This window comes from Carettochelys insculpta, chromosome 3, assembly GCF_033958435.1.
Source record: "Carettochelys insculpta isolate YL-2023 chromosome 3, ASM3395843v1, whole genome shotgun sequence".
Taxonomy (NCBI): Eukaryota; Metazoa; Chordata; order Testudines; family Carettochelyidae; genus Carettochelys; species Carettochelys insculpta.
Window position 1 is genome coordinate 97,859,045 of NC_134139.1, and position 259,291 is coordinate 98,118,335.

Below are 259,291 nucleotides of genomic sequence, written 5' to 3' on the forward strand. Positions count from 1 at the left end.
GCCACACTCTGTCCCTTCCAGCTCTTGAGTCTCCTGCTTCTGCACCAGCTGAAGTATTTTGGCCACGAGATGTGCTAAGGACTTCTCCATGGGTGCCTTTATCCACAGTCAGCAAGCATTACTGAGAGAGTGTGTGAGTGAGAGTGATTTTTATGTTTACTCTTTTTTTTTCTTTTTTTCTTTTTTGCTGTAGAAGTTGTTTAATGGGTTTGTGCTTTGTCAGAATTTCCTATGGTCTTCTCAAAGTACAACATTTTTATTATTATTTTTTTTAACAGCTAAAGAATTTGAGCCCTCAAATAGATCATTTGTAGTGCAGGATACAGTTTCTGTCCCATCACAGACACCATTCCATTCTGCTTTTTCATGTTCCGCCACCCAAATAGCTTGGTGCCCTGCCCCACCGTGGCAATTTCCAGTTGACAGCAGCCAAAGTCCTCTTTGTTCACACCTGGATGTAATCTTCATTCTACAGCGTGGATGAGGTTTGTTTATAATCCCTTAGGATGACCGAAGCATAGGTCACATTTGGGGGGGTGCAGAGAACTGACTCTGACACTGGGGAGCTGGGCACAGAACTCCCAGAAGCTACCGAATCACGGAAAGGAGATGGGGGTGTCAGGGCTGGGGAGTCTTCCAAAGTCAGTTTGCTAGTTGCCCGCTCCTCTTCCTCCTCCTCCTCCTCCTCCTCCTCCTCTGTGTTCTCTGGTCTCTCGTACACGTAGCTCTGGATGAGCTTAAACGTCTCGCTTTCCCCCTCGTCGGCCGGTGGCGATACCGGCTCTTCACTGAAAGCAGCCAGCTGGAGAGGAAGCACCTGCTGTTGTTGCAGTGGAGGCTGGTAGAGGGTCCTCCCTCCGTTCCCTGCACTGGGCATGGGGATGACGGCGTTGAAGTCCGGAATGCCAGTGGCAAACTTGTTGACTACTCCTTGCAGCTGCTCCATAATAGATCTCTGCTGCAGCACCAGGTTCTTGGGGGGCTGCTCGGGTAGGAACAGGTGGGTCTCTTCTGCCATTGCCTGAAGCGGGGGTGTTGCTGTCACCCGCCTGTGTACCACCATTGGAGGGCTGCTGGGCTGGATGAAGTGCACTGGGTCACTCTCTTCTTCCTCCACCACATTGTAGAGGGTCTTACTGCTGATGTCTGAAAAAGTCAGGCTCTTGCTTTGGCCATGGTAACTTTTAGTGAGGGGCTTAATTACCGCTGTCTGATTGCATCCTGTCTCCCTCCTCGTCACATGCATCGAGAGTCTGTGCCACATGTGTTGTCCCTTGGGAACATGTCTTCCACCTGGTTCAGACCATGACACAGACTTTCCATTAGAACTATGAATAAAATAAAGATGGGTTTATTTGCATTTACAATATGCACACGTACAGCATAACAAACAAGGCTACAGAAATACTTGGCTGCTTTGCCTCATTAATCAGTTCCCCTGCTAGTCAGATAATCTCAGAAAGAGGCACATAGAAATACTACCAAGAGAAACAATAATTTCTTTTAAATGCAGCAATTACCACAATCTGCAGCAGAATCCAATTATTCCCTGCTGGCTACTGACCCTGCAGCCAAAACAGAAAACTTGATACTGTGGGTATTGGGAAGGTTACCCAAGTTTTTAGGGATAGCAGCTATTTTGATTTAGATCTAAGTTTGCCTGCTGTATTTTGCAGGGGAAAATAAGAGGCAGAACTCTAATTAATGCTGACTGCTGTTTACATGAAAGAGTTCCAAAGCATTGCAAGAAAAACAAACCATGGTTTTAGCCTTTGGCATTTAAGATACTGGTAACAGAAATATCTATTTTGAAATAGGTGCTAGTCCTTGTAGAATGAGGTTTACAGAATTTGACATAAGCTGTCTGCTATTTTGAAATAATTTTGAAATAGTGGTTTTGCTGTGTAGGTGCTTGCAACATTATTTCAGAATAGCCGTGGTCACTGTGTAGATGCACCCTACAGGAATAAGCAAGGATCCAGTCTCCAAACCCTGTGCTGTCACTTGAGGTCTAAGGCAAACCACATGGAAGTCTATATGGCCTCCTGAACACAAGAGTCTGCTACACTGCTTCCTGTCAGCACAGCTCCACCAGACTCAAGCTGACAAGTTTTTGCCTTCTAGCCACTGCTTCAGAAAATGGTCCTCAGTGGTTTGTTTCTTTCCTTCACAGATTCCTCCCCAATATTGTTTTTCACATAACCAGATATAACTGCTTGAAGTTTGTGAAAACGATAGTGGCAAAATGCAATTCTGAGGAAACTGTAGGAAAGTGGTACAGAATACAACTCTATACATTTGGGGTAGGAGAAGGAGAAATGAACACGGAGACATCCCCATCGCATTTTCTATTTCAGTGCAAATATTTCTGGAGAAAAAAAGAACCTGAGGTGGGTCTGTGTTGCAAAGTTCAGATCTAGAACCAAGGCTGAGTTTTGGAGGCAAGGGTTTGGTTTGGCTCACAGGGACTAATAAAACTGATCTTACCTCCAAAGTACAGGTATGATTGGATGCAGAGTTTTGGCTAGGGAAAAAAAAGTGCTGAAAAATATAAGCTCTATAGTGATCAGCAATAAGAGGAGGAGGATTTAAAAATATTCTGCAAACTGTCAATTATGATCAATATGATCTGTGCTAGATTTGGTTTTTAAAATGATATAAACATAAGCAAATCAAATAACTTAAAATATTAGAGGCAGAAGATATTTATACCACTCAAGGAAGAGATTTTGGAATCATTGTGGATAGTTCTCTGAAAACATCTGCCAAGTGCTCAGCAGGAGTAAAAAAAAAAAAAAGCTAAAAACATTCATCATTAGGAAAGGGGGGGATAAGAAGACAGAAAATACCATAATTCCTCTATAGAAATTTGTGGTACCAATATTTTGAATACTGTGTGCAGTTCTGGATACCCCATTTAAAAAAAGATATATTAGATTTGGAAAAAATACAGAATAGAAAAACAAAAATTATGAGAGGTATGGAACAGCTTCCATGTGACCAGAGATTATAACAACAATGACTGTTTGGCCATGTCTACACTAGCCCCAAACTTCGAAATGGCCATGCAAAAGGCCATTTCAAAGTGTACTAATGAAACTCTGAAATACATATTCAGCGCTTCATTAGCATGCGGGCGGCTGCGGCACTTCGAAATTGATGCGACTTGCCGCTGTGCGGCTCGTCCCGACAGGGCTCCTTTTCGAAAGGACCCCACCTACTTCGAAGTCCCCTTATTCCTATGAGCAGATAGGAATAAGGGGACTTCAAAGTAGGTGGGGTCCTTTCGAAAAGGAGCCCCGTCGGGATGAGCCGCGCGGCAGCGAGGCGCGTCAATTTCAAAGTGCCGCAGCTGCCCGCATGCTAATGAAGCACTGAATATGCATTTCAGTGCTTCATTGGTAAACTTTGAAATGGCCATTTGCATGGACATTTTGAAGTTTGGGGCTAGTGTAGACACGGCCTTTATCTTGGATAGTAACAGAGAGGTGGCCATGTTAGTCTGTATTCTAACAAAACTTAGCAGCAGTCATGTAGCACTTGAAGTGGGTCTGTCCCATGAAAGCTCATCACCTAATAGGTCATTTTGTTAGTCTTTAAAATGTTACATGACTGCTGGTTTGTTTTGCTCCCTTGGAAAAGAGAAAACTAAGCGGGGATAAGATAAAGGTCTGTAAAATCATGAATGGTGCAAAGAAAATGAAGTACTTCTAAAACACGTCAGTATTTAGTCATCTGCCCTCAAGTAATGTAAGTGACTAGGACTCTCATTTGATTGTTTCACTTCAGCTCCTGCCCGTACTTTATCAGTTTCTATCCTATGTCTGTCCAGATGTCTTGATATTATCTGGTTAGATATTTTCTCCTCTTTGGAGCACAGGTGCTGGAAGTAGGGGTAATGGGGTACTTCAGGTGGGTTTCATCTTATACAGGGTTGACAGTGGGGTTCAATAACTCTCAGCGCCCCCACTATACACATTGTTCCAGCAAAACTGCTTTGGAGGCTGTATTTTGCAGGAGCAGTGACAGAATGCAGATGTAGATCAAAATTATCTGAAAGGTCTAACTGAAATGTTCATCCACAACTGACAGCTGAAAACAGGCTTTGTCTTTGACATTCTGCCTACAATGAAGGGTCAAAAGTGAGGAAGTGTCAAACTGGACAAGACAGAAATCAGTACAATTATTTTTTTTAAAATTTTGTTTTTGTTCCTGATTTTCTGTCTATTATTGATAAAATAATGTATCGCAACCACTATGGTTTTAGACTTCATACCAACTGTCCAGAAGAGGTGATTTAAACTTCAGCCTCTACAAAAAGGAACTGTATTGATGAACAGTGGTGTCTGGAGCCTAGCCAGCATAGTAAGCTCTGTAAAGAATATGCTGAGGAAGGGTCCTCTCCCATATGGTGTATCACTCTAAGGGCCACAGTCTTACTGCTGCATAGTAATAACCTAATGACCATGTATGAGAATGGAGTTCAAGAAATTTAAGGTGACACTCCCTTGTGGTTAGCACAAGGATTAATAAATAGCACTGTTCTCTCACCCCAGGTGTTCAGAAAATGGGCAGTGGGACTTTTCTTCCTGCCATCCCCATCTTTTGCCAGGAAAAGGGAGAAAGCAGGGGATTCTGCGGTTCCCCCCCAAAACAGACCAGGAGAAAGAACACGATATTGTATTTTTCTAATTTGAGTAAGAATAAGAGTAGGTACAAATGGCTGAGCACAAATCAATTAACTTGGATAGCAAAACATCCCACGCTTCTGGGGTACGTTGGGGCCGTCTCACAAAGTATAAGCCCTACTTCTCTTCAGCTGACAATAATGAGATCAACTCCCTGAAAGTTTTTTTTTTTTCATACACTGCCCTTTTTTCCCCATGCAGGGGCATGACACTGAGTTTTGCCTCAAAGATGACCTGTTATTTCTCAGGCATAGCTGCTGTTTGTGATAGGTTTGGGGACAATAAAATTAATCAAACCTATTTATTATTTAGCTTTTGTTAAATGCAGGTTTTCTAACAACCCATCAAAGACTTATCATCAGCTTGAGCTCAATGTTTTACAAGATTTTAATGACAGTACTTTCAATCAGCCAGCAGGAGCTCCAGGTTAAAGGCGATGTCTGCCCAATACAAAGTATCTTCTGCATACCATTTTTTTCTAAATCCCTGCAGCTAAGACTGTCTCTACGCTGAATGTTCAGGCAATTTCATGCATGCCCTGTTGACACTAAGATGGGCTTATTTGTGCTTTACTGCCTGGAACATGTTTTCAGTCAGCTGCGATTTCTTCTTCTTTTCCACAACAGATAATGTCTTGGGCAATTTGTGTATTCTAGAAATACAACCCAGGATTTTTCTTTTTCTGTGTTCTCCGTATGCTCCTCTGTTAACTAATTTGGACTCCATAAGCTGCACAGGCTGACAATATCTCTCCATAGAGATTCCAGTATGATGGGTTTAATATATAAACCCTAAATCCCAACTGTTCTGCATATTTCCTGTGTGATGTCAAGGCAAGTCACCTACATTTCTTCTTGCTTTGATTATCAAATGCATAATAATATCCCTAATTTATAAAGATGAATTCATGAATGTTTTTGAAAAACTCAGAGGTTACAGATCATAAAGACTGATATATGATCTGCTACCTGGATGACAGCTTCTTTGTCTCTCTGATATTGTTATAGATGTAATAATCTGTAAGGGAACCTAAGCTTCAGCTCCTTATGTTTACAAGAAGAGGATATGAACATTTTCTGAATCCTGAGCTTTGGAATTAACTCTTCTTCTCCCTGTAATATGGCAAAGCCCTGATTTGTTTGTCTGTCCATAGGAGAAGGGGCACAGCTAATCATGTCGGGATGGGGGATATACTAGATTTGGCCTTAGACTGGTATTGTCAGATGGGTTTGATTTATTACTAGTATACAGGCAACTTCATAACTATGTTGAATGACTCATTAATCTTGCAAAGAAAGGCTTAACAAGAATCAATGGCTGTAATTGGTAGCCAAACAAACTCCAACGATAAATAAGGCAAACATTTTTAACCGTCAGGATGATTCACCATTTGAACTAGGGAAATAGTGAATTCTTAATCTTTTGTTTTCAGCTCAAAACTGGGTGCCTTGCTGGAAGTTATATTTTAGCCTGGGCTCATGATAGGGGCAGCTAAGTGAAATTTAATACTCTCTGATATACAAGTCAGACTAGATGATCTAATGGTCCCATATGGTTTCAAACTCAATGAATTTATAAATTATGATTAATTTTTATGCAGTTTGAGCTATGCGCCACCCCAGCATCTAGGGTCTCCCTCTCTGCACTCACTGTCAGCACCACACTGTTTTTGATGAGTGTGGGGGCAAGTCACCCTCCCCACCCACCAGAGTGCAACTGCCCAAGAGCAGCATAAGCTTCCTAGCTCACAGTGCTCTTGGGTCATGCCACTCTGGGGGCTGCCCCCATATTCACCAGAAGCAGCACGGTGCTTCCAAAGGCAGAGGCAGGCAGGGGTAGAGCAGGGGGAGGGGTAGAGCAGGTGTGGGGAGAGAAGGGTCATGGGTGGAGCAGAGGCCAGAGGGAGAGAGACAAGTCCAGGAAAGGTTGGGGCATGGGCAGAGGAGGGTTGCCTGAGGCAGGGCTGTGGGCGGGGAGGAGGCAGGACAGGGGCACATGGATGGTACCTGCCCTAAAATTCCTAACTGGTTGTCTCTCCAAGTCTCCTCCCCAGGCAGTTGTCTTTCCCATCCTAGGAAGGCTGGCAGAACATTCTCTTCTTTCCCTCACATCACCACAATGAATCATTTATACTGTCCCTTTCATCAGATTCGTCCCTACAACAGGGATGCGCAAAAGGTCCCCTTCGGGGGGGGCATGTAGTGTTGTGAGGGGGATGCAGCACAATTGGCTCCTGGGTCTCAGTCTCACGTCGAGCCGTGTTACTGGTTTTATGGGTGTGTATTCACAGTTCTATCCCCATTGATAATGGTGTCGCTTATTTTCTTACTCCTGCCAAAAGGGGTTTATTTTTTTTCACATGAACATAACCAAAATTTCTGTCAGTTTGGATGACATTAGACAGGTTGAGGGCCCTGCTAATTGTGGGGATGAAAAGTGGGGCCCAGTGTAAAGTTTGCTCTCCCACCCTACAGTAAATTATCTGTGCTAGCAGAGGGGAAAAGGAATAAAGGGAAAAAAAATGAGTCTCTTCTCCAAGCCTCTTATTCCCATCTGGCAACATTGATCCCAGCCTGCTGAGTCTCTTAACCTTATTGGCCACATGTGGTAGCTTTTCACAGCAAGTCTGATACTTAAGGCATTCCCACTGTAAGCTCATCTCTTTCTCTCAACTTAATAAAGGAATTTTCCCAAGAGTGAGGAAGATACACACAGTCAAAATCTCATTACAACACACGCTCCTGTCTTTGTCTCCTTAGCATACTTGATTACCACCAAGAGGAGGCAATCACAGCCTATTTTGATTTCAGTCCATTTACAATGTAATGTCTAGCTCAGTGATAAGAGACTGTCACAAGAGTTCTCACTCTCTGACTCCAGTCCTCTCTGCCTGGCTCTATAATTAGAGCAGAGTTTAACTCCCACTGGTGTTTCTGGAAGCTTAGTGAATTAAAATAACCTTTCCACTTCTTTTTTTGTTGCACAAAACAAATTGCTCTGCGTGCACCTGGGAGTCTAATGGTGCGTGTAAATTAGAGGGCTATTTTAAATATACCTTTGGCACTATTTGATTAAAAAGTAGGTGTGTAAAAATGTTCAGACTCATTCTCTGGCTGGCTGGGTATTGCCTAAGGCAGAGGCAGTCAAAAAGGACCCATGGGCTGGATCCGGTTGACCACCATCGTGCAGCCAAGTGGGAGCCGTGAGCAGGCTTCCTGCTTACCATGTCCCCACACACTGCTCAAAGGTGCCAGCTGCAGGAGCCGTGTGTTCTCTATGTGCTTTGCACCCCTGCGGAGGGGTCTCTGTGCACTGCCTGTGTGCCCAGCACAGTCCCACAGCTCCCTTTGTCTGGAAAATGAGCACTGGGAGCTGTGTGGGCTGTGCTTGCAGTGCAGGCAACATACATGGGGTTCTCAGAGAGTGCATGGCCCTGGGAGCTGCCTCTTTGAGTGGTAGTAGGCAGGAGGCCTGCCTGGGGCTCCAGCTGTGCCGCTGGCTGGGAGCTGCTGCATGTAAGCGCCTCCTGGCACAGCCTGCACTGGGCACCGCTCTACCTCCCTCCAGCCGATCACAACCCAAATCCTCTGTACCCATGGCCCTGCACCCATACTCCATCCCAGACCCTGCACCCCAATCCTCTGCCCCAGGCAACAACCTCCTCTTGCCCTAGGTCACTACCCAGTCCCATGCAACTCCTCATGCAACCCTGCTTACAGATCCAAACCCTGTCCAAACCCTGTACCTCCCACACTCCTCCTCCAGGTCAGAATCCTTTCCTGCATTCTTGCCCCTTCCCAGAACTTGTACCCCTCCTGCACCCCAATCTCCTGACTCAGGTCGCAACCCCCTCTTCGCCCAAACACCCTCTGAGATCCCATGCATCCCCATCCCCTATCCGAAGCTCCCTTCTGCACATAACCTCCATCACCTACCCTGCACCTCCTCCATTAGTATCATGGAAGAGTGCGGGCCTTGATCACTTATCAAATTCTTGGAGTGCCCCATCCCATCAAAATTTTTGCCCATCCTGGTCTAGGGACAGGCTTGGTCTAATGGTCTGAGTATGGGAACGCAAGCCAAGAAGCACTGTATCCTAAACCCTGCTCTGACTTTAACTCATTTGGGCAAGTCTTCCTACCTTTCTCTGGTACTTACCCTCCCTGTCAAGCAACATTATACTGCTTAGCTCTGATCTAGACACACATTTTTTACTGGGGATCACTGTGTTGGTTAGGGATATTGTAAGTGGTGCGGTAGCCCACTCTGGAAGGGAGGGGCAAAGGCATTCTTAGAGAGGCTGTACAGAACCTGACCAATGAGAAGTGGGCTTATTAAGAAGCCAGTCAGGAAAAGGTTTGCTGATATAAAGGGCTGCTCAGCAGAGCAGAGCAGAATCTCTTGCTGACATGCAAGGGAGAAGGGCTAGCTTTGTAAGAAAGCACTTTAGAGCAGTGCTGGGCAGCATAGCAAGACTGCCAGACTGAAGGCTGGTTAGAAGGGCCAAGAAGGTGCTAGAGCGACAGGGAAGGTGGCCCAGGGAAATAGGCAGCCAGGTGCACTCCACTTGGCAATGAAAAGATTGGCCAGTAATCAGACAGCAGTTTGCACATGAAAGCCATGTCTACACGTGCACGCTACTTCGAAGTAGCGGCACTAACTTCGAAATAGCACCTGTCTCGGCTACACGTGTTGGGTGCTATTTCAATGTTAACATCGACGTTAGGCGGCGAGACGTCGAAGCCGCTAACCCCATGAGGGGATGGGAATAGCGCCCTACTTCGAAGTTGAACGTCGAAGTAGGGCACGTGTAGACGATCCGCGTCCCGCAACATCGAAATAGCGGGGTCCGCCATGGTGGCCATCAGCTGAGGGGTTGAGAGACGCTCTCTCTCCAGCCCCTGCGGGACTCTATGATCACCGTGTGCAGCAGCCCTTAGCCCAGGGCTTCTGGCTGCTGCTGCTGCTGCTGCAGCTGGGGATCCATGCTGCATGCACAGGGTCTGCAACCAGTTGTCGGCTCTGTGGATCTTGTGTTGTTTAGTGCAACTGTGTCTGGGAGGGTCCCTTTAAGGGAGCGGCTTGCTGTTGAGTCCCCCCCGTGATCGTGTCTGCAGCTGTGCCTGGCACCCTTATTTCGATGTGTGCTACTTTGGCGTGTAGACGTTCCCTCACAGCGCCCATTTCGATGTGGTGCTGCGCAACGTCGATGTTGAACGTCGATGTTGCCAGCCCTGGAGGACATGTAGACGTTATTCATTGAAATAGACTATTTTGATGTCACTACATCGAAATAAGCTACTTCGATGTAGGCTTCATGTGTAGACATAGCTTAAGTTAGCAGTTAGATGAGAGCCTACAACTGGCCGCTGAGGCAGCAGGTTAGACAAATACTCAAGAAAATAAGACCAGGGTCCTGTGAACCAAAGGGAATGTAAATCAGTACTATCATTGTGCAAATATTTCTTGTGAATCTCAGTGAGAAGTCCTGTGGCACCTTATAGACTGACAGACATATTGGAGCATAAGCTTGCACTCTGATGCTTTCTCTGATAGTCGTGAATCTCATTATTTTCTTATTTTGACCATATTTCTGATTAACACAATTAAGTTTTGAATTGTAGGTCAGAGAAAGAACAGGTCCTATCAAGAGGAGTATCGAGCAATGAGCAATAGCTAGAGTAAATTTATAAAAAAAATAACTCTTGCTAGACAAAGATACTGTTGTTGACATGACTGCAAGTTAGTAGATGAAGAGAATGAAGTAGTTATGGGCCAGATCATGAAGTGACATGAATCAACATAGGTATAGTCACATAAAGGAAATGGTCAGTTTGCATTAGATGCAAATGGTTCCACAAGTTTAAATTTTTTAAAACCTGAATTTAAAAATTAATTCAAATTGGCTTGGATTAGCAACATCACACAGACTGAAAACTGACTAAAAGGCCATTAACTTGAGCAATGGATTAAGTTGTGGGATGCTGCAGAGAAGTATAATTTGGATTGATTCAGTTCATATTTAGTAATCTCCATTTAAAATTTAGAAAAAAGGCTGGACAACACATTAATTAAATCCACTGATATTAAAACAGGAAAAGCTGAGAGCCCACCAGTTCAGACTGGGAAATGATGTGTAGGAACTTTGCTTAGAAATATGGATGGAAAATAACTCAGGGAGGTTCATTTGAGAAAAACACAAAATAACAAAAATGAGGAAACATAATTTGTAACGTTAGTGGGAGATGGAGGTCTCCCACTGTGGTTTAAGAGCAGTGATGCTGAAACAGAGCTGGGACTGATTCTGAAGACCAAATCTGCCATGAATTTGCAAGGTGACCGGGGCAGACTACCTTATCAGCCCCTGGGGCCCACGTCTGAGGGCCACAGACAACTGCGGGGGGGAGGCACTGTACCAACAGAACTTTGGCCCCACCCACTGTTCTTGCTCTTCCTCCCTCCCTCTGGGGCTGTGCGTCCAGGTTAGCCCAGGCAGGGCCTCAGCGGCAAGAGGATAGAGGAGCTCCCAGAACTGTCCCCCTGAGCACTCTCGTTCTGTCTCCTTGCCTCCCATGTGGAGCTGCCTGCTGGCTGCTCACGAACCCCTCTCCTTCCCTCCTGTGCATAGTTGTGCCTGTCCACCCCCTTTTACACAGGGGAACCCCGAAACGCACTGAAATTAAGTGACTTGCCTACAACCAGGCATAAAATAAACCAAGATTCCCTGATAGTTAGAGAACTCAAGAGTGCTGACTGCCAGTCTCCAGAACCTACTGACAGAAAACACTGTTTTAATAGAAAACCTCCTGTCTCACCTATCACAGTAGTGGGCACGTAGGCAGAGTGCTCCAGCCTAATCCTGAATTATGCGTACAGAGGGCACCACACTCACTCACCTACACCCACAGTCTCCAAAATTACTCACACAAATATCAGCAGGGTTATTAATTCAAAACCAGACAATTTACTGACTGGATCACACCTTCGAGATAACCACATTTCTAATGCATTGAACTGTTTCTTTTCATTCATATTGATGTCTATGCTGCCTTTGTCATGTTACTGAATGATTCTGACAGGGAACAGGCCCGTCTCTGGGAAGGGTGACTTTTTCTGTAAATACGGACACCCCCTGCCCTGAATAGCAGACCCTGCCCTTCTCCTCCCACCCTCAGCTCTCCAGCTGGCCCTGGCCCCTCGCTACCCCTCCAGCCAGCCTGGCCCTGCCCCTCTTCCCCAGCATCGCTGCTGCCGGTGGCAACTCTGTGCGCATGGGGACTCCAGCTGCCCTTCCCCCTCCTTTCTTCTACTTGCCTTGCATGCCAGGGTCCTGGCTGCTGCACACCCAGGGCTCACTCCTAGCTGCCCCCTGCCCCACGCATGCATTGGGACTCTTCTGATGGCACGCGGGGTTGGGGGGCTGTATTCCCTCTGAGAATTTCCATGCTTGGATGGGTTGAATTTTCTTTTGGGTGGGTTAAAATTTTCTATGTGTAACACCAATACTGAGGTAGTGAGTGAATGCGCACCACCAGTACAAACAAAAACCTTAGCTATAGCTTAGACCATAGGTGTGGAAGAAATATATTAAAATAAGGGATAATAACAAGGAGTAATGCTTATGATGTTATTTAATATGAAATCAAATAAAAAGAAAATGAATGCTACTTTTGGAGGACCTGTATTACCATCCTTTCTAACCTCTCAAGTTCGTGAACACACCAAAATGTGTGTTATCCACACATAGCCCAGCGCTAAGATGCTGAACAAATCTACGTGTCAATTAGAAATACTTCAAAAATTATGGCCTGGAGTGTGGGAGGCTCAGGGCTGTGGGCTGGGGATGTGGGAGACAGGGCTGGGGTATATGAGTTGCTCAGGTTATAGGAATGGAGTGTGCAGGGGTTATGGCAGGGTGCTGGGGACATGGAGGTGCAGGAATCAGCATTGAGGTACATGAGGGTTCAGAGCAGGGGGGTGCAATGTGTGGGGGTGCAGAAGTTAGGGCAAGGTGCTGTGAACGTTAGGGGTTCAGGAGGAAGGGTTGTGGCATGTGAGGGCCCAGAGCAAGGCATCAGGGTTCATGGGGGGCTCAGGGCAGGATGCTGGGGCGGGTGTGGGGTACAGGAGAAAGGGCAGGAGGCTGGGAGTGTGGTCTGAGGTACAGTATGTCGGGGTGGGGGAGGAGCTGACCTAGGGACCGGGTTACCTTACCTGGTTGCTCATTTTAAATCAGGGTGGACTTTTGAAGAATTATTTTACAAACTGTCTGAACAGCCGAATATTTAAGGCTAAAGCTGAGTACTGAGATTGTGAACCTAAATATCTTTGTAAGGGTTTTTTAGAAATGTGATTTTAGAAGCTTCATCTGCAAATTAATGAAATATTTAAAGCAGATTTTAAACTAAGTCCCTGTGGGCATCATACACAACTGTGGTTTTGTGAGTAAATTCGGGGCTGGCACATGCCGGTTAAATGCTTTAACAACCACTTGACGTCTCTTTCCCAGGGTCTGTATTAAGCTAATAGGTCTGAGGAGCTGGAAGGGTTTCCACTTTTATGTTAACAGAGCCTCTTTTGGGGGACAGATCACGGATCTGCAAGCTGCTGTCCTGACAGCCTTCTGGAATGGTCACAATAAGCACAGGCAGGAGGAGACATTGAGCACTAAGACCCCGGGGAGGCATTACCTCCCTTTACCTCTTAAATCCTGCTGACCTTGCCTGGGGTGGAGGTGGGGGAGGGTGATGCATCTGCACTCTTTGCACCCCCCCCAGCCCTCCCTCCCCCTCAAATGGACTTGTATAATGAGAGAAGTCTCCGGCCCTGAGCAGCTTACAATCTCATATCTTTCCAATAAACATACAGCATATATGTAGTGCTTTAAAACGCTATCTACTTTATAACAGCTAAATAATCAATCCTTACTCACTGCTGGGACATAAGTCAGTAAAAATCATTTTATGATGTGGAAACTCAGGCAATGCAAAATTATGCGATAAGCAAAGATCACCTGGCGAGAAAGAGAACTCAATTTCTCTGGCTCCACAGCCTCTGCTCAGACACCCTGACTACATCCAACCATTTAAAAAGGAAAATGTACATATTGTACCTAAGTTAAAGGACATAAGTGAAGTATTTTAAAACACTGCATGTTTTCCGTTATTAAACCTATTGCAGGAGCAGCGAACAGGGGGCAGCAGCTAACAGGGAAGGGAGTTTGCCTCTGGGCAAAGCGTCATAGAGGAGCTTGGGTATCGTGTTCCACCTGTGCCCTGCAAGGCAGCACTTCCAGGAAAAGGAGTCTCTGAAAAGAAGAGCCTGAAGAGCGATGGGGGAAGGTGGACCTGGGGGCACTGAGAGCAGCTGGGGGGAGAGGGGCCAGTGCAGTGAGGAGGGCGGACATGGGAGCAGATGGGGGTAGTGGGTTGGGGAGGGTCCTATGATGATGGTAGCTGGGGGGGGCGGGGCGAAAGGTAGGGAGGAGGGTCCCGGGGATATGAGGTCATTGCTCCACAGGGAGCTGTGGTGACAGGGAGTTATGAAGTAGTGGGATCCTTAGCCACATCCTCCACACCCCACTGCCTTGTGGGTTATCCTGGGAAGGAGAAAGGCTAAGGGAGTGAACCCTGACAGAAAATCTGGAGTGGAGTCCGAAGGTGGTTCGGTGTCAACTTCTGGCACTGTCCCGGCAACTCCTGCAGCTGAGCTGGTACCAGACGTGGAGGTTATCCTCTCCTTTGGACTATATCAGTAAAGCCGAGAGGGGGACACTGGTGTCTGGGCAGCCCAGAGTCTCCATAATAAATGCCCAGGCTCGCGCCCAGAGAGGTACTCTGGCATCGCTGAACAGCGTTGCGTCAACACGGGAGGCAACAGATACCGGTTATAAGCTCTTGCTCGATTGGCGTAGAGAATGAGCGCCAGGGGTTGCCTTCGACGGTGGGAGAGATCCTCGCATCTCACTGGACAGTCAACGCCCGCCTCAAGTTGGGCAGCCCCCAGCCAATAGGGTACTGTCCCGCCACAGTTCACCTGCCTCGCTGGGTGCGTGAGGCTTAAGGTTCCTGAACCTGACAAGTGACTGAAATTTGGGCACCAGGCAAACCAATAAGAAAATCAACAAGAAATGAGAAACATCAACAATTCAAGCTTGCTTGCTGGAATGTGCAGACCATGCTGACCGGCTTGCTGAAGATCTTCAGGCCATCAGTGACACCCGCAAGACCGCTGTCATCAACGAGGAACTGAAGAGGCTCAGAGTTGATATCGCTGCACTGCAAGAGACGCGACTCGCCGATTCGGGATCTCTAAAGGAAAAGGACTACACCTTTTTCTGGCAGGGTAAAGCCCAAGAAGAACCCAGAGAGCATGGTGTTGGCTTTGCTGTCAGAAACACCCTTCTACAAATGGTGGATTTAGTCATGGGCGGATCAGAAAGACTTCTTCAGATCACGCTTCAAACTTGCGCCGGTCCTGTCCACCTGATCAGCGCTTATGCTCCAACCCTGTACACCACACCAGAAGTAAAAGACAAGTTCTATGACATGCTTAGTGCTGCTGTAGCACAAATACCTGCTCGTGAACAACTGTACATCTTGGGTGACTTCAATGCAAGAGTTGGAGCTGATTGGGCCTCATGGCCTTCCTGCTTAGGACACTTCAGTGTGGGAAAAATGAATGACAATGGACAGCGTCTCCTTGAACTGTGCACGTACCACAATCTGTGCATCACAAACACATTTTTCTGAATGAAGCCACAGCACAGAGTGTCGTGGAGACACCCACGCTCGAAGCACTGGCATCAACTAGATGTGGTCATCACTAGGCGTAATAACCTCAAAAACGTCCTTCTGACACGCAGATATCATAGTGCTGACTGTGATACAGATCACTCGCCAGTTTTCTCCAAGCTCAAGCAGAGACCCAAGAAGCTGTACCGCTCTAAACCTGCTGGAAGGCCCCGCATTGACGCCAGAAAGACGGCAAACTTGGAGAAAGCTGAAAAGTTCAGAGAGACCCTCCAGGAAAATCTGCGCAGTGGCCCTGGGGGGCGCCGATGTGACATCCAAATGGCAACATCTGAGGGATACTGTTTACAACACTGCCTTGTCGGTGTTTGGAAGAAGAGCTAGAAACACGAACGACTGGTTCGAAGCTAACTCTGATGAGATGATTCCAGTCATTGAAAAGAAGCGCGCTGCACTCCTGGAGTACAAACGCTCACCAAGCCAGAGTACCCAGCAAGCACTTAGAGAGGCCAGAAGAACAGTACAGCAGACAGCCAGGCGCTGTGCCAACAACCACTGGCTCCAGCTATGCAGCAGCATCCAGACCTGTGCTGACTTTGGTAATCTCAGAGGAATGTACGAGGGTATGAAGAAGGCATGAGGACCCACCCAGAACAAGATGGCACCTCTGAAATCCAAATCTGGTGAAGTCATCACTGACAAAGCCAAACAGATGGAGCGCTGGGTTGAGCACTACTCCGAGCTGTACTCGTGCGAGAATGTTGTGGTTGAGGCAGCCCTCGATGCCGTTGAGCTCCTACCAGTAATGGACGAACTGGATCAAGAACCGACTATGGATGAACTGAAGAGAGCCATCGACAGCATTGCAGCAGGAAAGGCCCCTGGCCAGGATGGTATACCACCAGAGGTAATCAAATGTGCCGCAGACACTCTCCTGGAACCCCTACATGAGCTACTGTGCCTGTGCTGGAAACAGGGTGAGGTTCCACAGGATATGCACAACGCTAACATTGTAACGTTGTATAAGAACAAAGGAGACAGAAGCGACTGCAACAACTACCGTGGAATCTCCCTCCTAAGCGTCACTGGTAAACTGTTCGCTCGCGTCATCCTTGGCAGACTTCAGAAGATTGTTGAGAGGGTGCACCCCGAATCGCAGTGCGGATTCCGCGCAGAGAGGTCTACCATCGACATGGTCTTCTCTCTAAGGCAGCTGCAGGAGAAGTGCAGGGAGCAGAGAAAGCCACTCTACATAGCCTTCATCGACTTGACCAAGGCTTTTGACTTGGTCAGCAGGGATGGTCTGTTCAAACTGCTCCACAAGATAGGCTGTCCTCCACGGTTACTCAGGATGATCCAGTTGTTCCACGAAGACATGAGAGGAACCATCCAATATGACAGCTCATTATCGGATGCTTTCAGAATCAGGAGCGGCGTCAAACAAGGATGCGTGCTTGCTCCGACATTGTTTGGGATCTTCTTCGCACTTCCCCTGAAGCATGCCTTTGGATCTTCAACAGAGGACATCTTGCTGCACACAATATCTGATGGGAAACTGTTTAACGTTGCAAGGCTGAAAGCTAAGTCTAAGGTGTGAGAAATCCTCATAAGAGACATGCTGTTCGCAGACGATGCTGCTGTAGTGTCTCACACAGAAGATCAGCTTCAAAAACTACTGGATCAGTTCTCCAAAGCGTGCAAGGACTTTGGGCTTACCATCAGCCTAAAGAAGATGAATGTACTCGGTCAGGATGTTGCTGAATCCCCATCAATCAGCATTGACAACTATACGTTAGAGGTCATCCACGAGATCGTTTACCTTGGGTCCACCATCACTGACACCCTGTTGTTGGACACTGAGCTAAATAGGAGGATCGGAAAAGCAGCCACAACTCTGTCCAGACTCAGCAAGAGAGTGTGGAATAACAACAAGCTGTACACTCACACCAAAATGCAAGTCTACAGAGCCTGCATTCTCAGCACCCTCCTTTATGGCAGCGAGACTTGGACCCTGTATGCCCGCCAGGAAAAGAGGCTGAACGTCTTCCACTTGTGCTGCCTCAGGCGCATCCTTGGAATATCATGGAAGGACAGAGTGACCAACACCGCCGTCCTCGAGCAAGCTGGAATCCCAACCATGCACACCCTCCTCAGGCAGCGTCGACTCCACTGGCTTGGCCACGTCCACAGGATGAATGATGGAAGGATTCCAAAAGACATCCTGTATGGTGAGCTAGCCTCTGGCAAAAGACCTCCCGGATGCCCCCAGCTGCATTACAAAGATGTCTGCAAGAGAGACCTGAGAGAGGTAGACATCGAGCTGGACAGTTGGGAAGAACTAGCAGACAACCGCAGCAGATGGAGGCAGGGGTTACACAAGGGCCTTCAGAAGGGTGAGTTGAAGATCAGACAGCTAGCAGAGGAGAAGTGAGCACACAGAAAGCACAATAAGGACTTGCCAGACACCCACTACATCCGCAAGAGATGCAGCAAGGACTGTCACTCTCATGTGGGTCTTCATAGTCACAATAGACGCTGTAAATGAAGTCCTCAATTGAAACTTTAAAGGGCGCGATCCATAGTCTATGCAGACTGAAGGATGCCTTCCTACCTATTGCAGTGAGGCAGGCAGCTCTAACTCACTGAAAACAATTAAAACAAAAAAGCAGCCAAGTAGCACTTTAAAGACTAACAAAATAATGTATTAGGTGAGCTTTTGTGGGACAGATCCACTTCTTCAGACCATAGTCATACCAGAATGGCTATGGTCTGAAGAAGTGGGTCTGTCCCATGAAAGCTCACTTAAAAAATTATTTTGTTGGTCTTTAAAGTGCTACTGGACTGCTTTTTTGTTTCGATAGTATATAGACTAGCACGCCTCCCTCTCTGTTACTGCAAACAATTAAGACAGTAAACTAAAGGGCAGCAACTTTATACAGTTACAGAGGAGTAACCAAGTTAGTCTGTTTCAGCTAAAACAATGATGAGTCCTGTGGCACCTTCAAAACTAGCACATTTATTTGGGTATAACCCACTTTGTCAGATGACGTGCTTCTTGCAAGTTGCTGAATGCATTAATCTCATGTGTAATGACTGTATTCCATGCTATGAGGAAGTACATAAATCATACTGGATCACTTTGAAAATGTTTGCTCTGAACTTGCAAACCCAGGCTTGGGAAGCATTCCTCACTGCCCCATTCAAGAGGCCTATCAAGATTAAATGGGCCATGAAGGTACACTGGAGCACAAAGGTCTGGTGAAAGGGCCATATCCCACCTTGGAGATAAGACTTGCAAAGAACTGGTCTTGTCGACTGGAGGACTAAATGTAAAAGATGGAAAGATCTTTGTTGTTTGAATTCTCACAGAGCCTGAGACTCTGGAGAGAAGCAAGAGTTCCCCTGCGGTTAACCCGAAGTTTGCCCTGAAAGACATTCTAAATTGACAAATCACTACAGCTCGGCCATGATGAGAAGTTAGGTTGGAATGCACTTGTGTACATATATTTGCTTACTTTAGCATATAAGTAGCTTATTACTTTGTCCTAATTAATAAAGCTTTAGATCATCTATTACAGGACTGGGCTATGGGCAGCACGGCCGACAGCCAGCCAGGGCCTTAAGGGCAAGGTGTGTGTGTGTGTGTGTATGTGGGGGGGGCAGCTCCACACCCCAGGAAAGGGCAGAGTCTTGGGCAGAAGGGGCACGGCTGGGCAGTCAGCCCTTAGCACTCCCCAGAGTGTGGCGTTGCCCCTGCCCCCTGCCCTCAGAAGCCACGCTGAGAGCTGCAGGAGGTGGAAGGAGCCAGGCTGGCATTCAGCTCCTCTCCTGGTAACTGGGAGAGGGAGATGGAGGTGTGAAGGGAAGAATGGGGCAGGAGGTGGGGAAGGGAAGTGGGGGCAGAGGACAGGAGTGAGTGACGGGTTGGAAAGATAAGTGCATTATCATCGTACAGTATAATCATTTGGATATAATGGACTTTCAGCATTAACGGACATCCCTTCCCCCATTAGTCCATTAAATTGAGGGTTTATTACTGTATTTACACAAAGAAATACTCTTGCAGTGTACGATGCACTATACAATTTCTTTTTTCTGCTAACCAAATCAAAGGGCTGATTTGACTGAAACTAACATTCGTGCTGCTTGTTAGAGCAGGGATTTCTGAAAGGAGCACAGAAATGCCAGGATGCTTCATTCTATGACGCTTCACTGGCTGGAGAATGGAGACATACTGCAACCCCTATTATAAATAGCTTTGTGAATTGCCCCAAACTGTTACGCAAGTGTATATGGAGTGGACTTCCACCTAGTCTCTACACTGTCTTCCCTGGTGCAGCAAGCAGGGTTCTAAAGGAAAAGGCTAGGAGTGACCACAGACTTTGTGCACAACAGCTGGCATATTTTCAACAATAGTCGCATATTTACTAGGGTTACTGCAAAGGCTTATAGCTAGTAATTTGACCAGCCATCACACTATCATATTTTGATGGAGCAAAGTATCTTGGGTTCTAGCTATCTTTTAAAATATGATGAAAAATAAAAATCTCATGCCATTGCCTTAAAGAGAGTTTAAAAAAATCCCATAGCCATGATAGGACAGCTCCTGCAGATTTAATTCATACAAAGGTCCTCACGTCTTCCCTATTTTTGGGAATCCCACCAAACCAGTGTTTTACTTGGCCTTTGGCTCTACAGCAACAGTTCACTAACATGTGCTGTGAGCAATAGCAGTGCAGTGCAAAGATGTCTTGCCATGAGTCAGCCACTAAAGAAATTGAAGTTGTTAAAAGCACACAGAATAATTTCATCTCCATGCAAAATGTAAAAAGGGAGAAAAAATGATGGCTAAATGGAAAAAAAGGTAAAATTAGTATGGAAATATGTATTTGCAAACTTGTAAGAAAGGCATTTACAGACAAAAGTGAAGATCATGAAAAATTAAAGCTCTAAAAAATTTACTCAACAGCATCCTTTAAAGAATGTATGGACAATCAGATTAAGGCATTGTGCAAAACAGGGCACAGAAGCAAATTCCCCATCCTTAATGGCATGCACCACATTTGTCCACATTATTAGAAATGATCATGAGAAAGAGAAAGCAAGGGGTAAAACAGCTATTTGTCATGCAGCTTCTCTTACACATTCACTGCAGTGTGGGGTTTTTCAAAGCTGCACATGTGCCGACGGACACTGGCTGGTGGGCGAGAATTCTGGCTGCCTCTTCCTGAAGATTGAAAAGAAAAAGACACCCAGTGAGTGGTTATACACATGTACACACATGGTGGTTGTACCACTCAATAGGGTGCCTGTCCCTGATCTACTCCCCGTCTTCTTTGTGGCTTGCCATCATTCCTCCTTCTCTGCTTTATTTGCAGCTTACAAAAAGATTTTTCCTTTGCTACTGCGTGACTTGTTTTCAAGTGGTTTCTCATGGTGTTTATACTAATTCTCTCTATTGATACCATAAGTACTCAAATAGCAGATGGCACTGCTGCTGTGCATTTAGTCTTCAGTGGAAACTCTCCCCTGGCCTTCTCTGAGCTACGTGGGAATGATACAAAAGGAGCAACATGCTCTTCTTATTCCATCTCTACTTTTAAAGGTTCACTAAGGGCTTTTTAAAAAAGCTGTGTGCTTATTTCATGTTTTTTCCTCTGTGGCCCTTACTTCAATAGTTTGCTTTTCTTAGTGTTACCTTTCTCTGAGTCTCTGACTGCAGTAAATAGTCATTGGTATGCATTGGCATGTGGTACTTTGTTTCTCATGGATATAACAGTGCTTTTGAAGAGTAGGCAAAAAGTTTAGGCTTAGATGATTTAATGCCTGAAAACTGGTCGCTTTAGATGTTAAAACTGCAGATAATGGAAGGCAATTTCCTCTTTCATTTCTTCTCCCTGCTGTGCTATATAGTTAACAAAAGCAGATGCAAGCTCCCATGCTGTCTTTAACAGAACCAATAAAAGGAAAACAAATGTTTTCACAAAAACTTCATGTACTTTTGCAAGTGGTGTGGATGGACAAATTTCTGCAAAAAGTCTTAGCTGAGATGAAAATGAAATGCAAAAGAAAATTCCGCATTTTTTGTCCACAGCAAGAAAATCAAGGTGCACACTTGTCAAACCCTGGTTTAGGCACATAACAAAGGGCTGAAGAATGTTATGTTCAAATACTGCATATTCGGTTTTGCTTCTAACAATTAAGACAAACCAACTTTTCTCATCACACACTGATGTAGAGTATAACAGAGTGATGTATACAGTAATACATGAATATTGGTTTGGGGCTATAACAGCCTTGAGATGACATCCATGCTATTATAAATACATTGCAAGTAAAGGTTGCTATGTGGCTGTTTGTCAACGCTCAAACTATCCTCCTTAGAGTCTCTAGAATAATTACAATCCTTACCAGCAATGACAAGATTAGAAAATTTCAAACCAGTCACAATTAGGGGCTTAGCTACTGTGACCTCTTCATCTTATTAAGCTCACAAACACTATAGAGCTTCTGATTAAACAAAACAAACATTTCTCTATTTTTAAAATTTTTTGATTTATCAGCAGAGCCAGTTGCTACCGTTAGTGGGAAACTATGAGAATTATGCCTTATTCCTGACTGCCTTGTTAAAAATCAGAACCAGTGGTGTGTTCACTCACTGTAGCTGATTTTACAGGATATTTGACAATATGCAACCAATTATCTGAGCCACAAATCTAGCTCTAACTATATTCGCATGATAAGTATAGCTTCAGCATGCACGCCATATATACAGGAAAGGACACAATGGCACAAAGAACCTAGTCCTACATCATTAAAAACAATATAAAAACTTCCTTTGACTTTGGAGGGTGCCATGGCCTCAGGTAGTTTTTGAGGCTACCAAATCTACTGGACGTAATACAGAGCAGTGTGTCTTAAATTATGTTCTGCGGAGCACCCAGTTCTGTGAACAACTCACAGGTGTGCCACAAGTGTCTGACACTTTTTAAATATCATACACCGATGGTATACTTTTCTGTTGTTAATACATGAAATTAATTATCATTAATGCAATGATACTTCTTTATTGCTATGATTAAACTACTTCATTTTGTTTTTGCTGTATATGTTGCTGGGTTGTTTTTTTTATTTTTGGTCTGACAAAATTTTTTTGAAGAAAATTTTCATGGGTGTTTGCACAAAAAATATTATTTTTTGGTGTTCCATAGTCTCAAAAAGTTTAAGAAACACTGGTCTAGACGCCATGCTATCATTTTGTGACTTTTTTTGGAATCTTTTCTTTTCTCTGTATTTCCTCCTTTCCTGATATATCCTCATGGTACAGACTTCTAAACCCAGTCAAAAACCTCCCTAATACGTTCAGAAAGCATTTTTATCCTTTTGTCGAAAAGGCGGCAGGGTCATCTTAAAAGTTGTGTCCCCTGATCACAGTAAAAAAAAAGAGCTATTATAGCCTCCTAAATGCCCTGTTAATTTAGTTGAAAATGTGTGTTCCTTTCAATTCTGTCCTTCAACCGTTGAGCAATGTTGATGGCGCTGTTAAGGTTGCTGCCATTTTCCACCAAAGTGGTGGCAATAGTCAGTGGTAAGCCAAATGATCCCTATATGACATATACCTTCTTCAAAAAAATTGATACCCTGTCCATCTTTGGACTTTAATAGCATACTTTAAAGGCCACTATTAGGAGCTCTAGCCTCCCACCGCAGGATACAGATGACTCCTACTGAGCTAATGCCAGTTATTCTTATATCCCATAGACAGAGAACCAGGCCTACTGTTGCCACACCTACATGAGCAGCCTCTGTCGACAGAGGTCATAGTCAACAGAAAAACCTTGGCAGTACCTCTATTGACAGATTGCATCTATGCATGAAAGCAGCTTGAAAGAACAAGCTGCTCTGTCAACAGAGAGCAGGTAGACTGCCCAACTCTTTCAGGACAGAACGGCTGACAGGAAGCTCTGCAAACAGAGTTGCCCCAGGAACCTGAAGCCCTCTCTGTCAACAGAAGTGTCTACATGGGCACCCTGTTGCCGAAACACTGTCCACAGAGGCATTGTGCCTGACTGGGGAGAAGTATAACGCTGCTAGCTGAACAGCTGAGTTTTGATGGCAAACTCTGAACAGAGTGCTTTAGCCGTGTAGACACTTGGTGAGTTTTGTTGATAAAAGCCTGGTCTTGTTGACAGAGGCTGCCCATGTAGACGTAGCCAGTGTGTTCAAAACGAGGAGCTGGCATACTGTAATGAAGATATTTAAAATTGTATCTCCTGAAGATGGGTTCACATGTATAAAGGCTATTAGAGAGAAGCCTATAAGAGAGGATGTAAGGGTGGCTTAGCTGACATGAGCAGGCCCAAAGTAAGACAAGACATGCCTGAACAAGAAACAGCTGAGCAAGTCTGAACAAGTATTTGCTGAAACAACTAATTATTGTGGGTATATTTATAGCAAACAAAATAAGCATGCATTGGAATTGTGGTATTTCTCTGTAGCTAAGCCCCCTGTATCTCAGCCTGGCCAGCCCAGACAAAAGGCACAAGCCTAACCTCAGTGACAAGCTGGAGTCCGTGTGGATGTTTTGGGCCCCAGAGGGCTGGGTGAAGTGTTGTCTCAGAGGTGTTCTGACTACATTGAGCAGAAAAGGCCTTTGAGGGAATCCCAACAGAGTGGAAGGTTCCTGAGTGAAGGCCATCCATTAACTGCCTAAATTTAGGTTATTTGAAACAGAATATTTCTAGCCAACTGCTCAGAATTCAGGAAGAGCAACAGGCCTTTTGAAATATGCTGTGAAGAATGGGTCTGACGGAAGAGTTTCTTTTCTCACTATATTTTTCCTTAAGTGTAAATTAATCATTCGGTGGTGAGTCAAACAGTTATGTCAAGATTGAAGAAAAGTGTAAATTGCTATCTGTGATGTTTTATTTCTGTATAGCTGTGAACCTTGTTGCAGTCACTCACAACTCAGGAATTATTATCTTCATTAATCCATCGGACCTTGATCTGAATGTATCTGTTTTGTCCTGCATCCAAGACTACTAATATGCAGGACACTATTATTGTTTATCATAAATGTTGTGTCTAGAGGCAATTAAAAAAAACAAATAACAGAAGCAAAAGTTATTTCAGGGTAAAAAAAATTATTTTGAGATTTTTAGCAAGCCAAAATATAAAAAAAACCCATAAAATAATTTTGGGTCAAACAAGATTTTTAATTCAACACTGCTCTCCATGCTCAATTTTTTTTTCCATTTTTGAGAGTTTTTAACATTTTTTGTCTTTTAAAACTGAATGAAATTTTGAAACAAAAAGACATTTCAAACTTTAAAAAAATCAATTTTGAAAACACTGAAACAAAGCTGACTATTTTTGAAAATTCCTCGACCCTTCTTCCACCACCCTCCCAGGAATAATTTGGCAACTGAGACAAATTTGCAAAAGTTTTCTGGGCTGGCAAATCTGTGTGTGTCTATGAGTGTTTGTGAAGGATTTCCAATTAAAGCAAAAGATATATTGGAACTGGAAAAGGCCCCCCCCCCACCATATTAGGGCTTTGGAATAGCTGCCAAATGAGTAGGGATTAATAAGACTGAAATTTTTCATCTTGGAAAAGAGATGAATAAGGGGGGGGAATATCAGAGGTCTATAATATCATGACTCATGTAAAAAGTGAATAAGGAAGAACTAGATAAATTTATGGAGGAAAGATCCATCAATGACTATTAGCCAGGATGGGCAGGGATGGCGTCCCTAGCCTCTCACTGTCAGAAAATGCAAGTGGGCAACGGGGTGGATCCTTTGATGACTACCTGTTCTGTTCATTTCCCCTGGGGCACCTGGCATTGGCCATGTTCAGAAGACAGAACCTTTGGTCTGGTTCAATATGGCCCTTCTTACGCTATAGGATAGTGTTGAGAAGGGCAGGCAAAGATAGCAGTGAGAATATCAAGCTGTTATGTGGGTAAGCTTAGCGTAAAAATCTGGTTCTGAATCATCCAAAAGTTTTTTTGAAATACCTATCTCCAGTTTCATAATCGTAGTGGAAAGTACCCCCTTTGGGTCATAATATTGAGACAAATAATCACTTCATATTTCATGTTGAGATCTATTATTTCTTCCAGCGTAAAAGGGCAAAGTAGCAAAAAAGTGGCAGTATTTCCCACTGTTCATTTTCTTCCCTTGATCATCCGGAGATCAGATGGGTGCTTGTGAAGGTGCAGGATTGATAGACAGTATTTGCTACTGTCAGGCAGGTGCTTTGGTTTGCACTTTGACCCCCACCCCCATCCCTTCTCAGCCCACTTCCTGGGTGTTTCCCAAATAGAGAGTCTGGGAGGCATGTTGAATTCTATGGCAGTAGGTTCACAGGGTTTATGTTTACCACACAGGAAATACAGGCCTCACATGTGGTTGCCAGAGCAAGGTCGAAAGGTGTATGTACAAAAAGTTGGACTCCTTGGCTCTGCTCCTGTTGCAGCAGCATAAGGGCTGCAGGGCTGTATCTCAACAGCTTTGCCAGGGAGGCATTACATTTGAAGGAAGACCTCTGTCTTACGCTTCTCCTTTGCATCAGCCATGTGTGCCTATGTGCATAAAAACCTAAGGAACTGGACATTTAGCTTGTAACTCCTCCACACATTGCTTTATTCTTTTTAGAAACAAAAGCTTTAACAAAGGAACAGGGAGATCTGATTGTCTTATGGATGGCCCATTTAACCAGTTGAAGCTGTGATGAAGAAAACTAAAAAATGAGAAGAAAGGCAATGAAATAAAAAGAGTCTGCAATCTTATTCAGAATAGTTAAAAGTCCTAAAACCAGTCTGGGAAGCTCTTATACCAGTGAGCAGCTACCCATGCATACAGTCCCATAAATTTATGGAGATAACAGTATACACATCTCATAGAACTGGAAGAGATCTGCAGAGGTCATTGAGTCCAGTCCCCTGCCCTTATGCAGGACCAAGCACCATCCCTGACAGATTATTTTTTAGAATCTATTTGCCCTAGACAGCCTCCTCAAGAATTGAGCTGTCAACCCTTTTTTACCAGGAGAATCCTCAAACCACTGAGCTATCCCTCCCAACAAACATTAAGTGGAAGTGCTCAGGAGAAACTGCTTCCTAATGTAAGATTTTTGCCACCTAGAATTGCAATGATCAGTTCTCTGATATGAATGAGCTGCCATGGACTGTTCCAGGACAGAAAGTAAGGCAAACACATGATTTTTCAAAAAGAAAGTTTTCTCTGGAAAGTGAGAGGAAGGACAACCAAGGCAAGAAAAGTGAAAAATGCAAGAGTATGGCTAGGCATCATCCTCACCTAACCTTCAAATCCTCTGAAGGGTATTAGCAGAGAAGATTTAATTGTTTGCAAGTACTATGGCTTGTAGAAGGTTAAGGACATACATAGGGAGGTAGGAAGCCTCTTGTATGAGATGAAGGATGAACATTTAAGGGAAGTCTGACTCTCTGGGCATTTCTGAAACTGCAGTAAAACTGGAAAAAAACCTACTTTAATATAAAAGAATCTGAAGAATCTTATCCATGAAATTATAAAAATATAAAATAAAATGATTAGTCTTAAGGTGTTATAGGAATGCCTTTCTTGGAGGGCGGGGGGGAAGCTGCAGACCAGCATGGCTACCCCTCAAACTACAGGTTGAACCTTTCCAATCTGGAACACTCTTTGTACAACAACATCTGGTGACTGTGGGTGTGGCTAAGTTTCCCATGGTCCCATAAAGTTTGTTTGCAACCACCAGTCCTGGCTCTCAGCGTTCTGTGCTTTTACGTAGCTGTAATTTACCCCTATTTTTCTTCTAAAAGCCCAGTAGGCAGTGGAAGTGTTGGTAATTCTGCTAGGCAATACTGACCTCCCATGGTCCAGCAAATTCTCTAGTCTTGCACCGATCAGGTGCCAAGGGTGCCAGACAAGAGGGGTTCAACCTGTACTTTAATATATAACAAACCACTTAAACAGTGAAGAGTAGGAAGAGTTGGAATGTCTTAGAATGTCTACAGCACTGGAATTAAAAACTCAGATTTTGTAACTCAATGCCACAGAAAAAGAGAACAAAGTAAAAAAAGTCAGAAACAATATATAAAAATTAAAGATGCTTGAAATACATTTTCAGGTAAGTTGGAATTTCTAGCTTTAAAATGGACTTCCACTGACAAATTTCAAGACTATCTCTATGCACAATCTTTCAGAAGTTACAGTAATAACTCAGCAGCCTTTGTGTTTACCTTTGCAAAGCTGAATATCACAGGTCACTGGGCAGGTTGCAGAATTAGCTAAATTTAGCTACAATGTGAAATATTATTCAGGGAAATCTAATGTGGAGGAAGATGGCAGAATGCCTGTCGATATGGAAAGCTATCATTGAAAACACAGAAGAGACCAAGATTATATTAATGCTTAGTCACAGTACTGGGATATACAAGAAATGGCCAGGTATCTTGGTTGGGAACTATTATTACCAACAATGGGCTTTGTCTACACTACCACCCTCCTTCAAATGAAGGATGGTAATTAGGGTGTTGGGTGTTTACTAATGAAGTGCTGCTGTGCATATGCAGCACTTCATTAAGCAAATTCCACGCCCCCCCCCCCACCCGTGGCAACTTCCAAGTTTTAAACTTTGAAGTACCAGCTCTTGGCTAGCTGGGGCAACTTCGAAGTCCCTTTATGCAGGGGGGAATTTGCTTAATGAAGTGCTGCATATGCAGCGCAGCACTTCATTAGTAAGCTCCCAACACCCTAATTGACGTCCTTCCTTTGAAGGAGGGTGGTAGTGTAGACAAGCCTTGTTTGTCAGCAGAAATCTTACCTACCAGAAAGTCTACTGAGAAGAAATTTTGGAAGCTCAGAAAAAAAAATCTATTGGTAAAATTCTTCATTGTAAGAATGCAAACCTAATAAGAAAACACAGGAGGATGTGTTAGGATCCCAGTCTCATGCATGGATTATACTAATGAGTAGTGGAGTAATTTATCAGCAAACCAACTCAAGAAACCAACTAGTATTATTTGAAAAATAAAAAAGACAAGTACATCAAGAACTGCATGAAGAGATGAGACATCAAGGAGTTAAGTGAATAATCAATCTCACGAAACTGGGTTTTGTTGCCTGCAGATGTTCTATGTTTCTTTTCATGTTACTAGCATCTCTACATGCAGTGAGTACAAGAAGCTTCACAAGTCTGCTAGAACTCCACTAACTAATGTAGTTACAGCAGAACCATTTGCATGTGAATCAATGAACTTGCATCTAGAAAGAGACACAGGAAGATATAAACACGCTTGCGTCAGAGAGAATCACTTCACTTGGTATGCGATTCTCATTTATTTTGTTTTAACATTTAGTTTTCCCGGAATGATTCATGCTGACCAATGTGAATAGTATGAAAAAAAATACCATTACTACAAAATGCAACATCTTACACAACCTCAGACCACTCACACAGCAGTGAGTAAGCAGAAAGGGTGAGCAGAATTCTGCTTGCTACGATGGGAACCTTGCCAGAAGAGCAAAAATCAAACTGGAAGTACTCCCTTAACAAGGTAATCTATGCCTATACCTGTATGTGAAATGAAGCCATGTGTGTGCACTTTTCTATTTATTATGTGGTATGCCATCATATTTACGCACTGATTTGCCTATAAATTCTAAATTTCCACCTAGAGAATGTCAAGATTATACTGAGAAATGGAAATAGCAGATAAAAGAAGCTAATAAACTGGCATTAAAATGTTCTTGAAGAGCTATTTTGGGAAAGGATTACTTGCCAGGAATCTTTCAGAGAGGGAACAGGCAAGGGAATATGCTATTGGAAAGATAAAGTTCATGTATAACTTCAAAGAAAAGGAGATTGTTTTGTCTATGAAGTAAAAGCAAAAGACGGAAAAGGATGGGTTAGATTTCTGCATCACAATATTTTACTTTTCTGATTTCTTACTGTAGGACGTATAACAGTGCCCTCTAAACTACCTCAGAAAAAGCCACAGAGAACAAGGTAAACTATCACAATTAAAGATAATTATCTTTAATAATCAATGAATCGCAGCTAGCACAAGCAACTAATACAAAACTAACTAGTTTAAAAATAGTCACAATCCAAGTTTTAATCACACTGTTCAGCAATAATAGTTTTTCAGTTTAAACTTATACATATTTTGGATCTTTTCTATATTTTCAAATATATTGATTTCAATTATAATACAATGCAAAGTTATATTGCTCACTCTGTATTATTTTACTACAAAGATTTGTACTCTTCAAGAAAAAAGGAATAGTATTTTCAATTAATCTCATGCAAGTACTGTACTGCAGTCTTTTTACTGTGAAAGTGCAAATTGTAAATGAAGTTCTTTTCAAAAACAGAACAATGTAAATCTTTAGCATCTACATAAATTAGGTCAACATAGCCCCATATTCTAGACCAGTGCCTCTTGGCCAGGGATACATGGACCCTTGGGGGTACAACGAGGCCTTCCGGGGGTACATCAACTCATCTAGATATTTGCCTAGTTTTACAACAGATTACATAAAAAAACACTAGTAAAGTCAGTACAGTCTAAAAGGTCAGAAACGACTTGTTTCTACTGCTTTGTATGTCTCTTGCTGAAATATAAGTACAATAATTCTGTTCCAATTCATTTATTTGAAAGTCAGCAAATTTTCAGTAGTAGCCTTCCGTGATATTTTGCATGTTGTTGTAAGTAAGTTGTTTTTAAGTCAGGTGTAACTTGGTGGTATGCAAAACAAATCTGACTCCTGCAAAGGGTACAGTAATCTGGAAAGGTTGAATGAAGCTCGTTTCAAGGCCTTAGATTACCTTAGCACCATGGACACTTATATTTCTTTTTTAAAAGGTACTTTATAAAGAAAGTTTGAGACACACTGGTATAGACTAAGCCTCTTATGTGGTGGTATCAGGCCTGCTGATGAGGCGGAAAAGGGGTAACTGTACTGGGGCCCTGCAGTTCTGTGGGTCCCAGTGTTCCCTGCAAACTGAGCGCTTGGACAGCCACCCAGGAGAGATTCAGGTGTTGCCCAGGTGATTAGCAGAGTGCCCCCAGCCACCCACAGTGGGCATCAGGTGTTTCTATTGGTGGCGCACATTGCACATGCTTTGGTGCTTATAACAAAACTTATCCTGCCCATGGAAGGAAAACACTAAAGGGAACGCTGATGGGCTGCTTTGAAATGCCACCAGAGTGCTGCTCCTCATGGTTCTGAGGGCTTGAGTGGGGTGTGGGGGGACATGCTGCAATCAGGGGGGTGCTAAGGGATAATTGCCTGAAGCCCTGTCCCTTCCACCCAAGGCCCCACCCTTTCTGGGGCACGAAGGTGCCCCCTCCCAATTCACTTGGGGGCCCCTGGTGGTTGTCAGCCACACTGGATGGTGCCAGAGACTCAGAGCCCATTTAATTTTGTTTAATGCATTTTAGTGTGAAAGTAACTTAGGCTTAAGAATGTGGGAGGAATGCCAGGGCAATTTTACTGGTCTCTGTCCTTCTAAGGACTGGAGCTCTGCTGAAAAGATGAAAGGAGACACAGCTGGCAAGCAGGGTGTGGTCTAAAGATACTTTTGTGTTCTCTGGAGAGACCCAGCCCCAATGGGGCATGTGCAAACTATGTCTGGGTTCTTTAGATATTAAATGCAATAAAACTCCTTTGTTTAACGCAGTTCAAGGTCCAGAAGTGTAATGGTCATATCGATGGAGCTGAACCCATGAACAATGGTGAGAAGCATTTAGAAAGTGTTTCTACTATAGCCAGAGCCCATAAAGGCATTACCAACTTGTACTGAATAGCAAATGTTGCTTTAGCAGACCTGTGTGATTGTGTCAACAGGCATGTTTGTTATAGCTTCACTTCCTGAAAATTCAGCACAGGTCAATTTGCAAATGTGGGTCTCTTTACATGCATTTTCTATTTACCGTGGGACTCATTCTGGCTCTCTAATCCAGAATGGGTTTTGTATCTGTTTCTTTATCAAACAGAGCATCACAAGACTGAGACCGACCCTTATGTGCCAAGCATAAAATCTTTTCCAGAAATTCAGAGGTGGTTTAAGAACAGGTGGGGCCCTGGGACAACACAGTCACAAGGGGCTCCCCTGGTATATTAAAATATTAATGTACAGTTGCACACCCAAATAACAAACTCTTTTATATAAAACACTGTTAAATATGTAAATGACATGCCATTTCTCTTGTTCCATTAAAGTGAATTTTTTAAACAAAACGGAATCGTGGAGCCTTGGGACTTTTGCCCTTTTGTTAATCCACTACTGCAGAACTTTAGAGAAAAGCATAAGCTTGTTGAAGAAATATTATGGCCAGTAATAAATCTAGCCATGATTTCCCATCTTGTGTTTGTTCCAGCACAAACTTTCAAAAGGCTCATCACACCTATTCAGATGTAGTGAAACATTTAACTTCCAGCATTTTGTGACATGTGGTCTGCTTCTCAGAAAAAGAGAAAGTCCCACCGCAAGCTGGCTTTGAAACTCTGGCATGCCTCTGTGGATGAGCCTTTCTCTTTTCTAAGAGACATACCACAGCACCAAACATGTTTCAGTCCCCGTGCATTTTTATAAGATCTTGCCATCTGTGTGGTCTCATTCTTCGTGTTTTGACAGAGTTCAATAACATGAAGGCTAAGTTATGATAGTAACTTGCATTGAATTATACTGGGATAACTTAAAATAAGAACATTATTCAGACTACATCTGCCCCAGGTTAATAAATAATGCTCCACAGCATATGGCGAAATGTACTCCATTATTGTTTTATAGACCCATTATCTTCTAGAGACTGCCACAAATTCAGATGTTATCCTCAGTGTTAGGTTTATATTTATATCTCCAGGTTAGCTGAAAGATGTATGAAATCACACATAGGCTGAAAGATCCCTACTGATTACACATCTGAGGAGTGTCCTATGTGTGGCTTAGTCTAGCAAGTACTAGGACAAAATTTACCTTGTGCTCAGGAAATGTATCACAGTTATACTTCTTTTTGCCAGGAATGTGTGAATAACTGAAGCACAAGGATGAACTGTGCTACCTCCGGGGATGAGGAAGGAGATAGAAAGGCAGTCTCAGATGTAAAAAATCTTAAAGTAAGTTTTCATGAACTCCTGTATTTCAGCTCTTGATTCTGTTTAAAAAAAAACAATTACAGGGGAGCAGGAGCTGTTTTCATGGCATTTGTAACCCATCTAAAACTATGATTACACTAGTTCTTCTAAAAACAGAAATTCTGATTTTTATGAGATTTTATATACTGGGCCAAAGATGATTAGATTTAAAATGCAATAGTATGAGATTCTTAATACTAGATCAACCTAGTCTGCCAATCACGGCTATACTTGAGCACCTATTAAAGATAAAACAGTCATTTATGTAAGTCACTACTGAATGGGTACATTTTTTCGTACCAAATTAAAACACTTGATTGGGGTGTCATAACTATGCTTTTTTATTGTGGAATCAAAAGAAGATATATAATAAATACAAGCAAATACAGAAATACAAGGGAAAGGAATACGCTATCCGGTCAAGAAAGAATTAGACTTATAACCAGTGTTTTTTATCCTGAATACTTCTTTACATTTTCCACAGTGCTGTGTCTGTGTCTCCCAACCCAATAAATAAGCTGCATTTTAATTAATTATAAGACTTCCCTTCCAGGCAATTGTGTATCTATGCATCACTGTGTGTAACTATAGAGATTCCTGATGCACTGTTGTCTAGTGCCGCAGAGAAGCCAGGTAAAATTAAATTTGGTCATACAACATCACAAGCATAGCAATGAGAGCATAATGTAAAGAAAGAATGTTACCATATCTCCATGTGCAAGTGCCAGACTGCACCTATAAGATTATTGCTTATTTCACTTTATTTGCTGTCGAAATCAAGTGGGAGAGTGGAGTTTTGAATATTATTGAAGGAAGTTGAAAGTAGTATAAATGTTCAGATCTGGGAACTTTCAAATAAGGGAATAACTTACAAATAATAAGACCCTTTGGTCTCAAATGACAGCTCTATTATTAAAGGGACCGATCCAACTGACCCACAACGGCTGACCCAAAAATGATCTATGGAGTTCTTGTGTTACCAAGGCAATTTTTGTGCATGATGGGGTGGAGGGTGTGCAGAATTTTCCTCCTTCTAATTTCAGTAGGATACCTCACTTGGTATCAGCTCCAAAAGTAAAGGTCTTGCCCAAGAAAAATACTTCCTCATCTGCCTCACTTCTCAGATTCCCTCAGAAATAAACCTGTGGGACACTACTTAGCGACATAAGTCACACTCTGTTACAAGTAAGTTGCAAATAATTGCAGCTGTTGTGCTACTGCCTACTTTGCAAATGCATTACTAAGGTCAGCCCAAGGCATGGGCGGCAGGTATAACAGGTGAGAAGTGGCTTTGCCTTTTGTGGAGCTGCCGTGGCTGCTGGACTCCCCCCTCCATTTACAAGGTTGCAGTTGCCCCGTGCAGCTTCCAGGATGGCTGAGGTGATGGTATGCACTGGTCAGCTTTCTGGGTTCCTTACTAACCTCCCTGAAGGAAACAAACCAGCAGTCATGTAGCACTTAAAGACTAACAAAATAATTGATTAGGTGATGAGCTTTTCGGGGACAGACCCACTTCTTCAGATCTACAGCATTTCAAGGAAGATGAGTAGCAAATACTGACTCCTCTGCTGCCCTGGAAACCTGCAAGCGGCATTGCAAAAGTGTCTTACAGACCAGCAATGCTTTTCCTTAGTGCAGCCTAGGGCCTGGGGAAGGAAGGCTCAGCTGCAGCTGGATCAGGACTCCTCCAGGGAGGTTGGGAGGGATTTAAGGCTTTGGTTTGTGGCAGAAAATCCCAGGGCTCTGACTTGGGCAGGGGATCTTGGGGCTTTGGTTGTGGGAAAGGGAAGCAGGGTGGAAGGGGCAGAGTTGGGGCTAGCCTCCATCCATGAACAAAGGGAACTAATTATGCTACTTACTGATCTGTTGGCCTTTCTTGTGGAATATAAAGGTTAATAGGAGGCATAGTCCTCTGTGGCGGAGCTATTGAATGGAAGACAGAAGAGAGCTGGAGAGTGCCAGAGAGAAAGGCAAAAGATGGAAAACCAGGACAGTGCCTGCAGATAGAAAAGAGCTGCTCAGATAAAAAGGAGTTTAGTGTGCTGTGGACATGATCAAATAAAAACCTTCACAGTGTGTAAGAGGAATAGGAAAAAGGTAAGGATGAGAGAAAAGAGACACAGATGAAATCCTTGAGTAACTGAAGTCAGTGATGAAACTTTCCTGTTGAGACCTTTTTGTTGTGGTGTAGAAGCAAGACCATCCTACACTGGGCAGTTAAATAAGCTTAGATCTGAAGAAATTTCCATGTGCAGCAGGGCCACAATTGTTTGTAGATGTGTGGATAATGCTTTAAAATCATTTGCCTGAGTAGCCTGGTAGTTGTGTGCAACCTTCACCTGATAAAGCAAGTCGAAAAGCTCAAGAGAAGCAAATAGCTGTGAGTGTGTCACGGCTGAGTTGTACCTACTATTCAGACATGTTCCACATTCAAAGGATGAGAGTCAAGAGCCTACTGGGAAACGATACTGGGAGATCAGAAGCCTTGTTTACATTTGAAAGCCACAATCTTATGAGATACAGAGTCCTCACTGCTGTACTTGTACTGGTGGAGAAGCTGGCTTGGTCCTGTGAAGGGAAGGGTTTTCTCTGCAGAGTGTAAACAGACCCTACACTTAAGAGCGTCAAGCAACCCAAAGGTCTAGCCTGCGATCAGGCCTGTCTGTGGAGAGGTACTTCATGCCTTTTGTCCTGAGGAGGAGAGGGGCGTGCAGTGATGCTGGTCTGCATGCTTCTTATAGCCCAACTTTGCCTTTCCCAGATTCTGTTTTACGTCTACCTGGGCCTGACAAATCCTCTGCACCAATTCTAAGGTGGTTTGCTTGGGCAAGGTGCAAGTAATTGTTGGTAATACTGTGGGGGGATTACACATAACTGGAAAATATGGGACTCTGACTCATACATGCATAATTTGTGTTTTTGTTGGCAAACTCCACATGTTACTCTAGGAAGTAAGTCCATGTCCAAAGTCTGGCAAAGACTACAGGTCTTATGGCATGGGGTCTGGACAGAGGCATAAGCATCACAGAAGGCAATGAACAGAGGGGCTCAATTTAGCAGCTGGTAGTGGGTCACTGGATGGAAGGTTGACACTTAACTAGTTCCTAACAGCCCCGTGGACCAGTGTGTTGGGACACATGATCCCTACTGTGTTGCTTATTGCTGACAGCTTTCTCCTATTACAAGAAGAGGGGTAGAAATAAATGTGACTTGACTATGCACTTGTTGGCACTTCTCGTATATTAAAGGAATTCCAACAGGGGATGTTAGACACCTTTGTGGCTACAGGACATTGGGTCTGCTAGCAAAGGTGTCTATAGAACATGGCAGAATTCAGCCCCCAGTTCATGCAACCCTGTCATATATTTCCCATTAGAAAAGGAGGAGGAAAGCTTTTTAAGTAATTTTTTCCTTGACTGATTCTTTAAACGTGTGGTTCACTCCAGGACTTAACTCCACTGGTTTAGTATTGTGGACAGTGAAACTAGAATTTAATTACATGAACAAAGAAAGTATACATGATTTAATTCTAGTTTCCACTTTTCCTGTATGAACGTTGCAATTTTCCTTTGCCATACGCAGGATAAGGGAAGTCCTTCAGATATTAAGTGGTGGCTCAGAACTTTTCTTTTTATTTATGTTACACAAGCCCAGCCAGAGTTTTGAGCATCGGTCCATAGACAGTATATATTTGACTTTTAGTGGATTTTACTGAATGCTAAATGTGTAAGAAGAGCAATAAACCACCTAGTTATAATTATTACCCTTCTCTATTTCTCTCTCCAGATGCACTAGATAGAACTATAGCCAATTCTAACACTGCAAATGCAAATCCAAAGCTAAGACAATACTGGACACAAATATATTGCTCAGATGTAATGAACAATCCTACCATATGGTCAGAACAGAATGTCATTGGATTATTAAGATTCAGACTGTATTAGTGTGTGTCTCAATCTATTTTTCATTTTAATTGTAATGGCCCTTTTGGAAAAACGTACTTCTCTGTCTCATGGGAGTTTTAAAAATTCTTTTTAATCAATATACTAGTGAGGACTGAATCACCCAACCAGGAATTCTGAATTGCCATCTTTGAAATGCATAGCGCACATATGATAGAAAAGGGTAAAGGGTCATGTGTTCAAATAAAACCATTAATGGTGTAATTTCAGTCATTCCTAACAATGCAAGCACATGTGCCACTGCTCAGGGACAGATATCTGGCACTCAGTCCTCCAATTAGCCTTGTGAAAATGCAAGATGCTTTTCCTGGCAAATATTGTAGCCAGAATACACTGAATACAGAATTTTAGAATGACAAGAGACAATTCTGCAGATAATATGGTACCGGAAAACACAAAGCAAACCATCTATTTGAAACTCTGGTACTTAACAAACAAAAGATCTACAGATGACATAAAAGAATGTGAGGCAGCACAAAGTGGACATAACAGGGGCCAGCATGACCACAGCCCATTATGAGACCCAATATTATCTCATTGTTTCCTGGTACTCCCTTTCCAGTCTATCTGCATCCATCTTTTTCTCTTGTTTTATACCTTATAAGCTCTTTTGAGCAGGGATTCTTTCTGTTTTGCTCAGACATCTCCTAATACAAGAGGATCCCGCTGCATGATCAAACCTCTGAAGTGCTGCTGTAATGTAACTAATACTTAATTGAGGGTTCAGGCGCATAAATCTTGTAATTCCCTTTTTTCTAAAAAAAAAATCAGTTTGTTCTTTAACTCTTTTCGTGTTATAATTTTTAACTTGTGTCCTTTTTATTGCTACCCTGTGTCCAGGATCCTTCTCCTTCATCCACCTCAGAGAGCTCATGTCACACTGACACTGCTTCCTGCATTGAGCATTAATAGAGTGTGTATGAAGACTAAGCATAGTTTATGGCCCTAAATGATAAGGCTGCAAAAGTGACACTTGAGGATCTTACTTCTATTAGTAGTTGCTTTCAGACTAAGTGTTTTCCAGTGGCTATACCTGCTGAAATAGAGTTGCCTTACAGTGTTTGCTATTACCGCGGTATATGAAACTTACCCACGTGCACTGATTTTCCAAATTGCAAAGCAGACCAACCTACCATTTCATATATGATGCAAGTGTCTGTACTGAACTGGCACAACAATAAAAATCTATATGAGGCACTAATTTATATAGGAACCCTTTGAAGGTAATTCAGAGGCTGTGGACTAAATTACAGTGTAGGGCCACAGAAAACACTTGACAAAATATCATAGGCATCTCAGGTTGTAACAATGTTACAGAGCACTGGATTGGAGTTTAATATCCATTTTATTATAGTGGTTACTTTAATGGACCCTATTAAATTGGACCAGATTCACCAACACTGTCCATTATACTATCCACTTTCAATTGATTATAGCTGTAACCACTCAGACTGACATTTCCCACACCTGGATGCATCAGGCTGATTTTTTCAAAAAAATTTGATCAGAACAGGGATCAGCAGTTTTCAAGGATGATAATGCAAAAATAGGTACAGGTTGAACCTTCTCCTCCAGCACCCTCGATACCTAACTGGTGCCAAACAAGAGAATTTGCCGGACCATGAGAGGTCAATATTGTCTAGCACATTACCAACACTTCCACTGCTTGCTGGGCTCTTAGAAGATAAGTGGTTGTCCAACTAACTAAAATCATGTTGGATTACACTTGCTGTCGAATGAGAGAGTTCAGGATTAGAGAGCTTCAACCTGGAGTTCTAATGATCCAAGAAATCTCTCTGTGGACAACTCATGAATTCCAGCTGGATTTTACAGACTATTCTTATGTCTTCTTATGTCTATACTATGTGTTGCCACAGACTTCTTGTGTTAACAGATAGGAGAGTGTTACTTATAGATCTACCTGTGAATTGGCTGGTCACTGAAGATTATCAGCATGCGAACAGCTGTTACTTGGGGAAAACTGGATCCTACGTAAGGTTAGTTTTCTCAAACTTCTCTGCATGGGGTTCTTCAGAGGAAAGGAATTTCCCCAGACGTATAATAAAACCAAGGTATTTGTGATGGGATTTTAAAAGCAGAGGGATTCGCAGAGACAAAAAGATGCCTTGGAAGGAGATGAACTGGGGATCATACTTTTGGGGCAGATGAATTCTTTTTAGCCGCAGGATCACCTGAGGAAGAAAGAAGCTGGCTGCAACGGAAAGGCACTATATGGCTCAGAAGAGAAGACATTTGTTTGTGGGGACTGGGTAGAGGGAATCGTGGAAAGAAAAATAAAGCAGAGAAGTTCATATTGGTGTTTAGATCTGTATATTTCTTGTGCGATCTACAGTAAAGAGCAAATTAAGTGAGTGGTAGACAACACAGCTTTGATCTATTTAATGTACCTTCTCTGCACACCTGCATATGACACATCATTTGAAAGTTTATTATGTCTATTTTGAGCTACGGAATAACATGGAGTTATCAAATGGTGATGTTACCATAGAAACAGGGATAAACTTCAACAGCATCAACAGGTTAAAATGACCAGTTTGAAATGCCACATTTGTTTCTGTTGGTTTTGTGGCGCTTTGTGTTATTTAAAGACGTACAATTGTATTTCTTTGTTACCTCATAAGAATGGCCATACAGGGTCAGACCCATGGCCCATCTAGCACAATATTTTGTACACCACAATATTTTCTCTTCTAATAGTGGACAATACTAGGTGCTTCAAAGGGAATAACCAGAATAGGTCAATTTTGAGTGATCCCTCCCTTGTCATCTAGTCCCAGCTTTTGGCATTGGAGATTTAGGGACATCTGGAGAATGTAGTTGCATCCCTGACCATCTTGGGAAATGGTCATGGACTGAGCTATCCTGAGAGGCCTCACAACAAGCTGCAGAGCAAAACAAAATGTAATAATAAATGCTACAGGTATCATTGAAATCAAAGAGCACTCGTGACCTTGGTAGTGAAGATCATTATCATCTTGTTCATCTCAAGAATAGTGTTCATGGTCTTAGCAGGTACACAGCTTTGTACAGGGAAGATTGTTCTGACTACAGACACAGACACATGTAGTTACCAATGATATAGGGAAGGACCTATAAGGAGAGGGCTCCAGGGAGAGCTGTCCCATCCATAGGATTGTTCGGGGCAGCTGCCCTGAGCCCCGCACTTTTGGGGGCACAATTAAGCTTAGGGTGGCTTTGGGAGTTACCAGGGCACCTGGTGTCAGCAGCAGGGTTTGGGCCTGCCACTGCGCTCACAGAGGTGGTGGGAGCCGCGGAATGCAGAGTGATCCAGAGTGATCTCTGAGAGGTGCAGCTGGGAGCTGGGCTTGGGGGAATAGATGAGCTGGGGCTGAGTTGCTCTGCTTCCCCCCCCCAGCAGTGAGTGCAGGGGGGCCTGACCCCTGCTGCTGCTACCACCTCCCCTACCCAGTCCTCTTGGTTGCATCGCTCAGGGGAGGCTCCATGGGGGAAGTGGTGGAATGGAGGTAGGAGGGGCAGAGCAGGGGTGTGAAAAGGTAGGATGGGGGTGGAGCAGAGGTGGGGCTTGGAGGAAGGGGGTGGATGCAGGGTGGGACAGAAGAGTCGTGGGGGGTATGATCTGGGGTAGAGGGGGTTTGTCCCGGGCCCCATGCCCCCCAGGGCACAGCCCTGGCTCTGTAGGAAACATTTTCTGGATTCATGGCTACTGCGATTGTCCCTTCCTTGCCAGACTTAAATTTGGTCATCTTGGCCACGTCAACACAGGTTTTCATGCCAGCTCTTGACTTGGCTGAAGATGCTACATGTCCCATCAGACTCAAATGAACTTCTCACAAACCTCACCATCTGTCTTTCACCAGACATCTGATGTTACAGGCAGTCTTGTAGATATGCTGGTAACCACCTCTGGCTGTGATTCAGAGTCAGGCAATTTTGCCATATGGCTTATGACATGGTTGGTGAGAGATGTGACACGCTATTATCCTTCTTCAATGCAGAAACAGGGTTTATGGACTTGTTTGTGAATTTTGTTTTAACTACTTCTTGTTAGGCCACTTCCTTTTCTCACAGCGTTTACATATGTATGCTAGGAAGCTGTGTAGTGTCATCTCCAACGTTGATACAGATCTCTGCATAAGTGTAACTGATTTAAAAACCTATTTTCAAGAATATTTCAAAGGCTGCTAGTACATGCAGAGACAATTACAGCTTAAAACCCTTCATCAGGCAGACTAGATGCTACACTGTATGTACAAAACCTTATAATGCATTACATTAAGAATTCACACATATTTCTCTCGCTCACTGGGCAGTACAAATTATGGGTGCACAATCAATTTCTGTTAATGCACAACTTCAGTATGAGACTGATGTGATCAGCAAATATCAATTGACAACACAGGGGGCTATTATAATTGCCAGTGGGATACTTTGACCATTAAGAATATGCAACGTGAAAACATTGCATCTTAGTATACTGCAAAATGTTGACATTCACAATTTCTACCATATGCTACACAGCTTTGTCATTTCTGGGGGGAAGTATCTGCTGATACAAAATGCATAACATTTTTAATACATTGTCAATTTCACCAACAACCACCGTATGAAAGGTGTTGAAATGAACTAAAACAGCAAAAACTTCAGTCATAATCAGCAGTGTTGCTGGAACTGTGCAAAAAATGACTCTCATTTTGAGCACCTCGTTGTTTCACCTCCCCTGCAGACTTATGACATCGTTATACGTCATCTAAATGTACATAAAATAAGTTTTCAAACTATATATGATATGGGTGTGCATAGGGTGGGTATATTTAACTCTGAAAATATGGCCCTTTTTGGAGATTTTCCATGTGCCTAAGTGGTTTGGGAACCTTTGGCACAGTCTGCATACTATGTGTATTAACTATCAAGTGTTTCTAGAAAGGTGAACTGTACATCACAGTGCCTTAAAAGGCTGAACATCTGGAAAAGCGTGTCTGGGGAAGCCAGCATTGGTCAGGGGTCCTAAGCAGGTGGCTCACATGTACTGTGGTAAGAAGGTGCTTGATGGAGGATCTACATGCTGACAGTCTGTATAGAATATAATCAACATCAGAGAGAGTCCCAGGGCTTTGCTCAGATTCAGGAAAATTAAAAATCCACAGTGTTGGGACCCAAACAGAGTAGCAGTCTGTCCATCAGAGGGAGTAGTCTCCCTGCCCTGGGCCCCATTACATCCTGGCCCTGAGAAGTTTCTCCATTAGAAGACTGAATCTGTTTCTGCCGAAAGTTTACATTTTTGATTAATTGGCATTTTCTGAAGATGCTTCTTCATTTGAATGGAAATATTCCATCCAACAACTCTTGAACTTCAGCAAGAGTCAATAGGCTTAACTTAGCCAGTGAGTGACAGATGTCATCTTCTCCAGACCCCTTGCTGTAACTCCCCTGAAGCAGGCAGCTCTGCTGAAATTAGCAAAGGCAATAAATAGGCCTATTTTCATGGGGAAGCTGAAGATGATCATTATTATGCAGTTTGCCCTGGAGAGAACAATTTTTGTGACATCTGGTTGTCGGTGATGTTTTCCTCTACTTGGTGAGGAAACCTCGGTTTAATCCGGTTTATATCAGTTTTATTCACTGCTGTAAATTATAACTGGTTTTACACCCACAGAAGTGTGTCCAAAGGCAAATGTGATTCAATTTACGTAAATTGTTTTAAAGTAAATTTAAATTAAACTGATGTAAATTCTGTGTGTGGACAAACGCTAAGGGACCTGGAACTGACTGGGTTAGTAGCAGGAAGAGCCAATGAGAAAACAAACAAACAAACAAAAAATGGAATGCTGAAAACAAATGGGAAAGAGAGGTACAAGTAAACAAGATGAAAGACAGTGGAAAGGAACTGATATAAAGGTCACTTTAAAAGAGTGCTGCTTACTGTTTATAAGCAGTAAGAATGGCCTACCAAAAAGGCATTTATAGCATCAAGAAGTGGAGTACCATGACCAACAGAAAGCATCTGCACACCATAGCAAAGGAAGGAAAGCTGAAAATAATCCCAACACTGGGAAGACAAAGAAGAGCTGGAAGGAAGCCAGGGTGCAGTTGCTTTGCGTGTTCAATCTGCTCATTAAATAGGCTTCTAGTCTGCATTTATATTTCAAACATTTCACATTCAAGCTAGATTTCAGATTCACAGCCTCCTATAAATTCAGCATCCTCCCTCCTTGACTTCATCAGTGGCAGTCCTGATGTCTGCCTACATCTGCTCCCCACCAATCCTGCAGACTTTGCAAGTGGATGCTATTGGAACTTTGAGAGTCATCCAAAATCCCAAAGCTGCCATCTGTGATGCCTTATCATTACACTATCAAGTCCTCCTTGTATGCAAAACTACTGTGTCCTATTGAGTCTAATATTGAGTCTGTTCTGGTATGGCTATGGTCTGAAGAAGTGGGTCTGTCCCATGAAAGCTCACCTAATAAATGATGTTGCTAGTCTTTAAATGCTACTTGACTGCTTTTTGTTTTGATATTGTGTCCTGTATTTGGAGATAGACAGTCTGCAGAAGTTTCTCTTTCTGCAAGCAAGCCTGTAATGCTCCCACTTCTGTGCTAAAATAAACAAAGCAGACAATCAAGAGGTTGATTTCTGGCATGTAAAAAGATCCAGAAACCTGACTACACACAAAATACAGAAGGCATATTAACTGACTAATGAACATTCAGTTCAGAACACAGTTTAAATGTGCTATAAGGACTTTTTGTTCTATATAACTAAACACATGCTGAGTCGAGAAGAACTAAATGTCAAGACACTTATTAAAACATATGCAACAAACAAAACTGGTGGAATTTAGCTGAGTTTTCTATCATTTTTGTAAGGAACAATTGCAGTTCAAAAACAATTTTCTAATAAGGGGAAATGTTCTTGTATTATAAGCTTTGCTCTAATTTTACTTTATAAACTCTGAATATAATTCTGTTCAACCTGTAAATTCCATCTTCATCCTTGAAAGCTATAAAGCAACAACAGATTTAAAGAGTCTATTCTATTAAGCTAAAAGAAAAGTCAGCTAAGCACAGAAAAGAAAAAAAATTGTCAGGCTTGTTTATGGTGCAAAACAGATAATATCCCTCTTCCGGCAGCTTGAGCCAAAGATTAGATTTATCCCAGCTTTAACATAGAAGGAGCTAACAAATGAAATACACTGTTTCCTTGGAGAAATTTAAGGATCAGTGAAAGCTGGATTGCCAGATCTGCCTTTCTTCTAGGAACACAAATCTATGATTTACAATGGTCAGTATTTTGAAACATCTCTCGTCTGGCACGATGGGGACCTGACAGGTGCTGAGAAAGAGAATTTGCTGGATCACGGGACGTCAATATCATCTAGCACATTACCAACACTTCCACTACTTACTGGGCTCTTAGAAGACATTTGGGGTAAATTACAGCTAAATAACATCACAGAACACTGACAACCAGGACTGGTTGCTGTAAACAAACTTTATGAGACTATGTGAAACTTGGCCACACACATGATAAGTGGTCATCTGCCTATATGTAATCATGTCAGATTATGGATGTTGCTGAGCAAAGTTCATCCTGTACTATTTTGCAATCCAGAACACATTTCCGTCAAAGATGGTCTCTCAAAAATTGACTGCTATTCATCGTTCTTTCTTTGCAGCTGCTTACTTTGATATGTGTACTTGTTTTGATTCTTCCTTGACTTATTTGTTTATTCCCACTGTTTGTGCTTATCCTTTATTCCAGCCCCTGCCTTCTGATCAATTAAAGAGTAATGATGTAGTATGAAAGCAACACTGATCACAGCAACGGTGTTCTGTCCTCTTAGTTGTATCTTCCTTGCATAACAGGGGCTACGTCTACACGTGAAGCCTACATCGAAGTAGCCTATTTCGATGTGGCGACATCGAAATAGGCTATTTCGATGAATAACGTCTATACGTCCTCCAGGGCTGGCAACGTCGATGTTCAACATCGACGTTGCGCAGCACCACATCGAAATAGGCACAGCGAGGGAACGTCTACACGCCACAGTAGCACACATCGAAATAAGGATGCCAGGCACAGCTGCAGACAGGGTCACAGGGCGGACTCAACAGCCAGCCGCTCCCTTAAAGGGCCCCTCCCAGACACACTTGCACTAAACAGCACAAGATACGCAGAGCCGACAATGAGTTGCAGACCCTGTGCATGCAACATGAATCCCCCGCTGCAGCAGCAGCAGCCAGAAGCCCTGGGCTAAGGGCTGCTGCACACGGTGACCATAGAGCCCCGCACGGGCTGGAGAGACAGCGTCTCTCAACCCCCCAGCTGATGGCTGCCATGGAGGACCCCACAATTTCGACGTTGCAGGACGCGGATCGTCTACACGGTCCCTACTTCGACATTGAACGTCGAAGTAGGGCGCTATTCCGATCCCCTCATGAAGTTAGCGACTTCGATGTCTCACCGCCTAACGTCGAAGTTAACTTCGAAATAGCGCCCGACGCATGTAGCCGCGACAGGCGCTATTTCGAAGTTAGTGCCGCTACTTTGAAGTAGCGTGCACGTGTAGACACAGCTAGGGAGATATGAAAATGGTTCCTGGGCAAAGTGACGTGAAACCTATATGAAAGAACTTCAACAACCCTATTGACTGTTCAGCATAGACAAATGGATTGAACTTAATTTAATTCCGATGCTATCAAACAGCCCTGAAATGTGGACACTACCTTCTCTGGTTCCTTAAAAAAAATTGATCACTACTCTGGCAACAGGATCTAAGCTTGTTTCTAGTACTGTGATTCTTCTGTATAAAATTATGTACTATTAAAGAAACAGAAAAATAAAGGGTGCTAGTCAGTGGGGATGACAATGGGCCCCAGGGCAAGGTGGGAGGCCGCCCCCACCGCCCCAGCCATGCAAAGTGGCACTGCCATGGCAGTTCTAAGGGACCCAGAGCTCAAGCTGCTGCCAGTGCTCTGGGCCCCTTTGAAATGCCAGGCTCCTATGCAACTGCCTCCTTTGCTCTCCCTGCCCCATTGTCAGGCAGGATGCCAGCGTTCAGACAGTTGCTCACAAGGTCATTGCTTGAAATAACACTTGTCTCTCTCTCTCTCTCTCTCTCTCCTGTAGCTCAGTTATTTTCCATTATTAGTGAGAAGAATATATTCAAGCAGGTTACAGACACAGACCTGTCATCATGATCTCTCAATCCTTGTGACTCCTTGAGGCAAACCCTAGCACTGGGAACAAGGACTACTCAGACTAGCAGTGCCAATCATTAAAAAAAATATTGCTCTCAAGCCAACCAATTTAATAAAGAACACACAATACGGATGGGTGCAGTTTGATGACAGTCATGAACAGAATTCACAAAAGGCTGCTCTGCGGATGAATGAAAGACCCTGTACTTTCATATATGGACTCCAGTGGCCATTTGATGGGTGTGATCGATAATGAGTCACCCACAATTTCTGGTCCACTCTTCTCATACACTTGCACTTCATTTTGGGCAATAAGGCAGTGCACTTCAAAGGGGTATGTGAGACTCAAGCCACATGCACCAAAAGGTGACAAGCTGGAAGTGGCCACGCTGGTTACCTGTGCCAAAGTGGGATTACCTACAAAACTACCTTCAAAATGTCAGGGAGAACCTGAGATGGTGGATGACTATTTCAGAGGCACCCCACTCTTAACCTCGTTACCACAGACAAGATGAAATAGGCTTACATACCTTATTACAAACGCAACAATGTACTTTAGGTCAAAAGAGAACAGGAGAAAGAGACAGAGAGACGTGGATATACACCACAACCAGTTACTCACTTTGGATTTCCAGCACCTGGTTTCTTTCTTCGGAATATGCTGAGGAACGTGTTGGACCTACAAGGAGCCTTGCCATCCCCAACGTGCATACGCACCACATCTGAGGTGGTGAAGGCACTGCGGACATTCCTCTCGGGTTTAGCAATGATGATGTACATCTTGGGAGTGAACATGCACCCCAGGGCCACTGTCACACTGAGGCTCACTGCAAAGCAGGTGGTGATAATCTTGTAGTTGCTCCCGAAATAAATAGGCACAAAGGCCAGCCAGATGATACAGGTAGTGTACATGGTGAAGGCAATGTACTTGGCTTCATTAAAATTAGCGGGTACATTGCGAGTCTTGAAGGCATAATAAGTGCAGCTCATAATGAGGAGTCCATTGTAGCCCACTGGAGCCACCACACCCAGGTTGCTGGTGTTGCAGATCAGGAAGACTTCCTTGATGCTGGGATAGGAGAGAATAGGCATAGGGGGCTCCATGATGATTAGGGTGACCACCAGCGTCAGCTGCACGCTGATCAAAATGGAGGCGATGACCACCTGTGCCCAAGCACTCATGAACCGTGGTTTGCGGGTGCAAATCTTCTTCTTGCTCCCCGCCAGGATGCGTGCAATGCGGTTGGTTTTGGTCACAAGGGCAGAATAGCACATGGCGGAGGAGAGGCCCACCAGGAGGCGCTGGAGGTAGCAGGAAGTGGTGGTGGGCTTAGCTATAAGGGTGAAGGGGCAGATATAACCCAGAAAGATGCCAGCAAGTATAATGTAGCACAGCTCCCGGCTGGAGGATTTGACAACAGGGGTGTCCCTGTAGAGCACAAAGATAAGGGTGACAAACATGGTGACCAGAATCCCAAGGCAGGAGAAGACCACAGCCACAATAGACTCTATATTGCTCCACTGGAGATACTTTACAGTGATGGGTTGACAGCCTGCGGTATACAGAAAAGAAACAAAGAGTTAGAAGACCATCTGCTAGAAGGGTAAACTGCTTTTCTGGATCCCAAACAAGAGTACAAACATCAGTGCAGGCTGGTGTGTCATGGATTATTATACTTGTTTTACAGACTGAACTGACACACAGAAAGGTTAAGATTAAATACATTAAGCAGCTGCCAACAATTTGGGGTGCCTTTATTGCACTGGGCACCCAAAACCAGAAACTTCTGAATGCGTGAAGTTTTTACAATTTTTGTTTAAGTGACTTCCCAAGGAGGACTGACCAATTCAGAGGCAGAGTTGTGAAAGAAAACCCAATAAACCTTGCTGCTAAGCTCAGCAGCTTCTCCCTGACACTTATAACAGTGAAATGATGGTTATCAATTGCTGTGAGCAGGGACTGGAACACCTCATGGGGTACCCAAGGATTTCAAACTTTGCAAACTATTTTGTATGTTTGGAAAACCAATATAGGTTAAACTTTTGTATTTTTCAAGGGGTTATTTCACAGGATTATATAAAAAAATGAAGAAAAATACTTTCTTTCTTTTTTTTTTTAAATAAAAGTAAGCCTATATATATGGGTTAGAAACAAAACCAAAAGCTAGACTGGAACAACTGAATACCCCTTTATGATAGACTGGTAACTGTGGGTGCACATGTGTGTGTCTGTACATGCATATTTTCACTAAAATGTTTCTGCCTTATTGCTTCTTTACAGTACCTGTATTCTCTTTGCCAGATCTCTGCTCCACTTGTCCCTCTATTTTCATTCATTTTTTTCTCTTTATACTCCTTCACACAATCTTCTATAAGATAACATGAATTCAATGGCATTAAGGTCAAATCCACAAAGTATTGTGTATTTGAAAATGGGTATCACCTATTCCTAGCAAAATACAAGTAGCTGTAAGGAGTGGGGCTTGCTTTGGATAAGATTTTCACAAGCCAAAGTTGAAGGCAACTTTATGGCTACTGACCTTGCTGCCTTCTAGGTGGTACTACCATATAAATTATACACTAAAATCTAGAACTAAATACGAAGAATGTTAAGTCTGCAAAGTCAAACACTCAAAAGACAGGAAGTGCCAGAAATACAGCAGGCAACCTTTATTTTGGCAACCTAACCTCTCTACCCTGTTTCCTCCAGTCTCAGCTCCACTGCCCAATAGCCTTTGCCTGCCTATCCCCTCAGAACTGGACTCAGATCTGAGTCCAGCCCCCAGGTCCCCTGTCCATTCCAGGCTTTCTTGGTCCCAGTCCCTAATCATTCCTTCAAGCTTTACAAAGAATCATAGAAGATCAGAGTTGGAAGAGCTGTCAGGAGGTCACCTAGTCCACCCCTCTGACCAAAGCAGGACCAATCCCAACTAAATCATTCCAGGAACATCACTCCATGCAACCTGGCTCCTCACCCTAACCCTACTTGCACCCTGACCTTCTCATCTAAGTTGTGCTCTCACCCCATGACCCAGCCTCTTACACCTGTACTATCAAAGCTGAGCTGTTTCTCTTTCTCCTCTTTGCCTGGGAAGCTGCAAAGGAAACACTGAGAGTGCAGAAGAGATGCCAGGCTTGCTGCTCTCAGTTTGGGTGTCTAGCACCACACTGGCCCTTAGGTGTTATGAGGAGCAAGTGTCAGAAAAAGTCCTCAATGCCTGAATCCCTGGAATGGAGCATGTTGGGTACAGACAGAGACTTCTGAGAGGCCTCTCCTGAGCAGGCACACACTGAGACTTTCAGAGACTCATAACATGGCCAAACTTAGGTGAATGGGAAAAGGTATCGGGTGTGACTGCTACCAGATTTTTAAGTCCCTGCTCTGGAGTGTGGAAGGTCTCAGTGAAATACATGTAAGAATTTTTAACATGGCCATGCTGACATATTTTCCTTAAACTTGTTCTGAGAAACGGCTGAATCACGTTTATTAAAATTTTCAAACATACCAACCAAAACCAAAAATCATTCCATCTGAGGCAGTCATGTATCATGGACCATTTCAACCTGACCGGCAAAATGTATAAGGAAATGAAAAGAGGATCTTGTAAAAGGAAGCATTGGGAAGCCTTAACTTAGATGGCAATATCTGCACTGCCTAATACAACAGCAATGCTAATTTTTTGCAGCTGAAGGAGCTGCTTTAAAGAAAAGAACAACTGTAATCAGAGCTCTTGTGGTGAGGTGAGAAGCAGTTCTCGTGTTCAGGATGAAGTAGAGTTGAAAATAAATTTTTTAATTAGACCCGATAGCCTGTTGCCAATAGCCATCATAGCACTGAGAAACAGAATCGGCTACCATTTTGCTTGCAAAATAGATTAATAATTAGAAGTAACTGAGCATTCTGAATAATAATATTAAACAAAATTTCTTTCTTGATTGGTATGCCAGTATTGCAGGACTGTTATGGGTACTAGAAGAGCCTCCACAGGCATTGTAGACAATGCCTCAGCTCCGATTCAATAAGGCTACGTCTACACGTGCAGCCAACATCGAAATAGTCTATTTCGATGCATAACGTCTACACGTCCTCCAGGGCCAGCAACGTTGATGTTCAACTTCGACGTTGCTCAGCCCAACATCGAAATAGGCGCAGCGAGGGAACGTCTACACGTCAAAGTAGCACACATCGAAATAGGGATGCCAGGCACAGCTGCAGACAGGGTCACAGGGCGGACTCAACAGCAAGCCGCTCCCTTAAAGGGCCCCTCCCAGACACAGTTGCACTAAACAACACAAGATCCACAGAGCTGACAACTGGTTGCAGACCCTGTGCCTGCAGCATAGATCCCCAGCTGCCGCAGAAGCAGCCAGAAGCCCTGGGCTAAGGGCTGCTGCCCACGGTGACCATAGAGCCCCGCAGGGGCTGGAGAGAGAGCATCTCTCAACCCCCCAGCTGATGGCCACCATGGAGGACCCGGCAATTTCGACGTTGCGGGACGCGGATCGTCTACACAGTCCCTACTTCGACGTTGAACGTCGAAGTAGGGCGCTATTCCTATCTCCTCATGAGGTTAGCGACTTCGACGTCTCGCCGCCTAACGTTGAAGTTAACTTCGAAATAGCGCCCGACGCGTGTAGACGCGACGGATGCTATTTCGAAGTTGGTGCCGCTACTTCGAAGTAGCGTGCACATGTAGACGCAGCTTAAAGTATTTAAACACCCTTTTAGCTTTAAGTGTGTGTGTAAGATATAGACGTGTTTCAGTACATTGGTGCAATTTCTGTGTGAAGACAAGCCTGAAGGCCACAACTCTGTGGTTTGATTACATTCCACAACACCCATCCCCAGTCATGAGTTGCTGTAGTGATTTAACACATACCTGAACGAGAAAGACATGGGGATAGGGAAGCAGTGTAAAGCAAGGCAAAGGCTGACCAAAAAGCTGCACATTAAATTGAAAGTTTGCAAGCTTAAAAAAAATCCAGTAGAGAAATTACCAACAGAAGTTTATGGAGTTAATTTACTGTGCATGATAAAAACCATTTGGTTAGTTTAATAGATTTTAAAATTTTTTTAAATGTTATTCATATTATCAGACCAAAAATACACTCCAAAGGTGTTCCCTGTGATCATTAGTACTTGTCTTACACAACCAAAGTCATAAGATCTTTATAGCAGATCCTGTAATGGCCCTATAAAACCACTTGTCCTGTCTTGTTTTATTGCTTAATTAAAGCAAGAAAAAACTGGATGTTCTAGCTCTGACATTTGTTTCCTTTCCATAAATTCTGATAAAATAAACGACATCACTAGTTAAAAGAAGGTTTCTGGCAAGAGACCCCAAAATATTTATTTTAATTAATTTCAGAAAAATATGGTTTATATCTTTCATACTGAGAAATTCTCCCTGTCCTATGACTCCTCTTTTTCCTGAGCAAATTTGCAAGTGAGGAGATTTGCAGTGAACCATTTGACAGTTTTTTTTTAAAACAATACCAGACTTATTCAGACTTTGAAGTGGGATAATGGAAACCTTGAAAAATGTGCCCAAGCAAATAATATACTTAACATCTTGAGTATTTTAAAAGAAAACAGTGGATTCAAGAACATCCTTTTGTCATAGTAACAGAGAGGGAGCCGTGCTAGTCTATACACTATCAAAACAAAAAGCAGTCAAGTAGCACTTTAAAGACTAGAAAAATAGTTTATTAGGTGAGCTTTCGTGGAACAGACCCACTTCTTCAGACCATAGCCAGACCAGAACAGACTCAATGTTTAAGACACAGAGAACCAAAAACAGTAAGCAAGGAGGACAAATCAGAAAAATATAATCAAGGTGAGCAAATCAGAGAGTGAGGGGGTGGGGGGGAAGATCAAGAATTAGATTGAGCCAAGTATGCAGATGAGCTCCTATAGTGACTCAGAGTTCCCATCATGATTTAAACCATGTGTTAATGTGCCGAATTTGAATATAAATGTCAGCTCGTCCACTTCTCTTTCTAAAACGGAGCGATAATTTCTCTTCAGTAACACATATACCTTGAGGTCATTGACAGAATGCCCCATTCCATTAAAATGTTGACTAACTGGTTTGTGGATCCGGAGTGTTTTGATGTCTGTTTTGTGCCCGTTGACCCTTTGTCTAAGGGAGTTAGAAGTCTGTCCAATATACAAAGCATCTGGGCATTGTTGGCACATGATGGCATATATGATGTTAGTAGAGGAGCATGAGGAAGTGCCCGTGATTCTGTGAGTAACCTGGTTAGGTCCAGTGATGGTATTTCCAGAGAAGATATGTGGACAAAGCTGGCAGCGGGCTTTGTTGCAGGGAAAGGTTCCAGGACTGGTGTTCCTGGGGTATAGACTGTGGCTGTTAGTAAGGATCCTCATGAGGTTGGGAGGTTGTCTGTAGGAGAGAACAGGCATGTCACCCAGGGCCTTCTGGAGTGTAGCATCCTGATTAAGAATAGGTTGTAGGTCTTTAATAATTCGTTGCAGTGGTCTGAGTTGGGGGCTGTAGATGATGACCAGTGGTGTTCTGTTCTTGGCTTTTTTGGGCCGATCTTGGAGTAGCTGGTCCCTGGGTACGTGTCTGGCCCTGTCGATTTGTTTTTTTACTTCTCCTGGTGGGTAATTCAGGTTTATGAATATTTGGTAAAGTTCTTGTAGTTTTTGGTCTCTGTCAGTAGGATCAGAGCAAATGCGATTGTACCTAAGAGCTTGACTGTAAACAATGGATCTAGTCACATGTGCAGGATGGAAACTGGAAGGGTGTAGATAAGTATAGCGATCAGTAGGTTTTCGGTACAGTGTGGTGCTGATCAGGCCATCCTTGATTAGTACTGTAGTGTCCATGAAATGTATCTCTTGCATGTTGTAATCGAGGCATAAGTTGATGGTGGGGTGTAGATTGTTAAAGTCTCTGTGGAATTCCTCTAGAGCCTCTGTACCATGGGTCCAAATCATAAAGATGTCATCAATGTATCTTAAGTAGAGGAGTGGTAATAGGGGACGAGAGCTGAGGAATCATTGTTCCAGGTCAGCCATAAATATATTAGCATATTGTGGGGCCATGTGAGTGCCCATAGCAGTTCCACTAATCAGGAGGTATAAATTGTCCCCAGAATGGAAATGATTGTGTGTGAGAACAAAGTTACAGAGGTCAGACACCAGATTGGCTGTGGTGGCATCAGGGATGGTGTTCCTGATTGCTTGTAATCCATCTTTATGTGGAATATTAGTGTATAGAGCCTCTACATCCATTGCGGCAAGGATGGCATTATCAGGAACTTTTCCGATGTTTTGTAATTTCCTCAGGAAGTCGGTGTATCTCGGATATAGCTGGGAGCGTTGGTGGCGTAGGGTTTGAGGAGGGAGTCCACGTAACTGGATAGTCCGGTGGTAAGGGTGCCAATACCTGAAATGATAGGGCGTCCAGGGTTTCCAGGTTTGTGGATTTTGGGAAGTAAATAGAATAATCCAGGCTGCGGCTCAGATGGTGTGTCTGAGTTAATGAGGTCCCGAGTAGCAGCAGGGAGTTCCTTCAGTAGTTGTTGTAATTTCCTTTGGAATTCCAAAGTGGGATCAGCGGAGAGAGGTCTGAAAAATGTGGTGTTGGAGAGTTGTCTGGCTGCCTCCTGTTCATAGTCTGACTTATTCAGGATGACAACAGCACCCCCTTTGTCAGCTGGTTTGATTATGATGTCTTGGTTATTTTTGAGACTCTGGACAGCATAGTGTTCAGCATAGTTGAGATTGTGTCTCATTTGGCATTGTTTGTGTATAATGTCCGACTGAGCATGGTTGCGGAAGCACTGTAAGTAGAAGTCCAGACTTTCACTACGACCCTGAGTGGGAGTCCACATAGAGTTCTTCTTCTTTTGTTGTTGGTGGGGGGCGTTGAGAGAGTCAGACTGTTGTTCACAGGTGTGCTGGAAAAATTCCTTTAGACGGAGGCGGCGAAAGAAGGCTTCAAGGTCCCCACAGAATTGTATTAAGTTCGTGGGGGAAGAAGGGCAGAAGGAAAGACCCCAGGATAAGAGAGACTCCTCTGCTGGGCTGAGTTGGTAGTTTGAAAGGTTAACAATGTTGTTGGTCGAGCTACTGTTATTGTGGTTGAAGTATCCTGAGGAATGAAGTAATGAAGAAAATTTATTCTCTTTTCTTTTTTGCAGAAAGAGGAAGTGTGTTTTATAAATATCATGTCTGGCACTGGTAAAGTTTCGCACTGTGGGGTCTTGTGTGGATGCCTGTTCGTTGATGATAATTTCAAGTTCAGAGAGTTCATTTTTGATCATCTTTTGTTTATTGTAAAGGATTTTGATCAAGTGGTTCCTCAGTTTCTTAGAAAGCGTGTTGCATAGATGTTCACTGTAGTCAGTGTAGTATGTTGATTGTAATGGGTTTTTCACTGCCAGTCCCAAGGGTATAATGTCCATTTTCTTGCATTTGGAGAGAGAGATGATGTCTGTCTGGATCTGGGTGAGTTTTTTCATGTAGTTGATGGATCTCCATTCCAAACGGCTAAATGTAGTGCCTTGCATGTTGAATAGTAACAGAGAGTAAGCCGTGCTAGTCTATACACTATCAAAACAAAAAGCAGTAAAGTAGCACTTTAAAGACTAGCAAAATAGTTTATGTGGTGAGCTTTCATGGGACAGACCCACTTCTTCAGACCATAGCCAGACCAGAATTTATATTCAAATTCGGCACATTAACACATGGTTTAAATCATGATGGGAACTTTCTGAGTCACTATAGGGGCTCGTCTGCATACTTGGCTCAATCTAATTCTTGATCTTACCCCCCCCCCCACTCTCTGATTTGCTCACCTTGATTATCTTTTTCTGATTTGTCCTCCTTGCTTACTGTTTTTGGTTCTATGTGTCTTAAACATTGAGTCTGTTCTGGTCTGGCTATGGTCTGAAGAAGTGGGTCTGTCCCACGAAAGCTCAGCTAATAAACCATTTTGCTAGTCTTTAAAGTGCTACTTCACTGCTTTTTCTTTTGTCATAGGCATGGGAAGTAGAAGTGTGGGGGGTGCTGTAGCCCTCCCAGATTTTACACCCAGCTTCCTGTACCTGTGGGCTGGCCCTGCTGCTGGCTCCTCCATCCCCACATCCTGGCCTCCAGGCAGCTCCACCCGAGGGTCCTGCTGGCACTGCCACAGGTTGCATTGATTCCCCCCAGGAGTCTTGCTGGCCCTGCCATATGTCCTCCTGGCTCCCCTGGGGTTTCACCAGCTCTGCCTCATGTCCTGTCAGTATGTCTGGGGATATTCTCATAGAAGAGTGCAGAAATATATGGAAGTTTTGCAAAACAGACACAAATCCATGATATGATGCACCATGTTGCAAGATAGAATGAAGTGACAAGATATCAAGCAAATCAGCTGAGGCCCTGGATCCTGCAATATCACAGGTCAAAAGCACAGCAATGGCATTATAATTAATTGTCAAAGTTCATGTTAACTGAACATGTGTGACTGTGGAATGTGTAATTTGCCCCTGTAAATACTTGTGACCGTACATTAATACTCACATGACTCTTCTTCCTCATGCTGTACAGAATAGAGCTAGAGGGTACAGCATCATCCAAGGAGTGATCTGCATTTTACAGGTATTTGTGTTTAAAGTGTCCTTTAAATATTTCAGGGTTCTGTCTCCTTCTACGCAGCCACACACTTGTCTTGGTGCATGCTGGCAAGTGAGGATGTGCATGGAAGTGAGATTTTCCTACCTGTCAGTTCAGCATTAGGCCACCAGCCCAGGTCACAGGCTTTGCACGTGAACTCGTCCTGCACAAACTCATTTTCTTTGCAAGCAGTGCAGATCCAGCAGCAGCTCACTTCTCCTTTCCTTATAACCTACAAGACAAAAAATGCCCTCAGACAGGTTACTTTTTAAGAAGGCACATGAGTCTCCACAGCAATGCTGTAAAACAGTGTCAGATGAGCCGGGGCTATGGAAAGTTTGTAAGGCTGCATGAATATTAAAATTTGGAACCCCATTTTTACCCCTCTCTGCAACAAACTTTTTCTCAGTTTGACAGCAGGAAAAATTCCTGCCCCTCCTCCATGATTTTCCCTCTCCATTTTATATGCACAGCTGATAATTACAAAATGTTTGTTAGATTGAGTTTTGTACAACAAACAACAACAACAACAATAATATTAATATTAATAATAATAATAATAATGGTGCAATCTACAGTGAAACAGTCCATTCGACTGTAATGGGAACTGGATTGTACTGTATATGTCTGTGTGTGGACATTGATACGCACACAATGTATAACCTCAAAGCTTTTTTAGGATGGTATCTTAAAAGATAAATGAATGTGGACATTGGTCTCCCTCCTAGTGTTTTGTACATTTTCTGAAGCTGATGCTAAAATTCTAAACTAGATGCATTGGGCAGGTGGGAGAGAAGAAGGCAAGTATGCTTATTTACACATTTTGAATTTAATTAGAAATGAGAATCTGTTTTGTGCCCATATTATTGTGATACTGCTTAAATTTGTCTTTATGCCACCTGGACATGGCAGGTGGCAAATTATTTTGTAGCGGGATACAAGTGGTATTATTTGGTAAACAGATAGAGATTTAAATTGTGTTTCTATACCGCCTGTGGTGAGCTTAGATAAACAGCTTTTTTCTTTCAGGTGCTGTTGATGGGACAAAAATTGTACTCCTGCAGTGCACACCACTTTAAAAATCAGCCCCTCAAGACAAGTAGTTATAGTTAAGTGCTGGGCTGTGACCAAAATAATTATGTTGTTCTCATTGTTACATTTTACGTCAGTGGCACAAGCTGAAATTTGATTCTTCTTCTATAGAACTGGAAAAGTCTGAATAATCGTGGCTTTTTTAAGAAATATAGCCCCCCCTGAAGCACACTCACAAGGTGGTATTTTCATACATTGGGTTATAGTGTTTGATCTGAACACTGAGATACAGAAGTGCATGTACTAATACAATTCTACAGAAGAAATAGGACTTGATTTCTTGTTAATGTTGACCTATGAGTCTTTATACAGTACTGCCACCTTATACATTTATTATAACTGAAAAGCAAAAAAATTTCTAGCCAGACACATTCTTCAATCTGAACCAACTTTTCTCTGACAAGATGAAAAAAAGTGTAAGGCTTGGTGATCTCTCATTAATATGGTTCCCTCCTGGACACCTAATATAGAGAAAAGCTCCTGAGACATACCTTAATTTGACCCTTCAAACAAGGTTCACTGCATACTGATCGGACCATTCCACTTTTGTTCATCTGAATCCTATAATCATCAATATTCAATACCCCTTCATGCCAGGTCCCAATGAGTACATAGTCATAATGGTTGGGCTCTATATACTGCAGATTCATGATGTCATATCTGTGAAGGGAAAGCAGAGAGAGAACAAAGGAGACTCATGGACACAATTATTAAATCTTTTGCTTCTTCACCTGCATGGAAACCTACCAATTTGCAATTTCTGCTCCAAAAACGCTTCATAATTTCATTTCTGATATCTTTGACATGCTACCAACTCCTTCTTTGTTCAGTATTACTAATCCCAATATTTCAAAAATCATGAGCCTGACACCCCAAAATCACGAATGTGGCTTCAGAATCACGAGTGGTACAAAAGTAATACATTTTTGGGTTGTTGTTATTTGCCTTCTGGATGCAGAACCTTTAGGGTTCCATTTGGGTCGCATGTTCAGGCTTTTCTCTGCAACAGTGAGGGCGGCAAACTTAATTTAATAAAAATGAAAGCTGAGATTCTTATGTAATCCCACGAGCTAAAAGCAGGGGCTTTAAAAATTCCGACCAAACGCTGAGAGACTTGTGATAATCACCGAAGTTGACATTGCTAATTTCTGCTATTAACTGGTGGATATTCTTCAAAGATTTGATTGTACCTTTTATGCACAACCCACAATAAGGTGCAATGTCTTAGCTTGATCTATATGTCTAATTTTAATGCACAGCTCCAGCAGTACCTTAATGTGGCAGAGTGGTCATGGCACCAGCACTGGAAGAGAGCTCTCCCAGCACTCTAGCTAAAGCACTTCCAAGAGGGTAGTAGCTAACAGTGCAGGGGGCCTGTTTACACTGGCACTTTACAGCTCTGTAACTTGTTGAGCTCAGCATGGGGGTTCACACCCCTGAGAGAGAAAGATACAGTGCAGTAAAGTGACAGTGTAGACAAGACCCTAGCTGTGTTGTCCCAGAAGGAATTATATTTCAGAGAATACAGTCCCTCATTGGATGACTTCCTTCAGCACCTGGCACAAAGATCTGTATTTGCCGAATGTGATGTTACAAAGTGGCAGAGGTAAGTGAAGGGGAAATCTTTACACCCAACAATTTTGTTGTGTTAAGGAGAACATTAAGGCTAGTCACAGTCCAGCCCCACGTGACTGCACTATGGTGTTATGCATTTTGGAATCATGAGCCAATTGACATTTCCAAACAAAACAAATAAGAATGACAGAAATTAACCAAAAATACTGATTTAACAATTAACATAAGGGAGCCTTTTATGATTGTCAAGAAAATTTACCATCCCGGACAGAAAACTCTACTTTCCCACCCAAGGCAAGTAGAACAGAATTTCTCCTGATGTAAAGGAAGCATAAAAGCACTCCTTCTGTAAACACTCAGCTCCGTACCTTCGCTCTCCACCCTCACACCCTGGTGTGCTGGGATTGATGTGTGAAAGTCTTGTATTGCTAATTGTTTTGCTCCTGCTTTCTCTCCCTGCCTGTAGTTTGTGCAAAGTGATGATTAACCACAGTAATTTCCTTGGGGGCGAGGGGTGGGGGGATAAGAAAGAATGATGGATGGAAGGGAGGAGAGAACCACAAGGAGGAGGAATTGCATGTGAGGATGGAGAGACAGGCTGGCTCTTGAGAGATGGTGAAGCTGATCATTGTGGATGGCAGTTGGAGGAGTGTTTTGATCCAAGAGGGGCGTGAGAAGAGGCTGCAACTGGATTTGCACTGTAAAGTGAGACATAGGTTCTGCTTTCTAAAGCTGGCAGTCCCTGCCTGAATTCTCTGTGAAATTGTTTCAGTTCTCTCTGATTGACTCTTTAAATCTATGCTGAGGTGAGAACATTTTGTTTGAAGTGTTACTAATATCTATATATATCTCTATATATACATATACATACACACATATACATATACATATATATATATATATACACATATACATATATATATACATATACACATATATAGTGAGAGAGACAGCTGTGCTAGGCTGTATTCTATCAAAACCAAAAAGCAATCACGTAGCACTTTAAAGACTAACAAAATAATTTATTAAGTGATGAGCTTTTGTGGGACAGATCACGGCCTTACCAAAACAGGCTCAATATATAAAGCACAGAGGTCCAAAAATTGTCATCAAGGTTGGCAGATCAGAAGAGCAGGGGTATGGCAGGGTCAGCGGCATGGGAGGGGGAAGTTAAGGTTAGATAAAACATCAAAGGATGTAGAAAAGTGCTTATAATGGGCAGCCATTACCACTGATATTTTATCTAACTCTTAACTTTCTCACCCCCCCACCAGCCCGCTGTCCCTTTGCTCTTCTGATCTGCCAACCTAGATAACAATTTTTGGACCTCTGAGCTTTATATATTGTGTCTGTTTTGGTAAGGCTGTAGATCTGAAGAAGTGGGTCTGTCCCACAAAAGCTCATCGCCTAATAACTTATTTTGTTAGTCTTTAAAGTGGTACATGACTGCTTTTTTGTTTTGATAATATATGTATTATAGGCTGGGAGATGAAGGGTACAAGGGGTCTATGACCTTGGTAATGGTTAGAGCAAGGTGATCAATTCTAGGGAAAGGGTATATCACAACCAAACTCTTTTTCTTTTCCCCTCAAATAAGCAAAGTCTTCTTTGTTGATTTAAAAATGTCAGATATCTCTGCATTCCATGTGCATGAGCCTCTGTCTGCTTGCCTTTGATCATCTTTTTGCTTTACTTATCTTTGGGTGTGCATGACCTTGTCTAGAGGTTTTTAAGAGAAGTTGGATCCATGTGAGACCTAGTCCTCCAACTAAATTTGCTTGGGCAGACCCATCTGTCAGTGCTGAGCGCTCCATGGGAGTGTGACAATCTGTACCCCACAACAACACCAACACACTCCCATATATACCATGAGGATATAATTACAATAGGCTTTGTACAAAGTATGCCTTGTAAGGTATCATTCTAAAAGTCTTAATCTGTTGAACATTAATATCCTTTTGGACTGTGTGTGGGGTCATCGTATCTGAAGTTATCTAATTGTACCTGACTATGTATCAGCATTTCAAATATGTTTGCTGCTGAATAACACCCACAAGCAGTCTACAGCAGGTCTAGTAAGCACACTGGGGATAAAGCATTCAAGGTGATGGCCCAGTAAGAAACACAATAGGCCAGGGATTGGCAACCCCCGGCACGTGTGCCAACAGTGGCACGCGAGCCCATTTTAATTGGCGCATGGTGGGAGCTCAACCCCACCTCCCCTCCCTCCCATGCAGCACAGGGTCGGGGCTGGGGGACAGAGCTGGGGCTGGAGCCCTTGGTATGAAGGCCCTGTGGCAGCGCGCGGCTGGGGCTGGAGCCCCACCTAGGAGTCTCTGCCATGGTGTGGGGCTGGAGCCAGTGACCTCTGGAGCTCCCACCATGGCACAGGAATGGGGATGGGAATGGAGCCCCCCCCCCCCGGTAACTTCCCATGGCAGGGCCTGGGAACAGAACCGTACTGTGATGGGCCCTCCTTCACAGGCCCCCCGCCTTGCTGTGGAGCCCTTCAGAATCTGCTGCAGGTTGTTTTTTCTCCACCCGTCATGAGCTGGGGGTGGGTGTGTGGGTTCTGGCCAGTAGGGAGGGTGCAGGGGCAAGCTGGGGGCGGAGCTCTGGGTGGTGGGGAAGATGCAGGAACAGGCTGAAGGTGGGGTCTGGGCAGGAGGCGATGTAGTAGAAGAGTGGGCTGGTCTGAGCAGGAGGAGGCTGGCTGAAGGGAGGCACTTATCTCCTTGCAGTGTTGTCACTAGCTGCTCCTGCTGCTGGAGGCAGCCCCCTGCCCAAAGCTGGTAGCAGCTCTGTGCTCCTTGATGCTGGGCTCGGCACCCAGGGCCTCTGGTAGTTACACTCCCAGCCTGTTGGGCTGCCTGCCAGACTGGCTGAGATCATAGATTTTGCCAGACCAGAGAATCCAGGATAAGAGACGTTCCACTGGTATTAACATGCCAGACATTATGAGATATTTTAAAAACCCAGCCGGACAGAGACTTAAGGACCGAAATGGTAAAGCTTTGCATCTTAATTTATTTATTAATGAAGCTCTTGTAAGTAGGACTACTGGTGACTCTAAAAAGTATCACTGGCACTAGGACCATACATGGAGGTCAAAAGGTCAAATTTCAGCACTTGGCCTTGGAACAGTTGCTGACCCTGTAATAGGCTGTAGAAGAAGCTTATCCACACCTGACAGGTCTTCCTGTGAATGTTCTAACCAGTATATGGATAATGGGTTCTATAAGTCATCAAAGCATGCAAGAGCCTGTAACTAGATCATGTGATACTAGGCTCCATCTTGTGCCTGTACTTTTCCCCAAACTATGCTGGAGACTCTCTGCATGGAAGAAACTACAAAAGCGGAATGTGACATAGTGACTTGTCCCCATGCTGTCTACAACTCAACACCATGAAGCCTCTCACATGCAAAGACGGGACTGGGTATGATGTCCCAGGTGGGAAAGGAGGAACCCTAGGCCTGGACATGGAAGATAGGTAAACTGTTCATACCACCAGAGTGAGAGGCTTTTTGCTTGATTCAAATACTCTCTAGTTACTAGCATGCAGACTATGATTTTGTTTTGTTTTGTAGGTAATCTACTGTGATGGGTACACGTGTAACTTATAATCAACTAAAATCTGTCTCGCAATGGTTAATAAATGTGTGTTATATTTTACCTGAAAACTGTGGTTTGAGTGAAGCATTTGAAAAATCTTACTTTAGTTAATCAAAAACTGATGCTTGTCTACTTTCCTTTGTAGAAGTGGCAGACTGGGCGATAAACTTATATTGGTCAGGCTTCGACCAGGCAGGATGGTATAGTTTGGTGTGCAAGACTAGGGAGTTGTGAGGGAAAGGCTGGAGCTTCTCTATATTTGGTCCATGACTGTTTGGCAATAGCATTCATGTAACTCAGCTGGGAGTGTCTGTGCCTGTGAATTTGTGTGAATGCAGGACCCAGTGAGGCCCGTCTGGAGTCACAGTATCACAGCAAGAGGGGGAGGACAGGCTGGTGGGACAGAAAGCTGGCAGTATTCCTGCTTCAGGTTGCACCCTAAGAATACCTGTTGCAGGGGGGCAAAGATCATATATGGGGCACTACTTACTTCAGAACAGCTCTGTACAGCTGCAGAAGTCTGTGTGTGCAGTTGCAGGGTTGTTAACTGAAAAGAACAGTCTCTAGGAAAGAGATCTATTTTGAGGTAATCAGGAGACAATTCCTGAAAAAGGAATGAATCCTGCTTTGTGCATATACCATGCAGTACCTCAGGGTTCACTATAAGGTAGCTGTACTATACATAATCATAAATTAACATTAACAGTTATCTCCTGCTGGAGAGCAGAACCCATTTTTTTCCTGTTCTGCCTTCGAATTAGACAGATATATAATCATGTACTCTGTACTTGAAAGTGGATCTGGGGGAGCAGGACAGAGGATTATTAAAGGCTTGCATTGTGTTAACAGAACTTTGAGCCTACGTAGGTTGTTTACCTTAAAAAAAGCCCACGTTGCATGGAGAAACTAGCATTAATGTCACATCAATCAGGAGTCAGCAAATGATGAGCTAAGATTTAAAGTTTCCTCTTAACCTTCTCTCTCATGCTTTTGTTTTGTAAGAGTCTGCCTTCATATAATTATATTATCCAGTGGGCAATGAATATAGTATGCAAACTGAAATCTGTTACACAATCTTACATATGGAAAGTTATAGCAGTCCTTTAAGTTCTGAGACCGAGCTTTAAGTCAGAATGAGCTCTACCAGACAAGCTGAGTGAACAGATAATTTGACAGGAAGTTTTTTATTTATTATTATCTTTTTAAAATCTGCATGCACAAAAGTTCTGCTCTGAATATGTGGAGATAAGTTTTGGAACATCCATATTGGATCAGACCATTCTAGCCCAGTATGCTGTCTTCTGACAGTGGCCAATGCAGGTGCTCCAGAGGAAATAAACAGAACAGGTAAATCATCAAGCAGTCTATCCACTGTGGCTCATTCCCAGTTTCTGGCAGACAGAGGCTAGGGCCACCATCCCTGCCTATCCTGGCTAATAAGCACTGATGGACCTATCCTCCATGAATGTATTTAGTTCTTTTTTTGACCCCTCTTACAGCCTTGGCCTTCACAATATCCCCTGGCAAAGAGTTCCACAGGTCGACTGTGCAGCGTGTGAAGACATACTTCCTTCTGTTTATTTTGAACCTGCTGCCTGTTGTGATTGTTTCCCTCCACTTGCACGTGCACTATCAATGGCTGATGCAAACTGGTTTTCAAAAAAATGTCAGCCAGCTGCAACAAAACGGGGACATCATCAGTCAAAGAGGAATGGGTTTGAAAAAGCTGTGACACACCGGAAAAGGGGGGCAATTAAGGAAGCTGAAGCTCATCCTTAAATATGGCAGCACTGATTATATCCATTATAATATATGACATGCAATAAGCTATGCTAAAACAATATTAAAGCTGCAAAGTCAAACAATCAAGTATTAGGAAATGCTAAGACTAGAACATGTTACTTTCCTGGCTCCCAACCGTGTGCACCTCCCATGAGTCAAAGTGGAGATGGCATGAGAGTAAGGGAGGGGGCTGCTGCATTCCTTCACCTCCTCCCAGTCCAGCTTTTGATTACCATTTAGAAGGCTCATAGGACATTCTCACTGCAGATGAAATATTCAGAGATTTTACCAGCAAATCCCCCAAAATCTCTATTGTGCAAGTACAAACAGGGATTTTTCAGAAGCTTTTAACTTGACCAAATCTGGGTGCTTTTTCCATGGAGACAGCAAAAGCATTCTCTGACTATTACTATTCTCACTCACATCTCAAACATTTGCTGTCAAGCAGCGAAGCGCAGGAGCCCTTCAAGGAAAGTGGTGGTTGTGTGTGTGTGTGTGTGTAGAAGAAATAGGTGAACCTCTTTTTTTCCACACTCAATGGCAAAAGCAGCCCAAATCTATTCTGTCTGAGGCAGAAAATAGGTTTGAGAAAATCGCAGATTAGTGAATAAAGTTGAAGAAAGTTATGAGAAAGTGTTAGGTAACCTTACACTGGGCAGACAACAATGCCATCACCTTTGCCTGCAGTTACTATCAGCAAAAACTTACAAACATCAATAAATAAAGGATTTTGTAAATAAAATATAGTAAAAAGGTTAGCATTCAAAATAGGAACTTTCTTTCTTCCTTTCTTTCTCTCTGTTGAACCTTTTTCACTCTCGGTACCTGACTGGAGCTGGATGAGAGAATTTGTTGGACCATGGGAGGTCAATATCTTTTAGCATATTACCAACACTTCCAATGCTTACTGGGCTCTTTGACATTCAGGGGTAAACTACAGTTAAATAACAGCACCAAACATCCAGAGCCAGGCTTGGTAGCTCTAAACAAACCATGGGACCACAGGAAACTTGATCACACCCCTGATAAGTGGTCATATCGCTAACTAAAATCATGCTGGATTATGTATGTTGCTGGATGAAAGAGTTCTGGATTAGAGGGGTCAACCTGTACAAACAATTCTGCACACTAAAACACAAAAGCCTTTTACGTGAATGAACAGAAATGTACTGAGAGCTCACTTGATTTGGGAGGGCATAGCAGGAAGCAGGGGGATTTTACTGTTTAAGACATCACTTTGAGCTCATTTGATTATGCGCAAGGAAATTCAACTACTGCATGCTCACTAACATAATGGGAAATATTGTTTGTTTTCTCTTGTTGCATGAAGAGCTGAAATAGTAAACTTTAAAATTTAAGTCGAAAGCAGTCTCAGAATGGTTCCCATCTGTGTAAAAAAATTAAAATCTTATTTTTCCCCACAGTCTCCTCTTCTGTCCCTTTAAAGTAAAAGGTCACAGAAGAAGGCAGTTTGTTCTGTTCCTGTGCAATTTTCTTTATTTAATTTACAAAATGTTGAATGCAAAATGGAGCTTTATGTTTCATTAAGGTATGGAGACACTTTGGCATTGCTAAAATGTTACTTTACCTTCACCTACACCAGGCAAGGACTTCTGCACTGTACTATAGAAGCACTGGGACATATTTTCAAAATCACATAAGCACCACCGAAAGTGCATATTGGCATAGGCCAACATTTTTGCATGCATCCAGATGTCTGATACTTGTTACTTATTGATGTAAACTGCCTAGCCCATGAACAACATACACTAATACAAGTATGAACAATCTAGAAAATTAAGGATAAAACTTAAAAAAACATTCTTGTCCGTACTCATCAACCCAACTATTAAAATATGGGTGAGCAGCAAAAGAAAACCCACTCTCATACAATCCATCCAAATTCTAAATCTGTCCTACCAATAGTAACCTCTGTGTGCATGTGTGTGTGTGTGGGTGTGTGTGTGAAGACCAGATGGAAATATCTTTCATAAGCTCTCTCCCTTTTAAATTGGTGGCCATAAATTGTAGCCCCTATGCTGATCACTGCCGCAGCAGCATTGTGTGAGGAGAGAGATGGTCTCTCTGGTTGCCAGATTCCAAACACTGTAAGGACTAGCACATCTAAACAAACATCAAAAACTAACAAGCAGCCAGTGCAAACTACAGAGCAGGGGTGTAATATGTTCTCAGAGTGAATCATTACTGAATAGATTGACAGCTGCATTATGGATTAATGTAAGTTTCCTAATGGTCTTATGGTGTAGCTTATTTGTCCAGGTGTATTGACTGTACATACATAAGGCAATTGCTGGCACCTACCTGTCACACACTAGCCTCGTCTATACAGCTCTTTGGCTGAAGAAACCCAGGCACAACGTACAACATGGGCTGATAAATGAGGTGATGGGTTGGGGTGGGGAGTAAAACTGACTGGTATCTTTTGATCAAGCAAAGATAAATATGCCAAGTAGCACAAAGAACAAACGGTGGAAAACCAAATATCAATTTTAATAACCTAAAGGGTTAGTAAGAGAAGCAAGAGCTATTTCAAGATATTTTATGGCTCCATTGGGTCTTGCAGACATTCTCTGAAGCCTTCTGCCAACTTGTGCAGTCTCAGTTCTTCAGGGAGCTCTCTTTATACAGTGCCAGTTCTTTCACTCCTTTCATCAAATATGCACAGAGCTTTAGCTCCTCTCACTCACATCAGTTTAAAAAATATGTAAGGCTACTGACTTCAGTGAAGTAGCTGCTGATAGATGCCGGTGTGAGTCAGAGTGGACTCTCAGGCTCAAAATTAGTGAGCTAAAACACTTTAGTACAGTCATACAACTGAATCATCCTACACTTAGAAAAACTTTCCCCATTGGTAGCTCAAAACTCAGAAGTTCTGCAAGATAGGCAGCCCCCTCTCTTTCCAGAAATGCGAGAAAGAGTTACACATCTGCTTGTAACGCCAGTCTCATTACAAGCTGTAGCTATCAACAGATCATCCAGTATCTGGAATTATTGTCACCCACAGACAGGACTAAATTCACACATCTGAAGCAACACAACTCTTTGGTTTAAGTCACTGACATAAATGGGACCCTTACCTTCCAGGGGCATCTCCCTTTTCATCAAACCAAACTTCCTCTCCTGATACGCCAACGAAGGAAGACTTTATGAGGAATTCCAAGAGTTTACTGCCATCGATGGGCTTCATGGCATCACACAGCCCAACATGACCAGGGCAAAGGGCATGATGCATATTTTGTAGGCCATGAGCCATAGCATATATAGCATTGATGACAAATCCCATCTTGCTGTCCTGGACATAGTTTTCTTCCAAACTCTCATTGCCTACAACAACAAGAAAAATAAAAATACCATAAGATGGAAATTAAGTAAATGCAGGAATTCACAGAATGAGGAGGAGGGATATTTAAAAGATTTTCAAAACATTATGCTTCAAACAGCAATCAGCTAAATAAACTATAAAACTGTTTGGAAATTTTTGATTTTTTTTTTTTGTTTGGAGTACAGACTAACATGGTTACCTCTCTGTTATTGTTTGAAAAAGTGAATTTGCCAGGACTGTTGCAAGAAAGATATGCTTTCAACAAATCTCCTTATCTGACGTTTTAAAAAAAAACATTCTGAAGCCGTTGAAACTTTGAGAGGAAAAAATATTTATCAATCAGAAACAATGTTTTTTGAAATTTTAATTTATATTTTAAAAGTTTAAAAATAATTTTTTCAGATTATTGAAAATAAATGTTTCCGTTGATCTCATCCTTTTTTTTTGATCTTTTTCTGAACATTCTAGATATTTTGTCTTTTTGTCTAGTTTTGAGATGGGAAAGAAAATTCAACAAAACCTCAAGAAACCTCCAGTCTAAGAATCAAATCTAAATCAATATAATCTTAAAAAGGGACACTGAAAACAACTCCCATACTCACTGAGGAAAAATTGAAAACTATTTTTTATAATAAATCAACACATAAAAGTACTAGTACACATGTGGTGGATTGCCAGGGACAATCAATAGAAATTCCTGATACCCAAAGATTATTCTATGTGTCTAAAGTGCAAACGGTGCTGGATTAACAGACACTGAAATCTCTCTCCATAGCCCAGACACAACATAGCTGTGAAAGCTTTCACCACGTGACCTTCAGATCTCAACCACCGACTTCCAGGATGTTACCAAGGAGGGCCCTGAACCTGGTTGTGTTTTACACAATGCAAGCACCAACGCAGTACGAAGCAGACTACTCCCATTATTTACGTCAGGAACTATTGACAAGCTATAAGCCAAAATTGAACGCCTCCATATCTCTTTCCCACTCTCCTCAGTAATACTGAGCCACTAGAGGGATTTTTTATCTGCAGATATTCTGCCATCACACTCAATGTCTTACTTCAGCCATCCAATTTTTCTTTATCCATAGAAGGATTTGTCTCTATTAGGGAAAACAAAAAACAAAAAACAAACAAACAAAAATGTGAGATAGCACATGTTGATTGTTGTGTTAAAATCTCAATGTGAATGAGGCAGCTGTGATGTATCTTAGCATGTCAAGTAGAGTCCAGGGAGGGGAGTTATCTTGACCTGCTAACATGTTAAAAATACACCTTTTTTCTTAGTGCAGGTGTGGTCCAGTCTTCAAAGTGGACAATGAAGCTGATCCTTACATTTCCCCTAGGAACACATGCTGATAAGGCAGGAAGTTCCCCATCCCTCACCATTGCAGCTCAGACCTGTTATCTGTGACATATCAAAATGATACCATTTAAAAAACAGAGCAATCTAGGTTTCCTTGGGTGTGGACTTCCCTTATTGCAAGAACATCATTTATATTGGCAAGAGAGTCTAGTTTCAACAGCTATTCTGCAGTGGACTGATTCCCAAGTACAAGACTGAGCCATGAAATAATTGATTGATATGCCAAAGAAAAGAGTGTTGTGAAGGTCACAAATAACTAGAAGCAAGACACGTGTTTCTCCTGCTGCAGTGGATTTCACTATTATTATGAGCACCAACCGCCTGCAGCTACAGGTCAGAGATATATCTAAGATGCAACCTTTCTTCTAGTCTCCACACAGCAGCGGTGTCACACAATTTACATTCAAATGACACACAGCTACCACAGTGACATCTCCAAAAATAGTAAGACTACAAACTTTCCACATAAGTACATAGAAAATCTTCTTAGCTTACCAAATACCTTGTGAAATTTTAATACAGGTTGTACCTCCTAAAACCGGCGCTCTCTGGTCCAGCAACATCTCCTCTCCAGCAGGACCAGGGATGCTCCTGGACCAGAGAGCTGGGGCGTGGGGGCAAGTGGAGCTGGCCTCTGAGCAGACCTATGGGGGGGCAGTGAGGCTGGGGCTGGAGATATTGGTGCCAACAACCCTGTGGGGGGGCTGGGGCCAGAGGCTGCATCCTCCAGCAGCCCCACTGAGGCCTGGGGCTAGAGGCAGCAGCATCCTCCAACAGTTGTGTGGGCCCAGAGTGCTGGCATCCCCGGGCAGATGCATGAGGCCAGGGCCAGAGGCCAGCATCCTCTGGCTGCTGTGTGGGGCCAGTGAGCAAGCTGTGGTGGTGAGCCACAGCTACAGGGCCAGGGAGGGGTGGCCAGGGGCAGGGGGGCATTAACCTTCCACTGGTCAAGCAAAATATATCATTTAGGACCAATGAAGTCCCAAGGTTGCTGGACCAAGGAGGTGCAACCTCTACACATTTTGGGTCAGTGCAGATACCTTAGAACACATGCTGCATGGAAGATCCAAACCAGGAGTGTCCAATCATTTTACATCGGGGCCACATGGCAATTTTTCATGTGTTCCAGGGGCTGAACACAAAATAGTCCCAAATCACCCCCTCAACTTAACCCCCTTGCAGTGCCAAACCGCCACCCAGCCCCTAGGCTTAGACCTCTTGCAGCCCCAAACTTCTACCCCGCCCCCAACCTTAAGCCCCCACAGCCTGAAACCACCCTTAGCCTTAACCCATCCCCTGCAGCCGCAAACTGTCCACTGCATACCTCCAGGCTTAACCCCCCTTGCAGCTCCAAACCACTCTGCTGCTGGCCCTGTGCCCTAGCTGGGGCTCTGCCCCCGGAGCTGGTGGTGGTTCCGTGCCCCAGCCACCGGGGCTCTAAGGCAGCCAGCCCTGCCGCGACAGCTGACCCCGCAGAAGCTGGTGTTGCTGCGGCAGCCTGTTGGACATCCCTGATCTAAACAATTCACATACAACTCCACATCAGGTTTGATTATATTTCTCCCCAGCAGACAACAATATCCACTGCCTTTAAACGTGCCTTGTCTGTTGATAAGCATATTGGAACAGAAGCACCATTCAAATGCATTTACTTTGCCTTCCTTTTCTGTTAATTCAAGAGGCATATTGCCTTCATCCCCCTCTGCAAGGCAGCTTTCATGGAGCGAGGCTGGGCATTTGAGTTTCCTGTGACCCAGTTTAAAGTATGTAAGTAGCTCTCAGAGTGAAGATGCAGAGTGGAGAGCGAAATGGCCCACAGACTGTCAGAATGGAACTTGCAGCCTGCTTGGCCACAGAGTGGTTCCTGCGCTCGGGTGGCACCATCCTGTTTCTTCTCTTCTTCATCAGTTAAACAATAGCTCCCCACATTTCACATGGCCAAAGTGGGACACAGCACCACCTCATAATGCTGGTCAAATCTGCCCCTTCCGCACTTCCTTAGATAAACACAGTGGGATGGCTAGGCCGAACTTGATCTGTTTATGACCCTCTGCACCTGGTTGGAATGCTGTTTCATTTGGGGTGCCCAAGGCAAAATGCTGTTTAACCCAGAGAAATGGTCTGGGGAAGCCAAAGTGTAACACCTGACAGGCAGGCTCAAACCTGGGACCTTTGTGCAGGAGCTTCTGCAGGAGAAGCCAGGATGCTCTCAGATAAGGTTGTAGAGGAGACTCATTGTTTCTCTGTGAGAGTGGTCCAAGTGCTGCTACCTGAGACAGCAAGCTACACCCCGCACATGTGCAGGTTACATAAAAAGGACTGTCCCATGGCACTTGGGACTATTAGGAAGTCTGGTGAAATTCACTGAGAAGAAAACGAATTTAACAAACATTTGGCTATCCCTGCTCTGGAAGGCTGCCTCTTGCAGGAGCAATGTCAAAATCTACATGTTCCAAATTTTCTGGGACAGAGGGAGACGCTCCAAACAAAATATATATTTCCTGGACATGACAGTACAAATCACTGATGGCCAGATCAAAACCACTCTCTGCTGGAAACCCACTGACTGCTACACATACCTATATGCTTCTAGCTTACATCCTGCACACACCACACAATCCTTTGTTTATAGTCAAGCCCTGAGATACATCATGCATCTGCTCTGATCCAACTGACAGAGACTGAAAACTACAAGATGTCTACCAAATATTCATAAAACTTAATTATCCTCTAGGAAAAGCCAAAAAAAAAAAGAATACCCAAAAACCAACAACTTCAAGACAGGCCCAAAAAAAGCTAATAACAGAACACCACTTGTTATTGCCTATAGCCCACAACTCAAACCACTGCAATATATCATTAAAGACCTACAGCCTATCCTTAACCGTGATGCCACACTCCAGAAGGCCCTAAGTGAGAGGCCTGTTCTCTCCTATAGATAAGCTCCCAACCTTATGAGGATTCTCACTAGCAACCACAGGCTATAGCATAATAATTCTAATCCTGGAACTTTTCCTTGCAACAAGTCCCGTTGCCAAATTTGTCCACATATCTGTTCTGGAGACACTATCACTGGACCTAACCACATTAATTACAGAATTACAGAATCAGGGGCACATATTCCTGGTCCTCAGCTAACAGTATATATGCCATCATGAGCCAGCAATGCCCACTCACTATGTGTATTGGGCAAACTGCAAACGCTCTTCACCAAAGAATGAATGGACATAGAGCAGTCATCAAAAATCTCCAAATACACAAACCTGTCAGCCAGCACTTTAATGGAGTGGGCCATTCTGCTAAAGACCTGAGAGTTTGTGTTCTGCATGAAAAAGACTTAACAACCATCTACAGAGAGAATATTCAGAACTAAGGCTGTGTCTACACTGGCACAAATCTTCAAAACAGCCATGCTAATGGCCATTTCAAAGATTACTAATGAGGTGCTGAAATGAATTTTGCTAGTCTTTAAAGTGCTACTTGACTGCTTTTTGCTTTGATCGTGTATAGACTAGCACGGCTTCCTCTCTGTTACTAACTAATATCATATATGCCATCATGTGCCAACAATGCCCAGATGCTTTGTACATTGGACAGACCTCTAACTCCCTTAGACAAAGAATTAATGGGCACAAAACAGACATGAAAACACTCCAGATCCACAAACTGGTTAGTCAGCATTTTAATGGAGTGGGCCATTCTGTTAATGACTGAAGAGTTTGCATGTTACTGAAGAAAAATTTTCGCACCACTATTGAAAGAGAGACTGCCGAGCTGTCTTTTATATTCAAATTCGGCACATTAACACATGGTTTGAACTGGGATGGGAATTTTCTGAGTGACTATAGGGGCTTGTTTGCATACTTGGCTTAATCTAATTCTTGACCTTCCCTCCCACTTTCTACCCCTCTACTCTCTGATTTGTTCACCTTGATCATTTTTTTCTGATTTGTCCTCCTTGATTACTGTTTTTGGTTCTCTGTGCCTTAAATATTGAGTCTGTTCTGGTCTGGCTATGGTCTGAAGAAGTAGGTCTGTCCCACGAAAGCTCACCTAATAAATTATTTTGTTACTCTATAATAATATTTAATAAACAAAAACAACTCTCAGAAAAAAAGTGAATGTATTGTTGCTTGATGTGAGTGCTTCACTCCTTTCCCCTTTGCCTTCTGACGATGTATCATTGGCATACAGTAGTTAATTTGAACACTTGAAAGTGTCTGAAGCAACATTAAGAAGGAGGTGTTTATTTATTTTTAGAAGCGCTAGCTTTCACCTTTGCAAGCAAAACATTGTAACTTAGATTCTTGTAAATCATGTGAGCTCTGGATTAACTGAAAACACTTTAATTAGGTCATTATCTTTAGAATGACCTTGAAGGATTAAAAAAGTGGCCTAAAATTTCTTCTTGATGCTCTTTTTAGTAGTGTTCATCTTCCTTTAAGTTGCTTCAGTGCTGTTTTGAGTTCATGCTTTTTCTTATCACAGTCATGGGTTTGTTCATTGCTTTTGACAATCATTTTATTTTGCTTCAGTGTAAATAAATGTTCTATTTGTACACCTTTATGCAAAGAATATAATTTATATCGTAAGCAGAGGAAGAGAGGGGCCACTTAATTTAGGGCCTGATTTGATCTTTCTTTTGATTTTAATGTTTGCTCAATCAGGACCGTGGTATCTTCTACAAGATGCTCACACAGCACTTTACACACAGATGAATTTAATCCAACAACATATTTTTGAGGTAGGTACGGAAGTAGCTTAATCCTGAAGCAGACTGAATAGTGTGCAAATTCTTTGCTATAAACTAGAATTAATAAGAAACCATGCTTCTATTAAAATTATGACTAGAAGGGAATTATGGTCTAACGTTTAGAATAAATAGTCGCAAGGGTAGTTGCGTTAGTTTGTAGCTTCAAACAAACAAATAAACAAAAAACAAGCAGTCCTGTAGCACCTTAAAGACTAACAAATTTATTTATATTATGTGATGAACTTTTGTAGGGCTCATTAACTAATACAATTTTTAGTCTTTAAGGTGCTGCAGGAATGCTTCTTTTTATCTAGGGTGAAAACAGCAAAAGCCCAATTAGCTCTCCCTAAAAATGTAGGCATGAAGAATTCTTTGTGTGTAGTCCTTATCAAGGGGGCAGGGGGGAAAAGGTTAGGGAAGGCAAGAAGGGTTGTGGAAATCTTTTTGTTGGGTCTCTGCTTAGCAGCTACCCAAGAGAAATTAGTCAGCAAATAATTCTGAACAAGACATTCATTTAATGAAAATCACATTCTGTTCACAGACCACTTATGATCTGGAAAAGAATGTCTATCGTATAAAGAAAATGTATTGAATAAATTGTTTCAAATTATGTGCCCAGCTGTAGTCATTAGTTCAGATGTTCATTAGTGACCAAAAACCATTAACATCTGCTGGCTGTTCAGTGACACACATAAAGTGCCTTGATGGTCTTGGGCCAATTAGCAGAGATTACAAAGACTGCTATCACAATTAGCATCTTTGCTGACAGAATAAATCATCATGTTAGTCTTTAAAGTGCTACATTTCTGCTGCTTTGTTTAGTATCAGCAGAGCCACTCAGGCCTGAATGGGCATGGAAATGAAGCCTCCTCCACTGCTGTCTACACTGTAGATCTTCCTAGGTTGAAATACCTTCTGGTGGACAAGAATGGAGTTTAGCAGTCAGACTTAGGGCTGCCAAACAATTAAAAAATTAACTGTGATTAATCACATTGGTTAATTGTGCTGTTATACAATAATAGATTATCATTTATTTAAATATTTTGGATACTTTCTACACTTAAATATATGGATTTCATTATAACTCAGAATACAAAATGTGCAGAGGGTTTACTTTATAATTATTTTAGATTATAAATATTTTGCACCACGAAAATACAAAATAATATTTTTCAAGTTACCTCATACAAATACTGTAGTGAAACTCTTCATCATGAAAGTTGACTTTACAAATGTAGAATTATGTACAAAAAATAGCTGCATTCAGAAACAAAACAATGTGGTACTTGCAGCCTATAAATCAACTTAATCCTACATCTTGTTCAGGCAATTGCACAGACGAACAAGTTTGTTTACATTTGCAGGAGATAATGCTACCTGCTTCTTGTTGACAATATCACCTGGAAGTGAGAGCATTCACATGGCACTGTTGTCGCTGGCATTGCAAGACATTTACAAAATATGTATTAACAGCTGCTCTCAAGACACATATGTCCCTTAATGCTTCAACCACCAATCCGTAGGATATGTCCCTGCTGATGATGAGTTCTGCTCGATAACGAGCCAAAGCAATGTGGACCAACACATGCTCCTTTACATCTTCTTATGCCAGATGATGTGGCTCAGGTTCTGTACTTTCCACACTGGAATGTTGTTCTTTAAAGACTTCTAAAGGAATGCTTCACTCCTTGTCCCTTTCAGCTCTTAGAAGGTACTTCAGAGTCCTAGACATTGGGCCAGGTGCTTTAGCTATCTTTAGAAGTCCCACATCAGTACCTTCTTTGTGGTTTGTCAAATCTGCAGCGAAAGTGCTCTTAAAAGGAATAACATTCTGGGTCACCACCTGAGACTGCTATAACATGAAATATACAACAGAAAGTGGATAAAACAGAGCAGCACGGACACTTCATCAGCATGGACACATCCTGCTACACTGGTTTGTGCAAGTACTGTCCTGTTTGCTATTGACTATCTGATACAAAGAACAATGTGCTGGCTACATAATGTATCTGACAATTAAGGGAAGTAATGATCTACAAAGATCTTAAGATTTCACACCACAGGTTTTGCTAAAGGCCTAGGCATAACTAACAGTGTAAACCAAATGCTGGGAACCAGAGTGGGCCTGGCCACTAAATAACACAAACGGGAATAGCTAACACCAAAGTAAGAACATGCCTGACTGGACAGAATGGTACAAAGCCAACAAATCTCTTGAGCAATTGTATGAATGAATTCCCAAGAGACTATACAGAAACACACAAATCCGTCCTAAAGTAAGGATGTGATGACAGGCTAACGGATAAGGGTGTTTTGTTCCAAAGAGCAGTTTAAGGATAGAGGTGATAATTCACAACATCTGGAATCTAATATGTAACTTTTTTATATTGATGTGCAGATGGAGAAGTCATAGGAGGTGTAACATTGCCCTCCTGCATGTTAACGCACCTGTAGTTTTCATGGTATGCCAGTTCCATGCTGTATTGAAAATAAACCTGTCTAAGCAACTTTGCCATCAACCTGAGTCTGTGGGCTGTCTTTGCGATTAAGACTGAGGTCTGCTGAATCAATAAGTGGCATTCTCCAGCAGTGTAGCAGACATCTGAGCTCCAGAAACAGCAGTACTGATCACCCTTACCGCTGCAGCAGCAATGCTGCTCAACGCTACTGCACATTACAAAGGAGCTAATATAAATGATTGATTGGAAGGTGATAAAAATTTCTCTCACAGTGGCAACATCAGGAAAAAAATGACTGGTGGAAAGTCTTGCTAAAATATATTTTTTTTCTCTACACTTTCTTTTAGCCAAACCTGTAGAAAGTCCCACTGACCAAAATTTTCAAATCTGGTGCCTGAAGTTAGACCATTAACTCATTAGCTAGGCATCTAAATAAGAGTTGCCCAATTATGAAAAGTGTTGAGCATCCACATCTTCTTTGATTTAATGAGATTTCTGCATATTCTGCCCCTCTATAAAAATACAAAGCCTCTTTTAGCTAGGAGCTAGCAATCTTCCCCTTTCATCAGGGCTTTGACCTTGTTTCTGGGGGTAGGGAGGAGCCCACCCATTCCTTCCTCTGCTGTCTCTATTTCCATAACTTGGTACTGTTTAGATCTCTCTCTTTCTCTCTCTGTTCTACTTCTCCTTCTCCTCTTCCCATTCTAACCGAGGAGGCTTTTAAAGTTCCTCAGCAGGCCTGAAACGGAGTCAGGTGGCCCCAGACTGTCTGGACCAGGTCCCTGCCAGCTGCTCCTGATTGTCCTGAAGCCCTCCACCTCTAATTAGGAGGCCTTTCACTCTTTCGGGGCTGCATTTTCCCTACTCAGTAGCAGTCCTCTAGTCTGATCGTGTCACACTATCTCTATATATGTACAAATGCAAGTGTGCATTTCTTGTATTTATCATACTAAAACATCCAAGTACCTTAAGAATTCATATTGTAATGACAGTGGGAACCCTTTAAAATAAATAATATTTTACTGATAGTATATGTATAAATATAATCAATATTTTACCCGTACTATATGTACATATATAAAGTCAGAGAACAGGGGAGGGCAGAAGGGTTATTTGATTACTATCTAAAACTGCTGGCAGATAAAATAGCCTGCTCATTGGAATTGCAAATATATTATTCTTCTGACTGGCTGAAACTCCCGTAGCTGTCAAAGCTGTAAAAGCGTTAGTTAACTTAAAAAGGGTTATTTTATTTAGCTCTTCAGAAGCTCTTCTGCATGGCATATCACCAACCTGAACGACGCAGCGTAACACTCCCCATAGCTCATTAAGCAGGTCTGTCCTTCGGCAAGAACACAGGAAGCACAGCTTTCTTCTGGGTGACAAAGTTTTACAGTCTGTGCTGATTTTTGAAACACACTAAACATTTGAAATCTTGCAACGCTTATGAAACTCTGCATGAACTCAGGAAGGCCGCAGACTTCATGTGCAAGATGCCAGGAAATGAAATCTCTCCTACTTGCTTTCATTTCCATATTCTAAATTGTTCTCATTTTCCCAAGGTGGCATAGCCTCTCATAGTCATGCAATTATGTTTGATCTATTTCCCCCCTTAAAAGCTATGGTAGAATTAGAGTAAGCAATAGTGACACTTTTATCAGAACTGATGGCCCGTGCCTAAATCAGATTTCTGTATTTAAGTACCTCAGGGGCTGGTTAGCTGCAAACAAAGAAACAGAGATAGGACACCAAGTAGGGCTGCTGAGCATGGGGAAAGTCTGGCATAGGACAAGCAGAGTGATTTATGACAAACTGGGTGTCTAAACAAGATAAAGGACAGCTATGCAAAACTATGATAAGATCAGCTTGCCTGTAGGAATCCGAGATACGGGCAAGCAAAGAGAGGCACTTGAGAAGACATGATGGCATTGCAATAGGATGCTTAAGGACAGTGAGGAGGTGACATGGCTTGACTGCATCAAGAATGAAGGCATCAGGAGTGAAACTTCTGCAGTATGAAAGAGAAGAGGCTGAGATGGTATGCGCATGCATGAAGGGTAAATGAAGTGAACCAGGTTGGGGTGCATTTGAAACTAGAGTTCCTGGGCAGAGATCAGGAACATGTCCAAGAAAACAGTTGATTAGATGGTGTAAAGGAGGATAGAGTAGATGTGGGGTGAGCTCTGGACCAAAAAGCCTGGAAAAGACTGAGCCAGCAAACCAACCTCTGCTTGGTGGGAAAGAAGAAGTAGTGATACTTTTGATATTTTTTATTCTAAATATGAAAAAGTTTTAGGCTGTCTCAGATAAGTATATGGTGACTATGGGAAAATATTATAATTTAACCCTGATTATAATACCATGCATTTTTCAAACTAAGCTTCAGATGAAATAGGAAGCCTTTCAAATAGAGGACTTTAAAACCTCCTTAAGCAGAAGTTACAGGTTGAACTTCTCTAGTTGGGCACTCATCTGGCAATATCCATGGTCTGGCATGATGTTAGTTAGATGGATGTCCACTTACCATGGGTGTGGCCAAGTGTCCTGTGGTTCTATAAAGTTTGTTTACAGCCATCCGTCCTGGCTCTCAGTGTTCTGGGCTGTTATTTAGCTGTAATTTACCCCTAAATGTCTTCTAAAAGCCTAGTAAGCAGTGGAAGTGTTGATAATGCTGCTAGACAATATAGACATTCCACGGTCCAGCAAATTCTTTCCTTCAGCACTGGTCAGGTCTTGAGGGTGTGGGACTAGACAGGTTCAACCTCTACCTATTATTTATACATGCTGGAGAATGTAGGGTAGCAAAAGTTGCATAAATACCTAATAGCTCTCCTATTTCCTGGATTCAGTTGCTTGAATTTAGGGGAGGTTTTCTTTCTTAAGCTACCCTTTTTTTCCTCCTCCTCCCCCAGATGATAAATTTAGTGTTTAAAGCAGTAACTCCAACTCTTACAAGAATAACCTTCAGGGAGTACCATATTTGCTTCATCCCTATATATATGCAACAGATGCCTGATGCCTAAAAGTAGCTACCTTGATATCCATTTTAGACAAATTTATACAGCTGGACAGCAAAAGCCTTGGCAGGTTCTTTCAGGATGTCAACATTGTCCTTTAGTTGTGAAAGGCAGGAAAACCAGATTTAAGTGCAAACTGGGTTCTCTCTCACTGGGTCACAAAAACAGTGAAAAAATGTATTTAAATCTACTTTCTCAATCCCCCATATCATGTTATGTAAGCTTCAGTTCTAAGTCTGTAACACTGGTCATGGGCCTCTCAGGAAAGACAAGCTCTAATTTAATCTTGATTTCAAAATTTCCAGTGATGAAGCATGTTATAGATTTAAGAGCTGAGTGTCAAAGGTTCTGCAAAAGGCGCCTTGCATACACAATACAATGGTGCCACAAGGAAAGCTAAACAACCCAGGAAGAGAACTCGTGGCACAAGCAGCTGATTCACTAATTAATCAGATGCAGTGAGAGCCAGTGTTGCTACATGTACTTTAGGAGAGGAGACATGGTGCAGTACTATCAAGCCCAGAGCACTTAAAAAAATCATAACTCAGGGTCCCAAAATCATGAGACTGGACATCAGGACATCTCAATAAATAGATGAATAAATGGTCTCTTTTCCCTGTTAGTCCTCTTGAGGTGCTAAGGCTCATGCAGCCAAGCTTCTTCCCTGTAACTGCCAGGGTCTGAACCTTACTCTTTCTATGTGGATGTGGAGATTATCACATAACCACAACTCTGTGAGCTGAAGTTTCAGGAGGGGAAAGACACCAATTACCACAAGACAGAATTACACTGTGAGAGTTGGCAGCCGGTACCTGTGCAGGAGGGCACAATAAGCCTTTCCTTGATACGATAGTACCATGCACCACTTCAGTCTTCCAAGGTGAAATTCTGAGGGATGTATGGTTGTGATCCTGCCTCTCCCCACCTGCCCTGAACTGGCCAGCATGGCTGACTAGGGCTGTAAAGGGGGAGTTTAATTCACCAGCCAAGGACCGGCTCCTCCATGTCAGGGACAGCCGGGAGGCGTTATGCTTCTTCTGGCATTATCCTTCCCCAGGCTGCCCACAAGCAGGTGCAGCTCTGTCTCATGCCCAGCTCATTATAGGCCCATAGGTAAATTACAGAAATTGGTCTTATGCATTTTTAATTCCTTCCAGCCTGTTTTCATGGAAATCTTAGTGTTCTGCTATTTATTTCTAATTATACGTCTGTGTGTTGATATGGTTTACTGTGTGTACTACGTGTGTGCTTGACATGTCCCTCCCAAAGTGGTCAAATTTAAATTCCTGTGCTGGCCCTTGGTCTTACAGATCCACCAAAAGGCTGTAAAGGAGATTATTTATGATTTCAAAGGTGACTAGCATCAAAATGAAGCAATCATGATAAAATAACAGTGCAATACATTTACAAACCAACAGAAACATAAGTAAGGGTAGAAATATTGGACATACAGTGTGCATCTTGGCAAAAAAAGGTCCAAACAAAGACATACTGTTTTTTGCGAGATATGCAAACAAGCACCACAGATATAGTCTCAAGTGTGATAGATGTGACAAATGTGAGTCACAGAATACCAAACAGCTGTACAACATTCCAGAACAACTTTGGCAAGGGTAGGAGGTGATTTCTTAACTTTTAATGCTTATCGATTACCCCAGTTCTGGCTGATTATTCTAACCACTATACTTTGAGATTAGCTGTTTAGAAAGCAACAGAAAAGAGATTGTCATTATTTGGAAAAAATCAATTTCCCTGTACTGGCATCTGAGACATACTTATAAATAACAGTCCACTATACACTTACAGCATGTTCCAGCAGTTTGAAAGGAAATGCCAGTTTATACATACTTGCCAATATTTCCACAATTGCATCCACGAGCAATTAGTACCATTGTAAATGTAACTGTTGTAATGCAGAAACTGATATGTTTCCTGAAACACCTGGGCAAATTATTCTAGACCACATTATCCTGCATCTTATAAAGGATACCTGTATAGATAGTTAAAGACCTGCTTCAAAAGCCGGTGGATAATCAAGAAGATCTATATTTGAGCCTGCTGGCCTACTGAAATACAAAGAATGAAATATTGTGATTATCCATTGGAAAATGGATGGGATTGATTAAGGAGCTAATACCATAGGCTGTTACCTCAGATCAAATATCTAGTTGTAAATAGTGGCTCTATTCAAATCAAATGGCAGAAACAAAATCAAAAAGCAGCAAAAATGCACTACCAACTCTAATTTTGGAAAGTCCATCAAAATGGCAAAAGGCTATGGTTGAAAGCATGTTGCAGTAATTCAAGCAATTGGGAAAGCTATGACAAGCTAACAATCATTAAATGACACATCTATTCTAGAAACAGGTAGCACAGAAAACAAATCAATCAGATTCCAGAACCTTCCACAGACACACATAAAAACTACAACTAGAATGGGACAAACAATTGACTAAATTTTCTTATAAATTCTTTGCTGTTCAGTCTGCTGTATTTGTTATTTGACATTATTACCTATTTATTTTTAGTAAATAATTCTTGATTTGCAGATCATTAGTGGTCAGTTCGTATCTGAATTTGAAATTTGCATTTCATCCTCTGTTCATCAATATTATGTCATCTGATATTTCCCTGCCTGGATAACTTTTTAACCTAATCAGCAAGAACATGCCGTTTAAAGTTGGAATGTAATATTTGAAATACATATGATTGTGAAATTGTGGGGTGCAGTCAAGAGCAGTGAGGAGTAGTGTGACTACACAGGGGCATTCAGTCACAACGATAATTTAGTGTTCCAATTTAAAATCCACTTTTCACAAAGATTTGTCTAGTTGAGCTTTGTATTCATTTTTCACAAGTACAGGTGCTAGTGACGCACTTTTACTTAAGAACATAAGAGTGGTCATATTGGGTCAGATCAAAAGGTCCATCTAGCCCATTATCCTATCTTCTAAGAGAGGCCAATGCCAGATACTCCAGGGGAGTGAACAGAACAGGTTAAAGTGATTGCTTTCCTGATATCCATTTCCAACCTCTGACAAACAGAAGTTAGGGACAGAATTCCTCCCCATCCTGGCTAACAGCTAATGATGGACCTGACTGGCACAAATTTATCTAGTTCTTTTTTGAACCCTTTTAAATTCTTGGTCTTCACAACCTCCTTTGGCAAGGAGTTCCACAGGCCTATCATGCACTGTGTGAAGAAGAAAACTTCCTTTTGTTAGTTGTGAACTTGCTACCCATTAATTTCATCTGGTGACCCCTAATTCTTCTGTTATAGGAACAAGCAAATAACTTTTCCTTATTCACTTTGTCCACACCACTCACAACCGCTATCATATCCACTCTTAGCATCTCTTTTTCTAAGCCCTGAAAAGTTCCAGTGTCCTCAATCTTTCTTCATCTGGCACCTGTTCCAAATCCCTAATAATTTATTCTGCCCTCTTCTGAACTTTTACTACAAGAATCCCAAAAAAGAACACAAAGTGGTGGGGATAGTCAGCACAAGCCACGTCATATTATCACTAAACCATCACTTCAGCCTCAGTTACCCCAGTGACTGTCCAATTAACTCTCACTCCACGTGTTGCAGTTCAGATTTTCCTTTCTTAGGGTTGTTCACTAGGAAAAAGGGATTAAGTTATTCACCATAGGGGAGGATTACCCGCTTCCTTTTTCTCTTTCCAAAACATCCTAGTATCCTGGTTTCCCCAGTTCATTTGACCTCTCACCAGGACTTCATTACTACTCCTGGTGTCAGAACTTCTTATGGCAACAGATCTCCAAGTGGAGACCCTTTGGACAGCCATGCTTTTCCAGTACCTCTCGCCAGTCTCCTCTTGGTTTTACTCCAGCTGACCCTTTACATGACCTTGCTCTACTCCCTCTGGGCAGGGGTTCCATTGGCCCCACTCCAGATCCTGATCAATGTGTGGTGTGACTACACCAGGTCTCTCTCATCCCCTTCTTTGGCTCAGAAACAGATCCGACCTTCATATTTCTTGCTTTGCTCATAGAATCAGTTCAATGGTTCTGTGTACCGCTGTATCCCAAAATAGCACCCGCCATGTAGACATATTCTTGAAGTGGACGGAGTGCCTTGTTAAATGCTTAAAAATAAAATAAATGCCTGCTAATTCACCCTATCTGCTCAGCTTTAATCATGACTATACATTAGTAACAAGTTAAACTTATACATCAGGTACAGATAGAAGTATTATTACAAAACACAGTGATAATACACAAATCAGCCAGAAACAGACTGAACGAGCACTTATTACACAGCTGGCCATGCTTTTCACGCTACATTTGAGGCTTTCTTTGAAGGGGAGAGGACTCAGTTCTGTAACTATGCATTCAGAATGTAGGGCAACATTTTCAAATGTGCGTGCCTACATTAGGAGCCCAAATCCATATTTAGGTACCTAATTAGGTGGTTTGATTAATAAATTAACGGTTGCTGATCCCATTGAATTCAGTGGGAGTTCTGGGAGATTTAGCAGCTGAAAATCAGGACACTTTTATTTAGATCCCTAAATATGGATTTAGGAGCCTAATTTTAGGCATCCACTATAGAAAAATTTTGTCTCAGCATCAAAGTTAGTGAAGCTTATGTAGTAATCTTAAAATATGATGTTGTTGGGTTGAACACGTAAGTGAAAAATAGCCTGGTTGTGTTATATTTGAAACACTTAACGAAATGCAATACGTTGTATGTTTAGTGAAGATCATCACAGCAGTGGGAAACAGAATAGAATAAAATAATTTATTTCTTTAGCCCTCCTACCCTCTCTAGAGAGCTGTGTTTCAATCTTGATTATGGATTCTGAGTTCAATGAATGAAACAGACTAATCTCAATCTGTTGTTTTACAAAACAAAAGATTTGACTATTACTCTATCATTATTAGTGTGTGGTCAGGAGATCCTGAGGACTATAGAAGAAAGTGATGGAATAACTGGACAAAATCTAATTTAATAATTGGACAAAACAGAGAACAATCTGATATTGGCAAGGGGTGGGGCTAGATAGCCTAAAAGAACTTCCTCCACTTTTAATTTCTTTGATTCTGTAAAAGCATGAAGAACAGTTAGGAATGAAATACAATGTAATGCAGGCTGAGATTGGTTTAAATCAAGATATAAATCATAAGAACATGATAAAATACATAATAACCTTCACTACAGCTTACTTCCAGCTCCTATCACTGTTATTATTCTCTTCCTTTAACAGTCATTAAAAAAGAAATCCTCATCTGTACCCTCAATATTTAAAAGACTCAACTTTAAAAAATAATTTGTTAATGGCCCTCAGACAGGTAAGCAAGACGTATATTACCCACAAGCTGAAACACCTACATCTCTGCAGAATAACCTCAATGTACTCCTTCTGCTTGAATGGACGGCTGGAAATTAGCAAATCAAGCATTCAGCTCTCTGAAGTGTTATTAAGTGTGTGGAGTTCCTCAGATGTAACTAACATTTACTTCCCAAACTCTAGGGAGCATTAATATTGAAGTGTCTTACTTCCATCACGAAAGAAAATATATTAAAATGTTTGTTCCACCTTATTTTGCTGATGAAAATATTATAGTTGACAAAACCTTCAGTGTGGAAAAACTAGGCTGTGAAGAGTCACAGTGCTAGAACCTAGAGCTGCTATTCCCTGAGGATCCACTTCATCCCTACTCACACCCAACAGCTCAGGGAAATCACTGCTGTATGAGCTCCGAGCCTTGTAGGACCAAGCACCACAGGCTGCGTAGCCCACAGAATGCTAGACTGGCAGTGCTACGAGGTCCCTGATAGGTCCAGGAGCACTACTTCTACAATGGAGGGGCCCCCAGGATGCTGTCTGTGCAACTAGATGAATCCTCAGACTCTTCTCTGCTGGTTCAGTTCCTGACTTCTGACCCCAGCGTGGCCCCTGAATGTGTTGGAGCTATAAAAAGGGGGCTCATTATTTTAGTCCATCAATTAGTATTTTAAGAATTGTTTTTGTATTTATAATTTCCATCATGTGTTTTAGCACTTAAAATATCAATTGATGGACTAAAATAATGAGCCCTCTCTGTACAGCTCCAACACATTCAGTCTCCTTTGTTACAAAGCTGAATTAACAGGACTATTCTCCATGCTTTCACATTCAGCAGGCATATAACGGACCATTCCTCAATCTGAATTCGGTGAATGCTTTGAAATCCTATAGATTCAGTGACAAGGAAAAGATGTGTGCAGCAATAAATGTATTGGTTCTGGATTTGTACATACAGCTTTTGTGCAGGCTGTGCAACAGAGCAGTCAACTCTGCTAGGAAATAAAAGTGTGGTTTCAGGGAGTCATAAGAAAAGGAAGGACTCTTTCGAAGATGGGGTTTACTTTTGAAAGAGCAGTGTCTGCACTGGTTTTCTTCCTTCGAAAGAAGCTCTTTTGAAATAAGAATACGCAAATCATGTGTCAGATATGCAAATCTGCACCTCATTTGCATTTTCAATTTCCCTCATTTGCATACCTCTCTCGAAAGAGGAATGCAAGTGTAGGCACAGCCAGACTGTTTTTTTGTTCTGTGTTATCACAACAGGGGCCTTGACTGACGCCTAGGCACTATGATAATACAAATAATTTATAACAATTTACCCAGTCGTCACTTGGTTATTTAAGTTAAAGGCTTTTCTGATCATGCATTGCTTAGTTAAAAGGCTGTAAATAATGTAATGTGTCTCTAATACATTTTGCACTAGATGCATAGAAATAATCCAGCCAATAAGTGGCAAACTGTGCTGAAGCTTTGCGTTTTCAGAATGCAGCATAGCTCTGTAAGAGTTAATTTTATTTTTCTGTTTTTGTCAAAATTCCACTTTGACAGAAAATTTCTTGCCAGCTATACCACTCGTCCACCACTAGCCAAATATATTTGCATTTACTTATTCTTTTCTATTAAACAAGTAGCACAGATGCTTAGCTACCTACCAAGAGGAGGAGACTGCTGGGGTGGCACCAGTCAAGTGCCACACCCCATGTCCTTCCTGTCCCTGCTCTGCCCAGTGCCCTACCTGGTCCCTTCCCTTCACATGCCCTCCACCTCCCATTCTTGCTCTGTCCTCTTCCTGCCCCTGCTCTGCTCTCACCTGCTTGTTAGCATGGAAGAGCCATGTCACTTCTGGTAGGTGTGGGGGAAGTGCTTCCTCTACCCTGGAGCAGCATGGCCTAGTGGTAGCAGGGGAGGGGTGGAACATCTCCCATACTAATCGAAAGTGGCATGGCATTCACCCTGAGCGGGGGGAGGGCAACGTGGGGGTGCATGCAGCCCTCGGTGCGCCCACATATATCACCTATGATAGCTATGGAAATGTCTTAGAGATGAAAAGAAACAAGTCAGCAGGTCAAATGCAGGCCAATCTAAGGGTCTAAAAGTCATGACCATTCAATGAGGTACAAGCTGGATAAGGTAGTAACTTTTACTGACCAACTTCTGTTGGTGAGAGAGACAAGCTGCCCAAGGACACAAAGGGAAATGATAGGATAGCAAAATGGATTGTTCAGTGTAAGTATTTAGCACATATTGCAAGTAATCATTCAAGGCAGAAACAACAAGAAGTCCTGTGGCACCTTATAGACTAACGGTGAGTCTACACTAGCTGGCTTCTTTGAAGTAGCCAGCACAACATTGAAATAGCATGAGTCGCGTCTACATGCGCCATGTGCTATTTCGATGTTGAAATCGACGTTAGGCAGTGAGACGTTGAAATCTCTATTCCCATCCGAAGATGGGAATAGCGCCCTACTTCGACGTACAACGTCGAAGTAGGGCGTTTGTAGACGATCCACGTCCCGCTACTTCGAAATAGCGGGGTCCTCCATGGCACCCATCAGCTGAGGGGTTGGGAGACGCTCTGTCCAGCCCCTGTGGGGCTCTATGGTCACCGCATGCAGCAGCCCTTAGTCCAGGGCTTCTGGCTGCTGCTGTTGCTGCTGCTCCTGCAGTTGGGGGTCCATGCTGCGTGCACAGGGTCTACAACTGGTTGTTGGCTCTGTGGATCTCGTGCTGTGCAGGCTGAGTGTGTCTGGGAGGGGCCATTTAATGGAGTGGCTTGGAGCGTTGCTGGCCCCTTATTTCGACAGGGAGCACTTGTGTGTGTGGACGCTCCGCATTTCCTTCCGGGGTGGCTCCTTTCGATGTTCTCCGTCGCTACTTCAACGTTGAACGTCGATGGTACCAGCCCTGGAGGATATGTAGATGATACGCGTTGAAGTAGCCTATTTCGATGTTCTGACTTCGAAATAGGCTACTTTGACGTAGTGTGCTAGTGTAGACGTAGCCTAACAGATATTTTGGAGCAATAAGCTTCCGTGGGCAAAGACCCGCTTTGTCAGATGCATGGGAAGTGGGTCTTTGCCCATGAAAACTTACGCTCCAAAATATCTGTTAGTCTATAAGGTGCCACAGGACTTCTTGTTGTTTTTGAAGATAGCCTAACTTGTCTACCACTCTGATACTTGTCATTCAAAGCAGAGTGGTCAGTTAACACCTCTGCAGTCAGAGGAGAAAAAGAAGGGGGTTAGAGGGTTACAGACTGCTGTAATAAGCCATAAATCTAGTGTCCCTGTTCACTCCAGGATTTTTGCTGCCTATCAGGGTAATGAATTTAAACTGCCAGGTCTGTCTTTTGAAAATATTGTACAGATTTCTTTTGAGGATGAGGATGGATAGGCCAGATATAGAGTGATCATTTTGTGAAAAACGTTCACCCACAGGTCATGCGGATGTTTTTGTGTTTTACCATTTTCCTGTGAATTCATTCCAGAACATAGCTTTTGTCTGGTTTCACCCACATACCTACAATGAGATCAACTTTCTGGACACCACCATTCGCTTTAAAAGTGAAACCCTATCGACAACCATATTCAAGAAACTCAAGGAAAACCAAATTGACCTCAACCGATCCAATAACTATCTCGATCACATCAAGAAATTACATTAGGTATTACCTGTATTCATGTCAATGTAAAAGAAACAGACAGGTAAGTGCATTTGCAGTAAGAGAGAGTTACAAAGGCAGTGCATTGGGAGAAAACTTGTATAGCCAATGAACATGGCACATCTGTTAGTGAGGATTTGGGCTGAGGCCTCTGGGTTGAGTATTTTTCACAAGCGCTAAAATCATATTAAGACATCGGGGAGATGTAAGTTTCTCAAACCATATAGAGCCACATGAAAAAAAAGTATTTAATTCTTTACCAGTGCAGTTCTTTTGAAAGTTGGGATTCTCTAAAGGATGTCCTGGAAGACGACATTGGAATTTGTGCTGCCAAAATTCAGGAAACCAGGGATTCCGGGTGTTGGTGTCCAAACGTAACTTCAAAAAATAGTCATCAAATGACAAGACCTCTGGGGACTGCAGTTTGATAGTGATACCTCCATTTGCTTCAGGTTCATAACCTTCAATTACTTCATCTCGGTCTGCCCAGCCATCACTGAAAAGAGGGAAGGAAAAAATGTTGTAAAAATATAGGAAAAGAGACTGTCAAGGGGATAGCCAAAGCACATTCCAAGTGAATCTAAAAATGTAGTCATAGAAGTGAAAAGCTATTTAGAAAAATTAAGTTGACTGCTATGTTTAGCAAAGTCCGATTTGTCAGACTGAGCGCTGGTTAACTCATTTGGAATGAAAGGGAGATAGAGTATCTTCAGCCTGATTTCTCTGTTCCACTTGAAATAACCTAAATATGCTTCTGACATGGAATGCTTCACGCTATACTTTTTGTGTCTGAGAGAATACTGCCTTGCTCATTCTATTCTGAAAGGTCATGTCTACACTACATTCCCGTTTCTGAGGAGGAATGCCAATAAGGGAGATCTAAAATGCCAATGGAAAGCTGATTTACAAATCTCACACTTCATTTGCATATTCTCGCATGATTGTGTTTCTGGAAGAGACTTTTCTGAAAACAAAAACAGCAATGTAAATGGGATTCCTTTGGAAAAAAGTCCTGCTTTGGAAAGAACCCTTATACCTGAAAAAAATGAGGTATACAGGGTTCTTTTGAAAATGGGGATTTTTTCCGAAGGAACCACATTTACACTGCTGTTTTTGTTTTCAGAAAAGTCTCTTCCAGAAATGTGATCATGCGAGAATATGCAAATGAAGTGTGAGATTCGTAAATCAGTGCTTCATTTGTGTTTTTGGTCTCCGTCATTTTCACTCTTCCTCCAAAAGGGGACTGTAGTGTACAGCCATGTCTACACGTGCACGCTACTTTGAAGTAGCGGCACTAACTTCGAAATAGCGCCCGTCACGGCTACACGTGTTGGGCGCTATTTCGACGTTAACATCGACGTTAGGCGGCAAGATGTCGAAGCCGCTAACCCCATGAGGGGATGGGAATAGTGCCCTACTTCAAAGTTGAACGTCGAAGTAGGGCACGTGTATACGATCCGCATCCCACAACATTAATAGCGGGGTCCGCCATGGCGGCCATCAGCTGAGGGGTTGAGAGACGCTCTCTCTCCAGCCCCGGCGGGGCTCTATGGTCACCATGTGCAGCAGCCCTTAGCCCAGGGCTTCTGGCTGCTGCTGCTGCAGCTGGGGATCCATGCTGCATGCACAGGGTCTGCAACCAGTTGTTGGCTCTGTGGATCTTGTGTTGTTTAGTGCAACTGTGTCTGGGAGGGTCCCTTTAAGGGAGTGGCTTGCTGTTGAGTCCGCCCTGTGACCCTGTCTGCAGCTGTTCCTGGCACCCTTATTTTGATGTGTGCTACTTTGGCGTGTAGATGTTCCCTTGCAGCGCCTATTTCGATGTGGTGCTGCGCAACGTCGATGTTGAACGTTGACGTTGCCAGCCCTGGAGGACGTGTAGACATTATTCATTGAAATAGGCTACTTCGAAGTAGGCTTCACGTGTAGACGTAGCTTAGATGTGGCCTAAGGGTCTAAACTCAGTGGAATAGTAATGATTTTTCAAAACCCTGAGACTTTAGCACTACTTGGCTGTGATTTCAGCAATAGTAGCTCTGGAAGCTAGAAGAATAATTCAAATTAAACATGAATGGAGAAATGCATCAGGCTAAAAGAGAGAGGAGGGGAAGAATAGATAGGAATATTGAATCAGTTGAAAAGAAAACCACACACTGTTTTTACTCCTTCTGGAAATCCATGTAGACATGTTTTTCTTACAAACAAATGGCTTTTATTTATTTTTACTCACAATCCAAACTGACAGAGCTAAAAGTAAAGAGAACTATAAAACCCTGAGGGTAAAAAAAAATATTTCCCTGACCAGACTACTTGATGAAGAGTCAATTTAATGGTTTTGAATAATGTCACTTGGTTCAGCATCTGATTGTTAAGTTAGTTCACCAGCTCCAAGTTCACTGATTTAGTTGCAGCCTCCATTGACTCACCCTTGGAAAAGTAATGCTTAGTTTTAATTTAAGTTCAAGTGTAAATCAACTCACTTTAATTTTAATATTCATGGTCATGTCTTGAGAGAAATAGATTATTTTGGCATCTAAAGAACTAGCTGCATCCATCTGGAATGACAACAGCAGCATTCTGCCGCTGAAACAATTTAATCTGCTTCAGCAACAGCAGCAAGGAGATCAACAAAATCAATGTGACTGACCACTAAGAAAAGAACATCTGGCTTTTAGGTAGGGCCCTACCAAATTCATGGCCATGAAAAATACACCAATGACCTTGAAATCTGGTGCCCTCCCTTCCCCGCCACGAGAGCTGATCTTTCGTGTGCTTTTGTGTTGTGGGGCATACAGGATTAGTTAACCAGATATGTACCAAGAGCAACACATATTGTCTCAGATGGAGGGTTTTTTGAGTCAGTGGATTAGCATTCCCTGGACTCCACCCATAAAGGGTATTAAGTCGCCATCGGTGGTGACAAAGCAAGTAGGCACATGAATGAAGTGCATCTCTAGCTAGTGTGTGTCCCCTGGTGTTGGATGCACAATGTCCTCTTACTCCTCAGCACCTATATCCAAAGCCTGAGTAGATCTTGCACAGGTCTAACAAGGCAAGGGGAGATTTTTGTAGTCTACATAACTTAGATCCCAGTCTGGCCCTATAAAAACAGTGAGAGATTCAATGTTTCTTTCCTTTAAATAGTAAAAAAAAACAAACCAAAAGGTCACTCCTGCATCATAAGTAGTTATATCCTAATTGCACAATTACTTCCACAATGTGTCACAACATTTGTAGTTTGCAAGAGATTGTAGAGTCAAGTAGGATAAATACTGTGTCAAAAGGATCCATTAAATGAAGTCATTTTGAACTTTACAAAGATTAATACATAACTTTGGTTTCGAAAACATTACCACTTTCGCTCTGAAGGCAAAAGACAGTATTTCTGCCAGCACTGAAGACAAGATGTCAAATTCCCTGAGTTACATGTGATAGCAGAGCTAGCCTGCTTGAAAATGTTTTCTCTCTAATGTTTCTGAGGCCTCTTCTAACCCAGCCAAAGTATGTTACTCCTCAAATTGCCCAGGTGTTAAAATCTTCCTGAAAGCAGATGTCAGCTTCAGTTGCAGAAAGTATGTTATAATCAAGCAAAGCTGTTAGTAGCCATTCTTAGGAGCTCACGTCCGCTTTTAATAATGTCAGTGGGAGAAGGAATCCCTGGCTGCTCTTGTTAAGGGCTCGGTGCCAGGCTACTATCCAGCAGTATTACCCGGAGGCACTCACCCCAGATGAGGTCTCAGTGCCTCTGGGTACTACACAGGGAATTGTGACAAAGCTAACTTGTTCTGTTGCCACCTTGAATTGCCACAGCATGTGGTCTGCAAACAACATGAATAGGTGCTGAGTACTGGACATTGGAGTCTATAGAGCTAGTTCTCATCACCTGGAGGCCAGTCCCTCTTTAACACTGAATGCCAATACTCACCCCTCTCCAGGCTCAGCAAGGTGTGCAATGTGTGTGTGTGTGTGTGTTTCAGGAGGATTTTATACTGGGGAGGCAATGGTTCTGAGCCTCAAAAGGATGTTTCTAGTGGGAGGAAGAGGAGGTTCTGGAGTGAAACCAAAGAAAACTTTGAGCCTTTGGGCTTGGGCAAAGATTTGAAGCCTGGCTAGGTCAGGTGAGCACAGGGGGGACTTGAAGCACTCTGGATGAGAGGAAGTATGATTTCAGAGCCAAGGTGCAGGGCCTGAGATGTAGGGTGGTAAAGCAAGAGGAAGAATGGTGTTCTCAGCCTGGGGGTGGGGGCAGTGAGGGAACATTCTGAGCCTAGGGTGTCAGGGATAAAGAAATTTCTGTGCAAGAAGGGGTAGGGTTGGAGAAGGTTTAGGCAGCTCTGAGCCTGGAGGGATATGAGGTGCTTTGGAAGGGTTAAGTATGGGTGGAGGGTATGGATGGGAAACAGTAAGGGTTTATAGAAGGTTAGGAGAAAGTTGTGCGTGTGAAAGAGATGGAGAAGAATCAATGATTGGAGAAAAAATGACACAAAAGAACAGACAGATCAATACTGTTTTCTCCCCATTCCGCCCTGTATTTATGTTCTGTTTTTTTTTCCAAATAATTTTACAAAGGGGAGGGTGCTGGAAGAGGGGACTCTGTAAAAACCTTACCCATGATCCCCTTCCAACCCTGGGTTAGAGCCCTCACACTTCACTTTTAAAACGTGGTCATGCTGCAAGGGAGAGCTGGAGGCAGTCTGGGTGGAAATGACTATTGTATCATGGTCTCTGGACACCAGAGACTATGGTGAAGAAACAACTCTTCTAATACTTGGGGGCCACAGACCCCCACCAGATAATGGTCACCAGATAATCACATATGTGGAGCAGAGAAATGATGGCACCAAGTACAACACACGTCTTATTCTTCTTCACATTTTTAGGGTAGTGCCTAGGGACCAATGCAATTCAGTTGGTAGCTATAGTCTAAATAGACAAGACAAAGCAGTGGGGAAGGAGATAGAATATACAGTGTGATCCATGTGATAGTGGCAAACATTAACCTCTCTCTCTGGACATGCTTTATTAAGTACCCCCTGAGAGATATAGGGGCATGAGGGACTTGGAGTGTGCAAGACAAGCACAACTGAAACACTAGGAGGAATAGTAACAGAGAAAGCTGTGCTAGTCTATATACAATAGACATTGGCATGTGGTTTGAACCGGGATGGGAATTTTCTGGGTCATTGTAGCAGTTCTTTTGCATACTTGTCTTAATCTGGTTCTTGGCTCCCCCCCCCCCCTTCTGTCCCTCTGCTCTCTGATTTGCTCAACTTGACCATTTTATTCTGATTTGTCAACCTTGACGACTATTTTGGTTCTCTGTGCCTTGAGTGTTGGGTCTGTTCTGGTATGGCTGTTCTCTGGGGGGGCAGGGTCTGTCCCAGGAACACTTATCACCTTATAAATTATTTTGTTGGTCTTTAAAGTGCTACTTGACTGGGTTTTTGTTGTTTTACTAGGAGGAAAGTTTGTAGCCCAGAGTGGGCAGCCATACTCAAACAAGTTAAGTCCCCAGTCCTGCTGCTGAATCAGTGTAGCACATTTGGGTAGGTCTCCACTTGCAGTGGTGTGTAGTGTGGCAGACTGCAAGACCACCACACATGGCTACATGAGTGCAACCAAGGAGAAATGACTTAGGGAAGTAGAGGGCCCTCCAAACCTGACCCCTTTGGTCTATGCCCTTCACAGCCTTCTAACACCTCCCAGCAGTGCGTTCAGGTTTACTCTACTATTTTTAGCAGTGTGTTGTCCTGGTGGCCTCCCAGCTGCTTCCAGCTTCCCTGCCACAGGGAGGTGCCAGAGTGCTTCCCCACTGCAGGAAAACAGCCTCTAGCAGCAGGCATGGGGATGGCAGTGCAGAGACACTCCAGCAATTCCTCACCAGCAGAGATTTTCATGGCAGCAGGTGCTATATGCCACCACGAGTGTAGACAAGGTCTTGATGTAGGGTGATCAGATGTCCCAGTTTTTTTTATACAGTTCCAGTATATGGAGCTTTGTCTTATATAAGCACCTCTTACCCTTCCCCCAGCTCTGTGCCAAGTTTTCATTCTTGCTGTCTGGTCAGCCTGTAACTCCGTGCATTTGCAAACCTCTACCTGCTTGTGAATCTGAATGCAGAATCAAGGCCAAGGGATTGCCCATTGGTGTGCATACAAAGGGGTGCTGATCAGCCTACTAGCTCACTGGGTACTGGCTAAAGTTGGGTGTTTTATGGTGTTGGAGTTCAAAGAGAGAAAACACTAATAAATCAGTTCTGGCTAAGTAGCAGCAGAGCCGTCCCACTCATAGGACCAGGTGTGGCAGCCGCCCCAGGCCCCGTGTTTTGGGGGCCCTGTGGTGGATACCTGAGCCATCCTATGGGTAGGAGAGAGGAGGATTACTTGGGGCAGGGCACAAAAGGGGGAGGCAGACAGCAGAAGCAGCAGCAGCAGCATCAGGGGTTCCATCCCCTTGGCTTCCCCCATCCCCTGCCTCCCACAGACGTACCCAGATGGAGTGAGCACTAGCCTGCTCAGCTCTGCCCTGGCTTCCCGGCCTGCTGAGCCCCATTTCTCCATGGCATTGGGAAGTGGCCTCTGCTTGCCACTGCCCGTGGAGAAGCAGCGCTTCGCTAGCTGGGAGGGCAAGATGGAGTGGAGCAGATTGTCACTCACGCCACATGGTGAGTGCGGGGGGAGGGGAGCCCTGCTGCTGCTGCTGCTATCTGCTCCTACAACTTGTCCAAAGTGATCCCTGGCCAGCCTGGTAGGGGAGGGGGTAAGGGGCAGGATGGGGGGTGGAGTGTGGCACGGGGGGCGGGTCTCAGAGTCCTGTGTCTGAAGCACTGGGGGGCAGTTGCCCTGAGCCCTGCCCCCACCCCAGGGAGAGCCCTGGGCAGCAATGGGCCCCTTTCACGGGATTTTCAAAGCAGCCTAAGGGAGCTGAGTACCTAACTCCATTTGAAAATCCCAGTCTAAATTATTTTTATTGTAAAAAAAAAAAAGAGGATGACAAGGGCCTTGCGTAAGTTTGGTGCAGTAAAACGTTCCCAAACCTGAAGAAGAGCTCTGTGCGATTTGAAAGCTTGTCTCTCTCGCCAACAGAAGCTGGTTCAACAAAAGATATTACCTCACCCAGCTTGTCTCTCTGGTGTCCTGGGACAAACACAGCAACAACTACACTGCATACACACATGAAGGAGTGACACTGCTTATGGATGCCACAGGGTGGCAACCTATCCTCTGACTGTATTGCCTGTTACGGTTACTGTCCGATCAAGTGTTTTTGTACAGTGTTGTAGACTTCAGATGAGCCTGGTAACTGCTACTGTAGGAAGGCCTCTAAGGTGTGAATGCAGAAAAGCAGCTAGAAAGGGACATATGTGTGCGTGTGGAGCTAGGAGCAGTGTTTGTTCAAGGTGGGAAAAAAAGAGACAACCAACTGTTTTCATTACTGTTTCATGGAGTTTGTCACAAAGTGGTTGCAGGTTCTCTGCAAGATGCTCTTCATCTCTGTCCCAATTTAGTTGCAGAAACCCTCATGCTGCCAATGCAACTGGAAGAATGACAGCCAGAAGGGGCGGAGGGAAGTAAAAGAAAAAAGGAAAAGGAAAAAAAAATCAGATCAAATGGGAAATATGCCAAAGTTACTTCTCTCTAAGCACAGAGCACTTACTACCTATCGGCATTGCTTAGAGAAAGGGAAATCAAAGGATTTTTTTTCCTCTGTAGATTTATTACCTCAGTGGTTACACATTCAACACACTAGGGATTTCTGCAGTGTAGTTTATATAGCAACACCTAAATCTGTTGTGTTTTGAAACCCAGACTTTAATATTGCACGGGTACTCCTGTGATTCTAACATTAGGAGAAATTAAATGGGTTTCCAATTTCCTACTTTTTCCAAACAAGAACATACAGTCAGCTGCCTTTTTGTATGGATTGACAAGACAACCGGTAATCAAGCGTTCTATTTTCATCCCATTAAAGACTTTAATTCTTACGCTGTGCTGTGCATCATTCCCCAGAGCAGTTCAGTGCATTAGCATTCAACATCTTTTTTCCAAGGAAGAAAGCAAAGAAAGAGAAAATACACTGATGATATATCGTACTTTTAATAGAAAGGTATTAATAGCCCCATTTCATAGATAAGGAAAGTGAGATAGGTCCCAGTCCTACAGCCTTACATGCATGGACAGATCCTTGCATCCACACAAAGCTCACTGACTTCATGGAGCGGGGCTGTAGAAAGAAGTTGATTCCTGTGCTTTCATATTTGCAGAGATGGATGCTTGCCCATTGAAATCTGTGCCAAATACTTCTCAATCAGCTAAATAACTTTGTTTCTTGAGTTCTGATTGGGTTAATTACACTGATGTTAATTTGATTTTTTTTCTTTTACAATACTAAATAGAAGATCCTAAGTGTTGAAACTGATTAGGAGAGAATCCTTTTCACATGCTAAAGAAATGAATCATGCTTTATATTTTTAAATTCTAGCAAAAGTGCTTAGAATCTAGAAAAGTGCTTTTTAGTGGCAGAACTTGTTGCACTAAAAAAATCTGGATATAAAATACAAATTCCAACAAAGGTGCCTAGAATCTGATGTAGTGTTTTTCTAGTGTACATCATTATATATCTATATTGATATCTAGTGAGGGAGAGGATTTCCTCTCCCTTTCATACAACCAAAGCACTCCCATACAAACTATTTTCCTTTCATCCCCACAAGTATGTTTCTGAACACTCTTTTCATCACTACTTTGCCAATTATTATGTTTAACTTCCAATTGATTTAAACAGGGGGACACCACCACCCAATAAGTCCAAAACATGGTCAAAGCCATTTAAATTTCCACTTTCATTTATTTTTGTTTTTAAATGAAAGTAGTTGTACCTAGGGATATTTTGAAATTTTAATCAGAAAGTCAACTTGCATGTAAGTCTCATGATAGAAGGCTTCCAATTATTAATCAGATAATTAATCAGGCTTCAAAGTACTAGAGGTCCTAGTAGTGACTTGTGAATCTTAAACCATTCACCATCCAATTCAGATAAATACTGACCATGCTGAGTGCTTATACAAACTAATGGAACTTCTTGAGTCTATAACACTATCTAAATATCTCAAAATAAATGAATTTCTTATGGTCTTCTGGTACTTCCTGGGATACTCGGATATTGGCGCTTTGTAAAAATTTTTGATAAATTCCTGTCTCTGCAGTTGGAAAAGCTATCATAACAGCCTCTCTCGCCCTGTGGTACTTTGGCAGAACTTACTGCATTTTAGTTTAGGGCTAACCAAACAAGTGCAAATAGGTAGCCCTATTTCAAAGCAGTTGCACTGAAGCCAGTGTGGTTTGCTGCTCTTTAACATGATTCAAGGTGACACGAGAGTAAATTCCATGAGAGAAAACAAAACTGTCATTGAGAGGTCAGGGCAACCTCTCCTGGATCTTTTTTTTAAGTACTTGTGCTTTTTCTCAGCTTGGTGTATACTAGAGGCAAAACATGAGCTAATTTCTTGAGCCATAGATGAAAAGCAGCACTGACAATAGTATTCTACATTCCACCAGAAGCAGGCATGTGGATATTTTATATTCACACAGCACACACACCCATACAAAACACAATGCTAAGAGGATGCAGAGGTTGTAAAACATCCAGGAAAAACGCAGAGGTTGGACGTCCCCGGTCCAGCACCCTGGGAACCTGACTGGTCCTGAATAAGGAAGTTTGCCAGACCTGGGATGGTCATTCCAGCACCTCTGTGGCCAGTCTCCAGGCTCTCCCGGGGCGGGGGGTCATCAGCCTCTTGTCAGGGCTCCCCTTGCAGCCTCTCTCCTCACTGCCTGCCTGGCCATTAAGCTTTGCTGCAGGCCCTGGGCAGGCTCCCTGCCCCTGGCTGTGCTCCGGTTCTGCTCCTGACTGCCAGCTCCCCAGCTGTGGGACTGGCTCTGCTACCAGTCTCCAGGCTGCTGATTCCCCTGCCATGGAACTGGCTCCTCCCCCAGAAAAACTAGAAGGCAGAAGCAAAAGTGTCATCTGCCATCTGAAGGGCTGAGGGTCAATGGGACTGCTCCAAGAAGCGTTCCATTGCAGGTGTCAGGCAGGACCATTAGAAAGTAGACCACTGAGTATCCTTCCCAGAAAATGTTTAAATGTGGGTGGAAAATTGTAGACTCTGGTGTCCTAAAACACGTCTCCCAATGCCAAACATGATGAGAGAAGTTAAAGATTCAGTGTCCAACTTTGCAATCGTCACTTTATTTCAGACACTAACCATTATGCATCTGCTTCACCCAACCCTGTAATCTTGACAAGTCTCATCAACTAAGGGCATTCTGATGCCATCAATACGTGGAATGGAAGTCTTCAGCTAATGCAGACAGAGGAGTGTATAATTAAGTAAGTAACATTCTTCCCGCTGGCTCAGCATGAGGCATGTGCTGTTGGAGGTGCAGTCTTGAATGAAATGTAAAGTAGAAGTCCAAACAGATTAAAACACAAAACACTTGGGCTGTGTCTACACTTGCCCCCAACTTCAAAGGGGGCATGGTAGTCAGGGCCACAGGAGCTACTAATGAAGTGCTGAGGTGACTACGCAGTACTTCATTTGGCTAATTTTCCCCCGCGCCAACTTTGAGGTGTCAAAATTTTGAGGAGTAAAGGGACTTCGAAGTTGCCACAGGGGAGAATTAGCCTAATGAAGTGCTGAGTATTCACTGCAGCACTTCATTAGTAATCTCTATTGGCCCTGATTACCATGCCCCCTTTGAAGTTGGGGGCAAGTGTAGACAAGCTATTGCAGTAATTAAAAGGTCCTATGACACCCTGTGCCAGAGTTAAAGTTTACAGATTCCAGTCCAGGGAAGATTCTGCCACTTTAAAATTGCCCCATCTTATCAACTGTATATAAAATTTTTTACTTCCTGTCCTTAACTGTGAGCAGCACACAGCAATGCTGTGTAACCAGCTACTTATGTTTCGAGCCAGAGGAAGTAGCTCAGTGATTGGTTGAAGGACAAACGGTAGATCACTGTGCTTCATACAAAATAAATGGTACTGATCAGAATTTGCAGATTTTGGAAAGCTCATTTTAAAAAAACTGTAGTGATAATCTCATGGCCCAGGACGGATTGTCTGTTTTACAAATGTGTGTTTAAGAAGGTTTTATTTATCATATGCAGTGCATACATTTGCATGTTGTTTGCATAAATATATGTTAACTGTTTATCATATCAATATGTTCTTGGGGGGTCTTTATTATGAAGATTCTTCATACAATTTGTATTAACAGTATTTTGTATGTGTGGCTACTATATTCGTGGAGCAAGTATTTTCAAATGTGCACAATGGTGCATACCCTGGAAAATCAGCTACTAAACAGATATTCTCAGGGGCAATGGCTGATTTTCAAAGGGGCACATATGCTTCTTACGTGGCTGCCTGATGGGAGGGTTGGATCCTTATTCTGTATCTTAGAAATTCATATCATCGTGAAATTTTGTGAATGTGTCACTTCTTTTCTAAAGTAACAGAGAGATAGCCATGCTAGTTTATATACTATCAAACCAAAAAGTAGTCTAGTAGCACTGTAAATACTAAAAAACTAATTTATTAGGTGAGCTTTCGTGGGACAGACCCACTTCTTCAGACCATAGCCAGACCAGAACAGACTCAATATTTAAGGCCCAGAGAACCAAAAATAGTAATCAAGGCTGACAAATTATTTTGTGGTTCTCTATGCCTTAAATATTGAGTCTGTTCTGGTATGGCTGTGGTCTGAAGAAGTGGGTCTGTCCCACGAGAGCTCATCACCTAATAAATTATTTTTTTGTCTTTAAAGTGCTACTAGACTGCTTTTTTCTTTTCAAAATAAAATGTGTGAGTGGGGGGGTTAGGGAGAAGGTCTGTTTTCAAGCATGGACAAACATATATGGAATCCAAATCCTAGCACAGTCAGATCAGCCAGCAGGCATAGAAATTGTGTGTAAGGACTGATTTGTGTGCCCTGCTATAGCTATGTCTACACTAGCCTCCCCGGCTTTCGAAAGGGGGATGCTAATGAGACACTTTGGGATATGCTAATGAGGTGCTTCAATGAATATGTAGTGCCTCATTAGCATAATGATGGCCGTGGCACTTTGAAACTGCCACTTTTGATCATGTGCAGCTTGTCTATACATGGTCCTTTTCGAAAGGACCCCACAGACTTCGAAATCCCCTTATTCCTATTTGGTTATAGGAATAAAGAGATTTTGAAGTCTGCGGGGTCCTTTCAAAAAGGCTTCCATATAGACAAGCTGCTCACGATCGAAAGCAGCGATTTCAAAGTGCCGCCATTGCCATTATGCTAATGAAGCACTGCATATTCATTAGCCTATCTGAAAATGTCTCATTGGTGCTAGTGTAGACACAGCCTGTATGATTTTGGTGTTTTAAGGCACCCATGTGCTTAATTCTGTATCAGTTCCATTGAAACCTTTGTGGAACTTACTATTATTTATATGCTGGGGGTAACAGCTGAATGGCAGTTGTGGCCCTATTGTGCTAGGCAGTGTATATACAGAGACAGAGTGCGTATGCATGTCAGAGTCCAAGGTATTGATTTGGAGGTTGGTGAAGCACTGGAATGCATTGCCTAGAGAGGTGTTGAAATCTCCATCCCTAGAGGTTTTTACGTTTCAGCTTGACAAAGTCCTGGCTGGGATGATTTAGTTAGGATTGGCCCTGCTTTGACCACGCCCTCCTGAAGTTGCTTCCAGCCCTAGAATTCTGTGGTTTAGTACCACCTTAGGGAAAATAAACTAGGTGGCATCCAAAATTCTATAAAACTAAAGGACTAGACTGTGGCTTGATCCTCTCTGGCCATGAAAGGGAAGAGAGAGGAAGTCCCCTCTTTTATCCCCATAAGAATGACCCAGCTCTTGGGACCACGTGTGAAGGACTGAGAACAGAGCCTGTATGCCTCATGCTTCCCACTGTGAGTAAGTGATTAGAAAGTGGGCAGAAAGGCTCAGGGAGTAGGCAATGACAGAGCTCTTCTATCTCCTATGTGCAGAGCTAGCTGGATGCCTAGATGTTTTGCTCAGGGCTGATGCAGTTGGTTCTCTCACTCAGACATATACGCACACACTACCACCTCCAGCATAAAACGAAAGCCTGGAAGGAATTGTGCTTCTCCTTATTTTGGCTTCTAGTGGCCCAAAGAATTAAGGAAATAGTTTGAACTCATTTTTTCACCTCTGCAGTCCCCCAGCTCTGCATGGCTCAGTGCAGCTGAGGAGCTAGTCTCTGGAGTTTCCATAGAGGTTGATGACCACAGATGGGCCCAGAATTTTCTGTTAATGCTTATATTCCTAATGCGATTTTCAAAGAGTCACACTCTAGCTCAACCCTTTTGTACAATAAGATTTAACAAAGATGTCCTGGAACTGATACTGACAGTGAGTTTCAGAAATCCCCTTTTTGAAGACAAGGGAGTCTGATTTTCAAACGTGGATGTTGAAACAGGATATTCTAAGTTTTGCATTTAGTTGCGGAAATGGGTAATTTTTTATGTCATCTCTGTCTAGGTTCAAGTGTGTAAGGATTTTCTGACCCAGCTATTTATGCGACCTTTCTTTAAATACTTTCAATACATTCTTTCAGTGCAGTATGGGAAGGTGGAGAGCAGCCATCTGTGTGGAAGGAACAAGTTCTGAGCTACCTAGAAGAACTAGATGTGCACAAGTCCATGGGTTTTAATGCACCCCAGGGTACTAAGGGAATTGGCAGAGGTCATTGCTGAACCTTTGGCCCTTATCCTTGAAGACTCTTGGAGATCGGGGGAGATACTGGATGACTGGAAGAAGGCAAACGTAGTGCCCATCTTTAAAAAAGAAAAGAAGGACAATCCAGGGAACTATAGACCTGTCAGTCTTACCTCAATCCCTGGGAAAATAATGGAGGGAATCCTCAAGGAATCCGTTTGGAGCACTTGGAAGATGGGAAAGTGATCACAAGTAGCCGATGTGGATTCACCAGGGGTAAGTCCTGCCTGACTAATCTGATTAGCTTCTATGACAAGGTAACAAGCTCTGTGGACACGGGGAAGTCAGTGGATGTGATATACCTTGACTTCAGCAAGGCTTTTGATACGGTCTCCCACAACATTCTTGTCCATAAGTTAAGGCAATATGGATTGGATCCTTGGACTATAAGATGGATAGAAAGCTGGCTTGATGGTCGGGCCCAACGGGTAGTGGTCAATGGCTCAGTATCTGGATGGTGGTCTGTTTCAAGCGGAGTGCCGCAAGGCTCGGTTCTGGGGCCTGTGTTATTCAACATATTTACTAATGACCTGGATGAGGGACTGGATCGCACCCTCAGCAAGTTTGCGGATGACACAAAACTAGGGGGAGAGGTAGATTCGTTGGACGGTAGAGAGAGAATCCAGAGGGACCTGGATAAATTGGAGGACTGGGCCAAAAGAAATCTGATGCAGTTCAATAAGAAGAAGTGTAGAGTCCTGCGCCTGGGGCGGAAGAATCCCAAGCATTGTTACAGGCTGGGAACTGACTGGCTCAGCAGCAGTACGATGGAAAGGGACCTGGGGTTATGGTGGATGAAAGGCTGGATATGAGTAAACAGTGTGCCCTTGGAGCCAAGAAGACTAATGGCATACTAGGGTGCATTAGGAGGAGCATTTCGAGCAGATCTAGGGAAGTAATTATTCCCCTTTATTCAGCACTGGTGCGGCCACATCTGGAATATTGTGTCCAGTTTTGGGCCTGCCAGTATAAAAAGGATGTGGATTTGCTGGAGCAGGTTCAGCGAAGGGCAAGAAAAATGATTAAGGGTCTGGAGCACAAGACCTATGAGGATAGGCTGAGGGATTTGGGCTTGTTTAGTTTACAGAAGAGAAGACTTAGAGGTGATTTAATAGCAGCCTTCAACTTCCTGAAGGGGAGCTCTAAAAAGGAGGGTGAGAAACTGTTTTCAGTGGTGTCAAATGGCAGAACAAGGAGTAATGGTCTGAAGTTGAAGAGGGAGAGGTGTAAGTTAGATATTAGGAAAAACTGCTTCACCAGGTGGGGGGTGAAGCATTGGAATGTGTTGCCTAGAAAGGTGGTGGATTCTCCATCCCTTGAGGTTTTTAAGTCCGGGTTGGACAAGGTCCTGGCTGGGATGACTTAGTTAGGGTTGATCCTGCTTGAAGCAGGGGGCTGGACTAGATGACCTCCTGAGGCCCCTTCCAGCCCTGTGATTCTGTGATTCTGTGATACTGAGCCTCCACACCCTCTGCAGGAATTCCTTCACTAGCTACGCAAATGTATGTACTATATGCAAATGTAGTCATCTTTGGGGTGGAATACAGCAGTTATGAAACAACCCACTAGAAAAATGTACAATCATTTGGGGCAAGAAGTTAACATTCTGTTCAATTCTAATTACAGCATGCTATGGTGGGCTTCAGCATGTCAGTTTAAAGAAAACTAAACAAGAGGCAGTGTTATGTTGTGTTATGAAAAGTGGGGTAGAAAGGCAGCTCTCATGAAGTTGTAAACCAAAGCTGAAGAAACATTTTACGCTGCTTCTGCAAATACCTAGTAATTCCAAAACGAAAAGTAAATTTGACCATGCCCACGCCACTTGCTGATTTTCTGCCTGCAAACATTTTAATGAACACTCGCAAATAATGAATTTTTAGCACAAATATTCCCTAAAAGTTGATTTAAAAATGCATGTTCAATTGTAAAGTTCACCATTCATATAATTTTGGTTGGTCACAGAAGTCATCCAGTCCATAAGCAGAAGCAATACCAGGAAATATCTGTTACCCCACAAACACAGCATGCACTGCATTATATCTGCAAGGAACAGATTGTGAACAATTTGCAGACTGAGAATTATTTGTGGAAGAAGCTGGTGAATAATCTGAGTAATGAATTCATTTGAGAATTAGGCAATCTGTTCACAGACAGTTAGTGAACAGAGGTAAGAAGGAAAAATTCATTGAATAATTATTTGTTTTGAATAATTCACTCAGCCTTGCAACTCATGATGTCACATCTAATCCAAAGCAACTGTTGCTAGAAAACTTTTAAAGAAGTAATATTTGTTTATTCTTTTGTATTTATTGGTTTTTAAAAGCACCCTTCCCAAAGCTGTTGTCGTATGTTCAAATATTAGATTAGACAAAAGTAAGTGTAAAAAATTATAACTATGAGTTGCCCACCTGGACAAAGCCAGCTCACAAAATATAAACTGCACAGCAAAATGACTTCATCGTTCAGCCACCCTCTACCCATCATCCTGTAAAACAGGATGTGCCTTGAAGTGTTCCTGAAGGTCAATTTGTGGTGTGCCAGTCCAAGGTAATGTGTATCAGTGTTGAGGATCCCTCTCAGAAAACTCCCTGCCAGCAGCTCTTCCTCCTTGCGGGCCTGGGGGCTGTCACAGCACTTTCAGTTTCTTCATTGGTCACGGTCACCAAAGGGAAAAATGGTCTCTCAGAGCCAGCTGTCAAACCATTATTACTAAAATAACTCTGACCTGAAGATAATAGGAAGCCAGCGTAGATCATGGAGCGACATGTTCTGAGGGATGCAGTGAGCTGGTTTCTGACTCACTGTGGCTACGTCTACACGTGAAGCCTACATCGAAGTAGCTTATTTCGATGTAGCAACATTGAAATAAGCTATTTCGATGAATAACGTCTACACGTCCTCCAGGGCTGGCAACGTCGATGTTCAACTTCGACGTTGCGCGGCACCACATCGAAATAGGCGCTGCGAGGGAACGTCTACACGCCAAAGTAGCACACACCGAAATAAGGGTGCCAGGCACAGCTGCAGACAGGGTGACAGGGCAGACTCAAAAGCAAGCCGCTCCCTTAAAGGGCCCCTCCCAGACACAGTTGCACTAAACAACACAAGATCCTCAGAGCCGACAAATGGTTGCAGACCCTGTGCCTGCAGCATGGATCCCCAGCTGCAGCAGCAGCAGCCAGAAGCCCTGGGCTAAGGGCTGCTGCCCACGGTGACCATAGAGCCCCGCAGGGGCTCGAGAGAGAGCGTCTCTCAACCCCTCAGCTGATGGCCACCATGGCGGACCCCGCTATTTCGAAGTTGCGGGACGCGCAATGACTACACGGTCCCTACTTTGACGTTGAACGTTGAAGTAGGGCGCTATCCCCATCTCCTGATGAGGATAGCGACTTTGACGTCTCGCCGCCCAACGTCGAAGTTAACTTCAAAATAGCGCCCAACGCGTGTAGCCGTGGCGGGCGCTATTTTGAAGTTAGTGCCGCTACTTCGAAGTAGCGTGCACGTGTAGACATGGCTTGTGAGGCTTAGGTGGGAAGGTAGATGAGGGAGGCAGCAGTACACACGTTCGAGGCAGAAACACGGGTGTGTAGGGAACTTTTTCTGACAACTGAGGTGCCAAGTGAGTTTAGGCATCTACTGGGAGTCATGTGAACAGCAGTGGAGCCAAAACTGTGATGTAGATGCCTGCACCCAAGACACGGATACTTAAATCTGGGGTTTAACTACATAAGTACCTTCATGGCTCCCTTCAGAGCTAGCCATAATTTCTGCTTTTTATGCTTCGCCCAGTGAATATGTACTCTAAATGGATCAGCTTATTACTATTTACTCATATTGGGAAGGGTTAGTCTACCTGTAAGGAATTTAATACAAACTGTGACTTTCTTCCTGCCCAGATAAACTTGGAGATTATATTTTGCAGTCCCTTTGAAATTTTCTTTGGTGAGTCTAAAGGCAAGTATGAAAAAGAACAGATGTTCTAAGTTCTTATTCACCTCATACTGAGTAAGAATCTTTCCATTGCCATGCTTGGGGAGTTAGATTAGGACAAAAAGCAAGTTCACTTTGACCATAACCAACCTTCCCAAAATGAAGCTCCTACGGGCACAGAGGATGGACATTTGCCACCATGTGCCAGGATGTAGGTGTGCATCACATTCCCCGATACTGTCTCCCAACTCTAAAAGATAGGTCATCGGGGACTGAGCCATAGCCATGCCTGCTTAGCATCTCTTTTGAGATACTGTGCCTATGAGCTCAGGGGCTGGAATTCTATTCTAATCATTGTATTCTGGCTGGGTTCTTATGCTATACTCAGCACCAGGATATCTGAGTGTCTCCCAATGATGCACAAAGTGACAGGCATCTGTCAAATATGGCTCCTTCTTCATTCTTCTTCCTGGCAGGGGAGCCTGTGTCTGGAGGTACTTGAAGTAACAAAATCAAAGTAACGTGCCTGGCTTTTAGGATGATTTTTTTCCTCCTGTATATCATGCAAGAAAGAAGTCCACTTACGCCTTTCTCCCTCATGCCTAGCTGGTTGTTAGTGAGACAAAATCTGGCACATTAAAAGCTTATTCCATTTCTCCATTAAGTTGTCACATCTCTGGCAGATAATTACACTTCACACAAATCTTGAAGACTGGTCAGAAAAGTTCTCTCCCCTATCACCCAGCTGCCATAAAAACAACTGTTGAAATTCACAAACTGATTATATAATTTTTCTGCTCTTATGTGGCCAGAATTTCTGATAAGCATCATTTACATTAAAGCCGGTAATGTTTCCAAATTCTTCAATTTATATTGGTAATTCTAACAGGTTTGCCTATTTAGTCACAAGCTTTTTATACAACACAGTGGTTCTGTGCATACTATTTTGGTTATTAAGGTGATAATCATGCAGCCCTGTACAAACTCCCCTGGCAGGTGCATATTTCATTACAGCTATCCAGACTTTTATCAAGTTGAGATGAGATGCCTATGGGGTACACCTGAACACCACTCAGAAGCTGAGTGCATAATGCAGCTGCCTACCTACAGCCAGACTGTTAACCTTTTGCTCATATTAATGAGCAGTTACTCCATTTCTCACACTGCATATGACATTCACTGTATAGCCCTCAGGAAGCATTATTTGATCGAGGCAGTACATTGTGCACTCATTCAGTTCCTTTGGGAATATTGCACCATGATCTGCACAGGCTCCACTGTGGGTAAATGCTCAAATATAATTGGTCTGGGTTAGTTAAAGAGTGAGCAAACAGATTAATCTGGTAGTTAGGACACCTTCTTTTGTGGTGGGAGACGTGAGGTCCAGGCTCTCTCCTCTGATCATTCTTGCATTTATCCGTAGTGGAACAGCACCAACCAGAGAAACTGAGGGAACCTCACATCGGAGTATGCCACAGCTCAGTGGGTCGAGTACTGTCTTGAGAGCGGGGAGACCATAAGTGTGAGAAGTAGCAGTGCAGGGGGTGCTGCAGTTCTCCCAGGATGTGCACCCAGCTTCCATGCACCTGGGGGCCAGCCCTGCTGACAGCTCCTCCAGCCCCAGGTCCTGGCCTCTGGGCAGCCCTCCCAGGGTCCCACTGGCCTTATTGCAGTCTCCACCACGGACTCTGACAGTCGCGCTGCTGGTCCCATCAGCTAGCTTGGGGCCATTCTAGCTCTGCTGCAGGCTCTGCCAGCCCCCTGCAGTCCTGCCACCCACTGGACTTGCCACAGGCTCTGTTAGCGCCTCAGTCCTGCCAATGGCCTAAGGCTCCGCAGCTCCCCCCAGCTTTGGTGCCATCTTGGGGCAGAGCGAGTTGCCAACTCTCCCTGACTGGATGGTTCTGAGGTCCTTTGGAGAAGTGGAGTCTGGTCCAGGAGAGTTGGCAACCCAATCTCAACAGGTCTAAATGGGGGTTGTAGCTCAGCACCCTCACCCCAAAAATAGCTCTAGTGCCACTGTGGGAGAAACCCTTGGTCAAATCCTTTTTTCCCTCTGGCGGAAGGGGACTTAGCCTAGCTCTCCACATCCCACGAATGTGCTCCACTCAACTGGCTAAAAGTTATAAGACCAGCGCCACCCCCTCCTTCTTGGGTTGTTTGGGTGGAGTGAGATAGACGCTTCACTCATTTTTCAAAAGAAATGCCTCTAGATGCCTATGTAACCTATCTCCAGGAAAGGGGTTTCCATTCATGGGGAGCTAAGCAGAGATAAGTGCCTGCCTCAGCAAGGGGCAGTACCTATCATACGCCCTTGTTGTCAGCATCTACCATTGGCTAGATGGCTTCCTGTCTAGCACACAGATTTTTGTGGGTTTCATTCTTAGGTGCCTATCTTTCTCCATTCATTGCATGGGCGTCTAACTCAGCTTTGTAGATCAGTGTCATTCGGTTGATTTTTTAGGCACCTAAAATATAAGCATCTTGACACTTGGCATTGATGTTTGCAAGTGCCTTAGAGGATCCCACTCTGAGCAGTTACTTGCATGAGATGTGAAGTCAGAGAAAGAGAATGTTGATAAGAAAGTTAATGGTAAGTTTGCTTATACCATCGGTTCTTAATCAGAAGTCCACTGGTGATCTGTGGAGCATTTCTGGCAGCCTGCAAAAGACTGGCTGTTCACATGGTGCTATCTCCCCTTCTATTTCCAGGTATTAAATCACATTAATAGATAGCTAGAATTTATTTACCTAATATTAGCTTTTCACATAAAACAACTTCTGAACTTGTAGCAAGCATGGAGTATCAACAAGAAGTCCTGTGGCATCTTATAGACTAACAGTTAGTTAGCCAATAAGGTGCCACAGGACTTCCTCTTGTTTTTGCAGTTACAGACTAACACAGCTACCCCTCTGATACTTACCAAGCATGTAATATGTTTGCAGAGAGAATGGAAAGGATCCATGAAATGAATAGGGGATGGTCCAGGGAACACTCTTTTTAAGATAGTGTCCACATTATGAAAAAGGTTTAGAATCCCTTACTGACACCACCATTTGACCATTACGGAACAGATTAAACACAGCAGTCAGCTCTGCTTATTCCCCAGTCCTCCTACTGGGTTGCTTCCTGGAAGTCAGACACTACACTTCCCTTAATACTTATCTACAATGAAAGAAGTCCTAACAGGACCATAAGTGGTGGCAAAGGAGGAAATCCTTATCCCCCGCCCCTGCCACAACCACTATTCCCTTGCATTTGAAGCAGTCACAAGATTGTCCACAAAGAGCTAATGCCTTGTCTCTAATATGTGCTGCTGAAGGGGAAAATTATTCACAGGATGATGAGTCTGATTTTGAACCTCTTATTATTGTGTGGCAGCACTTATACATCTGTAGTCATATAGAAATCAGTGGGACTCATGTAAATAAACATTCTGTTAATACCCAGTACATCTCCTTTTCTGTGGCCTGCTTTAGTGTGCAGCAGAGGCAAATATGCACAGGCAGTACTTTACAACCGAAAGGCTACAAAGAGGCTCACACTGTTATCCCTACTGAAATATACTGAACTAGGAGGGTTTTTTTCCACACACCCCCCCCATGGTCCAGGCGCCTTCATGTCACTCGAACCTGTTTATATTGATGGAATAGAGAAGTAGTCCTTTGATATTCCATGTGTGTTTATGAGAGTTTAGAGAGAAAGAGTGTGAGTGTGTGTGTGTGTGTGTGAGAGAGAGAGAGAGAGAGAGAGAGAGAGAGAGGCTGTCTTGGGTAAGCGTTGAGAAACTAATGATCAATAAAAGTAGTATTTGCTACCTCTGATTTTATTGCTTTGGTAGGAAATACTCCATCTCAGGGCTGTAAATTTGCAGACCATCCTGAAGACTGCCCTGGGACCGTGCTTCGTAATAACCAAATAAGTCTGTCCTTATATTAACCGAGACATTCGTCTCTTAGTTTTGTAGCTGGCTAATCAATGGCCAGAAATAGGAAGGATTATTCTGCCAAAGTGTTGACAGGGAGAAGCCTGAGGGAATCTGTTTAATAAAACTGCATTCTAAAATGGTAGGGTCAAGATGTCCCCAGAGAAGCATCTTCTGAAGAAGAGTTGTGTAATACTTAAGGAAATAAAAGTAAGTGCATGAAGCAGAGTACAAACATATTCGTTTTTAAATCCTTTCTTTTTGTTTGAAATCCAAGAACCTAATTAACAGATCAATTTGCTTTTTGTTGTGGCAAAACAATGAATTCATTTTAAGTAAATGGAGCCATTTAAAAATTATGGAAATTGCTACTGCTGCTGCATCTTTTTCCACCAGAGCAGCTACCCCCACAGTCAACACAAGCTCTAGTAAACTTCTTTATTTCTTAGCTGCTCTGGAGAGGGTTTTCTATTTCTCATTTGTGGGATTTATGTTGAGTTGTTCCCAATGGACAGATATAAAGGTAGGGAAGGACAATTTACCCCCTCTGAACTGAAGATAGGAGAGCAAACCTCTGATATAAAGGTAACTTTCTAGACATCCTGTGCTCCTTTTTTAAAATAATCAATAGCTGCATATGGTTTTATCTTCCAGTATTAAAAATTATTGGAAAGGAATGGGAATTTGAATCCGTCCAGCAGCCGGTCCTCAGATAACATTTTTTTGTGAACTTTGTTGTGTTGTGTTTCTTTGTGTTGCTCTGTCCAGATGGTCAGAGAGCATGACTCCAGTACCACAAAATCATGCAACTAGCTTAAAATGGTATTTTTAAAACAATCCATTTTGGCCACTTTTTATTGGTCTCCTGGTTTTCAAGCATTTAGGGGGCACGTATTTCATGTTTGTAGGATTTTCTAGGCAACCACGGGGTCCAGAAATTTTTTAAAGTGAAAGCTGAGATTTCTCATGTAATCCCATGCCTCCAGGGGTTGGAGCTGTAAAAGGGTCACCAAATATGACCACACTCAGGATAAAATCACGCGTGTTAGCCACACTGTTTTTTCCCTCAAAGCAACAATGATTAGCATTTCAATGAAGAACAGAAAGGCATAATTAACAGACCAAGCACAGGCACATTTAATAACTGACTCAAAACTAGAGCTATGCGAAACTGAGACTTCTTGCTCCACGGTTTATTCACACTGATTTTCACAAAAACTTATGATCACAAATAGCAGAACATCCATTTATTTTCCCCTGATGTATCTGCATCAGCCTCTTTTACTTCCCTTAACCCAGTAGCTATCCTCTTCTGTGTTTGCCATTACTTTTTTTCTTTACCACCCAGGAGTATATATTGCATTTGCTTGTCATATTCTACATTCTTCACTCTACAATTGTTCAACACATATGTAAAAAGTATAATGAAAGTTTAGAAGACACCAACCAGGATGTCCAAGTCAATGGTGTATATAACAACTGAAGATGCTATGACAACCAATTTGCATTGTGTTGGCTAGAAAGGAGCTTATGGACATGCTTGTTGCTGTAAACAATGCCAACAAGAAACATGACATGGTGATTGTTAGGATGACAATAAGTATGACCATGAGTAAGCAGAGAAACAAATAACACAATACCAATGTCTTGATGGTCAAGTGGAGAAAAAGGTAATTTCTTCTCTGTAGGAAGTCTAATAACATCAGGTAGAAGATGCAATGAAGAAGTCAAGGGCAGGATACTAGTAACAAAAAATGCATTCATACAACTCCAAAAGATTTCTGTTGTTGAAAGTTAAAACTGTACTTCGGTAGCAGATTACTGAAGTGCTGCATATGCTAAAGAAACTCAGACTAGAAAGGACACATTTTTAAACAATGATGGTAATTAACTTGGAACAACTTACCAAGGCAATTTTAAAATCAAGATTAGAAGTTTTTCTAAAATATTAGCTGTGTCTACACGTGCATGCTACTTCGAAGTAGCGGCACTAACTTCGAAATACCGCCCGTCGCGGCTACACGCTTCGGGCGCTATTTCGAAGTTAACTTCGACGTTAGGCGGTGAGACGTCGAAGTCACTAACCTCATGAGGGGATCGGAATAGCGCCCTACTTCGACGTTCAACGTCGAAGGAGGGACCGTGTAGACGATCCGTGTCCCGCAATGTCGAAATTGCCGGGTCCTCCATGGCGGCCATCAGCTGGGGGGTTGAGAGACGCTCTCTCCAGCCCCTCAGCTCACTGGTGGCCACGTGGAGTGGCCCCTTAAAAGTCCCCTCCCCCTCCCTTCCTCTGCAGGAAGCTGAGGGAACGTGCAGGCTGCAGCCTGCACACGCAGCCAGCCTGCACCACCCTCAGCCCCACAAAGCTGCGATGGCTGGCCGGCAGCCCCCCCAGCGCCCCCAGGGGACCCACCCCAAGGGGAGCCAGGGCAGCCAGCCCAGCCAGAAGGGCAGCCAGGCTGGGAAGCGGCAGCGGGGCCCCTCCTGGACGGAGGCCGAGCTGCGGGACCTGCTGGGGCTCTGGAGCGAGGAGGAGGTGCTCCAGGTAATGGGGAGCAAGAGGCGGAACGCGGATGTGTTCGCTCGGCTGGCCGACGGCCTGGCTGCCCGGGATCACCCTGCCCGCACTCCTGACCACGTCAGGAGTAAGGTGAAGGAGCTGCGGCAGGGTTACTCCCGGGCCTGGGATGTGGCCAGCCGATCTGGGGCCGCCCCTGTCACTTGCCCCTTTTACAGGGAGCTCAGGGACATCCTGGGCTCCCGGCACACCTCCTCCCCTCCGGCCACCCTTGACACCTCGGCTGACGAGCCCCAGCAGGCCCTGCAGCCAGAGTCCGACCCGGAGGCAAGCCCCGCACCCTGGGGGCCCCCCCTGGAGGCCACCCCTGGGACATCGCGGCAGGAGGAAGAGGAGGAGGAGGAGGGGGGCTCCTCCTCCGCAGAATCCGGCCTGCAGATCCTCCTCCTGCCATCCCAGAGCAGCAGCAGGGCCTCCGCCCCCTGGGGATCTCCAGACCGTGGGAGCGGACCGACAGGTAGGTACCCCCCTCTGGTGGACACCCCTGGGCTTGAGGGGCGGGGGTAAGAGATATGTGTCCAGGGCCCCCCACATGCTCACATGGCCATGGCCCCAAGGACACCAGGGCCATGGCCCTCACAGCACTGCAGCCATCAGCCCCTGCCCCCCACCACCCCGCATGACAGTGCCATGCCCCATCCCTGGGCCAGGGGGGAGCGGAAACTCGAGGGGCCCCCGGGAGGAGGGGGTGGGACACCCCACAGCAGCAGCATGTGATGGAGTGGGGGGAGTGCCAAAGGGAGACTCAGGCTACATATGAGCAACAAGAGCCGAATAGCTCCCAGGGGCAAAGGAGGATCCTGGGGCTACAACTGGCAGGTGACACCTCTGCCCTGAACAAACAGGAGGGAGGAGCCGAGCTGGCTTGGACTTGGGGGGCGAGGGCGGGGCCCACAGGTAGAGGCTAGGGGAAGGGAGAGCTGGAAGGCAGCCAGCCTGAGGAGGGGGAAAGCTGCATCCCCGACGGGCACCCCTTGGGGTCTTCTCCCCACGACGGGTTGGAAGGACTGTCTCTTCCGACAGCTGGTGCTGTCACTCCTGGCAGAAACTGGGCATCTGTGGCCTAAGAAACCTCTCCTGCTCTCAGACCCTGCAGGGTGAAGTGACAGTCGCTCCCACCAGGGGATGGGGTGCAGGGCAGGGGGACCCCTGAACCCCATCCATCACAGCAGCATCTCCCGGGGACGGGGATGGGGAACCTGCAGCACAGGGCTGGGGGGACAAAGGCCACGGCTCGGGGCCCACACTAACGCCTGTCTCCATTCTTCTTCCCCTGCTCCTCTCCTGTGTCCTGCACCTGGACCATCAGAAGGACCGGAAGAGAGCGCCGGCGAGGTGTCAGTCGTGCCGGAGAGCCCTCCGGGACCATCGCTCCAGGGCAGCCCCTCGGCCGAGGACCGACCGGCCCCACTGCGGGCTAGACGGCGGACCCCGCGCCACCAACCGCCGACAGCGACGGACCCCCAGCTGCTGGCCATCCACCGTTGGCAGCTGGAGGTCGTGGAGCAGCACCTCCAGCTGCAGGATCGGGCGCTGGCCTGGCGCCAGGAGGCATGGGGGGCCTACATGGACACATTTAACCGCCTAGTGGACTACCTGGCCCCCCATGCCGCGCCGGCTGCAACCTCGCCCGCCCTGCCTGCTCCTGCAGCCCCACCACCAGCTGCTCCGCCCGTCGCCGTCCCGTCTGCTGTCGCCCCGCCACCCACCGGCGAGGGCCGGAGCGCCGAGGGACCCCTGGAGCCACCTGACACTCGCCGGCCACCGTACCTTCCGGTCCAGCCCACTCCCACCCAGCCACGGACCAGGCTGCGAGCGCAGCGGGGCTCCTGGCCGCCAACGCCCGGTGCCGGGCTATAGGGGCGAGGGGCCCGGGACGTGGCCCCCCACCTTGTATATAGTTGGACCCTGTTTTTTTCGGCCCCCAGTTTGCCCCGTCCCCCCCATGTAAATAGTTCTCCCCTTTATCCTCCCTGGTTTTCTTTTTATTATTGCGGACAGTTGTTTCTTTGTATTATTTTATTTTTGTACATATTGCTTTTGTTCAACGTTTGTACCTAGTTTTTGGTTTGTGGTTCACATATTTATTTACAGTCAGTAAAAAAAAAGCTTGGGAAAAAAAAAGTTTACGTTCAGCCACAAGTGTGTGCTGTCATTTGTCCAGGACAAGTGGTGGGGGGGGGGGTAGGGTGCTCCATGGTGTAGGCGTTGGGGCAGGAGTGTGGGGGAGGAAGGGGCGGGCAGTAGGGGGCCTGGGCAGAGTTCACCCCGCGGCCTGTTCATCGAAGTGGGCCCACAGGGCCTCCCGGACCCGGGTCCCCTCGGGGTCCACCTGCCGACTGGGGGCAGCAGGTGGCTGGACGTGTGCCTTGGAGGCCTCCGCAGCCCAGCCCTGGAAAAAGGTCTCCCCCTTGCTCTCGACCAAATTGTGCAGGGCGCAGCAGGCACCCACAATCTGGGGGATGTTGTTTGGGCCCGCATCCAGGCGGGTCAGGAGACATCTCCAGCGTCCCTTCAGGCGGCCAAATGAGCGCTCCACCACCTGGCGCGTGTGGTTCAGGCGCTCGTTGAAGCACTCCTGGCTAGCGGAGAGATGGCCCGTGTAGGGGTGCATGAGCCACGGCCGGAGGGGGTAGGCCGCATCTGCGATGACGCAGAAGGGCATGGTGGTGTCCCCCAGAGGGATCTCCCGCTGGGGGATGTAGGTCCCCGCCTCCAGCCGGCGGCACAGGCCCGAGTTCCGGAAAACCTGGGCGTCGTGGGTGCTGCCAGGCCAGCCCATGTAAATGTCCTGGAAACGTCCCCGGCTGTCCACCAAGGCCTGGAGGACGACAGAATGGTAGCCCTTTCGATTGAGGTATCATCCTCCACTGTGATGCGGGGCGCAGATGGGGATGTGAGTCCCATCCAGAGCCCCGAAGCAGTTGGGGAAGCCCAGGGTGGCAAAGGCCGCAATGGTGGCATCTGGGTCCCCCAGCCTCACGAGCCTGTGCAGGAGCATGGCGTTGATGGCACGCACAACCTGCAGAGAAAGCACATGGGACAGCACCAATGAGGGGTGAGCAGGGTGTGCATGGCCCTGCCCTGGCCCCCCTGCCCTGCCCTGCCCTGCTCTGGCCCCCATGCCCTGGCCCCCATGACCTGCCCTGCCCTGCCCTGCCCTCCCCCCGTGGGTTCGCTTACCTCCGAGAAGACAGCCCCGACGGTGGCCTTGCCGACACCAAACTGCTGGCCCACGGATCGGTAGCTGTCTGGAGTGGCCAGCTTCCAGACAGCAATGCCGACCCGTTTCTGCACTGTGAGGGCACGCCTCATGGCGGTGTCCTGGTGCCTGAGTGCGGAGGTGAGCCACTGGCACAGCTCCAGGAATGTCTGCCGGGTCATCCTGAAGCTCCTGAGCCAGTGGTCATCGTCCCACTCCCCAAGCACCAGCCGCTCCCACCAGTCGGTGCTGGTGGGGTAGCTCCACAGCCGCCGGCGTGTGAGGCGGGGGGGGCGTGCTGCAGGGGTAGGGGTTGAGCCCTGCTGCCCTGGGGGCATCTCCTCCTCTGGGGCAAGGAGGTGCTCAGCTGCCTCCCGCATGGCACGGATCAGGGCAAGCCCTGCTCCTGCCGGGAGGGCTGGGTGGACCTCTAGCTGCTGCTGCTGCTGGGGGGTCCATGACTGCGGCACCCGGGGTCTATGTGCCTATGGCTCCTCAGACCGCGTGCTGTGCAGGCTGAGGGTGTCTGGGAGGGGCCCTTTAAGGGAGCGGCTAGCTGTTGCCCCGGAAGCGCTAGTCCGCCCTGTGACCCTGTCTGCAGCTGTGCCTGGCATCCCTATTTCGATGTGTGCTACTTGGGCATGTAGACGTTCCCTCGCTGCACTTATTTCGATGTTGGGCTGCGCAACATCGAAGTTGAACATCGACGTTGCCGGCCCTGGAGGACGTGTAGACGCTATTCATCGAAATAGCCTATTTCAATGTCGCCACATCGAAATAGGCTACTTCAATGTAGGCTTCACGTGTAGACGTAGCCATAGGCTGCAGTTCAAACCCTTCTATATGGAAGTGAGAGCGGCTACTTAAAAAGGACACAATGGTGACTCCATTTTGGTGTTCCAGAAGACTACTAAAATTATCTGCGTAATTTAAAGTATGAATGAACAGGTGATGAGACAGCTGGATTTTAAACAGTACATTTACTTGAGATCCTACCAAAACAAAACCCAACATATTTGGGTGGACAGGTTGCTCACTGACTGCAGAGTAATGCAATCCCAGCACTCATACTCTCAAGAAAACCAGGAAGAGGAGGAATCAGAGCCAGCCACATCAGAAACGTTGCTTGGTGGATTGTGTTCAAGGGAAAATGGAAGTCTTACAACTCAATCTCAAATGTGAAAGATACAAGATGACAGTCAACAACAGCCGTATTGGAGATGTTACTTGAAGAAAGGACAGCAAAAGCACTGAAAGAGCCCAGGTCTAGTACCAAAATGGTGACAATGTTTAAAAATAAGTGTCTGATGCAACCATTAACTTTTTACAGACTGTGGTTTAAAATCAATATTCACAGAATAATTTTTAAATTTTTGTTTCTACACATACTACACATATTTGTTTTTCCCCTAAATATATATCTTTAAAGGCCTTATTTATTAACTGCACTGTTGCTGCATTATATTATAAATATACTTAACAGTGGTATTCTTGGAAAAGTGAATCTCTAAGAGTGAATCTCCAAAAGCTTAGAGATTCTACTTAGATGCTTATGCAAGCTATTGAAATCATGGAAGTCCAAACTAGCCCAGAAACCCTCCTTGTGTACATAAACCTTAGTTCCTCTCTTTTTACACTTGGAGGATTTCCCGTTTGCAAGGCGCTAGTTGGCGTGCTCCCTTTCCCACTTTCAAAAAGCAGGATCAGCAATGTCTAGGCCATTAGACATTAACTAATTGTTCTTAAAATGTGAACCTGTTCTAAAGTGTGCTACCTGCAGTTAAAACCCCAAGTGAGAGATTCCTCCAAGCTATGATCCTTGTAGAATGGATGAGAGGAAGTGTTACATACACAGGGATTATACACAGCAATTCTGTATGCAGGTGCAATTTGTGGAAATAACTGTAGGAAAGCAACAGACTTCATCTGAATTGGAACAAAGTTCAATCCTACCCCACAGAGGGATGATGGGTTTGGATTGGAGAACAGGGACAGGTGATAAATTCAGATTAAATTTTTGTTGTCTTGGAATGGGTTCCCCTATCCCTAAGAAATGATTTCTCTGGCACCGGCATGGCTAACTTCACTAAATTCTAATATCTGCTCCAGATTTGTTTTTTTTTTTTTAATTTAGAAATCTTTCTCCCTGTCTAATACAATCAATATCTTTTTAAAGTCAGTGTCTCAAAGCAGTAGTGTAACCACATATGCTTTTAAATATATGTATATATTTTCCTGCTACAGATAGTACATGTAACATATGTTTTTTTTCTCTAAATATGCACCTTTAAAAGCCTGGTTTATTAACTGCACTGTTGCTATATTAGCCAGAAGGGATGAGTGTTTGGTTTCATTTTTATCTTCTGAAAAAGCTTCCCTATCAAAAACTGCCTCGCAATCTTTAATTTCAAATAATTCCTGGTAGCAGGGGAGAAAAGCTTTAAAGGTGAACTGTAAAATCTCTAAAACAAAGACAATAAAAGTAATGCCAAATTTACTGTTAGTTAATATTACACCACTCCTTATTTGTTGGAAATCTGCCTCAAAATTTTTAAATGATTGGGACTGACAATAACTTTATTATTGTGCCTGAAAAATCAGGAGCTGAGGCAGTAACACCCAGATACAGACAGCGTTGTGTTGTTCCTGAGGGTTTGTCTGCCTGATGCAGCAACGTGTCCTATAGGAATGCAATACCTAAAGCCCACTAACTTGCTGGGCATTACTGGATCCATGAAGACACTGCTGGTGCACGTTAAAGATTCCCAGTGCACCTTAATTTAGCAAGCCCTACATTAAAACACACTAGGGAGCCCCATGGACAGATTACCACATAACACATTTATGCGCTTTAGAACTTGCACCCCCGCAGTGCATATTACTTCATCGTGTAGATGGGCTCTAAATAGGGCTAGCTTGTACTTGTAGCTTGGCGCCTCTTCCTTATGCTGCCTGTGATCATTGTATGGCAAAGTGAGATATAACCCAATGGCAGCAGGTGGTACTGCAACCTCTGGTGCCACAGCTCTACTACACAGTGGCAACCATTTTTTGTAGTGTCTGTGAAACTGATCAAACTCAAGAGCCGTTGTGAAGCTGAATTCTCACTCAAAGTGCTGGAAGATGAAAGACTCCCATGATTGCCACACTCACTTTAATTTCCTAAAGAAAACAGGATAAGCCTGATTGTATCTCATTGGTACTAGGGCAATTAAAGAGCATTTCAACTGATGCTAATTGGCTCATACACCTGCACATCCACTAATGTGATGTATGCCATTGGCTACATCTACACTAGCCCCAAACTTCAAAATGGCCATCAGCTCATGGGAATAAGGGGACTTCGAAGTAGGCGGGGTCCTTTCGAAAAGGAGCCGCATCGGGACGAGCCGCGTGGCGGCCAGGTGCGTCAATTTCGAAGTGCCATGGCCGCCCGCATGCTAATGAAGTGCTGAATATGCATTTCCGTGCTTCATTAGTAAACTTCGAAATGGCCATTTGCGTGGCCATTTCGAAGTTTGGGGCTAGTGTAGACATGGCCATTATGTGGCAGCAATGCCCCCCTGCCATGTACATGGGGCAAACAGGACAGTCCCTGTGCCAGAGGATGAATGGACACAAATCAGATGTAAGGAACTGGAATACACATAAACCTAAGCCTGTAGGGGACCCATTTAACTTCCGAGCACATTCAATAATGGGCCTTAAAGTGTCCATTCTGTTACAAAAGGATTTTACCACAAGATTACGAGGGAATTCATTTGCAAGTTTGACATTTAACCTCGAGCTTAACAGAGATCTCAATTATCTTACGCATTCCAAGGGCAATTTCCCCACCTTTGATACACTCAGAACTGGCACAATCCCCCTTAACTTAATTTGCTCCTCACACCGATCCTCTTAATGGCAGGTGACTTCCACCTCCCTCCCCCCACCTTTTTCCTCTTCTTTTTCTTCCTCCCAACCCCCAAGCCCCACTATATATATCTCCTGGGCTACATCTACACTAGCCCCAAACTTCGAAATGGCCATTTTGAAGTTTACTAATGAAGCGCTGAAATGCATATTCAGCACTTCATTAGCATGTGGGGGGCCGCGGCACTTCGAAATTGACACGCCTTGCCGCCGCACGTCTCGTTCCCATGGGGCTTCTTTTTGAAAGGACCCCGCCTACTTCGAAGTCCACTTATTCCCATCAGCTCATGGGAATAAGGGGACTTCGAAGTAGGCAGGGTCCTTTCAAAAAGGAGCCCCGTCTGGACAAGCCGCGCGGCTGTGAGCCGTGTCAATTTCGAAGCGCCGCGGCCGCCCGCATGCTAATGAAGTGCTGAATATGTATTTCAGCGCTTCATTAGTAAACTTCGAAATGGCCATTTAAATGGCCATTTCGAAGTTTGGGGCTAGTGTAGACACGGCCCTGGATTCTTATTTTTGCTCCAAATCTGAAGAAGCAGGTCTTACCCACGAAAGCTCATTACCTAATAAATAAAATGGTTAGTCTTTAAAGTGCTTCAGGATTGCTTGGTTGTTTTGTGAAGCTACAGACTAACATGGTGACCGCACCCCTCCCTCCCACCTCGAGACTAGGAATCACACCAAAATAGAACACGAAAATAGAACATAATTTGGCCAGTGCTTAAATGAAAAGTGCATTTCAGTTATAGCATTGCAAATTGTCACTGAGATCACAGCTAAAACATGATTGAGTGATGTCAGTTTAGTCCAGGGGTGAGGAATAAGTGGCCCACATGCTGAACATGGTTCACCAGGGTTAGCCCCTGATGAGCTGTCTATGCATTATTTACCTGTGCTCCACAGGTACAACTGCTTGCAGCTCCCATTGGCTACAGATCTCCATTCCTGGCCAATGGGAACTATGGGAAGCAGTGTCCCAGTCACAGCACTTCCCACAGCTCTGAGTGGCTGGGAACAGTGATCCACAGCCAATAGGAGCTGTAAGTGGCTGTATCTGCAGAGGCACAGGTAAAAATAAGGCATCCTACAACTCACCAGGACTAACCTGGGTGAACTACATCCATCCCATGGACCGCTTATTGCCCACTCTTATTGCAGTCCCTAATGTAGGAATTTTGCTATGACAAAACCATCCCATAGTGTAAGAGTTCTTCAGTCTCTGCTCAGGACAGGCCCAAGATTAGGAACAAGAAGGTAATGTCTGCAAGTCAGCATTCGGGTGTGAAAAGCTGTGTGTGTGTGTGTGTGTGTTGGGGGGTACCTACAACAGCTCTTAACTCTCTAATACCTAGGTCTGGTCAGAGATATTAGTTCCCTTATTTTCACAAGACAAGAAATGTTCTTTTAGATAGAAAAGGATCAAGATTCTGTCCAAACACTGTGATATGCTAACATGAATACACTATGTAAAATATGGATGGTGCAGAGGAGCACAATTATGACACAACCCTAACAATGACTCTTTGGAGGATTTCAAAATCCCATTGTATTAGATATCATACAATTTTACAACAACATTTCAGTCCCTGACCTAGGGATCAAGGCCAAAGGCCTTTACTGGGCCTGCTGAGCATGGGTGAAAGTTGAACATGGTATCTTGAGAAAACATAAAAAATCATTTTCCCATTCATAAAGTCCAAATCAATCCTTTAAATGCATAAAAGGTAAAATCAGATGTAAGCAGAAAGACCTCAGGACATAGCGTCAGATGGCACAGTGTGTAATCTCAAAGAGCTGACATGAGAAACCAGGCCAACTTTACCTTGTGACATCATGAAGCATTGAAGCCAGACCTACAAATAGAAAAACCTTTCATGGGAACATGGTATAAAAGAGGGACAATGCCAGCCAAAGTAGATGTCAAGTAACCAAGCAATCTCCAGCAAATATCAGAGTGATATAAATATCATCTCATGAAGGGAATATAGTTTGAAAATAGTAGAGTAACCTTAGAGGAATAAGTGCCCCACTTTTCTGAAAGTGACCTGTAGTAAAAATTGCTCAAGTCTTAGTATATCAATCTGAGGATTAGAAAGCCATACTATACTGCAATATCTATAGTTCAATAGCTCCTGCATTAAGAATCTGATAATAGTCTGAATAAAGAAAGATACAGAGCAGTGGTTTGCAATCTTTTTTATCTGCAGACCCCTAAAAATTGTAAATGGTGTTGTGAACATCACTGGAAATCTTAGACATAGTCTGTGGACCTCCAGGGATCTGCAGACCAAAGGATGAAAATCACTTAGTTAAGGAAGGGAAAATGTAACTAACTAAGGAAATGAATAAAACGCCAACATTGTGAGTATATATTGAAGCAATTTAGATAGATAAAAGACCATGAACTAAGAGACAGACAAGCTCATTTGACCAGCATCTTTGTCCATGGAGTTCAATTAGGAAATCCAGCCAATTAGGGAATCCAGGAATGGCTGTGGCCATTATATAGTTATATAGTTAGGTCAGGAATGAAAACCAGGAATGTTATATAATAAGGTCAGGAATGAAAAACAAAATACTGACCGCAGCATGTATTGAAATCAAATGTAATCTAGATTCATCATAACTTCAGTGTCCTAGATCCCAGCTATATACCCTTCACAGGGTGGGTCTATACCACAATGAAGGCTGCAGCAATGAGTCTCAGAGTCCAGGTTGATTGATGCAGATTCATAGGAGTCTACAGGTCTAGACATTCAGGCCTGGCTAGGGAATGGGTCTCAGTTCCCAGGCTGAAACCCACATCCAAATGTCAACAGTGTTCTTTTTAGTTCCATAGCACAAGGTTGACCCAGGCTCTGAGACTTGCAGTCGCAGGATTTTTTATTGCAGCATAGATGTACACAGTGCCTAATTCACTTTGATTTTCCACACTCTGGTGAGCTTAAGCCCTCCCCACCAGGCTGCCCTCAGCTGTGCATAACATATCAAACTGTCGCACTACCCATGTCTTGTTACTGGAACACCTCACTACAGTGAATCCTGTATCCAAAAGCGCCTGCCTAAGCTACTCCTGTTTCCATAGCAATCTCCTTGTTATTTTAGAAGTGTCTATTCTTCCTCATTATTCTCAAAGAGTTTACCTTGAGGCTGGTGGGAGGTTGCGAAGATATAACAAATCCCAATTAGGGTGTCAAGTAAGCAGTCTTGCATTTTTAACCTGGAAAAGACTCCAAATTATAACTATCCCATGATTAGCTCTAGAATCAAAGACCCTGAGTCACTGTTACAATGTGTCTTCTCTGCAGGCAGGCTGAGGAAGGAACAGACAGCGTACCCTTGAGAGAAAATTAACAGGTGTAAGGATCCAGTTTGGTCTGTCCTGTCCTAAGAAGTTACATTTAAGGTTATGAAGTACCATATATGTATTTAATACAGTCATGGAAATGAGAAATCAAATAGGAAGCATCCGAAAAAGAAGAGCTTCTTAACATTAAAATTACCATAGTGTGGAATAATGACTGCGTATACATTAGCAGACATATAGGCTTGGCTAAGTGAAGTTAAAAGAGACAGAGCACCCACACACAAAGACAATTTTTCAAAATGTTAGAGCACCATATGACTATTCATTCATTCATCTTTAAAAGGAACTAAATTCCAGCTGAGCAAATGCATGAAAGCTTTCTAAAGACATCCTGTTACTGCTTCTACAACTTCTTCCTTTGACTTGCTTCAGGCTACATTGCATGGACTAGATCCTCAGCCCTCACACAGCTCCTTTGTATCACTCTGGCAGTGCAAGCAGGCTGTAGAGCTCTAATAAGTAAACTTTTGAGGGACTGGGGGAGCCAACAAGTGCCATAGAACCTTTCCAACTGGGCATATATCAGGGCAGTGCTGAGGCAGCTTAAATTTATGCCACAGGAGGAACCAGCTCCTGGCAGCTCCAAGGTTTAATGTAACAGAGCAGATAGCCTCTGCAGGTCACTGGGCAATGTGGGAGATGAAGGGGCCAGGGGAAGAGGGGATAGGGTGAGTGCCTGGATTTGCACTCTCAGAAGAGGCAGGGCCTCAGGCAGAAGAGACAGGGCTGGGGGCAGTCAGCCCCCTGCACTGCCCAGAGCCTGGTGCACCTCTCCCCTCTCAGAGCCTCAGAGCAGGCAGTGCAGCACTTTGGTGGGAATTTAAAGGTTCTGGGGCTAAGGGTGCCACCACTGCAACAGTAGCAGCATCAGCGGCTAGGAGCACCAGGACCCTTTGAATTGCCAGGTCCTGGGGCAATTCTTGCCATTAACCCCCCCGCTCCCCCCACACACTAGTGGGCCTTGTTTAATAACAAAGGTGGGATATACAACATGCTGCAGAAGGTTATAAAATGGAAGCTACAACTATTTGGGCATATTTGCAGAATGAACCACGAATGAAAAATGATTTGGCATAATGGATGATTTGAATACGAGAGGCAGACCCCACAGAGAGTGGACAGATGATGTAGTATATTGATGCGGAGCTAGTCTACAGAAACTAAGCCACTCTGCACTGGACAGGGAAAGATGGAAGGAAATAGTGAGAGAGGTATCAGACACCAACGGGTGCTGAGCCCACAGTTATTGATGATGATCATGATTATGATGACATACAACAGCCCCCCACTTCCTCTCACCCTGCCTCAGTTACTCCATTTTACAAAGGAGCATAACAGTACTGACCTCCTTTGTGAAGTGCATTGAGATCTGCTGATGAAAAATGTCATACACAAGCCAGCTCCCATGACATAATGATAATTGAAGGAAGTAAAAATAGCAATGTCTTCATCCAGCATTTGAAGGTTCGGTTTATCCAAACAATAATTTTTCAAAGTTCAATGAAATGATCTGAACCTTGTGATTTGGCACAGCTGGGTTGAAATCGTATGAGAAGGCACTGCTTTAGTGTCCAGAGCTCTCTCTGTAGGTTTGGGTGCAAAAGTAGCAAAAATGGACTCACTTTGGGTATTTTGAGCCCTCTGTGTTCAAACTACAAGAAAAACTGTAGACTGCGGTGAAAAAGAAGACTTGGAAAAAAAATCAGTTCAACGTTCAGGTTAGCTATTTTTACCTGAATTATTTTATGGGCCCTAGTTAAAAACCAGCAGCAAACATCCTTTTTAAACTTCATCTCTCTATCTTCATTTAAACTCTACTGTCTAGTCCAGTGTGGCCCAATTTTATTTGGCCATGGAACACTTTCAGACTCAAAAGAATTTTGAAGAACCCCGAACAAGCGATCGCCCCAACTGACTGCATGCACAGCGCTGAGTAATGACATCATCATCCCCACTCTGGCGTGACACAGGGACACTTACCTTGGACAACACAAATGAAAATAGTTATTAATAAAATTCATAAACACTTAAATATTATTTTTAATCATAAAATGTTATTGTGATGGAATTTTCGCACAGAACGCTTATTTTCACTTTGCGCAACTCAGGGGCTATGCGGTACACTGTTTTGGAAACACTGCTCTAGGCCTTGCTGGCGAACTACTCGACCAATTGTGTAAAACTCACGTTCGGGGCGCACTGAAGAGTCATTCGGACTATGTGGTGATAATAAGACATCTATTGGATATTTGCCAGATAAAGGCCTCATACATCACTAAATGCCTTTCAATTCAATATGATACCTTATAGGAAGCCAAGTTAGCAGTGGCACGGCTGGCAGGGCAGTGCTGCAGGGGAAGGTGTGAGTGAGCTATAACCATCCCAAAATTTGCCACCCCCAACGTATATCTCCCCTGTAGCTGCTGACACTCTGTGCCCTCCCCCTCCGCCGCCACCTCCCAAGGCAGAATGGAGAAAACAACAAGATCTAAGTATATATTGACCTGGGGATGTAGCTAGTCCCTTCTGGTGCCTGGAAGAATCTGTGTGGGTTTTAATAGGTTTTAATAACCTCTCACCTGAGTAAGGAGGGTTGCTGGTTTGGGCATTAGGAGCAGCTGGAGAATGTGTGGGTTTGCTTGTGCAATTTCTGGCTGGCCAGTGGGGCTGGCACAGGTGCTTTTATGGCAGGTTTGGTTTGCCTTATCGAGAAGGAAATTCCACCCTGGGCTGTAAGTGGCCCAGGTTTTAAGCAATTTGACCAGGATTGGTTCTCTCAGCTGTGCCCACGACTGCCCTGTAATATTACAGTAACTTTCATGAACAATACAATAGGTATTATTTTGGAATGCCACTAGGTGGTGAGACATACACACACACAAACCCCTTTCTTCATATGCAGCTTTCATAACAATGGCCAATGAGGGCAAAGAGCGTGTCGAATGACCTGATGTACACAGGGCATGGCTCGACACACAGGCTAAAATTCTGTCCAGTAATTCGCACCACTCGGAGGGGCAACAGACTTGCTGAGTCCCTGGGCAAGATGTGAGGGGATAGGTCTGTGGTCCCAGAAGGGGTGGGACTGGGGCTAGCTAGCCCTCAGTGCCACTTGAAGCATGTCATGCCCTCCCTCCTGACTCCCGGCAGCCCTCAGAGCTGCCCAGAATGTTTCAGCAGCAATTTTAAGGGCCCAGGGCTCTGGCTTCCCCTTTTGAATTGCTGGGCCCTGGGACCAATTGCCCCCTTTGCACCCTCTTTCCCCCATCAGCAGGTCTGGCTGCACTTGACTGTGTGGAGTAGTAATAAGGAGTCTCTTCTTTGGGTTCAGTTCTCTTTTCAACAGCTCACTTTTTTGACAGACAAAGTGGGTGAGATAATAACTTTGATGGACCAACTTTCTGTTGGTGAGTGAGACAAACCCTGTTCTGATGATAGACCACTTACCATTAGAGCATCTAACTGCGTCACAAACAATTGATTTATTTTCACGAAAACCCTGTGAAATGAAGGGGAATTATTCCCATTTTGCAGTTGGAGAACTGAAGCACCTGAAGGCTGGGGAAATCTCATGTATTATACACAATCATCGTTTTACTGATGCTCAGAGATTGTTCAGTATGGCCAGTATTGAACAAACTACTTTTTCTGTAAGTACATCAGTTTGACTCTTGTCAAAACTATAGTTATATTTGGTTTGCAAATATATCTTTTCAGTTTTAGGACAGTACAAAGTCTACAATATTATAGGTATCCTAAATGAGGGCAGAGAGAAAGGAGAGTACTATCTATATGCAGTAGCTCTAGCTATGCTTCAAATCATAGAAATAAAGCCATTCATCTTCTATATTTAGAATTAGATGAAGGTTGATTGCTCCGTATTCACTGACTGAGTAAATGTATAAGCCTCAGAAACAAGCCATCACTTTCTTCTCTTTTCACAATGCAGTATGCCCTTACAGCTCTGTATGTGCTCCTAGGGTGGAAAGTTTAGCAGTGGCTACAAGCAAGGACAGAAAAGAACAATCATTAAAGCTGAATTAAAATGAAGTAGGAAAGCAATGCTTTAAAAAGTAAAGCACTGACTTCAGGAGCAAGGGAAAATAATTTCATCATGCTCTGGATTAAATATATAAATTATTAAAGAGAATCCGTGTCCTTCTTGGGAAATCTACATGATGTCTAATATTGCCAGCAAGAATCATGCATTGGCACCAAGGAAACAATGTATCAATGAAAATCTTCCTTATATTAGCAAAAAGAAAGAGATTCAACTGCATTTGTCCTGGTCTTTTACTTTTTACTTCATTATTTTTAAACAGTGACCTTATTGCTTGGAAAGAAAGATTTAATTTTAATTGTTAATACAAAAGAAGGAAAAGTAATGTTTAAAAGACAGATTTTTTATTTTATTTTGACGTACAGACTTTTTAAAAAATCAGCTGTGAAGGCATATTGTGTTCTGATTGTGGTAATTCTGCACCCCACCTAACTGAACCAAAAGAAGAAAAAAATATACAAAACTGTGACATTAGGAAGAAGTATGCTAAATTTTGCCACTTTTTCAAACCCCTAATCTGAATGCTGTCTCTTTAGGGCCTGACTCAAAGCCCACTGAAGTTAATGGAAAGACTGCTGTTGAGTTTAATGAACTCCAAATCAGACCCTTAGATTTTAAACTATTTGGCTTAAGCAGTTTGTTTTCACATTTGTCTGTTAAACAATTGTTGGTGCAATACCAGCAAATTTCTACTTGCCCATTTGTCCATGCTAAGTAATATTTTTGATCTACCACTAAAATATCAGCGTTTTCATTGATATCATTCATGGTAAATGTTACACCTTGGCTGATAAATCTGTGAAACAACTCTACAGGTTTTTCCTGTGTGATTAATAAATAATCATAATGCCAAGAAAAATTTCTACATTACCGATAATAGATTGTTGCAGATTGTTTACATGTCTACCTATGTATATACTCCAATTTCATAGGGATGCATTTTCAAAGTAGTATGGGGAAAAATGAAAAATTGAGCTCTGTATCTCCTACTACAGGTGCCAGAAGATTGACAGCTAACACACTGTGCATTGCTTTGAAAATGCAGGAATGAGAGTCAGTTGAATAGGTACTTCTGGAATGCAGCAAAGTGTCCAGATTTAGAGATGTGAGACAAAACTATAAGAGGTGCAAAGTCACAGGTCATCCCATTCAATAGACATTCCACAAAAATGGTATTTTAGAAATATCTTTCATATGTTAACTCATCCTTCAGTGAATTGTTCACTCCACTCAGCAATCATTTGATTAAAATATATAATGCTCTCAGCAGTGGTCTTTTAGAATCCAAACCAATACATCAAACAAGGTATGTGTACAGAATTCTCCACCTAATGAAAATGACTTTTGCATAGCATCAGTGCAAAGTAATGTATAACTGCTTGCTTGCTATTGCTTAGTATATTGCTTACTTTTCTTGAGAAACGAGTAAACTGGCGATGAAGTTATGGAAGCTGTTTGTGATCTCCAAGGAAGACTTACACTTGTGAACTTTTGTTACATTAATACCAGGCAGTTATTTTCTGTGCATGTGAGACAGAAAGACGTCAGCAGAATTTGCTTCTGCTTGAGTTCTGGAAGATTGTAAGGACGCTGCTCCCACTCAGCAGATTCATATCTCATAGAGGTGCCAAGCGCATAAGGTGTCCCTTGTAATAATTTATCTTGTTTTGGAGTCTACAAAACACAGGTCTGGCTAGATTTGAAAGTATTGTATGCAAACAAGAAAAATATGGCTCTTTATAATGCTGAAACATTTTAAGGGCAAGAAATTACACCCTGTGTGCCTCGTGTAGAAGTCATTCTGTCTAAAAGGAAGTTTAGCTCATAAATCATAGGGATGCTAGAATGTATAAATTATTAGACTGAAATACTGTAGCCATTTAGTAGACTTTTCTTATAGGAAAAAACAGTTTTGTCCCTTAGACATATTCTGATTTATACAAATTAGGTCATCAATTTTAAATGACCAGCAATAATCTACATTTCAGAAAGCTGAAACACGGTAACGTCTACTTACATGTGAATCTCACAGTCTGTGGTTACACTCGTGAGTTTAGCTGACAAAACCTGAGTTTTGTTGTCAAAACTGGTGGAACACACACACACACACAAAATGCATTTTGTCAACAGTTTGCACTTTCACCGGCAGTGTTCTGCCTCTCAGCCAAGAGGCATAACGCTGCTGTCGACAGGTTCTGTCAACAAAAGAGCCACGTGGGCACTCTGGGGGCCTTCTCTCGACAGACAGAGCATCCACAACAATGGGCAGCCCTCTCTGCTGTGCTTCCGGGTGCCTGTTTTGTTGAGAGAGCTGCCGGGCAGTCTGGCTGCTCTGTCGACATAGCGGAGTGCTCTTCTGATTGGCTTTTGTATGTGGTCGCATTCTGTTGACAGAAGTTTGCCATAGAATCATAGAATACTAGGACTGGAAGGGACCTTGAGAGGCCATCGAGTCCAGCCCCCTGCCCCAATGGCAGGACTAAGTACTGTCTAAACCTTCCCTGATAGACATCTAATCTCTTCCAAGAGTGACTTTTGTTGACAGAGGGCTGTAGCGTAACTGTAGCCAAAGAGTGTAACATTTTGGAACCTGATCCAAAGTCCAGTGTGGTCAGTTGGAATCTTTCCATTGATTTTGATGGACTTAATATTGAACCCATAGTGCAGTTTGAATAACTATTGACAAATTAGGGTCTAAACACTGAGGATCCCCTTTTGCCCCCTCATTTTTCCTAGTTTAATTGTGTAATATATTATAGACCACTGCTGGAAAGTTATTTGGGCTCACAGGAAATAGAAAAAGGGGAAAGAAATCTAAAATAGTTAAGTGAACCTTAGAGAAAGTGGCTTAAATTAATAATTTGCCAACAAATAGACTCAAAATATGAGCACGGCTATTCATAACTAACAAGTTTCTCTTGTAAAAAGGGGAAATGTAGCACTTTAAAGACTGACAAAATGATTTATTTGGTGATGAGCTTTCATGGGACAGACCCACTTCATCAGATCAATAGCCTTTCCAGTACAGACTGACATCTATAAGTACAGAGGTTCAAAAATATATTGCAATAAAAACTGACAAATCAAATACATAGGACTGAAGGAGTGGGGGTGAGGGATGGGGCATCTTTTGTTAGTCTTTAAAGTGTTATATTTTTGCTGTTTTGTTTTGTTTTGTTAGAATACAGACTAACACAGCTGCCTCTCTGTTACTGTTATAAAAAGGGGATTACACAGATTAAACAAAGGCTAGGTTAAAAAGAAATCTAAAAGGAAGAAACCTTTCTTAAATTGCTATCAGCCACAACAATGCAGTAACAATGGGAAGTCCTGTGGCACCTTATAGATTAACAGATTTTTGGAGCATAAGCTTTCATGGGCTAAGACCCACTTCATCAGATGTCTAGTCTTTGCCCATGAAACCTTATAGTCCAAAAATGTTAGTTTATAAGGTGCTAAAGGAAATTTCACTATTTTTGTGAGTACAGACTAACATGGCTACCCCCCAGTACGTGAAATAATTCAGTATTATGCTACTGATGCATGCCTTGCACCAACAAATATTAGTTCTCCAGAAGAAAATTGTGTTTCCATATTTATTAGGAATTTACCACTGGATAATTTACACTAGATATAGGGAAGTTTTAATACATTTCCAAAAAACTAATTTAAGAATGCTTCTGCATAATCACAGGAAAACTTTGAAGACGAGGAACGTGAGCATCAGTTATTTTCCTGATAAAGGGCCCAGTCCTACAAAGGGACTAAATAAGTCTTGGCATGGGCAGAGTTGTATGCCTGTGCAGAGACTTACTGAAAGCAACAGTATTCTGTGCTAATCTCTTCAGCAGAGAATTATTAGGCTACAAACTGAGGTCCCAACTCAGTACAGCATTTAAGAATGTTCTTAAAACCAGACTTATCCACCAGAGCACTGAAGCAAGCATTTAGCTTTTGGCATGTACTTAAAGTTGCATCAGTAAAATCCAAAAGGATTCAAACAGGGATGAGCTGCTCAATCAGGGCATGAAAAATGTGCTGGAGGTGTGTGACCTTTTTTCTGAGCTCTGCTTTTATAAAACATGCCTCTCTAGTGTCTGTAGAAACAGGGAATATTTACCAATGCACTGAGTCACACCAGTAAGGAAATGTTATGTATTGTAATGGACATAATTGTGAGGTCATGTTTAGACTGAAATATAGTTATTTAAATAAATACTTAATCAAAATCTAATGCCTATTGAATGGCTCCATAACATTTTTTTTTTAAAATGCCAATGGAAAGAGCGTTGTGTAAATTTTACCAACATTCTTTCCTGTGTTCAGAGGGTGGCATCACAATAACCTGCTAGTGCACAGAATAGAAATGTGTGAATGAGGCAGATCTGCTTTCCTTTTCCAGTGTGAAAGAAATGCAAGCTGTAACTAACATATTAAAATGTATCAATACAGAGAAGAGTTACTGGATTTTAAAAAGCTTTCAATAATTTAAGGTGCTATTCATTTTAAAAATACAGGCTCTGAGTCACCGAGGGTGTGTCTACACTTGAATTCCTCTTTTAAAAGAGGTATGCAAATGAGATAAATTGAAAATGCAAAAGGGTATACATTTGCATATTTAGCACCTCATTTGCATGTTCTGATTTCAAAAGAGCTTCTTTTGAAAGAAGAAAGCCAGTGTAGCTGCTGCTCTTTCGAGAGTAAACCTATCTTCGAAAGAATCCTTCTTCCCATTAAATAAAGGGAAGAAGGATTCTTTCGAAGATGGGTTCACTTTTGAAAGAGCAGCATCTACACTGGCTTTCTTCTTTCGAAATACGCTCTTTTGAAATTAGAATATGCAAATGAGGTATTAAATATGCAAATCTGCAACTTATTTGCATTTTTGATTGCCTCATTTGCGTGCCTCTTTTGAAAGGGGAATGCAAGTGTAGATGCACCCTTAGGGAATTAGATCAGTTTCAAACTGATGTAACTCCATTGAGCCCAGGGAGTTACACCAACTTAAAACTGGAGTAACACAGTGGCTAGGTCTACACTAGCTCAAAACTTCGAAATGGCCATTTCTAAGTTTACTAATGAAGCTCTGAAATACATATTCAGAGCCTCATTAAAATACCGGCAGCCACGGCACTTCAAAATTGACGCGGCTTGAAGCCATGTGGCTTGTCCAGACGGGGCTCCTTTTCGAAAGGACACCAGCAACTTCAAAATTCCCTTATTCCTAACAGCAGATAGGAATAAGGGGATTTTGAAGTTGGTGGGTTCCTTTAGAAAAGGAGCCCCGTCTGGATGAGCCGCGTGGCAGTGAGCCATGTCAAATTCAAAGTGCCGCAGCTGCCAGCGTTCTAATGAGGCACTGAATACGTATTTCAGTGCTTCATTAGTAAACTTTGAAATGGCCATTTGCATGACCATTTCAAAGTTTTGGGCTAGTGTAGACCCAGACAGTGAGTAATAGGGCCCAGGATGTTTAACTTGTTAGCGTTGCTTCATGCCTAATTAAATATTGAGATGAAAAAAGCATCCAGTTCTCATTTGTATTTGAATCATGAACATCTTTAAAAAATGATTCCTAGAAAGAGATGCACACAATATCTTCAACATAGGTGTCTCTAAACCTTAGCCATTATGGTGGGGAAACATCTTTTTTCTAGTCGTGAAATAGAAAATTGTCTATCTTGCTTCTTTCAGACTTGAATAATATAGAAAGAAAGCTGCAATGCCTTTTACTCTAATATATATACTTTCTAGCTGCCAAGCAAAATTTTAGAGACAGGGAGGCATATAGCATAAGGTTATATTTGCTTCAAAAGTGCCTTTTCATTGTGACCTTGTGATAAAGATAGCTGTGTTAGTGTCATGGGGATAGAAAAGACTTTGGAGTAACAAGGGGTAAAGAAAATGAGCTAACAGGAAAACAAAAGGAGACTTTCAGTTGAGTAAAGCCAATGAGACCACCGGTGGCACCTTATAGACGAACAGATATTTTGGAGCGTATGCTTTCGCGGGCAAAGACCTGCTTCGTCAGATGCAATGTAGTGGACATTCCAGAGATCTAATTATACAGGCTCATGAAAAGGAGGAAGTCCAGAGTTGACGAGGTCAGTTAGGTCAGGGAGGGTGTTTCTTCTGGAAACAAAATCGGAAGAAGGGTTCTTTCAAAAATGGGGTTTGCTTTCGAAAGAACGTCATCTACGTGGCTGTTTTTGCTTCCAGAAGAGCCTCTTCCAGAAGTGACATTGCATGCAAATAAGCAAACAAGGCATGAGATATGTAAATCTGCTCCTCATTTGCATTTTTGATTTTGCTCATTTGCTTTCCACTTCCGAAAGTGGAATTCAGTGTAGACGTACCCCAAAGGAGTAGCCTGCAATGGTAGTAAGGTAGTTTCGGAATCTGTAGTTGAAATGGATGGGATTACAATTCTGAGTGACATTTTCTTCTGTTTATGTTGCAGTGTGAGAGATAATCTGTTCTGTGAGTACAACCAATCTGCTTTTGAATTTATTCATTTATTGGTAACTTTTAGCTCAGCGTTGAAGGCTGTCATTTCAAAGTGGTATCAGGAGGTTTATTTCCCTGGTGTATTATTTCCATTTTAGAAAAATCACCACCACAATGGAGTATGCTGAAAACAAGAGACAAGGCTAACTACCAACACTCAAGGACTATGTCGACACTAGTGAGTTTTTTTAGAAAAAACCAGGGCTCTTTTGAAAAATCCCATGGATCATCTGCATACAAAATGAATTCTTTCAATATTAAATCAGAAGAACGTGGCACTTTCTCTGGCTGCCCTCTGCGTCTCCCAGAGGAGGAAGAGTGCCTTTTCTGAAAGATTCTTTTGAAAAATGAAAAGCGTGTGTAGATGTTCCAGGGGCCCTTATTTCAAAAGAGGAGTCCTCCAGGGCACCAGCCAGCTGGAGGTGGGAGAAACCCTGGCCAGAGCAATCAGGGCTCTATGCTCTCTGCTTCTGGCCACTTTTAAAGGCATAGAGAGCCCTGGAGAGCACCTGGCAGGACGGAGAGAGCGTTGAAACAGCAGGCACACGGGTTGCTGACACCCACACCCTCGCACCCACCCACCGCAGCTGGATCAGAACAATGGCCAACAGCCAGCAGGCCTGTGACCCCCAGGGGCCCTCCACGTGGTCCAGGAACCCCGCCGGCCCACCCAACACAGGGCCCTGTTCTGGACGAAGCCCAAGCTGCAGAACCTCCTGGGCCCCTGGCAAGACAAGGCCATGCTCTGGGAGCCCTGAACCACAGTGTAGATTGCTATATTAACAGGAAGGGCTACCACTCAGCTGTGCTGCAGGCTCTGGGGGGACCACTGGGGACAGTTCATAGACATCTACGTGGGCTGGTCGGGCTGGGCCCATGATGCACAGGTCTTTTGCAATTCCAGCTTCTGCCAGCTCCACCGGGAGCTTGCAACTGGGGATGTCACCATGCCATTGTGCATGGTGGGGGATGTGGCTTACCGCCTCTAGCCCTTGCTCATCAGGCCTTAGACTGGCCACCCAGAGTCCACCAAGGGCCTGTTTAACAACCACCTTACCCTGTGGAGCGTGCCTTTGGTCATCTGAAGGCTCGGTTCAGGTGTCTCCTTACCCACCTTTATGTTGGGGTGCATAAACCGTCTAGCATCAGACCTGAAAAGAACAGAAGTTCTAATTCTTCTAAAAAAAACCACCAGTTTAAGTGGCTGAGAAGTTAGATGCAAATATTTTGCAGTTCTAGAAAACAGGAAGACTTGTATTTACAGGGTATTTTTATATGAGGCTGGCATAAAAAATTGTTCTCAAATTTCCATTATTGCTACTTCATAATTGGTATAAATGTGTAAGAAATACATTTGCAAGTTACTAATGTGAAAATAAATAACCTGAAAATGTATTTCTTATGCAACTACGTGAAGTAATGTACTAGAACACCTATCTTGGATATTTAAAAATAAAGTTAAACTCAGCAGGGAGATAGTAAATGAGTAATGCAAGAGAGAGTGGTACAGAAGAATTCCCAGTATGTTCATAGCAGCAACATGAAAAGGGATATATTTCTTGATGCGATACCGCAGTTTCATTCTCCTGTTCATTGACTGAAATATGTTTCCTTCGTAATTGAGCTACAGTTTTATTACATATTAGTTTCACTATAGTTTCCCCTCCCCTTCCTCATGTCTTTTGAATTAGTTCATTAAATTTTCAAGAAAGTCCTCAAAGAAAAATTTCTCAATAATTCAAGACAAATTCAAGCATCTAGTCTCACTTCACACCCTTTAGTTTTATGTACAGTAGAAATACATGTTTGTGGACCCTTCAATGCATTTAAGATTATTCAGAGTCTATCAATGTCTACTGTGTATTGCTGACGATAGATGGAATGTTATCACAGTGCTGTGGAGATCTGAGAGGGTTTGCCATAGGGACTTCTTGAATATTTCAGTAGAGCTCCATCTGGATCACCTTCTGATATTATTTGCATCAGAGGAGCTGTTGGAATAAGGTCATAATCAGAGGCTCAAGATTTCTGTAAACACTACATTTTTTTCCCTTAAGTGGCTATACAAATCATACAGTCCTCTTCCTTGATCTAAAGATGAGACATGATTAGACAGGCAAGGTGCCTTTGTTTCTTATCTTTTCTATGTGAAAACTTAACTTGATGGAACAAGAACAGTGGATGAAGAGCATCTGATTCTTTTGGCCTAAGGTGTTCTTTGTCTTCAGATCTGCCAGACAGAAGCAGAAAGGCTGTTCTTACACTCTGTCTGGTGGGCCAATAGCAACCCTGGGAAGAAAAGCGATCTGCAGATTTCTGCGGGGCTTCCTGTTGTGTCAGAGACAGCAGATGGGATTGATAATAAAAGAGAATTAGAAACACAGGGTATCACTGCAGCCATTAGAGAGCATTGAGGTGACAGTGCAAACTAGGACTGGAAGATTCATTTAGCCACTTTGCTATTTTTATATTTCCTACTGGTAGTTTGAAAACTAGAGACACTTAAACCACTGTCCCTAAATAACTTAATTCTAGTGAAGCCAGAATGGCGAATAAAAAGTAAAACTAGTATGAAACAGAGATTATAAAAACACTTTACATTTCTATAGTGTCTTCCTTTAAGGATCCCAGTGCACATTGTAAATATTAAGTTCAACCTTTCCCTAGCCATATGAAATAGTTAAGAGCTAAAACCTTTCACTCCTAACTGAAACCCATCCCTGTGGCAAACAGAACAGCTGTTCAAATACTAACACATCAGTTCAGGAGAGTAAATGGAGAAGGATAGGTGTGCTGCATCAAAATTTCCAGGAAACTTCTGGTAAGCAGTACGTTGTGCAGGATCCTCAAAGTCTAGCTTGGGACGGTGGGATTGCTGTGCCTGCTTAACTACTCAGGCTGGGCTATCTCTTGTAATAGTTTGCAAGTGACAGACAGTAAGCCCTTTCTGGTGCTGTCTTCACTCAGCAGAGACACATGTGGAGCTCCGTTTGCTATTAGATTGCCTGAATGCTCCCTGAGCCCGTCGTGAATCACACAGAAAAAGGCACCAGCCAAATCCTGCCCTGCCCATCCCCAGCTCCCTCTGCCGTACCTGAGGAATATACCAAATGTATTAATTGATTCATAACTTCATCCAATGAAAAGATATACACCAGCCTTTGTAAACCTGAGCAATAGACCAGACACTTTGGACAAACTCACTGTTAAGCCTAAACAATTAAATACATGCATAGATTATGAAAGCTAGATTTTAAATGATAATCAGTAACAGGCAAAAAGTCCGAATTAAGTTCTGAAGAGAAAACATAAGCCTGCAGTCTAACCTCCCAGTCTTACTACCCTGGGTAGATTAAGCAGTTTTTCTTACCCCCCTGGGTACTGCAGGTCACAGTATACAGGTTTCACCCTTGAAACCTCCTGGGCCAGTCCCCTGTGTTGGAGTCTTGAGCCTGCTGGGTGTCTTTGTTGCTTACAGTGTAGGTGGGGATAGGAGAAAAAGCCAAGCATGGGCCTCCTGTGTTCTCTTTTACACCCCCAGTCCCATATGCTTGGGAAATACAAATCCAGGCATGTCTGATGAGCATTGTAATAGATCCCACCCAGCAAAGCTGAGCAATTCTCCAGGAGGGGCGTGTTGCACATAAGTCATTGAATTATAACTCCTCTGCTGACAATGGCTGGTAATGTCTGTTGTTCAGCACCCACATGGGCATTGGTTGTGTCCCTTGTCATTGTCTTCGGAAAGCTAATATCTAGGCACTTCTCAAACCAACAGCATGTTTTAGTGACAACCATACAATGCAGTCTTATAATTTGACATACACTGCTAATATGCATATTTAGATGGAACGATGAGTTTAAGCAGATCTTAACCTTTCCATGATACCTCACGTGGCATGCCTTATATGTAAATGAGGAATGAGGGGCTTACAGGGTGCTCCACCAAGGTAAAGAGTGTCACACATATTTGCACAGGCTGTGGCCAAAGCCATTTACAGGGGACAGTGCAAAGCTGGGTCATCTCAAAAGAAGCAACAGAGACAAGTATCAGAGGGGTAGCCATGTTAGTCTGGACCTGTAAAAGCAAGGAGGGGCCCTGTGGCACCATATAGGCCAGCAGAAATGTACGAGCATAAGCTTTTGTGGGCAAAGACCCACTTCGTCAGATGTGCATCTGACGTCTGCATCTGACGAAGTGGGTCTTTGCCCACGAAATCTTATGCTCATACATTTCTGTTAGTCTGTAAGGTGCCACAGGACCTATCAAAGAGAGAGTGTTTCAAGGAGTACTCTTGCAGTGGAGCCTTGAGTAGTCTGTAAGATGTATTACTTGTAGGGCTACAGTCCCATGGATGCACAGGAAATATCTAACAAACACAGAGGAGAAGTTTTTTAGGGACAGCGCATCAACTAAAAAGCGTTTGAATTCAAATTTTGAATCTGCAATACTAGCAACCTGCTGTGGAATGTGCTACTGACCATGAATTATTAGTCAAAATTATTCAACGACTGGTTTTGAATAACAAATACATATGAGAAAATTGTCATCTACCTGCAGAAAATTAAGTGACCTTCACTTGATACCTGCATATAATGAGAAAGACAGCTTAGTGGTTGGAGCATTGGCCTGCTAAGCCTATGGCTGTTGGCTCAAACCATGAGGAGGCTGTTTAGGGATCTCAGGCAAATAGATTAAAAAAAAATTGTTAGGGATGGCGTTAGGCCCTGGTGGAAGTGCAGGAGACTGGACTCAATAACCTGTCAAGGTCTCTTCCAGCTCTATGAGATAGGTATATCTCCATATATTATTATAAATGCATGAGTAGAGGAAATAAGCACTCTCTGGTTCATATAGTAAAGATACCTTAATTCAAGTTGTTTTCTAATTTTTTCCCTACAAGTCCTAGAATTTCTCTGCCTCTCTAACATGCATTTGAGAGACAAATCCAGACTTCTCTCACAGTATGTGAGCAGCTTCCCACGCTTATCTGTATTTCTATCCAGATGAGGTTCTGAGGAAGGTCTTTACAATGCAAAAGCATCCTGGGTCAAGGACCAGCTCCTGTCCACTAGTGACACACACCCAGCTCCCTCACAGCTATCACTATTCATACATGCAAGGTGCTAGAGTGTTGTTATTAAGAAAAAAATATTATGACCCCAAAAATACAAGGTCAAATCCTGAGAGGAGGTGAGAGGCTACTGATACTCGCAACATCTAATGCAGATTCTTAGTGTCGCTCAGCATTTGGTGCAAAATTATTTGGCTGGCTTGCTTTTGGATGGATTTGCTTAGGGATTGTCAGCTTTCACCTTCAAAGTTGTGACGAGTGACTTTATTCTGGGGGAAAAAATAAACATTCCTCACTGTACTGAATGACAGTATGAGTTGTTCCTCTCAGATCATTGCCCCATAGGATGATACTTTGTGATCCACCTCACCCCACATGCTGAATTGTGAAAAAGACCTGTCTGCTTTATGTCTGAGACTATGGAGATCAAATTCTTCATTTTGGGGTGCACTTTTATTTTGAGCTGACTATAGGCGCAGCAGCCCACCCAAGCTGTAAATCTAGGTTGCTTGGCAACAGCTCTTAAAGACGGTTATTTGCTCTCAAAGAGACAAGCTGTTATTTCTTTCCTTTTTAAAACAAAAACATGAAAGACAAAAACAGGTCAAAAAAAAAAAGGACTAGGGTAATTACTGCACCAAATAATAGTGTAAATAGCTCCACTGGTGACATGTGAGGTCTTTCTAGTTCCAAGGGAGTCCCTGCTTATCTAAATGCCATTTTTTCCCACAAGAAATGAAGCCAAGTGGAACTGCCATCTCACACCAGCTGCCAGGAAAATAAAGGAAAGAAAACAGATCTCACAGGTGATAGTCTGGTCTAGTAAGGCCATGATCTGAAGAAGTGGATCTGTCCCATGAAAGCTCGTCGCCTAATAAAGTATTTTGTCAGTCTTTGAAGTGCTACACGATGCTGGTTTGTTTTGATAGATCTCAAAGGAGCAAGCTACCTGTAAACCCAGGAGACACCAATGCTCCGACCAGCTCAGTGTCCTCACTCTTAAAAGTGCCCAGTACCAGCTGCTTCAACAAAAGCTGTAACTCCCCTCTTAATGTCCCTGCTCAACTGTGCAATACTTTACCGTGGAGAAGAGGAACTTCAATTTATACCCAGTATCTGAACCTGGAGTATGTAAATTAGCTTCAGTGAGGTTTGGATCAGGCTGCTAATCCAGAAACAGGGAATTGCTTCTAGTCCAGTTTGCGTAACTTCTCAGGGCATAATTACAATTGTCAACAAATTTGCACTTTTACCCCTAAGAATCCTGCACTCCGACCAGACGCCTCCCATTCCATCACATCTGAAAGAAGTCACAGAAAAAGACAAGGCAATAATTAAAGCTTTGGCCATCTAACAGAAATTGTTGTTCCTATGTCCCAGTGCAGTAACATGGACCCAGCAGTGTCCTAACGCAGACCAGACAGATCAGTCCTCAGTATGAGGCAGCTTGTAATGAGTGCAGGTGCTGTCTCAACACATTCCCAATTTTTAAAAATTATTTTTAAAAAATTGTGCAAGAAGGATGATGACACAGAATCAGGATAGATCAGGCATCAGCAACCAAAATAGCAAGAAGAGCCTTTTTTTTTCCCCCCCAATTTGGTAAAAAACGCAGTACTTCAAGAGCTGCAATGCATGTGAATATGAGACTGTTCTTAATAAATTTAAATCATATTTTTGTAACCTCTCTTTTAAGAACAGAGAACACACTATGATTTGCAATGTGATACATTTACTGCAGGACGTTCACAAACTTTTTACATATTCTGTTTCCTCACACTTTATGTGTGTGTTTATACCACTGTCTTCCTGACTTTTACTCCTGAACCTTCTCTGTCTCTGGAGGACACTAGGGGGAGTTATCCAACATTTCATGATCACGTATCATTTGTTATGTAGACACGAATTGTTCAGTTTTGGGGTTTTAGATGTTCACCGTTTATTGAAAATAATCAGGATGCTTGTTTTAATTTTATTTTGCAACTATAGCATCGAGAGCCACAAAAAAGTCCTTGAAGAGCCGCAGGTTGCAGACCTGTGGGATAGATGCTCCACTGGTATAAATTGGTTCAATAAAAATTTTAAAAAATGAAAACTGAGATGTGCCAGTTAAGTCACTAGAGCTTCTTTCATTTCCACTAACTCAGGATTTGTCTCACACTGTGTGCCTGGAACACTATGCAACCCAGTGTTCCTTCCAGTGATTCTCTCTGAGCAATCATGCGACAGATTGACTGAACAATCTTCACAAAAGAAACCAGGATTTTTCTGGGGTGAAAAAATGCTTTGTGCAGTAATTGATGAGCAGGCAGCAAAGTGGCAAACAAGTCTGCTGCCTAGTCAAGGCAATGGATGGCATGGCATATTCTGCCATCCATGGTGGTATTACTGCTACCCAGATAGGTACCTTCCTGGACGTAAAGAGTCTCATGCTGTGTCACATGATGCAAGAACAAACCTATGTAGTATAAGGTGATAAGAAAGTAGGCTGCTCCTGAGGAAACACTTGTTGCTAAGGTGCATTTCTGCATGTGCTCAGCAAAGGTTTGTGTAACTCTCTGACACAGAAGATCTTGATGCTTATACTTTTTCTGTACTTTTGTTCAGATTTGGCTACCTTTATAGAAACATCCTTCAATCAATTTTTATGTTCATAAATGTAAGAAGCCCAATAGCACTGGCAACCTGAGCAGCAACAGTGGGTTCTGTGGAAGTTCACTACCCCCTTGCACTCCACCCACAGTACTGCTGAGACCTCACCACAGCCCAGCCCAGGAATGCAGTGTGGGATTTTCCTAAACGTTCAGCACTGGGCTAGCTCTGCTTCTGGGAAAGTCAATAGCAATACTCCTGTAGACTGAACAGGAGCAAAATGAAGCCGTTACTGAGGGCTTCTTAAAATCCCCCATTAAGCATGACACCACTCTGATTATAATTGTGATGACAACAGTGCTATGTAAAAATGTCAGTGTTCTACTGTCTTCCCGGCACTGATATTCCACTCTTCAAAACTTCCCAACCTTTTATATACTGGAGCTATTACTCATCCGTTCACAATTCTGATAGGATTTAAAAAAAAAAACAACACATGAAACCATCACATTGCTCAGTAAAATCTCTGAAATGAACAAGAAACCTTCCTTTTCTTCCTCTCTCATTCATTGGTTGCTGAGGCAACTGTTCTATCAGCAGGTACCAGTGCTGTGAAAGTTAAGTACTTAAAGGAACCATAGCTACCAACAGCATGTCAAATCAGCTGAGCCCATAGTGTTCCTGTTAATCCAAATCGTTGGAGCAGATAGGTCATGTAAATTAATATAGCTCCAAGAGGGTCAGATCTTTTTAGTTTTCTTCTGTGATAAGGAAATCTAAATGTCTGTTTTTGAAGTATTTTGGAGAGTCCTTAATGGATTGAATGCAGAAGTACGTTTTTCTGTTACATTAACAAAGCGAGCTGAGGAGCTAACATGTGAAGATGCAATGCACCCCTGTGAAGAAATATAGGACATAAGTACTCATTATAAAGCTTAAGTAGGAATTAAATCAGGCTTTGGATTGGCCAACAGTATAGCAATGAATGTCCTCTTGAGATAATAAGGTGTAACTACAGTATATTTCCTGAGTTGAGTCCTGTGCTCCAGGAAAGGAGGTTTTTTAGATGCTGCTTGGATGAATGCTGTCTGTGTAGACGTTTCTTTAACTGATATCAAAAAATATTTGCTTCTGACACAGATAGGAACAAAAGCATTGTTTTTAAAAACAGTGATACAGGGTCACTTAGTAAAGACCATTTATACAGACACCTTCATTGAAGAACTGATTTTATTAATTTATTGTGACATGCCAATCAGGTAACATAAGTCACAATTACTACAGAGAAGAAGAAAGTCTACCTGGTTACAAAGGTTAACAACAACTTAAGTGGCTGGAACAGATCAAGCTGGTCCCTGACATTTTTAATGACACCCAACCAATGACTACAAGCCATGTCGCTAGAAGGGGATTTTCTTACTGTTTCCCAGCTCTTAAGAGTGTAGTCACAGAGAGGTAGCCGTGTAAGTCTGTATCTTCACAAAACAAAACAAAACAAAACAAAAAGAACCAGTCCTGTAGCACTTTATTTTGTTAGTCTATAAAGGGCTGCAGGACTGCTTTGTTGGTCTCTAACAAGTATGTCATGTTTGCGTATAGTATAGGTGTGTTTTGTAGGTATTCAATTTGGATGCTTGATAGAACGGCAAAACGTAAAAATGAGTACGTCAGAAGGGCAGCTGAGCACATGGCCTACTGTCACGTCTCTGAACACTATGGTGTTAAAGTTTCCAGAGTGTTTCAACCCAGTTTTGCCTTTCTCTAATCAAAGCAACTTTCAGAGTAGGTGCTGGGGGATTGAGGTGCAAAGTAATAACCTACTTTTCCTCCTGTGTAAATGAAGAGTGACTCCATTTAAAAGTCTATGGGATTACACCTGAGTATTACTAGTGTCCATCAAAAGGAAATCAGGCCCCATAATCCTCTCCAGACTTTTCCCCAGTGAGTACGATAAATAACACTAAGAAGGGTACTGGATCCATGTGGATCACTTTTTCAGAAAGCAATTTATCATTTCAAACAGAATACAAGTATTGCCAGAATAACCATAAAAAATGCAGTAGTTCCCTCCCAGAATCTAAATGCTAATGTTCTCCAGCCTTCATGAAATGTTCAGTGACTTAGAATGCATATGTATCATATCAAATGGGAAAGCAGCACTGAACAAAACTTTTACAGAAAAATGTAAATGAGGTCTCTCTTTCCCTACATACAGCCAAAGACAGGTTTCAGAGAGCATTCTGAATATTAGTATTCAGAGAGTAAATGACCTGCAATTTTCCTTTAGCTTGCTCTAAATTTTTACCTGAAGTTTAGGATCTGATTGTAAAAGAAATGTATGTATGTATGTGTGTGTGCATTACCTAGTGTTTTCTGGAGTGACTGGCTGGAAGGATAGCCTGTGGCTAGACTAGATCAGGATGAAGTAGGCCTTGTTTCTTTTCTTGCTTTGATCAAAAACTTCCTTTCTGCCTTGTGCCTCAGTTTCCCATCTTTAAAATGGGGATAATACTCTTTTACCGCACACTCTATCCACATTAGCTTATAAGTGTAGCGGGTCAGACAGTCTCACCCACTTTCCCTGAGAGCCCAGCCACAGCGCCCCCCCCAAGCCCAGACACAACACTCTGCTCTCCAGAGGCCAGCTGTGCCCTCACACCACCCTCCAGAGGGAGAAACAGCCTGATGCTGGGTCCTGGGCTTACACAGATTTTCCTGTGTGCTGAAAACTGTAACTGCTGGAAACCCTCCAGTTCCCTCCCCCCATTCAGCTATATCCTGTGGCAGCCAACATCTCTGCTGCCCATTGCTGTGGCGAAAAATGGAAATTCTGCGCACCGGCATTAATTTCTGCAAAATTCTGCATTTGTGCAGAATTCCCCCGAAAGTAGTTAAGCCACACAAACTATTTCTCCTTCCTGGTGTATTCCAGCTCCTTGCCCCAGTGGATTTGCAGCCTGTCACACCTTAAATACCTCGTCATACAGACACCAAGAAAATCGAAGCATTACCATAGTCAAACCCTCAGTTGTTAGAAAACAAGTTAAATTGTCAAAAAGTCAAGAGATTCAGTTTTCATTCTGTGCTTATCTCTCAGTGGAACCATTGCCAGATTGCTCACAGTCTAAAACACTGAAGATGTCTTTTGCAAGCAAGGAGTCTGCGAAGTAGCATGGTATAAATCTCTAGCGTATTTTGGGAAACTTAGAGTTGGAAGTTCTTCACACATGAGAAGCCTTTTTGGCAGGAAATGTGCATTTAATGTAAGTTCCCTAGGCATGACACCTGCTCATTGCTTGCAACTGTATCTATCAGGAATTAAAGATATGTACAATAGCTTCTACAGAGAATTTTTGCCGTAAGTGTCATTATTAGATGTCCTACAGCTGCACACTAATTTGTTGTCTCATTTCACAGCTTTTCAGTTTTCCTCCCCACTTCTCTGTTTTAATTCTCCAATACTTACTTTTCTTCCAATATTACGCCCTTGCTCTGCTAGGTTCTATAAGCATCGATAATAATATTTAAGAAGTGATTGGCAATATTAACCTTACCTGTTATTATTTATATTATAGTAGTATTTGTGGGCCTCAACTGAGATCAGGGTCCCATTGTGATAGGACTGAAGGGTTTGCAACACATATAGAGTAAAAACAGACACAGGGCAGAAAGACCTGATGAACCAAGGCACAGAGAGATTAAGTGATTTAGTCAAGATCACAAAAGAAAACTCTGGCAGAAGTGAACTTATTTCTCCTGCATTCCTTATCCAGTGCCTTAAGTGCAAGAATATGCTTCCTTTCTTGCTCTCTGACTCATACTCACATTAGAAAGAAATTTTGCTAGCTAGGTAAATATCAGTTGTAAGGTTTGTCTTTAAAGTGAGATATGTATCTCATGTAGCTGGAAGGGACCTTGGGAGGTTATTGAGTCCCATCTCCTACCCTCTTGGCAGGGCCAAGCACCACCCTTGACCGATTTGTGTGTTTTTAAATCTGTTTGCCCCAGATCCCTAAACAGCCCTCTCAAAGACTGAGCTTACAACCCTCTGCTTAGCAGGCCAATGCTCAAACCACTGAACTATCCCTCCCCGCTTAATTTATCCCCTTTTACTCTTCTTTCTAACTATGCACTTGCTCTCCAATGCTTGATTCTGCAGGAGACTTGTCTACCTCCACCAGGGACAGCACAGCTGTTACAGTAGGGCTCACCTGCTTTCTGAGAGAGACACAGTGTTTTCTGAATGCCATGGTGCCATGGCTAGTCATCAGCTTCCGCTAAGTCTGATCACAGCTGTCCTCCTCCCACTCCCCAGGGAAGATGACTCTGAGACCATCTTGAAGGAGCACACTCTTGCTGCTGCATGGGCCTACCTGCACACACCCCACTTCTTCCCCCAGGTGTTCAGGCAGATCTGGAGGCAGAGCACCAGTTCTGACTGGTGGGATCAGCTCATCGTTGGGAAGTGGGACAACCAGCAGTGGCTCCAGAGCTGGTGGTTGGGGATGTGCATATGACACTGTATATTGTGGGGGACATAGCCTAACCCCCCTCCTGACCTGGCTCATGAAACCCTACACTAGCCAGCTGGACCAGAGCCAGGAACTCTTTAATGCCTCACTCAACTGGCCATGGGTGCAGGCCAAGTGTGCTCTCGGTCACCTGAAGGCAGACTTCAGGTGCCTCCTCACCCACCTGGATGTGGGGAGCACAATATCCCCTGAGTAGAGGTGGCATGTTGTGTCCTCCAAAACATTGTGGAGGAAAAGGGGGAAGCCTTCTATTGGGATGCTGTGGTGAACACTAACCACGTTTACAGCCAGCTGGGTGTAGCTCTGATCCACCAAGCCCATAGCGATGTGCTACAGATCCATGAGGCCCTAAGGGAGAGCTTCCCCCACAGCCCCCAATACCCCTCCCCAGGGAATACCCGGTTGGGGCCTCAAGTCCGCAGCCTTACCCAGTCTCCACCATGACCCCTCCCCAATGAAGAGGGACACTGGGGTGGTGAGCAAACAACTTTTTTACTTAAATGTAGATAAAAGATTTAAAAATAAATGTTGTAATAAAAAACTATGTACAAAGTACAAAACCAGCAAACTATGTGCAGTGGGGTTGGGGCTTGGGACAAGGGAGGAGGGCATCAATCCATGGAGGGGTTGGGGAGCTGTTGTATTACTCTTGACTACAGACCAGATCCTGACTTCGCTGGGATTTTCTGGTAGAATAACTGTTTACAGTCGTATTGATTATATGTGTTTGAGTAACTTTGTATATTAAGGTTTTAAATTATACTTCTATTTAAGTAGCCTGTGATTGTCTAACTACAGATAAGGATGTATTAAAAACATTTATTGTGAACTAACTTTGTGGAGCGAGAATGTTGTTTGGATTAATACCGAAGCAGACCTAGTCAGAAAAACATCAGAAAATCAAGTTGTGTGAAAATCAAAATGCTTTGTGAAATAATTTTGGTTTTACCAAAATGTTGTTATGGAGGGGATACAAAAGGGGAAAAAATTCTAATGTTCAAACATCCCATTTTCACATTGTGAGACTTAAGTGTTGTACTTTCATTTTGAAATTAAAAATAAGTCCTATAGCACCTTTTAAGTCTAACGATATTATTTATTAGATTATGATCTCTCATGGACAGACCCACTTCTTCAGATCTAAAAATTCATCACCTAATAAGTAATATTGTTGGTCTTTTAAGTGCTACAGGACTGATTATTTGTTTTGTGAAGATACAGATTGACACAGCTACCTCTGAGACCTTTCATTTTGAAATTACTTTCATTTTGACGTTTTTATTTTCTGTTATTTTTATTGATAATTTGTGTTCTGGCAGCACCTAGAAGCCCCAGGCGTGGACCAAAACCCCATCGTACTAACACTGAATATATTTTTACCCCTTTTGACTCAAGCTGTTAATCAGTTTCAGGGTAAATCACCTCTTTTGGAGCAACACACATTTCTTTGGGTTCATTATCTGATAAGCAATTTTCATCTTACCGCAGAGTATTTGTAAATGCTCAATTCTTGTTCAAAGTATCTAGTATGCACCAGTATATCATCTAGATCTCACAGACAAGCTGAGGGGGGCGTGCCACAGAATATTGCCATTAGCCCCTCAGATGCAACTAGTGCATTCTGCAGGCCCACCACCATCTCCATCCACTGCCTCAAGCTTCCTCCTCCTGCCATGAAAACCGTTCTTCCTCTCTTCTTTGTATCCCCTTACCTTTGCCAAAACCCACTTTTAAGATCCATTGTGGAAAATTAAAATGAACCTACTACCACATTCAAGGTATCACATATTCAGGGTAAAGAATAAGAATTATGGATGACAATTAATAGCAGTTAATTCAAGCAACTAACATAAAACTAAATGGCTCTTAAAAATAGTTGCAATTAATCCCAGTTTTAAATGTACTGTTAAAAAAAGATTATCAATTTAAATGTAGTATAATATTCTGCATGTTTTTCTACATTTTCAAATATATTGATTTCACTTATAGAATACAAAGAGTACATTTTATTTTTGATTAAAATATTTGTATTGTAAAAAAGATATAGCATTTCTCAAGTCATCCTTTACAAGCACTATCGTGTAATCTCACAAATGTAGATTTTTTTTACATAATTATACTCAAAAATGTAAGACAGTAAAACTTTACAGCCTGTAAGTCCCATTCTACTTCTCATTCAGCCAATCACTCAGAGAAACAAGTTTGTTTATATTTGCAGGAGCTAATGTTGCCCACTTCTTACTTAGACTGTCATCTGAAAGTGAGACCAAGCATTTGCATGGCATTGCTGTAGCTGGTGTTGCAAATGATCATGTTTCAACCTGTAGGTGCTAAAACTTTTACGCTGTTTCATATGTGAGTGCAGTTATGTGAAAATATTCTACATTTGTAAGTTGCACTTTCGTGATCAAGAGAGTGCTTCTAATAGAAGTGAAAAAGTCTGAAATTCTAGTTTTGTATTGGATCCCTGTATTCTGGCTTCAGTGTTCTGCTATCTGTTGAAACTGCTCTCATCAGTTATTTCTTTCTGGCCAATCTCACATTCTTACCTTCTTCGATTACTTGCCTTTTTTTCTCTTCAAATCTTTCATATTTTCCTCTCCTTGTTTTTCTCCAAACTCTCTGAAATTCCTTCAGTATCATTTTATTTTTTTTATTCTACTTTAGGTTCTATAAACTAATGTTTATAACAAGACCTAATAACCACAACTGTGATAGTCTACAAGCCCATGCATTGGTCTGAATCACACTGTCAATGATTGTGTAATATGGATCCTTTCATCATAAGAAATAAAATAGAGTCTTCAATAATTTACAGATAGCTCCACTAACATTTTTCAAACTGGTGGAATGAAAAAATATTTTCAGCAATTACTTACACAGCTTTAAAATAACTGTGTGTGACAATGAAGACTTCTCCTACCACCCATCAAATAACTCAGGGTAATTACTATTTTGACGAGTAATGTTTGAGTCTTTTTCTTCCTCATGGTAAATTATTTGGAGAGATCTAACTAGCAATTAGATGATTTGATGTTTATTTGTATCCAGCATGTAATAAATAGACTGATATGCATTTTAACTGTTGCTGTGTGATGACATCATTACTAGTTCATTGAAGTTGCTATGGAAACACAGCTCGAATTTTTGCAGGCCAGGGAGTTCTAGAGCTTGCTTCTAGAGCTAAAATGCTAACTTTTTATACCTTCTACTAGATGTTTCTGTAATGGAAATATTGAAAAAGTTAGATATGTTCTCAAAAGTGTGGGTGAGTGTGAATATTTTTGAATGTTTTAGAATCACTAAATTATACTTTTCTGGTTTCACAACCTTACAAACTATGACCCTGATCTTATGAAGGCGTATACATACCTGGAGTCAATAGGATTATTCACTTGTGGCAAGTTAAGTGAATGCTTAAGTCTTTGCAGGATCTGGAAATGTGGATCTAATATTCCATCCTATGTGTGTGCAAATTTTCCTTCATATTTCTGAAGGGAAAATAACCAGCAAATTATAATACATGATCACTTACTATTTTGAATATGTCTTGTATTCTCCTAAGTTTTGATGTGGTTCATCCAACAGCTGCAGAGTCACTGTTTGTTAAGATTTTTTAAATTTTTTAAAAGAAATGAAAAACTCGTGTTTAAGGGATTTAAAATAAATATTTTCTCTGATGAAAAATAGTTTTATGAAGTCATTTATTCAAAAAACTGTTTAAAAATCAGTGTAGTGCATTATCTTCTACATAATTACCTGAATTAATTAAAATGTGCTGTGTGGGAAAAAGAATCTCTGTAGCATTTACATTTTAATGTTCTACCAGGTAACCATTTCACACCAGACAAGAACAGCATCTGTGTTGTCACCCATAAAGGATTTACAGAAGCGCATAGTTTCACTGGATATGTTTGCACAATCTGTTATGTACAAACTACTCCAGTATTTCTCCCAGGCATTATGGGGAAGAAGATAACAAGAACTGTGATACCTGTTGTGAAAACAGAAGTTTTTTAGTGCTGTTGTGGCTGTGTTGGTCCCAGGATATTAAAGAGACAAGGTGGGTGAAGTAATATGCTTTATTGGACCAACTCCTGTTGGTGAAAGGGACAAGTGTTTGAACTGCTATGCTGTTCTGTTACCAACAAAAGGTGGCTCAATAAAAGATATTGCTTCACCCACCTTGTTTCACTAATACAGTTTTTAGCCAGTTAAAGGATTCCTGAATCTTAAAGAGGAAGGACTGTCCTCCCCTGCTGTGCCAGTTTTTACACTCCCTTTGTCTAAGCCGAGCAAGGAGTTTAGGCTCTGCTCCTGCAACGTGTTACACATGAGCAAACTTGTGTCCACAGGAAACCCAAGTGAAGCCAAATGGCATTCCACACAAGCCCAGGTGCCTACCCATGCACAGTGCTTGGCAGGACTGGGACCTTACTCATGCATATAAAATAAAAGCCAAGTATAGGATTAATATATTTTCTCTCTCATTTAAATACTATTCACCTCCACATATAACATGTACGCCCTAACTCCGACTTTTGCAAAAGCCAGAGAAAATTTAGCTGGTCCCTCCTAGAGAGCGGAAGGTTCCATCTGAAGCCTTCATTGTCACAGTAAAGGTGGCTGTTACTATCGCTGTTGACAATACTTCTGATTTTGTCATGAATCTCACGATAATTACTTTTTTCCTAACCCCCCCACACCTCCTGCAGTTAAGTGAATGGGATGATTTCATCCTTCCTTCTTAACGAAAAAGTTTCTAAACCTCATAGCTGTTGAGATAGTTTCAACATGTGACCCCTAAATAGTCAAAAAGCAGAACATCAGACCTATTACTTCCCACATAACTGGATGATTTTGAAGCCAATCTCGATTTCTGATGAACCTGACTTTTGAACATTTGGGGTTCGCAATATTGATGTAGAGTCTATGCACTTTGCTACTTCCGTGAAAACATCTGGCAGGGTAGCATGTCATTAATCCCCCTCCTGCACCTTTGCGCAGGCTGAGCATAAAGAAAAAAACATTTATTTTACTATTCAGTCTGTATTCTGATTTACAAAAAAAATCAAAATAAAAAATTAAAGAAAAATAGATATTATCTGTGTATTAGTGATGTACAAATACAAGTCTGATTCTCGTCACATGTTGGGAAAATCACAAACTCCTCTACTGAAATCAACATTTTCAGAATCTAAGAATAGATCCACCCAGCCAACCTCTTACCCACCCTTCTTGCCCTCTCTGCTCAGATGTGCAGTCTAAACCCAGCCACGTCAACAAAAAAGAGGAGGAGGTTAAAAAAGAAGCTTAGATCAACACTATTGTAATATCAAGGAAGACTGTGCTTGCACATGTTCTAATCCCTCACTGAATCACCCAGAAGGGTATTCCACATCTCAGCAAATGCATCCACATCCTACAAATCACCTTGTATTTGTATATACAAATTACTAAGTATTTTCACCCAATAGATGTAGAGTTTTTAATTTAACAATGTGATGGCTGAAAGGTGTAGATCTGTGTTAAAGGTCCTCCCTCCCTCTAATACTAGCTGTTATTGGTAATGTGTGATTCCTCTTTTTTATATTTTTGCTCTTCCTATCCTATTTGCATCACAATCCAAACATGCCCAATTCTATTTTCAATGTCTCTCTCACACACACACATAAAAAACAAAACAAAACAAAACAACAACAACAACAACAACAACAAAAACAAACAAATCCACACCGGCTTTGGACTGTGAATAAAACATTTATGAGAATTGCAAAGGTGCCATGGGAACAAAACCTAAATCTGCAACCAGGTTGCTATGTAAACAAGCAGTTTTTCATTACAATATACCTACCTCGGGGCAAGTTTTCTAGGATATTTTTCTGTACAGAGTGTTTTTGATAGGTTACAAAGTGGCAAGACCTTATCTCAAGTGGCAACTCTGTCAATAGCTTTAGATTCAACTGTAGGAAAACACATTGAAAATAACACTTAAAAAGAAACCATCTTTTTATATCAGAGTTCAGCTTCTTCTGTCCACACCAACTTTAAGTACCATTTTAATTTCTCTTTTATCCCCCTTTAAAACAAATGGCTTTCCTGTCAGATGATCTTAAACTTGAACACAAAAACAACATTAGCAAGGAAAAAACCTCCATTTTCAAGAAAATAAAGTCTTATACATGTCAGATAAACTGTTGGTATGGCAACAGAAAGCATTTACAGTTCAAAGAAAGAGAAGACAAAGTGGCTGACTGAAAAAAAAAATTAAAGCCTTCATTATTTGATTGTTTTTAAAGGCAGCAGTTCCTTAATTCCCATTTTCTTAACCGACAGCTTGAAGTAAATTTCACCAGCAATGATTGTCAATGATTACAACACCACTAGCCATCACAGAAAATCATCTCTGATCAGTCTCATTCCTAGTGATGTTACTCTAACATGCTTGCAGAGAGAACTTGAACACTAACTTCTCTCACTACAGACTACTACTACTTAACCCTTGTACTCTGTGTGGAGCACAGGTCATCTACAAGTCTCCTACACTTCACTCTGTCTTGGGACAAAACTTCTAGCTGGCCTCAGCTGTTGTCTTTCAATCTCAGTAGATCTTCTCCACACTGTCTGATGTCTTCCTCTTTGGCATTTTCCTTGCGGGTTCCATGTGCGAGCACGATGGACAATGCTGGATGACGGTTTTCTGAGAGTGTGGCCTAGCCATCCCCTCTTACTTCTCTTGATTTCCATGTCAATTGATTCTTGTCCTGCTCTGTTCCAAAGCTCTTCATTTGTGACAAATTCTTGCCATTTTATGCAAAGGATGTACCTCAGGCATCTGTAGCTTGTGATTTAAGACTTTTTAGTATGCCAGGTCTCGCATCCATACAAAAGCACACTCTTTACATTTGTGTTGAAGATCAGCAGTTTTGTTTTTGCAGATATTATTTGTGAATTCCATATGGGATGGAGAATCTTGAATGCAGCTGTTGCTTTCCTTGTCCTGGAACTGATATCCTTATCTGTTCCTCCATCAATCCTCATAATACTCCCCAAGTAGGTGAACTGCTCCACATCTTCAAGGTCACACCCTCCCAGTGTGCTGGTGGTGGTGCTGTTGAACGGTTGATCCTCACTGTCTTGGTCTTTCCCTTGTTAATGCTCAGTGCAGTCACTGAGGCAGTTTTAGCTAGTGCTGTGACCTTTTCTTTCATGCTTTCATATTGGTGCAAAAGGAGAGTGACATCATCAGCAAAATCAATGTCCTCTAGCTGTTTGAAAAGTGTCCACTGAACGCCTCATTGATGGTCATCTGTTGTCCTGTTCATAATCCAGTCCATTGTGACCAAGAGCAGGAAAGGTGACCATAGGCACCCTTGTCACACTCCCGGCAGTATGCTGAAGGATTCTGTCAAGACGCCATTGTGAACAACTTGGCATGTCAAGGGTTCATATATTGAATGAATCAAGGTAATAATTTTGGAAGGGATGCCATGGTGTTGCAGCAGTTTCCAAAAGGTGTCTCTATCAATGCCATCAGGGTGAGGTACAGGGGGCAATTCCACTCAAGCAACTGTTCTATGATCGCTCTGAGAGTTGCTGTTTGGTCAGTACAGAATCTCTCACTGCGGAAGCTGGCCAATTCTTCCCTGAGCTTTCTATCAATTTCTGTCTCCGTTCTCTCCTAGGGAATCCTACTGAGCTCTTTTCCAGGACTAGACAGTAGCATGTTGCCCTTCCAGGTCCTGCATTCATTCAGCTTGCCTTTCTTTGGAAGCTTGATAAGGTAGCCATGTTTCCAGTCTTGTGGGATCTCTTCAGTGTCCCAAATTTTTCTAAATAGATTATACATCATATGGACTGATGTGTCACTACCTGCTGGATTGTTTCTGTGGGTCTGTTGTCTGGACAGAGTTCTTTTCTGTTTTTCAGATGGGCAATGGCTTTTCTGATTTCTTCTTTTGCAGGTCTGCTGCTGTTAATTTGCAGCGGTATGTTTGCAGTTGGTAACTCCAGAGGTTCCATGTGGGCAGGGCAGTTCAGTAGCTCTTCAAAGTGTTCCTTCCATCTACTGAGCTGCTCACTTGGGTTTGTTAGCACACGCCCCTCTGTATCCTGTACTGGCTGATCCACTGTACACTGTGACCCAGCTACCTTCTGTGTGATGTTATAGAACTCTTTCAAATTTCTCTGACCTGCAGCTTGTTCGACTTGTTAAGAAAAGCTTTGTGGAAAGCCTTGCACATCTCATTTTACAGCCTTTTTAACTTCTTTGTTGAACACAGTCACTGAGCTTCTACCGTGGCTGCTCTTGTTTTGGTGCTGTTGACTGCTGCTTTTCTGTCCTTTAGTTCCTTCACTTTTCTCAGAGTTTCTGCTGTGATCCATCCTTTGTGACACCTTGTCCTCTTTCCCAAAGTTTTATTGCAGGTTTCTTTCCAGGTTGTTTTGGGATGTTCCCAAATTTGTTCCACAGTAGCATCTTTCGGGATGAGGTTTGCCAGAAGTGCATATCTATTGGACAGCTCCACTTGGAAACTGGCTCCTGTCTCTGAATCTGTCTCTGAACCTGCTCCACTTTGAATCTCAATCCTGGCTCGGTCACTGGTGTGGTGTACCTCTTGAGCTTGAATTTGAGTTTTACTGTGACCAAATGGTGGTCTGAACCTATGTCTGCCCCTCTTCTAACACAGACATCCTGCATCAATCTTCTGAAAGAACTGCTGATACAGGTGTGATCAATCTGGTTTTCTGACTGGTGGTCTGGTGAAACCTAAGTGAACTTATGGATCCTTCTGTGTGGAAAAACACTACCACTTATCACCAACCTGTTGAAGGAACAAAAGTCATTGAAACACTCTCCATTTTCATTCATGTTGCCTAGGCCTTGTTTTCCCATGGTCTGTTCTCTGCTTGTATTTACGCTTCCAGTTTTTGCGCTGAAGTCTGTACAAAGCAACTACTGTAATTTTACTGCAAGTCAATCTAACGACTACTGATACAAAAGGTTTGTCCACACAGGGACACTCAGGAAAGTTAATCAGAATTAACAATAAGTGTGAATTCAAAGTTATTTTAAATGCTTCTGAACCATGTGTGGATACTCTTCTTCAGAATTAAAGTGTCCTTAATTCATCTTAATTTAATTTAATTCTGAATAAGCCTCTACATCTATGCTACAGCGATCCGTCAACAAATGTTACAGTAGTAAGAGATCTTCTGACAAAACTTCTGTCAACAGATCACATCCACACACAAAAGCCGACTGAAAATCGATCTGCTTTGTTTACAGAGAATGGCCAGACTCCCTGGCCCTCTCTCAACAGAATGGTCAAGCAGAAGCTCATCAAACCAGGCTATTCAGTGAACTGGAATCCCTGTCTGTCAACAGAGGGTCCCCCAGTGCATCTACACAAGTTTTTTTTGGTTGACTAACTGTTGACAAAGACATTATACCTCATTGCGGAGAGGCAGAACACTACTGGAGAAAGTACTGAGTTTTGTCAACCGACTGACGACAAAATGAATTTTGTGTGTAGATGCAGGTTTTGTCGACAAAACTCTCTTGTTTAGATGCAGCTAGAGTGTCCACATAATGCTGTTATATAGCTTAAACTAATCCACTTTAAATTCACACTTCTAGTGAATTCTGATTAGTTTGCCTGAATATCCTCTTATAAACATACCCATAAACAGCAACAGTATACTACATTTCACAGTGGGTAATGCATAATTATAAGTACCAAATGAGTGAGGGAATTATTAAAAATAGTCATTCCAAACTGCTTTGAATGTGCTGGCTACAATAGCTCATAGAACAGTCTTGTGTATAAAACTATTCTAACCCTTCTAGCTGACAAGATACAAAGGTTGTCTGGTGGACACTGCCATGCAAAGCTTAGAGGGATACAAGCTGGGCTTTCTAGTTTGTTTCTGAACTGAACAGGAAGCAGCACTGATGAAATCTTAGCAAAGTTGCATCCAACCCCTCTCAGCTGAAACAGACACAAGGGCACAGATGAAATTGTTGTAGATATTGACTAAATCCAGGAGCACCATTCAGACTTTGGTTGCTGTGAGGGGCAACTTTAACCATGATCCCAGTGGCTACTTAGGCACTTGATAAATTTAGTTTTCCGGTGGATAATTTAGCAGTTAGCCAACAGGAGCCCTGTATCTAATTTCTGTGTAAAAGGACAAATAACTACAGGATGAACCTCTTTAGTCCAGCACTCTCAGGATTTGTCCGGTGCTGAAGCATGGGAGGTCAATATTGTTTAGCAACATGACCAACGCTTTCACTGTTCACTAGCTTCTTGAAGACATTTAGAGGTAAATTACAGCTAAATAACAGCACAGAAGACTGAGAGCCAGGACTGGTGGCTGTAAACAAACTTTATGGAACCCCAAGAATGATGAGTGGATATCTGGCTAATTAAAATCATGCCAGATTACATCTGTTGCGGGATGACAGAGTGCCGGACTAGAGAGGTTCAGCCTGTATTAGTTATCCTCAGTTCTAATAACAACATGTTCTGACTTTTTGCAGCAAGTCACTTAGGGACACTGTTAGGTTTAGAACTGTTATATATATATTCTCACTTTGTTACTCACTTTGTTGTGGAGACAGGGTAGAGAGGGGGTGAGAGAGACAGAGAGCCTAGGAGAACTCTTAAGATCACTCTCTGCCGTGTGGGGGGAGTGGGGTGGATTACAGCAGAGAGCACGTACATCTTGATTTTATGCAATAACATCAGAATGGCCATCCTTCCTCAGACCAAAGATCCATTTTGCCCAGTTTCCTCTCTTCTGACAGTAGTGAATGCCAGGTGCTTTAGAGGGCATGAACACAACAAGCAATCACTGAGGCTGTGTCTACACTAGCACATATTTTTTTGGAAAAGATGGACCTTTTTTGAAAAAAAACCATGAAGTGTCTACACACAAAATGCACTCTCTCGATCTGAAATTGAAAGAACGCGGCCTTTTTCCCAGAGGCCCTCTTTCTCTCCCAGATGAGGAAGAACACTTTTTTCTGAAAGATTCTCCCAAAGAAAAGCATGTGTAGACCCTCCATGGGCTTTTCTTCCGAAAATGCAGTCCTCGTGGTGCCAGATTTTTCTACTCCCCAACCTTTTCTTAACCAAAGAGCAGGGCCTGTGTTGATTCTCTCTGTAGAAAGAGTTGATTGATCTTTCAATCCGTTTTTTTGTGTGTGGATGCGAACTTTTTGAAAGAATTTTTTTCAGAAGATCTCATCTGGAAGAACTTCTTTCGAAGCACCACTGTAGTGTAGATGCAGCCTGTCACCTATTCCTAACTTCTGGCAAACAGCTGCAAGGGACATGCCAAACAGAGGGTTGGATCCCTGGCTAGTATCCTCTGAGAGACCCATTCTCCATGAATTTATGTAGTTCTTTTTTTTGAACCCTGTGGTTACCCAAAACTGGACCAGCTACTAAGTTTTGGGGGAACTAATGCCCCACCAGAGTTTGGCAGAAAGCAACATGTTTATTACAATGATAACTAAGCTCAAAAAAGTGGGGGCGGGAAGGGGAGTCACATTCACACTTGCCCATTCCTACTCGCGCTCCCAGGAAGTGGCGATGTCAGGCTTCTCTCAGGACAGCCACAGCACTGGACATGTCTTCCCAAGGCATGATGGAATGCGACGTGGGGGACCACTGGCCAGGCAGTCTGGGCAAAGGGACTCCAGGGAGGTGCGATCTTGTGAGTGAGCTCCCAATCATCCGGCCCCTTCCCCTTTTAAGGACCTGCTCCTTCTGGTCTGTGGCTAGCGATGACTTGGCCATGTCTACTTGGTCAAACCCCACCTCAGGTAGTGCCCATGCATGGGGCATGTGATTGTTGCCTGATCAGGATCCCAGAGGCTTTGTCTACCTGGGAGCTCTGCTGATCTCCCAGCTGCTCAGACAGCCCATTTATCCCAACACACATTCCAGGGGAGGGTGGAGGGAGCCATATCCCAGGCATTCAGTGAGAGACAGGAGGGGGGAGGTATAACGAGCTTTTTAGACATACAGATCACTGCTGCTCCTGCAACAGTTTTAGTCTTGGCCTTCACAACATCCTCTGGCAAAGAATTCCACAGACTGACTGTGAAGAAATTCATTCTTTGGTTTGTTTCAAATCTGCTGCCTGTCACTTTCATTGAGTGACTCCTGGTTCTTGTGTTATTTGAAAGATTAATAACACTTCCTTCTTCAATCTTTCCATACCACTCATAATTTTTATAGACCTCTGTCACATCCCCCACATAACCACCTCTTTTCCAAACTGAAAAGTCCCAGTCTTTTTAGTCATCAGAGGGGTAGCTGTGTCAGCCTGTATCTGAAAAAACAGAAAGTCCAGTGGTACCTTATAGACAAACAGATATTTTGGAGCATAAGCTTTTGTGGGCAAAGACCTGTTTCATCAGATGCATGAGTAGGGGTTCCAGAGGAGGGTCTAAATATCAGGCTGATAAAAAGGAGGGAGTCCCAGTCAAGAGAAAGGCCAGAGTTGACAGAGTCAATTCAGTCAGGGAGGATAGGGCCCATTATCAGCAGCTAATGTGGAGGTGTGAACACTGAACAGAGGAGAAACTGGTCTCATCCCTAGTTCCACCCAGATCCTGTGCCCCCATCCAGAACTCTCAACCAACCTCAACCCTGAGCATCCTTCCACACTTTGAGCCCCTAAGCCCCTTTTGCACCAGATTGCAGATTGTCTATGTGCAGAAAAAATTTTGTGTGCACCAGTATGGAGGTGATGTATCACACATCATCGCCATATTGGTGCATATAACCAAAGTCATTTTGCACATGGACATAAAAAATTAGAGAATACTACTGGCCAAATTTACACACAGTATTCAGTATGTGGAAACGTCATCATCATCATCATCAATAACCATGGGCTCAGCGCCCATTGGTGTCTGATGCCTGTCTCACTATTTCCTTCCATCTTTCCCTATCCAGTGCAGAGTGGCTTAGTTTCTGTAGACTAGCTCCGCACCAATCTACTACATCATCTATGGGGTCTGCCTCTCCTATTCGAACTGTCCATTATGCCGAATACTAGGGTCTTGATTTTTCATTCATCGTTCATTCTGCAAATATGTCCAAATAGTTGTAGCTTCCGTTTTATAACCTTCTGCAGTAGGTTCTCTTTCGGCTGTATCTTCCTGTATAATTCCTCACTGGTGACCTTCTGCATCCATCCGATTCTCGGAATCTTTCTATAACAACTCCTTTCGAACACCAATATTCTTCTTTTCGAATCTTTCATTATCAACCATGTCTCACAGCTGTACGTGGAAATACCATGGAGTTATATGATAGCAATATGATACTGTCTGTCTTCTTACTTATCTCTTTCCTGAGTCCCAATATTCTGTTAGGTTTTTGATTGCCACTTGACACGGAGCAGATATTTTCAAATAGCTACCCACAATGACTGTGAGATCTCTATTGATGGGTTCGGCTAACTTAGATCCAATCATTTTATGTCTATTTGGGCTGATATCTTTGCATGTGCATTAAATTGCATTTATCAACACTGAATTTTCTTTGCCCTTGTCACCCAGTTCTGCAGTCTTTGTTTCCTGTCTTTTAATTGAAGTGCCCCACAATGCTTTCCAGATCATTTAATGATCCTTAGTTTACTTTAATAACAAGCTTTTTGTTATCTTATTTAGCCTGGCTCTGTCTATAAACAACCCCCCAGCCCCAAAGGCTGTGCTGCTCCCAGCTTCTGTATTCTTCACACTCACAGTCTATGTTGCAGTTAAGAGCACTGTCTGGGGCTATGGTGAGTAGATCCTTGGTACAAAATTCAGGAGTGTGCTTTCTGTCCCACTAAACAGCACCCCATCTAAATGCTACACAGGGAACTCTTTGGGGCAGATGTTCATGACATGAAACACAACCTCATTTTCAGTGAATATTATAAATCCCCAGCAATCTAAACGGCTTCCACTTTTGTTTAATGAAGAAATTTCTTGTTGGCATTTTACTAAAACACATTGGAGCTAACAAACAACATGCATTTGTTTAACAACTTAACCTAGTAATGGAAAAACTCCAAAGCAACTGGCAAAAGGCGTACCTCAGTGTTTGGCAAGAGAAACACGTTTGGAAAGGCAAAATATCTTTAGGGAAAAAAAACCCTCCACTCTCTCTCTCTTTTCTAACCGAGAATCTCGGCCCACCAGAATGTAGGCCTATTAATCATACTTACAAAAAATTTTATTCAGAACATAAATCTCCTCACCAACTCTTATTTAAATATCAATTTTCACTACACTCAGCAACTAAGATGAATTCTTATTTAGATTTCTACTGTGCAACCACCCTCCCAAGAGTCAAATGTTAATTTTATTAAATCATATTTTAACCTGATTACGTAACGTCAGGCAGATACCATTCAGCAGGAGCAGAGCTAATCTCATATATGATGGCCAAGGTCAGTTTTTAACCTAGCTTTTACCAAGTTAGTCACCCACCACAGCATTTGACAAAGTTGTTACTGTATTTGACATCACTTTGTCTTTCTACATAGAACTGTAGGGCCAGAAGGGACCTCAGGAGGTCATCGAGTCCAGCCCCCTGCTTCAAGCAGGATCAACCCCAACTAAGTCATCCTAGCCAGGACGTTGTCAAGCCAGGACTTAAAACCCGCTAGGGATGGAGATTTGACCACCTCTCTAGGAAACGCATTCCAGTGCTTCACCACCCGCCTGGTGAAGTAGTTTTTTCTAATAAACAACCTACACCTCTCCCTCTGTAACTTCAGACCAGTGCTCCTTGTTCTGCCATCTGTCACCACTGAGAACAGTTTCCATCCTCTTTAGATCCTCCCTTCAGGAAGTTGAAGGCTGCTATCAAATCACTCCTCAGTCTTCTCTTCTGCAAACTAAATAAGCCAAAATCCCTCAGCCTCTCCTCATAGGCCATGTGTTGCATACCAATGACTTCCCACAACAGGGCTGTCAGCCGCAGTGGTCCTCAAGGTAAGGTGGCAGGGGGCCAGCTCTGAGCCCCAGAAGGGGTGCGTTAAGGGCAGAAGGGGCAGGGCCTAGGACAGTCAGCCCATAGGGCCACTCAGGCCACAGCATTTCCCCCCACTCCCATTCCTTCACAGCCATGCACAGTGGCAAAGCAGCACTGCTGAGATACTTCAAAGGTTCCCAGAGCTCCTGCCACCACTGCTGCTGAAGTAAAAGTGGCAGCAGCTGGAGCTCCAGGCCTCTTTGAAACACTGGGCTTATGGGGGGGAAACCGTCCTCTTTACTCTCCCCTTGTCAGTGGGCCTGATTTCCCATCAAGTTTAACAGGAGACACGAAGGTCATTAAATACTAATAATTAAAATCCAGAATTCTCCAGCTGGGAAGAAAGGGGCTTTTGAAATCAGGGCACACTTTTTTGAACAGCCATAATTTACATACCCCTTCCAAAATGGCGGGGTAGCGTAGCCACGGACATATTGTCTTTATCTGAGAGAATGCTTTTGCATACAGCCTTACTAAGTCAGAATTCACTGTACTTTTCAAGGCACGCAATGAAAAAGCTTGTTTTCTTCTCATTAGACCTAGGCTAACAGTTCAAATTATTTCCATCAAACACTAATTTATTCAAATTAAACAGAAGACTTTGGCTACTGTCATGCCCTTTGCACCACCACTTTCCTTGAATATTTTAGCTACTGATGTTATTGTAGGAACGTCCTTGGAAACGGCAAATAGCAGGAATATTCATCGACTGTAAAACTGGAACCCATAAATGTGCCAAGTCTTACTGGAAACCTCGCTGTAGGATATCTGATCATCCAGTCATGAAAAAGAAATGACAGCATATCATTGGCACCTAGCCAAAAGTAACCAACACAATTTGACTTTCAAATGCTAGATACCTGCAACAAAGTGCTAATGAACACTCTATGGCCCAAAAATTACTCAAAATTATTCAGGTACAAATTCTGCTGTCCTTGTTTATGCCAAATAGTACCTGATGCTTCAAATAATTTCACTGAAATCAATCACATCTCTTGTGGCAAAGTGCTAGTCACTGTGAATAAGAACCTCAAATTCTGGCCCCTGAGAAATTTAAGGAAAGCTATTTGTGGACAATTTACATACAGAAAGAAAACGACGTATGTCTAATAAATTATTTACTTCAAATTATTCACTCAGATCTCTTCCTTACCTTATTTTCTGTGAAAGGCAGCTGTACTTTAAATTCAAGGAAGTTGTGCATGTGAAGTGGGAATTAAGAATGAAGGAACATGACAAAAACTTATAAATATCACCATCCTATCTCATGACATATGTCCCAGATTCTTAAATCTCTAGGACACAGTTAAATTAATTTTTTTTAGGACAAATGATCCCCAATGGTTAAGTTTCTATTCCTATCTCTCCCCATTATCTGAAATTATAAGCTTTTATACAATAATGTCTTTTTCACTAGATATTTGTTCTGCAGACCCATTAGTGTATTATTTCAATGTGCAAAATACCCACTGACTTCAACAGATAAACAGGTCCTGCCTCTGCATTTTTGTGCACAGGCAATGTTTTTTCTCCTTTTCAGAATCACCGAAGAAAAATCTGTCCTGTATTTAAAAATCAATCAGAAATCAGCCAATCATCAGTATGGAAGATTAGAAAGATTCCAAATGCTTTCTTAAAATAATTTCCTTTAAAATCACAACCTGAGACCTGGATACCTGAAACAATTAGTGATGGGGTGTGAAGCCTTTTATCTACAAGGATGACTGATTCAGATCCAGTCCAGAGTGCTGAGGACTGAAACTGATTACTGTTCAGTGACTGGTTGGGGTTCTGTGTGAAATGAAATGTTCATGTCAGTCCAGATTCTAATGAAGAAACTCTAGTATCAGTAAACCACAGGCATGACTAGCACCCTTCGTGACAGTCCCTGCAAAGCAACCTGAGATGGTTTCCAGCCTACCCGCTTGTATGCTCTTTCATTCTGAGGTGCCTTAGTGGGGCGGTGTAAGAAAGTGTGCATGTGTACCATACAGAAACTGGTGGAGAGAAGGCTTTAATCTCATGTTATTCCAGTACGTTGCATCACTGTAAAACCACTTCATATATCCTGATTATGCTGCTTACATATTTGTACCATTTGATCTTCTTGGCCATGTCTATGCTAGCCCCCTCTTTTCAGAAGGGGCGTGGTAATGAGGGGTTTTGGCAGATGCTAATGAGGCACTGCCATGAATATGCAGTGCCTCATTAGAATAGTGGTGGCCACGTGCAATTCGGAAGTGCTGCTTTCAAAATGCGTGCCACCCATGTAGCTGGGGGTCTTTTGAAAGGACCCCCCAGCCTTCGAAAGCCCCTTCTTCCCATTTTGTTTTGGGGGTCTGTCCCACGAAAGCTTATCACCTAATGAATTATTTTGTTAAAGTGCTACATGATGGCTTTTTTGTTTTGATACGTTATGAAAGATTCAGACTGTTCTAATTCTCATGATGAAAGATTTATACAAAATAAATCACATGGGAAAACTACCAGGTTTGTTACTGTCTTTTAACCTTTCAAGCAGATCATAGTTTCTGTGGAAGCCTTGCATGAGAACATCCATAGAAGGCCAATCTGTGAACCCATGTACTATTTTGGGACACCCAGTACTGAGTCACCTGGTCGTCCCCTGCCACCAGCACGAAGGTGGCTACTATCTTTCTGATAGTAGCTGGATGTCAGTGTACAGCACCAGCCTTTCAGCCACTCAAGCATTCTTCCCAGGACTACTAGTTTTATTTCATTTTCCAGGGTAACCATAGGTACACCCCAGTCCTCAAGCCCCTTTGAGGAACATTCCTCTGTCGTGACTAGCCCCTCTCACTGTAAACTCATAGCAGTAGCCAGATTTCACCACTCCCACAGGAACAGTGTAAACACACTGGGTAGTTTGAGTCAAAGCAGTATCATTTCAAAGGCAGCAAAAAACATGGTAATCCTTTTATAGTGAAAACACTTGCATAGTGAAAACACACAGGCATATATTAACAAAAGCTAAGATTTAAGAGGCAGTGAGCAAGGGTAAAAAGAACAATGGGTTACAAGTCGAACACAGTAAAATACTTTCTAGAGACTAAAGCTGTGTGTAAGTACAAGCTAAATTCGAATTTAAGGCAGTTAGGTGGATCTTACAATGGGACTGTCTTCACAATAAATACCATTAGCTCGATTTAGGGAGCACTAATATCACTAACATAACACTGTTGAAACCGTGTGGGTGTAGCATCAAGTTCGAATTTAGCAAGTTCAATTAAAGGGCAGTGTGGAAGTGCCAGGTCTTAAAATCAAATGTATCAGCCTCCAGAGGTGTCCCGTATGTACCCCACGATGCCCCACAGTGCATCCATCTCTGCTGCTCTCAAGCTGTGCAGGAATTAGGTAACAGGAAGACTGTGAATTTCAAATCAGGACAAGGAAGCCTGTGGCTGTGGGATCATGTTCATATGGGAGGCTGAGAAATATCTTTCTTTATTTGCTATTAGCACTGTGAGCACATCTACCCAGTACAAATAGCCCCAACGTGCTTCCATATCTACCTCTGCTAGTTGAGCACCTGGTATTTTTTTCTGCATTGCCTGGCGCCAGCCACTGCCCCACTGCCCCAAGTGGCAGCAAGGCTGTTGTGAGCGTCATGCTTGTATGAGAGGCTGAGAAACTTCTCAGCTATTTACATTTATGCAGGCCCCCCAGCTCCATTCCCCACAGGCACCACACAGCTGGGGCTTTTCCCATGCCCAACCATATCATGTGCTGAGCCCCTGACCCAATAAAAGGATGTGCCTGCCATGTGGTGCTGACCAGGCTGCCAGGCAGCACCATGTCCTGGCTTGCACATGGTGAGGGCTCCAAGAAAAGGGAAGATTTTCAGGGGCTTGCAGGCACTCAGGGGACTACTTCAACTGGCCCCTCATCAGAAGTATTTTCGGAGCCTTGCTGCAACCAGGTGAAAGTCTCCCCAGTGGCTAAGGATTTTAAGACCTTGCTGCCACCAGAGGAGAGGGGGTGCGGGGGAGTTTTCCTCGGCGGCTAAGAATTTTGGGGACTTGCAGCCACCCAGGGGAAATCTCCCCATGTGGCTAAGATTTTCAGGGGCTTGCAGCCACCTGGGGGGACTACTTCAACTGGCCTTCCACTCCCCCCCCCCCACATACCCTGCCACAGCAAGGACATTGGGGCCCAGCTGTTGCCAGGGGGAAGTCTTCCCTGGCTGCTACAAATGGAGGCCTGGCAGCCCTCCAGAGGGAATGGTTCATGTGGCCCTTGAGCTACGAATCCCACATACCACCACCAAAAAGATTTTCAGGGACCATGTCAACCAGCATTAAGTCTCTCAAATACCAGCCCACCTACATGGCAACGAAATTTGGCAAGCCCCACCCCCCCCATGCTGGCAACGTCTGTGTAGTGAAGAGGGAAGCCAAATATCTTTTTTTCTAGCCCTTGCTATCCTCTTTTTTCTACCTATGGACCCCTTCAGGCAGGGAAGAGTGGGTGGAGGGCCAGTTGAGAATATAGACTGTGCACAGAAGCTGTATAAAGAACTGGGAACCCAAAATCCCTCCCTCTCCAAATCTCTTTTTTCAAAATCTTTACTATCTACTCTTTCCTCATGCCTTGCATTGTTCCTGTATCATTTTCAGGGATGAGATGTAATTAAGGGGGAAGTGGGGGACAATTGGTGGAGGGCCAGTTGAGAAGACAAACACCTCCTGTTTTTTATAAAATCTTTCATAATTCAGTTACATCTACAGTTTTAAAAAGCAATTCATTTGTAGAAGAGATTTCTTCAAATTTGTCAGTCTTTGTTGATGCACTAGTTTTCTTTCCTTTCACCTAGAAAAAAGGATATTTGCTTACCATGGGAGGGGAATGAAGGCAATGCAATGTGGGAAGATGATGTCAAATCCCAACAACCAATTGCAGAGCATTTTTCCCATGCTGCACCAGCGAAAATACCCAGAATGCTACGGGAATGAGGGGACTGTGGGATAGGTTACTACAACGCACTGCTGCAACAGTTGATGTTTGCTGACTGAGTGTGGCAGCAATAAGTTGACTTTGTGAGGAGCATTTGGGGAGGGGAGGATAGTCAAATTCAAATTTATAAAATCCAGCATTATAAAATCAATATTAATACATTCAAATTTATCTCGTAGTGTAGACATAGTCTTTAACATAACTGCTTCTTGTCTAAAGATGCCTTATCTTGCATAACCTTTTTCTGTGACATTTCAACTCAGTCACTTCAGATCTTGTTTTCCTGGAGGTAACTGCTTTGCCTGGGTAGCCCCTGAAGTGCAGTTTGAAGAGGGGTCCTGGTTCTTTCCTCTTATAGCCTAAAGTTCTTTGTCTTTATTTCCAAAGTCAGGATAATCTTGTAGCAGTGCAGCAGAAAAGGACTTGAGGATTACAGTGGATGAGAGGCTGAATATGAGTCAACAGTGTGCTCTTGTAATCAAGAAGGCTAACAGCATATTGAGGTGCATTAGGATGAGCATTTCCAGCAGATATAGAGAAGTTATTATTCCCCTCTACTTGGCACTGGTGAGGCCACATCTGGCATAGTGTGTCCAGTTCTGGGGCCCCCAGTACAGAAAGGATGTGGATACATTGGAGAGGGTTCAGCGGAGGGCAACAAAAATGATTAAGGGGCTGCAGCACATGACTTATAAGGAGAGGCTGAGGGATTTGGGCTTATTTAATTTGTAGAAGAGAAGACTGAGGGGTGATTTGATATCAGCCTTCAACTTCCTGAAAGGGGGCTCTAAAGAGAATGGAGAGAGCCTCTTCTCAGTGGTGACAGATAACAGAACAAAGACCAATGGTCTGAAGTTACAGATGGAGAGGTGTAGGTTAGATATCAGGAAAAACTATTTCATGAGGAGGGTGGTGAAGCACTGGAATGCATTATCAAGAGTGGTGGCAGAATCTCCATCCCTAGAGGTTTTTAAGTCCTGGCTTGACATGGTCCTGACTGGGATTATTTAGATGGGGTTGATGCTGCTTTAGGCAGGAGGCTGACTCTATGACCTCCTGAGGTCCCTTCCAGACCTAGAATTCTGTGATTCTGTAACCCCAGGGGTTCAGACACCAGTGTACTTTCAGTTGCCAACTTCACCTCCTGCCCCTCATCCTGTTTCTTTAGGCGTAAATGGGGATTGCTCTGTGTTGGTTTTACTATGCATAATTTACATTGGCAATCTAGACAAATAAGTGATTCCACACCACTATATCTGGTGAAACCTGCTGGTCAGCCCTGCCTGGGACATTAATTACCAACACAGTTTCAGTACTGTGGCAAAGGCCCCTTCTTGCCTCAACCACAGTTCAGGTTAGTCTCTTTGGTCTTCCCAGTCTCTCACCACTTTTCTCTCAGGGGCTGGGGCTTGCAATAGGTCTCCAGGGTAGGTAGTCCAGCCACTGCTCCTGGGATTCCCTCCTCTGCTGTCCCATCCCCAAAGCTGGTGTACCCTGTTCTGAATTGAGCATCTCTAAATCTGTTGTCTCGTCTCGTCTCGTCTCGTCTCGTCTCGTGTCTCCTCTCCTCCAGTCCTCCTCGCTCCTCCCCTCTTCCAGCTGTGGAGGGTTTTCAAAGGCTTCTTATCAAGATAGTAGTGAAGTCAGCTGGTCCCAATTTGGCTGAGCCAGTTCCCACCCAGCTGCTTGTAATTGCACTGCTTGTATTTAGCAGGTCCTTCTGCCTGTTTAAGCTGCCTTTCTCTCTTTCTGAATGAGCCCTGTTACCTGGCCATGCCACAGTACATACACACAACTTCCTAAATTTCGCCTAGACATATATCAAGCAATAATTAGGAGGATCATGTTGGGATGTACGTTTTCATTAGACATCTTTCATGGTCCTTTTGGGATAAATACCATTAAAACAGTGTCTCAGGTGTTGTGAGTTTGTCAGGCCTAACAGGAGTGGCTGCTGCAGAATACAAGCAGTCCTGTACCTCCTTAAAGACTACCAGAGGACTGCTTGTTTTTTGTGAACCTACTGAATAGCACAGCTACCCCTCTGTTACAGAATAGAGAACCCTTTTCCAGTTGGCTCTGAATATTCTTAGGGTCACTGTGCTCTAATGTATCAAAAAGTGCAAAACAATCCATTATATGTATTCAGTTTGCCTAACATATTTGACGACTCCTGTTATACCATAAATGAAGTAAGACATGATAGACTACCTTGTTTTAAGATAGTCACAACGAGGTAGCTGTCGTTGTCTGTGTCTTCCCAAAACAAAAACAAACAAAAAAAACCCCAGTCATATAGCACTTTAAAGACTAACAAAATAATGTATTAGGTTATGAGCTTTTGTAGGACACACCCACTTCTTCAGCTGTCTTAGGATGTCCACTGCCATTTTCTTACATTATGAAACTACAAAGCCTCACTGTGTAAAGCAGTTACACTTGTGTAAAGAAATGGCAATAATTTAAACCTCTGTGCTTTAGGTACTGACAAGCTTTCTCCATTAATACATCATTTTAACTGGTATCTGCATATCGGCATTTCTCAGTTACTTTTACTGCCAAGTAGTAAAAAAGTTGAATGTAAGTGCTAATCCACTTTATAAATTAACACTTACACAGCAGTGGTGAATTGTCTGACTATTATCAGCTTGACACTAGCTTGATAACACTTAAAAAACTCTATCTGCATGCAATTAGCACCCAGTAAAAAACGTGTTGACGAGCATTTTTGTTTCTGTTTGATTAAAACTAGAGAGTGTGCCAGTCAATAAGCAGGAAAGTACACAGCAAGTTCTTCTTACTTACACTTGGTCCACACCATCATTAGGGGTTGATGTAAGGCAGCTTATGTTGACCTAACTCTGTAAGCATCTACATTAAAAATGTCCCTCCTGTAAATCTAAGTGGTACACTACACCAATTTAACTCCTTTTCCACAAGAAGTGAAGTGCTTAAGGCTTACGTTGTTGTAATTAGGCCAAAAGAGTGAGTGTGTAGACACTGCATTGCTTACATTGCCTGTTGCTGCCTGAGGCTGATTGCCAGAGCCCCACCTCCATGTCATCCCCAGAAGTGAGGCTTTGATTATCAGCCCAGCAAGGCTGTAGCTCTTAGGCCAAGGTGGCAGGGCTCCAGTTTTCAGCCTCAAGAGAGGGGTGACAGCTGTCAATGACCCGTAATACCCTCTTAAGTCAGCGCAAGTGCTCCTGGTTTGGACACACACCAATGTCATAGTGAGCATGTGAAGAGCCAATGTAATGAGTGAATTGGCTGAAAGTCAAGACCTAATTCTGTAGCATACATATGCCCCTATACTCAGGGCATGCTGTTATTACAGGCTGGATCAACAGGAGCTAGTAGAGGCATGACAAATCATCTGCCAATAGCTCTCCTGTGGGCTCTGGTACTCCAGCAAAATGTGAAGTGCGAGGGGAGTCGACGGGAGAGAATCTCCTTTGACCCACCACAGTAAAGAGAGATTTAAGTGCATTGACTTTACCTAACACAGAGGTAGCTGTGTTAGTCTATGTTCTAGCAAAACAAAAAAGCACCCATCAAACCTGTCAGCCAGCACTTCAATGGAGTGGCTCATTCTGTTAAAAACCTGAGAGTTTGTGTTCTGGAGAACGGAGCCTTTAACAACCATCTACATGGGAATGTTTGGAACTAACATTCATTTTCAAATTTGACACATTAACACTTGGTTTGAACACAGACAGCAATTACCTGACCCATTGTAAAGACTCTTTCACATACTTTGATATTTGACCACACGCTTCACTCTCCCCATCCCTTCACCCCCCTTTCTGCTTTTCTATCTGATTTGCCAACCTTGATAACAATTTTTCTGATTTATCAACCTTGATAACAATGTTTGGACCTCTGTCATTCGTATATTGAGTCCATTCTGATAAGGCTATAGACTTGAAGAAGTGGGTCTTTAAAGTGCTACATGATTGCTGGTTTGTTTGGACTTCGGCTAAGTTACTCACATAGCTGAAGTTGCCTAACAGACTGATCTCTCCTGAAGTACAGACCTCTCCTTAATTCCAGATTAGACCCAGAAGTTGTCTGTCTGAAGGCACTGGAGGAAACAGTGGAAAGGGCCATGCTAAATTGTCACTGATTAGCAAGCCAAAAGTTCTGAAAACTCCAGTATAATAGCTGCTATATTTTTAAACATCTTTTCTCGTTATGGCCCTGGTGCTAAGCTCCTAAGTACCAGATTGCCAGCTTTACTGGCAATGAAGCTCCTTGTCCAGCCTGCATTAGCTTCCACTGTCATTCTTACAGCAGGCTTTCAAAAGTGTCACTTATGTTGGGAGTTAAAGTCCTTTGAAAATCTGGACCTGACTGTGGACGTGAGCATTTCTGAAATGTGACCTTTAGAGGTAAACTCACGACCAGTTCTGGGCTAGTGCAAAAGAAAGAGAAAGAGGAGATATGTGAGGATTTTCTTCCTATGAAGCAGAAGAGCAGGATTTTTAAGCAGCACTTGTTAGGACAAAGAATAAGCCAGGCCCCACATCCACAAGGGATATACACTGTGAGTAAAAAGGCAAGGTCCATTCAATGTTGAGCACATACAACAAAGTCAGCTGCAAGTGGCAATCAATGGAAGATATTGCACAAGGTGAGGCAATTTGTCATAAGCACCATAGAGCTTCCCACTCCCATTCATTCAGAACCCTGATCATATTGGCAGGCGTCTTTTGCGGAAGACACATTAAATTCTTTCTGTTCCCTAACTCACTGCACCAGCCAGGATCAGACTGAGTCACTGAGATTTGGATTTCTGTTATTCACAGATTTGTGTTAGTGAGCTTATTTAATTGAATATTATTATTAAATTTTACATGCTTTATGGCCTCAGATACTTAAGACTCTCTCTCCTAAAAAGGAATAAAAATATTTGCCAGATACACTTGGCTACATTGTAGCTTTGGGCAAACAACCGGAAACAATTACTGCTAACTACAGAGAGATGGTGACACTGATGATATGCTGTCTTTGCAGTAAATATCAGCCTTTATTCCTTAAAATACAGGGTTGCTATTTATGTGTTTGTTTCAGTTGAAGTTCAGTTTCTCCTATAGGTCAGACTGGAAGGAGATCTCTTAATTTCATCCCCATATGGTAGGAACCACCGACCCGCAATATTTACATCTGTGTTAGTATTATAGTTAATCAAAATAAATTAATTGCAACTAGCAGGAACAATGTATGAGAGAATATATTTAGACTACACGTTCTCTAGTTTTTCAAGACGTACAAACACATTTAGGAAATTAGTTCTATTTTAAGTGTATAGCTATAATGTAAATACTAACGTACACATCAGATCATTCAAACTGTATGTGATGACATCATTTGTTGACAACAAGGAAGCCGAGCCAACTTTGTTTTACAACAAATACATGTACCAATCCTGATATAACCTGTACTCAGTATAAAAAAATCCAGATGTCTCAATGGCCAAAATACACTACTGAAATAGCCACATGCGGTGTACTTCATCTAGTGCACTAAGTACCCCAATATTGTCTATAAGAGTGAAGCCAAACACTTAGTACACTTTTGAATGAATTCACACAAAAATGCCAAAAGACAAACACATCCTATCTCCTGTGGGTGAACATTCTGCACAACGTGATCACTCTGTATCAGGCCTCATCCTCAAAGGAAACCTGAACACGACTTTCAAAAGATGAGCTTAGGCACTTAAATTCATAACTTTGCTATACAGTAAAAATCATTGCCTGAACATAGACACTGGATTTGTGGTTTATGACAACAATCTATAACCCACTAAGCCCTCCCCTACCACCTGCTGCCTCCCCACTACCTATTCCTTTTCCCATTATGAGTCATCATCATCATCGAAAACCTTGGACTCAGCACCCGTTGGTGTCTGATGCCTCTCTCACTATTTCCTTCCATCTTTTCCTGTCCAATGTGGAGTGGCTTCATTTCTGTAGACTAGCTCTGTACCAATCTACTACATCATCTACCCATTCTCTGTAGGGTCTGCCCCTCCTATTCGAACTGTCCATTATGCTGAATACCAGGGTCTTGATTTTTCTTTTGTTGTTCATTCTGCACATATGCCCAAGTAGCTGTAACTTTCATTGTATAACTTTCTGCTGTAGGTTCTCACTCAGCTGTATCTTACTACATAATTCCTTGTTGGTGACCTTCTGCATCCATCCTGTTCTCAGGATCTTTCTATAACAACTCCTCTCAAACACCAATATCCTTCTCTTTGAATCTTTCGTTATCACACATGTCTCACATCCATACAACACACTGCTGAATACATACATTTTCTTGATGGTCAGCTTCGTTCCTAAGCTAATCACTTGGCATTTCCAGATCTTATCTATCACCTTCAAACTGGCTCTTGCTTTCACTTAATTTCCCCTATAAAAAGGGGAATAAGAACAATGCAGAAAACTACAGACCAGTCAGTTTCACTTCTGTGCCAGGAAAGATAATGGAACAAGTAATTAAGGAAATCATCTGCAAACACTTGGAAGGTGGTAAGCTGATAGGGAACAGACAGTAGGGATTTGCAAAGAACAAACCAATCTGATAGCTTTCTTTGATAGAATAACAAACCTTGTGCATAAGGGACAAGAGAAGAAGACTGTCTAGGAAGGGGTATGGTTGAAAGGGATCTAGAGGTTGTAGTGGACCACAAGAGTCAACAGTGTGATGCTATTACGAAAAAAAGCAAACATGATTCTGGAATGTATTAACAGGTGTGTTGTGAACACGACACGAGACATCATTCTTCTGCTCTCCTCTGCGCTGGTTAGGCCTCAGTTGGAGTACTGTGTCGCGTTCTGGGTGCCACATTTCAAGAAAGATGTGGAGAAATTGGAAAGGGTCCAGAAAAGAGCAATAAGAATGATCAAAGATCTAGAGAATGTGGCCTATGAAGAAAGGCTGAAAGAACTGAGCTTGTTTAGTTTGGGAAAAAGAAGATTAAGGGGGGACATGATAGCGGTTTTCAGGTATCTAAAAGGGTGTCATAAGGAGGAGGGAGAAAACTTGTTCTTCTTGGCCTCTGCGGATGGAACAAGAAGCAATGGGCTTAAACTGCAGCAAGAGCGGTTTAGGTTGGACATTAGGAAAAAGTTCCTAACGGTCAGGGTGGTCAAACATTGGAATAAATTGCCTAGGGTGGTTGTGGAATCTCCATCTCTGAGATATTTAAGAACAGGTTAGATAAATGTCTATCAGGCATGGTCTAGACAGTACTTGCTCCTGCCATGAGGGCAGGGGGCTAGACCTGATGACCTTTCAAGGTCCCTTCCAATCCCATCATTCTATGATTCTATGATTCACTATTCTAGTCACTATTTCCTTCTTACAGTCCAGATCATATGTTACATTGTTCCCCAAATACGTGAACTTTTCTACATTCTCTAGTTCAATCCCATTATATTGATTTTTAATTTCTATTTCCTGATCTCCAAATACCATTGTTTTTGTTTTAGCTCTTATGACTGGAGGAGTATTAATGGACCACTTCACCTTGAATTGTTCCTTGAAATAGTTGTTAATTACTTATGATAAACAATCTGTTCCTTCTTGTATTTAGCTGTGGCACGCAGAGTATGTTTCCCAGCCTTGAAGAAGAGCCCTGTGTAAATATTTGTCTCCCTCACAAAAAGAAGTTGCTTCAATAAATCATGTTAGGTCACCCACATTGTGCTTCTAATATTCTGGGACTGACACAGCTGCAACAACACTTCATACCACATTTCTTCAAATATTCAAAACTGAGAACTGCTTCAGGCCTTAAACTTAAAAAACCAACATAAATAAACCTCAACAACTTTCAGGTGTGCATTTATTTTCCCCTTCCATCCTCTCCCAAATATGGGTTTCCACCTCAAAAAGGTAATTGGAAGATGGTGCAATATTCAAAACTTGTAGCAGGTTGAAGTCCTGGTGGCTGGAAGACATTCAAGAGCTTTATACCTTAGAACATGTGAGAGTCTTGTTGTTCTGTGATCCACACATGGTTTCTCTATAGCCAAGGAACGTTCTGAGCTATCAGACCAGTTGATGTGGCCTAGAGGTTTCACCAGTTCCACAAAGATTCTGCTCCTAGGCCTTGAACTTCAACAAAAGCACCACAGCCTCCAGCACTGGAGGGCTGATATCTGCTCCAGTGCTAACACCCACTGTGGATCCCCTGCCTCTACCCATTGAACTAGCTAACTTAAAATGCAACACAATCCTTAACTCTGACCTCGTCCTTCCATCAGTACAGAGATGCCCAAAGGGCACATATCTGCTTGAGGATCAAAGGAAGGTCAAAGGAAAGGTTTTGTGTTCAGAGTCAGTGTGATGAATTCAGTGTGTATCCTGTATTTCTGCAAAAGTAGGGCATGCATAGCACTTAATTACAAAGGGGTAGCATTCAGTAGTAAGTGTGGAGACTTTAAGGGTTGGCACTGAGACGTTATGAAGGAGACAGTTTCTTAGAAGACCATTTTCACAAACATTTTCATTTTTTTTTACTTCCATAGATGTTGTAATACAGCAACCTTAGATAGTTGTTAGTGACTTTTTTTGTTTAGTTTCACACTAATGTACTTAGATAACATAGCTTTTCTTTAAGTCTAGACACCTCTTCTTGACAGACTTCCTCTCCTCCCCAAGTACTATATGCCTACAAGGTACAGTGAATGCCTTCAAGAGGTGAGCATTACATCTGGCATTATCTATTCTCTCAACACTCTCAACACTGTGCAATTTAAATAACTAACACACCATCAATTTTCTTTGTAGTAAAATACAGCAATAACACACCAGTCATTTTCCAAAGTCATTTTCTATAGTTACTTTAAGCACAAGTGTTTTGATGAATAGGTGTATGAGTATTCACCACTTTGAAAAACATCCTCAAATAAGTTACTGAAGGATTGTCTTTGTTCTTCATTGTTGCTGCCTTTGAGATCCAGTTTTAATGGACTATGGAATTTACAGTGAGGGCCTTTTTAGAGAACAGCAGATTTTCATAACCCTAAAATCATTCTGTCTCTTGCCCTTAAAAATTTAGTTTGTGGCGTGATGGGTGAGCAGTTGACAATTTTTGTCCCGTTCTAAATGCACTCTGCTCCTATCTCTGGGTAACACATTTTGTGTCATTAATTTCAGGGTTTGGGTCAAAAGTTCACGCTTGGATTAGGGGTAGAAAAAAGACTGTGTCTAGCAACCCCCTGAGCTCTTGTCACAGGCAGGACACACTGACAGCCTAAATGCCGTGGCTGTCAGAAAGATGCATTGATTGCTAGCAGTCCAAAACTTTCATTTTCACTGTCCAGCCCCACACATAATTGCTGGGCATACATCAGTGCCAGCTAAGGGGTAGAGAAAACACTAGAAGTCAGAACTGAATTCTAAAACATGCTTCAGAAGAGTCCTGAGATTAAGGTTACCTTTGTTTTTCTCCCCAGTGTCACTCAGTATTTTATTCGAATTTTCAAATAAAAGGATTTAACAACTATTTGGAAAATATTTCTATGCCATATGTTACCCACCTTTTAAAATCTAAGAATTGTAATAGATTTTCACCTCAAATGAGTAGAACTCTAAATTCAACAAACACCAAAGCCAGCTGTCAAAGGGCAGAAGCCCCTAGAAAGCTAGTTTAATAGCACTGGAAGCTCCAGTGAGCAGGTTAAGAGTTCCTTTACTGTCCCAGGTCACATGCAGTATTATTTTATTCAGAACCAACAGGATACACAACATGGAGTACACTAACATAAGGTATTGATTTTTCCTACTGATGGTCTCCAAGGGTTTCTACAGTGCAGACAGTGGCCATATTTTTACAGAACTGGGCAGTCAGTCAATAAGGAATACAAAATGAGGCCAGTCAGATGGATTTCACGAACAGGAGCAATCCTAGAGAAAGAAAAGTTGCAGAGCTGCCAGAACATAAAGATCAAATCAAATATTATAATAGCAACAAGGAAAATGAAGCAAGGGAGAGGAATAAAGAATACAAGAGGGTGGGAGATGATTTAGGGATGTCTTGGCAGCCACTTGGTAATGAATAGGACGTCTTCATGTCACCCTCCTATTTGTGGGTCTGTTGATGGCTGATCAGCCCAATTCTGGAGCTGCAGATCTTATTACAGAAACAGGTATTGGTAGCTGTTGGAGGGGCATGGGACAGTCTTTTTTTCTTTTCCACCTCTCCTATTGTGCCAGCCCCACACATATTACCATTCTCCAATGGGGACAGTCTTGAGCAAGGTTCTGCCAAGTGTCGACGCCGATGCTGCATTTTTTCATGCGCACCTTCAGCATGTCCTTATTTTGCTTCCGTTGACCCTCCCCAACACTCCTCTGTCCTTCTTCCAACTTGGAAAACAGAGACTGTCTTAGGAGGTGCTGATCAGACATCCAAACCATGTGGCCAGTCCAATGAAGTTGTTGATGAATGATCATGGCTTCAGTGCTGGTCATGTTTGTTTCTTCCAGGATGCTTGTGTTCGTGTGCCTATCTTCCCAAGAGATATTTGGGATTCTCCTGAGTCAGTGTTGATAATATTGTTTAAGTACCTTCAAATGATGATTGTGTGTTGTCTAGGTTTCACATGCATACAGTACTACTAAAACAACTACTGAGTAATATACAAGGAGCTTTGTCTTGGAATAGATGTCCCAGTTCTTGAAAATCCTTTGTCTCAGGTGGGCAAAAGCAGAGCTTGCGCAGCTCAGACGATGTTGGATTTTTGCATCAATGTCAACTTTAGTGGAAAGATGACTTCCAGAGTATGGGAAGTGCTCCACATTTTCCAGCAGTTCTCCATTGACTTCAGTGGAAGGCACAGAAGATTGTCCCATCGGCGAGGGTTGGTGGAGCATCTTGGTGTTTTTGATGTTTGGTGTGAGGCTGAAAAGCTCGTATGCTTCAGCTAAGGTACTTCAGATGGTCTGAAGGGCTGCAGGAGAAAGAGCAGCAACCATGTTGTCATCTGCATACTGGAGCTCTATGATGGAGGTCATGGAGGTCTAGCTTTTAGCCTTCAGTCTCCTGAGCTTGAAAAGCTTCCTGTTCTCCTGTAGCCAACCTTCACACCATCTGGTAGCTTGCCATCAATTAGGTGCAGGGTTGTGGTGAGTTTAGGGGTGTATAGCGAATGGGATAGCACCAACAGCCATCACAGGCCCTGGGACAAAGTGGGAAGAGAACCCAACTCTGCGCCCCCAGAATAGGTGGGGCTCAGAGCAGTCCGCTCTTGGTACCACCTAGACCACGGCGCTGAGCCCCCCCCGCACTCCCACACAGCCACGTGCAGCTGGATCAGCACTGCCATGGCACTTCAAAGAGGCCTGGAACACCAGCCACCACCACTGTCAAAGCAGCAGCAGCAGCGGCCAGGGCTTTGGGCCCTCATAAAACACCAAGCCTGGGGGCAACTGCCCCCCTTTGTCCCCATCCCTCCCCCCATTGGTAGGGGTGCATGGAAGACAGCCACCAGCCCATACATACACACTCTCTGTGGAAAACAGGAACCAAATTATGCATTTCCTCCTCTTGTCATGAAGCCTGGGGAAAAATTGCAGAGAAGACCCAGCTGTGCTGACTGACTGACTGCTCCAACCCCCTGCCTTGAACTCCCTCAGTCTTATCTTGTCCATTTTGTGCCACACTTCACCATCCTAGCTTCTTCAACCCTGCCCTGTCTTCCATGCCTTCCTTCACTTCAATGTCTCCTTGCCCTTCCTGTTTTTGATCCTTTAGTTTATCCTCTACCAACTACCCCCTCTTACCCCAAAGCTAACATGGAGTTTGCTGCCATTACACTGTTCACTCTGCTTATGCATTACTTCCCACCTCCCAACCTCTCTCTGTCTTGTCTATTTAGATTGTAAGTTATTTGGAGCAGTGATTGCCTAGTACTGTACGTACTCTGTGTTTGGATAGCATCTGGCACAGTGGGGTCCCCTGTTGGCTGGTCCTTGAGCACTACCATAATAAACAAGATTAATAAAATAATACTAATGAAAAAATCCAGAAAGAAGAAGAGAGAAGGAGGGATGGATTACTGAAGCAAAATTCAGGAACCAAAAGGAAGAGGCTGTGAAGGGGAATGACTGGGAAGAGATTCAACCACAGATAGATGAGTACAAAGTGAGTGGTTTGGGGAGGCGCAGGATGGAAAGCCAATAGACTTCACCTTATCTGTATAAAACCCCATGGAAAGAGAACATTGTCCCTCAGAACTGTAGACCCTTTCTTGGTTGATGTTTCTTGATAGACAGGACCAATGGCAGAGTGAAAAGGCCAGGGGGAAGGACATCTAGGTTTCACAGAAGGCTGGCACAGAAGCAAGCAGGACCCTGTCCCATGGGTTTCAGTCCCTTCACATTCCACCACAGCCCTGCAGCAGTAGTTGCATTTTCACTGGTGCAGCTACAGCTCCTCAGTAACGTAGCTCATCTGTGAAGGAGGAAGTTAGAATGCATTTGGCACTGTGGTTTTTGCTGCCTTGAAAGTATAGCGTGCTACACTGAATGGCTGTATTTATTTTATTCTCTATAGATTCTTTGGTGGTCCCCATCACAGTAGTAGCAGAGTACCTTCCAGCAGTGCCTTCAGTGGCATGCACAGCATCTGTTGTGTGTGGTTTGTTCCATCTCTCATCCTCACTCTCAAGGGAGAATTGTGTGTGCCGAGAAGGGTTTTACTTTGCTGGGCTTTGTTTATTGCGGGGAAGGCATTGGGTGTTTTTTAAAATGTGTACAGTGCTATTCGAGTACATTAGATGAGACAGGTCAAAACCAGGCACCTGTCTGGGCCTGTGATGGTCCTTAGGAGTTCATTCTACCACTTTAGACTGGGCCCTAGAAACCATCTGCTGCATGGACAAGCTTTACAGTCAGCCCTTATTACGGCCCAGATCATGGCATTCCCTTCCCCGAGCCACACGGAGTGGTGCTCTGTCGGCAATTTAAAGAGGCCCAGATCTCCAGCTGCTGCTGCTACAGGAGCAGTGGTGGCTGGGAGCACCAGTCCTCTTTGAACCTTTGGGCCCTGGTGAAATTGCCATCCTTCTCCCCACTCCAAGCCAGGGGGCCCACTTACAGCGACAGAAATCTGAGCTCCTGTGTTGCAGGAGAGAAAAGAGGCAACTACACAATGTGCTAATAAATACTACATGGTTGCCTTTCCAATCTTCACGACCTCTTGACTCTGAACCTCAGTTTCTGCCCATTTCCCACCTTTGGCTTCCCTGTGCTCTGCCCAGAAATCCAGAGGACATGGACTTATGAAAGGGATACTCTGCAGCACTCTGAACATAAATTCCATGGCAAAACTCCTTGGTTTCTGTGCCACTCAGACTGGAAATTGTGTGTGAGTTTCATTTAAATTAAAGGAGGTTTTCATTGAGTTAAATACAACATTGAATAACACGATCAGCACAGGAGTTATGGTACTATATGTTCTCCTGACTTTGATTTATTTTATACTGTCCCCACTATTTTGGTTTTCAAAATGCTACAGATTGGAGCATTGACAGTGTATAAGCTGCATTTCAGAAGTCACCATGAATGGAAACCTTAGGCTCTAGGAAGATGGGATGGTGACTCAGAGAGGTTTGCAGCCAGGAAGACATTGAAAGCAGTTTGGTACTGTGAGATAAGTACATTGGTTGGATATATCTGCTCAATGTCTGCAGCAAAAGAGTTAAGTTTGGATTTTTGGAACACAATTCTGCCACATGGGGTGTATTCAGCACCGAGCTCTGCAGCCATGAAGTCATGGCAGATGTGGGCCCTGTGTATTGTACTCACCAAAATCAGCTTGCCAGTTTCTACCATTCAAACACTCACACCAAAGGAAAACATACTCTGTGTTTAAAAGACTACAGACTAGATCCTGTACTGTGACACCCAGTGGCAAAGGCCAGGAGAAAGGGGAGGAGAGGTGTCAAATTGGTTTGATATCACTTTTATGATGCTTGATTTCTGTCCTGCCTTACAGGGCGGAAATGGTAGCTTGGGGAATACTGCATCACCTTTACTGCCCCTATACACTGTCAGAGTAGCATATGTAGCCCCAAGCTGGACCAAAGGCTGCCATGGATCTCACTCTCATGTGTTTTCCACATTGCTGTTCAGGTGGACTTTAGTCCAAGACACATGCTCTTCTTGCCTATGTCATCTGTTCAGGAAGGTGAAATCCCTAACTCCCTAGCTATGTTGAGGGAACACAGCCCTATTATTTATATTTCTGTAGTGCCTGGGAGCCTCAGCCCTCAAGCAGGACCTCACTATGCTGGACAGCAAACAAAAATCAGGCTCTGCCTCAAAACAACCCTATATATATATATAGATAGATAGATAGATACACATCTCATAGAACTGGAAAGGACCTTGGGAGGTCATCAAGTCCAGTCTGCTGTCCTCTTGGCAGGACCAAGCACCTTCTCTTTTTTTCAAAAATGGGAGAAAAAAAAAGTATTTGCCCCAAATGGCCTCTTAGGGACTGAGCTCACAACCCTGAATTTAGCATACCAATAGTCACACCACTGAGCTATCCCTCCCACTGGTATAGGGAGATACACATCTCATAGAACTGGGAGGGACCTCAGGAGGTCATCGAGCTATTTAATTTAGAAAAGAGGAATAGGTACATGAGCAAAGAGTTATGACCACAGATGAATTAATCGAATGACAGCACAGATCTCAACCTGGAATGCAGAACAAATCATTTGCTATAGTCCTCTGACGCCTGGGCTGTCTCTCAGAATTTGTTTCCTCTTTATGCTCTTGCCCAGCTGCTTCTTTGTTTTGAATTCTCCTTTCCCTATATCTTCAACCCTTTCTTTGCTGCTGCTTTGCATGTTGTACCTTGGTTCCCTAATCACCTCTTCCCCCCTCCCTTTTTTTTTTAACTTCCCTTTCCCCTTTTAAATTCTCTTGGCATCTATCTGCTGCTGCTGACCTCTACCTGAAAACCAGATCAAGCTGGTGCTTCAGTGTATACTTTTGTCAAGTGTTCAGAGACTGCAGTGATGAAACTGACAGTCATATCTGGAGGTTTGTGTTCTTGGGAAGACTTTGCTCTTATCAGAGAGATGGCAATATAAGGTGGCAAAGTTCCTGTGAAGAGTTCAAGCTTTTCATCCACTTTCAGGGCTCATTTCATATTCACTGTTATCACAGTATTGAGATGAATCCAGTTAGTATGCATGGGATATATCACATCTATTTTTGTACCACAGGTGTTCTATTGTGAATCAAACTCAGCATTATACATTAACAGCTGTTGTATCTTTGCTATGTGTCAATGTCTTTCTTATCAGTCAACTAACATTATACTTACGCTAAAATAGCTACATAGCTACTTCCCACTCATATGAACAGAGTTGTCCCAATATTATTGCTATGTTAACTAAAACATGTCCCTTCTGCCATCATCATTTCTACAGTGCAAATGTGCTTCAGACTTAATTAGTACACACACTATCACCCTAAAAGGTATTTTTTTCCATCTTAACATAAATAAAGATGGATTAGCTCAAAGAAAGATCAAAGACTTGCCTTCACAGCACCAGTGTGGATATTTACAAATAAAGTTAATATCTTTAATTTAGTGAATTTAGGATGGCATAGACTTAACCACTCTCAGTCTCTCACCTTTATGCACACAATTCAAGAGACATTCAAGACAGAGAACTTGAAAAACAATCAGGTGTCAAAGAGCAGTTAATCAGAAACAAAGTGACACTAAAAACAAAAAGCTCTATGCTTCCATATTTATTCTGTTGCAATAACTCCACTTTTGATGTGCTTAGTTTACAATTTGGAAGATCACAGCTCTAATGGCTAGCCCCCAAATTCAGCCTGGGATTAAAAACTCTCCTGTTCTTTGTCCATCAGCACTGACTTGTTTTTGCCAGTGGTTGCTTTCGGTCTTGTGGTTTCACTGTGCACCATGTACATGCTAATGGCTCATTGGCTACTGAACATTATCATTTGGTGTGAGCTAGTGCCCTGTAGCATCCATGGTGTCAATGCCTGTCATGCTTGCAATAAAGATCTTGCCATTAGAATTTAGTTGGCAACTTTGTTAATGTTGTGGGCATTCTTCATAGCACTTCAAGCCTACAACAATTATTTTAAAAAGCTTGGTTTTGTCACTGAAGAAAGCAGTTACGACCTGAAGGAACCGAGAGAATTCAAATAAGAAGGATCCATTTCCACCTAGCCATTGGGTATAGCAACACTTTTAAATTTTAAGTATCAGAGAGATTAGTCTGTATCTTCAAAAACAACAAGAAGTCCCATGGCACCTTATAGACTAAGAGGTATTTTGGAGCATAAGCTTTCATGGGCAAAGACCCACTTCATCAGATGCATGAGTGAGCTTTAAATTTTATTTCTACAACCAAGAAGAAGATCTGTCATCCATAAATGCAGGGCCTCTTCATTCGCAACCACAGATGTCTAGAACAGGACCAGAAGGTATATTCTAGATGACTAAAGTAGAGCTAAACAATACAGATGGAGAAGGGAGATCATATTCATTTGTCACTACCTACACTCAGTAGCTTGGATAGGATTTTTGAAAGACATTTAGTTTTGGCCTCTTTCTGCTCCCACTGCAGTCAAAGAACTAACTTCAGTGGGAGCACAAGTAGGCCAACATCAAGTGCTTTTGTCTACAATAAAATGTTTGAATATAACAGAAAAATACTTCACTGTAGTGATAACTGGTTCTGGAAAGCCCAATGTGTTAATCATCAAGCTTGGTCAGGAGGCAAATACAAACACAGGCAAAGGAAAGGATTGCCGAAGATAATTCTATATCCATAAAGGAGCAATCAAGTGATAGATGTATTTGCATAACTGCAATAGATGTAGCTAAGACAGTAGAAAAAGGAGGATTTGGAGAGAATAAATGGAATATAAAAGTTTCAGCTGAAGTAATATTTCACTGTGATACAACCTGTTAGGTTATGTCAACAGAAATGACTTAAAATCAAGCAGCATCATTTCGTACACTGGAATATTTAAATTCTATCTACTGTGTCATTTGTCTACCGGTCAGGCTAACGTAAGTGCTTCCTTTTCCCTCTAGAATCTCTTCTAGAATGCAACCAGAGAATTCACTTTCACAGAGTAAAAACACCAAAACATTCTAGCCCTTTTGTTGTTGGGTTTAATAGCAGTTGTGCATTTTTCTGTCTAATCTAAGTGCCTTTCCTGAATCTCTGAAGAAGAGAAAATGACCAAGAGGAGAATTTTAAACACACAGGCCACGTCTACCTGGCCTGGGTTGTCAGCTCCATTGCCAGCAGAGCTATGCTAAGAAAGTTTCTGAAAATACTCACGTGACTAATTAGCATAGCCACATGGGATTTTGCTAACATACAGCACACTCTAATGTATGCCTGAATTCTTTTCAGGTGTAAAGGACTGGCAATAGAGGGGGGTTTAGCCAGCAGAGGCATGTCTACATGGCTCTTTTCTGCTGGCAGACCCCTCTGCTGAGAGTGAAATATCATGTGGTCATGTTAATTAGCTGCATGAATATGCAAATAGGAAGCCATTTACAATTTCCAGAAACCTGCTTAGCATAGCTGTGTTGACTGTGGAGTTGACAACCTGGGCCATGTAAATGTGGCCATAAAGACATAACTAACATAATCAAATCACAAACACAGAAAATACCCATAATCAAAGAAGCAGTCAAGTAGCACTTCAAAGACTAACAAAATAATTTATTAGGTGAGCTTTCATGGGACAGACCCACTTCTCTGTCCCATGAAAGCTCACCTCATAAATTATTTTGTTAGTCTTTAAAGTGCTACTTGACTGCTTTTTTGTTTTGATAGCATATAGATTAGCACGGCTTTCTCTCTGTTACTATAATCAAAGAGTTTGTAATGAATAATGAACACTATTTAAAGCCATCTGAAAGAAGTGACAAGTCAGTAATGAATAGTGACAGAGAAATAGCCATGTAAGTCTGTATTCTAACGAAACAAGCCAGTAGTCATGTAACACTTTGAATAATAAATAAATTATTTTTCTAGTCTTTAAAGTGCTACATGACTGCTGGTTTGTTAAGTCAGTAATAAGGCAGAAGTGGATTTCAAAGTTCTAAACAAACTTCCCCTTTACGTTCCCTCCTTTCTGGGAAATGAACAAAAGAAAATGGATATGTTAGCTACATTTCACTTCAGTCCCTTGTCATCTGCAGAAACTGGACATAACAGTGGGGTTGTCATTAGAGCTGGTCAGGAATTTTTTTGGTGCAACTTTTTTTTAAGAAAATGCTCATTGGCCAAAAACCTAAAATATTTGCAATAAATGATCATTTTCAGCAAAACTTTTGACTCAAAATATTTTGGAAAATTTCAAAACAAACAATACAGTTTTCATTCAAGAGAACCTTTTATTTCAACTCAACTAACTACAGTAAGCTATTAAAACTTTTCAACTATCCTAAACCAAAAAGTATGCTCAGATTTTTGTCCCACAAAAATTTGAGAATGACTTCCCAATTTGGGTTAAGAAAATATAATCAAAATCTTTTCCAAACACCATATGGTAGACAAGATAAACTTTTCCTTGCCTATCTGTAACTGAGATACAGAATCTTTCACTCCTATGGCACTAATCCATATTAATTCAGGGTGATTAAAAGGCATCGTAAGCATATATCCACACTTTGAAGGTTTCTGCTAGAGCAGGTACCCTGTATGCACTCTGTGTAACTACATATGCCTTGCTGGGCATGGTTGCACACTAAGTACAAGCATATACCTACATCCACAGTGTACCATTTTGGTGTTCCATGTTAGCAGTAACATTTCAGGCACAGTATGCCAAATCCCTGTGCCAAACTGGCGATACTCTGGGAACCACCTGTCTGCATGGTTCTGGAATGGTAAGCTGTAGTTATGCTTTTGATGATGGCATCTCTCTGGCGTCTCTCCATTCCACTCAATGGCATTGGAGACATGGAGTGAGTCCTTGATGATGTGGTTCTGCTCCTGCTTGCTGGAAAAGCATTTGTGCTGTACAATACTGGACAGAACTTGTTTTCATCTACCTTATGTAAAAAGATTGCTCAGCTGGTCTGTTTTGAATTAACTAGCTTAAGATGCCTTTTATTTTGCAGGAAATTGTGCTCATCCCTTAGCAGACTAGAAACGGACTAACTTCAGTGGGTTACAGAGACAGGCTTTCACACTTAAGACCTGAAGAGAAGCTCTGAGTAAACACAAAAGGGTCTCTCTTGCTAACAGAAGTTACTCTAGTAAGAAGATATTACTTCAGCCATTTTTTCTCTCTCGAATTAAGTTAGCATTTCTATTTGAGTGCCTGAAACATCACCACAAAATACAATATTGGGTCCAGAATTAATGGGATGACATCCTTATTTAAATAGCCTTGAAGACAAAAACCAGACCCTTAATCTCTTGAAGATGTGAGGCAGAAAAATCCCCATGCAAGGAAAGCTCTGCTAACTGTCCAGTTTCTAATAAACAATTTAATGGTGCCTGAAGCAGCATCACTCACTATGATTCATTCACACAAGGGTACAGCATATTCTTCTAGTACAGTAGCAAGAGCTTCAGCTACTGGTTTCTACAGAAGCCAGCCAGATATCAGAAAGTGTAAGTTAACTATCTACAGTACTCTTGGGTATCAGGCAATTCGATGGTCATGAAAAACTTCCAGTCATTGACTTCTGCTCTATTTATTTCAGTGGCAAGTTTGAGTATAAATACATTTCTGGAATAGCAAACCTGGAACATTTTGTTGGGTGTCTTGCCCACACCCAGACCTCTTCTCCCTGTAGAGCAGCATCTCTTTTCAACTAAGCCAGTTTTAAAAGCATCATATTGTCTCTAGAATCTCACCCGATTCTCAGAACCACCACTGGACTCATACAAGACCAGATGTGCTAGGTCAGACCAATCCATCCAACCCAAAACCTATCTCTCATGATGGCCAGCACTAGCACTCGCTTCCTCCTTTCCCCTGGAGTGCTTAACACCCCCACTCAGCCCCAGGATTCATGGCCACCCCACATCTTTCCACCCAGTTCTGTGTCCTCCCCCAAGCTTGCTCCATCCTCACTTCTCCCACTCAGTGCCTCCTGAAAATAGTGGAACAGGTGATCATGGTGAGTGGGAGGCACAGATCAATAGGGAGGAAGTAGAGAGGGTAGTGGGGCGAGGGAGGAGCTGGTTGCCAGTGGATGCTAAGTCTGTGTGGCCAGTACCAGATGCTTCTGGCAGTTAGATGCTTTGGCCAACCCAGAGCATAGGGTTGAATGCTCGGTGCTGTTGGCTAATAGCCACTGATGGCGCTATCCTCCATGAAATTATTGAACTTGTTTTTTAAACTAATTGTACTTTTAGCTTTCACAACATCCTCTGGCATGGAGTTCCACATGCTGACTATACAGTACGTGAAGAAGTAGTTTGTGTCTGTTTTAAACCTGCTTCCACTTAATTTTGTTGGGTGACACAGTTCTTGTATTATATGAAGGAGTAAACATGACTTCCCTATTAACTTTCCCCACATAGTTCATTATAGATGTTTATTATGTCTCCCCAGCTGACTACTCCCAAGTCTTTTTACTTTTTCCTTGTGGGGAAACCGTTCCATCCCACTATACTGTCCACTGTTTATTGTTTGCAAGCTTTGGAGATTATTGAATGTACCAATCTGCATGACTATGGCCATCACTGATTAGTGCTAAAAATCACCACGCAAAGATTCTTAGTATGTGTTCAAATGATGCTGGTTTCTGTTCTATTGCAATTTTTCCCCATTTTAGAAATGAAACTTGAAATATCTGAATAATGTTGTCATTGTATTGACATGTCTTTGAGGAGCTAAGAACTGCTATTAGAAGTGTTGAATTACCCTGCGAAAAGATCATCTTGGAGTGTTCTGCTTTTGGTTCCAAACATAAAAAGACTCGTCAAAAAAAAAATAAAGAAAAATCCTGCAAAAGATTCTCTGAGCAGTTCTGTAGACTGAAAAGTCTGGAAGTTGATCCAAGCCTTTTGGATGTTTCTTTGAACCAAACCCTAACTCAATTTTCAGCTGAATTAATAGTCCAGATAGTTGAATCTTGTCACCCATGTCACACTACCTTATTCCAAAGGATGTATTTTTATGTGCTTTGTTGAGTTTAAATAAACTCAAGGGATGGGGTTTTGCACCACTTCTTTTAGGAGAATAAGTCATGGCAAAATCTTATTGTTTACTGTGCTAAGTGGTCTTTCAAACTGTTAATTTGCAATATATTCTTGTGTCTTAGGTAGAACTATGAGAAAATCAACAAAAACAGAAAATGAAAAATAAGATTCCAGACAAAACATAAACGAAACCACATAAAACACTTCAGGTCATACCAAAAACAGAAATTTCAGTGAAGCAAGAAGCCAAAAAATAAAATGAAAGATTTGGGTCAAATGCAGAGTTTTGTTTTGACAAGATAGAAGCACTGTTTAGATTTTTAATATTTTAAATACACTAATTTCATTTTTTTTAAAAATTCAGTAAAGATTTTAAAACAAAAAACATTGAAACTGGAAAACCATTGTTAAACCATCATTTTTAAAAAACAAACAACTGGCACTAAAGAGCAAAATATTTCACTCTTGCCAAATCTGTATTTTTCCAACCAAAAATTCTGGGCCCATTAACATTTGCTTGGCTCTATTTTATGTAGATTTAAGTGTAGCATCGAACCACTTCTTATTCATAAAGGGACATCTTTATAGGCAGAATTAATCACAAAAGATGCATGTTTTTATTCAGAAATTAACCCTGAAAGTAGAATCACTGGTTTTATCCGTATTACTGTGAACTTTTGCATAGTAAGATATTTTGTGTTACATTTTCAATAGATAGTTAAATCAGTTGTGGGTTTTTTCTTTCTTCCTTTCTTTTTTTGTTTGTTAGTTTTGTTTTGTTTTTGGTCTGCTTTATCCACTCTTGGGATTTGAGGAAAGTGGAAGATAACGTTACTTTGTCTTCTTAGTTATTATACTTTCATTGTTGTTCAGAAGCAGAAAGTTTCCGCTCATATTTCTCTCCACAGGTTTATACACTCTAGAGAGGAAAAATGTTCTTAAACTTGCAGAACAATGTTTTCTCATTAAATACACATTATGATTTTAAGGTGGCTAAATGTTGTGATCATCCACATCACTTAAAGAAAAATAAAGTTATTTTTCATTTGAGAAAAGCCTAATTTTCATATTACAAAGTGGATTAACCACAACATTTACAGTTCCAGTACACTCTTTCAGACATGCTATATTTGGTAAAAATCTGTTGTTACAGTACTTGGCTTAAAGTATCACCTACAAACTAACAACCTATTTCTCTTAATATGATCAAATGAGTAGCTATTTTTCCCAGTATGCCTCCCATTTTTGTTTGATAATTTTCTGTCCAGACAAAAACAGTGTTAAAGCTTGTGTTTTATACAAATAGGCTACATCTACACTTGCATTGCTCTCTCCAAAGAGGAATGCAAATGAGGAAAATCAAAAATGCAAATGAGGCACTGATTTACTAGCTCATGCTTCGTTTGCTTTATCTCTTTTTGGAAAAAATTCTTTCAAAAGCAAAAAAGCAGTGTACACAGGGCTCTTTTGAAAATAAATTCTGTCTTCGAAAGAATCCTTCTTCTTAATCAGTCCTTCATTTGCATTCCTCTTTCAAAAGAGGAATGGAAGTGGGCACATAGCCATGTAAACCATACCTTTATTATTAATTATTATTATCACCACACAATTTTCAGGGACTCCAGTAGAAGTAAACAGACCAATTAACTCAGTATTACAATATTCCATGAGCGACCTGCCGACAGGTATCCACAAGATACTAGTTTATAGAAACTAAAAATATCCAAAGTTTGGTCATCTACCAGTGTTTCTGTCTCAAGAATACCACATAACTAATTGACATAAGCTAGTAATAGTGAGGTAAACAGTCAAGTTATCTATTGGAGAATGGCTTCTACAAAAATGGTGTGCACAAATGCAAAGGAAGAGGGGTTAAATCCCGTACTGAATGTACCTTAGGCAGAGTAATGCATTATAAAACTTGCATCCTGGCCTGTGCACATTGGAGCTGTAACTATTGTGAGATGCAAGTTTCACAACCACTGGTGATGTGAAGGAGGAAGAGGAGATGGAGGAGAACCAGACTCTTCAAGTTGTTGTGCAAGGAATGGTGGGATTCTCAGATGGCCATTTAGTGTAATTTCTGTCTTTCTGGGTGGACTGTTTGTAACATCACTGATTGATGAATACAGGTTGAACGTCTCTAGTCCGACACCCTCATCTGCCAACATCCTTAATCTGGCATGATTTTAGTTAACCAGATTGCCACTTATCAGGGGCATGGCCAAATTTGCCAATGTCCCAGAAAGTTTGTTCACAGCCACAGTCCTGGCTCTCAGTGTTCTGTGCTGTTATTTAGTTGTAATTTACCCCTAAATGTCTTCTAAGAGCCCCATCAGCACTGGAAGTGTTGGTCATGTGCTAGACAATATTGATCTGTCATAGTCTGGCAAATTCTCTCATTTGGTACTGGTCAGATCCCGAGGAGGCCAGACTAGAGAGGTTCAATCTGTGCCATGCTTGATCTCAGGGTACGAATCTACCAAACCTCAGTGCATTAACTGGTGAACTGTTAAGTAATCAGCATAATTTCTGCACAATCAATAGATCAGGCATACCATAGTATCTGGAGCAATGTCTTTATTTAAAATACTTTCCCTGTCTTTCAATATCATATCTTTCTCTAAAATTTAGAGTTCAAAAGATTTGGAGATTTACTTTGAATAAGCCCCCACCTCAGGTGCAGAGACTTACCTGAAATTTTCAGACCCAAATATACTACACAAAAAGGGAAAAAGCACAGTCTCACCAGTAACTCAGAAAAAACAACAGTGGCAGACTCACTATTAGCTCCTCTTCACACCTAGGGTCTTGGTGGTGATGGATGAACCACTCCACTTTCTATTCTAAGAAATGTCTGACAAATAAATCACATGCCACCTAAAATCAATAACTTCTGCTTACCAGCTCTGCTTCCCTTGGCGCTGCCTTTTCTAGGTTTGTTCCATGTTTTTCAGCCACAGTTATTTAACCATTTAATTCTTGACTTCCTCCATGAAAGTCAGGACATGGTATACAGCTTAGATTATACCAGCTTCTTCTGAGGATACTGTATTTCTACTAATTCTTAAAACATTATTGCTTCATATAACACAGTTCCTGCTGTTCATGTTAACTTTGTTTCCCCTGCTCAGTCCACTACATAAGTGATAAGTGAAGGGCTAACCTTTTCTAAAATGCTGTTTTTTTCAGTGTTTGAGTTCAGCAAGAGCTGGGTACTCGATACCTCGGAAAATAAATCAGGCCACAACCAAAGCACAGAAGTATAAAAATTCCCGGAGAACTGCAGAGAGAGCGATTATATCTATGTTCTTCTACAAAGTAAGTGTGAGGAATTAGTTCTGTGTCCCATACCTGATTTAGGCTGTGTCTTCACTATGAGATAAAATCGATATATAATAAATGTGAATACTTAATCTCGATATTACGAATTCGAATAAAGTGTCCATAAAGCTTCTTGAAATTCAACTCACCTTTTTTCTGTGTTGAATCTCCACATCCCCATTGCCCTGTGCAAGTTCTACAGCATGAGCACTGCATTTTGGGTACCTATCCCCCAGTGCCTTAGCCCTGGTTACTTGTGGGTGTTTCATGTTGGAATCCCAGAATTCCAAGCTCTCTCCCAGAATTCAGTGCATCAATAACTGTGTGAAAAAAGAACTGGAGATTGCATGGTCTCCTGCTGCAGCGTTCCAGCTCAAGCATGGATCCATGAACACTCCAACTCATAGCACAGATAGCGTCGGTAACCACAGCAGCTGTCATGCAATTTGTCCTTCGATTCCAAAGCTCAGTGATGCTTGTCTATTGGAGTGGTGGTGGTGCTGCTGTTGCTGCTGGTGATGATGAGTATGGTGTTTTAGAACAGCAATTGTGCCAGCTGCAGTCCAAGGAGGCAGAGCTGGGGGCTGCCATGAATGCATTGATCACAGTGAAGCAGAAGTTTTGGACTCGAGAGATCAGCACATGCTGGTGGGATCACATTGTTTTGGAGTGCTGGGATGACCACCAGTGGCAGCAGAACTTTCAGATGTACACGTCCACCTTTACAGAACTTTGTGATGTGCTGTCCCCCACCCTTAGGCACAGCAACACCAAAACGAGGCAGGCTTTAATGGTACAGCAGCAAGTGGCAATTGCACTGTGGAAGTTTGCAACCTCCGACAGTTACAGGTCAGGGGCAAACCAGTTTGGGGTGGGCAGATCTACAGTGGGTTCCATGGTGATGGAGGTGGCCCAGGCAATTTGTCGGCGTCTCCTGAGGAAGACTGTGACCCTGGGAGATGTACTGGCCATAGTGGATGGCTTTGCTGCCAAGGGCTTTCCTAACTTCAGTGAGGTAATAGAAGGCACACACATCCCCATCCTGGCCCCAGCACACCAGGTGTCAGAGTATATTAATCGAAAGGGGTACTTCTCCATGGTTATGCAGGAGTTGGTAGACTACAAAGGCTGTTTTACCGACATCAGCTTTGGCTGGTCACGGAGGGTTCACAGTGTGTGCATATTCCAAAATTCGGGACTGTACCAAAAGCTCCTGGATGGGACTTTTTCCCCTGATCAGAAAATCAAGACTGGCAATGTGGAGATGCCCGTTGTTATATTGGACGACCCTGCTCACTCTCTGTTCCCTTGTCTGATAAAACTGTAGACAGGAGCCCTGGACTCCAGGAAGGAAAACTTTAATTACGGATTGAGCAAGTGCAGAATGATTGTGGAATGCGCCTTTGGACATGGAGAGGACTGCCGTGGAGGGGCCTGCCGTGGAGGGGACTGGTTCAGGTCTATGGTGCGGAGCTCCAGGCTGTCTGGAACAATTTCTTCTGTCCCCTGCTTGTTGCTCCTTTCCTACTCTTTGTTACCCTCTTCGTTGGGGCCACGCTGCTCACCTCAGAATCCAAATGAGGGCCTCCACAAATATCCTAATTCAGTTGGGGCTCTGTGGTGGGGTCGCTCCCCATAAGCATGTGGAGCTGTTGATAATAGCGGCAGGCCCATGGAGCCACCCCTGACCGCTGGTTGGCTTTGGACTTTTTGATAGGCCTGCTGGAATTCTTTCACCTTCACCCAACACTGTGTAGAGTCCCGGGGTAATCTCAGGCTGCTATCTCATGTGGCATCTGATCATAGATGGCTGTGTTTCTCTTGGCCACCCAAAATCTCTTCAGCACAGGTTGTTCTCCCCAAATGGCAATGAGATCCAGAATGTCCTGGTGCGTCCAAGCAGGGGCTGTCTTGTCAGTCTGAGAAGTGCTAGTCAGATCACTGCTCTGAGTGCTCATGATGGCAGTATAGGACTACAGATAATTGCTGCCAATTCGGTGCGATGGCTACTGATGTGGTGTGATGTAACGGGCAAAGGGATTTTTTCATAACGGACACGCTTTTTATTTGCAGGGCTGTGCCACTAAATGCCAATTCAAATGATAATTCAAATTCAAATTCAATCCAAACTTCATGGGCTTTCTTTGACCGTCTTCCTGCACACCTGACAGCACTGGCACAAGAAGTGGCCATACGTGGAGGGTCACTGCATAGCTTTGTGGGATACATGTGGGACACTTTTGGAGGCTAACAAATTCGAATTAAGGACGTGGTGCTTCCACACTAGCTTTGATTCAATATTTTAAATTCAAGATAGATGCTATACCTGTCCCATAATATCGATATTCTGTAACTGGCATTATGGCTCAATAAATTAACAATATTAAGTATGAAGACAGCCAAGTTTTAATATTGAGGTAAAGCCTTGAAATTCGAATTTATCTCATAGTGTAGATGCAGCCTTAGTCAGAACTGCTACTTTGGAATGCAGTGAAGAAAGTTTTTTCTGCTCCTCTTCTTGACAATGTGCTTCGGTAATAAGTGTAACGTGACTGTAAGGTTAGGGCTTTGGGTGGCTGTTTGAAAGCCTAAGAGCTGTTGTTGAGAGACAGCTAGCTTCACTTGTTCTGGGCTAGTTTGTAAGGTCTGCGACAATCAGTTGCAGTGCCTTGCAGTAGATTCAGTTGTGGATAGAGATCACTGCAGGTTGTGAAGAAGCAGCTAACTGCCTTCAGCTTGTTTCATTTAAGAGAAAGACAATTAGAGGTACAATGTACAGCCCCTTCTTGAATGCCAGGTCTAGACTGAGGTACAGCAAGTAGCCACCCATCCTGCAGGTAGGAAATCTACGAGCAACTGTAGCCAATGCCACAGCTACAGGGAAGCAGGGGTTTTCTAGAAGTGGAATCGCGGGTGGTGATTGCAATTTTCAAGGCATGGTTCAGGGCGGCTGTTATTTGTTCAGGGACACAGGCAAGGCAGTTTGACTGCTGGAAGCAAGAGTGCCAACAGCAAAGAAATTTCAGGACCAGACTCCAAAGAGAAATTTCTGAGCTACAATTCATCTGTAAATTTGGTGCTCTCAGCTCTGGCTTAAACAAAGACTGCGAATGGCTGGGTAAATACAGAAGGAGCTTCCCCTTCCTTGGTGTTCACACCTCCAGATCAACTGCTGGTAGTCAGCCTCACCCTTGCTGACTGAGCTAACCTTGTTATCCCCACCCTTGCTCTGCTTATTTCTACCTGGCCCTGCAGATTTCCAAGACCAGCATCTGATGAAGTGAGTCTGTGCTCACAAAAGCTCATGCTCAAAACTTTTCTGTTAGTCTATAAGGTGCCACAGGACCCTTGGTTGCTGTTGCAGATCCAGACTAACATGGCTACCCCTCCGATACTTAACTGCTGAAAATGACTTTTATGGGCAATGTAGAAAATATTACAGACAGACAACCAAACTTTTTAGGGGTACATTCTGACAATATAAAACTGCCTCATAAGGATAAAAATGAAAAGTATTCCATGTTTTTATTCATACCTCAAAACACTCCTATCTCTCAGCTGAGCTGACAGTGATGGTAGCTAGAAAATCCCAACCCAGCTGGCAAATTGAGCTAGGCAACAAGCATGCAGCTAGGGAGAAAGAAGAGCTCACAAATAGCTAGACTTGCAGCACATTGGCCAGGCATGTGGACACTGTCCTCTTCCTATTACAACCTCCCTGCACCCTGGCCCAAAACACCCCCCTCAGGGCCCTTCTCACACATGGGGAGGGGGCAGCCAGGAGCTGCTCACCCAGCTGGGTTTAGGGGGCACCCCTCTTGACCTTCTCACGGTTCCTTACCGGCAGGCTGCCTGTGGGAAGCCTGCTACATCTTTCCCACCGCACCCTGCCCCTTCCTCAGATACAGGTAGCCCAGCAGAGATGTGTGCTATACACAAGCCCACCCAGACTTGACGTTGTGCTGACATGAACTATGCCAAAGAAGACTTGGAAGCCTCTGTCAGACAGCAGGAGGTCAGAGGTAGTCCCCACAAAGGGAATTCCCCTCTCTGTCTCCTCCCCAGGAATTGTAAAGTCCCTGGAGCTGCCTAATGTCATAGAGCTTGCCCCAGGGCCAAGGAGGGACTCCTCCCCTCGACAGCAAAGCTTAATGCTTTTACTCTGGTATCTAATTTTTTATGGATGTTACGGACTGGTTCAATTGTAGCTCTTTATGGATAGTCTATGAATTTATTGATGATTTGCAAACCCAGCCTGAAGGCAAACACCTACAAGTGAGCGAGAGAAGGTGGTGTTCCCCAGTTCCTCAGACCATTTACTCTGTAGCCTCATTTTGGATTCTTCTTCAGTTTGAGGCAGTTCATCCAGTCAGCAAATGCTTTCACATGCACTTGGATATCTGTGACAGCGTGGCTGTCAGAGCTGGCTGAAAGAGATACTACATAGAGCTATATTGGGTTCTTGGCAGTGCAACCATTGTCATCTCAGTATGACCGAAGGGGGACAGCTAGACGATGAAGAGCAGGAGTTTCAGTATTATGCCCCTGGGGCTCTTGGGCAGGAGAAGCTGTCCATCACAACTCCAAGAGCAGATGGGAAGAAATGAGGAAAGTCAAATGAATTCAATTCTATTGTTTCCTGCTGAGTCATGTTGCCAATTCAGAAGCAATGGTGTCTACAATGGATAACAGGCTAGGCAAAGTAAAAATCAGCCTGTCTTGTCTTGTTCCACCCTCATGAGGAATTCATCTGTCAGTGTAGGGTTTTCTTCCCCTCGTGCCTTGTCATAAAGCAATACCGGAGGACTTACAGGATATCAGTTTCTGGAATCTGTTCATTCCAGAAGATTGTAGAGTCTCTAGCATTCAGCATTAGTCCAATCTGATCTCTTGAAATTATCATATATCTCATGTATTAATATCTGGTTAAATTCTATGACCAGTTTCAAAGCTGATGCCATCCACCAAAACCTGTTTTCCTATCATTTACCTCAAGTAAAACTTTGTTACTAATACGAGACATTTCACTGAAGCTTGGTTGTTTCCTTCTCTGATTGTGTCTCATTGATTACCTAATCAAGAAAGGAGAATTAGCCCTAATGCAGTCTTGCTTGTGAAAACAGTGAAAGGAAGGTACCACACATACTTCTACTTTGCCATTTTTCCAGCCCCTTGAATAGAAATACTTTTACCCTTGAACCAATCAATGTGGGGAAAAAATTATATGTATGCAACTTGTTATGAGTGTTCTATTTATAAAAACTCAGAATATATTGCATGTTTAAAGCCCTGTACTTTCATTCATTCCCACATACCCGCAACATCCTTGGGAATAAAGCTAGGAACCTCCATTTCAGAATCAGGATAGATGCTGAGAGGTTAAGCGGCTTGTCCAGTGCCTATGAACTGGCAAGTAATTGATCCAAGACTGGCATTTAGAAGTTGGAGGGTTCAGTCCTGTCCTCAGTGCAGGGTATGCCATTTCCTGGGGAGTCCATTCCCCCAACACTTAAAAAGGGACCTTGGAGAATGGGAAGCTGATAGTGAAGAGAGTCCTGACCTAAAATTTCTACTATTGGCCGACACAGAGCAGGACACTAGGTATATTTTAATTCCTATCCGTCGAGTTCCAAAGCCCTGTACCTTATAGCAGCGTTTCTCAAACTTAAAACATCTGTGTACATCTTTTTGGGACTTTGGCCTTATTGGCATACCCCCTCTCCCAGTGCCTTCCCCGTGTTTATCTCCTGATTTTTAGTAATTTATTTTCTACTACATACCCCTTGAAATCCTTCTGTGTGCTACTGGTGTACAGGCACCATACTTTGGGAAACATTGCCTCATAGCATATACAGCAAACACGTACCCACACTTAATACTAGTATGCTCACTGAAGGTCCCAATATACAAACAGGCCACTTAGACTAGGAGGACATTAAGGAAACAGTTGAATGACTAAACATTTTTATCCCCTAATAGTCATCTAGCCGTCCTGTTTTCTGGGGTGGCAATGATTTCTAGTACAGGTTGAATGTCTCCTCTAGTCCAGCACCTTCAGCACCTGAGCAGTGCCAAATGAGAGATTTTTGCCGAAAACCACGGGAAGTCAATATTGTCTACCAGCATTGCCAACACTACCACTGACTGGGCTCTTAGAAGACATTTAGGGGTAAATTAGAGCTACATTGCAGCACAGAACACTGAAAGGTAGGGCTGCTGGCTGTAAACAAACTCCATGGGATTGCAGGAAACTTGGCAACATCCCTGATAAAAGGACATCCTGCTAACTAAAATCACATTGGACCATGGATGTTGCCAGACTATTTCAACCTGTAGCGAAATGATGGGGCTAGGAGGCAGGACTTTTTTTCTAAACCCAGACCTGTAACTGGCAGTGTATTATGAGTAAAGCCTTTGCATTAGTTTGGCAAGTCACTTGAGCTCTGTTCCTCATTTTACCACTCTACAAAATACACTACTGCAAGATTCTCATAAGGCTTCGTAAGTATCATGAGATGGGACTGTTTGCTGTTTAGCTTCTATTGTAAGTCTACATTGTAATTAATAGTACAGAAACTCCATGTGGATTTCTTTAGTCCTATGACCTTTCTTAGCCTGCATTGTTCATTCGGGACCTCTGTTCTGTTCTGATAATTATAAATATGCTATTTTAATAAGCCCCTCCATTCATCTGCTCCATGTGAATAAGGTGTAGTTATTGTAAAATTTTAAATTGCTGCTTTCACCAAATCCTTATCTTGTTTTGGTTGCCCACCATTCTACCTTCTCCAGCTCTATAAGCTGTTTTGCCTAAGGTATCCAGAAGCGTGAATAGAATGTCAGACAAGGTGTACAGTAATGTCCCAAGATATGTGAGGGTTGTGTTCCATGCAACTCTCGCATATCCCCAAATTTGCGTAAGTCAGGGGCTTGGGTAGTGTGTTGGGGTATGGGAGGTGGGTGGGGGGTTAAACCTGGAGTTTTGGGAAGAAGGGGCTATCAAAACCTGGGGGTACTTTCGAAAGGCCCCTGTCTGTATGGGTGGTGTGCATTTCGAAAGCGGCACTTTCGAAACACGTGTGGCTGCCATTATGCTAATGAGGTACTGCATATGCATGACAGCGCCTCATTACCATCTGCTGAAGTGGCTCATTAGCATCCCCCTTTCAAAAGGCAGTGGGTAGTGTAGCCACAGCCTATCACAATTTAGTTCGGCCTCTTCTTGGAATTAATTTTTAATTTTCCCCCAAAAGATTCTCAATCCTGATCCCCAACTATGGGAGCAGGCTCCTTTTTATGGGAAGTCCCACATGTGGGCTATTACCACAGAATCCTGATCACCCAGTAGAACTATGAGGCCACACATCAATCCATTACCTAGGACCCAGTAACTAAGCACTGGTGAGGTTTTGCCCAATTTACAAAAAGGGCCTGGCCCCTGCCCACCCAAGAAAGGTATCGAGTAATTTCTTGCCACACTTGTGATAGACCAGACTTGATGTTGTCCCAAGACTCAGTCTAAGTGCCAAATCTTGGTTTTACAACGAATTTTTCCCCATAATCAAAATCATTTTGCAATTTTAGACCACGTCTCGTTCTTTGGTAAACAGACTGTTTATTTCTCTGCACATCACACTTTCCAGTCACATTATTGCACCTTTGCTCTAAGGTCACATAGCACTCCTCATTAAGGTTTTATACATTGCATAAATCTCCCCACCCCCAACATTCAATCGAGTGCTCTGTCTCTGTAAAGAAGGAGCACATGAGCATTTACATCAGCAAAAGCTATTCAAAATTATACTGATTTACTAGGAAGACATTACACATCCTTCTTGGGTTGAGCTCAACCACCTTGTCACCTCGTAATTCATTATGATGGTGTATTTGTAAAAGGCAACCACAGTAATACAATCCATGCATGGAGGGCTGGCATCCCCCTGAGGGAACAACGAAATGAGAGTCAAAAACTTACCTTCCAATTAGCAGAAACTCCCCAAGCACTCCAAGACGCCTCATGGCTATGAGGATGCCCCTCACTGTCATTCCCTCACAGAAACAAACCACAACCCTGGCCTTGGGTAACCTTTCCCGGAGCTTCCGCAGCAGCCGGTCAAAGCTCTTTTCCCCAGCGTTGCTGTAGATCTTGTCTGAGTGGGCGATGCACAGGCCTTCTTGGGCGGCCAGCTCTTTGAAGGCTTCCATTCCACTTTCCCCATAATTTCCTAAACAAAATAAATTGGAATGATTTTGATTTTTCATTGTCATGGGAATAGCATATGCCAGCCCGTTAAGAGGATACAAGGGTGGTGGGAAAAACCTTCTCAGATCAATTAATACTATCATTGAAATTAGGGGAGGACCAAGAAGATTCTTCATTTATTAGATTACTAGTGGAACTGTTGAATTCTCTGCCTGAAACTCAGTAGTCTGTATGTAATTGGAATGCAATGGAGAAATGAGAATTTCCATCGTATTAATTATACACGACGTGGGGACTGGAGGCTTGCTTTCTTACTTTCATTAAGAGTGGCTGCTGAGAGCAAGCCTGTCAAGGGGCAGAGACGGCGGCAAGGGGAACAAAGGTCAACTAAGACAGTGAAGCTGCCAGCTCTTTAGGAGGCTTGTAAATGCCTGGAGGATACAGGAAGGCAAAAGTCATGGTGGTATCACTGGCTACTACAGCTGTTTGAACAGGAATAAGCAATGAATAAGAAACAGCTCAAACAGCCAGTGGGCAGCTCTAGGATGACATTTAACTTGCCCCTTCATTAATGTGCTAATTAATGAAGGCAGCAGCACAGTTTCTGGCTTAGAAGTTAAGTGCTGCTGCTGCTACTGTCCAGCTACAGCTAAAGGAGAGGAAAAACTTGATGTGGTTTTAATCCAGCCACCACTTTATGATGAGGTGCCTGGGACTTCCTGGCAGACAAAAGTACAATGCAAGTAACCCAATGTTTATCCAATAACCACCTGGAAGGGCATCCACCAACCCTCCTCCTTTTCCATCCAAGCTCTCCAGCCAACCCATTGCTGGAACTTTCCCATCTATGTCTTCTGAGACAAAAAGGGTTAAGATGGGCTGTAGGAAAGTGGGATTGGATCCCTGCCATACCATCCACTCAAGCCCTAAACCCTGTTCCTATTCTGTTTCTTCAAGCCAGTGCTCAGCAACCTTTATCACCTGGCAGCACACTTCAGCACTCATTATAATTTCACATCGCACCCAATTTATGTAACCCAATCTCCCTCCCCTTCTCCAGAGCCAGGCACCACCAGGTCCCCACTCTAACCCAATCCCCCTCTCCTCCTCCAGGACCAGGCACCCCCACCTCCCCACTCTAACCCAATCTCCCACCCCACCTCCAGAGCCAGGCACCACCACCTCCCACCCCAACTCTTTGCTGGTGATGCACTAGAGCTACCGCCACCACTGCTGCTGCCCCAGAGCTGCCACCACCAGCGCCACACATTTCTCCCACCAAGTGGCAAGGTGCATGCGCAGAGCGGTGAGTGGTACTCCCCACTGGGAGGCTCTGAGGCACACTGAGTGTTGCTTTGTGGCACACCAATGTGCCACTGCACACTAGCTGAGGAGCACTGCTTTAACCAACACCTCTTTTTTAGGTCTTTTACCCAGTCACTGTATCACTTCCTTACGGAGTACCTGAACTAGACATCCCTCCCACACTTACCTAATGCCTCCCCTGCTCTGTGGAAGAAAGGCTGCTCATTCCCAGGCTTACCCCATTTTAACCCTTCCATCACCAATCCACGCATCTCCTTTGCAGCTGCTTTGGACCTCCCTGCACCAGAATGCCTGTCAAGTACTGTTCCCTTTCCCTGAGCAAGCTGGTATTCCTTCCACGAGAGCAGGAAAGAAAAAACCCTCAAAGTAGAAGGGGGTGTACGCAACGAATAGCACCACTGCTACATTCCTGCCATCTTCAAAATCTGCTGTATATTTGAGAAAGTTTGTCTCTGTTCAAAATCTCCTTCAAAATGGCAAGGGCTAGGGCCACCAAATGCAGTATACCACCTCCTTTCAGCAAAATTTAAAGCAAAGTCAGGGTTTTGCTGTGCCAGAAAATTGGGATATGCCTGGAATGGGATTGCTTCTCATAAGCTGTGTCTACACGTGCACGCTACTTCGAAGTAGCAGCACTAACTTCGAAATAGCGCCCGTCACGGCTACACGTGTCGGGCGCTATTTCGAAGTTAACATTGACGTTAGGCGGCGAGACGTCAAAGCCGCTAACCCCATGAGGGGATGGGAATAGCGCCCTACTTCGACGTTCAACGTTGAAGTAGGGACCGTGTAGTCGTTGCGTGTCCCGCAACATCGAAATTGCGGGGTCCTCCATGGCGGCCATCAGCTGAGGGGTTGAGAGACGCTCTCTGCAGCCCCTCAGCTCAATGGTGGCCACGTGGAGTGGCCCCTTAAAGGTCCCCTCCCCCTCCCTTCCTGTGCAGGAAGCTGAGGGAACGTGCAGGCGGCAGCCCAGACACGTGGCCAGCCTGCACATCCCTCAGCCACCCAGAACAGGGCCAGCACCTGCCATGGCTGCCCGGCAGCCCCCCCAGCACCCCCAGGGGACCACCCCCAAGGGGAGCCAGAGCAGCCAGGCCAGCCAGCCCGGCAGCCAGGCTGGGAAGTGGCAGCAGGGGCCCTCCTGGATGGAGGCCGAGCTGCGGAACCTGCTGGGGCTCTGGAGCGAGGAGGAGGTGCTCCAGGTAATGGGGAGCAAGAGGCGGAACACGGATGCGTTCGCTCGGCTGGCCGAGGGCCTGGCCGCCCGGGGTCACCCTGCCCACACTCCGGATCATGTCCGGAGTAAAGTGAAGGAGCTGCGGCAGGGTTATGCCCGGGCCCGGGATGTGGCCAGCCGATCTGGGGCCGCCCCCGTCACTTGCCCCTTTTACAGGGAGCTCAGGGACATCCTGGGCCCCTGGCACACCTCCTCCCCTCCGGCCACCCTTGATACCTCGGCCGACGAGCCCCAGCAGGCCCTACGGCCGGAGTCCACCCCGGAGGTAAGCCCCACACCCCGGGGCCCTCTCTGGAGCCCACCCCCGGGCCATTGCGGCAGGAGGAAGTGGAGGAGGAGGAGGGGGGCTCCTCCTCTGCAGAGTCTGGGCTGCAGATCCTCCTCCCGCCCTCCCGGAGCAGCAGCCGGGAGTCCGCCCCCCGGGGATCTCTGGACCGTGGGAGCGGACCGACAGGTATGTACCCCCCCTCTGGTGTACACACCCCCAGGATTGAGGGGCGGGGGTAATAGATATGTGCCCAGGGCCCCCCACATGCCCACATGGCCATGGCCCCAAGGACAGCAGGGCCACGTCCCTCACAGCAGTGCATCAGCCCCTGCCCCCGCACCCCAGCACAACAGTGCCATGCCCCATCCCCGGGGCAGGGGGGAGCAGAACCTCGAGGGTGCCCCGGGAGGAGGGGGTGGGACACCCCACAGCAGCAGCAGCAGCATGTGATGGAGTGGGGGGAGTGCAAAAGGGAGACTCAGGCTAGGTATGAGCAACAAGCTGAATAGCTCCCAGGGGCAAAGGATGATCCTGGGGCTACAGCTGGCAGGTGACACCTCTGCCCTGAACAAAGAGGAGGGAGGAGCCGAGCTGGCTTTGAATTGGGGAGGGGGCTGCAGGTAGAGGCTAGGGGAAGGGAGAGCTGGAAGGCAGCCAGCCTGAGGAGGGGGAAAGCTACACCCCAGAGGGGCACCCCTTGGGGTCTTCTCCCCAGGATGGGTTGGAAGGAGTGTCTCTGACTGCTGTACTGTCACCCCTGGGAGAAACTGGGCATCTGTGGCCTAAGAAACCTCTCCTGTCAGACCCTGCTGAGTGAAGTGAGAGTCACTCCCGCCAGGGGACGGGGTGCAGTGCAGGGGGACCTGTGAACCCCATCACAGCAGCATCTCCCGGGGACGGGGATGGGGAACCTGCAGCAGAGGGGTGGGGGGACAAAGGCCACGGCTCGGGGCCCACACTAATGCCTGTCTCCACTCTTCTTCCCCCCCTCCTGTGTTCTGCAGCTGCACCATCGGAAGGACCGGAGAGTGCCAGCGAGGCTTCAGTGGTCCCGGAATCCCCTCCGGGGCCACCGCTCCAGGCCAGCCCCTCAGCGGAGGACTGACCGGCCCCACGGCGGGCAAGATGGCGGATCCCGCAACACCACACGGCGGCGACGGACCCCCAGCTGCTGGCCATCCATCGCCGGCAGCTGGAGGTCGCGGAGCAGCGTCTGCAGGTGGAGCAACACCGCCTCCACCTGCAGGAGCGGGCGCTGGCCTGGCGCCAAGAGGCATGGGGGCGCCTACATGGAGACATTCAACCGTCTCATGGACTACCTGGCCCCCCATGCCATGCCGGCCGCCGCAGTGCCTGCCCTGCCCTCTCCACCCGCTGTTCCGCTCGTCGCCGCACCATCGCCCCGCCACCCGCCACCGAGGGCCGGACCGCCGAGGGACACCTGGGGCCAGCTGAGACTCATCGGACGTATCTTCTGGTCCGCCCGGCCCCCAGCCAGCCCTGGACAGGGCTGCGGCCGAGGCGGGGCTCCCGGCCGCCCACCCCCAGTGCCGGACTATAGGGGCGTGGGGCACAGGACATGGCCCCCCCGCCCCCTGTATATAGTTGGACTTATGTATTTGTGCCCCCCGTTTGCCCAGCCCCCCCCATGTAAATAGTTCTCCCCGTCCTTGCGATCCCTGGTTTTCTCTTTTTTGTTACATGTAAATATATGAAAACTTTTTTATTATTCACTCTTATGTTATGGTTTAGTTAGTAGGTCTTGTACATAGTTTTGTCGTTATTAGTTCAAAAACCAGTTAACAAAAGAAAACCAGTTTCATTTTACCAACGAGTGCGCGCTTTTATTTGTCCAGGAGAAGTTGAGGGGGGAGTGTGCTGTTGGGAGCTCTGCGGTGTGGGTGTAGGGGCAGGGAGGGTTGTGGAAGAAGGGGGGGGCGCAGTGGGGGGCCTGGCAGAGTTCACCCTGCGGCCTCCTCGAAGTGGGCCCGCAGGACCTCCCGGACCCGGGTCCCTTCGGGGTCCACCTGGCGACTGGGGGCAGCGGGTGGCTGCACGTCGCTCCTGCCGGCTTCCACAGCCCAGCCCTGAAAAAAGGCCTCCCCCTTGCTGTCCACCAAACTGTGCAGGGCGCAGCAGGCACCCACAATCTGGGGGATGTTGTTGGGGCCCGCATCCAGGCGGGTCAGGAGACATCTCCAGTGCCCTTTGAGGCGGCCAAATGAGCGCTCCACCACCTGGCGCGCGTGGTTCAGGCACTGGTTGAAGCGCTCCTGGCTGGCAGAGAGATGCCCCGTGTATGGGTGCATGAGCCAGGGCCGGAAGGGGTATGCCGCATCTGCGATGATGCAGAGGGGCATGGTGGTGTCCCCCACAGGGATCTCCTGCTGGGGGATGTAGGTCCCCGCCTCCAGCTGGCAGCACAGGCCCGAGTTCTGGAAAACCCGGGCGTCGTGGGTGCTGCCAGGCCAGCCCACATAAACGTCCTGGAAACGGCCCCGGCTGTCCAGCAAGGCCTGGAGGACCACTGAGTGGTAGCCCTTGCGGTTGATGTACTGTCCTCCACTGTGTTGCAGGGCGCGGATGGGGATGTGAGTCCCATCCAGAGCCCCGAAGCAATTGGGGAAGCCCAACGTGGCAAAGCCCGCGATGGTGGCATCTGGGTCCCCCAGCCTCACGAGCCTGTGGAGGAGCAGGGCATTGATGGCACGCACGACCTGCTGGGAAAGCACATGGGAGAGCACCAATGAGGGGTGAGCAGGGTGTGCGTGGCCCAGCCCTCCCCTGCCCACCCCTGCCCTGCCCCGCCCTCCTGTCCTCTCCCCTCCCCTGCCCTGCCCTGCCCTCCCCTCCCCTGCCCAGCCCTGCCCTGCTCTGCCCTGCCCTCCCCTCCCCTCCCACCCCAGCCCTGCCCTGCCCTGCCAGGGCCCCCCTGCCCTCCCCCCCGCCGTGGGTCCTCTTACCTCCATAAGAACAGCCCCGATGGTGGCCTTGCTGATGCCAAACTGCTGTCCCACAGATCGGTAGCTGTCTGGAGTGGCCAGCTTCCAGACAGCGATGCCGACCCGGTTCTCCACTGGGAGGGCACGCCGCATGGCAGTGTCCTGGTGCCTGAGTGCAGGGGTGAGCCACTGGCACAGCTCCATAAATGTCTGCCGGCTCATCCTGAAGTTCCTGAGCCAGCGGTCATTGTCCCACTCCTCAAGCACCAGCCGCTCCCACCAGTCGGTGCTGGTGGGGTAGCTCCACAGCTGCCGGCATGTGAGATGGCGGGGGGGTCGGGATGCTGCAGAGTTGGGGGTTGAGCCCTGCTCCCCTGGGGGCCGCTCCTCCTCCGGTGTGGCAAGGAGGTGCTCAGCTGCCTCCTGCATGGCATGGAGCAGGGCTCGCCCTGCTCCTGCCGGGAGGGCTGGGTGGACCTCTGGCTGCTGCTGCTGCTGCTGCTGGGGGTCCATGACTGCGTCACCCGAGGTCTGCGTGCCTATGGCTCTTCAGACCGCGTGCTGTGCAGGCTGAGTGTGTCTGGGAGGGGCCCTTTAACGGAGCGGCTAGCTGTTGCCCCGGAAGTGCTAGTCCGCCCTGTGACCCTGTCTGCAGCTGTGCCTGGCATCCCTACTTCGATGTGTGCTACTTTGGTGTGTAGACGTTCCCTCGCAGCGCCTATTTCGATGTGGTGCTGCGCAACGTCAAAGTTGAACGTCGATGTTGCCAGCCGTGAGGACGTGTATACGTTATTCATTGAAATAGCCTATTTCAATGTCGCCACTTCGAAATAGGCTACTTTGAAGTAGGCTTCACATGTAGATGTAGCTATAAAGCCACATAGAAAATATTCAAAATCACCAGGCAGATGAAGCCCTGAGCTTCCTACCCTTCAGGTACCCTTTAACGAGCATTGAAACTCATTCCTCCCACTGCCCATTCCTACAGGAACATTGCTGGCTATTCCCATGCATCATGGAGCAAGGAGAAAGTGCACCGTTTGCTGCATTCATCTCTCTGGCTGGGGAGCACAGGGGGCAGACAAATCTGGATCTGCCCCAGCCAGGGTACATGAACTCCTCCCCAGGTTGCACCTGCTGGAGCTGCAGCAGCCATGGAGAGGTGGTTCTCACCTACCTCCAAGATTCTATGGTGAGACAGAGCTTGGATAGTCCTCTCTGCCTGTGCAGCCTGCATACTGAACCCTTTGACCCCAGCCCTACTCCAGCACAATCAGCGTGGCCATGCACCATTTTAATCATTTTATGTTTTTTTCTTTAATTGAGTTAAGGACCCACACAATGTCATGTAAATCAATGAGTAGGTTTATAGAAGAAACAAATGGATCTGATTCTATGCTAGCCTTTACCTCTAGCAGGATACGCCTACACAGCAGCTTTATTTCAAAACAAGATGTGTCTTTTATTGACTAGCATCTGTTGGTGAAAGAGACAAAGTTGAAGGAGAGCTCTGCGTAAGCTCAAAACCTTGCTCCTCTCGCCCACAGAAGTTGGTCCAATAAGAAGATATATTTCACCCACTTTGCCTTTCCTTTGACCATTCCACTTCAGAGAACTTCATGGTATTGTAGCACATATGTGAATGCCACTGTGAACCAGATGATTTGCTGAGCTCAACTGCTCATTATATTTAATTGTTTTTTATTTTTTGCTTGTCCTTCTCAATGTTTCTAGCCTATTCAGAAAACAATATGAACTCCATCTGTTGACTAAAATGAAACCTTCTGGCAAAGTTCATGTCGCCTAGTGTATAAATGCTTTAATTTCAATAATAGCAAGTTCAAATCCTATTTGAGTTGAGTTTTAATAGAAGTTCTGCACCTCATCATTGTCAGTGCCCAAACAGAAAGCTTTTCCCCCGCCAATACAGATGATAAGGACATATTTTACCTTCACATATGTACAAGTTAATCATGAAGTCAGAGCTAAGCACAATTATCTAAGGCTAGACTATCTTAATAGCCATGAATGAAGAATATTTTAACAAAAATGTTCAGACTTTTTTTTTTTAAAATAGACCATATAAAATTAATCCATAGCCTGGGTATATATTTTAGACAAGGCAGCTACAAGATTGGCCATAAAACTTTTGTACTTACCTGATGCAAGGATATCAACATGCTTTCAAAAATTTAGCCTGATTAATTAACCTTTGAAATAGATGAGGTATTCATTTTATAGCTGCCAAGACAGGTTAAGCTACTTGTCCAGGGTCACAGACTGGATTTGAATGAGTTGAAACTAGAACCCAGGATTTCATCTGAAAGGCAATATTGCCAGTTAAAACGCTGACAAATATATCCGTATTTTGTCACTAGAAGTGTTTCCCTCCATTCATGAAACAGAATGGATGGCTTTATCCTTGTTTTTCCCAGATCTTCCAATTCCCCATTCCCCGCTTCCCCATTGGTGCAGTTAACCCATCACTTTACTCAAACAACACCAACAACTGGAGAAAGCACAGGACACACATAAAAAGCTGCTCAAGTAGAAAAATAACAGCTCAAACAAAAATTTTACTTGGAAACAGTCTTGAGAGACATCGAAGCATGCCACCCAAATTACATAAATACTTGCAGTCCTCCTCTTTATGGATGTGGACAAAAATGTGAGACCTTAAGAATAAAGTAAAAAGCCAAGCTGTATATCTATCAATGTTATAGTCAGCACCAGTATAGTGATGGTTGCCTAGCACTTTCCTAAGCATACTTTCAATTGCTTATGTATATGCCACATTCAGGGTGCTCTGATACCTGTAGAATTAAAATAATCCATATCAAAGGCAAAAAGAAAAAATAGAGCACAACTGTACAGAAACAAGATAGCCATCCAATCTAATTTTGCCAGGTTTCCCTTTTTTCTCCCGAAGCAGCCATTGAATTCATCAGCACTTGTGTGCACCATTCTTTCTTCTCTGAATCATACTCTATTTGTCCCCGTTTTCACTGATCAGTGGTACAGAGGGGGTGACATTAGATGATTTCACAGATTCCAATGCCAGACAAGACCATAGTGATGCTCTAGTCTGATGTTCTACATAACGCATCATAGAACTTCTCTGACATGATTCCTAGGGCAGATCATTTAGAATAATACACCGCCTTGATTTTAAAATTGTCAGAGATGGAAGATCCACTGCTACCCTTGGTAAATTGTTCCAATGGTTAGTGCACAAGAAGCATGTGGGGAGGTGGCAGCCAGGGGATCCACAGGTGGAACCCCAGTGGGCCGTGAGTTGCAGTGGTCTACTGAAGTGAGGGATGGCCACCCATGTAGCCCGCCCATTATTTGTGGCTGTCAGTCTCTGCCTTAGTCTGTCACTGAAGTCCTTTGCTAATTTTAGAGAAAGTGAATTAAACTTTCTGTGCCTACTTCTCGTCCTGTAAAATCAGATTACTACCTTACCACTTGATCAGCGTGTCACGCATTTTACTCAAAAATGGTTGTCAAAACATTTTACCAATACATGAAGCAATCACAATATGAAATATTTTTACCATTCCCCATTTGGCTAGTGAGCCAGGCCATGTTAAAAAAATAAAAGCGCGTTGCCACTGGATCCACTTACCACAAGTGGTATATCTTCCTGGCAAGGTCTCTACCTATTGTCTCTGTCACTTTGCAGCCTCTCTCATTCCCAGAGCAGAAGCTTCTGGTGCATGGCTTGGCCATTAAGGTCCACCTTTTGGGGAAAATTCAAGTCCTTCTGAATCACCTGTCTGGCTGGTATCTAAATACCCATTGCCACTTCTCTGTGCCTGGTAGAAGAACCCAAGTTCATTCCTACACCCGGTTCCAACTCATAGACCCTAAATAAGGAGCCAAGGCTCACAAAGTCCTACCCCGTGCTACTGTTTCACTAGGCTTCTTCCCAGTTATCCATCTTCCCTCTCTTGCTGGGTTCCCAGCCTAAGCACCTTCCTCCTGCAAAGTGACTATAAACCATCTCCTTATAGCCTCTTGCCACTCACAGCTCCTGGGAGGTGGGTGGATGTAGCCCTCCAGGCCATGTGTGGAGTGGTTACTTCATCATCTATATATCTCTTTGAAACTTGTGAAAAAAAAAAAACCTTCAGGTTTCTTTTTTCAGTCAACTCAACAACTTTTAAAAAACAAAACCAAAGTTAACAATAACACCCACCCAGTATTGAGCTAGATGGCAATTTTTTATGATTAGAATTGAATGTAACTGGAAATACTTTTTGTTTTTTTAAATCATTTTGGTAAAGCTATCTGTGTTCATTACATAGATCTCAAAAACTTCAAAATTCTAGATTAATGAAAGCCCGAAGGATGTTCTAAGTGAATGACCTGAGTTATTATTATTATTATTTTGCATAAAATGGGTGAGTTTTTGCCATCTGTTCTTATAGCCTAGGGCCAGGCCAGATCTATGGAGCCAAAGTTTCATTTTTCTGCAGGCAAACAAAATGGTCTGTTTAAGAAACCAGGATCATACAATAGAACAAATAACAACAGCTTAGAAAACTGTAACTTCTCATTTGCAGTAATAACTCTTTAGCTAAGGAAATTAAATGGATTTACGAAATGTTAGCCTGCTCAGAGCCATCAATTAGGAGGGATCTTCAGTGCACTAGACATCTCTACGTGATACGCCATCTTGGGTAAGGAAGATTCACCACGTTTCAAGATTCAGTAAAACATTGATGTTGAATAAAATTGAAATATATATTTATGACAACATCCTGTATGTGACAAACAGAGTCTTATTGCAGTCTTATTAGCTACAATAGAAACAAACTGAGGAAACTCCATTCCTGTAATAAGGAGAATGCTACTTCTCAATTACTCTTCCATAGTAGCAGGAGTAAGGCCTTGTCTACATAGAGAGAGGCTGTTATTCTTTTTTAATTAAAACCTGAGACTCTCATGCCATCACGTTTCCAGGAGCCGGGAACTGAACCCCCAAATATCACGAGACAATATAGTCATAGTTAGCGACCCTGTGCAAGCCACCCTGTGACCAGCAATATCAATGTCTTATTTGAAAGCTGCTGACATACTAATGTGAGTCTCATTTTGGGAGAATGTTTATTCTTTGCCTTCTTTATCGAAAGAAATTCGCTCTGGATCCTGCTCCCACTAAAGCTCTCAACTTAATTAGATGCAGGATAATTCAGTTTAAACAAGGGTAAATTAACTACTTACAGTGTCTGTTAACCATTACAAACCTGATGAGTGCATGTTGCTGGACACTCGTTAGGCAGCTGTATTAGACCCAAACCCTGTGGTCGCACATGCTCTATTGGCTTGGTGGGAGTGGGCAGAGTACAGATACTGTCTGTATGGCTACGGGCCTGTAAGTACACACCCCTCTAGTCACAGAGAGATGTAGTCCAATTGACAAGGTTCTGATGTTAGCTCAGTCTCTCCCATTTCTCCTGAGGAACTGCTGCATGTTTCCAGAGCCCACTAGGGCTATGTGCCATCTGGTTGACTGATTTCCTCTTCAGGAACTGCATAACAACTTAAGCAACCACATTGCACTCCGCAAAAGAGCTCCTAAGCCAGGGTTCAGCAACCACCAGCACTAGTGCCAGGAGTGGCATGCGAGCCAATTTTCATCGGCACACGAGGTAGGAGATCAGCCCCATCCCTCCTCCCCCCATGCAGGCAGGAGATTGCTCAAAGCCAGGCCACCTTTGGATTAACAAGAGACCAGTTAATGCCACCACCCACCAGCTAAAGGGTAAAGCTCTGCATCTTCATTTATTTATTAATGAAACTGTTGTAAGTAGGACCATTAGTGGCTTTAGAAAATATCACCAGCACTCATATCATACATAAAGGTCAAAAGGCCAAGTTTTGGCACTCCACCTCAGAAACATTGCTGACCCCTGTTCTAAGCACACACACTTAACCAAAGCACGAGAGATCTACGAATCCATGCAAAAATAATAAGTGTTACACTGAGAGGTAATTTTGATGTCATCAATCCCAAACCTCTTAGAGATGGGGTGTGAACATACCTCTCAAGGAATATAACTATTAGGGTGATTTAATGACAACTTAAGATAGAAGATAGAAGTAGGTTATGAATCTAGCCAGGAATTTTGGATTGAGTGGGCAAAGAGCTTTTACTGAGTTGTCTTTCTCTCTTACTCACGCACAAGCTGGAAACTCTGGGTATGTCTACACTGCACAGCTTTTAGCAGTAAGGCTGTCAACCCCACCTTGTTACTAAAAGTCTGCTCATATCTGGACAAAACAAACTGCATCTAAATGGACTGATGTTTTCTATTGCAAATAACAATATACAATATTTGGAGGTTGAATTTTTAAAAATCATTGGCAATTATAGTTAGTATCCAGATTATACTGCATGTTTTTTTGAAAGAATAACTTATCTATACAGTCCCAAGTATTGTACACGTAAAACTATTAGGAAACTGACCACAGAACACAGTATGTATCAGGTTAAGTATTAAATGAAAATTGAGCTCACTTCTTACTATATCTGAATTAATTAGCTCACATATGGAGATACACATCTCATAGAACTGGAAGGGGTCCCAGGAGGTCACTGAATCCAGTCTCCTTCCTTCTTGGCTGGACCAAGCACCATCCCATTTAAAAAAAACAACAACTGTTTGCCCCAGATCCCTAAATGGCCCAATCAAAGAATGGGCTGACAACCCTGGGTTTAGCAAGCTAATGCTCAAACCACTGAGCTATCTCTTACCTATCCATCCTCTCTCAGAATGCATTTTTGGCTTGCTATTAAACTGTGACCTGAAATCAACAATCTCTACAGCATGGACAGAAACCAAGAACAACATATTAAAAGTGCTACCCTCAACTATGTTTTTTGGCTACAACGCAAACATTCAGCGAGTGCTTGGATGTAAAAGCTAAGGAAGGTTACATGTAAGGAGTCAAATTATCTAAAAAAAATTAGAACAAGACTAAAGGAAAAAAACCTGTTCAGAATGCAAAGCATATATAAGATTTATGTAAATATAAAAAAAGGTTGGCACTGTTAGAGGCTTCTTCCTATGCTTTCCTGAAATGGAAATAATTCACTTGATTAACCGAATATAGTTTACATTTCAAAGAGCCACATGAGACTAAATGTGACATCGGCAATGATTTCTAAACCACAAAATGAGTGCATTCGAACTTTTTGCTTGTAATTAACATTGAAAAAGCACAATTTCATTTATTATTTACCTCTGAGATTTTTGTTTACAGACACTTTGAAGTAAAATAAGTTGGACTGCAGGGGTCTAAATCATAATAGCAACAAGGATTGCTGTAGACTAAAGGGATTATAGTAGTTGCAAAATACAGTCCTGGTGTATGTATTTAACTGTACTATTGTGAGTAATCCTCTGAGGGTCTCATGGCACATGATGGCATGTATGAACTTTTCCTTGCAACAAGCCCCGTTGCCATCTTTGTCCACATATCTATTCTGGAGAAACCATCACTGGATCTAACCAGGTTATTCACAGAATCATGGACACATTCTCATGTTCCTCAGCTAACATCATATATGCCATCACGTGCCAACAATGCCCACATACGGTATGTATAGGACAAACAGTAAACATGCTTCGACAAAGAATGAATGGACACAAAACAGACATCAAAAGACTCCTAACTCACACACCTGTCAGCCAGCACTTTAATAGAGTGGGCCATTCTGTTAATGACCTGAAAGTCTGTGTTCTACTGAAAAGGAACTTTTAACACCTGTTTGCAAACAGAGAGTGCAGAACTCTCTTTTATATTCAAATTTGACACATTAACACGTGGTTTGAACCAGGACAGCAATTACCTGGCCCATTGTAAGGACTCTTTTACATACTTTGCTTTATCTAACTCTTGACTTCCCCCCACTCCTATCGCCCCTCTGCTCTCTTACTTGCTCACCTTGATAATAATTTTTCTGATCTGTCAGCCTTGATTACTATTTTTGGTTCTCTGTGCCTGATTGCTCCTCCTCATAGAATATCCTGTGGATGGGCTAAAAGAGAGTTCCCACCCTGATTGTTTCAGCAGGCTGGAGATTGCTATGCTACAGAATAGGCCATGGGGATGGATCCCAAACACTGCAAACGTAGTAATTGTTACCAAGGCCAGGGTGTCACACTTTCTGCAACAATACCAATATCAGGGCAGACTACTGAGATGTTGAGAACAAACCTCAGATAGATTTTGAGTACTTTATCCATGAAAAGTCTTTGCTTAAAACGCTGCATCAGTGCAAGTGCACCAATGCAGCTGTACTGCAGTTGTGCTTTAATGAAGACTCTAAACTGATGCGGGGAGAACTCACCAGTTGGTTTAGTTAATCTGTCTCCTTGAGAAACAGTAACTCTGTTGGCGGGAGAAGCTGTCCAGCCAGCATACTACTGTCTACATCACAAATTAGATTAATATAATTGGTGCTCAGGGGCATGGATTTTTCACACGCCCAAGCAATATAATAATACTGATATAGATTTGCAGTGTAGACCAGATCTCAGATTTCACTAACCAAACACAAGTGTAAACTCTTCATGGGCTATACAACCTTAACGTGGAGCCACACGCCAGTCTCCTTCTGCATTCCAATCTAACTTGCTACCAAGGCAAGCTTGAGTCTGTGCTAGATGATTGTGTTACACCAAAGATCACAAAATATTCTAATTACTCCCAGTCCCAAAGGAACAGTCACTTACTTCGGGGCTATTTGCACCTTAGAACCCATACCAAAGACAATGCTTTTAGCCACACATATAGTAAAGTAACTGAGGATTTATTAAAGACAAACAGTTGCAGCCTTAGGTTTCAGATGTTGGTAGAGCAACTGTAATATGCCAGCTATGTAAGTCCCTTAGCACTAACCTTGGTTAATCCTGGTGATCTCTTGTTTATGTCTAAGAGTTTTTGCTCCCAGTGTGCCCATGAAGAGCGGGATGTGCAGAAGCACTCATATCATTAGCTTGGACACTAAAGAGATGGGGATAAAATCCTTGACCAGAAGGAATTACAGCAGTTTTGGTTTGGACTTTAAGTTGCAATCAACAAAGTCCCTGTTCTTTGAAGGCTTACAGTTGCCCAGTTGATGCAATAGGTCTTCTTGATGGGCTGAAGATAACCCCTTTGTGTGGATGAAAACTAGAATTTTGCTTGGAGTGTTTTTCTATCCTAACTGGATTTAATGTTTCAGAGCAAGTATGTTTACAATTACGGCATGAACATTTCAGTATTACTTTATAGCATGAGCTATATATATTATAAATGAAATGAGTGTGTGCAGCAACTTACAATCATTTCACAAAGTCTAAACACATTGTTACAAGTCTAATAACTACTTTGTCAATACTAGCACCAGCTGAGTCAGTCTGGTTTCCAGCTGTGTGGTTGATAGAGTTCACTCAAAGCTTAGAGATCTGATCTGCAGCATCACACAGGGACCGTGGGAGGTCAGGCCCACCTGTGCAGTAGCCCAGTGTCTCAGCACTGGCTGTTGTGTTCTTAGTGCTTTTGATACCTGGCAAGACAACATCAATGACATGCAACTCCAGGACCTCCAAATCTGAGAGGTTGCCATCTGCAACAGGGAGTTAACTATCTTTCCAGGAGAATCCCTGCATCACTAGTGGGCAACCATCACTCATCCTCCCATATTAATTCTGTTCCACCCTTCCCCGGCTCCCTTGCTCTCCAGATATCACTTCTTGAATGCATTGAGAATCCAGAGAAAGGGGGAATCATGCCGTAGAACTATCCCTGCAGAATGAAGACATCTTAACATTGAGGGCTGGCCTACACTAGAAAAGAAATTCGATCTAAGGGATCTTCATGAAAAATTAAGTTTTCAGTTGCACGCATACGTCCCCATTTTAAATAGTTTTAAATATAGGTTGAACCTCTGTAATCTGGTACTTTCTCACCCAGCAACATCCATAATCTGATATGATTTTAGTTAGCCAGACAACAGCTTACCATGGGTGTAGCGAAGTTTCCTGTGGTCCCATAAAGTTTGTTTCCAGCCACCAGTCTTGGTTGTCAGTGTTCCATGCTGTTGTTTAACTGTAATTTACCTTTAAATGTTTTCTAAGAGCCCAGTAAACAGTGGAAAAGTTGGTAATGTGTTAGACAATATTGACCTCCCTTGGTCTGGAGAATTCTCTCTTCTGGCACTGGTCTGGTCCCAAGGATGCCAGATGAGAGAGGTTCAACCTGTACTGCATTTTTTTTTAAATTGTTGTACCTGCAAGTTATTATCATCATTGACAAAGCTAATTTTTCAAGGGAATTAGTTCTTAGACTGGACTAATGACTTTTGCTGACTTGGAAAAGGAAAATATATGGTCAATTTAATAAGACAGTTGATCTTGGAAAAATAACTAACAGGTGTGACCAGACCAGCAGTTACATTTCCTGACATTTCGTTTTAGTCACATAATTGATCCATGTACCAAAAGTTTCAGAAGCAGCATTATTTTTTATATTCTTGCCCTTTCACAGCCAATAAAATAATACACAAATACCACTGTGGTTCTTGTGACATAAATTATTGTAGGTACATTTTAGGCAAAATTAGCATAAGGAGACCATGCACATGAATCATCTGAAAGTGTTTAACAGTTAATTCAACAAATCTCCTTGTGAATGTAAATACAGCAAAATAACTACCAAGAACCCTAACTGGATGCCTACCTTATGAAGGTCACGTGATCCAAATGCACTAGGCATACACATTTCATTTTGGCATTGTATAACCTAGAATCACTATCAGGCTTCTGGCAGGAAATAACATAATGCTGCATGACAAGATGTAAGTAATAATACAGTGAAAAGACACCGAGTCTTTCAGACACACACAGTGTTTTCAGGACAGATATCATCTGCCTCTTGTATCCAGTACAAACACAAGGGACTGAACTGAAACTGATACATGTGCTATCCAAAAATAAGCAGAATCTTCTCCTAGAATATGCTACACAATTTTGTGCAGATGGGTTGAAGAGGTTCAAAAAAGTGTCAATATTTGGAGAGATGAAATGGATCCTCTTGGAGGAGGAATTAACTTACACTCTCCTTGGGTGGAATGAAGAGGTCTGGGTTTATGTGACTCATAGGCTGTGTTTAGACTGTAACCGTAACTTGAAATAATTTATGCAATGTGCAGAATAGAAATTGCTTAAATTATTTTGAGGTACCTTATTTTGAATGTGGTGCCATCCAAACCGCAATGAAGTTTCAAGGTTTCCACCACTCCTCTCATGACAAAGGGTAGCGGAACCAGAATACTGCACTCGAAATAGTAATGCTATTTTGAGCTCAAGGAATAGCCATGGAACTTCTATTTCAGGATACACTTGTACCTCAAAGTAGCATCCATAATCTAAACATAAGCATAGAGTCTAAGGTCAGAAGAGACCAACAGATCATCTGGTCTGACTTCCTGTATATCACTGGTCATCAACATCAACACACTAAATCCAACAACCAAAACTACATTAAAATGTTACACCCCACAGGTGACAGAGTAAGAGAAACTGAAATGCACCAGTGACTGAAGCCCCTGCAACAGTAGGGAAATGTTCAATGAGATTATCCACATAATCCCAGCAAGTGACCTGCAGCCACTGAAGAGAAAGGGTGGGGAAAAACAAAGTCACTATTAATTTAATCAAGGGGAAAAGAAGCTTCCTAACCCTACTTGATAATGATCAGGGAGACCTGACCATGTGAACAAGAATCAGCCAGCCAAGCACTGGAGAGAGAAAACGGATAGTGCTACCTCAGACCTCTGGTCCTTCCTTTCCATTGTTCCGTCAGCAGCAGTTGTCCTCTGTGAAGCTTCAGAGGAGGCAAAAAAGTGTGTGTGTGTCTATATCTATATAGGAAGAGAATAAATTGGGAGGCAGAAGTCCTCCTGATCACTTTTTTTGGCTGGCTGAAACCCTGAAGCATGAGCCCTTAAGAACACAACCTCTGAATCAGAAATGAACAGCAGAGCTGCTCACTCCTACCCTGTATCATCACAAACAACCATATCATACATTCATAAATTTGTCAATCTTCGTCTTGAAGCTAATTAAGTTGATTTCCCTCCACCTGCCACAGCTCATAAGGGAAGGCTTTTGCAAAACCTCACCCCTCTGATGGTTAAAAACCTTCTCTGATTTTCAGCTGGAAGTTGTTCATGGCAAACTGAGACTCAAGTGATGGGTGTGCTTTGCGCTGGTTTTCTTCACAGGGCTAAATTTAACCAGAATAGAGAAGGCCTTGAGATTTCCCACTCCTCTGTAGGAAGAAACTGACAATATTCCACTTATGACATGAGCAGCATAATAACAGTTGTTCTTTACTTTGGGTGGAAATAGGTTCCAGGGTTTAAAAAACATGCAGTGTTTCTATCAATGCCCTTGCTATCTACTGTTTACTATTAATGGATCTGTGTATAGTCATCTGCTCGGGATGCTGATTTGCCTGGGGAGAATCCCTTAGTAGTGATTTTCTAAATCACCATGGGAGGTTTCTCCTTAGACAGGATTGTTTCCAAGAGTCATCTAGGATATTATTTGAGGGGCCTTAACCAACAAGCCTCCTGGAAAAGGCAGTTCTGAACTGAATCTAAATCCTATGTACTAGGAAAGGGAACTTCCAGAAAGTTACCTGTTTATAACATATGATGGTTGTGAGATTTAAGGATTTGGCCAACTTGGCCTGATTGCTCATAGGACATCCCAGGGCGGCTGTTGTTACATTTTTATATTGTCTGATTGTTCTATTCCTGAAACACTGCTTTTTTTCCCCTCACATCTAGTAAAAAGTTAGCTTTGTTTTTTCTTGAATTTAGGGTCTTGAAGTAACGTTTTGCATCATTTGAATGTTGGAGTGTTTCATTTGGAGGCTCTGGATGTAGTAAAATAATAATGTATGTCTTTGGTCCCCTATAGCACCCCATGGTACCACATGCTATGTAAGTTCTCGAGAGATAAGCTGCATCTACACTATGGGATAAATTTGAACTTAAGGCAGTTAGCTCAATATTACCACATGACAGTCCTCACTGTAAGTACCATTAGCTTGATTTAGGGAGCACTAATATTGAGGTTACAATATTGTTGGTACCTGATAGGTATAGCATCAAGCTTGAATTCAAAAGTTCAATTAAAGGCCAGTATGTAAGCACCACATCTTAAAATTGAATAGATTAGCCTCCAGAGGTGTCCCATATGTAACCCCCAATGCTCCTAACTGTTCTGTTCTGCCTGAGGCTCTCCAGGTGCACAGGAATTAGATAACAGGAAGGCCATGAATTTCAAATTGGGATCAAGAAGCCTGTGGCTGTGGGCTCATGTTTGTATGAGAGCCTGAGAAATGTCTTTCTTTGCTGTTAGTGCTGTGAGTACATCTACACATTACAAATAGCCCCTGCAGGGAATTCGTGGTTCTGTCTCTACACTTGGTATTTTTTCTGTACTATCTGGCACCAGCTGCTACCCCACCGTACCACATGGCAGCAAGGCTGTTGTGTGGGGTTGTGCTTGCATAAAAGGAGGAGAGACTTCTCAGTGGTTTACATTTGTGTGCAATTCCCCACCACCCACAGGCACCACACAGTTGTAGCCTTTTCTGTGCTCAGCCAGATCACGTGGGTAGCCCGTGACCCAATAAAAGGATGTGTCTGCCATTCAGTGCTGACCATGCTGCCAGGCAGCACCGTGTCCTGGCTTGTGCGCAGTTAGGGCTCTGGAGAAGATTTTCAAGGTCTTGCTGCCACTCAGGGGAAGTCTCCCCCCGTCACATCTAAGCTATATGGGGGGACTAATTCAACTGGCTCTCCACTGAACCTTTCCCCATGCCCCTAGCAATGTGGGGCTTGCCACCACAGGGGGGAAGTCTCCTTTGGTGGCTAAGATATTTAGCGGGACTACTTCAATTACTTTAACATTTCAACCAGCTCTGCTACTGCAGACCACGCCCACCAAAATATTTTGAAGGGTTTGCTGTCCATTGCAGAGAGTTGCTGATTTGATATTTCTGTTACAAAATGTCTTTCCTAACATTGCCTATCTTTCTTCATGTTTTGACCCCCCAAAAAACAGGGTGGACGGCAAGTTGAGATTCCTGTTTCTGTTGTAAATTCAGTGTATGAGATTTCACTGCCATCCCCCATGTTGGCAACGTCTGTGCAGTGAAGAGGGAAGACAAAGATCTTTTTTCCTAGATTTTTCTACCCTCTTTCTTCTAACCTTGCATCCCTTCATGCAGGGAAGAGTGGGCGGAGGGCCAGTTGAGAATACAGTCTGTCACTGTCTTATTTTCAGGGATCCGATGCAATCACAGGAGAGGGGATTTTCAGTGGAGGGCCAGTTGAGAGCACAGCCTGTGCACAGAAACCTTATAGTGCACTGGAAAGCCTAAGACCCACCCCTCAGCAACTCTCTTTTTCTTTCGTCTTTCCTATCATCTCCTTCTTCAAGCTTTTCAGGGTCCCTGTATTATTTTCAGGCATGGGATGCAATCATGGGAGGGGGGGACACTCAGCGGATGGCCAGTTGAGCTACAGAAGAAAGATTTCTGTAAACTTTTTTGCCATCTCTGTGGATGCCCTACTTTTCCTTCCTTCCCACAGGAAATATGGACATTTCCTCAGCACGGAAAGGCAATGAGGAAACAGTGGTTTGAGAGATGGAGCAGCGAAGTCAGGTGCATTTTTTTAATTTATTTTTTATAAATGTTTAGGTTCAGTTAGTTGCAGGGGGAGAATAAGGCCTTTTTTGAAAAAGCCAGTTTGCATGCCCTCATCCTATTTTAGATAAATGCCACGCTCATGGATGTCTCTAAAATAGCCTTCATTCCCACATTTCTGCAGCTTTTATTGTAAGAACCAGTAGCTCAGACAAATGATTAATGATGGAATTGAGGACCACCTGGCCTCAAATAATGACTCTGATTCTTTTCACAATATAAAACGTCAGTGCTCTCGGGTCATCTTATTGCATTCTCCTAAGCCTGGAAGAAGGGCCCTTATAACCAATCAGAAATAAAAAGATTAGACAGGAAGCGAAGCAATGCTGGATCTGATCAAATCTGAAACAGAAACAGCTAGAATCTACAAGAGAGAAACAATGGATTTAAGAAAGAACTGCAGAATGTACACACACAAATCAATTGAAGAAGGAAAGTGGATAAACGTTTAGTTTATTTAACTACAGGACAGCTATAGAGAAACCATATTCTTTCATGAGTGACAAAAGAAAAGCTCTCACAAAGATAATGGATAGGCCTGTTTCTTTCCTGCAGAAGGACTATTTTGCACTGCACTGCAGACAGAAAGCAGCCCTAGAGCTAACGTAGTTGTCCCTGGAGGATCATCCATTTATAAAGAGATCCTCCATTGGCGTATAGTAGGTGTAGTAGTTTTTGAGCTCTCCGAATGTGGCTGGGACTCCTATGGAAGCATTACCAGTCAGCATAAATTAGAGCAGCCCTGGAGTGACATCAGAGAGTAAGCCTAGCACACAAATGGAGCAGGAATATGACTTCCAGCTATGGCATCTAGGTTTCATGAGTGGCACTATGCAACATTTGGCCTAGGCTGAGCCAATATTTGTGAAGAGTTTGATTCCTATTGTTTGTTACAGCTTCACAGACAATTACTTATCTTACAGAAATCCCTTTACCAAAGCTTGATATTGGCTCCAGAGGGTCGCCTCCCAATGATATAGCTGTACTTCAATACATACAAGCAATCCACCTCTATCTTTGTGAAAAGTCCTCAACAATTTATCTTCCATTACATCAAACAGAGTAACAATTATTATAAGTAATTCATTATTCCTTTTATAGCTAAAGATTTCTCTTCACACACTAGTTAGAAAAATATATAAGTAGTTACGACTTTGCAAATTAAAGCAGATTAATTACTTTGTGTTCACAAAACACTTTGAAAAGATAAATTGCTACTGTGTGTATGTATTGTGACATGATATGGCCAGTGGAGAAACTTACAAGGGGAAAAACAGCTCCAAAGAAACAGAACCAGCCCTGGAAATCAGACAGAGAGGGAGCAAGAGAGGAAGGGGCTGCTATAAATCAGGGTCAGCTGATCCCAATTGAGGCTGCCAAGCACTTTTTAAAAATCTTCCCTCAGTAGAGAGAGGGGAAGAGGAGGCTGGAGAGCAGTGAGGAGAGTTAAACAGGCAAAGAGAAAGGTGAAGTGGGGTGCAGGAAAACAAGAGCAACATCAGAGACCATAGGGTAGGTGAGCAGCTCCCAAGTGTTTGGGACTCCCTGCCCCTGGTCATCTCAGGGCTCAGCTAAATTCTTGGTGGGACTGGATTCTCAGCCCACGCAAACCATGGGACTCCTATCCACTGTCCTTTGAGTCTTGGGACCAAAACCTGAACCCTGATGAAGGTAAGTAAGTAGCTCCCACACCATGGGACAGTGGACTGAGCAGAGGTCTGGGGCCCAGGACTGACAATGACTCTGCCACATGGGATTATATATATATATCTACATATCTATATAGATATATATATATATATATATATCAGAATTTTATCTTTTAAATGTTGACATATCAATATTCATTCTAAGCATTTGCCCCATTTTTGTCAGTTTAAATTTTGACAGTTTCAAAACAGTTTCAATGGGGGGGTCAGTATCACATGTCAAAATATAGAAAGTAAATGCTTTTAAATCAAACCCTAATAAGATCCAAAGCAGAATTTTTCTTGTGCCTATCTGTAATTTCTTATCAATGGAACTATTTGTTGATGGGTTTATGTGTACACAGTGAAATGAATATTTAGTGATTAAAAACTGAATCCTTCCAACCCAGTGTGTATTATCTACCAATTTTATAAGATACTCTCCTTCCTGTTACCAAGTCATTAAAGAAAATACTGACTAGTACAGGATTTTGGACTGAATCACTGTAGTATCCTCCAGTTTGACTGTGAATCCTTGATAACTATTCTTTGAGTAGGGTCTTTTAGCCAATTGTGAACCCACCTTATAATAATTACATCTAAAACAAATTTCCCTAGTTTGCTTATGAGAATATTATGTGGAATGTGCCAAAAGGTTTACTAAAACCAAGGTGTAATGGATGGGAGGGCTATTACCCCTCTTCTAGACATCCCAATATTCAGTTAACTAAATTGCCTGGGAAGGGTAAAACCCAGAGGCAGTGAGTCCTCTGCTGGCAAGCAGCCAGTTGAGCCACTGAGGAGAAGGGGATTTTTGAACTGAAGCAGTTATCTGCTGAAAGAGTCCTTTGTGTGGCTAGAGGAGAGCTCCAAAGATGGATCAAGTTGGACTCAGGCAAGGAAGTTGCTGTAATATCCATGCCTTGAGAGAAATGTGTCTTCCTGGGTTCTAAAAAGGGGGTTTTGCATTTGGGTGGTGGCAGCATATCTCCCAGGATCAGGGATCTGTAATCAGAGGCTGCAGGTTTTTTTAAGCATACACCTTTTGCGGTAGAGTACTTAAAACTTCTTGCAGGCCTCTATGTTTTGCATTCAACATGCCAGAATGGGGATCAGCCTTGATGCAGCTATCTTACATGTACTGCTATTCCCCATCCACTAGGCCAGTAACACTGTCAAAGAAGGAAATTAGGTTGGTTGGGCATGATTTGCCTTGACAAATCCCTGCTGGCTATTTCTTATAACCCTATTATCACCTTCCTACTGATTTGTGAGAAGTTCACTAATATTTTATATGATATATAAAATATAAAGAACTCCTCACCAATATTTCATAATTTCAGTAACAGTGTAAATAAAATATCTATCTATAGGTGAACTTCTCACCAACCTTCTCCCCCCACACATGCAGTAATACTATGGGCCACTCAGATTCTTTCAGACCACAAGGTGAATAATTATTTATTGATTAAGTTCAATGTTCTCTAACTACAGCAACAATTAATGAAACACAAATAAGCAATTAAATTTAACAAATGTGTTTCATTAACAGCAGGAGAAGAGTGGGTGGAAATAGCCTGACTGATTCCCTCATATTTGCCATTAAAGTTTAAAAAAACAAAAGAATGTGGCTTCCCAACCAGAGGGTTGTAAACACGTCCAAGAGGGTCTTGATCACTTGCCTCTTCTATGGCTAGATGCTGGGGCGTGGGGGGAATCCCAAATCTTTTGCTTTTGTCACTTGGGGTCGTGGTAAGGAAAATTCTGAGATCTATTGCAATAGCACTCATTCCCAGCAGTGAAATAAAAACTGCAGAAAATGCAGCAGCCACTATCAACATACTTGGATATGTGCTGGATTCTCCTACACTCGTCAGTCAGACTTGATGTCTTTTAATTTTTCTTCATCATCACATTTTTTTAAATCTTATGTTGTAGCTTGTCTCTGGACTGTCTACAGTTTGTTCACTTCTTTCTTAAAGTGTGAAGCCCAGAACTGGACATAGTGCTCCAGCTGAGGCCTCATAAGTGCCAAGTAGGGCATGACATTTACTTCCCGTGTCTTACATACCACACTTCTCTGAATACACTCCAGAATGCAATACAATCCAGAATAATTCATGGGTGTTGGTACAAAGGGTGCAGGGAAACATAGCTGCCACTGTCCTTGGCTTGAAGAGGTTTCTGTTATACACAGAGTTTACAGTTTAATTCAATGGCTCCCACTACCCCCAGCATAAAAATTGCTCCAGCACTCCTTGAAAGTTATTAGCTCTTTTTGCACTTCATTACCTTGTATCACAGTCAAATTGTGATCCATGTTAACGCTCAGAGATCACTTTCAGTAACAGTACTGTTTAATATGTGATTCTCCACTTTATAATTAGACATTTGATTTTTTTTCTTACTAACTTTGCCTGTGCTTTCACTGAATTTCACGTTGCTGACATCAAACTAATTCTCCCTTTGTCAAGGTCATTTTGTACTCTAATCCCATCCTCCAAAATATTTGAAATCTCTCCCAGTTTGGTTTCATGCAAAAAATTTATAGGCGTACTCCCTGCTCCATTCTTCAAGTCATTAGTGAAAATAATGACAAGTACTCCACCCAGGACTGACTTCTGTAAGGACCTCACTAAATATGTTGTCCCAGTTTGTACTCAGAGTAGTTATCAGTGATTTGCTGTCAGTCTTTCAGCTAGTTGTGCACCCAACTTAGATGCTAGACTTTATTTCCATAGCTTGCTTGTAAGAATGTCATGTGGGACTGTGTCAACAGCTTTACTAAATCAAGATATACCACATCTATGCCTTTGCCTCCTTCCATTAGTCCAGAACCCCTTTCAAAGAAGGAAAGTAGATTACAAATCCATGCTGGCTATTCCTTATAACCATATTATCCTCTGGGCACTTTCAATTTGGTTGATCAATAATTTGTTCCAGTATTTTCCTAGATACCTAGGTTAGACTGATTGTTCTATAATTTTTGGAGTCCTTTTGTATACATAGTTCCATTATTTTCCAGTCCTCTAGGACCTTATCCATTCTTCATGTGTTCACTGTGATACCATCTAATGCTTCTGAGATTGCTTCAATTAGTACCTCAAGTACTCAAGGGCTGTGTTTACACTAGGAACTAACTTCAAAGTTAAGTTTGAAGTTTGGCACTACTTCAAAGTAGCCAGCAGAGAGTCTACATATATTCAAAGTCCTTACTCCAGTCCCAGGAAAGGAGTAGTGCCCTACTTCAAAGTTTAACTTCGAAGTAGGGTGTGTATAGATGTTCAACTTTGAAGTTGCTTACTTCAAAGTTGTACTTCAAAATAAGCAACTTCAAAGTTATTTTTGTAGTGTAGACACAGCCCGGGACAAATTTCATTAGGCGCTGCAGACTTGGATGCCTCTAAATTATCTAACTGTTCTTTAGCCTGTTCTTTCCCTTCAGCTTGTGTTCTTTCCTCCTTGTGGTTAACATTAATTGTGTTAAGTATCTGGCACAATTATTTTTTTTAAATGAAGACTGAATCATAATAGTCATTGAACCCCTCAGGCTTATTAATGTAATCAGTTATTAGCTCTCCTTCCTGCTGAGTGGAGGGTCTTGCCTCTGAGGATAGAACAAGAGGCAATGGACTTAAATTGTAGCAGGGGAGGTTCAGGTTGGACATTAGGAAAAAGTTCCGAACTGTCAGGGTGATCAAACACTGGAACGAATTGCCAAGGGAGGTGGTAGAATCTCCATCACTGGAGATATTTAAGAAGAGGTTAGATAGATGGCTTTCAGGGATGGTCTAGAAGGTGCTTGGTCCTGCCGTGGGGGCAGGGGGCTGGACTCGATGGCCTCTTGAGGTCCCTTCCAGTCCTACTCTTCTATGATTCTATGAGGGTCAACATGTTCCTTCAACTTTTTCTTGCTCCTAATGTACAGAATTGCTTCTTATTGCCTTTTAAGTCCCTTGCTAGATGCAACACTTATTGTACCTTAGCATTTCTGATTTTGTCCCTGGATGCTTGTGCTATTCTTTTGAAGTCCTCCTTAGCTATTTGTCCATATTTCAACTTTTGTAGAATTTGGTCATTAAAGAGCTTCTGATGGAGCATATTGACCTCTCATTATTCCTCTTATCTTTTCTTCACAATAGGATAGTTTACAATTATTCCTTTAATATTGTCTACTTGAGAAAATGCCTCCTCTCTTAAACTGTTCTATCCCTTATATTTTCTTCCTAAGGTACTTTACCTACCAGTTCTCCAAGTGTGTTAATATCTATTTTTAATTCATTCTACTTATTTTGTGGCTCTCATACCTTTCTTTCTTTAGATTCATGAAATGTGTCATTCAATGACCACTTTCATCCAGTCACAATATCTTCATTCATTAGAAGAGAGACAAATAGATGTGACAAGGACATCATATCTTCAAGAAATAAATTTATTCTGCATTGCCTGGGTGAGAGCATATCAATATTCCTATTACATAAGGTGACAGCCATAGCAGCATATATACAGTGCTTCTAGATTAGTCCTTTGCTTAAGTCCACTTGAAAAACTTGCATAAATTATGTTTTCTATGTTCAACTTCCATGAATATTTACAAACATCTACCCTGTACTCTAGCAATATACTTGCATTAAATAATTCCTGCAAAACTGCTGAATCAAGAAAAAAGGCACCTACTATGCTTTCAAATTTTCATTTTCCTCCCATAATGTTTACTTTATTTAGCATGTGCTGTCAGACAAATTTTATCATTCTGGGTACAAAGTGATATCATAATTAGTGATACTATGAGAATGATATAGATGAATCTTTCCATCCTGCTTATTGTTTTCTTTAGTTGCATGAGCCTTTGTTTATGTTATGATAAGAACAAATTTAGTGTAAAATCTAAATGAAGTGGAAAACACAAACACTGGAAAACATTCCATTATGGATCTGTTATATGCTCTCACTCTTGAATATACACATAGCAGAACCTGTGGTTAGCTGCTGTCTGAGTTCATTGTTGAAACTAATCTTCCTGTACAACATTCCCTCAAACTTTAGTACACACTTAATCTCTCAGTCACTGATTCTAGTGACTTGGATATAACCAGAAAACTGTACTAAACTCAATGTTATTCTTTGTCAAAATATGAGACCTACAATAATTGATTACCATGGGATTTCAAGTATTTAACCTTCCATTGTTGCAGCTCACCTCTAGTAGAATTCATGCCATATTAACAGTGTCAGTGCTGTTTTTAACCTTTAAAAGCCTACTACAACATTAGCAGACAGACCTGTGTGCTACTTTCTTTTCTTGAAATATTTTTCAGTCAACAAAAAAAGTTCTGGAAGGAAAAACCCTGGCTACTAGGTTACTGATAATGTGGGAGAAAAGACCCTTCTCACTTTTCTTTCTACCAATCTCTCCACCCACCCCCCAGCTAAACATGCCTCTTCCTTTCTCTTTCCTCTCCATTAGGAAAACTAAAGTATCTGGCATACAGACATCATGATAAATGCCTACTGCGTGGTAATGGTTCTCAGAGGACAACTAGGACAAGGATACAACCACCCAGAGAACGTGACATAGGTCAATAAGAGGCATAGATAAAAAGAGGCTATACAAGGAGAACAAAAGATGAAATAATGAAAGGCAAGACCAAGAATATATAGATAAAGTCAATATTAATAGCTAAATACTCAGAAATCTGCATATTTTAAAGCAATCCTTAAGGTACAATTTTGTGTTTGCTTGCTCTCCAAGATGTGAAACCACAGAGTAGTCTGACCAGGAAGTCCAGCCTATGCAGAAAAATGGGAGCATGAAGTACCCAACCTACTTCTGCCATTAGGAAACATGACAGCATTTCCAAAGTTTGGGGTTTTTGCTGAAAATTTTCAGTATTCATATTTCCACCCAAGCATCCTAATTATGCATAGAAAATTTAAACAAAAACTGACTTTTTTTCTTTGTTTACCTCTATATTTTATTCAGTGGAAAAAACTGACCAGCTTGTGTCAAGAATATACTGTCTTTCCTCGCAATAGAAATCATAGCAACTTTATATTAAATCATAGTAAATATCTGGTTTTAAAAGCAACATTGAAAGTTAATCTAACAATTAAAATAACATGGTAGGCACTAATTATATTGTGAAGACTACTTTAGTTTGTTTTTTTCCAGTAGAAGATTAAAATAAGGACATTCTGGGTCATTATGTGCTTTTATAAAGATTACCACATTAAGCTTCCAGTTCTGATTCCAAATGCACATAAGCAGAGCCCACAAAAGAGAAGAACATAATCATGTGAAGAACTAAAGTAATCCAACACTGAAAACTGAAATTTAACTCACATGCTATTGTCCTCTGAATGATGGTTTCAGACAGATGTTCTTGTTCAGTGTTACAGTAGTCAAATATTCATCGCTGGAGTTGTGTGTTTGACTTACATCTCATCTATTCACAAAATGCTACAATGGCACAACTTCAGCTATAGACATTGCCTCTGCCAACAGGAGGGGCTTCCCCCATTGGGGTAGGTAATCAGTTTGTTTGAGAGATGGTAGCTAGGTGAATAGAAAATTTCTTCCATTGACTTATTGCTGCCTACACAAGGACTTAGGTCAGCTTAACAACACCAAACAGACATGCGTAAAGTTCACTCCCCTGACTAACAAAACAAAAAGCAGTCCAGTAGTACTTTAAAGACTAACAAAATAATTTATTAGGTGATGAGCTTTCGTGGGACAGACCCACTTCTTCAATCAGAGCCATACCAGAAGAGACTCAATATTTAAGGCTCAGAGAACCAAAAATAGTGATCAAGGTTGACAAATCAGGAAAATATTATCAAGGTGAGCAAATCAGAGAGTAGAGGGGTAGAAGGTGTGGGAGGGAGTCAAGAATTAGATTAAGCCAAGTATGCAAAAGAGCCCCTATAATAACCTAGAAAATTCCCATCCTGGTTCAAACCATGTGTTAATGTGCCAAATTTGAATATAAAAGAAAGTTCAGCAGTCTCTCTTTCCAATCTGTTGTGAAAATTTCTCTTCAGTAAGACACAAACCTTCAGGTCATTAATAGAATGGCCCACTCCATTCAAGCGCTGACTGACCAGTTTGTGGATCAGGAGTGTTTTTATGTCTGTTTTTGTGCCCCTTAATTCTTTGTCTTACTGAAGAAGTGGTCTGAAGAAGTGGGTCTGTCCCACGAAAGCTCACCTAATAAACCATTTTGCTAGTCTTTAAAGTGCTACTTGACTGCTTTTTGTTTTAACTTTCAGAGAACTGTGAGATCAATTTAATTGCAAATTGCATCACTGAGGAGCATTCTGTTTATCTATTATGCTGTTTGAGGAATCTTAGTACCCTAATCCAATAGATACGGTATGAATGCTGGGACCTTGTGAAGTCAATTGGAGTCTTTCAATTGACTTTTATGAGCATTGTACCAGGCCCAATATCTGTCACCTATGCCTGGTCTGGATAATTTTATTCACATTAAATATGAACTTGCATCTTATCCATTTAAGCTATCAATATTTCTAAAGTGCTTATCACAGCATCACTCCACAGATTTCATCGGCAGTTTTGCATACATAAAGAATTCAGGATTAGGGCCCTAATAAAGTCACTATAATTCCTCAACAGTCATTAGCATGCTACATGTATTCTTTATGATCAGTTGTTTAAAAACGTGCACAAGAGAGCATAAACAAATGAAAATCGCTCAGAGGCCACAGTATGATTGACTTTGCAATGAAATGAAAGGCATGTCACACTGCGTTTTTGACTGAGGCAAGCCATGCAGCCAGTGGCAAGTCACAGATGGAAAGACAGTTTGTACTACACAGTACTCTTCACTTCACTAAAAGGCTTCCCACATGTCACAAAATACAGTAAATACCTAGTGGCTTTGTATGTTGCATTATTAGGCTACATGTTATCTGTAGTTACAACAGTCATCAATGGATAAGGAAAAATGAGAGCACATATTAAATTGCATGTGCTGTGTTGCCTTCTCATGTGCATGTTGAGTGGCCTGCTTGGAGACTGAAATTTCAGGCAAAGATAGTTTTATATGGTAAATAAAAGAAATGCCAGTTACTAGGAAAGCCATCTCTGGATTTCTGCTTATGCATTATTTGTCTGCTATGTGTCTCATTCTGGATTTCTAGCAAGGACAGAGTTCTTCAACAAGCTCTTCAGAGGACAATCCTATGCCTGCATGGAATTTTGTTTACTTCACTGAAGCCCTATGTTGATATAGAGTCCACTTGGAGCTATTTTCAGGATCTAGACAGAATTTGGGTCACATTTGCCACTGACATCAGTGGTTGCAACTCTACTGAAGTCTATGGAATTTCTCCCACTTTTTAACAGCCAGTTTGGGCCCTAGATTTATATAGTTTTGTGTGTGTGTGTGTGTGTGTGTGTGTGTGTGTGTTAATCCATCTTGGATGTACATATTTCTGGAAGTTTACTTTATTTTTTTAAATATTAAGTTAATTTTAGTGTTTGACATATCCACAAAGTGAAAGGCTCTATTTCTCCATGGGACAGATAGAAGACTGTTGATGGCTGTGCAAACTTCCCCATTCTGCTCTAACAATGTGCTACAACCCTGACATGAAGGGATCACCCCTAGAGGAGAGAAGATACTGTAGTTAAGTGTCCATGTACAGTCAGTTGCTGCCCCTTCTGCTGAGACTGGCAGGAAGGATGTTAATTAGTGCCATCTGTGATGATGGTTTTTGTGTTGTGAGCACCTGTCAACTAGAAGATATTGCCTGAGGCCATAACTCATTTTTCACTCACCAGTCAGCATGAGAAATGACTTTATATCACTGATGCCCTAGTCTGTATTTGACTCAATGATCTAGATGGGAACATGCTTATATTCCGTTAAAGCTGTCAATCCCCAGAGCCTCGCAGTCTCCTAATATACGTATCTTAATGGATGTTACCATATGTAGACAGATAGCTAAACTTTCCATAGCCATAGTTTTTTTCTGACTAAGTAAACAAGACAAGATTGCCTTAATATTAAGAACTCTATGTTCAAAACAACATTTTAAAGACATTTTCATATAGCTTGTTTAGAAACCCCAGTTCTTTTGAATTGTTCTAAAAACAATTTTTATTACCACAGAAAATCTGCTGTAGCATACTGGGGCTGTGGGATGTATAAATCAAAAAGCAGGAGGATAACAGAGAAAAATAGAAGCAACTGGCATAAATGAAGCCAGTGTGCCAACTCATAAATGTGAAACCTAGGAGTATTGTTGAAATGGCAGGTGTGGACATTAGCTGATTCTTTTGAGCTGATATAACCCATGAGGCTGCCACTTGAGCAGTTGAAAAGGTTTGGTTCTTTGTGAATTTATTAACACTAGAAAATCAAATATCTTCAAGAAAGAAGTTTTCCTGAATAACTTCTCTACCATATTTGTCACAAGCAAGATTTTTTGTCAACATCAAACAATGCAAATTATTTTCTCACCACTTTCTTATAAATATAGTTGATGTGGCCAACGCAGAGAAAATTCCAGTCACCACTTATTTTTTCCATTTGTCTCTGTCCTTATGCTAAATTTGGTTTTGATAAAATATACATTGAATTTCTCTGCTTCTCTATCATAACACCAGGCTTCTGAGATCCCATATGGGGTGGGTCCACACTAACCAGCTACTTCGAAGTAGCTGGCACAATGTCGAAATAGCACGCGCTGTGTATACACACGCTGTGCACTATTTCAACGTTGCAATCGACGTTAGGCGGCGAGATGTCGAAATTGCTATTCCTATCTGAAGATGGGAATAGCGCCCTACTTTGACATTCAATGTCGAAGTAAGGCATGTGTAGACGATCCGCGTCCTCCTACATCGAAATAGTGGAGTCCTCCAGGGTGGCCATCAGCTGAGGGGTTGAGAGACGCTCTGTTCAGCCCCTGCAGGGTCTATGGTCGCTGCGTGTAGCAGCCCTTAGCCCAGGGCTTCTGGCTGCTGCTGCAGCTGGGGGTCCATGCTGTGTGCATGGGGTCTGCAACCGGTTGTCGGTTTTGTGGACCTCGTGCTGCAGGCTGTGTGTGTCTGGGAGAGGCCCTTTAAGGGAGTGGCTTGCTCTAGCCCCAGAAGAGCTAGTCCAGCCTGTGACCCCATCCGCAGGCTTTGCTGGTCCCTTATTTTGACAGAGAGTGCTTGTGTGTGTGGCTGCTCTGCATTTCCTTCTGGGGGTGCTCTTTTCGACATTCCCCGTTGCTACTTCGACGTTGAACATTGAGGGCACCAGCCCCGGACAATATGTAGACGATACATGCTGAAGTAGCCTATTTTGATGTTCTTACTTTGAAATAGGCTACTTTGACGTAGTGTGCTAGTGTAGACATAGCCATGATGTTTAATAAGGCTGGTTGGATAATGAAGCAATAACTTGGTGAATATATTTGTGAATAAACATTTCCAATACAAATCACTACTCTATTCATTATTTGTCAATGTTCTTATGACCACTGAAGTGTATTATGAAAATGTGAATTCTCAAAATTCACTTAATTAATTCAATTAATTACAAATCCATAATTCTCATGTTAAGAAAGTGCCACTCTTCTAAACATACCATACGATCAGTTACACTGTGAAATGTTAATAAATACATCCAGGGAACAGTCTGAGAGCAACCAACATTCTGAAAATTATTAATCCAAACTGTTTGGCGAATATTTAAAATGCAGGACTAAATTCTCCACTACTGCCAACGGCTGCAACATCACTGGAACTGTGCCAGTTAGCACAAGTAAAACAGCTGGCCCTATGGGTATATACACAGAAAGCAAGAATAGTTTCTGAATAATTTTTGAGCAACACAGTGTTTACCATATGTTTATATTTTTGGTATAACAAATTCCATTGTCCCTTTCCACTATATCCTGCCCTTGTGCATTCAATGGAAATTAAGTTTCTTGTCATGACATATAAAGATCTAAAGGGATTTCTTGACCCATTACCCCAAACAGTGCAATATCTTTGAATAAAAAGCTATTTTTAGCTAAGGGCTATTCATACCCCTGGAGGCCATACAGAAGTTTTTCCAGGGGGTATATAAAAAGCACTGGGGAAGTCAGTAGAAACTAAACTTGCATACAGACAACGACTTGCTTATCCTGCTGTGCATATTATGTACTGTAATGTACTTGCAAATTATTTTATAATCACATGGTAACAATGAGGAAGTAAGCAATTTTCCAGTAGTTGTTTCCTCTGACACTTGTATTGTTATGCCTGATTTTGTGAGCAAGTATATGCGGTGAATCTTGGGGGTTCATAAGACGAATTAGACTCCTGAAAGAGGTGCAATACTTCGGAAATCTAGAAAGCCACTGTTCTAACCATTGCAAACTATAAATGATGAGTTCTCTACTCTCAATTTTATTATACATTATTTCCAAAAGAATGTTTCCCTTTGAAATGTTCAAGGCCATACAGCTTTCATCAGCTAGTAAGTGGTTACATGCTTGAGTATTTTGTGAATCACTACTGTGGAGAATATGGGACAAATTATGGCCACAAAACAAAACACAGAAATGAAGCTAAAAGCCCACATCCTCTTTGAACTAAAAACACCTTTATAATCATAACCAAATACTTCACTAGTAAATTTTGAGCCTTATCCATAGACTATAAAGCTGAAAGGACCACTGTGGTATTCTAGCTTGAACTTCTGTATAACCCTGACTGAATTCCTGTTCGAACTATAGCTTATTTTAGAAGAGTGGTTTTCAAATTTTTCAATTGTCCCTTAAAAAATTTTGAAGAAAGGAGCGGACTCTCCAACTTTGGAAATCTTAACATAGTCAATGTTGAAAGTTTAAGTTGAAAACCACTGTTTAGAATGGTTCAATGAAGAATCCACCACAATCCTTGAAAGTTGTTCTAATAATTAGCCTCATGCTTAAATATGCATGCCTTATTTCCTGTCTAAATTTGTCAAACTTCAGCTTTTACCCATTGCATCTTATACTTGTTTTACCATTAGCCTGAAGAGCCCTTTATGACCAACTTTCTTCTCCCTATGCAGGTACCTAAAGACTATTTTTATCATGCTATTCCTTAACCTGCTTTTGTTGAGCTCAGTGAGTTTCTGACTTTCAGTCATGTTTTCCAGCTCTTTTTTTTTCTTCACTGAACCACATCCAATGTACCCAACATTCTTCTTCTCCTGTGGATACTTAGTATTAAGCGTATACTTCAGTGTATTTCTGAACAGAAAGGCTATTCTGAATCAGCCATAAAAAATAAGAGGGTGCATGGGCTCTTTGAAGGTTCTTTGAAAAAACATAGCCTAGAAACTATCTTGCAGCTATGGCCATGCAAATTTGCCTATGCAGGTGTGCTGACAATAATGCACTGTCCTGGTGCAACTGTGTTTGAGAGACATAAACAAGCAAAATTACTTGCCTTTTTCTTGACTGGCTAACTTTGTGTGATGTCAGTTTTAATACAAATTATTTTTTCAGTGTGATTAGATACCCTTAGTTGTAACACTTTATTTTAAAAGTGTATATTTACACAGCAGCCTTATTTTGAAATAAGCTATTCCAGAATATCTTATTTTGAAATAACATTGCTATACACAAAAATACATTTCAAAATAGCCCTTAGCTATCCAAAATACAGTGTCTACACACTATAGAGCCTATTTCGAAAAAGAGCCATTGGACGCACTACGGCTTATTTCAAAATAGGCTCTATTTCTTGACAGCAGCTATTTCAAAATAGGCACTATACCTCATAGAATGAGGTTTACCCATTTCAAAACACGCCAACTACTATTTCAAAATTATTTTGAAATAGTGGTTGCATTGTGTAGATGCTAGGATAGTTATTCCAAAATAATGGCTGTTATTGCAAAATTAACTTTGCTGTGTAGACCTAACATTATAGTAATTTATCTATTCCTGAAAACCATGTTGCAAAAGACAGATGTTCCATATCTTCAAGAGATCTGTCTCCTATGAATGTGTAAGGACTTCATGCAGACAAATGCCTTTATCACTAACAGCAGGAGCATGAGCCCTGTACTCTGATGGAGAATAAAACTCAATGTTCAATCAATAGAATAATATGGTCTCATGGACTATCAAAAAAGACAATCTACTACAACCTGGATCATTTTTCCCGTCATCATTGTCACTGTATACTAGATGTGACAAAATAAGTAGAGATCACTGTATATAGTCAACAAATGTCTGTCATGTGGCATTTATTTATGATCATTATTAAAAGAAAATAATACATATGTAGTGATATTGTTTGTATGCATCTGACCTGTTCTGGAAAGCCATCATGCCTGAAGGTGACACTGCAGAGAATAGGAATTGCAGTGGAAGAGCTGGATGGCTTAGAGTGTCAGAGAAAGACTGTGGAGACTTTAATTTCTAGGTTACCTGTCTGAATCCAAACTAGGTCAGTACTGCCTGAAGTACCCCACTCTCTGACAGCTGCTTTGTGATTATGCCAGATTAATTGATTATTTCAGTTCATTTTTTGTGGCGAGGTGGCCACAATGATCTGAGGTGTTAGATGCCAAAGACTGATTTGTCATGGGAAGTAAATGGCTGTCCAACTCCCAGGGTTGGTACACACAGATCTGACGGTCTTTGGAAAAGCAAGATGCTGATGCTGCCTGAGCATTTAGTAAGAAATGTGTACACTTTTTCCATCCTATGCAAAGGGTGGTTCCCAATCACAACCCACAGTCTGCCCCAACCATGGTGTGCACAGGGCTTGCATATGCAGTACATACTTCAAGGATGGCATAGATCTAGTGTTGCTCTCTGAATTGATATAGAGGAGGATGGAAACGTGGTTCCGAACATTATTTACCCCTTCATTACCAGAGGAAGCACATATGGAGAAGCCCCTATTCACAGGTACTTGCACTGAGAGTGGCCCTAGTACTGGCTAGGCAAAAAAGGAAAGTGCTTTGCATGTCACAGGCACTGGAAAAGAAGAGACAGAAGAGCTCTCACAGTCTTGATCTCAGTTCATGAGTAGGATTTTAGAGAATTAAAAGCAACACTGTTCCTGATCAGTAATTTCACCTTAAAAACACAGGGAGGGGCAGGGAGGAATGTTCATACATTGGTATTCTATAGTTCTTCTGGAAAGGAACTCAGCAAGTATGTACTAATGCTACTAAATATAATTTGTCTGTAAATCCAATTAAGTTACAATCTCTAGAAGTGTTGTGTGTGTCTTCGTATATGTGAAAGACAGTGAGCAAGAGCAAGACTAATGAAAACTGAGTAATGTGAAAAATGATATCTTGATACTGGAGAAGAATTTATTGCATTGTGAAGCCGAATTAGTTAAATATTTTCAAAAGTATCACCCTTGATATCAGAAAAATATCCTGCAGGAACCATTCTTTGTCAGTTAATTAGGTGTTTTTAAGATGAATAGCTAATTAAAAGTTCTTGCATGTAATGAATGAGATTGCAACCATGAAAAGCCTACATCATTACTTTAAAAAAAAATACCAACTATGATAATCTGTTCTCTTTCCCAAGAGGGAAGAAAACTCCCATTAATGTTAATGGGAATTGCATATGCATATGGAAGTAGAATAGATCCCTGAAGGGCAGTCCACAAATGGTGTAAACAGACATAGTTCCACTGAAGTCAATGGAGCTATGACAAGTTCCACCAGATGAGAAGCTGTGCCTTACTATGTATTTTCACTCTGATCTGTCACAAAATATAATCATATATACCAGTATTCAAGAATTTTAGAATCGCAGGTTCTATCCTGTACATCAGGCTTTTTTATTTTTTTTCATCTGTGGCAGGCCACAAAATTAATTGTAACTGTCAGGTCATTGTTCTCTGCTCTAACATTTTTGAAAACTGCAGCACTTTCGTGTTTCATGTGTCTAGGATTAATCCAATTCACCTTTGAATGTGACATTTGCAAGTCTTTTTGATATTTTTTTTCTTGCATGATGGTAATATATGTTTTCAACAATTTACATGTGGTCAGATATTTGAGCACGAAGTTGCATATTTAGTTCCTTAATTTAAAGGGAATCATAAATCAGATTTACACCTGGATTTACTTGAATAAGTATATTAACTTATGTATTGTGATTAACAGAAAGAGGTTTCCTGTGTACTAAATTACCAACTATATTTAGCAGTATGAGTGGACTGTAGAAATGTCACAATGTTTGAAAGGGCTTTACTTTTCTATAATTTAGCTGCTAATATAAATTTGGCTGTAGTTGAAGGAAACAATGGTCTAGTAATAAACCAATGATTCCAGTTTTAGATAGTGTGATCTTACAATTCCTTCACTTACTAGTTTAAAGTTAACTAAATGCATTGAATACAAATGGTCTCTATATAGTAGTATTTTTTTTTATTTCCACTCATATACTAGTAATACTTTAGTGAAAATTAGAACTACATACCTGTCAAATAGCACTGACCTCTATACACTTCCTTCATTAGGAAACATTTCTCTAAAAGATTAGAGCAGTGTCTTCAGGAATCAGTCCTCTGTGTATAGTCCCAGAAATTAATTTATACTACTAATACAAAACAGACATCATGCCCAATTCTTGAGCACTTGTTCAATTTTGACTCAGTTCTTACCCAGGCAAAGCTCTCACTGATATCAGTGACTCCCTCTGCCTGAATAAAAACTAAACAACAAGATTTGTCTGATAGAAAATCTGTACACTTCATTCCAGACCTGTCCCTCTCTCTTCAAGAATGATTTACACCATTAACTTCAGCTCTAAATTCTCATATCAACCACCTTAATTAGAAGTGAGTGACCAGTCTAAACTGGAAGAAAAAGGAATCCTTCTGTGCATGAGAAGTAAAGGGACAGGCTCAAATCTAAAAATCTTGGGTGTGTCTAGTTTTGCTAGTGCTTTTCTTCTGATATTAAATGAGGTTTTACTAAGCCATGTCCAATCTGCAAGTTGGGAAACTGCTTAACAGTTGGTTCAAAACTAACTTCCGTGGCTGAAGTTCAGATCCCACGGTGGCAGAGGGGGCATGAGGGTGGAGGTTGAATGGAAGACATTGATTTCCTTTTATTTTTCCCAAGCAAGCTAGGTTATTAACTTAAAAAAAATAGCTGTTGGCATCCCTGGGTTGGTGTTGACTTGCCCAGGTAAACAATGCAAATAAACAGGTTACAACTGTCTAAGAGTTCGAATTTAGAGTCAGGCACTGGGTGTCCCCTTAGTGGAAAACACTCTTTTACATTAGTCAGTTAGATGGTCACCAATAGGGACCTAGGAGAAAGAGAACCACGTAAATGACAATCCTATGTAGCACGCCATGCAGTAGCATTACAGCCTGCCACCAGAAGTTCATGGCTAGCTCCCTGGGTATGGGCTAACAGAGGTGGGAAGAAAAAAATTAATTAGCCTGATTCTAAGTGCATTGCTTTTCCATACTTACCTTCTGTGTGGACTGCAGAGACGTAGGTCCAATTGTAGCGTTTGACTATGTCGAGCATGGCCCTGGCTTGCAGAGTGTCAGAAGGGACCACCCTTAAGAAGTATTTGTATAAAGTTTTGTCACTCAGGTCAATGCTCGTTGCAGAATAAGCTATCTGAGGAATGTCGAAGAGCTGGAGAAGGTTTTGAACTTGGATAGCAACTGAGCTGGAGCCTGGGCCAATCACCCCAGCAATGGGTTTTTTGATCCTGCTCTGATGTTGGGATAAAGAGTCAGGCACACATCGACTGAGTGCATCTTTGTCATCTCTTATGGAGATCAGGGAGTCCCTTATAAACTCAATGCTCTGCTCCAGTGCTACTGACGAGTGCCAGCAAGAATCTCTGATTTCACTGCCCAGTGTGATGTTGGGCAGCAGGACTGGGTCTGAGTTAATCTTATCCAAAGTATGGAACATGGCTTCTACCCTCTGGATGCCATATTGCTCTCTGATCTCTCCACACTTCCTCTCTGGCACTTTCTCAGCCGGTGGTTGGTGATGGACTGAGAAAAGGGCACCTATAATGACATCCCCATCCATTCTGGCTACTGATCGTTGTGAAGAAGCTCCCGAGAGCAGCATCTTCCTGCCAGTGTTTTTGGGGAGTAGATCCATCTCCAGGAAGATAGCAGGGAAAAAGACCAGCACCACTCCAATCATTTTGTTACAAGATGTCATCCAAATGCAGGTTACAATTTTCATGGGCTCCTCCTGTCTGCACATTGTTGAAGGACATGAAGGAAAGACCAGTCCCTGTCACATCTCAAGTGGCTCCACGTCCCATTATTGCATAGCCTTATGCAAATGGCTCCAAGGCGCAAAAGGAGGCATCCTTGTACTGAGTTATATCCTGTTGATATAAGAAGGAATACAATACATTTGTCAGAGGAAACTGGGTCAGAACAACAAGTACTAAAGATCACTTTAATGCTAAAAGGGTTGGGAGAATTACATATTTTTGTAAGTATGCTAATCAATTTTCATCAGAAGAGGTTCTCAAATGTAAATTTCAAGGAAGCATATGTATTTACACAGCATATGTATTTACACAGTTTGCTTAAGACAAGAGGGTTGTTGCCTGGGCCTTTTAAACTAATGATAGAATAGCTGGCAAGTTTTAAAACTTCTGCAAGACAGTTAATGAGATTAAAATCTCATAACTTCAGCGCTGGCCGCATCCGATAAATGGGGGAGGGTTCACTTCACTCTATTTTTTAAAAACAACATTTAGTGAAGAATCCACTTGCAAAAAGAAAAGGGAGAAAGAGAGAGAAATCCGCCTTGCCAGTGAAGGAAAATGTCATTTAAAGGTCAGAGGAAAAAAATAAGTCGGTTACACCTCAGATTAACTTTTCTGTGTTTAAGGGGAAAAAATCAACAAGAGACACAAATATGAAAGCCGAGGAAAATACATATTAGTTACTACGGCAACCGCAGACAAAGTAGTGATGTGCTTTCTTGGCACGCCTGCCTTGCCTGCAGACTTTGGGCACCCAGAGATGTCCAGCCAGGCGCTTACAGTTGTAGTAGTTGAATGAGGTTTAAAGGTTATCGGCTGCCGAGAGGGAAGGCAGGAGGCTGAGCCGAACTCGGGCTGCGCCGTGCCAGGCGCGGAGGCATTTGCGTTCAGCACCCTGGACAGCGCACGGGAGCGCCAGACCCCCTGCAACCCGCCCTGTCCCTTTACCTCCTGCCACGGCGACTCCCCGAGAAAGCCAAGCGCTGCCCCTAAACTTCTCAGCCTCTCGGCCTTTGTGGCGGAGACTGGCAGCCAAGATCCCCTCTCGCACGCTGCCACAAGCCCTCCCCCCAACACACACAAACGCCCCGCTTGCAGCAGAATGGCTTCTCATGCCTGGAGGAGGTCCAGGAGGAGGGAGGTCTCCTGAGCAGCAAGCCGGGGCTGCGCCCCTCGGGTTTCTCCCCATTTCCTGAAGGATGGGCAGAGGGGTCCAGGAGCCGAGGGAAGGGGGAGATGCTCTGAGGAGTCACCCGTCCCGATTTTATCCTCCTGGTCCTATAGCCACACACAAGAGGCGTCTCAAACTGGCCCGAAAGCCAGACAGACCTGGTATGTGTCGCATGAGTGTCTTTTGTCTCGGTCTTTCATCTGCAGCGCTAGCGCTGAATGCTGAGTCTAGCTGTAAGATTAAACTTGAAACGTACCTGAATCAGTGAGACAGTTCGCTCCTTCCTTGGTCAAAGCAATCATCGGCAGTTCTCCGCTTAACATGAGCTTTAGCACTGATACAGTCAGATGGGAGGATATGGGCTGTACGCTAGTGCCCTCTTTCTTCAACACCGTTTTACCGCAAGAAAAAAATAAAACAGGTCATTCAAGGCTCATCCATTATCTCATACATAAAGATCAGTCATTTCTCCCCCTCCTTAATTTCTTTAGCTGTTGTCTGGTTATCAAGAAAAGAAATGTAACCCAGAAACCATCCTGGCTAGAGGGTTGTCTTTTGTCTGACTTTCAGCTACAGTAATTCATTACCTCCTTGTCACATGAATACATAGAAAACAGAGTATGATGCTTGGAGGGTGGAAAAGACCTGATTCAAATGTAGTTGATGTAGATAAATGTGCAAGTCTGACACCTTGGGAAGAATTTTTTTAATGTCTGCAGTTGAAATAACAACTGGTGGAACAAGAGAAATCAGATATAAAGAGAAAGAAATTGAGATTGGAGTTTTCAGGTCAAGATGACTCTCAATCAAGCACCTTCAAGTCATGTCAGATTAAAATAATGCCAGACTGAATAATCATAAAGGCCTGCTTGCACCACCTCCACCAGAGCGTCTTGGGTATTTTAATTTACCGTGTGGAAATTAAAGTTAGAGCATGCATTCCTCTGGGAATGCTATAGTCTGTGGAGGCTGGAATTTGTCCTGCTTCTAAAAAAGACTAGGACAAATATTTATCTTCTGAAAATTCAGAGATTGTTTCCTGATGAATATATTTTCCGTTGGCACAGATGATTATGTAGTATATTGTGTATTTATTTGTGAGGCACATTCATTAAAAACCTAACATAATATGTATTGTAAATGCAACCACAAAACATTTTGATACAAACTTTTACTATTATTTATGTTGGTGGGGGGGCAATGATATGTAAAATAACAACTGATGATATGCTTTTTCACCAAATTAGGAGGGATAAAGATAATGAACGACAGAATCCTTGAGTCAGAGTCTGCTTGCTCTTCCAGGTATGTGTATGTGTATAGTTTCTGTATGTGTGCAAATGCAGATGTGTGTGTATGTATGTATGCAGATAGCTACACATACCTACGTTATAGAGGCACCTGTGGTGACTATTATTTGAGTTGCATTCAGACTTGCACTTAAAAGAAATAAATGCCTTCTGTTACTTAAATAATTCATTGTGGTCTCCAAATTTGACACAATAACCTTTCAAAGGACAACTGATACATTTATGTAGCTTTTAAAGTAAAATATTTACTATCGCTAACTTTGTCAGAGGAAAACTTTTAAAATGCTGCTGTAGTCGGGCAGGATGGCCAGCCCACTACCCAGAAGGGGAGGACTCCTTCCGGCACCCATTTTGTGCAGAGCCTGGCCCCTTCCAGACACCTGACTGGAAGTCAAGAGGTGAGGTCAGGCCTATAAAAGCCAGGGCTGAGCACTCCGTTGTGGCTGAGCCTCCAGAGGGGCCAGAGGATAGCTCCGTGTCCCTGCCTGGCAGCTGAAGGACTCTGCAGGGAGCCAGCCTCCAGGGTAGCCAGAGGATGGCTCTGGGCTCCCAGCCTGGAAGGTGGAGGACTGGCTGAGTGAGGCTGAAGCCTGGATTGGGCTGACTGGGGTCCTGACACCCTGTAGACCCCAGAGGAACCTGCCTGCTAGAGCAGACCCGCCAGACCAAGAGGGCCAACCAGAGTATCTGCCACAGCCTGCACTGCAATCTAGCCTGAGATGGTGGGCGAACCGGCCTCAGCCTGCACCCTGAGTCACCTGGAAGACATAGAACTGAGAGACCATGGAGCCTGGACTTGGGCTGCCTGGACTCCCAGTCAGACCTGATACCCCTGTGAGCATTTGAATACCTCTGCTTTTTTTATCATTTGTCACATACCTCTCTTGCTCCCCCTACATCACTACTTTGTAGATACCATGACTGCCTCTAGGATACCATGGTGACTACATAGCAGTCCTGGGCTCAAAATTGAATACAACTACATAGTATTGCAGAGGGGCATGTACCATGAGCAAGGAAATAGGAAGGAGCATGTGGGACAAAGTAACAATATGGTGAAAGGAATTGTGCTGGATCTGAATTTTTCATTTTGTGGGAAAGTCTGTGATTTTTATATCCAAAATGGAAAGAAAGCAACAACAAAACTCCTATAAAATGATTTTGGGGTGAGAAAAAATAATTTGGGGTTGATCAAAATGTTTCACTCCATTTTTTTCTTTATTTTATACTATCTAGTATAAAATGTGAAAAATTGGAAACAAAAGTTATTTCAAAAGGGTAAAAATCAAAATGTTCCATTCTGAAAGGTCAAAGGGACCATTTTTCCCTTATCAGAATGCTACTTTTTGACTTGTTTCAAAGCAAAATTTGTTGAAGTCAACATTTTCTTGGGGAAGCATTTGAGTTCTCTGAAATTGCAATTTCTTAAGGCAAAATGTTCTGTTGGAAAAATTCCCACCGTCTTTATTGGAAAGCAGAGTCGGGCAAGTGGGTGGTGGTGGGCGAATATTGGCATATGGTAGGCCTGGTGTGGAGGGAGGTAAGCTGAAGCAGGAGAGCTTTGAAGTGAAGAACCCATATTTGGTTTATCAGCATGCAGCTCCTCCTCTCTTTCTTCCAGTAAGGGATATGTCACATTCTGTGTCCTCATGTTATTTTCTCCAGATAACTCATAAGTGAGATTTGGGAGGTTAGGTGGGTAAAGCAGTGCTGCTAAAACTTTTTCCCTCAGAGGATTGTTTATTGTTTTTCAGGAAAAGTCATTTCAGACATTATTTGTCCATCTTTATTCTGGCCGCCTACATTTTTCCCTTGTGGTTTACAGAAACCAATTGGAGCATACAGATGTTAGAAGATAAAACTTACACATATTTCCTTATGATCCTGAAATATTTGTATTCAAGCAAAGGCTCGTGCTTAACTTATAAAAATCAAACAGGATCCTCTACTCCCAAATACAGATTGTAATCACTTGAATATATTTAATATGCTCAATCATCTCTTTTTCCCTCTCATAAAATAAAGACTTCTCATACAGTTTGCACTATAAAAAATTGTGTAGACTACTGGCCATTTTTCATTTGAATGGGTTAGACTTATTAACTGAAGTCACATTGTTTGCTAACATAAAAATGTTATAAAAAAGTAGATAGTTGCAAGCAAACATTTTAATTGCTATGTATTAAGCATTAATGGATCAATCCTGCTTTTATTATCTACATATGTGTAGCTCCAGAAGTGTTTGGTTCCTTGCACACATAGATACATTGAAGGCAAATGGAGCTATTGTATAAGGGAGGGCTGTAGATTTAGGTCACAAAAGGGGAAACTAGTGTGTGATTTTAGGAGGCTAGAATCAGCCTCCACTCCAAACTACAACTACTCTCCTCCAATAGTTCATTTTAACAGATCCATCTTTTAAACACATTTTTCCACAAAAATCCTCAAAAGGATGAAAGGTTTTATTCCTATCAATCAGGCATTCCTCTTAGTCCTGTACAAAATCGGGGCATCACAAGTATATTCCATGAGCTTACTGAATTCCACATACTTTCTAAAATAAGCAAAGCACATATACCTCCTCAGAGATTCAGTCAGTGGGGAGCTGTCTGTTTAGTTGTGATTTTAAACATCTGTCAGATAAGTATGAGATCCAAATCAATGCAAAATCCAGCAGGGAGGAACTTCTTGTTAACTTTTTGCCACTTTCCATGGAATGTAGAGTCCATCAAGCAATAATTCACTAGTGTTTAGTCGGTTCAACATCCAACTGGAATTGTGAATATTAACCAATACTTTACATTTCCAACGAATTTCTAAGATACATTAGAAATTTCTTCTGCTTCTTTACGTGTTTTAAAACAACATGCAGGAGAAAAAGAACAAGTGAATGGAAGTTCTTCATGTAGAATGTGAGGAGAGAGTGGAACAGTGTGCCATGTGGCATTACCTAGAGTGACAGGGAAGGGATCTCACAAAGCCAGATTTCACTTCACTGATGGGGCATGCCGCTACTCACCAAAGCTGCAGCCCTCACTATAAAATTTTGCAAAGAGGAATTTGTCCGAGATAGTATACAGAATTTGGAGGATTTGACATTAAATGCACCAATTCTGAATAGTATATTACAAATGGGGTGACAATCTGGATACCTCATCCTGGATTGTGTTTCAAATCTTTTCTGTACTTATTTTTTCATCTCTAAAAATTTATGTATGATGTATTCTAGAAATGTATTCTATATGACATAATAGTTATACTACATACTTATCTAAATTAACTGAATGCAAATCACTTAATGATGATAAAACTTAATAGCCTTAAAAACCCCTCTAACTTCTCTCTGAAATCATCTCTTCAGAAAAAGATATAAATAGATTGTTCACACATGACCTGAATATCAAACTCAGGCCATGTCAGACTAAAGAGAAAAATGAATTTGTGACCAAGGCCTTTCCAATTTCAAATTTGAGTACCCTTCTTTTAGCATGTCCCTCGACAAACCGAAAAAAAATAAAATCCAGCAGCAGCTGTCAGCTTCAGCAGCACAGTTGAACTCATATGCAAGATTGAAGTATGAAGAGACAGAGAAAGTCTCTAAGGTATATAAGATCCAACAAGAAAGAGCAAAGCTGTGACCATAAATTGAATACAGAAATTCAGCAGAAGTTTGTAAAATCTGTAAAGAAGAAATGTAAAACACTGTGGTATAAGCAGGCAACTTCAGCCTCCATTAGCTGAAATTTCCCAGTGGTTTTCAAGGATCATCCCATACAAAGCTCTTTGTAGTAATCCAGTCTGGTGGCCTGGATTATATTGGTAAAATTCACCTCTTGAGAAGAAAATGTTGAAATGTTTCTTCAGCCTTTAGATGGAAAAAAGTTCTTTTGGTCATAGCTGCTGTTTGGCCTTCTACCAGGAGCATCCCTAGAATACAATCCTTAATAAAAGCCCTAAATCCTTAAGGGCTAGGCTAAGCATTTACTCACAAGCCATATGAAGATGCAATATGTAGCTGCAGTGTGCTAGGAGCAGACCAGGTACATAATATTTTTGAAACTTTTGTCTATTATCTGAAGTTTTTCCGATGACTAATCTCAGCCCAGAAAAGAAGAGCCACAGCAGATATGTAACAGCTATTCTTTGCATCCTTAATTTCTCCACCATATTTAATACTTTACTTCTACATATTTCATTAAAAATTAACAGAATAATAAAAGTTAGAGGCAGAAAAGACCTACAATCATCTAATCCCCTTCATTGCCAGAGTAGGATTGTTTCACACAACAACAACAACAAAATTGTGAAGCTCTTACAATTACAGATTGAACCTCTTTTTCATTTGGCAGCCTCAGGACCTGACTGGTGCTGAATGAGAGAATTTGCCAGACCATGGGAGGTCAATATTGTCTAGCAGCATTACCAAAACTTACACTACTTACTGGGCTCTTAGAAGACTTTTGGGGGGTAAATTACAGCTAAATAACAACACAGACCATGGCGAGCCAGGACTGGTGGGTGGAAACAAACTTTATGTGACCATGGGAAAATTGGTCACATGCAGAATAAGTGGTCATCTGGCTAACTAAAATCATGCCAGATTATGGATTTTGCTTGATGAGCAGCTTCTGGACTAGAGAGATTCAACCTGTACTAGGTTAGCAACCAGAAAGCACGATAAAGGCCACTTCCTTTCTAGGAAACATCTTTGGTGTTCTAGGGAACTGACATTTATAAAGCCATGTATCAAAAAGAGGCAAAGTAATCTCTGGTTAATAGAAGCACCCTAGAAAGTTGTTGGCATTTATTAACTACAGTATGTTGTGTATTTCATTTCATTACATACATAGCACAATGTGCAGGACCCTTATAGGTTTACAGGTACCTCTGCTTCACTGTGTTTGCAGCAGCATATGAAGGATGGGTTTGCTAAGACCGGTAAGATTGAAGGATGATATTGGATTGAAAGGACCTTATTCTTACTGTCTTCGTGCAGCAAAGTCTTGATGAGAGAAACTGCATTCACAATGTGTCACTTTGACTTTCTAGCTAGGATAAGCATTTCTTGAAGTACTTAATTACCTCAAGAGTTGTCTGAATTATTGTTACAACTCTTTTTTCCTCTCTACTTATAATGTGCTATAGTAATACAAGAAATGCAAAGACTGACTCTTCCTGGTGACTTCAAACTTCATGGAAATGATGAGTCTTCTGAGTCAGCTCAGGATTTCCTTGCCATCATGAGGTCTATGGACCCATCCTAGCTGGTGGTTTAGCTCAGACAGTTGATCATAATTAGGATGTGTGTTTCAGATTTGGACTGGTGATTAGGCTGCTGGATTTTAAATTCGTGTCTTGGACGAACTATTACTTCCTTATCTTTTGAGGCTGGGGCACACTTCTCCTGTCAGAGTGAAGGGGATGTTTTGATGGTCTTCTCTTGACTAATGGAACCAGAAAGTTTCTAGATTAGATGTGGGGGAAAAATCAGGAGTAATAATTTGTTTGCCAAAAAATGCAATTTTGGATTGACTAAACTATTCATGATTTTATGTGAAGCTCCCTGAACAGTTACGATTAATCTGAAAAAGTCAAAATACTATGATAATGTCTAAATGAAAAGTTTCATTTTGATCCAATGAGTTTTGTATAGATTTTTAGGCGCTCAGACAAAAACAAAGCAAAAAGAGGATGTGGTAATGGTAGGTGATTGATGATGATGATGATGAAGTATAGCAATATCTGAAAATCAGGCCTTTTAAGACATCTCAAGTAGGACATTAAAAATGAGGCAACTAAAATCATTGATACTTTTTGATAATCTTGTTCAGTAGCTCTAGCAACAGGTTTGATTGGTAAAAGGTCAAAAAGAAAGGAGAATGGGGATTAATAAAGGACGAAGAAAAATACCACACATGGGTGTATTTTAAAGCCCAGCTTTTCATTCTATTTGTGTGCACAAATGCTTAATAGTAACAGATGAGTTACTTGTTTAAACTTTCCTAGGTTAACAATGGATAAAGTGAGGGATATCAAAAGAGTTCCAACACCGAATAAACGGAGTTTATTCAAAGGAAAACGTCTAAAGTTACGTATGCACTTAGCTTTGCTTTGCACAAAACATAGAGCTCATTCGAGCCTATTGGATTAAAGCAACATGATTTGACAGATTGTTACTCACTGGTAGTCTGAGAATGGGAGGCCCTGTTGCATGACAATGCAGTGATACTGTCTCATTTTTTTTTTAATCTAGATGCAATTGTCTTGGTAGCTACAGCCTGTGTTTAATTTCTTTTACTGGTAACAGCCTCTAAAAAGCTTCTGTTTCATCAGCATGTAAGTCTTCTTTGACAGCAAACCTCCACTTCTTAGCTACATCCCAGCTGAAGTACCTAAATGGTTCAATTAATTTGGTAGCGGTAGATAGTCATTATAGAAATAGACAGCTGCTGAATTCCTTGCCTGTATTTACTATATCCAACCAACACGTTAGCTAGAAATAAGACATCTTCATCGCTCATATTCTTGTGTTTTTTGTTTTCAAATTATACCTGTAGTTAGTTTGCCTTCATTCCATTTCATACAAATCACAGGTAAATTGTCTTGTTCAAAGATTCATCTCTAGTATACATAGTCTGTTTTTTCCCCTAAACTAGAGTCACAGTAGATGGAGTAAGCAAATTCACATATTCCTCACCTTATGCTCTTCACTTGGCACTATACATTCCCTACTCAACACATGCAAGTACTTTACATAATTTTATCCCTGTCTTCTAAGCACTCTTGGTTTATGTGAAAGGCCTAGGTGATTGCTTCTGTTTTGCTGCTGCATAAAAACAAATGGAACACTGACACAGCATGTAGGCCCTAGTTCAGAAAAGCACTTAAACACGTGCTTAATGCAATTCCTATTCAGCAAAGCCCTTAAGTGTATTCCATCACAATGTTTGTTTTTATGAATGGGGGGAAGAAGGGAAAGAGGTAAGAGAACTGCATTTTTCAGTTATCTTGTCCATTTTTAATTGTATTTGGTCACTGTGATACAGCAAAAGCCTCATAAGTGCAGAAATAAAAACCATTTCTGTGTACCAACTGCTGTATAGCTATATCAGGGAAAGTTGCATACATTTTCCATGCACTGAGCCTGCATTTTCCACTACTGCACATATTTTCTAGTGGAAGATCCCAAGGGTGCAGTGGGGAGAGAGAAAGATGGAGGAGAAGGTGAGAGAGAGGGAGAGGCAGAGATCTTATCTTGTTTGTAGCTGCAGGAAAAGTTAATCCTACGTGAACAGGGTAGAGGTTGGCTTTTTAAAGACTGAATGCATGTGTGAATAAGTTATAGGGTGGTATTACAAAGGAAAGGACTAACAGGAGACTCTTAGATTGTAAATTAGGATGCTTAAATTATGCACCTCTCCCCCATCTCTGCTTTTAAATACTCTTTTTGGAGACTTAAATATATGTGTGAATTGAAACTCTTATTCAATTAGTTTTTACTTTTAATTTTATATTGTAAGCTATTGATTCTCAACATCTTTCTTGGAAAAGAGACAGCATTATGCTGTCATGTTGTTTTCTGGGATCATTTAAATAACTATGTACTGTACAAAGTGTGAAAGAAAGAACAGTAACTAAGGCTGTCAATCACAGGTAAGTCACACAATTAACTAAAATTAATCACAATTTTAAAAATAATGATTAATCAATTTAAATCAAACATTATAATTAGAGTTGATTAAAATATTTGCATAGTAAAATCGGTAAACAAAAGACATAGTATTTTTCAATTCACCTAATATAAAAACTGGAGTGCAATCTCTTTTTTGTAAAGGTGCAATTTATTAACATGGATTTTTTTCAAAAAATTACTCAAAAACAACGTAAAACTTTAGAATCTGAAGATCACTGAGTCCTACTTTTAGTTCAGTAAATCACTAAGACAAACAAATGTGTTTACATTTATGGGAAATAAAGCTTCCTGCTCTGATTAACAATGTTGCCAGAAATTGAGAAAAAGCATTTATATGCAACTTTTTGCAAGGTATTTATGAGTCAGATATGCTAAACATTTTTATGTCCTTTCATGCTTTAGCTCCCGTTCCAAAGGACACATTTCCGTGTAACTGCATTTGTGACTGAACTTATTGATGGGAGAATAGTATGTCTTTCATTCTGTTTTACCTGCATATTGCCATATATTTTGTTATAGTAGCCTTGGATGATGACTCAGAATGTATTGATTAAGAACGCTTTCACTCAGATTCGACAAAACACAAAGAAAGTACCAATGTGAGAGTTCTCAAGATAGCTATACCACTTAGACTGAGGTTTAAGAATCTGAAGTGCCTTCCAAAATTTGACAAGTACTAGTCAGGGAGCATGCTTTATGAAGTTCGGGAAAAAAAAACAACAAAAAAAAAACCCACTCTGGTGCAGAAACTATAGAATCTGAACCACCAAAAATAATCAACTTACTGTTGGTGGCATTTGTCTCAGATGATGAAAATGAACATACATTGGCCCATGCTGCTTTGGATTATTATTGAGCAAAACCCCTCGTCAGCATGGATGTATGTCCAGAGCTGCATTAACTCTCCTGTGGGCCCAGGGCTATTAGATTTTGTGGTGCCTCTCAGGCCCATGCACAGGAATTTCTGGGAGGTAATGCGTTTTTTGTAAATTTGGACCACCCCCACCCACTCCCCACAAAGCACATTTCCCTCCCCACCCCGGGCTCTTCAGCTTGCCTTGAGCCCCCTCCTGCCCCTCCTCCAGCCAGCTGTGCTCTGCCCCTCTCCTCCACCCCAGCTACCTTCTGCTGCTAGCCTGGCCCTGCCCTTCTCCTCCAGCATCCTCTGCTTGTCTACTTCTCTCTCTGTCCTACCTGCGCTATGCCCCAGGGTACTGGTTGCTGCTCACCTCGGGCTTTCCTAGCTGTCCCCAGTCCCATGGATGCATTGGGACTTCCCTGACAGCATGCATTGTGGGGGAACAGTGTCTCTGCTAAGATTTTTCATCCTTGGACAGGTTGAATTTCCTTATGGGCAGGTTAAAATTTCTTACGTGCAACACCAAAACTGAGATGCTGGTGATGCACATCCACACACTATGAACCAAAAGACAGAAGACCTCAAATAAAGCATGTTCTATTATTGTTTAACAGTGCGATTAATCACACTACTACTCACAATTTTTTAAACTGTGGGATTAATCATGATTTTAATTGTTTGAAAGTCCTAATAATAACCTACAATGGCACATACAACCACTTATTTGAAGTTATTAAAACAAAAAAGCAGTCAAGTAGCACTTTAAAGCCTAACAAAATAATTTATTAGGTGAGCTTTCGTGGGACACACCCACTTCTTCAGACCACAGCCAGACCAGAACAGACCTATGGCTATGGTCTGAAGAAGTGGGTCTGTTCCACGAAAGCTCACCTAATAAATTATTTTGTTAGCCTTTAAAGTGCTATTTGACTGCTTTTTTGTTTTGATAGTATATAGACTAGCACGGCTCCCTCTCTGTTATTATTTGAAGTTGTTTTTCATTTTCAAGAAAACCTGGTTTTTGTAATGTATGGTATTTTAGAGTTCTGTAAGATACGGCAATGGCCAGGCTGGAAGACAGAGGAACTGGGGGGCACCCTAGAGCAAGCTCTCCTACAGACACTACAGATATCCACCTGAGCATCAAAGTGAACGTTAATGCTTCACTATATACAATGGATCCCCTCCATGTGTCATAGCACATATCTGGGGAAAGAGGCTTAAGGGAAGTATACTGCCAGAGGGCAAAAGCCTACACACCAGCTCTCAGGGAAGGGTAAAGCTGCACAAGTAAGTTCATTTTGTCATTTCCTAACTTTTGAGTGCGTGGCTTTGCAATCTAACTAATGCAGTTTTTGTGTGTTATATTTATATATCCAGCAAGTAAATGATCTGTCAAATATAAACAAAATTAAATCATCCACTCAGCAGTTTCTGAGATCTCACATGATCAAAACAGTTTACCAAGTACAGCACTGAACTGAAAATACAAGTAATAATCATTCTACCTTCTCTTTCTTGTATCCACCATATCTTTCTTGCATCTGTTCAGACAACATCATATCATTTATATCTTATATTAATGCCTTTCTCTTTTCATCTGCAATGCTGAATAACGACTTTGTCCGCATATCCAAGACTGTATCCTTTTAGGGTTCAGTTTGAGGTGTGGAGGTAAAATATATGCTATTCAACTTCAAATAAATAATTAGAATGGTGAGTCTCAGGGGACGGGAACCTGGGTGTCCTACCTCTCAAGTGGGTGCCCTAACTACTGGGCTAAAATGTCACTTACATTCTTTCTAACCCTGTGACTATTTAAATATTATTCCAAAGGGAAGCCATCACTATTGGTGGGAGTTCGGGAGAGATGGAAATTTTGACTCTTAGGCTGTGTCTAGACTAGCTGCCAGCTTCAAAGGGGGCATGGTAATTAGGGTGTTGGGAGATTACTAATGAAGTGCTGTGGTGCATGGGCAGCACTTCATTAGACTAAATCTCCCCTGCAGCAACTTCAAAGTGTGAAACTTAGAAGTGCCAGCTTGCATAGGCATAAGGGTCTGGTGACGGTGGGGGCTCTTTGCTGGCAGGGGCACGTCCACACAGCCTATTTACTGCTGGCACCCCACTCTACCGAGATTGAGGTCTCATGCGGCTATGCTAATAAGCTGTGGGACCATGCTAATGAGTGGCCATTTGCAATTTCAAGCTGCTCATTTGCATGGATCTGCCAGGAAAGCTGCGCCATGTAGACCCAGCCTTAGAGTACTTTTATAGAAATAATGGGCCAGTCGTATTATGTTATTCCAGTAATTCAAAACAAATTTAAACCTGGTTCAGCTAGCCCCGATATTAGCAACCAAAATAGCAAGGAAAGCCATTTTTTTCTATTTGATGAAAAAAATCAATAATTCAAAAGTGCAATGCATGTGAATAAGAGACAATCCTTAATAAATAAAGTCAAACCATACTTCTGTAAGTATTATTTTAAGAACAGTGCACACAATAATTTGTAATGTTATACATAGTTACTGCAGGATATTCACAAACTTTTTATATATTCTATTTCCTCACACTTTACGTGTGTACTTGTACCACTCTCTCCCTGAATTTCACTCCCAAACTCCCTCTCTCTGGAGGACGCAAGGGGGTTATTCAACATTTTAAGATCACATATCATTGCTATTTAGATACGAGTTGTTCAGTTTTGGGATTTTAGATGTTTGCCATTTATCAAAAGTAATCAGGAGAGGTTAGGTTTGTTTGTTTGTGCTTTTTTTTAACTTTGTAATTATAGTGTTGGAACCTACAAAGAAGTCCTTAAAGAGCCACCTGCAGCTTCGGATCCACAGGTTGCAAACCCCTGAGCTAACCAGGGGAAGATTTACTCAGCGTAGGGAAATCTTGTTATGTAGTGATGTCACACAGCTAGTTATACCACCTCACTTCTCCCTCCCCCAAACATCTGATGTAGATGGTCCATCCAGATGCCTGGACTATCCCCATGTTTTAGAACAGTCCCCCCAGGGTCATCAGCAAGTGGCATAATGTACAACAACCCTGGATTAAGCAATGCAGGATGTTGGGATCCATCTAGATCAAGCACTTGAATGGATACCATATAAGGATGACCTAAAACAATTCATAGCCTCCTCCACTGCTGTGCCAAAATACTGCCTGGGTGCAGCTCAGTAGCTGGCCCAATAGTTTAGTCCAGACGTGAGGAAAGTAGGGGATGGATCCCTTCCAGGTGGGCATGAAATTTTGAAAGGTCAGGGGGGTGCAGCAGGATTGGCTGTTGGGTTATAGACTCATTCATCTCATTAAAAATGTCGAGCTATGTCACTGTTTTTATGCAACCAATATGTATATATACCAATATATACCAATTAATAGTTTTCACATTCTACAGACTTATCTTACTACATGTGCCAAAAGGGTTTTCTTTTTTTTTTCATAAGACCATAACTGAAATTTCCATTGGTTTAGATTGCATTAGATGTGTTGGTGGGGGAGAGAGAGGGGCTGCTAATTGTAGGGACAAAAATTGGGGCCCGAAGTAAAAAATTTGCTCACCCCAATTAAATTTATGATCTGTGTCAGAATTAAAACCAAAACACTGAACACTGTGAAATATGCATTAAAATTCTGTACAATCGGGTGCTTTTTCTGCACTTAATGCAATCATCAAGACTTGTTTAGAGATGAATTTAGAATAGTTAATTAAATGTAAGACCACCCTAAAGAAGCCCATTATTAACCTTCCTTTCATGAAGCCATAATGATGTCTGAACTAATTTTGAAACAAACACTTTCTCAGCCTAAAGGACAGTCCCTTTGTAGGCAATTTCCAGTCGGTATTAACTTGATTAGCCTGCAATGTAAGCACTCAGGAGGCTCTTTACAACCTTACACCTTTTTTATGAGCAAGTGAAAAAATCTCCTGGTGCATAAATGGAGCTAATATATTTTATATGACAGAAAATGTGATGATTAAATTTAATTTTGTAAAAAGAAACTGGCTAAAAATACCCACCACTCCCATGAGATTTTAAAGGCGTTAGGGCAAAATTTTTATCCCCAATGTGCACTACAGACTCCCCTCCTGTGCGTAGAACAGGCTACTGAAAAGTGTTCGGCTTTCAGAGAGGAGAAAGTTTGAATTTGCTGAATATTTTACAGAATCTGAATGCCATCCAAATCTACCCTCCAGAAGGGCTGTGTGTTGGGAAGGGGAGGGCTGTAGAAATGGAACCAGCATTACCCTAGAAGAATTTACCTGTAGGAGAAGGAAGGTAATGGATGCACACCATTTGACATAGGTCTTTTCCCAGAAGGGGGAAGTTTTAGAAAGAACCCTAGGGCAGGTGCACAAAACTACCTGCAGCATGTTCAGAGTGTCTTTTCTAAAATTTGCTTCATTCTCATCTTCACACTGTACAAACCAACCTTGACATCACATAAAAAACTAATTTCTCTGCTAGTTTCCATTATATTTATTTTTGGTTGGTTTGTTCAGAGACATTTGTGAGTGCATGCCAGCATTTCCCTTCATGCAGTTCTTTTACCTGCAAAGAGAGTACTAGAGGAGAGTCCAGAGAGTCTAGGAAGATAATTCACATCAAGGCTTATTAAAACAATGCAAGTGTCTTGTTTGATTGCTGAAATGCTGAGCCTGATGAAAAAATAGATGTAATGAAAATGTGTCCTTTAATGAGTACGCTCGTGTGGAGCAGCAGTTCTGTGCAGTGGTTTTAATGATGAAATACATCAGAATTCTGAGCTAACTACTAGGAAACAAGACCCTACTTCAGCTAAGCATTTAAATGGCTCTTTGGGACTTATGTACAAGCTTAAGTGCTTTGCTGAACTGAGGCCTAAATAAAATAATTGAGTGGGATATTTACCTGTTAAGTCCCTGCATCAGCAAGATAATTAAGTGTGTGCTTAATTTTAAGCTTGAGCGCACCCATTGCTTAGAGTAAGACTCGGGCCTGGTCTACACTAGGGGGCCTAGTGTAGGGCTACCCTACCCCTCCCTTTCAGAAGGGGCATGTAAATTATGGCCATTTGAACATGCAAATGGGGTGCTGATATGACTATTCAGAACCTCATTTGCATAATAGGATCCTCCCAGCCCAGTGACAGTGTTGGTTTCGAACTAAAAATAGCTGTGCAGCATTTTGAATTAATTTCGTTATGATCAGTGTGCCGATCATATCTAGCCACTTTAGGGAGCACAAGCATGGAACCATCAGGAGAGCCAGGGCCTCAGTTCGGCTGGCGGGCCAGCCCCTGCCACGCCACGCCACGCCACACCACACCACATGGCATCTTGGCTGTGAGGACCAGACAGTGGCACATGAGACAGTGGCGTAGCATATCCTGCAGAGGGTGACGGCTTCTTCCATGGACAGGATATAGCAGGAGGGGACAAGATGCTTTTTACCGCACTTCACATTTATATGTGGAAGCCTCCCATGTGTAGCTGCCACCTCACCACGTGGCTAGTGCCTCCTCCCAGTGCCAGGCAGCTGGCAGGCCTGCCCTCACCCTGCTATACCACGTAGCAGCTAGGCTGTGGGGGTCATGCTTGTAGGAGAGGCCAAGAAACTTCTTTTCTGCAGTTCAAATTTCTATGAGGCAGTCCCCCTCCCCCACAGGTACCATGCAGTTGGGGGTCTAGCCCCAACCCAACCACACCATGTGGCTATTCCATGTCCCACCATGCCATGTGCCAGTGGGGCAGGGCGGATCATGCTTTCCAGAGAGCAGCATGTTCTGGCCTTCATGGCAGAGACTTTTGGGGGCTGTTGCTGGGGGAAGGCTCACCCCATGGAATTGATTTTTGGGTGCTGGCTGGCATCTGTAAAGCAACACATGATGGGGAGAAGGCTCCCCTGGTGGGACCACATCTATATTCTGTTGACTGCACCATATTAACAGGTGCCTCTTTGGGGGACTGGCCCTGGCTGCATCTACTTTGGCTGGCCCCCCTATCTCCAGAGGACAGGCAGCACCATCTTAACAGGTGCCAGCTGAGCTTTGGGGGGCCGACCCTGGCCACATCTATGTAGGCTGTCCCCACCCGTGGCACACCACTGCAGCACTCTCTTTTCCTAAAGAGTATAGCCTGGGGGAGCTGTACAGTCTGCTGTTTGCTGCATTTTTCCCAGGGAGAAACAGCTCTGTGTTGTGCTGCCTGGCCCCATGAAAGGTGTTCTTTCACCAGGGGAAAACTGAGGCACCTGTTAACATGGCACAGCCAGCTGGAACACAGGTGCCCTAATATGTGGGTGGGACTAACAACACTCTCAAGGTTTCAACTTTCCTCAGCTTTTCTATTGTCTGCTACTTCCTTAACTTTGCCACATGTCCACTTCTGATGGGCTCACTGAAAGCAAGTAAATTTACAGATTTCCTGAAATGCTCGTAGATTATTGTAGCCTGAGCACCTTTGCTGACTCTTTTAGCTACTGTACAGGATTTTCATGAGTTTTTCACCAAGGCAGAAATGAGGTATCTGTTAACATGGCACAGTCAGCTGGAGTGCAGACCCCCTGCTTCCTTAAGTTTGCCAGTCTATTGTACTCTGGGCAAATTGGCACATAAATAGCCAGCTGTGATGGTGGCAATCACCAAAAAATCCTGATTCCGGAGCAGGCTTCGGAAAAATGGACATGTTTTCATCAGCAGGGGAGAATGAGGGAAATGCACTCTGATATCATGACATCACACACCCACAACCGCTTGCATTGCATTTTTTTCCATAACACACTGACAGAAAAATCCAAAATCTAATGGGGATACAGGAAGTGAAGGATAGGTGCCCGCAGTGCAGTGCTGCAACAGCCAAAGTTAGGCAATGTTGTGGGGACATACTAGGTCAACTTTGGGAGCAGGTGTAGACACTCAACTTTGACCTGCTACTCTCATTATCTTCTTTTCAATATAAAGCCCTCTTAATTTTGCTCTCTATTTTGTTAAATTAAATTTCACTTATCTTTATTCAAACAACACTAATTTATACAATTAGGAAAATCACTAGATACCCAAAGACAGCCACAATTAATAATTAGGTGCTGAGCAGAGATGGGAATTCTTTCTCCCACTCCACAACAGAGCTTGATTTTCATGGGTTACCAACAAATATAGTGTCTTGTGTCTGGAACTCCCCTGTGTTTTCATAAGGAGAGGGGAGCATTTCATTCTTGCTAATTTTGTGGAGGAGGTGTGAACCATAAAATAAATCAGCTTCTTCTTCTACAATTGCATTGGCTTGAATACTTACAAGAGTAAAATAGTTGAAAATATAGGTCCTTAAGATCAATTTATATGATACCTATGGGAAATCAACCAGCTGAAGATAGCTAGCCTGGAAAAACATACAGGTTTTGTTTTCCCATCCAGCTGTGTTCAGCGCTGTCTTATATAAATTCATGAATTCAGCACTATTGCTCTCATTCTCCTTTGCATCTATCATTTGTTGCTCACTCAGCATGTCCTCCAATAAATATGTTCTTGTGAGCAGGGACCATGTCTGTCTGTCCGTCTGTCTGTCTATTCTTTCTTTCTTTCTTTCTCTTTCTTTCCTCTCTCGCTCACTCACTCGCTCTCTCCTGCCAGAGTGAAGACTGGAACCCAAAAAGAGATTTTGTGGTGCCCAATCTCAATAAAAAGAAGACGTTGATGACAATTTATTAGATACACTGCTATGGCTCTGGGTACATACAGATAATAGATCTTTTGAATATTACGCTGAAATTTTTATTCACTTTTTGAGCATAATCAAATTGTAAGTAAAAATTTAAAAACTCACAATGTTGTTTTCCAAAATTAACAAGAAGTTCTGCAGCATCTTATAGACTAACAGATATTTTGGAGCATAAGCTTTTGTGGGCAAAGAACCACTTTGTCAGATGCATTTGACAAAGTGCATCTTTGCCCACAAAAGCTTGTGCTCCAAAATATCTGTTAGGCTATAAGGTGCCACAGAACTTCTTGTTGGTTTTGAAGATACAGACTAATTCAGCTACCTCTCTGATACTTTTCCAAGATTGAATTCCAAAGATACAATTCATGGAAAGTGTGTGATTTCTGAAATAATTTACTAATATGTTTTCATAGTACCAAACAAGTTGTATAACAGTGTAAATGCTGTTTGTCTACTTTTTGTCAAGAAAATACTTCCGCTCCCATCTCCATGAGTGAGGTTTGGATTGTTCTTACCGACAATAAACACAGAGTGGTAGCCATGTTAGTTTGTATCTGTGCAAAAGGAAGCAAACAGTCCAGAATCTAAAGAAGTGGATCTTTCCCATGAAAGCTGATTACCTAATAAATAAAAGTGTTTGTCTTCAAGGTGCTTGCTTTGTTTTGACAATGAACCGTTTACATTGCCACTTGCTGAGGGAAAACTTTTGTTGTTTGAGGATTAAGCACCTGTGAATGACAAATGTTTTGTCATTCAATTGCCCCTGTAGACAAAGCCTGAGTCGAAATGAGATGTGGCAATGTGGTAGCTATGACACCCTGGTCACTAACTGTATAACAGAGAAGATCACAGACTTAATTGGAAGAATTAAACTTCTGTGAAGATTATTGACACTTGTGGGGTTCTGATTTGGCTAATGAGACAATAAACAGGAAGGTGAGAGATCAGACTGTGAGCTGGGTATGATGAAGAAAGCAGACTGGAAGGATCTTTCTTAAATGTTCCTATACTGTGTTTTGTAGTGCCGAGAATCAAAAGAAAAATGATACCCTTGGGGAAAATAAAAGGATTGTGTGTATATTATTGTAAGAGGCCAGGCATCCTGGCATAACAGGTGGCTGAGAGAATACCATGTGATGTGAGAATAGTTATAATTCTCCATTATTATTCTATTTTCTGTGTTTGCTGCCTCTCTTATCTCCTGGAGCATTTCATGATCCTTGTCACCAACCTGGCTGGGTAGGTGGTAGTATATTCTTACTGCTGTGTTGCTATTGTTCAAGCCTGGAATTTCTATTCAACAGATAGCTAGCACATCACAAATCAAACAGAGTCCTGGCATGAAACTCTGAATAGGCCAGGGCCTGATTCTCCACATTGTTGTATTGATTGTATTAATTTACGTTAGTGCTATTCAAGTCAATGAAATTTCATTGCTGCATACTAGCAAGAAAATGTTGGAGAAACAAGTTCAGCAAGATAATGGCTTCAATTACTGTTGGGAAGCATAGTTTGAGCACTAAAATGTACTCACACATTGTATGTTTTCCTCATTCTCACATTTCAGTAATCTTGTAGTCATGGAGATACATGAAAAGTTCATATTTTGAAAAGTTATAGTGTCTTTCTTCATGGGTTCCAACTCAGTTCCGCATACTGTCCTCCTTACTCACCTAAAATACTCAGTAGTCTCATGGGATAACTTGTGCTTCAAGATTTTGCAAGAACTGTGTTTGTCTGTTGAGTAAGATGCTACTCAATGTGAGTAAGAGTAGCAGAATCTAGCCCAGCATGGTTATTGTGAGGCTCAATATCTTCTCTCTATAGGTTTTTGATTTATGTCTGCTTACCTAAGGTGGAAAACAAATACTTCCGCTATTTCTAAGCACCTTAGAAGCTAAATACATGCCATCAGACCACACACCATTTCTGAAAGTTCTGTCAGACCCAGATAGTTACAAGGACTGTGAGTCCCCCTCCTTGTTAGGTCTATATGAGTACTAGTCCATTTTAAAGCACAAATATGGCTCTTTTCAGAATTTTACATCTTTTAAAATGATCTATACAATTTTTAGACCAATATAATCTTTTTACCCTGCAATTATTGATGAACATCTTTTGTATGAATTTAGTTTAATGTATTCAGCGTATTTTTGCAAACATATTGTAGCTCACAGGTTGCAGGACATTGTCCATCATTACTATGGCTTTGAGATTTTGCTGTTAATAATTTACCATTTTTTAGTGTCTGCTTCCTGACTGGATGATTTCTAGTCCCAAAAGTTTTCAAAAAGTGGATGCAAAAGCTCTAATGTGAATGTTCCTGCAAATAGATATTTCCCTGAGTATTCCTGAAAAATTATCTTTCTATAACATTGTTAACCAAAAACTTGCCCATACATATATTTAAAGGAAGCAAATAAAAGAGGTTGCAAATAGTAACAAAGATGTGACTTTATTCTAATGAATGTTTGCATTTATTCAACTGTTGTTCATCTCTGATTTACTTATTATTTTGTAGGGGAGCGAAGACCTGACTTTTATGATAGTTTTGTAGTACTTATCTTTTCTGAACCTGCCAATTCTATAACCCTACTCATGAAACATAATTAGGATGCTGCTCATGTATGCACCATCCAAATTCTGCAGGCTCAGAGCCAACTCACTACTAATTTCAGTGAAGCAATCCAATCAAAAAAGAAACAAGTGATTTGCTTTGAACTGTTCTTCTAACGAAACAAAACAAAACAAAACAAAAAAACCTACCCTAAAACCCTAATGTGAAACAACCTATGGTAAGCTGAAGAATCCTAAAAAATGCCACTATCCAGTCTCTTTAATCAAAGTGTAAATGCCAGTTAAGATGATCAGGCCTTTTCTTTTCCTTTTTTTTCCCAGGAAGGTGGAGAAGTTGTGTATATATAAGAAAAAGGTCCTAATACCCACACAGTCCCAATAATATCAGAAACCCTGGGCCCTGGGGAGACTGCTACCTTTAATCCCCCTGATCAGATGGCCCATGTGTTTTTAATGAAAATTGGACAGATGACTACTTTTTTGTGAGGTAAACAATAAGCCTATTTTGACTGATGTGTGGAGAAGTGATTTTTGTTGTGAAAAACTTCAAACCTAGAAAGACACTACAACACTAAGCATAGCAAATATGGAAACTATCACACAGCTTCATGTGGCCTAAATCAAATAACTTATAAAGAATTTGAATATTCAGCAAACAATTTTCACAAAAAATGAAAGAAAATGAGTGGTGTTATGCAACCAAATGACGTGAGTGAGTGAGCTTATTGCAGAAATAATTCAGCTTCATTCAGGAGGAGAGTTTGTAAAGGAGTGCATTGTTGAAACTGCAGCTTTACTGGCACCAGACGAATTTAGACTATTTGAGAGTATTCGTTTCTCTCACAGGACAACAAGATGTTGTGTGGCAGCTT

General features: G+C 42.7%; 1 protein-coding gene across 2 annotated transcripts; it reads right to left on the reverse strand.

The window, feature by feature from the left end:
* Positions 1-469: 469 nt before the first annotated feature.
* GRM1 (glutamate metabotropic receptor 1) lies at positions 470-237,079 on the reverse strand. 2 transcript variants are annotated; one of them, XM_074988712.1, is made up of 8 exons: positions 236,317-237,079; positions 197,379-197,628; positions 87,630-87,865; positions 66,551-66,797; positions 56,973-57,141; positions 55,495-55,621; positions 46,378-47,308; positions 470-1,328 (listed from the first exon to the last, which is right to left on the reverse strand). In XM_074988712.1, the coding sequence occupies exons 1-8, from the start codon at positions 237,077-237,079 to the stop codon at positions 470-472; spliced, it is 3,582 nt and encodes a 1,193-aa protein (XP_074844813.1). The 2 variants fall into 2 exon arrangements, with proteins under 2 accessions (XP_074844813.1, XP_074844814.1); XM_074988713.1 differs by lacking the exon at positions 470-1,328 and adding an exon at positions 20,606-20,666 and having other exon boundaries at positions 236,317-237,016.
* Positions 237,080-259,291: the final 22,212 nt, after the last annotated feature.

Bases quoted from the DNA above. Each gene is read 5' to 3' on its own strand.
- GRM1 (XM_074988712.1), bottom strand. From the start codon at position 237,079: ATGTGCAGACAGGAGGAGCCCATGAAAATTGTAACCTGCATTTGGATG. The intron at 197,629-236,316 runs GTAAGTATGGAA...TATTTTGTTTAG, and splicing joins CTCTGCAGTCCACACAGAAG to GAAATTATGGGGAAAGTGGA. The intron at 47,309-55,494 runs GTAGGAAAATCT...TGTATACCGCAG, and splicing joins GCCTAATGCTGAACTGACAG to GCTGTCAACCCATCACTGTA.